Source organism: Tamandua tetradactyla, chromosome 15 (assembly GCF_023851605.1).
Source record: "Tamandua tetradactyla isolate mTamTet1 chromosome 15, mTamTet1.pri, whole genome shotgun sequence".
NCBI classification, from domain to species: domain Eukaryota; kingdom Metazoa; phylum Chordata; class Mammalia; order Pilosa; family Myrmecophagidae; genus Tamandua; species Tamandua tetradactyla.
Genome location: NC_135341.1, coordinates 50,624,541 through 50,912,898, shown reverse-complemented (window position 1 = coordinate 50,912,898; position 288,358 = coordinate 50,624,541). Strand labels below are relative to the sequence as shown.

The window sequence follows — 288,358 nt, the reverse complement described above, 5'->3', positions numbered from 1 at the left end:
TGAGTGACAGTTGCAGCCAGAGAATAATCAAACAGCATGTCCAAGAAACAGCCTCAAGTGTTAATCTCATTGTAACCCCATGGCTTAAGGGAATCATAAAATCTCTCCCGAGTTGCTTTGATTCAATTTTTTGTCATCATTGTTATTTTTAGAATACTCTTGCCCTGTTCCCAAAGACTCTGAGGTTATAACTACTGAAGGAAAATCCCAATATCAGTATAAGAGGTATGTTCTTATGTTCCACAATCTCTCACCAACAGCATGCTCATCTTCCCAGAATCCTGGTAGTCCTGAATCCTATGCTATCCATGTGTAGCAGTAACCCACAATATCCCAACAGCCACCCTAGATGTCATCTTCAAACAGCTGCTGCACATGCCCACAGCTTCCTTCCTCTGACTCTCTGCCCATAGGTATCTCCCTGCTATGAAAGGCTACTTGACTCAAACAGGTCAGAAGCAGTGGAGAGTTAACACACAAGGAGCATTTCTGAACCAACAAAGGACAAGGAGTTGGTGGATTAAAACTCCAGATTCTCCATCAAAGGGACAATTCTGAGTTGTGTTCTATGTGGTCTCTCAGGGGTTCCTAGTTGGAGTGAGTCTCAGTTGCCCACAGCAGTTCTCACAAATACATCCTTTCTTGGCTTTCCTCCATACCCAGTCTCACTTTCCCACACCTTCACCAGGCCTCCTGGATTGCCACCCAAATAAACTATGCAACTCTGTCTACATCTCAGAGTCTGAAAAATTACTGAGAAATTGGCAGGTTGTTTCCTTGCAAAGCAGACTCTGAGAGAGAGATTTGTGTGCAGAAAGTTTACTGGAGACTTTTCAGTACCAATACCCATATAGGGAGAAATAATGCAGGACTGGGCAGAAGAAGGAGTTAACTGTGCTATGGCTGAAACAAAGGCATTATCTGATCCCACAGAGAGATATGAAGCTGAGATGACCCTGCAGAGCTGTCCTGAGTTGAGCAAGGGGGCTGGTCCTTTATACTCCACATGAACCATGTCATCAGATGTAAACTGCATGACTTTGAATGAGGCAACTCAATCAGCCAAGGGCAAATCCAGGAGAGTGGGTGCATCCACCCTGGAGCAGGAACCTGTAAGGCAACCACAGAATCCATTACATCGATGTTATGAATTTGCAGGGGGAAAAAGGATCCGAAAATCCTCTGCCTCCAGGAGAATACCGTAATTACCCGATGATAACTTCAGAAAAGCTGGAGCTAAGCCCTACAGAAAGAGTACACATCACTTGTCCGTGCCTCTGGAGCTTCTGTACTGAAGGTGCCAACCGTGGCTCTTAAGCCAGCTCCAAATCCACCAAAAACTCCCAACCAGCCTGCAGGAGGGTGAATTGAGCCTGATGCTCCAGGCCCCGCAGTACTGGCCTTTAGTTTCAAACACATCTTTCAGCTCTCAGAAAGCAGAAGGACTGGGAGGACGGTTAAAGAATCTCTGTTGCAGTAAAGAGTCTTTTGTAATCATTCATTTGCAAGCATCTGCAATCCAGCCTTTCATGATCAGAAGCAATAGAGGCTGGTAACTGAAGGGATGGGGCTCCTCACCCTGGGGCCAGGAATTCAGACCCAGCCAACACCATATCTGGCATTTTTGGTAAACCAAGTGACTATGGTCAAATCAGGTCACTTCTCAGAACCTCAGTCTCCTTATCTATAAAGTGACAGAATTATTCCTCCCAGTGCTTTCACTATGAGATGGAAATAAGATATGTATATGAATTATCTTCAAAATTTGTAAAGTTCTATACAATTGTCAAGTTTAGAAAGCAATCTCTATACTTACTCATTTATGTCCAGATTTTAACATCTTAGTAATTAAAAAAGAAAACCATGTGGAAAACCATGCAGGAAAAGAGGAAACTTTCATCCCTTTTTGTGAAATTAATTCAAATTTAAGTTGGAAATACCTAGTCAAATCAAAGATTTCTGTGTCTGAGAAACGTCCCTATAGGTTCCTAAAAAGGTATTATAAAGACAGTATATGTGGAATTTCTATAATAATAAAGAATTACTGACAAGCAACCTATATGCCCAGGAGAGGAAGAAAGGAAGTTAAGTGGATAGATTAAGCAGCATTGAGGAATTATTCAGAATGGACTAGATTTGTGGGTGGGGGGCAGAGGCATCAAGGATGATGCCTGTGTTTTCAAAGTGCTCAATAGTACCGTTCCAAGAGAGGGAGCAACAGAGGACCACCAGGTTTGGGGGTGATGACTGGGTGAGCTTCTGAGGCTCCTCCAGAGTGGATATGGAAAGTAAATAAATATGGATATGCCACTGGGTCTAGAGCTTAAAGAAGAAGCCTGAGCTGGAGACATAAATGTGGAGGAATCATCAACAATAGACAGTGGGTGTCAATACACCTGCAAGGGAGAGAATATAGAGTAAAAGAAGAGGGCCTGGTACTTGTTTTTGAGGAACTGCAACTATGTTTAACAGCTTTAATGAGGTTTAATTGACACACAATAAACTGCACTTATTGAAAGTGCAGAATGTGACATACTCACACCCATGAATCCACTTTCACATTCAAGATGACAACTTATCTACCACCTCCCAAAGATACCTTAGTGTCCGTTCCTTGATAATCCCTCCCACCTCTGTCTCCTGGCAACCCCTGGTCTGCTTTCTGTCACCACAGATAAGTTTATATTTTCTAGAAGTTTTCATAAATGTAATCATACAATATATACTCTGCTGTCTGGCTTCTTTCATTCAACCTAATTATTCCAAGTTTCATCCATGTTGCTGCATATATCTGTAATTCATTCCTTTTTATTTCTGAGTAGTATTTCATTGTATGACTATACCACAGTTTGTTTATCCAGTCATCAATTTATGGGTATTTGGGTGTTTCCAGTTTGGGACTACTAAAATAAAGCTGCCATCAATATTTTTGTACAAGTGTATATAGGTACATCTGCTTTAATTTCTCTTGGATAAATACCTAGGACTCAAATAGCTGGAATCATATGGTAGATATATGTTAAGCTTTCACAGAACCTGCTGAACTGTCTTACATTTTATATTTCCACCAGCAATACTCAATGGTTCCAATTGCTCCAAATCCTTGCCAACACTTGGTATGGCCAGTCTTTTAATTTTAGCCATTCTAATAAGTATACAGTGGTATTTCAATGAGATTTTAATTTCCATTTCCCTAATAACCAATGAATGGAAGAAGACTGAACTTATAGAGGAAACCTAAGGGACTAGAAAGGGATATAAAAAGACAACCAGGAAAGGGTGGAGTCACAAAAGTCAACAAGAAATTAGTCATGGAGAGAGTGTTCAATGGTGTTGTGATGCTAAAATGTGGATTTAAAATGTCCTGTTGTATTTAGCGACATAGAGGTCACTGTTGACTCTATTTAGAGACGTTCCAATAACAGTTGGTTCCAGCTTCCAGCCCCTTTCCACATTTTCAGAATGCATTTCATTCCACTGCTGCTGGGCAGCACCCTCTCCTCAGGAGTCTTGAGTCTCAACTCCACAGGACTCCTCCTCTGAGTCCCTGAGTTTAAGTACTAGCTGGTACCTTTCTGAAGTGGATTTAAATTTCTAGGGAATATCGCAGGTTTGGTTCCCTGGGAAGCCAGCTCTGAAATGGAGATTAGCGTGCAGGAAGTTTATCAGAAAATAGTTGCAGAATCACCTCCTTTGGAGGGGAAGGGAAAGCAGCAGGAATGGGCAAAGAAGGATTGGGCTGTAATGCAGTCTCAATCAAGAACCCAGCCAACCTCACAAGGAGGTTTAAAGCTGGGATGGCCCTTCAAAGTTGTCTCCAATGGGGACAAAGGGGCCAGGCCTTTATGTCCTACATGGACCTGTCACTGGATGCAGCCTGTCCCTGAAGTGGTTTTTGATCTTGGGTGAGGTGACTTTCCTACCTTAAGCAATTCCCAAAGAAAACTGATGACAGGGGGCCAGCAACCAGCACATTCCCCACAGTTCCCTTTGGTCTTGAAGGTGGATCTGGGCAGCACACCACAGCCTCTTCCTAGCTTCTGGGTTCTAATAACTCCAACCTCTTCCCTTGGTTTCTCCACCGAGGAATGGAAGCCACTTTCTGCAGTTACTATCTCTAAATTACTTCAGATCCCCCTTGGTGCTTTTACTACGAGTATTTAAACAATTCCTCATACTAAACTCTCTATTCTGGTCCTACTTTCCTAATGGACCTTAACCGATATACTCCTCAACCCAGATGACTCTGAAACTGTAAAGAAGGTAAAATCAGAGTGAGAAGTATACATTTTGAACTGATTCGGTGACCTATCGACCAGGTAACATGTAGCCTAAAAAGGTCAATTTGTGAAATGTCAGGATTATGTTTTGCTTTCAGCTCCTGCATACTCCCAGAGTCATCTGAAAAGACCAATGTTTCAGTACAGCAATCAAGAATGAAATGTCAGTGAACATTTGTTCTATGCCCTCCACGTGTATGCCCTGCAGCTAGGAATGTGCCTGAACTCTCAAGCTCCTTCAAAACCAGTGTAATCCATTTACTGCATTTCTAACATATTAATGCATTAAATGGTTCCTTCATCATCTGAAAATGTTAACCCAGTCGCAGCCTGAGTGCCTAACATCATGTAGGAAGTAACTCAGGCTTAGGGATAGTCGGGCTGTGAAGCAGCTAAATGGGTACTGAAGGGGTAAGAATGATTTAGTAATTTCTTCTTTCCATTTTCTGACTGTACAAAATTTAATTTTCACTAAGACTGAAACACTAGAGACCAAATCTGTGATTTCTTAATTTCCAGTTTAGTACATCCTAAATAAGCAGATCCTGTCAATTAATCAAGCATGCATCACAACATTCATATTTAGTCACAATGATTTCAGGAGACGTGTTTGAACTTTAATTCCCCAGTTTTCATTACCAGCATGGTAAGACGTAATCAGGAGACAGACCCACTTCAGTCACTCAGAGCATGTTTTATTAACACAAAAGACCACGATTCGTCTTCTTCATCTTGCGAGGGGAGTTCAGACCTTAGGAAGCACCACTCATGTAGAGTATCATGAACTTGATTACAGGAAGAAACAAACCACACCATCATTACCAAAAAAATCCCTCAATGATAACAATTCTTCCCCAAAAAAATGTATTGAAGACTTCAAATATACAAATCTGAAAATATGTTACACATCTTCACATGAGATTCGGCTTCCTTTTTAAAATACACTGAGTGTCTCTCCTAGTCTCAATTCTCCAATAATCTCAAGAAGCCCCTGTCTTTGTTTTTCTCTTAGCTTTCCATCCTTTTCTCATTCTTGAGCAGATTCAGCAGCTGAACTGATGCCTGAGGTGGGAACTAAGATGACACCTCTGGTCCCCTCTGTTGGCCCCGGAAGTGACCCTCGTTGCAGGGGGAGCCCTCCTTCTGCAGGATCACCGAGCTGGTCTTCCCAGCAGTTTCAATCCAGGGGTGCTGAAGGACCTGATGGGCCGTGTAGCGTTTTTTGGGATCTACCACCAGCAACCGGCTCACCAGATCTTTAGCAGCTATTGGAGTGAGAGAAGGGGAAAATGAGATGACTGCAGATGGCTCTGAATTATATGAAATAAATATAATTTATTTATTTCCCATTATAGGAAATAAAACATCCGAGTTAGGAGCATGGGCTAGTTAAAGGCCCTTTTGTATTTTAAAGCAATACTATCCAACTTTCTGCGATGATGGAAATGTTTTATATCTGTGCTATCCACATGTGGCTATTAAATATTTGATAAATGGCTAGTAGGACCAAGGACCTGAATTTTTTATTTTATTTACTTTAATTAGCTTGCTTTTAAAGCTAAATAACCACTTGTGGTTGGCAGCTACCATACTGGACAGCACAACTCTAGAGGATGTTTCTTCATTTCTCTAGTCTCGGGCCAAGACCATTCCTAGCATCCACATCTCCAGGGGCAAGAGAACAAAAAGCAGCCACATACCATATATCTACATATTTTAAAGTTTAAAATTGAACTAACAACTTGTTAGATAAAATATGTTCAGTCTTCTGAGTTGATAAATATGTCTTCGTCTTGACAAAACTGAAAATACAATGTAAAAGAATCAAAGTAGAAAATAGCAAAAAATCAAAATTAATTTCATTTTCTGTGCAAACCCATGACTGGTACTAGCGCAATCTGATGACAACTGCTGAGGCAGATGGGAGGCAGAGAGAAGAGAAGATTTCTCCCCAGGTTGAAAAATCTCCCCTAGACTCTCCCAGGCTGGTTCACTGAGCCTCCTCTTCCAAAATTCAAAAAACCCACAGGAAAAATACCCACTTTTTCTTTAACCCTATTGGGGATTGCGTCATGCATCTCCCACTTGGGACCAGTTGCTCACCCACCACCCCTACCCCTAAACACACTGTCCACCACCTCTTGAGCACAAAGGCCACAAGTTCTCTCTTATACCCGCAGTTCAAGATAGGCAAATTCTTCTCATAAAGTGCCCACCAGATCCCCCACCCCTACTGTCATCATTTCTTCAAGGTCCCCAAAGGACTCAGAGGCTAGAAGGACATGTTTAAATTTGAGAATTCTCAGACCCACATGTATGGGTTTGGACAACTGGATAGACCAGCCAGCATGTCCAAGCTCTCTCTTTGTCAACCACCCACCCACCAGCCACTGCAACAGTCGCTCCTTGCCACCATTTAGGACAGTAAGACATGGCTGAGAAGAGAGGTCACATAGACCTTGGAGATGTGCTTGGGCTGTTTGGGCAGGAAATTCTGGAGTCCTGGAGAGGCAGTTGAGAATGGGGGGTGGGCAGGCTTTGGAAGGCACTTCCCCTTGACCCCACTTCTGAAGGAAGGCTTATAGATAGAGCAGGGACCTCCAAAATCCACCCATGCCCAGTCTAAGGAACAGTGTTGCAAAGAACTTTCTAAAATGATTTTTAGTCCAATTCCCAAGTTGCCACTGCCTTGATCAGCTCAAGACCCTCACTTTACCTGCAGCTAGCCACCTGGCTCCCTACCTTATTTAAAGAGGAAAAATGAAACTTTTCCCTTCTCTCATCTCCCAACCCCAAATGAGGAGACAGAAGCTAGAGATGGGGGGCATTTCAAAAACTGCACTCCCTCCCTGCTTGCTGTGGAAGCCCTAAATCTCACCATCAGAGATATTGTCCCAGTAGGGGGCAAGGAACTCGAAGTGGCCCAGCTGGATGATGTTAAAGAGCTCGTCCTGGTCCCTCTCCGGGCTGCGGAAGGGAGGGAAGCCACACAATAGGATGTAGAGGATCACGCCTGCGGCCCACATGTCCACCTCCAGCCCATAACCTATGCAATGGAGACAGAAGCAACAAATGAGACAAGGACCAAGCTGAGTATACTGTACTGAGATCAACAGTGGAGAATCTCAGCTCTGGGTCACAGAGAACCTCAGCTCTCCATAAACAAGGGCCACTTCCAAACACATAAGTGGGCTTTACTGCCCAATCACACCTTCCCTTGGCTGCCAACCTTTACAAGCATGGGGTCTATACCAATGTTACTCGAGGGTTGGTCCACAGACCACTGCCACTTTGTGGTTCATTATTGCTGGTCTGTGATAAAATAAGCTCAGAAATTGAGAGCAAGTATTCAGAAAGTCTTAAGACAATTTGACATGTCACAGCATCCAATCGCATGATCAATGGACCCATCTTGTTGAACAGGGTATGGATCAGCTCAGGCATTGTCAAATCTGTGTGGTGAGCTGCATGTGGCAGGAACTTTGTCCTAGTCATATGCAGCGGGACCACATACTGACCATGGTATACCAGAATTTTAAAACCTGGCCCTTCGTAGAGATAGTTTAAGAAGCCCTGGTCTCTATCAGCAGTCTTCACTTCTCCTCCATCCATTGCTATCTCTCTCATTTTGAAAACATAATTTACTGGCGTTTTTAAGATTTTAGAAAGTCTGATGTTTACTAGCTCTATACACAAATATACATTTATACTTTCTTTAGCAAAATTAGGATCATATAGTATATGTACTATATGTCATTCACTTAATATTATATCATAGCATTTCACGTGTAAAAAATATTCTTCAAAAGCAGTATTTCTAAAGGCTGTTAGTATTCCCTTTACATAATGAATCAATCCCCTATTTAAAAAACCCTATCCCCATCTTCCAAAGGAGTGTTGTCCAATGCCCTATTTAAAATTAGTGCTACAACCAAGATTTTGGTTTCTCTAAGAGTTCCTATTGATTATTTGCTTTCTTTCTTCTCTTATCCAGTTCATCAACGTCTCCATTGAAATATCTTATGGTCCCTCTATATTCTTTTGAGGGTCTCATCATCACCACATTAAAATAAGTACTATGTTTTCTCTATCAAATCCAAACTCGTCTCCCAGCCTTCCCATTTGTGGTAATCTAGCCTCAACCTATCCAACCAACCGTACTTTCCTCTGCTGCATGGAGCCTAGTATTCTCAAGGTCTCTACTGCCCAACCTTCTTGCACATGCTAAGCTCCCCCTCATTTCCGCTTCCCTATTGCTTCTACTCCCAGGAAATTATCCCTCCCCTCTTGCTACCACCATCCCAACAACCCACCCAGAACCTTCCCATATTCCTAGGCTAGGAAAACTGATTTCCCTTGAAGTACCATGGTAGCAGACATTCATTCATATATATTTGGAACAATATAATAATAGTGATTTCCTTTTAATATACTTTACAGAGTATGTCACTAATTCATTGGGTCCACACACAACACATAAACAAGTAAGAAATAGTTTTATGTGGGAAATAAGATCCCATTTTTCCTTTAAATGCAAGGTTGGTGAAAACTGAAACGTTTTAAACAAATTATCATAATGACTACTTCAATTCTCTCCCACTGGAGGTGGCTTCAATTAGTGATACTAATGGCCTTGTTTGCTTGAGTTCTTCCCTCACCTCTCCCCCAATTCTCCATTATCTTGCATCTCATTCTCCTGCTAACACACAGAAACACACATTCAAACACACACATACACACACACACTCCTTCATAATAAGTGCAGCGCCAATGACGAAAAAGTTCTAATGTTTTGGTAAAGGAAGCATACTTGAGTATTTTCACTAAAGTTCAAGCCAAACCCTTCGTATTAACTCTGAGATTTTTGACTGCTCCATATTGAAAAATACAAAATATAAAATATTAAGCTTGAAACACCTGTTGCGAAATGAGCTAGAGTCCCACAGAACAACATGTAGCACTTACCTTTCTCAGAAAGAATTTCGGGAGCTACATAAGTCGGAGTCCCACACACGGTAAAAATGGGTCGCATCACGTGCTTTGCAAGGCCAAAATCAGCCAGCTTCAAGGTGATAGATTTGTCCTCATTTCGGTGGACCTATAAAGAAACAAAATCCCCAAATCCCCCAAACTGTGATGAGAACAGAGAAGGAAAGCTAGTGGCACAATAAACATGCAAGGTCAGGATAAGCAAATAAGCCACAGAATATTACAGTTTAGCCCTATGCTGACAAATCTAACTGGTTCTCTGTGACAGGGACTCATAGTTTCACCTAAAGAACCAATGGGTTAGATTTACTGTGTCATGTCATACAGTAGCTATTTAGATCATTTAAATTTAAATGTATTTAGATTAGTTTAAATTTCAAATTCATTTCCTCCGATGCTCTAGGTACATTTCAAGTGCTCAATAGCTACATGGGATTAGTGGCTTCTATACTGGACAACACTGATAGATAACATCTCCATCACTGAAGAAAAGTTTTATCGGACAGCACTGAGTTAGATAAGGGTCAATAACCTCTGAGCTAGGCTAAATAGCTACATGGGATTAGTGGCTTCCATACTGGACAACACTGATAGATAATATCTCCATCACTGAAGAAAAGTTTTATTGGACAGCACTGAGTTAGATAAGGGTCAATAACCTCTGAGCTAGGCTAACTTCAGTGCAATCTAGAAAATACCTGTGTGTAATGCACAGGCTAGGAAAAGGAAAAAAAGAAGGGAAAAGGAACTGAGAATTACAATGAAGAGAAAGAAATACACAACTACTCAGTGGAGGGATGTTAAATACTGTACTTTAATTGGAGCATGAAGGTGGGGGATTAAGAATCAAACAGGTCAGGAATTATTGAATAATTCCAACTGCAAGAGTTGCATAGTCTTGGACAAATTTATTTAATCCTCTGAGACTTCATTTCTTCATTTGTAAAAAAAAGGGGGGGTGGGGTTGATGACTACCAGCAGACAGGCTTATGTTATAACAGAGATAACATTTTAAAATAGTAACACTTTCAGTGTGCAACAAAAGAGTACAAGATAAGCAAGCAAACAGGAAATGATGGTTCATCCAAAAGAAGTGGATAAAATACAGAAAACACCCATGAAGAAGACAAGAATGTGGACATAAACAAAACTTTTAAAAAATTATCTTAAAAATGTTTAAGGAAGGGGTAAGGGCTATGGGATGTATGAGTTTTTTCTTTTTTCATTTCATTTCTTTTTTTGGAGTGATGCAAATGTTCTAAAAACTGCTCATTATGAGGAATACACAACTAAGTGATGATATTATGAGCCACTGATTGTACACTACGTATGGACTATATGTGTGTGAAGATCTGTCAATAAAAATATTTTTTTTAAATGCTTAAGGAGATAAAGGAAAGTTCAGAGAAGGAACTGCAGGATATCAGTAAAATAATAAATGAACAAGGGAGACTAAGAGATAGAAATTTTTAAAAAGGAACAAAACAGAACAACTGGAGATGAGGACCATAAAAACTGAATTGAAAAATGCCCAAAAAGGTTTCAAGAGCAGATTGGACCTGGCAGAAGAAAGAATCAGTGAATCTGAATAAAAGATACCTGAAATGAGTCAGGCGAAGAGCCAGAAATAAAAAAGAAATATTAAAAGTGAAAATAGCCTAAGACAGCTATGGGACACCATCCAGTGCAACTATATATATATATATATATATATATATATTATGGGAGTCCAGAAGGAGAAGAAAGAGAGAAAGGGAAAGAAGGAAAGGTCAAAAAATTAATGAGGAAGAACCTCCCCAACTTAGCAAAATACATGAATATGCTCATCCAAGAAGTTCAAAGAACACCAAACAAGATAAACATGAAGAAAAACACACTCCATTATACTTCAATTACACTAGCAAATGCAAAAGACATGGACAGAGTTCTGAAAGCTGCAAGAGAAAAGCAGTGTGTTAATATATGGGAATCCCAATAAGACTGAAGTCCAATTTCTCACAGAAACAATGGAGGCAAGAATTCAGTGGGTTGAAAATCTTAAAGTGCTGAAGGAAAACAACTATCAGCTAAGAATTTTTTAACCAGTGAGACTCTCTTCATAAATAAGGGAGAAATTAAGACATTGAAAGATAAACAAAAGCTGAGGGAGTACATCACCACCAGACCTGCCCTACAAGCAATGCTAAAGGGAGTTCTTCAAACCAAAATAAAAGGAGACTAAAAGGTGGTTCAGGGCAGCATAAAGAAATAAAGTTCTGTGTAAAAGGTAACCATTTAAATGCCAATATTATTATATTATAACACACTATCAGAATGAAAGAACAAAATAACATGATAATCTCAACTGATGCAGAAAAGGCATTTGACAAAATGCAGCACCCTTTTTTGATAAAAACACTTAGAACAGTACAAATAAAAGGAAACTTCCTTAACGTGATAAAGGGCATATATTTAAAGTCCATAGCTAACATCTTGCTTAATGGTGAAAGACTGAAAGCTGTCCCTATAGGATCAGGAACAAGACAAAGAGGCCCACTGTCACCACTGTTATTCAACATTGTACTTGCCAGAGCAATTAAGCAAGAAAAAGAAATAAAAAGCATCTAAATTGCAAAGGAAGAAGTAAAACTTTCCCTATTTGCAGATGATACTATCTTATGTATATAAAATCATAAAAAAAAAAAAAGCCAACAAAGCTCCTAGAGCTAATAAATGAATTCAGCAAAGTGGTGGGGTACAAGATCAAAAGTCAGCAGTGTTTCTATTCACAAGGAATGAACAATCATAACAAGAAGTCAAGGAAAAATCCCATTTAAATAGCAATTAAAGAATAAAATATCGGGCAGTGCAATGATGATTCAGTGGCAGAATTCTCAACTACCATGCCAGAGACCCGAGTTTGATTCCTGGTGCCTGCCCATGCAAAAAATAATAATAAATAAATAAATAAAAAGAATCAAATATATAGGAATAAAACTAATGAAGGATATAAAGGACTTGTACACAGAAAACCACAAAACATTGGTAAAAGAAATTAAAGAATAAATAAATAAATGGAAGGATAGTCCCTGCTCATGGATTGGAAGACTAAATAGCATTATGTCAATACTACCTGTTTTAGTTTCCTAAGGCTGCCAGAACACAATACACCAGAGATGGATGGCTTTTATAAAGGGGATTTATTTAGTTATAAATTTACAGTTCCTTAGAGGAAAGGCAGCTGGCTTTCCTACCGGTTTTTCTGTCACATGGAAAGCACATGACAACATCTGCTGGCCTTCCCTCCCAGCTTCTGGGTCCAAACAGCTTTCCCCAGGGTGATTCCTTTCTGTCTCTCCAAACTGGGTCTGTGTCGTCTTTGAGCTTTCTCTCTCTCTCTCTTTCTCCTCTCCTGACTCCTCCTTTTAAGCTTCCAGCTAATTAAATTAAACATCACTCACTGCGGAAGGCACTCCCTTTAGTTGACTGCAGATGTAATCAGTCATAGATGAATTTCATAAGCTGATAATTCAAGTCCACAGCAACAGAACAACTGGGCACCATTATCTGGCCAGGTTGACACCTAAACCTAACTACTACATTACCAAAGCAACTTATTGATCCAGTGTGATCCTAATCAAAATTCCAATAACTTTCTTTGCAGAAAGTTGTTTCCATTTACATGAGAGTGTATGGGGTCCTGAGTGACTCAAGTCATTCTGAAAAAGAAGAATGAAATTGGAGGACCTACACTTCCCAGTCCTAAAACCTATTGCAAAGCCACAGTAATCAAACTGCATGGAACTAGGACAAGGGCAGACACATAGATCAATGTAATAGAATTGAGAGTCCAGAAATCAAACCTCACATTTATAGGCATCTGACTTCTGACAAGGTGGCAAAGACTACTCAATTGGGAGTCTCCTCAACAGTGTGAGAAAACTGGATCCCATTCACAAAAAAAAAACAACAAAAAAACAGGAGGATACCTTCCACCACATAAAAATCTGTTGCAAATGGATCAAAAACTTAAATTTAAGAGTCAGAACTATCAAACTCCTAGAAGAAGACTCAGGAAAGCATCTATAGGACCTAGAGTTAGGCAATGGTTTCTTAAACTTTACCAACAGCACAAGCAACAAAAGAAAAAATAGATAAATGGAACTTCATCAAAATAAAACACGGGGCGGACCACGGTGGCTCAGCAGGCAGAGTTTTCTCCTGCCATGCTGGAGACCCGGGTTCGATTCCCAGCACCTGCCCATGGAAAAAACTAAAATAAAATAAAATAAAATACATTTGTTCCTCTTATAATTTTATCATGAAATTAAAAAAAAAACCTATACCATTAGAAAAAATATTTGGAAACCACATATGCAACAAAGGATTAATATTCAGTATATATTAGAAATCTCAATTTTAAAACGGACAAAAGACTTGAACAGACATCTCTCCAAAGAAGATATACAAATGGCCAGAAAGCACATGAAAAGATGTTCAACATCACTAGCCATCAGGGAAATGCAAATCAAAACCACAATGAGATACATTTCAAACCCACTAGAATGGCTACTATTAAAATGGAAAATAAGAAGTTCTTGGAGAGGATGCAGAGAAACAGAAATATTCATTGCTGGTAGCAATGTAAAATGGGGCAGCCACTGTGAAAGACAGTTTGGTAGTTCCTCAGAAAGCTAAGTATAAAAATACCATATGGCCCAGCAATCCCACTTTTAGATATATACCCCCAAAAGAACTGAAAGCAAGGACTTGAACAGATATTTTCACAACGATGTTCATAGCATTATTCACAATTGCCAAAAGATGGAAGCAACTTGTGCCTATCAACCAAGGAATGGATAAATAAAATGTGGTGTATATATAAAATGGAATATTATTCAGCAATAAAGAGGAATGGAATCCTGATACATGGAACAACACGGCTGAGCCTTGCAGACATTATGTTACGTGAAATAAGCCAGAAACAAAAGACAAATATTGGATGATAACACTGCTTCAAAACAATTAGAATAAGCAAGCTCACAGAGTCAGAATCTAGAATATAGGTGTGCTGGTTTGAATCTGTTATGTATCCCAGAAAAGCCAAGTTCTTTAATCCTCACTCAATATTGCTAACTGGGAGCTTTCTGATTTGTTTCTATGCAGATATGTCTCCACCCATTCAAGGTGGGGTTGCTTACTGGAGCCCTTTAAGAAGGAATCATTTTGGGAAAAGCTTTAGAGTCACCAGAACCGACAGAGCTAACAGAACAGACAGAGCCCCAGGGAAGCCAATGAAGAAGCCTGAAGAGAGAGCCAGCAGATGTCACCATGTATCTTTCCAGTTGAGAGAGAAACCCCGAATCTCATCGGCCTTCTTGAACCAAGGTATCTTTCCATGGATGCCTTAATTTGGACACTCTTATAGACTTGCCTTAATTTGGACATTTTCATGGCCTTCAAACTGTAAACTTGCAACTTAATAAATTCGCCTTTTTAAAAGCTGTTCCATTTCAGGTATACCGCATTCTGGCAATATGTAAACTAGAACAGATCTTGGTACCGAAGAAGTGGGGTGCTGCTGCAGTTTGCAAATACCAAACATGTTGAAATGGCTTTTTAAATGGATAAGGGGAACATTCTAGTGGAGTTGTGAGAAGCTTGACAGAAAAGGCCTAGAATGCTTTGAAGAGACTGTTGGTAGAAATGTGGACTCTAAAGATACCTCTGATGAGGCTTTGGACAAAAATGAGCATGTCGCCAGGTCAGAAACTGGGATTATTTTATGGAATCTATGCTTTCTAGTGACAAAACTAGTAGAGATACACAGAGAGGGGGAAAGCATTCTAAAATACTGAAATTGATATGTGAAATATTTCAACTATCCAGTGCAGCAGTTGAGGGACCAGCCAGTCTGGCCGAGCCACATCTCGGAGTCCAAAGTGAAAGGGGAAATGGTATATGCCTTTGTTATTTACTTTATTGTTTAATTTTTCCTGCAAAAATTACGTTGTTGAAAAAGTGTTGAAGAGTTTACAAGTACGGGTAATGCAACTCCCAATATTAATATTACATGTTATTTACCCCAAATTCCATCATTCATAATAATTTTACTTTCATGGCTTTAATAAAAGCAAACTTTTGAGTAAATTAAAAAAAAAAATGAGCATGTCAAAGGAAGACATTCTTTGCTGATGGAAGGCAGAATTTGAGAGTGATAAACTTTAATGGAAGTTTCATTACACCAAGAATTAAGGCATCAAAGACACCAAAGAGTTTTGATGGCATCTTATTTCCTGTGATGTAGGATGCTAAGCACATGGGGGCAATATCTGCCCTGTGTCCAACTCTCCTGCTGAAGCAGCCCTGGAGCTTGAGCCAGCCCTGCTTTCCAGCAATAAAGGGCAGCTGCACCTGGCATCTGGGTCTTTGCAGGCCTGGAAGGTGCCTGGCTACATACCAGGAAGGTGTTCTGAATCCTTCCAAAGGCCTTGCCTTCCAACCACCCCTCTTACCTCATTTGGAACCCCGGGCAAGTTTTTCTTTGTGCTCTAACAGAACCCAAGAAAGCAGGCCAGTGCCATCTGTAAACAGAGAGCTTGGGAGAAAAGATTCTCAGATGTGACATTTTTTCCTCCCTCAGTGTTTTGGGCAGCTAGTCCAAAAAGATGTAGTCACATCCTGCCTGGCACCTTTCCTCCTAACATAAAGGACAAAGCAAAGGGTTTCCAAGGGGTCCCAGGCCCAGAAGGCCATTCCTCTATAAGAGGGCAGAAAGAATAGTTTCAGCCAAGATCCTAACTTTGGCCCAGAGGTTAATCAGCCAGGCCAAGTGGCACTATTAGTGGCAGATCAGGGAACAGAGCCCAAGCCTCTCAGCTTCAGGTCACAGTCTTTTCACCCCACCCACTGACTATCCTGCTGCAGCAAATATGGGAGGAGCATACTGTAGGACAGAAATGATCTCCCCATTAATAAACCAATTCCCAAGCCACAGTCTAGTGAATGTGCCCACAGGCCTGAAGTGACTAATGTAGAAACATAAAGAAACTGGACTGGGTCTGGTCCCTCTCCTCCAGCATCACTCCCACACCACTTGGTCACCCTGGGCCTTTTTGTCTTTGGAATGGAGGAGGGTGTGGGAGAGACGGATGACCAGGTTAGGAGTCAAGGTGGAGTGGTGGGGTGGAGGGGTGGATGGGAGGGAGGGGATAACGCGACATGGCACAGAAGCTACAGCCCTTCCTCGCTATCCCTCCTTGCCATGTGTCTCTTGAGGCCCAAAGAGCCAAGCAGTGCTCTGGGGATCTTGGCCTACCCAGTAGAAACACCTCTGAGAACACTGCCAACCTTCCACTTGGAGGGACCCCTCTGGGACCCTGCACTGCCAGAAGGATTGGGGGCAAAAGCACCTTTTCTAATAACAACATGATGAAACTCAGGGCTGGCAATGCCGTGGTTCTGCCCCCTGCCAGTGGAGGCCCCTGAATCATTTGCTCCTCATCCTTGGAAGCCTGGGGAGATTCTGAATGAGACCAACTCACCTTCTGCAACTGAAATAACTCTTTGCTGGAAGATTCAGAATCAGGTACTAGATTTAAGCACAGATTCTGGAGCCAGACTACCAAGGTTCAAATTCCAGCTTACCACTGACTATGTAACTGGTCAAGTAACTTGCCCTCTCTGTGCCTCTATTTCCTCATCTGTATAATGGGGATGTGAGTGACCCACCTTGTAGGGTGATTATGAGGATTAAGTGAATTAATGTTGGTAAGGTGTCAGAACAGTGCCTGACACCCAAGAAGCACTACTTAAGTATTGGATTTTTAACCTCCATAACAGTTCACCTCTGAAGAACAGGACCAACTTCAGACAAAAAGAGAAGTACAGGAAGTTGGCTTTTGATAGTCTTCTCCCTCTCAGGATCTCCTTGTCCAAGTCAAAGGCTCCAGGTCCTGCACCCAGATATCAGAGGCCCCCACTCAGGCATGGGCCCTGGTTCATCCGTTTCCCCAAACTCTTCACTACCCAGGGTCTCATCATACAAGCTGATTGTTCAGGCCACAGGTAAACAGAGTGGTTAACTACACCACCACGGGAAAAATACTAGAATAAGCCTGAGCGATCTCATCCAGGTAATACTGGTGATGCCACCAGAGTTATAAGAGAAATGATCAACCTGCCTGCAGGCACACGCTCTCATCCTCACACCTCTACAGGAAGGGAGGGCAAAGGGTCCCAGTGCTCCTACCAGCACTTAGGGGAGGAGCTACGGGGGGGGGGGCGGAATAGGCGGCACTCTGGTTCCCTGGGCCCATCAGAATCCTGGGCCCTCCCAGAAATGCAGGGCTGGGCGCCCATTCCTATGGTGCCCCCAGCAACGACTGAGTTCTCTGCATTCACTTTGGTTCTTGTCAGTGTGTTCACATCTTAATTTCTGAGTCTGAGTCACTGCCAGGCAATCTCATTGATGTCGACATAATTAACCTAACCGAATGGAAAGTCATAGATTTAGAACCACAACGCAATCCTGCTTTCATCTGCATATCAAGACAGACAACAACCCGAAAGAGGACAACATGGGCAGTCATCAGAATAATTTAAGCTAGAAAATCTAATTCGAAAAGAAAGGGGGAAAAAATAGTGGGGTGCCTAGAGATTCCAGATGGATCATCTACATTAATCCCATTTGCTGGGTAATTGTTGCAAAAATATGTCCATCACCAATATTTGTAAATGTTCCCCACCAAATGATTGGCATTAAAAGCACTTGGCTGATTTAATACGCCAAAATAAAATATGTGTTTCTGTTTGAAACAGAAGCTTTCTCTCCCGCATGGAAACCGCCAATTCCAAAAACCTGCAACCACTGAGGTCGTAGTAGATTAAATCTTTTGGAAACTCAGTCTGTTACTTTGAAATTTTACTGTGTTAAATTTCCAGATACTGATGGATACATTTTAGAATGCCAAACCTGTTTTTAAATTATTTTATGGACCTTCCTAGAACATATTATGCCACCTCTTGTTTCCTCTCATTTTATCTATTCTCTTTGAGTCTCAGGATCATCTAAGAAGTGACAACGACAGCACAGGAGCCACAGCAGAACCTGGAGCACAGGAGGTTGAACTTTGAGATTTGCAGAGTCACTTTTCCCTCCAAAGAGTGGCACTTAGTCTGCTGGGGTTTTATAATCCTTCTGTCTCCGGCATTTATCGTCAGGAGTTATTTAACAATCTTCAGTGCTATCAGTGGGACTCAGGCTGCTCTGTTATTTCAACTTAATTACATTTAATGTCATCCACTAATTGCATGAGGTTTTGTTTTGTTTTTTCCAACAGGCACCTCACACTCTCGGTTTCAAAACAGTTTCAATCTAAATCCTTGAAATCTAAATGAGCGACATCCTCCTGGAATAATTCCTGCTTTAGAGCCTATGGGCTTCCGAGACCATCAAATTTAAAACCTCCACCCTAAAAGGAATCTTAACTAAAACATCCTCCTACAAGATTGTCACTGACCTGACTGAAAGCTCAAAATGGATATTTCACACCTGTGCGGCAGTGCATTCCATTTATGGCCAGGTGAACGTGTTGAATCAGAATTCTGCCCCCCACCCCAGGTTTTCTAAATCTGCCCTCTGGGGTGACACTCCAGTCCAGAGGTGGGAAACAAGGACACAATCCCCTAACCATCGAAGGTCCTCCAGCCAACCTTCACATGCCATGGCTTCCTGCCCGTCTCCTCTTGTCCTCATTCCTCTAACGCAGTCCTGGACCACCAGCACCAGCAGCACCTGGGAGCCGGTTAGAGCTCACCGGTCCCACCAGATCCACCGAACCAGATCTGCATTTGCACAAGATCCGGGCTCGCCTATGTGCACAGTGAGGTTCTGGAGGATGCTCAATTCCCTGATGTCTCTTTGGAAGGAGAATGCCCAGGCTGAGCACCACACTCCTCGGGACTCGTACCTCCACTGACCCGGCCTGGGTGTCCATCCAGGCGGCCAATGGCCCAGTGAAGTGTCCCACTTCCATGTCCCTCCTTCAGAAACCCTCCCAGCCCAGGTTTGGTTGGGGGCCCACCCAGCACACTGCACTGCCCCATAGCACACACCCCACATCTCCATTTCGCTATAATGCGGTCTATCTGAACCCACTTTTCCGCATCTTTTTCCTCTGGCGCTCTCTCTTCAGCTGACCAAATGAAAAAGCGTTAGAGATTAATTAACAAGGCAGCACAGTGACTGCTGGTCCATCTGCATCCATCCCCTGCCTTTCCAGCCATGCTGCTTTGAATCCATATTATTTAATAATACGGTGATCCATATTATTTAATAAGCATCCAGATAATATCTGGATGTTCTCAAAGCTTCAAGAGAAATCTTTATTTCTCGGAACAGTTTACAGCCTCCTGTCGTTCAATAGTATATCAATTTTACGTGGTCTTGCTATTTTAATTACTGAACACCAGATGGCAGCAGAGTATGGCCCAAACAGCAGGTTGATACCCTAAGAAAAACTAACTAGTGGGCAAGGTTTATTTATTTTTCCCAACTTCTTAACGGATTTTTTAATGGTTCGTCTGAACTCTTTCCTCCAAGGATCCACTCTCAACTGGCTATGAGGACTGAAAGTATAAAAATCAATGCATACTGAAGTGCTAAAACCGAAAATAATTTAGATTTCAAAGATACTGCAAACCAAAAAAATAACTGAAAAAAAAAAAATGGAAACAAAGCCTTTCCAGAGCATGTCACATGATATGCCCTTGGTGACCAGTCATGCCAGCTTTTTACTACTTAGTTAACATCTCATATTCATTCAATACATACTAATTTGAAGCCTACGGTGAGTCAAGTACACAGTGTTAGGTAGTAGGGATATGGTAGTGAATGAAACAGAGCATTCTCGCTCTTATGGAAACTCTTTTCTATCAATAAACAAAAGACAAATATTTAATGTCAGGTAATTATAAGTGCTATGAAAAAATAAAATGGAATACAGGCTGTTTGGTCGAATACAGTATCACTAACCACATGTAGCTTTTTTTTTTTCAATTTTAAACTTCATATTTTGAAATACTTTCAAACTTAAATTCTAATTACAAAAATAACACTGGGCAGGCAACAGGTGGCAGAATTCTCGCCTGCCATGATGGAGACCAGGGTTTGATTCCCAGACCCTACCCATGCCAAAAATAAATAAATTAATTAATTAACAAATAATAATACCAACCCCATACAGCAAACTCCAACATAACCCTAACTCCCACCCCAGAGACCCAGATCCACCAATTTTAACATTTTGCCACATTTGCCTATCATTCTCTCCATCCATCTATCTACCATTCTTTTATCCATTCATCTGTTTATCAATCCATTTTCTGAACATTTGAGTATATACATCATGTTCCTTGAACACTTAACACTACCATATACATTTTCTAAGAACAACGATATTATGTATCCTCCTTGAATGAAGTTATCAGGTTCAAGAAATTTAACATCGATATAAACCTTACAGTCCATATTTCAATTTTTTCATATGTCCCAATAATGTCCTCATGAGCCGTCTCTCCTCCCAACTCTTTAATTCTCATTGCATCATTAGTCACTCTTTTTCCTGTTTTACTGTGGGAGCATATATACAACATAAACTTTCCCATCTCAATCATTCTCAAGCACACCATTCAGTGGGATTAATCACATTCACTTGTTGTGCTACCCTCACCACCTTCCATTACTAAAACTTTCCCACCTCCCCAAACAGAAACCCCTACACCAATTTTGCATTAACTCCCTATTCCATACCCCTGCCCCTAGCAACCTGTACTCTTAATTTCTGTCTCTGTGAGGCTCCATATTCTCCAATATTTTCTTGCTAGTTACCATGGGGCTTAAATTTCACATTCTAAAATCTATAACAACCTCATTTGCTTGGATACAAACTTAACTTCAATAGCATGCACAAACTATGTTCTTATACCCCTCGATCCCCCACCTTTATTTCTTGTTCCAAATTACATGTTTACACATTGAGTCCAAACCACTGAATTATCATTACATTTTATGCATTTGCCTTTTAGACCCTGCAGGAATGAAACAGTGGATTTACAAACCAAAAACACAATAATACTGACATTTATATTTACCCCCACCATAATCCTTACCAGAGATGTTTATTTCTTTACATGGCTTTGATCTATTGCCTAATGTAGCATCCTTCCAACTTGCAAGGGGCTCTTTAGCATCTCTCACAGGGCTGCTCTCAGCTTTTGTTTATCTGGGAATGTCTTCATTTCTCCCTCATTTTTTAAAGACAGTTTTACTTGATATGGAATTCTCGGCTGGCGGTTTTTTGCTTTCTGCACTTTAAATATGTCATCACACTCTTCCTACCTCCATGGTTTCTGATGAGAAATTAGCACTTTATCTTAATGAAGATTCCTTGTACATGAGATGTTGCTTTTCCCTGGCAGATTTCAGAATTCTCTATTTATGGCAGGTGACAGTTTGATTAAAACATGCTGCAGTGTGTTTGGCCACTAACTGACAGGCAGGGCCAGGCGTACACGCTTCCAATACATGCACAAGAGTTACTCTGCTCCCTCCAGAACTAGGACCAGGGAGCTACACTAGGGAAGGGGTCAGCACCACATTGACTCAGTGCAGGACAAGGAAAGAGCCGGCCAGGCACGAGATCTACAGCTTTTAAATAGCCATTTTCTTGATTTGGTGCTCACACTATTATTGAAGCCCTTTAACTGTTTTCTGGAGCTTTGAAAAGCTGTGCCAGTTCTTGCTGGTTGTTCAAAGCTTCTACGGAGAGACACAGCACTGAACCATCTCACTCCACCATCTTGACTGGAGCAGGGCTTGCCTATTTATTTTAAATAAAATTTAAAATTCAGTTCCTCAACCATACAAGACGCATTTCAAGTGTTACATACCTGGTGGTTACTGTAATGGATAGCGTCACAGGACATTTCCATCACTGCACAACGTTCTATTAGAAAGACTAGGGAAAGGTGGTGGCGGGGTTGATATTTTAAATAGAGTGGTCAAGAAAGTACTCACTGAGAAGTAATAGCTGAAAAAAGTCAAGGGTAAGTCATTTTAAACTCTGAGGAGCAAGCTTTTTAGGCAGAGGAAACAGCAAGTGCAAAATAGGACATTTCCATCACTGTATAATGTTCTATTAGAAAGACTAGGGAAAGGTGGTGGCAGGGGTTGGTATTTTAAATAGAGTGGTCAAGAAAGTACTCACTGAGAAGTAATAGCTGAAAAAAGTCAAGGGTAAGTCATTTTAAACTCTGAGGAGTAAGCTTTTTAGGCAGAGGAAACAGCAAGTGCAAAGGCCCAGGGGCATGCTAGGCACAATGTAGGAAAAGTAAGTAGGGGCAAGAGCCAAGTGAGTGAGGGGGTGAGTGTTTGGAGCGGGGCTTTGAGAGGAAGTCAGAGGCCACATCAAGCAAGACCTTCTAGACTATGGAAATAAACTTGACTTTTACTGTAAGACTGACTGGAAGCAAATGACCTCTCTGAGCAGAGGAGAAACAGGATCTTATTTACACTTGGCACCATGCTAGGTACTGGGATAAAGGGGCTCCTGTGGGGACCATGGTTAGTAGGGGAAGCAGAAGACCAGTGAGGAAACTACTGCAACAGTCTCAGCGAGATACAACAGTGGCTTGGTCTCAGGTGGTAGCAGTGGAGATGGGGAGACATGGTCATCTTAAAGATGAAGGCAAGACTTGCAAATAGCTTGAATGTGGTAGATGAGGCAGAGGACTCAAGGGTGACTCAGGTTTCTGAGCTGAGCAGCTGGGTCAGTGTGGCACAATGTTGTCTGATGGAGAAGGGCAGTTTCAGGGCACTGATAGGAATGACAGCCTAATTGGAGTTCGGGATAGATTGGAAGGTGGAAAACTGCAGAGAGCAAGTGTAGACACCTCTTTAAAGGGTGTGTGTGAGTGCTTGTGTTGCATGTGTGTAAAGGAGATGGTGTGCATAAATGGGGCAGCAGCTAAAGGAGGATGTAGAGACAATGAAGGCTTTGTTAAGCTGGAAGATATTACAGTATGTTCGTGTGACAATCGAGGTTAGGGAGCTCTGGGAAACAAACAGGTTTCAGGTAAAATCAGTTTTTAGGCCTTGTAAATTAAAGATGCTCACTAGACAAGGTGGTGGTGGTAAAATGGGCTGTTAAAAACGAGTCCATTAAACTTAACCCCGGAAACATCTGTAGTTCAGCATCTGTTCATTCGTCAGCTAGGCTGGCACCCTCTGAGCTGGGAAGAGTGACTGCAACACTGGCTCTGAGGTCAGGCACATCCAGAGAGCAGAGCAAGGGAACAACTAAGTCCCTTAATTGGTCTAGCCTCTGTCTTCCCATGTGCAAATGGAAATAATAATGAAAGCTTCCTTATAGGTTGATGTGAGAATTTGATGAAAATGTCAAGTACATAAGACTGGCAATCATCATATCAAAATTAAACAACAATAAAGTTAAAGGCTGCACTAACCAGGCGTGGGCAATGGGCTGTGGGCACACCAAGGAAAGTCAATGTCACAGTGCATCCGTGCTTCAAAGTCTAGGGGATAAACCCAGGGACAATTTTGGCCCCTTAAAGCACATCTGACAATGTCTAGAGACATTTTTGTGGCAACAACTGGAAGGGGGAAATGCTACTGGCTTCTAGAGGGGTAAGATGCCAGGCATATAATATCTCCTAAACATCGTACAATGCACAGGACAGCCCCCCACAACAAAGAGTCATCCCACCCAAAATGTCAGTGGAGCCAAGGTTGAGAACCCTGGTTTAGATAGACTAGTGAAGATAAGGTCACAATCATCAAGCTCAGATGGAAATAATTACCAACCAGTCAAAGAGAGACTTGAAGTAACTCCAGAAGATATGTAAAAGCAAATGTATTTGCTCGGTCTCAAGAGTAAATGATTTCCATATTTTTCTACTTCTTTGTGTGGATACACAAAGTGAGGGACCCCGGGATCAGCTTCTCAGGCTCCCTGAGGCTGGGGATCCCACCCCACGGCCACATCCACGTCTCTCAAGAATCCGTGTTGGACATTCTCAAGAAATACACGGTCTAATCTAAAATCAAGTAACAGAGCTGTACACATGCATTTAGTAAAAGAATTCAGGACCAGGATTGAAATGACACAGGTTTTTGTTTTATCTCTGCTTGTACCAAACAGCCTCAAACCTGACTTTCCTGAACCTATTTCATCACCTACATCATGAAGAGGAGGATCTCTGATTTTCTGTTATGCTACAATCTACCAAGAATTGAAACAACAGGACAATAAAGGATCCAATTTTTCCTCAGTGTCTGTGTTCAGGGACAGTAAATACAAGGCAAAGTTCAGCCAAGCTCCAACCTAGCAGAGTGGCCGAGAGCATAGACATGGCCTGGGTTCAAATCCCACTTCTTATTTGCTGTGTGACTCTGGGCAAGTTACTCAACCTCCCTGTTCCTTGGCTCCTTCCCTTATAGAGAGGTAAGAGTAGCTACAGCATAGAGGGCATACAGTAGGCAGCACATGTAAAAAGGCCTAGAACAGTGACTGGCTTGCAATGTCATGCTTGCTACGAATGCAAGCATAATTCATTTCCCTTAAGTTACTTAACTAAAAAGAAACGAAGACATTGCAGTCTTTTTAATTAGATCCTTTATCACCTTAAGTCACCTACATTTGTTAAAATTAAATTTTTAACTAAGGAAAATACAAGAAACTTCACCATTGTGTCACCGCGTCTAAGAACCCTGGGAGCTAAATAGCTTTTACCTGCCACCCTGATCACAGAACGTGGGTGGGACTTGATTCCCATGTAAAAGACAAGAAAATGTGAATTTGAAAAACATACAAAGGAGGGCAGGAAAGTGACTTGCATCACAAAGTAATTCTTTGCTGAGCTCTTTAAATAAGCTCCCCTGTGACAGGACTTTGTAAGGCAGATAGAATCCTGTATGAAGGGAACAGCGTCTTAGAGCAACTAGAAGCAAACACCTAAAATTGTGGAACTGGAACCCATACCAAACTCTGAAATCTGTTGTACAACCAATTGTTGCAATGTGCTTTGAATTTATTGCTTTTTTATATATAAGTTATTTTCCACAAAAAAGAAAAAATTTATTTCTTCTAGCCAGTGTTTTGGAGCAGCTAGAAGGAAAAATCTGAAACAGTAGCATGGTAACCCATAAGAAACTCTGAAATCTGTTCTGTAACTACTTGTTGAAGTGTACTTTGAAAATCATTATTTTTTCTTTCTTTTGTTTGCATATATGTTATATTTAACAATAAAAAATATTTTAAAAACCTTCCCTAACTGGCTGCACACAAAAACGAAAAAGGTAGCAGGGCCCAACCAAATCAGTCATCATCTCCCCATCAGCCTTACCCTGCTCCATGGGACACAGAAGTCTGGATCATCTCAGAGCTGAGATGCACACAGAGTGGCACACAGTGCTGGGAAATGGGGGTACCCAACTCTGTGTGCATCTCAGCTCTGAGGCTACCATCTCCCAGCACAAGTGGGGCTCAGATCACTTTGAGCTGGAAGTCTCTGCAGGTTGCCTTTCTATGAGTCCCTTCCTTGATGACAGAACCCACATTCAGCCCAGCCATCAGGCAGCCAGGTACTCTGGAGAGGTAGACCCAGTCAACACAGACAATTATGTTCGGACTAAGTCGATCACGGCCACTCATTCACCTTTTCTGTGGGTTCAGGGAGGTCACGTGACCCATTCAGGCTAAAGAGATAGAACAGAAGTATGCTGAGGAACTTCTGGGGCAAGGTTTTCCTCCATTTTACAAAAGGAGGACAAACAAAAAGTCTGCCCCTTATTTCCCTGTCTTTTATACGGATGTGAGGATGTGCTGTTTGGAGTGTGGTAGCCATTTGGGGCATGCAGAAAACAGCAAAAGCTTCCTGACATCCAGGCCTGCTGTATGAACCAGCCCTGTCGCCAGACTTCTTATGTGAGATTGCTAGATGATTCTGTCGTTTGAGCCCTTGCTCCTCAAAGCGTGCTCTGCAGACCACCGGCATTGCCTGGGAGCTTCCTAGAAATGCAGCATCTCAGGCCCTGCCCCAGACCTACTAAATCAGCATCCACATTTTAACAAGATCCCGGACGATTCACGCACACGTGAAAGTCTGAGAAGTGCTGATGTATGCCGCCGTGAGTCAGGGAGTCCTATTGCAGCCGGAAGGCCACTCGGCTGTAACAGGGAGAGCCAGGGAGGGTGCTCATTTCCTTTCCTTACCTTCTCCCCAACCCTTATAATTTATTCTGCTTTCTTGGATGCAAACAGAGGACTTCATCTTCACAGGATACACATCTTTATGTTCCTGCTTTCAACCCCCTCCTGGGAAAGATAATGAACCTACATAGAGCACAAAACCCGTAATTATATGCCCATCCACACAATTAGTCAAAATTCCTAAGGTCAAGGTCCTACCCAGTAATAGCCAAGTTATTACAAATAGAATTATTAATTATTCATAGAGCCCCAGTGGTGCTCTGATATGTAAAAAGATTAAAATATGAGAAGTAATTCTTAGAGATGGAATTTACCATCTCAAGTAGGCTTCTTGGGCCAAATGCCCAGGGGTGCAGCCTAGTCGAGATTCTTAGAAAATAACCTTTTAACACTGATTCTATATATTTTATTCAGCTGACTAAAAAGGATTTTAAGAGTTTTGTCTAAATATTGAAAAGCGGAGTACCCTTTCCATAAATGGTACATTAGCAACTAAAGAAAGGAGAGGATTAACAGTCTATCCAGGCCCTCATGGAATGTCCTTCATCAGAAGGCTCAGTCGGAACATTATAATCTACTTGACACGGTTTAATGCACAAGGAGGCGAAAGAAGTAAGGATCATGGTTGAATTTTCTTTTCTCTCTCCCTCCCAGTCTGCCTGCCTTCCTGCCCTCCTGCCTGCCTTCCTCTCTGTGCCCTTAACTAACCCCTAACAAATGGGACATCTGGAAGAAGCTGAAACAGAACCTGAGGGTTTCATGTTATTGCAACTACCCTAGAAACTTGTTGGAGAGATTTCCTGAGTTGCTGCCTCGAATTAAGGGCACTCTGAAGATAAAGAGTTTTAAGAAACTTAATCTCAGGCCCTCAAGTGGCTCACAAGAATACACACTCTTGTAGAGTGGTGCTGACACACGTGAACCCGGGTAGCAAGAGGACAATAGGAGATGATTGTTATTTGCCTTAACTAAATGCCCTGAACTTCAAGACTCTCTGGGGAAATGAAGTCACGATTTTGGAAGGTATTCACTTTAGTTTGATAAGCATGAACACTGTTTTAAGGCTGTCTTTATCGACAATTTACCCTCTGCAGTAAATTCTCAAATATCTACCCTATTGGATGGCTATTTCAAAAGGTGTTAACAGAAAGAGGAAAAATACACAATTACCAAAATGACCCAGTATCTAGAATGTTAAAGACAAAAATTTCTTGAAACCTCTGGCTATATGGCCAAACTCTGGACAATATCTGGCTAAACTGACTATGTGGATACTTTTTCATTTCCTGAAACTGCTGAAATGGGTACTGAGAACCACCCTCATTGGTATATTCGTATAAACCTCAAGTCATAACAGAAATGTTTCCTGGAAGAATGCTCTTGAGATGAGTTCTCTCTCTTATATACCAGTGTTCTTAACTGACTTAAATGAAAATTGGCTAATTTCCTAAAGAAGGCTCATATCACTGTACTTTTTATTTAGTGCATTCATGTAATACTGATATCCATCCATCTTCATTGCAGACAAAATATGCTGCATAATTTTTATCAATTTTTAAGTAGTGCAACTGATACACAAATCATCCATGTGTACTTGCACCATTACCCTCTAAGAGCTTTGCTAAGGGGAAACGAGATTGAAACTGGAGCTAGGACAGGAGAAGTGCTGCTGAACAGGGAGAATTTTGCATTACAGAATCACTGACAATTCTTATATATCAAAGTAAAGGTAGAAAAATAACTTAGGGAATGGAGATGAAAAAATTATCGGACAGGTTTATTTTAGAGGCAGAATGGGGCGGGAGTGTATGTTTGGCCATTTTTTTATTAGTCTAGATTTTCCTCGCCCCACTTTGGGAGCATTATTCACTGCTCTGTCCTAGTCACATTCAGCTGTTAATTATCTAGACAAGTCTGATCCCCTCCTAGAACCACGAGAGGCCCAAAAGAGGGGACACTCCATGTCCTGGATGAAGTTCTAACTAGTCGCACCACTATTTCTCCTGCATTCCCAGGGTTCCCAAGTGCCCTGGAGCTGTGGCACCTGTGTTGGGAGAGTAGGGAGATTGGGGGAAATGCCTGCCCTAATTGTCAACCAAGTCGGCCTACCCAACTCCTTCCTTTCAGCCCTGTTTCCAGCCTGGGGATCCAGCCCTCCTCTTCCACTTATTCTGAGAGAGGTTTTCTCAAATGACCCTACTTGCACTGACACATCTTCCCTCTCTCCTCCCACCCACTCGCCCAGCTCTCTTTGCTGGATGCAATATCCCTCGCTGGCCTTAAATAACCTGGCCTGTCCACTTCCCATCCTGTTTGAGCTGTTCTCTGATTAGCCTGACTTTACCAGCTCCTGTTTGCTTCCTCTCCTCTTTTCCCCAGGGCCTTGCAAACAGCCTGCAGCATGTTCCAACCCCACCAAGGGAGGAAATTCTGGCAGAAAAGCAATTAACCCCGATATTTCTGCAAGATGGAAATTCTCATAATTAAAACTTCTTTTCTAAGATCTCAGGGGTCTAAATCCTAGGGGAAGAGGGGAACAAGCATCTTATCAGTAAATGTGGTCAGCAGAGACAGATCAACTCAATAATATAGGCCTAAAATTTTATTCTCAGGCCCAGTTATCAGATATAAACATTTCTGTTGATTAAAACAACTTGATAAGCTTCCTATATTCATTAACAGTTCTTAGCATATTTGGAAAGTCTCTAAACGCAGCAACAGTTAAAAATCAGCCATGTAATCAAGAGTTAGTGCTAACATAATCACTTTCCCAAGCTCAGCCAAGATCGATCTCAGCACAGCTAGCAGCTATCCATTAAAGGAAGAAACAATTAGTTTGACAACACAAAGCTCAACACAAGTGCAAAACACTAAATTAGAGGCACCTGATGAGCATTAATTGATGGACCATAGTCACCATGGTGATATTTACTAACGTTTAAATCTTAGGAGCCAACCAAGTTTGCAATATAATTATCACTATCAACAAGTTTAGAGATAACCTATTTCTAAACCAAGACAATGAGGTAACTGTCAAATCCAATACTTTCCTGATCTCTGTCTGAAAATCCAAAGTGCAATGGCGTTAGACAGCAGTTAGACTTCTGATATAACAATATGTTGAAATTTAATCACCCAGTAAAAGGATAAATATGTTTTATAAATGTGACAGACCTGTTCATTTACATAAATATGAGCTGACAAATTATCCATATGAGAGAAAACATTTTAATCTATTCCACAAAAAGATGATCAAATACGTAGCATTGTGTGGTTTCTGAAGGAGCCCTATAGCCATACAAAAAAAAGGTTTTTATTGAACAAAAGAAAGGGCTGTCCTCAAAATCAGGAAACAGAAAAAGATCTAAATATCAATTACAGATAATGCAATTACCCACAATTCCTGTATTTAGACTCAGAAACTATAGCCACTCTGCAGTTTTGCCTTTGACACATACACACGTGCACACACACACGTGCATACACACACACACACACTTCATTGCCCCTAAGCACTGAAAGCACATATGTACTGACAATTGAATCCATGAAGACTCGGCAAATGAATTCTCAGAGGCAGTTAGCTTGTCCACACTAAACATTTTCCTTGCAGTTTTTCCACTTCCTCAAGCAAACTTCTTCACGCAATCCAAACTAGTCCCAACTTTCTCCATTTAAAAATTTGCTGAAAAGTAAGTCCCTTAACACAAGTGAGAGCCTTTGCTGCCCAAGAGATAGGCTGACTTGACAGGACCTTACTGAGAAAAAGCAACCTCAGCTAACTATCCCCAGAAGAAAATGACTTCACAGGGCAAATGATCTTGTTCCACATACTTGGGAACTTGTGTGATCATTTTAAGGCTTTAGTAGACACATGCATGAAATGTTCAGCTCATGGGCGCACCCAAGCCCCGAATCAGAATCTCTCCTGCTTAGACAATTCAGGGAAAACATCAAGGAGGCATGAAAGAACACAGCTCTGTTGCAATTCCAAAATGTCCATAATAAATAGCATTCAGCATATCAAATGGAAAACATTTGGGCTCAGAGCCAAAAGCCAGGGTGGGAATGGGAGCACAATACAGTGACGTAGTTAACAGCACTGAATTACATATGTGAATAGGATTAAAAGGGGAAACTTTAGGCCACACATGTTACTAGAACAAAAATTTTTAAAAGGGAAAAACATAGGACTGCAAAACATAGTGAACCCTATGGTAAATGATGGACTATAGTTAACACTACAATTATAATATTCTTTCACCAATTATAACAAAGGTACCTCACTAATGCAAAGTAATCTAATAAATACAGAGTTCCCATAAACCCCCCATAGGGAATTCTGTATTTTCTGCATGGTTTTCCTGTGAACCTATAATTTTTCTAATAAAAAAATTATTTTAAAATAAAATTTTTAAAAGTGAGTGAACAAAGGACAAGAGCACCCAGCTTACGCAGAAATGAAATTTTTCAAAGAGAGAATTACTTTATTATAATTCTGACCACTCAGGCAACCTGCCAAATTACTTCAGCAAAAACAAGGTTGCTTGACTTAGTGGTCAACATAGAAGTCATTTCACCAGATAATTAGCTTGACTCACCCAGTGTTTACTCTGCTTGTGGGAGCAGTTTACAGACAGATGAATGCCAAATTGGGATGTCTCCAGGATGGGTGCACAGCCATGGAAATGAAAAGAAACAGGCTAAATCCCTGACCCCTCCCCCTAAAAAAAAAAAAAAGGTACAGCTCATCTAGATCACTGTCTCTATTCACTGTTGCTTTACCTGCAGCATACCAGCTTTGAAGATAATTCTTGCTCACTCATGATATCTACTGGGCTAATTTGAAACTATTATGTACCCCAAAAAAGCCATGTTCTTATCCTGAGCCAATCTTGTGGGGCCAGACCTATTGTTTAGAGTGGAAAGCTTTGACTAGATTGTTTCCATGGAGACTGACCTATTCAAGTATGGGTGTTGCCTTTGATTAGATCACGTCCATGGAGATGTGATGCACCCAATTGTGACTGTGGTCTTTGGATTAGACAGAGATATGACTCTGCCCATTCAAGGTGGGTCTTGATGCGTTTACTGGAGTCCTTTAAAAGGGGAAACATTTTAGACTTGCTTCAGAGCTGACACAGATGCAGACAATTGGAGCTGCTTGGAGTGCTGACAGAGAAAGCAGATGCCTAGACATGGATGTTTGGAGATGCAGAGCCCAAAAGACGTCGCCATGTGCCCTCCCATGAGATGCTAAGCAAGCCAGAACCTGGAGAGCTAAGAGACGGCCCACAGATGCTTAGAAAAGAAAACACTGGATTCAGAAGCTGGAAGCAACAGAACCAGGAACAAGGACCAGCGTCAGACACCAACCATGTGCCTTCCCACATGACAGAAATCTGCCTTTCCTGAGATAGGCAGTGTGCTATGGCCTTTTCATTCATTCATAAAACTACTATTTATCGAAGGTCCACCATGCAACAGACTGCTCTAGGTTTCAGGGTGCAGTCTGAACAGAACAGCCCCTGCTACACAAAACTTTTTTCTCAATGAGAGAAGAAAGAGAACAGATTAATAAATATCGAAGGTGTCAGGTGGGGACTGGGGCTATGAAGAACAAAAATGGGATTAAGGTGTCAGAGGGTGACAGTATGAGGCATGCTTTCCAGCCAACAATCACCAGAAACATGCTTGGAATCTAAGAAGTTGGATTTATTGACTCATTGCGATAAAGGAGAACACACACCATTGGTCTGTGGGGCATCTAAGCAAGAGGGAGTTTAAAGGACTTATTATGGGATTTGAGCTGTGTTAGGGACTTTATGGGAGGGTTCAAGAAAGCAGTGTTTGCCTCTGGACTGGATGCTCTCAGGAAGTTGAGGTAATTCCATGACTGGGTATCTTAGTAATTCATATCTTGAAAGTAGGTGGAATGAAGTGTGACCATCACTTACAGTAGCCAGAAGGGGGACATGTGAACATATTTGTGGTCTGAACAATATTCTTGTTTTTGTCTGCATTCAGACATTATTATGGAGGGGACAGAGAGGTATTGCTTTTGTCTCGATCCATCACAGGCACAGAACAACTTTGCTTGACGTTGATAATCCATGAAATTATTTATGGTCAACATGGGGACACCAGAGCCAAGGATGTGAGTGCCAGGCCAGCTCTAGCTCTCAGGGGCTACTTTCCTCTTTTCACACTCAATCCTCACTCAACCTTATGAAAAAGACACTATTATAAATGAAGAAAATAAGGCCCAGAAAGGCAAAGGATTATCCTAGAGCTACCAAAGAGGAGACCAGGATTCAAACCTGACTCAAGAGCCAGTGTCTTACCCCCCCGAAGGGTTATCTTCGAAAGTTCCAGAGGGATCTTTCAGTGGGGACTGGAGGAGAGAGAATAAAACCTGCAGGGGAAGCTGCCAACAGTAAGTCTCATCAGCACCTAGGCCAGAGGACACGTGAACACCTAAGAAATTAAGTGCACAGGTTTACTGCCCAGACAAAAGTACTCTTCTCCCAGAATGGAGGAAACATTTTCCATTTTATTTCCAGTAGAAGGTTTATTGTTCAATAATTTTAATTCAAATCCAATTTATCTCAGCACGTTTGAGCTACAACCAAACTATTAAATACTGCGATGAATAGGTAAAAATAATATAAAGGGAATATTCTAGTGGGTAAGATCAGCAGAATACGAGACAACGTGTATTTATTCTATCCCACATTTTAAACCCGCCCTCTCTGGCTCAGCAACATCAAGGCTTACCAGAAGGTTTTCCGGCTTGAGGTCGCGGTGGACGATGCTCTTGTCGTGCAGGTGGACGAGCGCCTTACACAAGTCCATGATCATGCGGGCGGCATCACGCTCCGGGAACTTCACACTTTCGATGATTGCATCAAAAAGATCGCCTCCCTGCACGTACTCCAGGATCAAGTAGATTTCCGTTTCTGTTTCGTACACTTCATGCAATTTCACTATGTTGGGATGAGAGAGGCCCTGGATGATCAGAATCTCACTGTCAACCATGTCCTCCTTACCCTTGAGTTTGGCCTTGTCGATAATCTTCATCGCGTAGGCCTGCCTCGTCTCCCGGTGCCTGCACTCCTTCACCACGGCAAAATTCCCATCGCCGATGACCCTGCCCGCCTCGTAATGCTTCTTGACGTCAGCTGCAATGATGCCCACAGGTCGTGGCTTCCGGCCCCGGGGCCGATCTGCCTTGTTTTCTTCTGGCCTCTTCTTGGGCTCCTTTTCCACCACAGTAGGTTCGTCATCTCTGAGCACCGTCTTTCTCCCTCCTGGCACACAGGACTTCTTCTCCTTCTCTGCCTCCTTCTCATTACCCCGTGTCCTGGGGAGCTTCTCGGAGTCGGCCTGGTGCTCTCTCAGAAGCCAGCCCCCATGCTTGTTCCTGCCAGGGTTCCGGCTGTCCTTCTTCACCACCCTCAGCCCCTCCTCCAAGACTGGTTGAACTTCCGTGAGTTCCTTCTGAGCCTTGGCTGCTCCCTGTGGATGACTTTCCTGACCTTCGGGGTCTCTGTCCTCTTTCTTCTCCGTGTTCCTGCTGGGTCTCCTCAGCTCTTGGGTGGGATTCCTGAGACTGGCCCTGTGGCTGTCACCCTTCCACACTTCCTCCTCTCCTGTGGCATTCAACTCAGGAGACCGCCTGCAGCTTCTCGTCCTCACCAGCTTCTCCACATCATACCTGTGACACTTCCCCATATCCAGCTCACTGGTCCCCATGGAGAGCCTCTCCCTCTGAAGGCTCTGCTGGAGCTCTCTCTCTCTCTTGCACTTCTCACATCTGATAATCTCACCCGAGGTTTTTTCAATCTCCACCCCAAGGTGCTTCTCTCCGCTTACTTGCCTCTCTTCCAGAGCGGCTTCCCTGGGCGGCTTGCCCCCAGGTTCAGGCTCCCATTTACCCCTCAACCACTTCTTCTGGGTCTTGGCCCTGTCCTCCAGCGTCGGCTCCAGGGGGGTCTTCCCCTGATGCCTGGTGGCAGCTGTGGATCCTGCAACCCCAGTGCAGCTTTTGGCCATCTCAGCCTCCCCACAGGGGTGACCCCCTTTCAGAACCTTGCTATAAAGCCTGCTCTTAAGCCTTGGGGAAGGTAGCCAGCTGTGCTGGGCCAATGTCAGGCCCCGGGCTTTGGTGGGGTACAGTTCTTCTATAGCCGCCTGAATATTCTTCAATGTCAGTGGTTCTTTTCCCATGGCTATGAAAGCATCCCCTTCCCTGAAGAAATCAGAGATGCTCTTGATTTCCCTGCCCTTGAGGTTAAATAGTTTTCTGACATGATCATTCTTCCATCGGGGAAAACCCAAGGCTTCTGAGATGTCAGCTATGAGCTGCTCAAACGTCTGCACTGACCGCCTGTTGAGGAGCAGAGTGATCTTCCGGAGTGGGTGGCCACCCAGCTTCACCACGGTCACCACTCTGGGCCTCAGCGGGCTGCTCTCACCCTGGACAGAGGGAAGGCCATTCTGAGGGTTGAACACGGGCACGATGGAGCTGTGCGACCCCAGGTAGGGATTCTCCAGATTCCTTGGGCCAATAGGCAGCCATGTGCCCTGAAGCTTCCGCTTGGTGATTCTTGAGCTTAGAGATTTTAGAGAATGGTTGCACAAGCCTCGAGGTCCTGCAACAGGAGAGGGACAACAGAGTGTTAGTCAAGGTGGGTTCAAAGCTTCACCCTTCACCTAAGCTTTTATAAAAATTGCTGATTCTACTGTCACAGTTTGTAAAGCAAGATCTTCTGAGTGTCTTCTTGAAACAATGGTGCCATTACACTTAAGATCAAATCCCCAGACTCCTCTGTGAGAGACCAGGAGTGCCAAATGGAGTCAATGTTGGTGACTCCTCAAGGCCTTCCAGAGACTACCGAGTGGGGCTGTGCCTCGGGGCCCTTTAGACCAGGCTGGACCCTGTGCACACAATCCACCTGCCCTGGAGTACAGAGACCTTCAAGGATCTATGACTAAAATAAGTGGCCCAAGGTTTGCTGCCCAGGAAAAACCAACAAGAGGTCAAGCCATTCTGGAACTTGAAGGAACCCAAATCGTACCCAACTCTTTGCCAAGAAGAGTTCTCGGCTTGACTTCCAACTCACTCAAGATGAGGTTATGATCCCAGGGTTTGAGACAGATCTGGATTTGAATCCTGGCATACCCACTTCTTATTTATATGATCCTGGGAAAATTACATTTCAGTTTTTTCATCTATAAAAAAGGGGTGATAACTACCCAGAGTTTGGGAGGAGTAAATGATTATAACTCACTAAACAGAATGCTCAATACATACTAAGAGCACAATAACTGCCACTTACTAATGTTATCCTTATTAACTTAATACATATTTTATATTATAATTTTATTTGAACAGCAATGTAATCTATCAACAAAATAGAATTCTACTGTACACAGCTTCACCTATTGCCATAAGAACTCAGGAATCAACATGATAGGGTGGGTATTATTTAAAGCTCTGATTGCTATTCTCTAGCATCACTGGTTGGGATAAGAAAGTTGAAAAAGAGTTTTCAGTCTAGATAAAGAAACTTTCTCCTCCAGATGATTTTTTTCCCTCCTTGTTACAAAAAGGAAATAAATCACAATTAATCTTCAGAGTTTTAGAAATGAGAATGTGCAAGAATAAAACAAGACTTTGTATTTCCCAGTTAACACTCTCCAGCCACAATAAAATAGTTGAAGCAAAGGTGGTTCAGTTTTTTCTATTTCTGTCTGGGTCAGGACAGAAAACAGGAAAATGATAGAATATGTAATTTCGTTTAACCATGAGGTTAAACCTGTGGGCTATGAATTATTAAAGTTACCCCATGGATTCATATGTCATACCCTACATGTAAGAATCTGCCATTTATGTTTCTTTTAAAAAAAAAAGTTAGGACTAATTATTTTCAAATGTACTTGAATCAACAACAGCAGAAACTCCAGTTGTGTCAGCACAGGCAGTTTGGCCCAGCATATTTACACTAGATGGTTTTTGCTTTTTAATTATAAAGTGCAATCTGTTCTGAGATGATTGCCATCTAGACACAGGTGTCAGATTAGATGACAAAGTAGTGGCTGGTACTGAACTTCCCAGATGCTATAAATTTATGAGCATTTACAGTTAAACTATTTGCAGACATCTCTTACCCCCTTTTTTCTCTTTAATCTCTCTGCCTCCATTTCTATCTGAGATAAACTGATGCTGAGAAAGAGAGAGAGAGAAAAATATCTACAGCAGTAAGACCAGCTTGTGTTACCTGTTCTGGAAAAAACTGAGGATGGGTATCAGGAAGGTGACTGTCAAATGCATATGTACCAAGGAACTAAGGTTCTCATTAATTCTCCTAATGGTGCTTCACGCAGACTAGAGCCCTCGATTCACATGTCAGCTAATTAAATGGAGTCCTGATTATTTCCTCAGAAGACTCACTATAGGCACAGAAATAGAGACTGTACCATACCTCCATGGCTGGGGATTTTCCAAGAAAATGTGGGTAAAAGATAGTATTATGGGTTGAATTTATCCTTCAAAAAGATATGTTAAAGTCCTAACCCACAGTTCCCCAGAATGTGACCTTATTTATGAAGAGAATTAAGATAAGGTCATAGGAAAATAGGGTAGGCCCTTACTCCAGTGTGGGTGGTGTTCTTATAAGAAGGAAAGAGGACAGACATACAGACACGGTGGAAGGTGGCCACATGACAACAGAGGCAGAGATTCAAGTGCTGCTGCTGCATGCCATGGCGTGCCCAGGGCTGCCACCAAACCCTAGAAGTTAGAAGAGGATTCTCCACTACAAGTTACAGAGGGAGCTCACAGACTTCTAGCCTCCAGATCTGTAAGACAATAAAGTTTTGCTGTTTTAAGCCATCAGTTTGTGTTATTTTGTTAAGCTAGCCCCAGGAAATTAAAACAGATAGGGAGGCTCAGGAGATCAACCCTTGGCTGAGGCCATAGCAGGGCAAACCCACCAGGAAAACTCTGAAGTATCAAGAGGCAAATGGAATGGAAGGAGGCCAGGAAGATGAGGGACCAAAAGCACTCAAAGGACAGAAGTTGAGCTGGCTTTCAACATTTGATGAGGTAAGGCCACTTGAGTAGAGAGGCCAAGGAATCATGACAACCCAACCAGGGGCTGGATGGGTTGTCCCCATGGACAATGAGGTCCCCACAGATGACTGTAAGATTCAGGGTGGAGAGGACATTGGTAAGAGTGAAGAAATGTCTAGGCAGTCATTAGATGACAGTGAAATGAAAGGGGTAGGTGTGTCACTGGGTGATAGAAGCCAGCCAAGGAAGGGTCCTATACAAGGGAAGAAACATAATAGCTCTGAAGCAGCTCTGTGTTGCTAAATTCTGATTCCTGCTTTTAAGATCCACGGTTCTTAAAAAAATAGAATATTTCTATTCCAGGGAAGTGAGAGAAGAAAAAATCTCAAGGGAATCGAGAGTACAAAGGAGAATTTGGTAAATACATATGGGATATAGAAGAGCTTAGCATGGAAAGGGGTTCAGGAAAATCCCAGAGAAAGGTCCAGGATTGCATGTTAGCAAGACATAAAGCAACAGGCACGGAACATGACAGATGCTAATAGGCTTATACGTTGAACGGTAACCTAGGACAACAGGGATACAAGTCATGTTGGGACCAGTGGCCTCACAATGGCAAATAGGGAAACTGTGGAGTCTGGGCATAATGACAAACAACTTAGCCCCACGGTATCCAGGGTAGGGGGGCTAGGGTAAAGCAGCATGCTCTCTTAGATGGCTGTGCTTAGCTTTTCTCAGCAAACTCTACTTCATGACCTGCCCTGATTCCTGGTTGTCGGGAAGTAATCTGGAGCACCCATCCCTAACCGAGGAGCCCCCGGTCAAGGGTGAGGTCACGTTCAAAGGTGAAGGCACAGCAGCTCAGCCTCCACGATACCAACATCAGGATATGCTCATTTTACTGCCCAGGAATTCAGGAACTCATTCAAAAGGTTTACAGTCTGGGGTGAACGTGAGAACTCAGTCTCTACCCCTCCCCAATCCAACTGAGAGCCATGGAAATGGTACTTCCAGTTCTGTCTGCATTAAGCTGCTGGGGGGCGTCTGGAAAATGCAACCACAATATGCACATATTTTTGTCTCCAAACCCCTTCTTCCACACACCATCCCTCCTCCTTCAAAAATTCCTAGTCCGGAACAAATTTTTCTCAACTTCTATAAAAGTAAGAGGAAAAAAATTAAAAATAAAGAGACTGAATGTCTGGACCACAGCCAGGGAGAGCAAACATTAGAGAGAGTAAGAGCAAAGCAGAGCCCTGAACCTGGGCACAGTCTCCAAGGCCAGTCTCATCACCAAGGACTCTCAAGATAAACATAAGCACAATGTCCCAGAACCTACTCCAGTCAACTTGACCAGGAAGCTGAAGGCCAGCCTGCATCCACTCATCTCCATGACAACTTTGATCACAAAATCCATTAGATTGAGCATTCTGAAATTGCTGGTAGTTCTACCCATTTTGACCTCCCAAAAAAAAATGGAAATCTCATATGGCTCAATCTAATATAATCTAGGAAAATAATCCCAACCCCACCCTTACATCAACAATAAATAGTTTATGAAAGCAAAGGTAGTAAAAATTAAACATCCCAATTCCTGGTCCTCAGCCACCAACCAGGAGCTTCCCAGGAAGTGAAACAGGAAAGGGAAAAAAAAAGTTGCTCTTCTAAGGCCTGGCTTTTCCATTAACATACTAGAGCACCATAATTGGCCTCAACTTGATGTTACCACTGCTTTTGCTTCACAAACTTCTAATACAAATGTTCGTAGAGTTTCTCCCCCATGCCAGTTTACCCCGACACATACAAAAGAGAGAGCACTGCTTTCAACAAGTCACTCCCACATCACTGGAGGTCCACTGTCACTGGAGGTCCAAACCCAAAGTCCTCAGCTCAATATGTAAGGCCCTCCAAAATCCAGTGACCCCCACCTATCAACCTAACCCCACTCCACCCCCACACCCCCCATTTGTCTAAGCCTCTCCACTTTGTAAGACCTACACCTACCACAAAGCCTTCCCTGGCCTCCCAAGTCCACAGTGGGAGCTCCCTCCTCTGAAGCCCTGCTCATTCATTAAGCAAACATTTCAGCATGAACACTTAAGACCGAAGGTCAGTCCTTGGGTAAGGAATACCTGGACTGGCCTTCTGCTCATCTTGGCTAATTATTACTTCAACTTCATGTGTGTAAATATTCTCCCCTCTTAACTAAACTGGAAACTCTCCAAAGACAGAGACTGTAGATTATGCAAACTCTCCTACTCAACCCTAACACATTCATAGCACCCTCACAATATAGCAAGCTCTCAAGATTTGGGGAAACCAGTTCCCAACCCTAACATCAAACACAAATGTCTAGTCTCAATTTTCCATCTCTCACTGTAAACAGAGTGTTACTACTTTCAGTACTGGTAGACATCACACCGCTGATCTCCTAAATAGATTGAATAAATGAGATGAAAACAAAACATGATCACAGACATCCATTTGCCACAAGGAAAATTTGCCAAGGCAGTGTTTATACGGAGCAACAAATAGAGGGGAGAACAGTACATTTCTTCCGCATTTGAGAAATCTTAATTTAAGGTTGTGAAAAAAAACACCGAATGTAAGGTCGGGAGACCTAAATTTAAATTGGCTCTATCAGGCTCTTATTAGTCGTGATATTCAGAAAGTCACATAATCTCTCTGAGCCTCAGTTTCCCAATCTGCCAGATAGCAGTGATATCTCAATCATACTTAGGGTGCCCAGAGCACTGCTTGGCATCAAGTGAGCATCCAAATTGTGTTTTCTTCCCCTCCAAGAGAAAGCAGGTCATGTAACCTTGGGTTGCCCCCTAAATCCATATACATCTCAAGGCCAAAAAGAATACGATGCTAAATATGACTCAGCAGGATGAATTTGCCATCCAGGTAGGGACTGAAATAGAAAACCTGGGTTAATAAAAGAAACACACAGTAAATCTAAGCACACAGCTCTTCCGGGGAGATAAAAAGACCTCCTGCTCACAGATCCTAAGATTCTGTAACTCTGGTGGAAGCCAATAAACTAAATAACTGTGCAGACATTTTGTGGTTATTACCTCTAGTGGGTTTGCTCCCAGCAATCTTGTTTCCCCTCTGCGGTGGCAATTCAGATAAATTAACATAAGCTGATCCCTCAACAGTCAGCTCTACACCCATTGTGCTGGAAAGACTACCTACCAAAGTGACTGCAAGTCACATTAACCCAGTTTCCCGTCTCATCACTTTTTATTACTTTGTTTAGGTTGCTACTCATCAAGTTTAGGATCAAGAAAGAACAATAATAATAACAAACTGCTAACATTAATCTTTTGCACTGTTTAATCAGAACCAATCAAGTTTACTCTTTCTAGTCATTTTTAAATCAGAATCAATATGTCTATCCAAAAGAAAAAGAAAAACTATGTACATGGTAAGTATTAAATTTGGAATTCTCACCTTGGCTGTTGGAAAGCTGTAATAATAGACTACAAAAGGAAATGGGAGAATTACACTCAAATTGCTATAGAATATAAGTAACACATAAACACTTATTGAGCATTTACAAATTATGTGTACTAAAAGAAATGGAAAATGGTGTTTTAAACTATCTAGTAATATCCAATAAAACAACAACAAAAAACGACTGTAAAATAAAAGCCGACGCAGCTAACCACATGTTAGGAGGGAAGTGCCCCTTAAAATACTTGTCCTGTTCTTAACTTTGTATTTCTCCACAGTTTCACCAGATTGATCAATTGTGGCTTCAGGATGCAGCACTAAGAGACTATTCACAGCTATTGTTCTGTGGAAGTTGTAGAAGACTAGCCAAAATAATTTTCCTTTTCTCTGAGAAATTGTTGGTCCTAGACATTTTCCAGGGGCTATTTGAGAACGAACTCACATGTAGATGTGAGGCAGAAGAAACATTTGCGAACTTACATTTGATTATGCAAACATCCCAAAGAGGAGTTTCTAAATGAAAAAAAAAATTGGAATGGAGCCTCTCACTAAGCCTCAAAAATGCAACCACTTTATAACTTGGAAAGCTGATCAATATCTGTATCCATCAAAGCTGGAGACATTAATAAAGGCTAAGTTAAACATGAAAATAATCACATCTGAAACTGTCATGCCATTTGTTGGCCCTCATCACTGATTACACTCCAATCTGAGTGACATCCACTGAGACATGAGAAACAGTAAATGACTTTTTCTTGCTCTTTTCTCAGAAGTGCCCTTGTTTGGGGCTGTCTTTTATCTGCTGTCCTACTCATGCCAATTTCCCTAATGCTTCTGAGCACAAGAACCCGACATGGTCTCTGAATGAGGGATATTTACTCATCCTTATTAAATCCCACCTGACAGACACCTAATACTTTTTTCTAAGCTACCTGCTGATTAAAAGATGGGGTTTGCCATCTCGGGCACTCTGAAGTCACCATGTGTATTATGTATTACCTCACTTATTTACAAGTGTTATTTATTTATTTATTTATTTATGCATGCATGCATGCATGGGCACCAGAAATCGAACCTGGGTCTCTGGCACGGCAAGCAAAAACTCTGCCTGCTGAGCCACCATGGCCCACCCTACAAGTGTATTTTAAGTGAACAGGCTTACATTTCTTTCCTCGCTTCTAAATCTCATCCATAACCCTCCGCCCAACAATTCTTGTCCTCCCTCCCTCAATCTGATCTATCCTGTACATGTTACCCATCTTATCATCACACCAGATTTCCCAATTACTCTTCTGCAAGTTTCATCTAAAGAAGAAAATAAAACAAAACTCTGTTTCACGCTAATCAGAAGTGTTTTCTTCTCTCCCCAGACTTGGCAGGATGCCAGGTTGCACCTCAAGAACAGCTCACAAAGAGGATCCAATGATTGAGGTACGAACTGTTCTGTGCTGTGGCCAACTCATCTCCACTGAGCTCCCTGCGAAAGTGGTTAAACCAGCAGACTCCCCTTCTGATCTATTGTATGCTACAGGGCAGTGCACCTCAAATGGTGTCATGGTTAGGTTCATGTGTCAACCTGGCCAGGTGGTAGACTTGTGTGTCTGGTTGGGCAAGTGCTGGCCTGTCTTATGCTGTGAGGACATTTCATAGAATTAAATCATGATCACGTTGGCTACATCCACAGCTGATTCCAGTTGTAATCAGCCAAGGGGAGTGTCTTTTTTAATGAGTGATGCTTAATCTAATCACTAGAAGCCTTTTAAGGAGGATCCAGAAGAGACAGGCTCTCCTGCTTCAGATGGCAAGCCTCTCCTGTGGATTTCATCCAGACCCTCCATCGGAATGGTCAGCTTCACAGCCTGCCTTAATTGGACTCTATGTTCCCATGGTTACATGAGACACTTTTATAAATTTTATATTTATGAATATTTCCTGTTGATTCTGTTTCTCTAGAGAACCCTAACTCATGCAACTTGGTACCAGGAGTGGTTAAGAAACAGAATCTTAAAAAAATGGGTTTTTATGAATGATTTTCTAAACTGACTGGACTCAAAGGCACTAAGGACTCTGATTCCCATAATCAGAATAACATTGCCAATCCATGGAGTTGGCAAAAGAGATAGACAAAACATCACCATTCAATTTTTCTAATGCTTTGCTTGTATGAAGCCAGGCTCTGGGGGATAATGTTTTTGACACCTTTACGGAGTTTTGTGGAAATAGTAAGTATAGAGATGTTGGCTGGTTGTTGTTACATACACTGTATACATTAATGAGTGAAAGGGATGGGCTTAAGGCTTCAAATGAGAAGCTTAAGCACCGTATGACAGATGTAGACATTTCTGTGAGTGTCCTGAAGGAAAATCTTATTTCCTGTAGCCGTAGACCAGAGATCTCTGAAAATCAGACTCAGAATCTTATTAGAGTAGCAATTTTACAACATAAACTGAAATCTCAATCTTGCACAGTGTCTGTTGCTAAAGTGAGGGTGTTGACTGGAAAGGAGTGGGACCCTGAAAAATGGGATGGTGACATATGGATTGATAATGATGTCAGTGGCAAGGATGAAACCCTAGGTCATGCTGAGTACTCTCTAGATAACCCTGTAATAGTCTGCCCTGAGGACATAGCCACTCCACCTCCAGCCTGCCTTGAGGAGTTGGCCACCCAACCTGTACCTGAAGGGATTAGCCCTAGAGTGATTAACCCTGTTTCACCAGATGAAACTGCAAATGAATGCCCTGAAGCAAATGGCTTGGAAGATACTTCTAATTCTTTTCATGACCCACCCCCATCACCCCCCATTTCTTCCAGACCTGTAATAAGAATAAAGTCCCAACAGGCCCCTAAAGGTGAGGTACAAAGTATCACACATGAGGAAGTACATTATACTCCAAAAGAACTGTGTGAATTTTCCAATTTATATAGACAGAAACCAGGGGAATATGTATGGCAACAGATTTCAAGGGTGTAGGATAATGGTGGGAGGAATATAAAGCTGGATTAGGCTGAATTTATTGATATGGGCCCACTAAGCAGAGATTCTGCATTTAATGTTATAGCTTGAGGGGTTAGAAAAGGCATTAACAGTTTGTTTGGATGACTGGCTGAAATATGGATCAAAAGGTGGCCAGCATCACCAGAGGCTGAAATGCCAGAACAGCCCTGGTATAATGTAGATGAGGGGATTCAGAGGCTTAAAGTGATTGGAATGTTAGAACACATTTATCATGCAAAGCCTGCTTTTACACCTAGGAATGTCTGGAGGATACAACTTTTATCAGAACAGTGAGAAATAAATTTGTGAGACTAGCACCATCATCTTTGAAGAGCTCTGTAGTTGCACATCTCTGTAGGTCAGATATTACTGTGGGAACTGCTGTTACTCCACTGGAATCCTTAAACACAATGGGGATGACCAGATCCTGGGTTGGCAGAAGCCAGGCGGCAGCACTTAATCACCAAAGACAGGGTGGACATGGCTATTATAATAGACAGCAAACTCAAAGCAGAAGTCAGAATAATCTGACTCGCAGAGATTTCTGGCATTGGCTAGTAAATCATGGGGTACCTAGAGATACAATAGATGGGCAGTCTACTAAATTCTTGTTTGAACTGCATAAAAAAAAGAGTTCTAGGTCAAGTGAATAGAAGTTTAACTTGAATTACAAAAACACAGAGTCACGGCCCCTTAATCAATTTCCAGACTTGAAACAAAAACACAGAGTTACGGCCCCTTAATCAATTTCCAGACTTGAAACAGTTTACAGACCCAGAGCCCCTTGAATGAAGGGGAGGCCAGGTCCCTTTGGGGGAGAACCCTGTTACACTGCTACAAATTCATACTGTTAATCTTCCTCCAAGCCTTTCCCAAGGAGACCGATGGCCTTTTACCAGGGTCACTATGAACTGGGGAAAAGGAAATGATCAGATATTTCAGGGACTATTAGAGACTGGTTCAGAAGTGACATTAATTCCAGGGGACCCAAAATGTCACTCTGGTCCACCAGTCAGAGTGGGGGTTTATGGAGGTCAGGTGATCAATGGAGTTTTAGCTCAGGTCCATCTCACAGTGGGTCCAGGGGCCACTGTTGTTATTTCCCCAGTTCCAGAATGATAATTGGAATAGACATACTGAGCAACTGGCAGAATCCCCACATTGGGGGGGATTCTAACTCATGCAGTGAGGGCTATTACGGTGGGAAATGCCAAGTGGAAGTCACTAGAACTGCCCCTAGCAAAACAATAAATCAGAAGCAATACTGGATTCCTGGAGGAATTGCAGAGATTACTGCCACTCTTAAGGACTTGAAGGATGCAGGGGTGGTGGTTCCCACCACATCCCCATTCAATTCTCCTATTTGGCCTGTGCAGAAAACAGATGGGTCTTAGAGGATGACAGTGGATTATTGTAAGCTCAACCAGGTGGCAACTCCAATTGCAACAGCTGTTCTAGATGTGGTATCATTGATTAAGCAAATCAATACATCCCCTGGTACCTAGTATGCAGCTATTGATCTGGCAAATGCTTTTTTCTCAATAGCTGTTAGTAAGGACCACAGAAACAGTTTGCTTTCAGCTGGCAAGGTCAGCAATATACTTTCACTGTCCTACCTCAGGGATATATCAACTCTCCAGCCCTGTGTCATGATCTTGTCTGCAGGGACCTTGATCATTTCTCCCTCCCACAAGACATCACACTGGTCCATTATATTGATGATATCATGTTGTTTGGACCTAGTGAGCAAGAAGCAGCAACTACCCTAGACTTACTGGTAAGGCATCTGCATGTCAAATGGATGGGAGATAAATACAACAAAAATACAGGGGACTTCCACCTCATTGAAGTTTCTAGGTTTCCAGTGGTATGGGGCATGTCGAAATATCCCTTTTAAGGTGAAGGATAAGTTGCTGCATCTGACCCCTCCTATAACCAAAAAAGAGGCACAATGCCTAGTTGGTCTGTTTGAATTTTGGCAACAACATATTCCGCATTTGGGTGTGCTACTCAGGCCCATTTATCGAGTGACCAGAAAAGCTGCTAATTTTCAGTGGGGACCTGAACAAGAGGAGGCTCTGTGACAGATCCAGGCTGCTGTACAAGCTGCTCTGCCACTTGGACCATACGATTCAGCAGATCCAATGGTACTAGAAGTGTCAGTGGCAAATAGAGATGCTGTTTGGAGCCTCTGGCAGGCCCCTACAGGAGAATCACAATGCAGACCAATAGGATTTTGGAGCAAAGCCTTACCATCTGCTGAACATAACTACTCTTCTTTTGAGAAACAGCTTTTGGCCTGCTACTGAGCCTTAGTGGAGACCGAATGCTTAACCTTGGGCCACCAAGTTACCATGAGACCTGAGTTGCCTATCATGAGCTGGGTGTTGTCTGACCCACTAAGCCATAAAGTTGGGCATGTGCAGCAGTACTCCATCATAAAATGGAAATGGTATATACAAGATAGAGCCAGAGCAGGTCCTGAAGGCACAAGTAAGTTACATGAGGAAGTGGCCCAAATGCCCATGGTCTCCACTCCTGTCACATTACCTTCTCTTTCCCAGACCGGAGCTATGGCCTCTTGGGGATTCCTTACAGTGAACTGACTGAGGAAGAGAAAACTCGGGCCTGGTTTACAGAAAGTTCAGCACAATACACAGGTACCACCCGAAAGTGGATAGCTGCAGCATTACAACCCCTTTCCGGGGTGTCCTTGAAGGACAGTGGTGAGGGAAATTCCTCCCAGTGGGCAGAATTTCGAGCAGTGCACCTGGTTGTTCATTTTGCTTGGAAGGAGAACTGGCTAGAGGTGCATTTATATACTGATTCATGGGCTGTTGCTAATGGTTTGGCTGGATGGCCAGGGACTTGGAAAGACCATAATTGGAAAATTGGTGACAAAGAGGTCTGGGGAAGAGGTATGTGGATAGACCTTTCTGAGTGGGCTAAAAACATGAAGATATTTGTGTCCCATGTGAATGTGCACCTGAGGGTGACATCAGCAAAGGAAGGTTTTAAATAATTAAGCGGATAAGATGATCCATTCTGTGGATACCAGTCAGCCTCTTTCCCCAGTAACTTCTGTCATTGAACAGTAGGTTCATGAAAAAAGTGGCTATGGTGGTAGGGATGGAGGTTACACATGGGCTCAGCAACATGAACTTCCACTCACCAAGGCTGGCCTGGCTACAGCCACTGCTGAGTGCCCAATCTGCCAGCAGCAAAGACCCGCACTCAGCCCCCAACACAGGACCATTCCCCGAGGTGACCACCAAGCTACATGGTGACAGGTTGATTACATTGGACCACTCCCTTCATGGAAGGGGCAGCAATTTGTTCTAACTGGAACAGACACATACTGTGGATATGGGTTTGCTTTCCCTGCACACAATGCTTCTGCCAAAACTATCATCCGTGGGCTTACAGAATGCCTTGTCTATCATAATGGTATTCCACACAGCATTGCTTCTGATCAGGGAACACACTTAACAGCAAATGAAGTGCGGGAATGGGCACATGCTCATGGAATTCTCTGGTCTTACCATGTTCCCCATCATCCAGAAGCAGCTGGATTGATAGAATAATGGAATGCCCTTTTGAAAACTCAATTACGGTGCCAACTAGGTGGCAATACCTTGAAAGGCTGGGGTAATGTTCTCCAGGAAGCTGTGTGTGCTTTGAATCAGCATCCGCTATATGGTGCTGTTTTTCCCATAGCCAGGTTCCATAGGTCCAGGAACCAAGGGGTGGAAATGGGAGTGGCACCACTTACTATTACCCCAAGTGATTTACTAGGAAAATTTTTGCTTTCTGTCCCTGAGACCCTGAGCTCTACTGATCTACAGGTTTTAGTTCCAAAAGGGGGAGTGCTTCCACCAGGAGAAACAACAATGATTCCATTGAACTGGAATCTAAGATTGCCACCTGGTCACTTTAGGCTACTCATGTCTCTGGATCAACAAGTCAAGAAGGGGATTACATTATTGTCTGGGGTGAATGACCCTGACAATCAGGGGGAAATAGGACTGCAACTACACAGTGGAGGTAAAGAAGAGTTTTCTGGAATATAGGAGATCCCGTAGGGCGTCTTTTAGTACTATCATGCCCTGTGATTAAAATCAATGGAAAACTGCAACAACCCAATCCAGGCAGGACTACCAATGGCCTTCAAACTTCAGAAATGAAGGTTTGGGTCACCCCAGCAGGCAAAGAACAACAGCCAGCTGAAGTGCTTGCTGAGGATGAAGGGAACATGGAATGGGTAGTGGAAGAAGGTAGTGATAAATACGAACTATGGCCACATGATCAGCTACAGAAATGAGGACTGTAATGCCATTTTGTTCATGTTATACTATTTAAGTTGTAAGATATCAAGTTTAAGAACGTATATTACCCAAGGACTTGCACCCAGTTCTGGAGAGATTTAATGTGTTTCCAGTTATATGCAGGACAATTGAGCATTGTTAGGTGAGAGAAAAAAAAATGTGTCTTTTATTGTTTTCTATTTAGAAATTAGGTATGGTTTAAGGTGATGAGTATAGCTGCCAAGTTGACAAGGGGTGGACTGACATGGTCAGGTTCATGTGTCAACTTGGCCAAGTGGTGGTACCTGTTTATCTGTTTGGGCAAGTGCTGGCCTGTCTTTTGCTATGATCTCCCAAAACAACAACCACCACCACAAAAACTTCCCCTTATCTCTTGTCCCCACCCCCCAAATTAGCTGCCTGTGGTAGTGCTATAGTAATGTTGATAGCTTCCTGTTAACTAATGGCCATAGCACGCATTTTTAGTTTTCCCCCTATACCCCTTGTCATGGTCAGGTTCATGTGTCAACTTGGCCAAGTGGTGGTACCTGTTTGTCTGGTTGGGCAAGTGCTGGCCTGTCTGTTGTGATGAGGACATTTCATAGAATTAAATCATGATCATGTCGGCTACATCCACAGCTGATTTCATTGTAATCAGCCAAGGGGAGTGTCTTCTTAAATGAGTGATGCTTAATCCAATCACTGGAAGCCTTTTAAGGAGGATTCAGAAGAGATAGGCTCTCTTCCTGCTTCGGCTGGTGAGCCTCTTCTGTGGATTTCGTCCAGTCCCTCCATTGCAATCGTCAGCTTCATAGCCTGCCCTACAGATTTTGGACTCTACATTCCCACGGTTACATGAGATACTTTTATAAATTTTATATTTACAAATATTTCCTGTTGATTCTGTTTCTCTAGAGAACCCTATCTAATACAAATGGTAAGTAAGGTGCACGCAAATCACCTGGGACCTTGTTAAAAAGCAGATTTTGATTCAGTCAGTCTGGGTTGGGACCTGAGATTCTGCATTTCTAACAAGCTCCCAGGAGATATTATGCTGCTGGTCCTTGGACCACACTTGGAGTAGCGAGAGGCTATAGAAAAGCTGCAGGGTACCGAAGTAGTCCAAAGACTGATGCTTTAATGCAGTAATTGTTCTAATACAACAGTCCTTATTTTCATAATGGAATAAGTAATTTATGTGTAATCAAAACATGGTACCACCAGTGCAGTAAACAAAAATCCAGTCTCAATTTCCTTGCCAAAAGGGTTTTCTTCTAAGTACAGCAAGCAGAAATGTGGGAGGGGATGATTTAGAATTTGACTATTTAATGTGGATCAGCAGCCTCAGTGTCACCTGGGAGCTTATTAGAAATGCAGAAATTCAGGCAATACCCCAGATCTACAGATTCTGCATGATAAGAATCTGCAAGATTTTCCAACTTGTCTGATGCATATTAAAGTTTGAGAAGCACTACTACAGAGTATCTCATACTTTGCCAGAATGATTAGTGGATCCAAAATAATGCAGATCATAAAGCACCTTGGACTAAAGCAATCGATTTGATTAGCACTTAAAATGTAGCAGTGTGCCACAACTAAATCCAAACTGGGAGCCACTGTGTGTCTTTAGCCCAGCTGGAGGGTTTATCTCTCCACCATCTATTTGCACCAGTTACCAAAAAGGGTAGGCAAGCAGATGAGCAAAGGAGGAAGAAAGCAGTGTTTTTTCTGCAGGCATCTGTAGATACCTGGGAGAAGATAAGAGGCATAAGAGGCAATGACAAAGGAGTGGACAGCTTTGGGTTTTGCATCTGCTCCCTGCACTTCCAATCGCAGAAGGGCTAGTTTGGGTTCCTTTGGGGCACAGGGTTGAGGATGGGAGTTACAAAAGCCCATGGGGCATCCTGTAATTTTATATTATGTATCTGTTTTCAAATCTTGCCAGCAGACTATAACCTCTGAGGTCAGGGGTTTCTGTCTATCTCCAGACTCTATCAAAGTGCCTGAATGTAGGAGAGGTTTATAAATGTTTGACAAACAAGTTAAAAAACAAAACAAAAAAAAGTCCCATGAGGCTCTGGCACCCCGGTGAGGTGTAAGCAGAGGCCAGGCACCTGCCTTCCCCAGCCCAGGTCCCAGGTCCCCAGGCAACCCCAGCAGAAATGGTGACTGGAGGGTGACATGGTGACTGGAGGAAGAACAGGAGCCGCAGTGTACCTGAGCACAGGTGACAGCCTGCCCTAGGGATGCCGAGGATGCTGGCTGAGGTCCTGCGTGAGCAGGTGGGACCCCCAGGACTTGGCCCCAGCAGCAGGACGTTAATATTAACATGGCCTCATGTGCTCCCAAGGCTGGTGAGACCTGGGACATTCCAGGGACCATAACCATGACCGTTCTCTCTGACCGCTTTTCCCCCAGAGGAGCCCTTTCCCGGCCTTCTGATAGTTTCATCACCTTTGTCCTTTGTGTCCCCGTTTTCTCCTGTAAATTCTAAAGCAGTCTGACCCTTTCCCATCTTCTGACGTGAGTCTCTTTATCTGCAGACCTCTGTGCCAATGCCTGGGAGCCCAAGTCGCCCTTCTCTAGACATCTGACGCTGGTTTCTCTGAACGCAGCTCTCCCTGGGGACAGCTTACCTTTCGGCCTCACCCCAGGGTTTCATGTTTCCTCCCAACACTCCCCAACTCGCCAACGATTTCATCTCTGTCACCACTCATTCAGTAAAATTCCAAGAGGGCATGGCTTCCAGGCCAAGCTGTTGTTTTCTATGACCTGGATTATTAAGCCCAGTTGCCTGTTGCAGCTAGGTGAGTCACAATAACCTTGATTCGGGCAGAGCTGCACTTTTCTTGGTGTTGTCCAGGAAGGCACTTAGGGTGGGCTCATTTGCGAGAGGAATCCCAAAGCAAACCCCACGTCAGACCCACACTCCAGGTGGTTAGGTGCTGCAAAGACTTCCTATTTTCCCTTTCCATCTGGTTATTGTAACCCAAAGACCTTCCCCAGCCCACCAGTCCCTGGCAGACTGTGTCACAAGAACACTTTAAACATGCAGGGTTAGGCTTTGCCACATTCCATTCCTAAAGGTGAGGCTGCAAAAATAATTCTAAAAGCAAATTCCTCCGTTTTTTATTTCTTTTAGAGTGACTGAGCACATCTATTTCATTTCCATGTCCCCAGGCTTTGGTGTGGACTGATGTTTCGTTGAGGTAAAAAATACCTATAATATTTGAACCTTGCCCTGAAAACTTTGCCCTTCATTTGTCAGACGCAAGTCAAGCTGGAGAGGCAGGGAAAACTTCCAACATCCATTAGTGCACAGGACAGAGAAGGCAAACTGCCCAAAGATTCTTTAGAAAGAGGTCTGTAAGTGTTTTTGACTTCTTGATCAGACAATTTCCATGTGCAACATATAATTAAATAACAAACAAGGAATATCATGATAAGAGGAAACGTTTCCAAAAATAGAGCATTCATCCATATTGGGCAGAGATGACATTTAGAAAATGCTGGGGCCGTTTATGTAAAATATTAATAAGGGAATGTTATAAATAACTTCATTTCAATAAATAAGACCACTTAAAAGAAATGGACAGATTCTATGAAAGACACACTACTAAAGCTCCCTCAAGAAGAAATAAACAACCTACTTAGCTCCAGCGTCCTGTTTATCTAGTTAAAATAGTCCATACCAAAGAAGAATTTCCCGTAAATATTCAAGACATGGCTATTCACATGATCAGTTGGATTTCCTGGTAAAAGGTCTCAGAAACTGTTTACACCGAAATATGCATCCTTTGTAAGCCAAAGTAATGCCACACATCTGATCTAAGAAGGGAAGGACTGGTAACGCGTGAATGCAAAAACGGCCAGTGCAAATCTTTGCATGTTACAATTGAAAGGACACCTGCCCATAGGCCAGCTCCGTCAATTAGCAGATACAGCTGTGGAGCAGTAAGTGTAAGCCAGTACCCCAAGTCCACAAGGCCAGTTAGTACAAACTGAAGCAATCCTTCCACAGACCCTGAATATTCCTGAACGGTGACTCAGGCAGGTTTAGAGGTATCATTTGTAACCATGGAATAAAAGCAAAGCTCACGGGATCACCCAGAGGAAATGGACTGGGACTCAGCCTCGACACCTAAGCAAAGCAGCTTCAGACAGTTTAGCTCTGTCCTATTTGTGAAGCCAGCCGGCGTTCCAGCTGGGAAAACTGAAGTCACACCGTGTTCCTATAACTGGCAATAAACAAGTAAATTCTTCCCTGATATCCCTGTAGACAGGATGATCTAAAAAAACAACTCCCGAAAGGGTATTAAGATTCCAAACAAAGAAGAGTGATGTTGGGGCAAAGCAGATGAAGGTACAAATTTTTCTTCCTTTTGGGAATTCAGACTGGGTTTGGTTTTCCTCTAACTTAAAAGCAGGGGGTGCAGTGGTAGAATGCCCACCTGCCATGTGGGAGACCTGGGTTCGATTCCCAGCCCATGCACTGCCACCACCACCACCTCCAAAAAACACTGTGAACAAAATTCCCTATGATATAATATCACATATCTGCCTTTGTGTGTGTGTATGTATAGATATAGAAAATACATATATGTAGGGAGTCACATTTTTTAAAAAAGTAGGGAAGTCATGGTGCCAAGGCACCTTGAAGGCAACAGACGTCCAACAGGCACTGCAAATCTGCAGCAGCCCCTGATGCCCACCCGGAGTGCCAGAAGGAGCAGAGCCACTGCATCCATACTCTGCTGGCAGAGCATCCAGCCATCCTCACTGCTGTGGGAGCCTGCACAGCTACCACCAGCCCAGCCTCTCAGGGTGGCTGTAAAGGTTGCATCAAGATGACAGGCAAAAGGCCACCTGCATATGTTAAGCACTAAGGAGAGGGTGGTTAAATTAGAAGACCACAGAGGCATAGAGGCAAGGCTGCTTCCTCTGCTGAGACGCCAACCTCAGTGGACAGAAACATATATAGTGCCCTCAAACAGTCCACCTGCTGCTTCTAGGCCTATCAAGAGCATCACAAAGGTTTCAACAGAGACTCTGCAGTCTTCAGAGCTTTGATGGGGTCTACCTTGGCAGCTTCTGACTTCTCTAGGGGTTGAGCTGAGGTTAAACTTTCTCAGGAAGCTTTGCAATGCTCACTCTTAGCATTTGCCAAAAACATATCATTTGCAGTGATGAGGTCTACAAAATAAATGGGCCTTGCCTGGTGAGACTCCAAACACACAGACCCAATGCCAGGCATGTGGGAGGCCTGCAATAAACAGGTGTTGCCTAAAAGAGTCCAATAAATTCACAATAGCATTAATGAAAACAGCCTAGGAGTTGAGTTCATAATCATCGGAATGGACTAGTGATCTAAGTAGCTATGTGCTCAGGATTATTCATCTATTTCTGCCCTCTGAATCTATGCTAAAAGCTCCTCAGTCATCAACATGCTATACGGTCAGCTCACTATCATGAAAGCTGCTGATGTCCACCCCCTCACCCCCAGATCCCCTTTACCGGGCAAATGTCCCCATCCACCAGCTCTTGGGAGTATTGGCTGCTAAAAGTCCACCGCTTTCTATTTTTCCCAAGAAGAAGGGTAACCTGAACCACTTCATAAAGTAGATTACATACCCAACTTCGCCCCCACTGGGCAGCCCATAACCAATGACTGACATCTTGATGAGGTGGGGGGGGGGCGCGGGGGAAGGCATACAAAAACCAGCCGTAATCCTAAAATAGGGCCAACTTTGTGGTTTCATAGGATCAGGTGGAGGCTCCTGTCCACCTGAGACCACTCCCTTGCTTAGCTCCTCCCCTACACGCTCTGCTCCCCACATTCCCTTTTCCTAAACACAGTCCTCCCACCTCAGCCCAGCCTATCTGAGGACATCACATGCACAAGAATCCCTATTTCAGGTTCTGCTTCTAGAGAGCCTAGACCATTGCCCAAAATTCTGAAGGGCTTTTAAAAATTAAAACAAGAGTAAGCACTGACTATTTGTTTTATATAGCATTTTTAAAATTCATAAGTAGAAGGCATTCCTTCTTCACGTTTCATTAAAAAACAAGAGGCAAATAATTACACGGAGTTGCCTGGAATATCTTCAACCTGCTTCTCTTACACATGTCCTTCCTTGCTTTGTTTAGGTCTGTAATCTAATGTCGCTTCTCTAAGAGTCCTACCCTAAAGACTCTCTCTCAAATCGCATCCCCCTCACTAATGCTGCAGCTTCTTTCTCCTTGTCTTTATCAACATTGGTAACTGCAGCATTTATTTGATGTATCCATGTCTGTCTCTCCAGCCCTTTAGCTTCGCCCTGTGTCATGTGGCTATATTTTCTATGTCTGCCACAGTGGCATGTAGTGGGTACTCAACAAATACCTGTGATTGAATGAAAGAATAGCTTGTGGCAATCATCAATAATTTCCTGTTATCTAATTTTACAGCTTTTACACTAAAACATGGTATTGTCAAAAGTAGGAAAAGAACTGTAAGAACATTTAAGAAAAAAATTCCTTATAAAGCTTTGAAAGGATATGACTATAACTGGCTGAATTTTTAGCGGATTGGGAGTTAATTGTAGGTTAAAAAAACACAATGCCAACCTCCAGATGGAGACAGCTCGCTAGCCAGAAACTGCTGAGAATTTCTGACAGTTATTCAAGGCAAAGTGGAAAATATAAAACTTTCCTTTCTTCCCCCCTGAGATGGGTAGATATTTAAAACTCCACTCCCTCCACACAATAGAATAAATCCATCATGTATGTTTTTCCTCTGGTTGTTAACATCATCACTTTAAATGATTTAAAAACCCACACACTGTGTTTATGTCCACATAAACATATGGGGGACAGGAGGCAGGGGCAAGATAAAGAGATACCAGTGCTTCTCTTTTCCCATCCTTCTCCATCTACCTCAAAACTAACACTTCATGTTTCCTTTCTAAGGAAATCAGCAGCTTAACAAAGACACCAATTCTGTACTGCTGATAAAGAACCTACAAGTAATTAAACAAAAAACAAAACAAAACCAAATCCAGGCAGCCACTCCTGTCTTTGCTTTGTAATGTAGAGAGAGCAACTGGAAGAAAGCAAACAAACAAATGTTCCTGAAACCCTCTCCTGGGACCCAGGGAGATACTTCAACAGGCTCAGACATTCTCAGATTCATCATGTACTCCCATTTCTCCTTATTGGGAGTATGGATCCCTGTTTTCCTTTCACACTACAGAATGTCTGGAAAACACCATCTTAAAAACAGTAAAATAGCTTCAATTAGGCAGCCCTTGTAGAAAATAGTCAATTCCTTTAAGTTCTAAGTCAATATTAATGTCATTAAATAGAACAGCACTCAAAGGTTCTGATAACCAACACACAGCATACTCATCGCCCTGGATCACATAAATCAGATTCTTGGGGAGCTCTGTGATCACTGGGCACCAGCTGACCCCAAGATCCTAAAAGAGAAAGGCGATTCGACTTAGCGCACTTGATTTCTATCTTTTTCTTTTTTTCTTAATTCATGCAATAATTTGTTTTTTTGTAACTCGAACCCAAGATGAGCTCCCAATGAGGCTTTACATGAATGGTTTTACATGAACCAGTCAGACCTGCCAGAACTACCATCAGCATCAGTGAAGAGTTAGCATCCCCTGACATCCTCTTTTATTATCCAGGCTGGAAATACAAACCTGTAATTAGTAACAAGTAATAATCACGTAAGAGAAGACTTTACTGTTTGGGCTAATGATGTCTCTAGCCAATCAAAGACACTTAACAGGTGAATTTTAAATGTGTGAGAGTTTATGCCTCAAGGAGAATACACAAAATGTACCCAGGTTGTTTGTTTTCATGGAGTCTGAAATTCCACAGTTGGATGGTGGTGGGTTTTTAGGATTCCCGCCTTTCCTATCTCCTTTCTATATTTTTCCTTTCCAGCTCTCCCTACCTTCTTCCCTGAATTTGTTTCAACTATAAGATGTATCCAATTATTTGTCTGAGCCACTTGGAAAGGCCATGAGAGTCCATGGAACCTCATGAAATCGCTGCACTTGTTATTACTTCAAAATATAATCAGAAAGTGACCAACTATCAAGCAAAAATTCAATTTAAATATGTACATATATATGTATTATAGACGTACATAGATATATCAAAGCGTCCTATATAACTGCAATAACCAGTTGGAAATTGCAATGAAAGAATCAATAGCATTTCTAATGTCAACATACAGAAAATTCTTAGAAATAACTCTAACAAGAAATGGGTAAGATCGGCAAGGAAAATTACAAAACTTTGAGAGGAAATAGAAGGGCCATTTAAATGACTAACCATTCTACAATGTGAAATACTAATAATCTGAACACATCATTTCTTCCCAAACGTAAGCTGTAGGTTTGAAGCAATTTAAGCACTAACACAATTTTTGAGGGAGGACAGTAAGGAGATGAGTAATGAGTAATGAAGATAGTAAAATATATTACAGAGCTACAATTACGATGTCTTGGTAGTTGCACAAGAATAGCTGGATTTAAGGAAAAAGAAAAATTCAGCCCCCAAATAGATACTATTTCACATTACAATTGAATGCATAATAAAAGATTATTACAAACCAGTCTGGCAGCTAGGAATAATTCTTCTTAGAAGCAGGAACAATTGGTCAATAATTTGGAAAAAAAAATGAATTTGGATTTTCATCTCATAAATATATATCAAAATAAATCCCAGGTGAATTTTAAAAGTTAAGTATAGAAAACTAAGCCATAGGAAAAATAAAATTTACTTTGATATTAAAAACTGAAAAGGGGGGTGCACAGGTGGTTCAGTGGTAGAATGCTCGCCTTCCATGTGGGAGACCCGGGTTCAATTTCCGTACCATGCATCCAAAAAAAAAATGAAAAGGGGAGAAGTTTAGGGATTAGAAGCATTAAAGGAGATCACAGGTGAAGGATTCCAAGAATTCTTCTGTGTCAGTACTGGATGGAGAAATGGAGGATGGGCTGATATAAGCACTGGCATCCCAAAAGGGTAGTGCTCATGCTGTGTGTCAGGCAGTTAGCTGCCTCATCAGAAAAATTCCAAAAGGGTCAGTGGCTTATAGCATAATACAAATTTCTGGCTCATATAAATTCCCATATGGCCCGAGGGCCCCTGCTCCACCCCAGAGCCTCCCTTGAAGATAGCCAGCAAGGCAGTTGCAAGAGCAGAAGAAAGAGACAGCGGAGGGGGCCCCAGCCCCTAACTGTTTTGCAGGAGGAGTGACATGCAGCATTGGCACTCACAGCCCATTGGGAAATGAAAGGGTCTTAGCTAGACTCTTTCAAAAGCAGAGCCTAGGGCAAGGATTTGAGTTCATTTAGGAAGTGGCCCCAGGAAGCATTGGAGGGAAGAGGAGAGAGGAAGCAGAACAGAGGACATGAGTGAGCAGGTACAGCTGTGGGCAACCTGGGCTCAGTCCTGCTGGGAACCCCAGGGAGGTTGTGCAGAACACAGCCCCAGAGGCGCCAGGAAACTGTGATATGTAGCCATCCATTCCCCCCGTTAGCAGCTTGGGGATGCTCCGAGGGCCATTAACGCCCCAGCACTCCTGGCCTGTCCCCAAGAATGGGCTGACCATGCCCCTGCAAGTCAGGGAAAGTCCTTGAACAGGGCTGCAAACAGGAAGGGTGAAGGCTCAGGGCCTGTGCGCTATCGGGGGAGCTGACAGCATCTGTGCAGGCAGGGGAGCACATGGATTTCTAGGGAGCACCAACTGTTCCTGCCAGCGTTCCTGCCAGAGCACCACTCTGAGGCAGAGATCAGAGTACCAGAGGATTCTGATTGCAGCCAATATGAAACCAAAACAGCATGTGAACTAAATTGCACAATGAGGCTTGTCTAACAGATTCCTGGAAGATGCACCCCTAAAAATGGAGCTGTTGTTATTGGGGTCCTGTTCCTGCAACCAGCACTGAGGCCCAACGATGCTTCTTGTCAGGTGCCCGGGAGTAGCGCATGGATGTGGAGATTGTGTTAGGGAAAAAAATCTCCAGTAATTTGGGGGGGGACTCTGAGAGGAAAAGGCACAGTGGCTGTCCACAAAAGGATGTGGTCCCCTGGGGAGAAGGGCAGGTGCTCGCTTACAGAACCATTTATCAAATTTCAAAGAGACACAGAGGAATGGAGGCTGCATATCCCTCCTGGAGGGCCGCAGATGCTCTCCTATGAAGATGACACCTAATCTGAGATCAAAGATACAAGCAGAAATTTGTCATGAGTGGGAACAAGGGGAGTGAAAGCCATTTCTGGCAGCTTCCATCAATCGGTGCATTCAGGTTAATAATTTATACTAAGAGGAGAGACAAAGTTATACTTTAAAATATTGAATGCAAAAAACTTTAACAAAAGATTTCACTCTAGCAACCAGAGATTCGTTTTCAGTTTGTAGTCTGTCTGGGTGTTTTTTTGTTTGTTTGTCTGGGTGTGTGGGTTCAGGTTCACTGCCTCCGGCTTCCCCCAAAGTGCAGAGTTTCCATATTCCTGTTACGTAATTAGCTAGAGATAATTTAACCTATACCATGTCTGGTCTCTCCTCAGAGAATTTTGAGCATCGCAAACCAAAAAAGAAAAAATAGAGTGGAAAGTTGACCATTTGTACTCTGAAAAACTGAAGGCAGATAACTAATTTCATATTATATGGTTTGACAGCTTCTGCCTCCAAACCATCCAAAATTCTCTTCATTTTCTTCACTTCCTTCAAATATGCAAAAGACAAAAAAAAAAAAAACAGTGCTTGCTTAATGAGGCAAAACGTTGCCAGAATCTGCTCCAATGGTTTAGAAGCAGCAGACAATAGAAAAGCTAACAAAGCCATTCGTGTCATCTTAAGGAGCGCTAATTAAATGTCCTATAGAAGAAGAAACAGACATCACAAGATGCAGCAATTCATCAGAAACTGGTTCAGCAAAGTTCAAGTCAGTTAGAAAAGATGGGATTATGAACATGGCTGAAAAGAGCTCTGGTCTGGAGCTCCTCTATTCTTGCACACATATGGTCAGATAGCAAGATACCTCTGCCCTGCCTCCTTCGTCCGCATCCTGGTCAGTGGAACCATCAACAACCCGACCCCTCTGCCCCCTCCCTCACCTCTCACATCTGGTCAAGCCCCATGGCCCATGGATTCCGCCTCCTAAATGTCTCTCCCATCTTGCATCTCTGCTCCATCCCCTTACCTACTACCTTAATACTCACCCTGCTCCTGTCTTACCTGAACTGTCTGCAAAAGCTCTCCAAGGTTCGCTGTCTCGGGCTTTCCCCACCTGCCCCACACACCCTGGGCAAGGCAATTTCTCTAAACCCTGAAGCTGGCCATCTCTCTCCCCTTCATCAAACACCCCAATCGTTTTCCACCTGTTTCTCCAATTCTGAGACACAGTCAGATCTAGGTGGTCCACAAGTTTTCTAAAATCGTATTTTGTTTAACTTTGTGCTTTCATTTCTGTGATAGTCAATTTAAAAAAAATCAGTAGAAACAGATACTGGATCATCTAAATGACCATTTTATGACCAGGTACAGCCACGCGATTTTACCACATTTATTTACACTTGCATTTAGGATGTAGCTGGCACCAAAAGTAGTATATTTTAAGTGTCACAGGCTAGTGAGAAAATAACAAATCAGACTTAATATAGAGAGAGGAGACCGATGAGAGAATTGAGACATCATAATAACCCATGGGCATGGGACCTGATATGCCAAACTCATAAGAACCTGACCAACAGTCCTTAGGAACAGAAAACAGTGATTTTGTTTTAGCAAAAATAACTTTATCACACTAAATTCATGAAGTTAATCTGAATTTATTGGAGTTCTAGTTGTGTTGATATTTTATGTAGATATTTGTCTTTGCTTTATGGTCCTATGAGAGCTTTGAGTATAAAGATTTTAAATATATTTTATGCTACTGCATACTTGAATTCCATTATATAAAATAATTTAAGTCAACACTAAGAATCTACAAGAATTTTTTTCCTTTAAAAAATAAATTCACATATTACTCCCATTTGAGAAGCTCTGTTCTTCAGAATAAGGCTTAAGCTCCATGACAGAGCATGGAGAGACTGATGGTCACCACACTTTCCATATACTGTCCCCCCTTTCATGTTCCAGTTCCGTCAAAAATTAGTTCTGGCCAATGGTATCTGGGCATAAACAACAATGCATCAGTTGCAGATTGAAGCATAAAAGAGTCAGAGAGCAACTCTCCAACTACCTTTTTCTGAGCTGGTAACTACAACAGGCCAGAAGATGGGAGAGGTTCTGTCCATTTGGCTCTCCACTGAACTGTGATGGTAAGTGAGAAAAAACCTTTGTTGGATTAAGCTACTAGGGCGCTGGAGTTAATTTGTTATTGCACCAAGGCTTAGGCTATCCCGACTAATACAGCATCATGAACTGAGCGTTTTCTTCCTCATCAACCTCTTCCCATTATATTCTATGCTCCTAATGACTTACTTCAATGACCTGAAGACACCAAGGTACTTTATGCACCTTTGCAGATGCTATACCTTCAACCTAGAATGCCACTCTCCCTACTCCTCTGCCCTCCTCCTCTACTTCCAGACCCAGGGTGTGATTCATCTTTCAAACTCCAGCTTTGAATTCCTGGCAATTCACTCCATTTCCTGGCTCTCTTATCCTTATACTCATCTCTGCTACCCCTGAACACTATAGAATGCTTATCTCACCAAGCAATAATCATGGATTTAACCCACCGCAACCCCAACCACATTGTGACATGGTCAGTGCTCATTCAGCTTTACATCCTCAGGGTCAGTATGCTGGAGGGGCAGGCAGATTTGGCCAGGAAGAGCTTCCTCTGTGAGGGAGGGTATGGTCCTAGGGTATTTAAGGGATGTTGGATTAGATCCATTACCCCTATGGGGAACAGCAAATCGCAGCACTCTCTGCCCCAACTCCAGGAAAGATTAACCCAGGACACTTGAACTTTCCTCAACATCTCCTCAAACACAGTGTTCTTTGGCCCCTACAGAGAAATATTCAGACTTTACCTGGAGAGGAGTGGCCTAGGACACTGTACTCAAAATGTGTCGTCTGCCCCCAGCAAGCTACATCTACAGGGTTTAAGAGCTAAGGGGGGAAAAAAAAGAATCTCAGGCTCTATCCCAGACCTCCTGAAACATAATCTGCATTTTAACAAGATCCCCAGATGAGTCATATGCCCAGTAATGTTTGAGAAGCACTGGCTCAAGTTACCCAAATAGACTCTATTCAGCCAAAAAGTTAACTTGAACAGCAATACTTTCTATGTGTAAATGATCTCGAAGTTCTTTACATTACCGAATCCTCAGAACAATTTGACCATACCCATTGACCAATGAGGAAAATGAGGCTCAGAGTAGTTGGCTCCCTTGCCCAAGATCACACAGTTCTGAAGAATCAGAGCCGTGGTGTGAAGACAGTTCTGATGGGCTCAAGATCCCTAGCCCCTTAACACACACTCCACGCCCTTCAGTTCGCAAAGTTCTATGAACACTTAGCCTTCCAGCTCTGGGAAGCCGCCTGCTTCTTCAGTTATTGAATGGGACCTAAGTTCTCCTCCAAACACTTACTACGCACATCAAGACACATTTATATCCATGACTGTCCCTAAGAGACTGCCAGTTCTCCTTGAGAAAGAATGTTATGAGCTTTCTCAATAATTGTTTGAAGAATCAATGAAAATATTTCCCCTTTGATCATCTAACAACCTTTTGAGGTTGGCTAGCCAGTTATTATTATTACTAAGTAAATAAGGGTCAAGACACGGAGGCTCTCAGAGAAATGTGATAACCTGCCCCAGGTCAGAATTCTGAAGATGACTCCCATTACAGTGCAGAGTTCTTCCTCCCCATTATTCTAGTCTCTCTCTTTAGACCTAAATTACAGGGCAGTTAACAAAACATCTTTTCCAAAGTACTCCTCTACAAATGGGACTCCACTCCATCATCAGATAGGCCTAAATTAGACATTAACAGGAGATCTACAAAGGAAAAGATGAAGTAACTCAGGATATCAGGTTCAGAGAGCCACTTGAATCCAAGGAATGGAAACCCCATCAAGTAAGACCCTCTGACTCAAGCAGCGCATCCAAGCCCCCACACAATGATCCTACATCAGGACTGCGCCAAGTAGTCAGGCTCATGGAGACCTGTCCACTCTCTCTGACCATGCACCATTCACTCCTGAGGTTATGTGGTATTGTGGTTCCACTGGCCAAGACACAGACCCTTTCCTTTGCTTCCCCACTTTAATAAAGAAGCCAAGACATGCAACCAGCTTGTGCAAAACATCAGCCTGAAGTACTCAAATATTTAGCAAAACATCTCCTTGAACTGGGAGAAAGGGGATAAGAGAAGCCAAGAAATGAGATCTTGGGACAATTAAGCAACTCTCCATTTTGTTTTTGTTTTTCTTTAGCACCACACCCAAGCACCATGCACTGCCAAAGGTGTCCAGATGAGGGTATTAATGGGCAATGACCACTGCTTGCCCATCCCTGTGCCCGGACACAGGGCTACATCTACCTTTCGCAATTGACACAAAAGTACCCTACAGGCTACCAAGGCTGCACTTAACTGATGGTATAGTCTTACTCTGATACCATGAGAGGAAAAAAAAGTTGAGAGAGAAAAGGGTCCATGCTTCTAGGGGTTGGGTCCCCTAGATAAGAATTCCCATGAAATTGTTTTATTAGGAGGTATTCCTTGGAAAAACTGGTAGGGAGGTAACAAAGTAAGATAAAGAGAAACAAGCCAAGCAACAGCACACAGAGGTCACTTCAGCGCAACTCCACAGTGGATCTCTAGAGACAAAATATGTCACAGTACCTCAATCAAGGACAAGGGTAGCCAGGCTATTTAGAGCCCACCCACCCCCATCAGCCATTGGTTAGGGACTGCCCCCAGGGGAGATGTAAATTCCAAGATATTCCTTGCTCCCAGTGATATAAAGCACCCCAAGATTTATCCCCCCCACAAAGAGATTCAGAGATTGGCCACTAAGCAGAAGCACACTGAGTACCAATGTGCTGCAGGATGATAAAGAGATCTGAGGGGATACAGAGTACCTGCTACCATTCAGTGCCCAGTATTTTTCTCCCTAAAAGAGAGGGTTTCTCCCCCATGTTGGAGTTGTTTTGCCCAAAGCCTCATCATAATAATACTAAGACTCCACATCAGTTATCCTGAGGCCTCGCGGAGCGCTCATGCAGGGGTTCCTTCCCTTCTCATGCTTCTTTCAACCCACAATAAAAGAACATGGCAGAAGCTCTGCTTCATAGATTTCAGACCTAAAGGAAATGAGTTACAGGCATCTTTCCGAAATCGTTCTCTGCCTCTCTGTTCTGTCTTGCTCCAGTGAAGCATTTTGTAACACTACCCAAAGCAATCCCAGTATAAACTGAAATGCTTTTCTGAAGATGAGCTGTCAGGAAAACCCAACACTCCTTTTCTTCTACTTCCTCAGGCCCCTGTCCCCTAAGCACAAGCACAATGCCTGGTCATTGTCCGAGATGCCTCATTCATTGTGATCATTATAGCAACACTCGCCCAACAGATCACCTCCATAAGCGCCAACATGTGCTTCACAGCTCCCAACACAAAATCAGCAAAGGGCAGGGTCATCTAAAGTCAAGAAGCTATATGAGATAACAATGATAAAGTAATGACAGTGCTTCAGTTTGGTAGCCGTTATCTTACACACATCAAATAAAAGAGAGGAAATGGAATCAACCGAGTGGGGGCTAGGAGAGCGGGATGACTAACTGTCAGGGATGAATAACAACCCAAGTTCCCTCTACAACTTCTCCTCACCCCCGACTCCCAGCAGATTCGTAATCTGAAAAGGTGTCCCCCAACGCTTCTGCCCAGCACTGGTACAGTCTTCTCCCCACCTCACCACACCTCGCCCCCACAGCCAGACGTGGAAGGCAGTGTAAATGTGGTCCTATATTTGAAATTAATTGACGGGATATTTCACGAGCTCAATTTTCCCCCCCGTTTTTAGTTCCCAAGTGTTCTGCCTCTAGCCCTTTTCATAATCATCTTCAGTTCTTCTATTATTCCTTTGTCTCGTTCTCAGGAGAATTTCCTTTCCTTTAGCTGGGTCAGGAGACTCTGGAGACCTGGATACAAATCTTAGCTCCACCACTAACAAGTTATTTCACTTTGGGCAAGTCAGAAGCCCTGGGAGCCTTGGTTTTCTCATCTAAGAAATGGGGATAACTCTACCTCCCTCACATTTGCGGAGAGGATGAAATGAGGTCAGCTCTAGGTGAAGTGCTTGGCACGGTGAGATGCTCAATGAATGTTAGCTCCTGGCACCTTCCCTCTTTCTGCAGCCCCGTGCACCTTTCAAGATGCCCAGTGCTTTCCCCAGCATGGCCCTCCCGCTGGCGAAGCTCTCCACAGCGTTATCTCCTAGCAAGCGAGTATCAGCTGGTGCAGACGCATACGAGAGCGCGCGCACACACACACACACTCACACACACACAGCGCGCTCCGGGTACCCCAACAGGAGCTGGCACCGCTGCCCTACCCCGCACGGAACAGGATCCCGAGTCCGGGCGACAGAAGTTGTCCCACTCCCTTCCGGGCTGCGCCCTCGACCGGGTGAACACCGAAGCGCACGGCACTTACCTGGGGCAGGCTGCGCTGGGCAGTCGGGAGCAGGCCGGGCTGGGGGCGGCGGCGGGCGAGGGGTGGGCGCGGCGGCTGGCATCGCGCCGAGGAGGGCTCGCGGTAAGCCGGGCGAGACGGTGAGAGCGCGGGGACCCGGCTCGACGGCCTGGCGGACGCAGGGAGGCGGGGCGCCACCAGCAGCTATGAGCTCGCGCGGATGCTCCCTCCTCTCTCCCTCCTTCTGCCCGCCCGCCAGCCCGCCCCGAGTCGCGCCGCGCCCGGCAACAGCCACGGGGAACGTCTCCGGGGGCGCGGGGCTTAGCAACCGCGCTCCCGCCGCTGCCGTCCTCCCCGCGCTGGCCGCGCCGTGTGCGCCGCGCCGGGCTCGGGAGGCCTGACGGGACCCGGCTTTGAACTTATACCCACGCCCCTTGCTTCGCCAATGAGCAGCCGAAGGGCACCCGTGGATCCACAGCCGCCCCGCCTATACCTGCCCCGCGGGGTCCAGCCTTTCTGCACGGCTCTTTCTCTGCTCAGTCTCCGTGCCCGCCCTGCCGAGGTTTGGAGCCAGGCGGGGTCAGGCTTTGAACGTGTGCCTCGCCCACGTTCTCTGCCTGTGGCAGCCCAAAGGCTTCCCTGGGATTCCCAGCCGTACCCGCACTGCAATATCCAGGCTTCCCCCGCCTTTCCCTCTCTCCTGTCCCATTCCCTGTCTCACACACAGAGCCGAGGTCCCACAGACCCCCTATTATAGCATTCCTGTTTCCCCCACCCCACCATACTCCCGACTGAGAAACCTGCCCACACTCTGGTCCACAGCTATGACCCCAAATGGCAGGCTGCAAAACGTTCCTCCGCCCTCCCAGCTTCCCGGTACCATATGAATGCTGCCCAAAGGTCCTTTCATTATTACACCCTTTCCCAGCACCACGCACCTAATTCTCATATTTGCACGTTCCCCAAGTTCACGGATGCTTTTGGGAACCCCAGGGATCTCGTATCCTCAAGGACTGGCTTCCAGACCTTCCAGACCAACTCTCTTCGGAGAGTTGATGAATGTACATACCCACTTCATATGACTACTGGGGTGATTACAGGGTGCTCTTGTTTTCCCGTTTTGGTTCATTGGGTCACTCAATAGCCTTTTCTGGTGCTGGTGTTCAACGAGAGACAGGCCAGCTTCCAAAAGTCAGAAGCAGCCTTTATCTTTCTCACACATGACAAGAAATCTAGAAGACTGTTCCATGTTAGTTCAGCTGTTCACGGATGACTGTAAGGACCCAGTCTCTCTCCAGGCTTCCACATGGCCACCCACCTTCAACATATTGCCTTTTCTCCTTGGCTTTGTTATCTCTTCTCCTCGGATTTGTTGCCTCAGGGTCATAACACTGCTGCAATGAAGCCACTATGAGAAAAAGGTTCTAACTGGTTTGTTGCCCAGACAACCCAAAATGATCATCAAAGATCATCTTCAGCAATACAGTTCACCAACAGTGAATGAAATGACAAATGCCCTGCCTTCAAAGTCTGTCAACCTTCTCGCTGGGAAAAACAGAAAATAACCAAGTGTGGTTGATAAATAGTATGGAGAAAAATGAAGCTAAGAAAGAGGGATGGGGAGAGTTGCTATTTTAATTTGGGTGGTCAGGGAAGACCTCTCTCACAAGGTGATGTGAGCAAAACCTGAAGAAAGAGTCCATTTGGAAAGTTCTCTTGGAAGCAAGTGTTGCTGAACTACTTAAATACGTTCTTTCTAGATGCCTTTAATAGGCATTCTTCCTGGAGCCATCATTTATATGTGGGGGTAAATAAAAGTTAAATAAACTGAGTTTGTGAATAAAGTTTAATTTTTGTGAAGTAGAATTTGGAAACTTGTGTTTTCTTCCTTGCAAAAAAAGCAGTCCAGCAATGCTTAATTACTGACTGGGTAATCATCATTTATATGTTACACATTTAGCAATCATAATGAACACCTTAATTCAAGTTACCAGATTACCTCACAATAGTGGAGGATAAGCATGATCCATTTTGTTGAACACTGTAGAAGAAATTACTAGTTACCTACCTAATATCCATTCTTTCCTTTTCACCCTATAACAGAACTTCAACTTTTAGCAGAACTTCAACAGAACTTGCAACTTTTATTCCACAACCTAGAATAAAGAATATGTTTCCCAGCCTCCCTTGCAGCCAGGAATGGCCATATGAAAAGTTTCTGGCCAATGAAGTGCAATTGAAAGTGTTACGTGGAACTTCCAGGAGCGCTCTTTAATGATGTTAATGTAGTTGGTAGGTGTGCTCTTTTGTGATTCTCAAGCCCCTTCCTTCAACCTGGGATTCAGACTGTGGTAGGTTCAATTATTGCTCTTAATTCTTCATTCCATTCCAAGGCCTTGATAGAATTAGATGACCCACCCTTTATGATGTATGGAGTGTACTTCCCTATGCCTTGATTTTAGCCTTGACCATGTTACTTGCTTTGGCCAGTGGACAGAGTATGAACAGAAGATTGGAACATGCTTACAGGCTCCTCCCAGTTGCCAAGAAGATAAGGTACCCAGGTAGCTGCTGGTACGAGGAAAACATGGAGACATGCAGCAGATCTAAAGTCCAACCTGCAGCTAAGTCAAACCAACTTGCAGCCTGAGTCCAAGCTAACCCAGCAGACCTGCAGACGTGCAAGCCAGGCAAATGCCTGTTTTTGTAAGATACTAAATTTGGGGCTGGTTTTTTACTCAGCATTATTGGAGCAAAAGCTAAGTAACATAATGGCTGACGATGATGGCATTCCAGCAGTCCGCTTGGATCTGAAGAAATCTTGAAGATGAAAGACAACCCCTAAGGATTGCAGAGCAGAAAACTAGATAGAGCCAGTCTCCTATGACATCATGGTGCTACCACATCATTCCAAAGCAATCGACTTTGTGCTTTTTTTTTCTCACATGGGCAGGCACTGGGAATCGAACCCTCTGCCACTGAGCCACGTCGCACCACCCAAAATGTCAAATAGATTGAACTTGAGCTATTTTTTTTCTTTTGGCATGGGCAGGCACCAGGAATCGAACCTGGGTCTTCAGCACAGCAGGCAAGAATTCTACTTCTGAGCCATTGTCACACCGCCCTTGTGCTTTCCTTTTAAGAAGGAATAAATCCTTGTATGCTTAAGCCACTATAGTAAGAGCTCTTATTAGCTTCCAAATGGTGATTTGCATCATTTTGCCCATGAAGAACACTTGATATGAAGGATAAGTGCAGTTCATATTAAGACAAACATTGAACAGAACAAATTTTACAATCATTTAAATGCAAAATAAAAGATGGAAACGAAGCATAATGCTTATAATGAGCCACTATACTAGCAACCCATTTAGCATAGTTGAAGAGAAAAGAAAAATAGAATTGGTCATCTAGCAAACATTTCAGAGCTATTTTGGTTGCAAAGGAACAAAATTCACTTAAGCTGGCTCAGGTAAAATGGTGGGGGATACAGTGTATTTTAAGGATATCTGAAGAAATATCACAGATATCCAAAAGCAAGATGGCCACCACCTCATGACTTTCCACTCAAATGTGCCCACAATTGCTACATCTCATAGTCCAGTTTCTCCAGAGAGAGAATACGATTTGCCCAGATTTTCTATTCTAGCCAGGACATTTAAATTTCTGACCAGCCACTGGATTGGCAATTTTGGAGGAGGTGGGTGCCCTTTCCTAGTCCAAACAGCCATGGCTCCATGGGAAAGAAACTAAAGGTAGAAGGGGGAGACAGCCTCTTCTTCGGATATGTGCAGGAGATTTTAAGCCAGAAGGGGAAGTTGCATATGACAGGAAAATTGACTGATGTATCCAGGACCTCAGGTAAGCTTTGTTGAGGAAGAAGTTAAGAATATTTCCAGGAGCCTCGGTGGCCTTTGGTGGGACACAGTTGTTTATAGGTGTGGCATGGAGGACAGATAAAGGGATGATGGAAACTCCAAGAGAAATTTCTCTATTATACAAAATTACCCAGGATTACTCCAGATTGAGATCTGAAGAAAAGAGAAACATTCAGACTCTTATATAGATCACTATTCAAACAAATTAGCAACATGCTTTCCTCATTGACAGTTTATATTTCTTCTCTTCATGTTGATTAGAACATTTTTAGGTGCCTACCTGTGCCCAGCTGTCACCATCTCTCTCCTTCCCTCCTCAGGTAAGCTCCTGGAGAGCTTACTCCACATTCCCCATCTATACTTCTTCACCTCTGGTGAACTCCTCAGACTTACTGAAATTTAAATTGTTTCTCTATCTTTCTACATAGCTGCTTTAACTGCATTGCAATTGACCTCTTATCTGTCATACTCAGTAAATACAATTTGGTCCTTGTTTCTCTTCATCTCACTGCTGCATTTAAACAATGCCTTCTTGGATCTCTTCTCTCCTGGCTACTGTAGCGCCAGTTGCTTTGAAGTTTATCCTTTCTTAGAGTAAATATTTTTACTGCTTTGTGGATTTTTCTTCCTCCACTCAGCACTTAAATATTGTTATTTTTCGGGATTTTATCCTTGTCCTTCATAGATTCTCCCTGGCTGATCTTATCTAATCCCTTGCTTTTTACTTCAGACCATCTCATCTCCTCTCCCTCAAATTGAGTCCAGTTGCCTACTAGACAATACTCATAGTCATCTGACATCCTCTAACATCATATCCAAAACAAAACTCATCATCTTCCCCCCAACATCTGAACCTCCTACTGGATTCTCAGTCTTATTTAATGCAGTTGCCCACATCAAAAACATAGGTAATTAACATCAACCCCATATTCAGTCACCAAGTCCTCTGTTCTCTCCTCTCCTTCCCCCATGCCTCTCTGTCATTGCCTTGTTCAAGCCCTTACACAACCCATCAAGACGATCCCAACCATCTCTTCCTTTACATTGCTGTACCCTTTCCATCCTTAACTTCCAGATCATCTGCTTTACTGTATAAAGTCAAGGAAATCTTTCTAAATATTAACCTGTATGATTACAGAATTTCACTAGATCCTCCAATGGCTTCATATCTCCCAGGGTTAAAATCTTAACTTCTTAGTATGAACTTCAAGAGTCTTGAACCTTTTCCCCTGTCTGCCTCTCAACCCTCATCTCCTACCATTCGCCCATGGTGACTGTGGACTCCAGGCAGTGCAAATTCCTTGCTTTGTCCCAGCCACCATCTCTTTCCATGCACTGCTCCATCTGTCCCCATGCACCCTTACTCACACATCACCTCCTCACAATAAGTAAACCACTGAGCCATGATTCAAGCCACATTTTTGCTGGTAACTATTCTGCCTTCCATACAAGCAAGAGGACAGGAAAGTATTGTCCAGAGTGCATGAAATGACTGTGTTGTGGCCAACCCCTTCTCTCCCTAATACTGACAAATTTTCCAGACAGTGGTAGCTTTCATCTAGCCAGTGATTCTCAACAATCTTGAAGTCAGCCAAAATGTCTTTATCTGGTTTAGAAGGTTTATCATGGATGACCCAAGTCCACTCTAGTGAAAGGTTTCAAAGGGGAAGAAGAGGGCAAAACCATTACCTAAGATAAGATACAGGATTTCCTGTGGGTGCCATTAATACGCATAATCCGTCCTCTCACTTTAGTTCTGATAGCTGCAAGGTGGCTCTGTGGAGATATGATTTAAAGGATGTATCTAAAATATATTACTTTTCCTGGATACAAGCTCCTGCTTTTAAACAAATGAGTTTATTTCCAATGTCTGCTAAAGTTGCCATCTGGGCCCTCCTGATGCCCATGAATATGGCACTCGGTGCTATAAAAGCAAGATGCAGATAATTGTTTCTTCATCATAGCAATAAAAACAAACTCATTTGCAAAACCACTAATCAGTTTTCTAATGTGGAATGGTAATAGAAAGAAAGCCCACATCGTTCTCTGCATTGTAATAGGTCCAGGGCAAGATTTCAAGTATCATAAGATACAGTGATACTTCTTAAACTTGAACAGTATATCTCAAAACACTGCCTGTAATTAGAAAAAATAGCTTGAAAACTGAATTGGGCTTAAGTCTGAATAAGTCAGACTATAGTACGATATGTGTAATCTCTATTGAATTACCAAATCTACTCTCAAAAAAAGGAAGAGATAATAAGTGAATAACATCCACTCCTAAGATTCCAGAATAAGACATGGGTGCACACCAAGTTAGAAACATGCATATGCACATGCACATTTGCAAAATGTCTATATGTGGCGCATGCCTATGCATGAGACACACTGAAACTAAGAATACTGTAAAGAAATTCCTAAATTAGGGGCTTAAACTATTTTATGTAAAATTTTTTAATGTGTTCATCAGTGATTCCGTTGGCCTTAGACAAATTCTGTTTATCTTAATGTCAAATAAAAGCTCTAAGGTCACTTAAGACATGAGTGCTGCACTCAAAGATAAACTGAAAGAAAGTAGACAGAACTTCCTTGATTCTCATATGTTACTGAAGGGCCTGCGGCTCCAGGACAGGGATTTGCAAACTATATGCATCTATCCCACTGCTGTTTTTTGCAAATGAAATTTTATTGGAACACAGCCACACCCATTTATTTGCGAATTATCTGTGGCTGCTTATGTACTACAAAGGTAGAATTGAGTAGTTGTGACAGAGACCACAGACCCACAAAGCCAAAAATATTTTTTATCTGGCCCTTTAGAGAAAAAGTTTGCTGACCCCTGCTGCAGTGTCAACACATTTCTGTGTTCTGTCTTTGGATAAAATGAAGAAGAGTCAGCCACCAATATTTAATTATTTATATGTCTATATAATGATGTGAACTTCTCTGGAATAAAATAGGAGTTCCTCATTCTCTGGTTCAAGATAGTCACTCAGATTTAATCTAAACCTCTCAATCTTCAACCCTTTTCGTAGATTCATCCCTCTCTGAACATTTTCAGAATATCTAAGTAGAGAAGTCGAATAGGAGAGAAGAGATGAACATTTCTAAATGACCTCCCAGGAGCTTTCACAAAGGATAGCTTTTTAAACCTCAAAACTCTTTTAGGTTAGGGAGCCATCTCCTGTTTTTAATCACTTGTGAAAGTTGAGAATTGGAGACCTTAAAAACTTGCCCAGAGTCACACGGTGAGTAAGTCTGTTTGATTCCATGCTACTTCCACTATACCTTACTGCCTGATTGACTTAGTCATTTTTTCTTTCATTAAATGATTATTGAGGAGCACTTCATGGGTATCTATTATGTGCCAGTCACTGGGAATACAGTGATCATCAAAAACATCAAAACATTAAAAACCATGCAAAGCGAGGGTATGACAATATAAGGGTAAGGTATATCTCAAATAAGGTTGATGGGGTCCCCACCCCCAATACCCTTCATCCATAATCTGATTTTAAAAATTAAAAGTAATCATATCCTTCTGAAAAGTCATCCCATTATTTTATTTTTCTAAAAGATGTCGTGTTTACTGACTAGACTATACCCCTTAAGTGTATGTGTCGTATAAGAATTTTAACAGGGTGTCAGAGAAGCTGCCTGGCTCATAAAATTTGGGGCAATTTCTCAAATAAATTCAGTTTGCCTTTTATCTGGATGATCTTTGAGTATCTATACCTATTTAACTACAATACTAGACACAATTCTGGATTCATGTTGGTTTGAACACTCCAACCTTTGATTAGTCATATATAATCACTGTGTCATAGTCACTGACTTGAGTGTCTTCTTTAATATGATCTTGGGCAGTCTTTTTTGTCTAACATTTTAAAATTAGGACGTTCACTCAAAAACATTGAGAATGCACCTTACATTTCCATTAGCAGGTCTGACAGTTTAGGGATAATTATATTATTTTTCCACTGAATTTTCATAGCTGTATGTACCTCCCAGAAGCCTGAAAATGGTAAAGAAAATTGCATCATAAACATTGAAACTCTAAATAATGCTGTAAGTATAAATGCTGAATGAAGATTCTAGTATAAATATCATATACAAATCTATCTATGCCAGGGCAAATGAATGATGCTGGGACTAGTGTGTGTTTTCACACAGTCATAAAGATTAAAAAAAAAAACAAATAGATGATGTGATGAAAATGTTTTGGAACTTGTTAGAGGTGGTAGTTGCACAACATTATGAATACACTAAATGCCACTGACTTTAAATATTAAAATAATTTAAATGGTTTAAAAAAACAAATAGGAAGTTCAACAGTGAGGATATAAAATCTGGCCATCAGTGGATCAGCAATCTACTGAATCCTAATCTTCAAAGGCTATCTATGTTGGAACTCTGTGGCAGGAAGCGATCCATGCTTTCATATCATTTTCAAACTAAGCACTGTGGCAGAGCCACAGTTCTAGATAAACCAATTGCTCTGTTTCCTCCAGAATAAGTCATGTCTTCCAGCATAACTGATTCATTATTAATTAATTAATGACAGAAAGAAAGACTAAAACTAAAAGGATGTCATTTTTGCTTGCTAAATGCTGCCAGAATGCAATATACCATAAATAGAATGACTTTTATAAATTGTTATTTATTTACAAGTTTACAGTTCTAAGGCCATAAAAATGTCCAAACTAAGGCATCCACAGAAGCATACTTTAACTCAAGAAAGGCCAACATCTGTCACATGGGAAAGCATGTGGCTGGCATCTACATCCTCTCCTAGCTTCTGGTTTCAAATGACTCTCTCAGTCCCTGTGGATCCTTATGACTTCTGGCTTGCTTAGCACCTCATGTGAAGGCACATGGCAGCATCTACTGGGCTCTGCACCTCCAAATGTCTGTGTCTAGGCATCTTCACTCTCTGTGGCACTCCAAGCATCTCCAAATGTCTGCATCTATGTTGCTTCTGAAGCAACTGTGTTTTCTCCAAAATGTCTCTCCTTTTAAAGGACTCCAGTAAACTAATCAAGACCCACCTTGAATTGGTAGAGTCTCATCTCTAATCAAAAAGTCACACCCACAGTTGGGAGGGTCAATCTCCAGGGAAACAAGCTAACCAAAGGTTTCCAGTCTACAATATTGAATATTGAAGATTAAAGGACATGGCTTTTCTTGGATACACAGCATTTCAAACCAGCATATTCCACTCTCTGGACCCCCAAAAATGATATTTTTTCCATATACAAAATACATTCACTCCATCACTGTATTACAGGAGCCTGAAACCATTCATAACAATATAAATATAATATCAAGTCAAAAACAGTACAAAATCTCATCAAAGTCAATTACAGGCATGGCCTGTCCTAAGGCAAAATTCTTTTCTAGCTGTGATCCTGTGAAACTCAGAATAAGTTATCTGCTTCCAAAATGCAAAGAAGAAACAGTCATAGGATATATGTCCTCATTGCCATAGAATAAAATCCAGAGGAAAACAGTGTCAGAGATCCTAAACAGTACCTAAATCCTGCAAGGCAAACTCCATTTAGATTTCAAAGTCTGAGAGTCATTTATAGAATAATGTTTCATCGTCTGGGTTTCGAAGAGCAGTAGTCCATCCTCTCTAAGGGCTTACAGAGTGACCCTGTTCTCTTCAAACACTGGGATGAGGGTTGCAGCATTGGTAGACATTGAGGAGACCATCTTTTGCTTAGCTCCACTCTCTCCAAGCATCAGGACAGCACCCAGGCTCTCTGCCGTCTCCGGGACACATGCTCAACCCCCTCAGAACAATGAGGCGTCAGCAAGGCTCTCCCCAGTCACCAAGGAATGCACTCTATCCTCTCCAAGGCTGGGACACCAAAACTCTTCCAGAACATCAAAGAAGAAGGCCTGCCCTCTGCCTTCAAGGTAAATTCACCCTTCTCCAAGAGCATGGGTAGGTTCATTCTCCTGTCCTGAGTTTTCTTGTCTTCAGACCTTAGCTTCCATGGTTCTGCCTTTGAAGCTATTTTTCCTTCAATTTGTCTCTTTTCAGTCCCTTTTACTCCAGACTGGCAGTGGTTCTGTTTATACAGATTCCACAACACTCTTGTTGGTTTTCTATACAGTATACTGGGACCATATCCACCAGACGATAGGACTTTCCATAAATCCTTTATAGATAACTCCATCTCCAATCCTGGCTTGCCCTGTAATGACTGACTGGTTCCATGTTTGGTTAGATCCTCACATGAGGAACTATTCTCTGGGGTCTCCCAGGATTTTCCAGACCATCAATTTATGATTTCTTTTACACAAGAGTTCAAAGTTCTTAACTTATCTCTTTCCTGTCACATTTCACTATAAGTTGCAAGGAGAAAACAGGCTACACTTTCCACATTTAATTGGGAAATATCTCCAGCTCATGGCTTTTTTTTCTTTATCTGAAATATATTTATTATGCACCTACTATATATAAGGTACTGTGAGGGATACAAACATAAAGCAGCATAACTTATGATCTTTTTAACATTATTTTATTGTGAAGTATAACATACATACAAAACATAATAAACTTCCAAGTACATATTAATAAGTAGTTATAGAATAGATTTTAAAGTTTGGTATGGGTTACACTTCCAAGATTATTTGTTTTTTCTTTTAACTGCTCCAAGACACTGGAGACCAACAGAAATATCAATATAATGATTCATTTGTTAAATCCTATCTTCTCTGTTATACTCTTCCTTCTGTTTAAATAACATGTATATATAAAAGCAATAAACTTCAAAGTACATCACAATAATTAGTTGTAGAACAGATTTCAGAGTTTGGTATGGGTTACAGCTCCACAATTTTAGTTTTTTATTTCTATCTGCTCTATGGTACTGGAGGCTAAAAGGAATATCAGCATAATGATTCAACACTCGTACTCATTTGTTAAACTCAACCTTCTCAGTATAACTGTCCCATCACCTTTGATCTTTCTCCCACTCTTAAAGAGTATTTGGGCTCTGCCCATTCTAACTTTTTCATGTTGGAATGGGATATTGATAATATGGGATGGGGGATGGAAATAGTTGATATACTGGAAGAGCTGGCCCCTCTGAATTTCAAGACTTATCTGGTCCAGGGAACCATCTGGAGGTTGTAGGTTTTGGAGAACATATGGAACCTTTTCAGAATCTTATATAATGCCCTAGGTATTCTTTAGGATTAGCAGGAATGGGTTTGGTTGGGATATGGCAAGTTATGATATGTAGCAATGTCTAACTGAAGCATGCATAAAATTGACCTCCAGTGTTGCCTTGCAACTCTTTTTTGAACTCTCTCAGCCACTGATAGCTTATTTGTTACACTTCTTTTCCCACTTTTGCCCCGGATGGCATTGTTGATCCCATGGTGCCAGGGCCAGGCTCATTTCCCATCCTGCCAGGGAGACTTTCATCCCTGGATGCCATGTCCCATGTAGAGGGGAGGACAATGGTTTAACTTACAGAGTTGGGTTTTGGAGAGAGAAAGGCCACATCCGAGCAACAAAAGAGGTCCTCTGGAAGTGACTCTTAGGCATGCCTATAGGTAGGCCAAACTTCTCTGCTACATACATAAGCTTCACAGGGGCAAGCCTCAAGATCAAGGGCTTGACCTAATGATTTGTATGTCCCTAATATTGGAAACAGTATCGGGATTTTTCCCAGTGGTAAAGTTTAATAGTTCCATGATTTTGTCCCATCCCTCAAGGCCAGCTCATGGCTTTTAAAATCCCTTTATCAAATGACAGTATATGAAGTCACATAAAATCACTTAAGATGCCTTCCATCCAAAGCCAGTAGTCAATTTTGCCAATTCTCTGCCATTTTAAAACAAGGATTACCCTCCTTCCAGTGTGCAATAATACATGCATCATTTCTGTCTAATTCCTTATCAGAAGTATCTTTAGAGTTGACATTGCTACCAACAGTCTCTTCAAAGCATTTTAAATCTTCTCTATCAAGTTCCTCACAACTCTTCCAAAATCTTCCCCTTATCCATTTAAAAAGCTGTTCCAGCATGTTTGGTATTTGCAAACTGCAGCACCCAACTTCTGGTACCAAAATCTGTTTTGGTTTACTAAATGCTGCTAGAATGCAATATACCATAAATGGAATGACTTTTTCTACCAGTTTGAAAATATTGTGTACCCAGAAAAGCCATGTTTTAATCCTGATTCAGTCTTGTGGAGGTAGCTGCTTCATTTCCTGATTCAATGCTGTAGGTTATAAACTTTTGATTAAATTATCTCCACAGAGAGGAGACATGCCCAATTGTGGGTGTAACTTTTGATTAGATGGAGATGTGATTCCTCCCATTCCAGGAGGGTCTTTATTAGTTAACTGGAATCCTTTAAAAGAGGAAACATTTTTGGAGATGCAACAAGGCCAACAGAGAGAGAGCTGACAGAAACTTCAGAGTAGAGATGACGCAGATACTGAAACATGAAGAATACAGGCACGGATGTTTGGAGATGCTTGGAGCCCAGCAGATGTTGCCATAAGATGTTGAGCAAGCCAGAGCTTGGAGAGAGTCAAGGGAAGTCAATAGATGAAAGCCAGCCCAGAGAAGCAAAGATAGGAACCTCCACACTGACAAAGACTGAAAGCAACAGAGCTCATAAGCAAGGGACGAGCAGAGGCCAGCCATGTGATCTCCCAGTTGACAAAGGTATTCTAGACCAGTCGGCCTTTCTTGAGTGAAGGTAACCTCTTGGTGCCTTAATTTGGACACTTTCACTTCCTTAGAACTGTAAACTTATACTTTATTAAATTCCCCTTGTTAAAAGCTGCTCTGGTTCTGGTAAACCATATTCTGGCAGCTTGTAAACTAACATTTTTATAAAGGGAACTTATTAAGTTACAAGTTTACAGTTCTAAGGCCACAAAAAAAAAATATTCAAAGTAGGATATCCAGAGAAAGATACCTTGAGTCAAGAAAGGCCGAATCCAGGCGGGCCACGGTGGCTCAGCAGGCAAGGACGCTTGCCTACCATGCCAGAGGACCCAGGTTCGATTCCCGGTGCCTGCCCACGTTGGGAAAAAAAAAAAAAAAGAAAGGCCGAATCCTGGTTTCAAACCACTCTCTCAGCCCCCGCGGATCTTCTTTCTGACTTCTAGCTTATGATGTCTGCACAAGTGTCTGTGTCTCCAGTAAACTAATCAAGACTCACCTTGAATGGATGGAATCATATCTCCATCTAATCAAAAGGTCACACCCACAATTGGGTGTGCCACATCTCCATGGAAGTAATCTACTCAAAAGCTTTCCACCCTACAATACTGATTCAGGATTAAACGGCATGGCTTTTGTGGGGTACACAACGCTTTCAAACCAACACACATGCAGCACACACTTCTAACAAGAGTTAGAATCCTTTAAAATCAGTCCCAAAAGTCCATGATAAAACCATGCAAAGGCTGTTTGTAAAAGCTCCTTATCAAATAACAGCATGTGTGGAAAACTCACTGAAATACAATAGGAAAGACTGACCCATATCATGTGTGTTGTTAAGAGTTTCTTCAGCTTACATTTAGACAAAGCACTGAAAAATGTAATCCAACTCCTGACACATGCATGGCACATATATGAAGTAGAAGTGCCCAATGACTTTCATGCTCCAGGAGAAGCGATTGTTTTATGAGCTGTATCTTAAACTGGAAAAATGAGTGTCAGTCATCAGCTACATATGAAGCAAAGAAAAAAGTAGAATATTGCTGCTTTTATAGGCTAGTCCACATATTGCTTTATTGACAGAACAGTCAGTGGTCATCATGCTCTGAAGACCATGTCAAAGGAGCTATTGAAAATCACTACCATGATCAAATCACAGCTACCAAATGCCTGCCTTTTCAGCATGCTGGGAGAAGAAATGGGCAACAAGAACAACTGTGCCTTTCCCACACTCAGGTATGCTTCTGGCCAATGGGAGGGGTGTTTATGTAACTCCTGAAGCTTAAGATGAGATTATAAAAGTGTCCTTTGATGACACTTGGAAAATGAATAAAAAAGACCCCTTCTGTGATTCCAAGTGGCAAATATCAGTGATATAGTCAGTATCATGGAAAGGCTGAGCTTATAACTTCAAAGTTGAAATATCACAATTCTCAAATCAAAGATAAGACCTCCGAATTTCATAAGGAAGCTGAACTGTGGTACAAATGACTCTAACACTTAATAGTTTTTCCCAACACTTGAACTCCTTCACTCATCAAAAACTAGAATGACAATGTCATACTATTGGACATGTGTAAAAGCCACATTCAAATGCTGCATCAGACCAAGAAGAAATTTTTTCCTGGATCAAATGCAAACAAGTATAGAATAGAAACGCAGATAGTGTCCTAAGTTTAAATGTTCACCTTTCTGGGCTGTGTGTACAATCTGACTGTTGACCTAGCAGATTTATGTGTAGTCTTCAACAGGAGATGGCAACATAATTTCTGGGTGATAGTTCAATTCCAATATCCAAACTGACAGACCTATCAAACATCAATTGGCATCTGCAGTGCCCAAAATTGTGATATAGTTGTAATGAGGAATAAGAAAAGAAAATCACTAGAAAGAGAGCCTGCCCTATTGCTCAAGCTGGCAATAACAGATACCCTGTTGAAAAAAAATACTTTCTACTCCGTCTCACTCATCTGAAATTTTTATTATTAATCTCAATGTTTTAATGCCATACTTTTTAATATTTAAAATTGTAATGGTCATTTGAATGCAAAGTTGGTAAGTGCATGATCCAAACTCCCATGAGTGGTCTAAATTAAAAATAGAATAAATTCCTCAATAAGCATGTAGAAGAAAGCAGCACAGCTATTTTGCAATATGAGGGCACAGTAGTCATAGCTGTGCCATGCTACTCATTGTCTTTTGTATGTGGTCCTTTTCTTTGTCTTTCACATTTGCATAGAACATTCATTGTTTGAAATTTCAAGAATTTTGCAAGGGTTCCATGAATCTTTAGACCAACCCACTTACACTGAGAGTGGGTAGGGAATGTGAGACGCAGAGAAATAAACAGGCTTTTCCATGTCAGAGGACATAGTAAGATTGGGGGAAAAAATATCTTAACTGCATTCTGGTTCACTGTTTTTTAACATTTTTTATTGTGAAATATATACACAAAAAAGCAATAAATTTCCAAGTACATTTTAACAAGTTATAGAACATAGTGATATGGGTCGTAGTTCCACAATTTCAAGTTTTCTTTCTATCTGCTTCAAGACACTGGAGACCGAAAGAAGTCTTACTCATTTGTTAAATCCTACCTTCTCTGTTATAACTCCTCCTTGTCTTTTGATCCTTTCTCAATCTTTAGTGATATTAGGGCTATGCCTAACCTAACTTTTTCATGTTGAAAAGGGGTGTCAACAATATGAGTAGGGGGATGGATCTAGTTTATATTCTTGGAAAGGCTGTACCCTCTGGAGTTTCAGGACTTACTTGACCTAGGAAAGATCTGGAGTTTATAGGTTTCTGGAAAGTAAATTTAGTTCATGAAACTTTTGGAGAATCCGTATAGAGCCCTAGGGGTTCTTAAGGGTTAACAGGAGTGATGTTAGTTGCAGGTTGGCAAACTTTAACAATAAGCAATCTCAGCTGGAGCTTGCATAAGAGTAAGCCTCTCAACTGTACTTGAACCCTCTTAGTCACTTTTATCTTATTTTGCTAAAATTCTTCTCCTTGTTTAGTAAGGAAGGCATTGTTGATCCCATGATGCCAGGTCCAGGCTCATCCCTGGGAGTTATGTCCCACATTGCCAGGGAGATTTTCACCCCTGAGTAATGATTTTCCTTGCAGAGTTGGGATTAGAGAGAGAGAATCCATATCTGAGCAACAAAATAGGTTGTCTGGAAATAACTTTTAGATGTAATTATAGGTAGGCTTAGCTTCTCTGCTACAGAAATAAGTTTTATAGCAGCAAGCCTCAAGATCAAGGGCTTGGTCTATTAATTTGGGAGTCCCTAATGTTTGAGACAGTATCAAGGGTTTCCCAGGTGGGGAAGTTTAGCAGCTCAGTATTTTTTCTCCAATTCCTCAAGTAATTTTGCCAATACTTTTTAATTATCTTCCCAACATACTCTGGGATGTATCTGGGTATTACACTAAGGTATATAGATTATAAGCCCTCGTTCCCATTCCAGACTCTATATGGTTTGTTTAAATGAACTATCCAGGCAGGTTGAGTTAGATTGTGTGTTACAGGGTTATGAATTTTGGATAAAATAAACTTCTCTTCCTTTGATCTCATTTAGTAGCTGGAGCTCTAAAATACAGACGATATCATCTTTTGCTCTGTATTCTGATTTACTTTAGTCCGAACCAGATCAGCTTCATTCCTATCTCTAATTGAAGCCCGATCTCTTTTTTGGTTTCTTTAACAGTTGTTGTATGCAACAATGCTGACTTTCAGAGTTACAGAACTCCAGCTCTGAGTCTTAGGTGTGACACAGGTAGCCAAAATTTCTGGTTTACTTCTAATAATGTTTCTTGCAGCATGTTCCCAACAAGAAAATCAGACAAACTCTCCTCAAATTATCCCTAATTTTAGAAAAGGTAGCAACTAGTTTTTTTTTTTTTTAAGTCTATTTTCAGGAAGGCATTTTAAAAGCACCATTATCTAACAAGCAAAACTGATAATTATGTAATTTCACAGAATTTATCAGTGTGACATCTTTTGTTTAAAAGAATGGGTGGGATTTGTTTCATTTCTTTATATCTACAGCATTTTGTGCCCAAAATCTCTAGAGATCTCTACTGCAGAACAACAAGGTAGGTTATCATTCATCAAACGTCTTGCAGGAGACACTACTTTACTGAGTCTTTAGGAAAATATAAGTTGAAAAGTGCAAATGGAAATTGCTGTTAATGAAAACATTCAAGTTCTGATTTAAAGATCATATTTTTCTGAGAAAACAAATGACATATAATTAGTGACAGAAGACTCACAAGTTATGTTCCATTCTAAGTATTTTTGATTTCCATTGTGATTCCTTTTTGATCCAGTAGTTGTTTAAAAGTATAAGGTGTTTTTTTTTAATTTCCAAGTATATAGGCTTTTCTAGCTATATTTTTGTTATCAGTTTCTAACTTAACTCTATACAGACATAATACCCATCCTTTGAAATTTTATAACCTAGCATATGGCCGATTTTACTGAAAAGAATGAGCGTTCACTAACTATTGAATGCAATTGTTTACATGTGTCCTTTATGTTTCCAGATTTTATATATCCTTATTAATTTTTTACTGTTCAATTGATTAATTATTGAGAGATGGTTTATAAAAAAATGTCTCACCATGATAGCAGTTTGCCTATTTCTCTTTACTGATATGTGAATTTTTACTTTATTTATTCTGAGACCCTGTGATTAGCTGCAAACAAGTTTAAAATGATTATATCTTCCTGCTGAATTAAGCATTTTATCATTATGTAGTAACCCTCATTATCTGTCATAGTGCTTTTAATTTAAAATCTATTTCACCTGGCATTAATATAAGTGCTGCAGCTTTCTTTCTGTAATTTAAATCTTGCTATGTCATTAGGTGAATTTCTTATAAATATCAAATAGCTGGATTTTCAGATTTGGTCCAGTATGAAAATCTTTTTTCTTTTAGCTGGAAAATTTAGTGTGTCTACATTTGAGGTACTTTTATACTTAAATTTATTTCTATTTTTTTTACTATGTGTTTTACAGCTGTTCTACTTTCAGTTTATTTTTTACCTCCCTCCTTGCCCATTTTTGGATTGAAGTCTTTTTTTCTTTACCTTATTTCATTTTCCCTGTACTTGTTTGTAGGTTATGATCTCCATGTTTATACTCAAAGTTCATGCTTCAGTAATTTCAAATTACCCATGTAACTTAAACATTTTTTAACAAAGTCTAAATTTAATCAATACTTTATCCTCCTCCTAAGCAATATAAGGAATTTACTTGAAGTTTTCCTTCAACTCTGATCATCTATTGACTTACCCTGTTGTCTAGTCTTTTAGTTTTAGCTTACTATTCCCACTCTTCAATAATTATTATTATTGTTTTATACATTCAATATTTATTTAGATTTACCCACAAATATACTGATATCTTTGTTTGTCTTTTCATTTTAGATTACAGCCCTTCCTTCTGAAAGACACTTTTTATTTTTTCCTTTAGCAAATATCTCCCTTTTTTTTTCTCCAAGAAAATGCCATGTTTTATCCTCATTCTTGAATAATAGTTTCACTGGGTATAATTTTAGCTTGACAGTTATTTTCTCTCAGTGTATTGAATTCCAGTGTTTTCCGGCTTTCATTTTGCTATTGAAAAAGCATTAGTCACTCTAAAACCAATTTTTAAAAAAATATTATCTGCTTTCTTTATCTGAATGCTGATAAAATCTTATTTTTCTTCAATGTTCAACAGGTTCACTATAATACTTCCGGCTGCAAATTTCTTTTTAATTGTCATACTTGAGATTCACTGGGCTTCCCAGATAACAGAATCAATATTTTATCAAAAGTTCTAGAAATTTTCAGCCATCTCTTTAATAATGCCTCCTCTACATCTTCTCCACTATCCCCTCCAAAATTCTATTTAGGCATACATTAGATGTAGATTAGACTTATTCTACATTATGTCTTTTAACCTCTCTTTCATTTATCCCATCTCTATGCCTCTGGATTATATTCTAGATAATTTTTAGTGCTATCTTCCAGTTCACTAAGTTTTCTCTTCAGTAATAGCTATGCACTAATTAATCTGCATTCTGAATTTTTATTTTTATATTTTAACTTTTTATGTATAGTGTAACATGTATACAAAGCAAAGAAATAAAAAATCAATAGTTTTCAAAGCACTCTTCAACAAGTAGTTACAGGACAGGTCCCAGAGTTTGTCATGGGCTACCATATGATCCTCTCATATTTTTCCCTCTAGCTGCTGCAGAATATAGGAGGCTAGAAAGCTTAAATATTTTTTTGTCATCACAATTGATTTTTTCCTTCTTTTTTTTTTGTGAAAAATAACATATATACAAAATGCAATAAATTTCAAAGGACAGTGCCACAATTAGTTGTAGAACAGATTTCAGAGTTTGGCATGGGTTACAATTTCATGATTTTAGGTTTTTACTTCTAGCTGCTCTAAGGTACTAAAGACTAAAAGAGGTATAAATTTAATGATTCAGCATTCATATTCAGTTGTTAAGTCATATCTTCTCTATATAACTCCACCATTACCTTTGATCTTTCCATCCTTCTCTTTAGGGGTGTTTGGGCTATGGCCATTCTAACTTTTTCATGTTGGAAGGATCTGTCACTAATATGGGGTACGGAGATGGCATTATCGGATGCTCTGGAGAGGCTAGACCCTCTAGGTTTAGTACTTATCTGGTCCAGGGACCCATCTGGAGGTTGTAGTTTTCTGGTAAGTTTCTCTAGTGCGTGGAACCCTTGTGGAATCTTATATATTGCCCTAGATGTTCTTAGGATTGGCTCTGAGTTTTTATCTTGCTTTATTTTTCATATCTACAAAGTCTCTTTGGATCTTCTTCAAATCTGGGTATTTTTTGTTCGTATTTTCAATCCTCCTTTTTATTCCTTTGAACATTGTACTGATTTGAAGATGTTATGTACTCCAGAAAAGTCATGTTCTTTTTCCTTATCCAGTCTTGTGGGGGGTAGGCCTATCGTTTAGGGTGGACACTTTAATTAGATTATGTCTATGGAGATGTGACACATCCAGTTGATTAGATGGAGGTGTGATTCCATCCATTTAAGCTGGGTGTTGATTAGTTCACTGAAATCCTTTAAAAGGGGAAACATTTTGAGGAAAGCTTAGACACAGACATTTGGAGATGGTTGGTGTGCCAAAGGAGATGCTTGGAGAGCAGACAGTTAGACACAGCTGCCTGAAGATACAGAACACTGAGCAGATGTCACCATGTGCCTTCCCTGAGGCGTTAAGCAAGCCAGAAGCCGGAAGAATTCACAGGGACTGAGAGAGCTGTTTGAAACCAGAAGCTGAGAGAGAATGCAGATGCCAGCCACATGCCTTCCCATGTGACAGACACTGGCCTTTCTTCTGAGTCAAGGTATCTTTCTCTGGTTGCTTTAATCTGGATATTTTTGTGGCCTTAGAACTGCAAACTTGTAACTTAATACATCCCCTGTATGAAAGCCATTCCATTCCTGGTATATTGCATTCTGGTAGCATTAACAAACTAGAGCAAACATTATAAAAAGTAGCTTTATATTGTTTCCAATAAAACTAATGCTTGATTTTTTTACTGTTCCGCTTGTGCTTCCTGTTGTTTCAGTTGCTTCTCACTCATAATTGTCTTGTTTATTTCTGTGTTCTGTAATTTTTCCCTGTAAAGTGTTCATTTCTTTTGGAACTTAATCTGTGAAAAACTTTAAGGCCTGGGATGAATTGGAGTTCTTCTAGAGAAAATTTTCATTTTCACTTAATTTTGAGACCTCACATATTTCACTTCACTGATTCATTTTTTAAAGTTTTTAATATATTTACCAGCAGTTTTATTATTTCATGTGCATATAAATCCACCATACCATCAGTAATGAAAGTCTCTTGCTGTGCTCATTTTTTAAATAAAATTTATCTTACTTATCTTGGGTATGATAGAACCACTGCCTAAAATTTTCTTTTCATTTTTTGCCTATTTAATATCTATTCAGCTGTTAAGATTCAGTACAGTGTTACACCTCCAGGAAGTCTTAATTGGCACCCCTACTCTTATCCACAGACGGAGTCTGGTGCTCCTCTCCTATGTTTCCATGGCACCATATTCACCTTATATTTCACTTTGTTTCTTTTTTTTTTTTCTTTTCTTTTATTAGAGAAGTTGAACATTTACAGAAAAATCATGCAGAAAACACAGAATTCCCTTTTACCTCAACCTTCTCACAAAAACAGTTTTCCCTTGGCAATACTAAGGTCACTTTGTTACAATTGATGAAAAAACATTTTGTAATTGTACTATTAACTATAGTCCATGGTTTACATTAGAATCCACTGTTTATGTTGTACAGTCATATGTTTTTTAAATTTTTAATCTAATAAAGTTTCCCCTTTTAAACCACATTCAAATATGTAAGTCAGTGCTGTGAAACCACATTGTTCCTTAATGGTCTCCATAAAGGCCTTTCTCTCACCAGCCTGTGAGACTTTTGAAGGCAGGTACTGTGTCCTAAGCCATCTCCCATTCTTAACCAAGTGTGATAAACAGAGAAGGTATTAAGTACACATTCACTGAATGGGTGGGTGGATAGAGAGCTAGAGGGAGCTTATTTCCATTTTATTCTCATTTGAAGTCAGCATTTTAAGTCACAATTGCTACCACATATACTACTGCTACAGGATTCATATGCTTGATGTTGAAATCATAGGTCAACCTGTATATCTAAATTCTTTTGGTGATTCATGAATGACTTTTGCTTATCTGTTGCAAAGTTTCTTGTATAGCAATGGAATGCAGCATAACAATATCTAGGTAAATTCTTATATGAGAGACATATAGGGATTTATATCTATGTATCTCTCATATAGATATAAATATCTTGCTCTATCTCAAGTCATAACATTATCATCATGTGAACACCCCTGCAGGCTTTCCAGCCCCTAAAGGAAGGTAATCCCATTCTCTCACGGTGTTAGAAAGGTGCACCCATGGGTTCAGAGGCTGTCAAGTTGTCTCAAAACAGGGTTTGAGATGGGAATTCATGCATGGAAGCATTGATTGCATCACAGAGTTGGCCCCTCCTTGATGTGAAGAGGTGTCCTTTTGTACCCCCATATCATTCAGACATTGATTGTGGGCTGCCATTATGAGGGTGGGGGTGACAAAAGCTTTGGGACCAGTCAGCACTTGTTAGTAATGGGCAACTCTCTGGGGAAGGGGTTAGCTATTAGCTGCTAATAGCCAAAACTCACAGTAGGTAAGTAGATCCCATTACCAGGCAGGTAAATGGGATCTATATGGGGGAATAATCCACTACAGATGCTACAGCTTTTTAGAGGGTGTTCAGATTCTAAGTCCCCAATCCTACTCATGAAAGATTATAGGGTATGTAGAAGTACTGCCAGCATGAACGGCATGAAGAGTTGTCATCCAATTCTACATCTGCTTTTATAGAGAAATGCAAGCTGTGCCAATTACCCCTATATCTGACAGGCAGACATTCCCAGATGGGAAACAGTAGATATGAACACACTTAGCCAAGGTGTATAACAGTGTGCATGGGAAAGATTTATCAAGTTGGTAGTCCCAGGAAGCCTTCCTCCTCAAACCCCATAATGTGGCCACACACTGATATTTGCTGTTAATCCTGATGGCATGACTGGATAACTGCAATATCCAGTCCTGGCCAATGTCCATTCTTCCTTTCATTCTCACTAACTAAATCCCTAACTGATAGGCAACGTGACCAGTTTAAAATTACTCAGCCTAACAGACCCCCTTACATGTAGGAAGATCATGTGACACAGATCTGTCCAACGAGATTTAAACAGAAGTTACTGAGTGTGGTTTCCAGGAAAGTTTGTTATATGGGGCTAGTAGTAGCCATAAGTATGTACCGAACACTGTGCAGCAGGGGCCAAAATAGTAGAGTTAGGGGAAAGATGAGACTTTGCCATTCTCTTGTGCCAAGGAAATTTATATGCAAAACTGGGTCCCTTTCTCAAACTTTTAAAAATGGAAATTCTGAATCAGTAGGAGTGGCCTGAGATTCCGCAATTCTCACTCCTAAGAGATGCCCAGGCTGATGGTGGGTAGGCTTTACATTAAGGAGCAAGCCCTCCCACCATCCTGCCTTGTTTACCCTGAGAAAGGGCAAGACAGCTGCTATGTGAGCGGTGGCTTGAGAGGCTCTGTCCCAAACTAAGCTGACAGTATCACAACCCCCCTGTGACTGTCAGAAGGTGAGAAATTTGGGGAGGTTGGCAAGGAGGTGGTAGGATGGCAGTATTTGATATACAAGAGAAGTTTCCAAACCTATATTTCAGCAGAACAATTTTTTCCAACTGAAATTTTATATAGAACCTTAAATTTTATAGAAAACCAACAGGAACAGAATCTTCTTGGTAAGGATACATTTTATGTATTAAAATTTATAGTGTACTCATTGTAAAGTTAATTGATGAGCACAGTGAAACTTTTTTTTTTTTGGCTTATACAATGGAAATTTATTTGCTTACAGTTTGGCCAAGAAAATATTCAAATCAAAGCACCATCAAAAGGTGACGGTTTCTTCCTGAAAACTGGCTGCTGGCGATCCTTGGCTCCTCGGCCACATGACAAGGCATATGGCAGCATCTCCTGGTCTCTCTCTTCTCTTCTGGGTTTCATTGATTTCAACTTTTTACTTCTGTGGCTTCCTCCTTGTATTCCTTCTGCTTATAAAGGACTCCAGTCATAGAATTAAGTCCCATCCCGAACAAGGACAGTGAAACTTTTGATAGCACAAAAACTTGAAAAGATATCTTATAAAAGATACAGTATTATATAAGTGCCAGTATCTGGAAGGACAGCAAGGTAACCTAGAAGCCTAGCAGATGTTAAAGAGAAAAGATGAAAATGTTCAACTGCAGTAGCTATCAAAGCAATATAATACCCAAGAATGAAACAATATAACAGCAGTGAAATGAGCCCCTCCTTTTGTCCATAGAACTCAATGCTGGCAAAAAATGTAGTGAAATGGGCACTCACAAGCAGTGCTTCTATAGTGGTACAATTTCTGAAAAGTAATTAGCTTTAAGAATCTGTTAAAATGTTAGACTCCTTTTCTCAGAAATTTCCTTAAGGCACTGCCCTAGGGAATAATCTTAGGCACAGAGAGATGAAAGAAACTTGTCTACCAAGTACCTGCTTTGTTAGACATGGTTTTTGCTAACAAAACCTATGTTAGAGATTTTTACTAAAATTATCTTAGCCAACCTTGAAAAACCATGATTTAGATATGAGATAAGCACAATTAATTCCATTTTACAGAGGATTTAAGTAACTTATCTAAAATCACACAGCTTCATTCCAACACAGCTTCATCTAATTCTAAAGACCATATTCTGTATCTTTGAAATTTCTTGATTTTCAAGAACTTATAATCAGAAGAATCTGTATTCCCCATTCTTCTTTGTATCCCATCTTCATCTTTCCTTCTCTGTTACCTAAACTCACAATTGTTATGAGAATTTGAGTGGGAATTTGAGGTGTGGTTCACTTTCTGAGCTTTAAGAGATGCATCTTCAGCCCTCAATTGGCGGTTAGATTCCAAGCAAATGTCATCAGATTAAATTTGACTCTCCGCATCTGGGAAATTTTTAGAGGAAAACATCTGGGTAAAACAGGAAACCCTGAAAGCAACTCAAGATGGCAAGAGGGGGAGCACATTGTAAACCTTCCAATTCTCAATGAAAAGTCATCAGTATGTCATGGGAATCGCCCGCAAGAAACCAGCACAATGGAAAAAAACATTTTCCAGTGAAAAGAAAATTATGCTGCTCTGTTAATAGACACCAATGACTCCTACTGTAGCACACAGGCCCCTGACAGCAAGCAGAATCCTTGTTTACTCAAGTTACTCCCCCTTTGGAAAGTTTCCCAGCCCCAAGGACAGTTGAAAGTGCACATAAGCAAAGATAAGAGGCCTCCGTAGGAGCCCCCTCCCCCATAACCGCTCATCCACTTCTGTAAACTCGTCTTTGCAATCCTTCTGGGTCTAATCCCCGGCACGCAGCCAATCATCTCCTTCAGACATCGCCAGTTGCCGTATTTGGAACACCCTACCTCTAACGAGCCATCTTGTCTATAAAAATCTTGTGTCAGCCCGTGATCAGGGCTCAGGCTTTCAGAGGCTATTCAGCTGAGCCCTATGGGCATAGACTAATAAAACCTACTTCCTGAAACTTCGGAGCCTTGATCCCAGTTCGTTCTGTTTCTGCATAACATTCCTGGAGGCTTGCAGCCTCATTCCTGGTTGCGTGCTCCAGTCCTGTCTCCGCATAACGTTCTTGGAGTCTCTTGCAGAGCCTCGTTGCTGGTTTTGCGCTACACTGTGAGCCCTAAATCTCATAATTTCCAACATGACATTCCAGCAAATAGCTAATAAGACTCCCATGGTCTCTGATTTTGCTCAGCCCACGTGAGCCTGATAAGACAGGCTGGGAGAACGAGGTACACCCTCCAAGAAAGTGACTCAAGGAAAAATTCATAGACAGGGCTGTCGTGCCATACTCTCTATTCCAACATGAATTCTGTGATCAAGAGCACCATGGATGATTGTGGAGTTCTGCCATGCTTATTTTGGCACAGAGGCCCAGGATCACTTGCTTCCCTTGTTGAAAGACAGGGATAGGCTTGTTGTCCTGTAAAAAATTAGACTTCAGGGCGGGCCGCGGTGGCTCAGCGGGCAAAGTGCTTGCCGGCTATGCCGGAGGACCTCGGTTCGATTCCCGGCCCCAGCCCATGTAACAAAAACGGAGAAACAGAATACAATAAAACAAGAAAATGTTTAAAAAGATGTTTCCCTTTCTTCCTTCCTTCCTTCCTTCTATCCTTCCTTCCTTCTCTCTGTCTTTCCTTTAAAAAAAAAAAAAAAAAAAATTAGACTTCATTCCTTGGAAGGAAACAGTAAGTTTTGGTTAATCTAAAATAATATGAAAGAGGGTGGGCCATGGTGGCTCAGCAGGCAGAGTTCTCACCTGTCATACCAGAGACCTGGGTTCAATTCCCAGTGCCTGCTCATGCAAAAAAATAAAATAAAATAATATGAAAGAAAGGGATAGCAACATATGGCCATGGCCTGTTAGGGATTTTGCTGGGAATCAGTTTGCTGCTCTCCTCCCCTGGTTCACCACACTTCACCCCACTGTTCCTTAGGCCCCAGGAACTTATTCAGAGAAAGCCCTTTCAGCTCCAGCTTTGGGTTAGGGCTTTCTGAACTGCTAGCAGCATGGGCACAGTTAAGAACCTGAATGATCCTTTGGGTTCCCATTAGGAATTACATCCCTCCCAGAAGCTCCATGAAGACAAGCTCCAGAAAGATTGGGTGATCAAAAATATCTTGAAGCCCTTTACCCCACCAGCCAAACCAACAGTCTCTAAAGAGCCATGTCTTTCTGAAAATTCTCTCACCACCAACATAATATTTACCTAGTTGCTGCATTGTTTCATTTTTGAGTCATCTGAAACCTAAGAATTCAGAATCCCTAGAGAATAAGAAAGAAAAGTTAAATTAAAAATGAATAATAAAAAGGTCCTATATTCTGGAGCAGCTAGAAGGAAAAATCTAAGAGGACCAAACTCTGTGATCTGTCCTGTAACTACTTGTTGAAGAGTGCTTTGAAAACTATTGCTTTTTTCCTTCTTTGCATTGTATATGTGTTATACTATACAGTAAAAAAGTTTAAAAAAAGAATAATAAAAAAGTCGCATGCAATTAGCGTATTAGTATATTTATTTTTTAATTAAAATTTTCTTCTTCAGTCTTTTGAAAGTAAAAAAAAAAAACCTTTAAGAAAATACATACAAAAACATATACAATCATAGCAAATCTAAAATAATAAAGAGATGTAGGTTAACTGGAGATTTTATAGCCACAAGTTTTTTACCTCCTTCTCCCTCAGCCCCTGCATCTAATCTAGTACCAAGTCCTATCAATTTTATCACCAAAATGGCTCTTCATTCTATTTACATCTTTCCATCTCAGCTACCACAGCCCTTGGTCCAAGCAATCATTGCATCCTGCCTAGACTACTGCCATAATCTCCTAACTCATATCCCTGCTTTGATTCTTCTCCTCTATCCATCTATTGCATATCAGAAGCCAAGGAGGTGTTCTTAGAATGCAAGTATGACATACTCTTGCATAAGTTTTCAATGGCCATTAAAATTTTAAAATGTGTTCCCCTTTTTACTCACTGAGAAAATGCAAATTAAATCCACAGTGAGTTTCCTGTACAAACACTCAGAATTGGTAAAATAAAAAGACACAAAACAGCAGGTGTATGTGAAAATATGGAGAAAGTGGAACTCTCATACATTGCAGGTGAGAATGCAAAATGGTGTCACCAGTTTGAAAAACAGGTTGGCCGTGTTCTAGCTTGCTAGCTGCCAGAATGCAACACACCAGCAATGGATTGGCTTTTAATAAAATGGGATTTATTTTGTTAAAAATTTATAGTTCTTCAGAGGAAAGACAGTGTGCTTGTTTGAAAGGAAGTATGCCCCCTAGAAAAACCATGTTTTAATCAAAATCCCATTTCATAAAGGTAGAATAATCCGTATTCAATACTGTATGTTTGAAACTGTAATCAGATCATCTCCTTCGATGATGTGATTTAGTCAAGAGTGGTTGTTAAACTGGATTAGGTGACGACATGTCTCCACCCATTTGGGTGAGTCTTGATTAGTTTACTGGAGTCCTATAAAAGAGGAAACATTTTGGAGAATGGGAGATTCAGAGAGAGCAGAGCAGAATGACATAGCCATGAGAAGCAGAGTCCACCAACCAGTGCTTTGGAGCTGAAGAAGGAAAACTCCTCCCAGGGAGCTTCATGAAACAGGAAGCCAGGAGAAGAAGCTAGCAGATGATGCCATGTTTGCCACGTGCCCTTCCAGATGAGAGAGAGAGATACCCTGACTGTGTTCACCATGTGCCTTTCCACTTGAAAGAGAAACCCTGAACTTCATCGGCCTTCTTGAACCAAGGTATCTTTTCCTGGATGCTTTAGATTGGACATTTCTATAGACTTGTTTAATTGGGACATTTTCTTGGCCTTAGAACTATTAACTAGCAACTTATTAAATTCCCCTTTTTTAAAGCCATTCTGTTTCTGGTATATTGCATTCTGGCAGCTAGCAAACTAGAACAGGCAGCTAACTTTCAACTGAGGTTGTTTCTTACACTGGAAGGCATAGGGCAATCTCTGCTGGCCTTCTCTCCAGACGTCTGGGTTCCAACAACTTTCCCCAGGGTGATTCCTTTCTCCATCTCCAAAGGCCTGGTCTGAGCTGCGAGTACTGAGATGAGGTATGCTGAGCTGCTTGGGCTGTGCTACGTTGAGCTCTCTCATTTAAGCTTCCAGCCAATTAAATCAAACCTCATTCATTGCAGCAGGCATGCCTCCTAGCCAACTGCAGATGTAATCAGCAACAGATGAAGTTCACATGCCATTGGCTCATGTCCACAGCAATAGAATGAGGCACCTTCACCTGGCCAAATTGACACCTGAACCTAACTACCATAGGCAGTTTCTTATGAAATTAAACATACACTTTCTGTATGACCCAGCAATCCCACTCCTAGGTATTTACCCAAGAGAAATAAAATCACAAAGACCTATACCTGAATGTTTATAAGAGTTTTATTCATAATCATACCAAAATGGAAACACCCCAAATGTCCATTAACTAGTGAATGGATAAATTAACTAGGTACACCTACATAATGGCATATGACTACAATGGGTGAACTGCTGATATATGAGATAACATGGGTGATTCTCAATATCCTATGCTAAATAAAAGAAGCCAGAGGCACAAAAAATTACAACCATGTAATTCCATGTATATGCCATTCTATAAGAGGCAAAACAATAGGGGCAGGAATCTGATAAGGGATGGGGAGGGAGGATTGACCATAAAGGAGCATGAGGGAAATTTTGAGGTAATGGAATGCCATTGTGGTGGTGGTTATACAATTGAATACATTTGTCAAAACTCATGGGACCATACCCCTAAAAAGAATATGTAAATTATACTTCAATAAAGATAACTTCTGAAAATGGAAGAAGGAAGAAATGTGAGGCAGGAACAAGAAAAGAAGGGCCAAGCCTTTCTTCAAGAGAGCAGGTTTCTTGCAGGGAGTTGTGTTGTTTTTTTAATATAAAATTTTTATTAGATAATTGCAGTTTTAGAGAAAAATCATGCTGAAAATACAGAGCTCCCATATACCTGAAGGGCGAGTTTTGTCTATCACTAGGGAACTGGTGAGACTGGGCTTCAGAATTTCCTTTACCTATAAGGAACCAATAAAAGGTAGAGCAAATCCTGCTGAATAACTTTCAACTAGTAGAAGGAAATTAAAAATACAAGCTGTGCTCGTTTAGTGTACACTGGTACACTGGTAATGTACCTTATACAATGCCTCATACTCAGTTGGCATTTAATAAATGCTTGGTTTCCTCATGCACCTCTTTTGTCTGCTAAATTAAAAGAGACAGCACTATGGAAATCAGAAAGCAAAATTTTAAAAGGCAGAGTACTTGAAAGAAATACAATATTTTGATACTCTTCAGGCAAGGCCATCTTTAGCGTTGATTTTCTCACACAAATATAAAGTATGATTCATTTAGAGTTGATTAGAAGACTGGTGGACAATAATGGAAACAGCTTGAGCACAAAAATCTTGCCAGGCTCTGATCTAGGATTTTTTTTCAATGAAGGGCAAGGTTTCATGCACAAAAACAGAACAGAATCAATTATTTTCAAAATAATAATAATAGAGTTCAGCATGGCTTTCAGATACAAAACCAATATGTAAAAATCAACAGCAATGCAACCACATTGGAAAATCATTTGACAGTATCTGTTAAAAACGAACACACACAAACACTATGATGCACTCTCTCCCCACCCTCCACTAAGGCTCTCAGTTCCCTGCCCCCGCTGCTGCCTTAATAAAGTAAATCCACCCTTCCCACAGAAGGAGGTTCCTATATCCTGCAAGCTTCCACAGTGCCTCAGGCTGGGTGCTCCAGGCCATGAGGGAGGGTGAATATGGGGCTCCTCTACCTGGGAATTTTGGCTTCCATAAGTGTCTTTTGATTTCATGCCTTCCTTGAAAGGGCATGACCAGTTTTTTACCAAAGGCCATGGATTCTTCTGCCGGATGAGCTCAATAACCAATTCGTGAGACACCCGGGTTTCAAAGAGAGAAAGAGTTTATTACTACACGAGTAGCAGGAGAGCAGACAGCCTAAGGGGATTTGAGATTTTTAAGGATTCTAACAAGGGGACCTGAGGTCATTTCAGAGAGTAAATTCAAAGCAGACAAGAGTGTTAATAATAAGTTCAAAGTAGGAAAGAAAACATTGTTAACATAAGTTAACATAAGTTGAAAAGAGCTATTTTCTCTTTCAATGGCAGAGCCCAGCAGATATAATTCACAAGTATAAGGGACTGAGGCTAGCTAACAGTCATTTTCCTTAACATTGAGGCCTATAAGAGACTAACCAGATAACGGGGTTACAGCTCTCCTAGCCACTCAGGCACCAGGTAGAAGATAGAGGTTTTTATAATCTCTCCAAATGTCCAAAACAGTATAATTATAGTTCGGGTTTTCCGGGGCTTTCCTTTGACTACTCCAAAATCCCAAAAGCAAAAGGGACAGTTATATAATGATTCAATAATTAAAATCATCCTTTAAATCCTGATTTCTCGGTTTCAAGTTCATATCCTCATGTGCACAGCTGCCCCCACCTCTTTCTCCCAGTAGATCCTGAAATCCCGTATTTTGGGGCATCGTGTTGGGCACTGTTATGTGCTGCCCAGAAACTCAAGGGAGGATCTGCTGTCTCATGCCGCTGAGGAGCCGGTGGGTGGGCAATCCTAAGCTTTTGGCTCCTTCAGGTATAGTCTCAGTTGCAGAGTATCACCTTTCCAAGACAGTTCACATTCAATGACTGATCAAGGCAAGGTATAAGATCCTGGCCATTTTGGCCCAACTTGGGACAATTTCGAAGAGCCATTCTCATTCCAGAGCATCCTGTGGGATTAGCCAAAACTGCTAACTGGGCCTGCTTTGCAACTTTTCCAACGGCTCACTTTCGCTTCCTATCCCTCACTTCCATGAGTTTTGATCTCAAAGGCACTCCCTCATAAAAACCCTGCATGCTGAACTCTGTCTCACAGAACCCAACCTGCAACAGGCATTGACTCTGAAACCCACTAACATAAACTCTAATACATATACAATTAGATATCCAAGACCAGGTCATCCAAAATGTAGTTTTGCATTTGCCTCAGGCTTTCTCAATGACGGGCCTATTGGCATTTGGGGCTGGATGATTCTTTATTGTGGAAGAGTGTTCTGTGCATTGTAAGATGTTTAGCAGCATCCCTGGGCTTTATCCACTAGAGTGCCATCAATACTCTCCCAGCTGTGAAAACAAAAGATGTCTCTAAATGTTGTCAAGTATCTTCTGTAGAGCAAAATCACCCCTAATTGAAAACCACTGACTTAGAAGAATCATCTTGGTAGTCAGATCCAGCAACGGTAGAAAAACATTTGGACCTTGAGCATAAATATTTTTTTCACTTAATATGGAATGCCCCTGCTTGAGACTGTTGCCAAAGAAATTCATCTCCAATTGCCTTCTCAGACATGCCTGTCAAAAGCACATTTGAGACAACAGATGCTTGAGAAGGCAGACTTAAGTAATTTCCTAGCTCTCTGTTCCTCTAAATATTTTTCATCTCCTTCTCTGCAACAATTCAGATCCAAGAAAACAGCATGCCTGGATCATATGCCCTAGGTTTAAAAAAGAAATAGCCTTGCTGGATTTAAGTTGGCTTAATAACTTGGTCTTATCAACGGTAAATATGAAGCATCCTTTTGTATGTGCTTGTATCTTTTATGAACTGTCTAAGGCAGAGCCCATTATGTTCAGCATTCCCACAGGAGAACTCACAGATTTTTTTCTGGTCCCTATTCTTGTTTCCCCACATATTTCTTTTAATGGCTCCAAAAGATCTATATCAAATACCTCCAGTCCCTTTAACCCAAACCATGAGGCATAAAGAGCTAAAATGTTCACAGACACAGCAGAGGTGCTTTGTCTGGTAAACCAGTTAAGATTCTTTAGAGGCAAGCAATAGAGACTACCTCTTATGAAGGAAAGAAAAAGGGATTTGTTGTGTTACTGCTGAGAAGCTGAGAGAAATAAAAAGGGAGGGTAGTACAATCTAGACTTAAGAAAGACAGAAAGCAGTGCAGCACCAGAGATCTTAGCAGCAATAATTCATAGATTATCTAGAGCATTAATATCAGATAATTCAGTTCTAAGTGTTCAAACATTGCAATTTTGCCGCCGAAGAGTCAAATACCCAGAAAGAGAATCTGGTTGGCCAAGTATGGATCATTTGCCCTCCTCTATGGTCAATGAGGCAAGGCCCTGTGTTCGGCAGTTTACAAGAACAAATCAGAATGGGGAAAGGAGTGATTTCCAAAAGGAAGTGATATTGGTGGATCAATATCAATATCTTGCCTGCCATGCCCGAGACCCGGGTTCAATTCCTGGTATCTGCCCATGCAAAAAATATATATATACTATATTAATACTGTATTAGATTTCTGAAAGGATACACTTGTTCCCTTCCCTCTCTCCACTAGCAATTAAATGACTCTGATAAGAACATTTTTATCTTAATGGCCATAATATATAACTTCTAAACCAAGAATAAGCAAACAAGTGGCCTACTATTTGTTTTTGTAAATAAAAGTTTTATTGGAATATAACTTCTCCAATATGCCCATTCATTTACACATTGTCTATGGCTGCTTTTGAGTTCCAACAGAGATTGTCTGGCCTACAAAGCTGAAAATGCATATTATATGGCTGATTGGGAGCTAAATGGCAGCCTTCCAAAAGATATCTCCACATCTTAATTCCTGGAACCTGTGACTATTACTTTATATGGCAAAAGATAGAATCAAATTAAGGATCCTGAAAGGAGGAGCTTATCCTAGATTATACCAGTGGGCCGTAAATGCAATCGCGTATCCTTATAAGAGAGGGGCAGAGGGAATTTTGAGACACACGCATGAGCAAAAGGTGATATGAAAGGAGCAAAGAGAGATGTGGCCATAAGCCAAGGAATTCCAGTGACCATTAGAGCTGGAAGAGGTAAGCAATGATTCTCCCCTAAGAGCTTCCAGAAGGAATGTAATTCTCCCAACACCTTAATTTTTGTTCCAGTAAACTGATTTTGACTTCTGGCCTGTGAGAAAATAAATTTCTGTTGTTTTAAGCCACCAAATTTTTGGTTATTTATTATGCCATCCCTGGGAAAATAATACAGGGTCATTTGCAGAGAAAACAATTTGCTGACTTCCGTTCTAAACCACTGGACTTCAAATTTTTCTGCTCACTACCCCTAAAGAATTTTGAAAGACCATATACATCTGCACACATTTTTCATTTACCATCTCAAGCTTTTCAGCATGAATTTATTTCACTTTTAAAGAATATAATTTCTAGTGCATTGTGAATATTGACTTTTAAAATAAAACTGATGTATTGTACTTTTAAACATACTGAATATAAAACAAAATAATTTGAGGCCCACGATCAGCATTTATTTAAAAATATATCAACAACCTCTTTAACAATTTTAGTTATATAATTCCTTTTTCTCCCTAAATTTATAATCCCATTGCATGTCAAGGTAAGAATTCTATTTTACCTTTATATTAGAAAACCTTTCATTGGTCATCTATTATAGTCCTCTATATTAATATATACATGTACATAATTTGTAATTAATGACTGTTTTAATTTAATTATGTATTATAATATTATATTTTCAATTTAATTATATTAGTTTCTTATATATTACTAGGACACAATTTTTAAAAATTGCAACAATGCATTATTAATTTTGATAAGCAATTATTAAACCAAAAAGTTAAAATTTTATTGGGAATGCATCTCTTAACAAGATTCAGGGTGAGGGGGTGAATTATCCCTTTGTTTGATGTCACAGATATTTTTACACATGAGGGCAATGCAAGAAAGTAAGACACAGAATGAACTAAGAGGTAAGCCTTGTTTTATAGAAAGTGGGAAAAAGACGATTATCAAAGAAGCAATGAAGAGTATTTTTAATTTTTATCACGTGTACTTCCTTTTCCCCGTTCATTTCCTTTGCAATCCCTTTCCTATCTTCCCTGAATAATGAAATCCGAAAGCCATCTGGAGGGGTCAAGCAAAGAAAGGTGTCTTCATGGGGAGGCAGTCGGGGCTGCAAGAAGTAACCCAGTGCCGCGAGTCAGAGCAGGGAGAGGAGGTCTTCCACACTGAGAGAAGTTGAGTGTGGGATTTCAGAGCCCCAGCTGGAAAAGGAGGGCATCTGAAGAAGTCAGCGGCAGTAGTAGGGGATTGATTGATCAAATAAACAAAAGTATCGAGGGTAATAAACAAAGGTTTTGCACTGTTGGAAAAGGGGGGAGGGGAACTAAAATGAACTCTGTGATGTTAAATTATAATTGGAGATATCAGTGTTAAGTTATGGCTTTTAATTAGCGGAAATAGATGTCGAGATACAGATGTCACATATGTGCATGTAAACACACACATATTCCCTAGCTCTGTTCACTGAACGGGCCTAGGAAAACATTACCTGGTAGCAATGAGCACCCACAGTACCAAGATTTTGGTATTTACATGTCATTCGCCATGAAAACAAACAAGACCCTTTGGAAGAAATGGTTGATTCCATCACTAAGGTAGGGAAAGTTCAAGATAAACCGGGAGCACCATGCTCTCTGGAAGGAACTACTCAGGTGATCAGAACTTGTCAAAGGGGATAGAAATCAGTTTGAAGGGACTTCTGTTGCCCAAATCTGGGAAAATTTTAGCACAAAAATAAATAATGATAGTAATGGATCATAACACATTGTGCGGGTTTGAAAGAAAAGGCATGTTTTAATCCTAATCAACTTTGTGGGAGCAACCGTTTCTTCTAATCCCTATTCAGTACTATAGGTTAGAAACTTGATTAGGTCTCTCCACAGAGAGACTCACCCAGTTGTGGGTATTAACTTTTGAATAGAGGGAGATATAGCTCCACCCATTCCAGGTAGGTCTTGATTACTTTAATGGAATCCTTTAAAAGAGGAAGCATTTTGGAGAAAACTTGAGAATGACGGAAGCAGCAGAGACACGAGAACTACAGAGCCCACCAGCCAGTGATCTTTGGAGATGGAGGAGAATGCCCCTGGGGAGCTCAATGAAACAAGGGGCCTAGAGAGGAAACCAGCAGACGTCGCCGGAGTTTGAGTTCACTGTGTGCCTTTCCAGTTGAGAGAGAAACCCTGAACTTCATCGGCCTTTCTTGAGAGAAGGTAACCTCTTGTTGGTGCCTTAATTTGGACATTTTTATAGATTTGCTTAATTATACTTTCCTACAGCCTTAGAACTGTAAACTAGAAACTTATTAAATTCCCCTTTTAAAGCCATTCCATTTCTGGTATAATTGCATTCTGGCAGCTAGCAAACTAGAACACACATGGAAAAAAAAAAAAGCAGGAATCCACGAGTCCATATAAATGAATGAGTGAATGAATGGAAGCTTTGATGAAAAACAGGATAGCTACATAATCTCATTGTAGATCCCTATGAAATACTAACCAATTTCAAAGAGGAAAAGAGTAACTTTACAGTGGAGAAACTGGTAGACAACACTTTAATAAGGTGGTAAAATTAACGTAATGGGAAAAATGGAAATCATTCATCACTTGGCAGGATGCATGAAGACATGCATGATATTCCTGCCAAAGATGTGTAACCTGACTCTAATCATGAGGGAACTTCAGATAAACTCAAATTGAGGGACAATCTACAAAGCAACTAACCCATGATCTTCACAAATGTCAAGTTCATGAGGTCAAAATCTTTTCCAGGTTAAAGGAAACTAAAAAAATATGATCTGGACACAGGGAAAGAGGAGCCTGTTTTTCACTTGGTTTGAATGATGTGAACCTGAACCTGTCTATGCTCATACTCGCAGTCTCCCTACATGGCACCCAGACCACATAGAGAGACCCTCATCGTCTGTAATAGGATGGAGAGAAAAACATAGCTGAGAAATGAATGGAGAGGGAGAGAGACTCTGCATCTCTGCATCCAATCATGCCTGAGATAAATTGCTTTACAGGAACTCCCAGTTCTGGAATCAATAAATATCCTTTTTGCTTACAAAAACATATATGATAGCAAAAAAGACATGATTCTCAATGGAAACTTTTTGATAAAAAGAATATTATTGGCAATTGAATGAGAACTGAAGATTAGATAGCAGTAATGTATTGGTACTATTTTCCTTGGCTATCTTAAAGTCATAGCAAATGTGCTCATTAATGGGAAATACAGGCTACAGTTATCAGGGGCTGGGTAATCAGACAATAAGTTGGCAACTTATTCTCAAATGCTATGTAAGAAATTATTTGCACTGTTCTCGCAACTTTTCTGTCAGTTTGAGATTGTTCAAGATAAAAAGTATTAGAAATAAAACCAGCATATAAAAGGCTAGAAAAAAAAAAAACATTTCAGCATGCTGATTTACAAAGGGTATAAAGAGGGACCAAGACCTGCTCTCTGAGATGAGCTTTGTGTTGAATGGTTCAGTGACAATGGGTGTCTGGATTGTTACTTTAAATAAGTCATATGACAAATATTTACTATTTGGCCTGAGTATGTTCTATGTCAGTGCCATACTCTGGGAATACAAAAATGAGCGAAAGGCCTACAGGGGTCAACAGGCTAGCTGGGGACAATAGAAAAGAAAGAAGGCAATAACAGCATTGTATAGGTGCATATCACAAATGCTCAAGCCCAGACTTTGGGGATGGCATAATCTTCCCCCCAAAAAGGAGATACAAACTGAGACTGAGCAAAAAGCCAGATAAAGGAGGGTGGTCTGAAGTGTTCTTAGAGAATGGTCATAAAATATGTTTTGTATGTTATTTGACTCAAGGAATAGATAATGGAAAAATCTAAACACCTCTGGAGCCACCACTGTGATTTGACAAGTACTTGACGAAGGGTAAAAATGCTCCCTTCAGAGTCTCTCCAGTCATCAAGCAGCATACAATAAAGCAGACAGGCTCTTCTCTCCCCACCCCATGGAGGGGTCAAGTGTGTGAGGCCAAAAACCATCTTCCAAAAGTGCAAAAGCAGTACATCCCAGAAGTCCAGGGATTTATCTACCATGTCTTATAAACAGTTGCCACGACACCAAAATGAGGTCGTTGTCAAATGTGTGCCTGGAAGCAGGCTTTTACAGACGCTTGCTCTCTGCTCATGCACCCCTAAATGTTGCTCCAAGGAGGCCTTGCTGAACTGGACATTTGCAAGGGTTTGTTCTGAGGTGGTTATGGAGATATAGTATGTAGAAGGGGAAAGACGAGAAAAAGGAAGAACCAGGGAATTGGGGAAAAGTAATAGTAGTGTAAAGTGATAAGCATTTGTAGTAAAGTGACAAGTGAAAGCTTAATGAATCTAGAGAGCAATTGTGCATGAATCTGCAGGAACTCAAGAACTTGAGGCACTCCTCCTATTCTTGAAATGATCACACAGTTTCTGCCTGGAGCAGTGGGGTCTTGGTATAGCCCAGGTCCCAGGACTTGGGCCTCTCAGAATTGGCAGTCCTAACTCTTGGTCCAGGGAAGAAGATAAGACTGAAACTTTTCTTTAAGTGTTTAGTATCACCTGAAGATTCTTTTCAAGAGGCTCATCTCTCCTTCACAGAAGCAACAGAGAGGAAATTGGACTTATGATAGCCTCTCTCTAAATCCCAAGGGAAGTTTTAAAAATAGCACTTGTGTTAAGAGGGGAAATTCCTTTCAACTCATAGCAACCTAAGCATATGGAATATAAGCTAAACAGGGTACTTTAGGAATATGAGCCAAAAAAAAAAAACAGCTATTACATAAGTTTCTTGAAGATGAGATTAAGTGCATTTTCCGGCTCAAGAAAGAAAAGCACATCCTTCCAAATGATGTGAAGTTTATTGAACCATTGTTTGGGTTTGCATAAATTTGTCTCAATGAAGAGAGTTTATATAAATGGCCCTGAAAACAATTTAATTTAATATTTTTACACCATTATACTTAAATGAGATGAGGTTCAGCTATTAAAATGTATTTCATGTTAAAGTAATTAGTTTTACTGTATCATGTGATACAAGCATAAGAGTTTATTGAAAAAGGATCACAATTTTAGAATTTCATTCTTTTCATTTGGTTGCTTCTACCAAATGATGCACAAGTGTAAGAGTGCAAACCCTTAGAGATTAAATGGTTGCAGTGTTTAAAGATGTCTTATTTTTCTTTAAACATGTTACAATAACCCAAATTTTAAAATTTGGCATACAAAATAAACATTTGACATGAATCACCCTCTGTTCTATTGTTTTTCTGCTGATGCTTCTTTTACTTGAGCTAATTTCTTTATTTTTTTTTTGTTATTGTTTTTGTTTGTTTTTGCATAGGCAGGCACTGGGAATTCTTTATTATTTTTATTATTTTTTTAATTAGAGAAGTTGTGGGCTTACAGAAAAATCATGCATGAAATGAAGGTTTCCCATATACCACCCTATTATTAGCACCTTGTATTGGTGTACTACATTTGTTACAATTGATGAAAGTACATTTTTATAATTGTACCATTAGCTATAGTCTGTGGTTTAATTTACAATTCATGGTGTGTGTTGTGCAGAGTTGACAGTTCTAACTCTCAGTCCATGGAAGAAAAAGACGGAAACATTTTTTTGCAGCAATATCTTCCGAATTCTCCTGTTAGGAGTGGTGTTGGGATGGACCACTCCCACTAATAGGAAAGATCAGGCAGTATCTATCATAGTCCTTCTGATAAACAAAACCTGAAAAAAAACCTTGAAGTCCCATAGGACAGAGGAAAGTGATCCTCCCTTCTTACCCAAGTGTGAGGAGGGCATGGGTTGCCTGTCTACAAAGCTCTGTTGAAGAAAATTCTTTCAGGCACTTTGTGAGACCACTGCAATGCTAGGTAGTACTTAGTTGAGAGAATGAGAGATCTTACACTAAAATTTAGGGCCAATCCCAGGTTAACTGTAATAGAGAGCTGCTACTCTAAACACCCTCAGGCCTGTCTGGGCAATTCCAGCCCAGTGATTGTGAAAGGTCAGCATGCCGGTTATAGGCACTAAATTCTCTATGGGAACTTCTTCAGGACAAAAGCAGAAATACGTGTATTTCTCGGCTTTATTCCAGTGGAAGGTGATGAGGCACGAGAGGCCAGTAGAACTGGGAATACTAGTAAAGTAAGCATTGCAAGCAGCCAAATAGAACTATGTGTTAGAATGTCAGCTGCCCCAGTCTTGCCCTTCTGCCTATTGTCACCATGTCCTGGATAATCGAGACTCTCTGTCTAACCTTGCATCCCCTCTCCTGCCTCCACCATTTTAAAAAATAGGATCTGACATTTTAAAGCCTTGACAACATATCTTCTCATTTTAAAGCCTTGACAACCTATCTTCTCATTTTAAAGCCTTGACAAACTATCACAGTTAAGAAAGGAAGAAGGGTCACTTGGGCCTGAGGTCAACTCCACTCCCATACTTCAGTGTAGGACACAGAGGCCTTATTTGTTTATTCATTTGTTCATTCATTCTTTCAAGAACTATTCACTGGGACCCTATAGTCAGGCACTGCTCTAGGTGCTAAGGGTGCAGAGGTGAATAAAATAGACATGATTCTAATTCTTGCAGTTCATAGTCCAGTGAGAGAAGACCTATGATAAAGAAGAAAACAAGTAAGATGATTTCTAATTGTGGTAAATGCTATAAGGGGAGCAAAGTAGAAGGCTGTGACAGAGTGAATGGGGGCTCGGATGTGTGGGTCTTTCCATAGCTTTGGCACAGCCATGGTGATGGCAACTGATGACTGCAGTTCTCGTCCCCAAGAGAAGAAGAGAAACACCTTGGGGGAGTGAAGGTGGAGTGGGGGTGGCTCCCTCTTGTCATTTCAGCAGATTGTTGTCTTCCGAGCCCCCGTTGCCAGGCAACCCCAGCTATGCCACAGGCAAGCCTCGGAGACAGCTTTAGAGCCCAGGTGAGCAAAGCCAATTTCTGTGAAGCAGATCAGATCTCACTCAAAGCCTGTTAGTACCTGAAGAGTTTCACCTACTAGGTCCTTAAAGGAGGGAGAGGAAAAGGAGCACTTGTGAGGGGGCAGAGTCAGTAGTCCTAACTTGGTCCATGAAAGAAGACAAGACTGAAACATCTTTTTGACAGCTATAATGTCAAAACATGATTTTTACAGCAACAATGCTTAGCACTGGATTGTGCAAATCTTGGCTCGAAAGATGGATGAATGTCTACCTTGCTCACACTCTCCCTTTAGGCCAATTGTTCCTGACATCTTCCCTGAGCTCCCTGGTCCCCATGCCACATCTGGCAAACTGTTGCTCAGTCACAGTAGCACCTTGTCGTAGGGTCTCTCCCTGGGTAGCCATACCGTTCTGAGGCATGGAGACCTGTACTGAGCAGGAGGGATTCCCCTCCTGCCCTCTTTTCAATTATGACACACCCACAACCACAAGCATCTTAGGTATGTTACCTTAGCCTCAGGAAAGGACGGTGTGAGTGGTACTGCTCTGAGACTCTCTTCCTGCTAATGATCAAACAACATTTTGTGCACTGCCAACCTGGTCAGTCTTTTGATATGTTCACTGATTGTCTGAATTTTCTCAGAGTTCAAGGGAAACATTCCTTTCTCTTTTTATACCAGAGTTTTAATTCCGGTGCTCGGAGGCCTAACCATCAGTCTCAGATCCTTGTGCAGAGAGGACAGTCCTCATAGTTGTCCAGAATCTCTAAAGTGTGAAAGCGGCAGGAGGCTAATAAGTTAGTGGATAATTACTTGGCAAGACCCTAGAGAAGATAGAAATCCAAGGAAGGGAATCTAGATTTGGGGGCCTCTTTTTTTTTTGGTCACACATGCCAATTCCAAAGGAGCCTGCTGCATTCTGGCCCCTTCATGGAGCTAGGGACACAAAATGGAGTCCAGAGCTCATCAAGCGTGAGGTCACTGGTAAATGTCCAGGCTTTGGTTTGGGACACCAAAAGGCCACATCCCAGGAGTGTGATTGAATAAGAAGTTAAAACAGCTCTTGCACAGTTGTCATCTGGGTAGCCAAAAAATTCAATCCCTGAAACCGGATTACAGTTGATCCTGGATTGTTAAAACCCTAAATACCTGAGTTAAACCCAATTAAAGTCCACACTCTGGAGGAAAATAGCATCATTTTTGTCTTCAAATTATTTCTACAAACAACCTTTCAAATGCTTTTTCTGGTACACAGTCAAATATAATCAATCAAAGTAAAAGATAGGAAAACAACCTAAGAACAAACAGAAAGCTCCCATAGGAGCTTCATATTCTGGGATTATCAGAAACAGACATTAAAATAACTTTGCTTACTATGTGTAAGTAGACAGAAGAAAAGAGTTGAAATTTTGTCATTCTAAAAATGCATACCAGATTTGGAAAAAAAAAAATTCTACAACTAAAAGCACAACAACTAAAATTTAAAGTCAGCATTATCTGCACAGATGCTCAAGTAAAAAATCTAGGCATTGTTCTTGACTTCTTTTCTCAGAAAACCCTCCCCTACAACTAGTGCATCAGCAAATCCTGTAAATTCTAATCAAAACATATTTGAAATCTTTTCACTTCAACTCCATTTTCACTGTCAACACTATTTTCTCTTACCTGGACTCCTACAATAGCTCCTGAACATTTTTTTCCCCTTCTACATTTGCCATGCATTTCCCACATGATTTCCATGTTAATATTTTTAAAACATCAGCCAGATTATATTTAGTGTTGTCACATTGTTCCTAAAATCCAAACTTCTCACCCTGGCCCATTAGCGCACGATGCAGCCTTTCCTTTACCCTCTAACTTCATCTCATGCCATTCTTCCCAGCAATCACTATCCTCTAGCCACACTGGCCTCCTTTTTGCTTCTGTAACACACCAAGCCCTTCCCATTACCCTTTTGCACTTTGTATTAGTAAGGGTTGCCCAGAGAAACAGAACCAACATTTTATCGATCTAGATCAAGATCTTAGTTATATATAGGAATTCTGTAGGGCAGGCCACAAGTTGGGAGCTCCAATGAAGGATTTGATGAATTCTCCAAGAGAAGTTAGCTGGCTGAAATAGAAATAGAAATTCTTCTTTATGACTCCTGAAATCACCAGTTTTGCCTTTAAACCTTCAACTAATTGGATAAGCCTTCTCTCATTGCCTAAGGCAGTCTCCTTTGCTGTTAATAGATGTAATCAACCATAGTTGCAAACAATGGATTAAAGATAGAGATTCAGGGCAGGCTACGGTGGCTCAGCAAGCAAGAATGCTTGCCTGCCATGCCAGAGGACCTGGGTTGGATTCCGGGTGCCTGCCCAGGTAAAAAATAAAATAAAATAAAAGATATAAATTCACAAAATATGTGTGATGGTTAGGCTCATATATCAACTTGGCCAGGTGATGGTACCCAGTTGTCTGGTCAAGCAAACATTGGCCTAACCATTATTTCAAGGACATTTTGTGGCTGGTTAATAAACCAGAAGGTTGGTTTATTAAATCATCAGTCAGTTAACTACTTGTGTGGCTGATTACATCTAAGATCAACTAAGGGAGTATCCTCCGCAATAAGAGAATCGAATCAACTGGATTTAATCCAATAAATTGATTAAGGGAGATTTTTAAGGGAGAAGAGAGAAATTTCATTTCTTCTTCAGACAGGCAGCCTCTCCTAGAGAGTTCATCGATGACCTTCATGTGAGTTGCCAGCCTTCAGCCTGGCATTTGAACTCGTGCATCCCCACAATTGCATGAGGCACTTTTAAAATTTTTCACATTTACAGGTATATTCTGATGGTTCTGTTTCTCTAGAGAACTCTGACTAATACATTACTTCACAGTAGCAATCAAGCCAGTGCTTGCTTGACCAAACAACTGGACACTGTTACCTAACCAAATGCACACATCTTTACCATCACACAGTAGTTGTTACCTCTGCCTGAAATACTCTTTCCCTACTTCATGTCATGGTTTGGTCATTCTCATCTTTCACATCTCAAAAATTATCTCTTCAAAGAAATTTCCATGACCCACCATCTAGGATTTGATTCCCCTAGGTACTCAGTCTTTTTAACAGATTTATTGAGGGATTACTAACTCAGTAACTTTACTGGATTTTATATTTACCTATGAAGTTACCTTCGTGTTCTTAATTCTCTGTATGGCTTTGAGTTACTGTCTAGTTGTGCTGGCACTTCAGTCTGAGGGACCCTCTTCAGCATTTCTTAAATAGCAAGTCTAATATCAATGAATTCCCTCAGCCTTTTATATTTGAGAATATCTTAATTTCTCCTTCATTTTTTTCTATAATATATGATATATATACAAATGTACAAAGCAAAGAAAGAAAAAAGCAATAGTTTTCAAAGCACTCTTCAGCAAGTAGTTACAGGACAGATCCCAGAGTTTTGTCATGGGCTACCATACAATCCTCTCAGATTTTTTCCTTCCAGCTGCTCCAAAATATAGTCTACTTCATTTTTGAAAGATAGTTTTGCTAAATATAGAAATCTTGGCTGCCAGGGTTTTCTTTTTCTTTCAATACTTTTTTATTCCTTTCAACACATCTTAATCAGCTGACAATCTTATTAAGACTCCCTTGTACATGATGAGTGGCTTCCCTCTTCTACTTTCAACATTCTCTGTCTTTGTCTTTAGACAGTTTGAGTACATGTTCCATTAGTTTGGTGGTCTGCAAACAATTAGACAGATTTCTTTAAATGCCTAGAACCAAAAGTTCTTCCAGACTTTGCCAAGGGGCTCTCTACGTGTGTTGGGGCACATTTTCAACACTGATTCAGGCAGTTCACATCCATGAGTTAGCCTTCACTGAGTCAAGGCTAAGCAGGAGATGAGGGTGTAGGGTCTTCTTCAGGCCTTTCATGAGCATGTGCTCATGCATGTGAACTTTTATCTTTCCAGAAGCATGTCAGAGCTTTTCAGTGCCCTTATGGATCTCTTACTCCCCAGCTTTCCTCCAAAGCTTTTTGGTTAGTCCTCTGTTTGTCCCAACTGTTATCTGTCACTTCAGGCAGCAACAACTAAGTTATTAGCCTGTAAATATTTTTGACAATTTTTGGGCATTTGGGAAATGGGACTATGATACGTTAAAACACCATAAAGTTTGTCCGCCATCTATCTTAAATGAATATTTTCTGAGTTACTGTAAAGTTGTGGTTAATTTCCAAATTTCCAAATTTCCAAAACAGTTCATTCTGACAGTGTCAGTTTTTGCCTGTTTTTTCATTGCTTTTCTGGAGGGGAAGAATTTGGAGGTCCTTACTTTGCCATCTTTGCTGTTGTCCCCACTTTTATTCTGTTAAATACATTTATGATACAAATAGAATTCCAGGTTGACAGTTGTTTCTTTCAACTGTGTTGAAAGAAACAAAACAGTTGTTCCACTGTCCTCTAGTTTGCATCGTTTCCAAAAAGAAATGTGCTGTAATTCTTATCTTTTCCTTAGATGGTGTCATTCTTATCTGTTCTCATTCACAATGTGTAGACTTTTTCTCTAGCCACCTTTATGATTTTCTCTTTATCACTGGTTTAAAACAATGTCATTATAATGTGCTTTGCTGTAATTTTTTCATGGTTTCTGTGCATAGGTTTTGTTGAGCACTTTGTTTCTGTGGTTCTGTATTTTTCATCAAATATGGAAAGTTTTCAGATATTTGTTCTTCAAATATTTTTCCAGTCCCCTCCTCCCTTCATGGACTCAAAATATAGGTACCTCTGACTGCTTGAAGATGTCCCACAGCTTCCTGGTGCTTGTTTTTAGTGCTCTTTTCCCTTGTGTTTCACTTTGTATAGTTTCCATAGTCATGTCTTCAAATTCCATAATCTTTGTTTTCTTCTGCAGTGTCGGTTCTGATGTTTTTCCTATCTAGTTTATTTTTCCTCTTATACATTATAGTTTCTATCTTAGAGGTTTGATTTGAGTCTTTTAAAAATATCTTTCATATCTTGAGTCTTTTAAAAATATCTTTTAAAATATCTCTCATATCTTTCTACTAACCTGTTCAATCTCCTCTAGCTTCTTGAACATTTGAAATATAGTCAAAAGAACTCTTTTGATGTTCTTGTCTACAGTTCTTTCATCTGTATCATTTCTGGGTCAGTTTTGATTGATTTTTTTCTCCTCATGATTGGTTGTAAATCTTTCCTCTTTGCCTTCCTGGTGATTATTTTATTGGATGCTGGATATCATAATTTAACTTTTTGGCTGCTGGATATTTGGATATTTTTGTATTCTTAAAAATATTCTTGAGCATTGTTCTGGGACATATTAAATTACTTGGAAACAACTTGATTCTTTCATGTCTTGCTTTTAAGTATTAATAGGTGGGGCTGAAGATTCACTGAGTCCAGGGTTTTCTCACTTCTGAAGCAAGACCTTTCTTAGTACTTTAAAGGGTGTCCTGTGACTTATGAGGTACTCCACTCTAATTTTGGGGAACAGTAGCTATTTCAAGACCTAGATGAGCTCCATTCACTATTTTCTCTCATCTTTTTGTATGGTGTTTTCTCAAGCCTCTGGTCATTTTATCTCATACAGTACTCATCTGAATACTTGAGTGGAATCCTCTGAAGATTTTTGGCATTCTCTCTGTGTGCAACTTACTCCTCTCTGGCACTCTGCCCTGGGAAATCTTGCCACCTTGACTTCCCCAGAATTCCATGTCTGTCTCAAAATCATAGGGCTCACTTACTTTGTTTTGCATCTCTCAGGGGTCACAATCCTTCATTGCCTGGTGTCCAGTGTCTTGAGTGCCATTGTTTCAGTTATGTCTATTTTGTTGTTGTTATTTAGGCAGGAAGGTAAATCCTCTTACTTCATCTTGACCAAAAGCAGAAGTCCCAATCTAAATACTCTTTATTACACCACTTTGTTCATTTTTCTTTCATAGTACATGCCATATTCAAATTCTTTTTATCATTATCTCTTCACTTAGCTATCACTTATCTTATTCATTGGAATATAAACTGCATGAGACAGAGAACTTTTTCTTCTGTATCCACTATATCCATCTTTACCTGGCATATGCCTGACACACAGTGAATTCTCAATAAATATGGATTGACAATAAATAAATGAATGCATAGCATCCATTCTCTATCTTCCAACTAAGCCAACAGAGGTCAAACCACCTCCCAAATGGCTTTGAGGAAAGGGAATACATCCCTTCACTAATAGATTTTACTATTATCCCCTTTCCACGTAAGCCAGCCAATTCCCTCCCTCTCCACCTTCTTGCTTTCTCTCTCTTTCTCCAATGACTCTAGAACAAAAAGCCAGATTCAACTCTCATATGCTTTTTGTTTGGATTGTACAGTGAATGCATTTCAACTAGTGCCAAGATTTTATAACTGGGAGATATCACTTATAAATCTGTATTTCTGGTTTTCTTCATCAACCAAATCTGGCAACACTGGTCACTATTTGACAGCAGTGTGCTGAAACTTGGTCATGGCTATCCTTCTTAGAAGACCACGTGCTCTCCAGTATATCACAGCTCCCTTACAAACAGACTCATTGACTTTACCTGTGCAACTGCGATAGGCATTTGGATTTAGAGCCTCTGGTTTCACATTTGAAAATAAACTTTTCTCACTGCAGAGGAAATCCTAGGTTTCCAAGACAACAATGTCTTCCTTACTTGCCTTCTTGATGAGCCCAAAAGAAAAAAAAAATACATCAAATTTTCCCCATCAGGTTCCCTGTCACATAATATTGTACCCCTCACAGAGGGTCTATGGAAATAAAAAACAATATAAGGCTGAAAGTTTGAATCCAATAAAATAATTAATCTCTGCATAAATGATGCATATCTCAAGAGGACATTTAAATAAACTAGACAGAGCTTTATTTCTCTCTACATAGAAGTTTAGAAGTGGATGATCCAGAGCTGATAACACACTCCTTAGTGGTGTATCAGTCTCCACGTGTCTAGAGTTCTGCTGTGCATGGCCCACACTTCCCATAACATTTTGTGGTCGAAAATGGCTGCTCTATCTCCAGTTATCGTGTCCACCTCCTAGTCACCAGGAAGGAGGAGAAAAATGTCATGTTCTTTCTCTTTAAGAACACTCCCCAGAAGTTGAAACACTAATTCTGTTTCCACCCAGTTTTGACCAGAACTTCACTACTTGGCTACAACTAGCTAAAAAGCATGCATGAAATGAAGTCTTTATTCCTGATGTCCACATATTTAGCTAAACACTGTGAACTCTATTTATATAAAAGAAGGGAAGAATGAATTCTGAAGAACTACCTGCAGTCTCTGACGTCCCAGAATTCAAACTGCAGAAGCAGAAAACTTCAGAAGAATGCAGCTTGCTTCATGGATGATTTCTACTTGCTTTAAAGCCCCTTCTCCCCACCTCCCTTCCAGGACCCTTGCTTACAAAATCTGGGAATCAGCTAATATTGTCTGAGAATTCAGCATAGACAGAACTCCAGATTTTGACACAATTTCAGGGAAATGTGAAACATGGAAAAATGAGGTTGGATTTTCCCACTGGTCTGGTGAGATTATACCAGTAATTAAGTTACAGTATAGAAAATAAAGAAAGTTCTATTTTGCTTACTCCTGGGAATAGATTGAGTAGGAACATCTGCTATTGTTTTACCAGACAGAGCTTGAAAAAAGCAAAGCTCCAAAGCAGGCAGCACACTTTACAGATGGAATGAACACTCTCTCTCTGGGACAGTGGGATCAGATCCTTGGTCAGCTATAAGAGTTTTTCTGGATCCCACTTGGCACCATAGATTTGCAGGGGAAATAGTTTGAACACAAAAACAGGAAACACCAAGATACTTGCACGTCTTGCAGGAAGTAGTCTGTGGGTGAGGTTGGATATGGGAGAGAAGGGAGAGACCGGATTATGAGCATCTCTGCAGCTGCCCATCTCTCTCAGCCTAACAAACTCAGCACACAAACACAAACACACACAACTGCCATATTATAAGCAGGTTCACTGTGAACTTAAAAGCTGGAGATACAACACTGACTCCTCTTTCAGTTTGCTTTGACTGAAATAGTTGTCAGAAAGAGCAAAAAAAATGATGAACAAGGGACAAAAAAACAACTGGAGGTTAAAGAACATACCTCTGAATATGTTGCCATGGAACAGATAAAAATCATGATCAAATAAGTGACCATGACCTAAGTAATTGATGAAACAATCATCTCTTCAAAACAAGAGTTCAAAGCAATAATACAAACATGCAAGGAAGAACAATATTAGAAGATAACATAAGGCAATGAAAAAAGAGTTGTAACTCAGGAGAGAAAAAATAAGTCAATCACAGAAACATGTCAACTTGGGAGGAACAAAAAGATAGCAAAGAATATGGAAGCAGAACTAAGAGATGAGGAAAAATAAAGAAAATGCTGGAAGAAAAAATAAAAATTTAAACTAAAATATAGGAAGAAATATTTTCAAGACACATAAAAGTAAGAAGATAATTTCCTTTCATATAAAATATGCCAACAAATAAATAAGAAAGGAAACAGCAACCTGATTGAAAAACTAGTCAAAGAATATGAATAGAAGTTTACTGAAAAGTAAACACAAATGGTTTTTAAATGTATGAAAAAGTTTTCAAAAGTAGCTGATAATAGGAGAAATGAATATTGCAACTCTTATTGCTGGATATAATGATTCCATTGAAAAAGATTAACAAGGATATAAGAAAACATGCTTTCTCATGTGTTGCAAAAGGAAGTATAAATTAGCCATTGAAGGATGGCAATTGGCAAAACCTATCCAAATTTCAAATGTACATACACTTTGATCCACTAATTCCATCTCTAAAGATTTATAATTGCAATATTCTTATATTTATGCAGGGATTAGCATAAAATGATATTAACTACAGCTTTGTTTACAGTATGAAACTATTTGGAACAATCTAAATGTCCAACACTGTGAGACTTGTCAAATAATAGCATATACATATGTTGTGGTTTTAAAAAAAATGAGAGACCAAACATTATGCATTGAAACATACAATATATATTACATTATTAAATGAAAACATTAAGCAAAATAGTGTTGAAAAGGAAAACTAGAAGGTCAGCGGTCAGGGGAGACAAGAAGCTTAATACTCATAGTATCCCTTTTGTGTTGTTTGAATGCTTTACGTTGTGTGCATATTTGGTGTGCTTAACCCAGTCAAAAATAATGAATTTAGGAGAAGGGGCCAAGATGGCGGCTTAGTAAGGTACGCGTGTCTTAGTTCCTCCTCCAGAGCAACTACTAGGTGACCAGAAACAGTGCAGAACAGCTCCCGGGGCCACGGCAGGGACCGGACACACAGCGTAACCCAGTCTGGGCTGGCTGGACTGGTTGCGAGACTCCGCTGTGGTGAGCTCCACGAGCAGTGCGCGCTTCCCCAGGCCCCGGCAGCTGGCAGCCGGTGCCCCTCCCTCCCTCCTTCCCGGACTGGCTGAGAGTCTCGGAGAGGCAAGTTCCCCAAGCCGTGGCGGCTGGTGGCCGGCAACCCTCTCTCGTGGGCGGCTTCCCGGATCGGCAGCAAGTTCCCCAAGCCCCGGCAGCCGGCGACCGGCACCCCTCCCCCACAGGCAGCTTCCCGGTCTGGTGGCGAATATCGGATCAGCGAGCTCCCCAAGCTGCAGTGGCCGGTGGCTGGTGCCCCTCCCCCACAGGCGGCTGCCCGGAGGGAGAGGAGGGAGTCTCTGACAGTGGCAGGGACTGGGTCCAACCAAACACCAATAGTGGCATTAATAAAGGAGCCACAACATCTTTTGCTGGTGGGACCTGCAGACAGACAAGCGCCACATACTGGGCAGTATAAAAAAAACAGAGCCCAGAGACTTTACAGGAAAGTCTTTCAACCTGCTGGGTCTCACACTCAGGGAAATATGATTAAATGTCCAGACGCCAGCAAAAAATAACAAATCACACCAGGAAAATTGAAGATATGGCCCAGTCAAAGGAACAAACCAATAGTTCAAATGAGATACAGGAGCTGAGACAACTAATTCTGAATATACGAACAGAAATGGAAAACCTCTTCAAAAACCAAATTAATAAAATGAGGGAGGACATGAAGAAGGCAAGGAATGAACAAAAAGAAGAAATGGAAAGTCTGAAAAACAAATCACAGAACTTATGAGAATACAGTAGAAGAGATGAAAAAAACAATGGAAACCTACAATGGTAGATTTCAAGAGACAGAGGTTAGAATTAGTGAACTGGAGGATGGAACATCTGAAATCCAAAAAGAAACAGAAACTATAAGGAAAAGAATGGAAAAAGTTGAGCAGGGGCCCAGGGAATTGAATGATAATATGAAGCGCACAAATATACATGTTGTGGGTGTCCCAGAAGGAGAAGAGAAGGGAAAAGGAGGAGAAAAATTAATGGAAGAAATTATCACTGAAAATTTCCCAACTCTTATGAAAGACCTAAAATTACGGATCCAAGAAGTGCAGCGCACCCCAAAGAGATTAGACCCAAATAGGCGTTCTCCAAGACACTTACTAGTTAGAATGTCAGAGGTCAAAGAGAAAGAGAGGATCTTGAAAGCAGCAAAAGAAAAACAATCCATCACATACAAGGGAAACCCAATAAGACTATGTGTAGATTTCTCAGCAGAAACCATGGAGGCAAGAAGACAGTGGGATGATATATTTAAATTACTAAAAGAGAAAAACTGCCAACCAAGAATTCTATAAACAGCAAAATTGTCCTTCGAAAATGAGGGAGAAATTAAAACATTTTCAGGAAAAAGTCACTGAGAGAATTTGTGACCAAGAGACCAGCTCTGCAAGAAATACTAAAGGGAGCACTAGAGTCAGATATGAAAAGACAGAAGAGAGAGGTGTGGAGAAGAGTGTAGAAAGAAGGAAAATTAGATATGATATATATAATACAAAAGGCAAAATGGTAGAGGAAAGTATTACCCAAACAGTAATAACACTAAATGTTAATGGACTGAATTCCCCAATCAAAATACATAGACTGACAGAATGGATTAAAAAACAGCATCCTTCTATATGCTGTCTACAGGAAACACATCTTAGACCCAAAGATAAATATAGGTTGAAAGTGAAAGGTTGGAAAAAGATATTTCATGCAAATAAGAACCAGAAAAGAGCAGGAGTAGCTATACTAATATCCAACAAATTAGACTTCAAATGTAAAACAGTTAAAAGAGACAAAGGAGGATACTATCTATGAATAAAAGGAATAATTAAACAAGAAGACATAACAATCATAAATATTTACGCACCAAATCAGAATTGCCCCAAAATACGTGAGGAATACACTACAAATACTGAAAAGGGAAATAGACACATCTATCATAATAGTTGGAGACTTCAATTCCCCACTCTCATCAATGGACAGAACATCTAGACAGAGGAACAATAAAGAAACAGAGAATTTGAATATTACAATAAATGAGCTAGACTTAACAGACATTTATAGGACATTACACCCCACAACAGCAGGATACACCTTTTTCTCAAGTGCTCATGGATCATTCTCAAAGATAGACCATATGCTGGGTCACAAAGCAAGACTCAACTAATTTAAAAAGATTGAAATCATACACAACACTTTCTCAGATCATAAAGGAATGAAGTTGGAAATCAATAACAGGCAGAGTGCCAGAAAATTCAGGAATACATGGAGGCTCAAAAACACACTCTTAAACAAACAGTGGGTCAAGGAAGAAATTACAAGAGAAATTAGTAAATATCTCGAGGCAAATGAAAATGAAAACACAACATATCAAAACCTATGGGATGCAGCAAAAGCAGTGCTAAGAGGGAAATTTATTGCCCTAAATGCCTATATCAGAAAAGAAGAAAGGGCAAAAATTCGGGAATTAACTATCCACTTGGAAGAACTGGAGAAAGATCAACAAACTAACCCCAAAGCAAGCAAAAGGAAAGAAATAACAAAGATTAGAGCAGAAAAAAATGAAATAGAGAACATGAAAACAATAGAGAAAATCAATAAGACCAGAAGTTGGTTCTATGAGAAAATCAATAAGATTGATGGGCCCTTAGCAAGATTGACAAAAAGAAGAAGAGAGAGGACACAAACAAATAAGATCGGAAATGGAAGAGGAGACATAACCACTGACCTCACAGAAATAAAGGAGGTAATAACAGGACACTATGAACAACTTTATGCTAATAAATACAACAATGTAGATGAAATGGACAAGTTCCTAAAAAGGCATGAACAACCAACTTTGACTCAAGAAGAAATAGATGACCTCAACAAACCAATCACAAGTAAAGAAATTTAATCAGTCATTCAAAAGCTTCCCAAAAAGAAAAGTCCAGGACCAGATGGCTTCACATGTGAATTCTACCAAACATTCCAGAAAGAATTAGTACCAACCCTGCTCAAACTCTTCAAAAAAAATTGAAGTGGAGGGAAAGCTACCTAATTCATTCTATGAAGCCAACATCACCCTCATACCAAAACCAGGCAAAGATATTACAAAAAAAGAAAACTACAGACTAATCTCTCTAATGAATATGGGTGCAAAAATCCTCAATAAAATTCTAGCAAATCGAATCCAGCAATACATTAAAAGAATTATACATCATGACCAAGTAGGATTCATCCCAGGTATGCAAGGATGGTTCAACATAAGAAAATCAATTAATGTAATACACCATATCAACAAATCAAAGCAGAAAAATCACATGATCATCTCAATTGATGCAGTGAAGGCATTTGACAAGATTCAACATCCTTTCCTGTTGAAAACACTTCAAAGGATAGGAATACAAGGGAACCTCCTTAAAATGATAGAGGGAATATATGAAAAACCCACAGTTAATATCATCCTCAATGGGGAAAAATTGAAAACTTTCCCCCTAAGATCAGGAACAAGACAAGGATGTCCATTATCACCACTGTTATTCAACATCGTGTTGGAGGTTCCAGCCAGAGCAATTAGACAAGAAAAAGAAATACAAGGCATCAAAATTGGAAAGGAAGAAGTAAAACTATCACTGTTTGCAGATGATATGATACTATACATTGAAAACCCTGAAAAATCCACAGCAAAACTACTAGAGCTGATAAATGAGTACAGCAAAGTAGCAGGTTACAAGATCAACATTCAAAAATCGGTAGTGTTTCTATACACTAGCAACGAACAAGCTGAGGGGGAAATCAAGAAACGAATTCCATTTACAATTGCAACTAAAAGAATAAAATACTTAGGAATAAATTTAACTAAAGAGACAAAAGACCTATACAAAGAAAACTACAAAAAACTGTTAAAAGAAATCACAGAAGACCTAAATAGATGGAAGGGCATACCGTGTTCATGGATTGGAAGACTAAATATAGTTAAGATGTCAATTCTACCTAAATTGATTTACAGATTCAATGCAATACCAATCAAAATCCCAACACTTATTTTTCAGAATTAGAAAAACCAATAAGCAAATTTATCTGGAAGGGCAGGGTGCCCCGAATTGCTAAAAGTATCTTGAGGAAAAAAAACGAAGCTGGAGGTCTCATACTGCCTGACTTTAAGGCATATTATGAAGCTACAGTGGTCAAAACAGCATGGTACTGGCGTAAAGATAGATATATCGACCAATGGAATCGAATAGAGTCCTCAGATATAGACCCTCTCATCTATGGACATTTGATCTTTGATAAGGCAGTCAAGCCAACTCACCTGGGACAGAACAGTCTCTTCAATAAATGGTGCCTAGAGAACTGGATATCCATATGCAAAAGAATGAAAGAGGACCCGTATCTCACACCCTATACAAAAGTTAACTCAAAATGGATCAAAGATCTAAACATTAGGTCTAAGACCATAAAACAGTTAGAGGAAAATGTAGGGAGATATCTTATGAATCTTACAATTGGAGGCAGTTTTATGGACCTTAAACCTAAAGCAAGAGCACTGAAGAAGGAAATAAATAAATGGGAGCGCCTCAAAATTAAACACTTTTGTGCATCAAAGAACTTCATCAAGAAAGTAGAAAGACAGCCTACACAATGGGAGACAATATTTGGAAACGACATATCAGATAAAGGTCTAGTATCCAGAATTTATAAAGAGATTGTTCAACTCAACAACAAAAAGACAGCCAACCCAATTACAAAATGGGAAAAAGACTTGAACAGACACCTCTCAGAAGAGGAAATACAAATGGCCGAAAGGCACATGAAGAGATGCTCAACGTCCCTGGCCATTAGAGAAATGCAAATCAAAACCACAATGAGATATCATCTCACACCCACCAGAATGGCCATTATCAATAAAACAGAAAATGACAAGTGCTGGAGAGGATGTGAAGAAAGAGGCACACTTATCCACTGTTGGTGGGAATGTCAAATGGTGCAACCACTGTGGAAGGCAGTTTGGCGGTTCCTCAAAAAGCTGAATATAGAATTGCCATACGACCCAGCAATACCACTGCTAGGTATCTACTCAGAGGACTTAAGGATAAAGACACAAACGGACATTTGCACACCAATGTTTATAGCAGCATTATTTACAATTGCAAAGAGATGGAAACAGCCAAAATGTCCATCAACAGGCGAGAGGCTAAACTCTCTAATGATATATGAGCCTAATAATTAGGCTTAATATGTGAGCCTAATAATAAATGATTGTTAAACTGATTGGTTAACTAAGCTCATAATAAATATCCTCAAACTAATTAGCAAGTGTTCTAGCTTGCAAGCTGCCAGAATGTGATATACCAGAAACAGAATGGCTTTTAAAAAGGGGAATTTATTAAGTTGCTAATTTACAGTTCTAAGCTCATGAAAATATCCCAATTAAAGCAAGGCTATAAAAATGTCCAATCTAAGGCAGCCAGGGAAAGATATCTTGGTTCAAGAAGGCCAATGGCATTCAGGGTTTCTCTCTCAGCTGGAAAGGCACTTGGTGAGATCTGTAGCATTCTCTTCAATGGCTTCTCAGGGACTCTGTCTGTTCTGTTGGTTCTATCAGTTCTGGTGGCTCTAAAGCTTTTTCCAAAATGGTTCCCTCTTAAAGGGTTCTAGTAAGCACCCCCACCTTGAATGGCTGGAGATACATCTCCAATGAAACCATCTAATCAAAAGTTGCCATCCAGGCGGGCTGGTGGCTGGGCGGGCGACGGCGGCGGCGGCCTCTGGGCAGTAGAGGGGGCTCCGGGGCTGAGTCCGTGTCGACGCCGGCCGCGGAGACGGCACCATGGGCACTGGGTAGAGGGGCAAGTTGGCCACCGCCGCCGCCGGGGGTGGTGGGAGAGCCTCTCCGGGGCAGGGGGCGGGTGGGGGAGGGAGGGGCGGGCACCCGCGCGGCCACTGCACTTTTGTAATTTTTTCGGGTGCCGCAGCGGCGACCACTCCGCGCTTATGTCTCTGATCCCCGGAGCGACGACGGCCGCTGCTTAACCTGGAAAGAGGAATGCCAGCTCCTGAGCAGGCCCCACTGGTGGAGGAGGGGCAACCACAGACCCATCAGGAAGCTGCTTCCACTGGCCCAGGCATGGAACCCGAGACCACAGCTACCACTATTCTAGCTTCCGTGAAGGAGCAGGAGCTTCAGTTTCAGAGACTCACCCGAGAACTGGAAGTGGAAAGGCAGATTGTTGCCAGTCAGCTAGAAAGATGTAGGCTTGGAGCAGAATCACCAAGCATCGCCAGCACCAGCTCAACTGAGAAGTCATTTCCTTGGAGATCAACAGATGTGCCAAACACTGGTGTAAGCAAACCTCGAGTTTCTGACGCTGTCTATCCCAACACCTATCTCATCAGGACAGAACCAGAACAAGGGATCCCCTACTCACCAGAACAGACCTCTCTCCATGAAAGTGAGGGATCATTGGGTAACTCAAGAAGTTCGACACAAATGAATTCTTACTCTGACAGTGGATACCAGGAAGCAGGGAGTTTCCACAACAGCCAGAACGTGAGCAAGACAGATAACAGACAGCAGCATTCATTCATAGGATCAACTAACAACCATTTAGTGAGGAATTCTAGAGCTGAAGGTCAAACTCTGGTTCAGCCATCAGTAGCCAATCCGGCCATGAGAAGAGTTAGTTCAGTTCCATCTAGAGCACAGTCTCCTTCTTATGTTATCAGCACAGGCGTTTCTCCTTCAAGGGGGTCACTGAGAACTTCTCTGGGAACTGGATTTGGCTCTCCATCAGTAACTGACTCCCGACCACTGAACCCCAGCGCATACTCTTCCACCACATTGCCCGCCCAGCGGGCCGCCTCTCCATACTCCACACAAAGACCCGCCTCCCCAACAGCTGTACGACGGATTGGGTCCATCTCCTCCCGGCAGCCCTCCAATCCCAATGGACCAACCTCTCAGTACCAAACCACCACCAGAGTAGGATCCCCATTAACCCTGACGGATGTACAGACCCGAGTAGCTTCACCATCCCAAGGCCAGTTGGGATCATCATCCCCCAAACGCTCAGGGATGACTGCTGTACCACAGCATCTGGGACCTTCATTGCAAAGGACTGTTCACGATATGGAGCAGTTTGGACAGCCCCAGTATGACATTTACGAGAGGATGGTTCCACCTCGATCAGACAGCCTGACAGGCTTACGGAGTTCATATGCTAGTCAGCACAGCCAGCTTGGGCAAGACCTTCGTTCAGCTGTGTCTCCCGACTTGCACATCACACCTATCTATGAGGGGAGAACCTATTAAAGCCCAGTGTACCGCAGCCCCAACCATGGAACCGTGGAGCTCCAAGGATCACAGACAGCCTTGTATCGCACGGGCTCAGGTGTTGGAAATCTGCAAAGGACCTCCAGCCAACGAAGTACCCTTACATACCAAAGAAATAATTACGCCCTGAACACAACAGCTACCTACGCAGAGCCCTATAGGCCGATACAATACCGGGTACAAGAGTGCAATTATAGCCAGCTTCACGCAGCGCCAGCAGATGATGGCACCACAAGATCACCTTCAATAGACAGCATTCAGAAAGACCCCAGGGAGTTTGCCTGGCGTGATCCAGAGCTGCCTGAAGTCATCCACATGCTGCAGCACCAGTTCCCCTCGGTTCAGGCGAACGCGGCGGCCTACCTGCAGCATCTGTGCTTTGGTGACAACAAAGTGAAGATGGAGGTGTGTAGGTTAGGGGGAATCAAGCATCTGGTTGACCTTTTGGACCACAGAGTTTTGGAAGTTCAGAAGAATGCTTGTGGTGCTCTCCGAAACCTGGTTTTTGGCAAGTCTACTGATGAAAATAAAATAGCAATGAAGAATGTTGGTGGGATACCTGCCTTGTTGCGGCTGTTGAGAAAATCTATTGATGCAGAAGTAAGGGAGCTTGTTACAGGAGTTCTTTGGAATTTATCCTCATGTGATGCCGTAAAGATGACAATCATTCGAGATGCTCTCTCAACCTTAACAAACACTGTGATAGTTCCACATTCTGGATGGAATAACTCTTCTTTTGATGATGATCATAAAATTAAATTTCAGACTTCACTAGTTCTGCGTAACACAACAGGTTGCTTGAGGAACCTCAGCTCGGCAGGGGAAGAGGCACGGAAGCAAATGCGTTCCTGTGACGGGCTGGTGGACTCGCTGCTGTACGTGATCCACATATGCGTGAACACATCCGATTACGACAGCAAGACGGTGGAGAACTGTGTGTGCACCCTGAGGAACCTGTCCTACCGGCTGGAGCTGGAGGTCCCCCAGGCCCGGCTGCTGGGAATGAATGAACTGGATGACTTACTGGGAAAAGAGTCTCCCAGCAAAGACTCCGAGCCAAGCTGCTGGGGAAAGAAGAAGAAAAAGAAAAAGAGGACGCCACAAGAGGATCAATGGGATGGAGTTGGGCCTATCCCAGGGCTGTCAAAATCCCCCAAAGGGGTTGAGATGCTGTGGCATCCATCAGTGGTGAAACCATATCTGACTCTTCTAGCAGAAAGTTCCAACCCAGCCACCTTGGAAGGCTCTGCTGGATCTCTTCAGAACCTCTCTGCTGGCAACTGGAAGTTTGCAGCATACATCCGGGCGGCCGTCCGAAAAGAAAAAGGGCTCCCCATCCTTGTAGAGCTTCTGAGAATGGATAACGATCGAGTTGTGTCTTCGGTAGCAACCGCCTTGAGGAACATGGCCCTAGATGTGCGCAATAAGGAGCTTATAGGTAAATACGCCATGCGAGACCTGGTCAACCGGCTGCCCAGCGGCAACAGCCCCAGCATACTGTCCGATGAGACCATGGCAGCCATCTGCTGCGCTCTGCACGAGGTCACCAGCAAAAACATGGAGAACGCCAAGGCCCTGGCCGACTCAGGAGGGATAGAAAAGCTGGTGAATATAACCAAACACAGAGGAGACAGATCATCTCTGAAAGTGGTGAAGGCAGCAGCCCAGGTCTTGAATACATTATGGCAATATCGGGACCTCCGGAGCATTTATAAAAAGGATGGGTGGAATCAGAACCATTTTATTACACCCGTGTCGACATTAGAGCGAGACCGATTCAAATCACATCCTTCCTTGTCTACCACCAACCAACAGATGTCACCCATCATTCAGTCAGGCTCCAGCAAACCTTCACCAATTTACATCAGTTCCTATTCCTCACCAGCAAGAGAACAAAATAGACGGCTACAGCATCAACAGCTGTATTATAGTCAAGATGATTCCAACAGAAAGAACTTTGACGCATACAGATTATATTTGCAGTCTCCTCATAGCTATGAAGATCCTTATTTTGATGACCGAGTTCACTTTCCAGCTTCTACCGATTACTCAACACAGTATGGACTGAAATCAACCACAAATTACGTAGACTTTTATTCCACTAAACGACCCTCTTACCGGGCAGAACAGTACCCAGGGTCCCGGGACTCCTGGGTGTAGCCTCAGACGCCCGGTGGAGGAACTCCTTCTTTCTAACCTTGTTTGGATTGAGGTGAAAAGTCCGTCTTGCTGATTTGATGGTGAAATGTGAAAGTGAAATGGAAGGAATGAGTGAAGAGCTTTTTTTTTTTTTCTTTTTTGAGGAATTATCAGGGAAGTAGGGAAACCTTTGGAAGAGAGGACTTTCTAAGCTCTATTTAGGTGTTAGGTCTAATTACCTGTAGATTCTGTAGTCTGATGAAGGTGTGGGCGATGTGATGAGAGGTTTGAGAAATGGGTGAAAATGAGATGGGGAATGTGTAGGTCAAATCAAATTAAAAATGATTTTTTTAATGTGAATAAAGTTATGTTCTGATAGTTTGTACAGAAAAAAAATAAAATGGATGCCCTTCAAAAAAAAAAAACAAAAAAAAAAGTTGCCATCCACAGGTGGGTGGGTCACAGCTCCATGGAAACCATAAAAAAGATCCTACCCAGTAATACTGTGTGGAGATTAAAGGACATGGCTTTTCTAAGATACATAATAGCTTCAAACCAGGACAGCAAGCAAATAAATGTAAAATATGAAGTATGTGACTTTTGTCTATTCTATTGCAAAGGTTTCTAAAATATAGGATAAATAAATAGGATTATATCTTGGCGTGTCATTTTGGGGGAGAAAAGTAGCAATTTGGTGACAGATATCAAAACTTTAAAATTTGAGTTCTACTTCTAGGAATTTTTCCTAACTGATTAAGAAAGGTATAGGTAAAGATTTAACTATAAGGATGTTCATATAACATTGTTTGGCTATGTTATGTATTATTTATACATTATGTATATATGTAGTATACTTTCCATTTGGAAATAAAATGTGCCTATGAGCCAGAAAAAAAATGTGGTTGGTTACACAACTGCTACTCAATATGGGGTTGTTATCAAGTTTATAGTGCCTGTGGTGTTATGAGCTTTATCCTAACAAGGAATGTGCTATGCAGAGATCCTGGCAAGAAATAGCCTAGATGCCAGCAAAATCAGAAAAGAGATGTATCAATTATAACTAATTATTGGGGTTAAAAGTCCATTGGGTGGGTTTGTTTCCCAGTGCCTGCCCATGCAAAAAAAAAAAAAAAAGTGCATTGGAGGCGTTCCAGTTACAATAGCCACATTCAAAAAAAGAAAGAAAACTACTCCAAAACACAGTGGCTTAAAACAATAACATTTATTTTGCTCACAGATGTGAAATTTGGGTATGGCTCCAAAACATAGCTCATTTCTATCCCACATGGCATCAGCTGGGAAGATCGAGGGCTACTGGCTAGATTCATCTGAAAGCTTGCTCACTCATGTATCCATTGGTTGATGCTGGCTGTTGGCTGAGACCTTAGCTGGTTTGCTGGCTGGAACACCTATACATGGCCTCTCCGTATGGCTGCTTGGGCTTCCTAGCAGAATGGTAGTTGGTTCCCCAAGAGAGAGATTGAGGCAGAAGCCGTGTTACTTTTTATGACTGAGCCTTGGAAATAATTCAGTTTTCTTTCTGCCGTATTCTATTCCTGAAGAGAGTAACAAAGTTCTGCCCAGATTCAAGAAGAGGGGAAATAGACTCCTTCTCTTGATGAGAAGGTCCAAGTGTGGGTTGGGCATATGGGACCAGAAATATTTCTGTGTCAATTTTTGGAAAACACAAATTGCCACATGAGGTGGGAAGAAGAAGGAAGTAAGCAATCAATGCCCTGCCTCAGGTGGATATCCAGCTGGCAGGTGAGAGAGTTATGGTAGGCAACAGAGTTTCCTTGGCCTACCTAGTAGGTGTCTTTCTTTAGAGGCGACTATTTTGCGTGCTGCTTAGAACTGATGACTCTGGGGTGTGGTGGGCTAAGAGAAGGTTTAACTGGAGTCTCGGAGAGTCAGTGGTACCTGTTTTGTATCAGGCCCAAGACGGAGTGCATTGGATTCAGTCTTGCCTCAAAAGAGGAACAAGTCTGAAAGTTATCATGGATATGGTAGGGGCAGCAAATAATATCTCTCATGTGTGTACAGTGCTAGCAGGTGCAGAGAAGTGTGCTGAGAGGCGAGATCTAATCGAGAAAAGCCTAGACGCTATGTGGCCATGGGCATGTCGCTAACCTCTTTGCACCTTACTTTCCACACCTGCAATACGACACTGCCTGACAACTTTTCAAGGTTGTCGGGAAGATTAAGTACCAGGATATTTGTGAGATACTTAGTTATTAAATGCTGAGTGAGTGGGTACTCCACCCAGAAGCCATGATTTCTATGCTTGGATTTCTCATGAACATCCTTAAAAGGAAACAGAAGTGCCAATTCTTTGACCAGGACTAGGTTGATTCCTGCGTGTCAAAGTCATCTGATGATATTAATTTTGGAGATATTTATGGGGAAGGCAACAGAGTTTGATAGAGTTGATAATCCCCTTGATTAGAGCCTGACAGAACTCAGAGCCTCCCACTCGTAGTTGGAGGACCTGCAGACTGGGTTTCCCAGAGAAAGCAACTCCCTGTTGCTGCAAGAAATTGACACACAGCCCCAGTTCTGGGCTGAAAGAGGGCCAAGAGTCTCTCCTTTCACTCTCTGCATGGGTGTCCCCACATTTTCTCTACTCTGCCTTGCTGCCTTTTAGAAGTTCAGCTAAGTGTGGCCTGGCCCATCAGGGAGCATGCTCATCCAGCACATCCAGGGCAAGAGTGAGAACAAAGACAGCGATCAAACACTGACAATGTCGGATGCATCCTCTCAAGTGTACACTCCTGGCCCTGATTCTGCATTAAGCTGTAAGCCAAAAATGTGTTTCATCTAGACTGGAAAATGTGTGTGGAATAGCAATTGTCTGCCTAAGAGGCCCCAGCCCCAACTCCACCAGACCACCACCAAATATTTAGACTATACTCTAGGCTTGGGGACAGTAGGTGCTCAGTCCAGGCCTTTCTTTCCTTTCTTACCTTCTCTCTGCCCCTTAGGGTTAGCTGATTCAAGATCCCCAAAGATTGATTTTTTTATGGCCCTCTGACTCCCTTACTCCTTCCAAAATGTATGTCCAAATCAATTCAACAAACATTTATTGAGTACCTCTTATGGGTCAGGCTCCATGCTTAATGCCAGGAGCTTAATACCAGTGGTCTAGAATAGTGCATTCCAATAGAACTTTCTGTGATGATGGAGATATTCTATACCTGCTCTGTCCTGTACAGTAGCCACTAGCCCCATAGGCTATGGCTATTTTTAAGGCTATAGAGCACTTAAAATGTAGCCAGCATGACTGAAAAACTGAATTTTTAATTTTATTTAATTAATTTTAATTTAAATAGCCACATATGGGTAGTCATTATTATATTGAACAGCACAGTCTAGAAGGAGGCAGGGATGTACCCAAAAGCCATATTCTATCTTTTGCTCTAAAATGTGCAATAGAGACACATACGGCGGAGCAGAGCGTTAGTCCCCCTCAAAAAAGAGGTTGATTTCGACATGGAAATTAGAGAAGGCTTCCTGGAGGTGACGACCTGGTGAGAGTCTTAAAGAAGGGAAAGAATTTCCATATGCAAAATATATCCATTCCATCCTAATATCTCAAAAGCCTTAAGTTATTTCAGTAACAATACCAAGTACAAAGTATCATCAAAATCAGTTGTAGATGTGGTCTGTCTTTGGATACAATTCTCTTACATCTGTGGACCTGTGAAACCTAAAGAACAAATTATCTGCTTCCCATATACAAAGAAGGGACAGTCATAGGATAAATGTTCACATTTCCATAAGGAGAAATCAGAAAGAAAACAGGAGTCATGGGTTCCAAACATTTCTAATACCCTGAAGGGCATACTCCTTTTGATTTCAAGGTCTGAAATTCATCTATAGAATGATGTTTTGTCCTCCAGGCCTGATGAAGCAGCAGCCGCACTCTTTTCAAGTGCTTGTTCAGTAGCCATGCTGCTCCAGAATACTGGGGTTCTGCTCTGCCCAAATATTCAGGTGAAGCTCCCACCCTCATCAAATATTGGTGTGGTGGCGAGGCACTCTGCAATCCCACAGACATTGTTCTTCCTGAACAGTGGGATGGAAGGCTCACCCTCTCCAAGTGCCGTGATATACTCAGCCCTTTCACCCACGTGGGTGGGCCCACTCTCTACACCCAAGATGTCTTCAGTCCAGACCTCAGCTTCCATGGTTCTGCCTCTGAAGTCTTTTCCCTTCAATGTGTACGTTTTCTGTCTCTTTTAGTCCAGGTTAGCAGTGATTCCATTCACACAGATCTCACCAAAAAAACTTGTCAGTTGTGTATGTCCAATCCTAACTTGCACTGAGTAGGCTGACCAGTTCCATGTTCAGTTAAACCCTCATATGAAGCACCATTCTCTGGGAGCCACTTTATGGGAGCTCAGAATTTTCCAAACCAACAATTTCTGGTTTCTTTGTGCCCAGAGTTCAGTTCTCAGCTTATCCCTTTCCTCTCATATTTTACCATAAGCTGCAAGGGCAAACTAGGCTGCACCTTCCATATTTAGTTTTGAAGTATTCTCAGCTAAATATCCAAGCTCATCACTTTCAAATTCTGCCTTCCATCTAACATAATTTCCCCAAGTACTCTGCCATTTTAAAACAATGGTCATCTTTCTTCCAGTATGCAATGATATATTCATCATTTCTGTCTAAGTCATCATCAGAAGTACCTGTAGTGTCCATATTTTTACAACAGTCTTTTCAAAGCAGTCTAGGCCTTTTCTAACAAGCACCTCACAATTCTTCCAGCCGCTACCCATTACTCAATTACAAAGCCTTTTCCACATTTTTGGTATTTTCAATATCAGCACCCCACTCCTAGTACCAAATTCTGTTTAGGGTCCTAAGTGGCTTAAAGAAGGTACCATGAAATGGGTTGGCTTTTAACAATGGGAAATTATTAGCTTACATGTTTACAGTTTTGAGAACATGAAAATATCTAAATCAAGGCAATGCTTTTTCCCCAAAGACTGTACCAGCAATCCTCAGCTCCTCTTTCACATGGCAAGACACATAGGGGCATCTGTTGGTCTTTCCCTACTCTTCCAGGCTTCATTGCTTCCATCTTCTGGCTTATGTGGCTTTTTCTCTTCTCTCTCTGTCTAGGTTTCATTATCTTATAAAAGACTCCAGTAAGAGGATTAAGACCCATCTTGAATGAGGTGTGCAACACCTTAATTGAAGTAGCCTCAAGAGATCCAACTTATAATGGGTCCTCACCCACAGGATTGGATTAGATTTAAGAACTTACTTTTCTGGGGTGCATACAGCTTCAAACCACCACAGTATATGGACATAAGAAGGCTAATGTAAGAAAGTGTGGTGGGGGGAAGCAAGCTGAAACATCTGTCCCTTGAGGGCAAGGAAGGTTTAGTGGGATAGAGGCTCTGGAGAGCTTGAATGGCAGGGGAAACACCAGAGCACCCTGAAACCTGAAGTAAATGCCTCTGAGCAATGGATGAGATAGTTAATGCACACTTTAAGAAGGAGACAGTTTTTTCCAAGTCACAATTGAGGGGAAAAGCTTGCGGCCATGCGAGATGGGTGCCATGCCCCAAATGAGAAGGAATGAGGACCTGAGTCAGGGAAGAATGTAATGAAGGTGAGTGTGAGACTGTTCTTTGAGGCCACTCCTAACATCTCCTACTCTTAGCACCCAGCTAAGTTTCAGTTGATAAATGGGGTCAAAGCATATATTAGGTGCCCAATAAATGTTTGCATGAAGAATGGATGCAATTGAGCATTCCCTCAGGCTCAATGATTGATTAGAAATTAGCCATGAGGATAAAAGGTTTGAGATTTCTTCCCTTAGTCTCCAGATAGTCCTTGTGTGCCAAATAAGATTGAACACATAATCATGGGGGATGTAGCAGCAGCAGAGCCCAAGTTCCTCCTCTTGGGGAGACCACAGTCTTGTTGAGGAGTATACCCAGCTTCTTCTGAAGCTTGGTAACAGACAGGTAGGGTGGTTCTGAAGGGAAAATAGCAAGAAAAGCTGGCCTGAGAGCCAGAGCATTTTGTTTTGAATATGTTGTTTTAATTTGCCAATAGAATGAGGATGGAGAAGCCCAGCAGGACTTTGGAAGGTGTGCTGGGACAAAAAAGCTTGATTGTGAAGTCATGAGCATAGCAGAGAAACTGAGGCCACAGGAGTGGTGGACATGTCCAGATTAAGGATCAGAAAAAATGAAAGAGAAGCAGAAGACAAACCCTTAGAGAATAGCCTTAATGCTCCTACACCACCAGCAAATGGCTAAGCCCACTGGCACATGCAGCCAGATCTATTCAACCACATCAATCCTTCAACCCCCTTTGCTCAACAAAACTTTACAACACTGCTCTATGCAATTTAACACCTGGCAGTAATGAAATCAACCAAACCTGTTCTTCCCTAAGTGTTTCCCAGAAAAGCTGATGCCTTTAGCTGCTGATCTCTGATGGGGTAACAGCCTTAGTAAAGAATGCCTCTGGATCGCCTCACTTTGTGCCAAATAGGCAAGTCCCTCCCCAGTGAGCAGAACTTCCCCTGCCCCTTTCTACATGGACCCACCCCCTCCTGCCTACTCCCATCAGGACAAAGATGGAAAAGGGATTTTTAGACCCTTTCAGAACCCAGGCTCCCACTTTATTTTTTAAAATATCTCCTGTAATAAGGGTAGACAAAACAGTGTCTGTTCCTTGGCAAAGATTCCTTCTCAGATGTATTACCACACTGCATTTCATTTGGACTAAACTGTACTGGCTTAATTCCACTTGGGCTGCTGTGTTCTCCCCCTTTGCCCCCTGCCTTCACCTCCAATAAGCTATGATTACTAAGATGGCTTATCATCACCATGAAACACACAACATCACTTCTTATAACTCTTTGTGAACATCTGAGTGGGATCTTTTCTGACCACCTCTGGGTAACAAACATTTGCCTTCCATGTTGATTTCTAAAAATATCTCTATTGTCTTTTGTGAGCACAAATGTAATCCAAACTATCTCTAAAGATGCAACTCTCACAGAATATTCAAAGCCACCACCAACAGCAATGTGGAACTGAATTTTTACTTATTTTCACAAAAGTGGATTGGATCATGTAGCCTCCTCTGCAACTTGGGTTCTAACTGAGCAATTTATTTTTGCCATATTTCTGTAACAGCACCTTTAGATTCTTTTAAAAACTGAATGTGTTCATGGTATCCAGGCATTTCCCTGCTGAATATTTGGGTTGTCTCCAATTTAACATTCTCCTAGATACTACTGAAGTGAACATTCTCATATACATTTCTTTGGGAACTTACAGGAAAGTTTCTCTAATATAAATCCCTAAAAGTAGAAATTGTGGATCCAAGAGTGAGACCATTTTTTATTTTAATAACTATTAACAAAACACCCTCTAAAAAGGTTGTATCTATTTTTGTTCCTATTTTGGTGGGTAAGGGGGCCCTTCTCCGCACAGCCTCTCCAACATAGGTATTGCCAGTATTTTCTCTCTTATGACTTGGTAAGGCAAATGCAGACATCAAGAGGGTAGAAAGCAATACACTCTGTTTCTACTCAACCTCATCCAGATACTCAAGTGGCCACAAAGTAAATTTGGGTTGTATTTTTCTGCATGGTAGGTGTAGTTCTCTGTGGATGCCTCCGGAAATTCCAGAGTTATTCTAGTTCTCTTCCCCCATCCCACTCCCAAACGTTAAAACGATGACTCCAAAAATCACAGACTGGCCTACATATTTCCCTGAAACAGCTGTCCTGCAGAATCCCTAGGGCTTGGGTTAAAAATAGTCTCAGTCTCCAAAAGAAGTTTGGGTCCTTGGGAATAAGAGCCTCTCAGAAATGTTCACATCTCCATAAAGGGCACAAGCAGGCTGACCTAGCTTTTTCCCTGGACCTCTTCATTGCTTGTGACTACCCCTCCCTGTCCTGGAAGAGGATCCCTGCCAGGAACCTTTTCATAGACCCTTCATTCTTCATTCTCATGCCCATCATGTCCCTATCTACAGCAGCCACAGCCAAGCTACAAGGTTGGTGCCGTTATTTCCATTTTATAAATGCCCGAGTAGGTTCAGAGACTTTGAATAACTTGTCTGAATTCACATGGCCAGCATAAGAAGCTGAATCTTAACCTTAGGTCTCACTTCAAGACTTTTACCACAGTGCCCTGTTTCCATGACCCTAAAGTCCTAAGAGATATTGGGTGCACAGCAACACTGAGCAGGGTGAGATACGGGTGTCTTAAGTGGACAACATGGAATTCTGAATATAAGCTAGAATTGTGTAGCACCAAGAAACAGGTTTCTGAACAACAATCCACCTAGCGAACACCAACACCCAGTACCTTGCTGATGGCTTTTCCCTCCTCCTTACTAAGTGGGGAAACACATTTTCCTGGCTGGTGGGTGGGAGTGAGGATCAGCTGTCGAATGGTATTGGCAGACCCAGTTTCTCTCCTGCAATGAGGAACCAGAATGTATCAGGTTAAACAGGGAGGCTTCCATTGAACTTGTAACCTCTCTAACTTTGATGGGGGCCAATGCATGGGGAGATTTGCACCTCCTGCCGCCCACCTTGCTTTTTGTTCTGTTGCCAGACTCTCCGAAGCAGATTTAGGATGACCAGATCAAGTAAAAGCTTCAATTGCCTAGGAAATATATCTGTGGCAGAAAGGAGAGCAGTTGCCTGCTGCATTCATTTACCCAGACTCTGAATCATGAATTCAAGAGATGGGGTTTTCTGGCAATTACATGGTATATGATATTGATACAGGAACACATTCAAGGCATCCCAGACCAGATCAGCCTACTGGAGGCTAGGAAGAATTTATTCTGTGTGTCAGACTATGTGTGTGTGTGTGTGAAAGAAATAGAAGGAGACAGGGAGAGGTTAGGTGTTGAGAATATAAAGATGCTATCACAATAGCTGGAGAATCTATGAATGCCCGAGTCCTGTCTTACAAGGATCCTGAAGGAGACAGATGCATGAGGAGAAATGGTCAAGAAAAATGATGCAATATTGTGTGGTTAGCTAAGTATTGTGCCTCAGAACTGCAAAAAAGTGTACGTACCTACAGCCCTCTCCTGATCACACTCCAGTACCCAGGAGCCCTCTGCCCGAATGACCCTGAGCCTCTTCCCTATAGAAATGCAGCATCTATGAAGTGGACAAGGATGGCTGTTTGGGGGGGAGGGGGACAGTTATAGTGCAGATATAGAATGAACTTGAATATGTGGGCTAGAATATCCATCTGCATGGGGTGGGGAGGAAGCAAAGGGTAAGTAGGAGGTAGAGGTCCCTATTTGTTCTTACAACAGACCCCCAAATGTTAGAGGCAGGTCTGCCCTTATGTGACAACGAGCAGTGTTGTCTGCCAGTGCCCCAGGAGATCTAGAACCCAGGAGCTGAGTGGGTTCTAGACTCAGCTAGCATTGGTCTGAGGGACACACTTCTCATCCAATTTGTCCTAGCTGGTCTGGTTGCTGGTAGAGCCCTCCACTACCAGCTAGTTGCCAGGTTCCAGAAGTGAGGTGGCTGAGATGACACATACCTGGATCCAGTGAAGGATGCTAGGATCCACTCAGATTCCAGGCCAAGCAGGTCACCACACAAAGACCTTTCTTTTCAGCTGCAGTCTGTGTAACAGCAAGAGTATGGACAGGGAACACTCCTCTGCTCCCTACCTGCACACTGACCTCAGGCAAAACCCTCAGCTTATACCTCTGTAAACTGGTAATTGTTACTCAATACTTTTGAGGGTTGTTTTAAGATTTAAAGATCATGGGTGTAAAATGCCTAATAGTAACTGGCAAAGAGTGGACCCTTGTTGCAATTATCTATTGCCATATAACAAACCATTCCAAAACATAGTGACTTAAAACAATAATGACTTATTAATTCTCATGATCCTGTGAGTTAGAAATTTGGGCAGTTTTCAGCTGGTGGTTCATCTGCTTCATGTGGCATCAGCTGGAGTCACTCAGCCACATTCATTCAGCTGGCACTTGGACTGAACCATCCAAGAAGCTCCCACACATGAATGGCCACTTGGTCCTCCTCCCCATGGCCCCTCCATATGGCTGGTTTGAGTTTCTTCATAGCATGGTAGTTGCAGAATAGTCAAATTCTTACATGGTAGGTTGATAACTCCAAAGGAAAGCAGAAGCTTCCAAGCTTCTTAAAAGCTAGCCCCAAAATTAATACAATGTCACTTCTGCCCCATTCTATTGGTCAAAGTGAGTCATAAGGGGAGGGGAAATAGACTCACATCTTGGTGGGTGGAGTGACACACACAGAAATGAGAAGGATTAATAGTGGTGCTCTTGGACATTGACCTTTTCTCTGGGCCCTTGGAGTAATCCCCCTGTCCAGGCCTGTAAAGCCTGGTCTGTGAGCACCTAGAGGGTAGAGTATAGTCTCATCCATCTCCGGGCCTCATCATTCTCATGTCCCCACAAGTAATATACCCCCAGCCACACTGAACTCAGGCCCTTGGAGGGAACCCAGAAGAGCTCACTCCACTGCACTGGAGGAATTTTTAAATGATACTCTCTGGCCATTGGAGGCTTGATGACAGTCAGGGCCTATTAGCCTTAATAGTCCCTCTTTCTGCTGTATCCAAGAGCAGGTATAATGTGAGCACCATGAGGGGTGCCCTTGGGGTGATCAGAGTTGGCCAGCTACTCAACAAACCTGGGCTCATTTTGAACTGCAAGTCACCATTCTGGGGAAACTGAGGCAGGCTGAGGCAGGAACTAGAGAAAGCTGAACTGTGTTATCCTTAGCTCTAGGCTTGGAAGTATGAGGGTTCAGGATGGGATTTCTGTGTTTGAACAATAGCACTCAGGTTACTGAGGGGTGTGGGCATGGAGGAGAGAATAAAGCTGACTTCAGTTTTCGGAGCAGTGCTGTATTGTTATTCATTGGGAATGACTTTGGGCAGCAGTTTTGTCCAGTCATCAATGGCCAGGTTGCTCCAGATGGACAAATAGTAGAACATGCATAAGTCTCCTTGCTAGGCATTCCATTTTCCTGTAGGGAAACACAATTCCCAAAAGACAAATAAGAGGTTGAAAGGAGTGAGCTGTCTAAATGCTCAGGGGTCAAGTACACTCTATTTACTGATTTTGAGCAGGAGGGATAGAGCCTCAAGAAAGAATTGTGACAGTTGCTGTTGACCTTGGTGCCTGAGTCCTTAGTGGAATGAGACCTAGCTGGCATCAGAAAATTCATTTGTTTCCAGGTCTCAGCCCTGCCCAAACTGGCTCTGTGGCCCAGAGTAGGACACACCATTTTGACCTCAGTTTCCCCACCAGAAATTTGGTGAGGTACTGTGGTGGTGTGAAACTGTGTGCACCCCAGAAAAATATGTTCTAAACTGAACCCATTCCTGTGGGTGTGGACCCATTATAAGTAGGATTATTTGATGAAACTACTTCAATTAAGGTTTGATCCACCTCACTCAAGATGGGTCTTATATCCTCCTACTGGAGTCCTTTATAAATGGAATGAATACAGAGGGAGAAAGAGAACACCATGGAGTTAAGAAAACTTGGCAGAGAAAGAAGAGACCAGCAGATATTGCCATGTGCTTTGCCACGTGACAGAGGAGCTAAGGGTCACCAGCATCTGGTCTTCAGGAAGAAAGCATCGCTTTGACAATGGCTTGATTTGGACATTCTCACAGCCTCAAACTGTAAGCTAATAAATTCCCACAGTTAAAAGCCGACCCATTTCATGGTATTTGCTTTGAGCAGCCTAGGAAAGTAAAATAAATACTGAAGCACTAGCACAGAGCTTAGGATGCTGTTAAGCAACCCTGTCAATTTTCTTCCTTCCTTCAGTCACAGAAAGCCTGGACTCTTGTCCCTAGAAAGAACTGTAGGATCACAGAGCCTCTTGGCTAAGAATGGTCTGGCCAAAGTATGTGTGTGCTAATGGGACAAAGGGAAGGAACAGCCACCAGAGGTATGCAGCGGGGGACCATACAGTATTCTGAATGGGTAACACTAATTGCAAGGAAGTGGGATCAGTGTCTGAGGCAATTAGGAAAATAGCTTACTCTTCACGATGGGTTTTTAGGAGATGAAGTTACCCTAAAAATTCAGCCCCTGGATTGGGAAAAGAGACAGTAGGTGTACATGTGATCATTCAGCAGTTGGATATACAACAGTGCCCATTGGTAAGCTAGCAGAGGATGACCATGGCAGCACCTCAGTTTGGGGGAACCCTGTGCAGAAAAGAATTAATATATCAGGCATCATCGCCTTTGAAAGTCCTGCTAATAGGGTTGGCCCTTGACTGAGAACTTCGATTTCAGGAGTGTTCCTACCATTTCCAGAACTAATGAATGGTTTAACATGCCTAAACTGCTTGTATAAAACAATACAGTTTTTATGCTGAAACCCCACTTTCCTTCTGAGTCTGGAATTTTGATATGTGCAAAGCAGAAGATGCCTACATGACCAGCTCCCAATAAAACCCTTGGGCACTGAGTCTCTAATGAGCTTCCTTGGTTAGCAACATTTTATACATGTTGTCACAACTTGGGTGTGGGAGAATGAAGAGGGTCCTGTGTGACTCCACTGGGAGAGAATGCTTGGAAGCCTGTGCCTGGTTTCCCCCAGACTTTACCCCATGCTTATTGTGCTTAGTATGCTTTCATTGTAATAAATTAAACCCACATGTAGGACTATTATATGCCGAGTCCTGTGAGTCCTCTTAGCAAAATACCGAACACCTGACACACACCAAACTCCTGTACTTCCAGGCTAGGCCTGGGACACCAAAGCCCCTGTGGCTGGATTAGGCTCCAGGACTCAGATGTCAATGGGAATTACTAATATCTGCAAAGTCCATTTCCCTCCCTCCACCCATCCCCTAACACCGACACTCTGAGGACCCTTGTGAGGAGAGGAAATGGATCCTAAAGCAAGACTTTCCTTAGGGGTGGATTTCTCAAGATAGTTCTACCAAGAAGTGCTTAATTTTGAAGCACAGAAAGTACTTAACTTTGCTTTCTAAAACTCAGCGGACCTGTTCCCCTGACACAAGCAAATACTGAGATCACAGCACCAAAATCTGACGGCATTCAAATATATGCCAAAAGCCTAAAGAATTCACTGCATCAGGTGGAAGAGCTCTTAGACCATTCAATTTCCCTGACATTTTCCCACTAGGGAAACTGAGACCCAGGGGGGTTATAAAAATGCCATTACCACAGCATATGATGCACATTTCTCTCACAGCTGTTTTTCCAATCTTCCATCTCTCTCCCACTGTAGATCATGAGTCCCCTGAAGTGGTACCATATTTAGGCTCTCAGTAAGTACTGAATGAATCGGACTTGCCCCAGATTATATGGCTTATTAGGGACAGGAGGAGGATTCGATTCCAGGTTCCCTGCCTCCCAAGGTAATGTTCCTCATTAGATGAAAGTCCTAGGAGACAGCACTGAAAAACGCTGCAAGTCAAACATTGTAAACTTGAGAGCATCCAAATTGGAAAGAATTTGCTTAGAGCAGGTCTTCAAGAGACATTTGACCAGCTGTGATTCCCTGGGCCGGCCTTTATTTCTCTGTTCCTGTACTTCTGAATTTCAGAAAGCACAACAAGCTTTCTGCCCTAGTCAGATTCAACATCAGGACCAGAAAAGAACCAGCTCTGATATTTACCTCTTTACTCTCTGGGAAGAAACTGGAAATAAGCAACTGGACAACAACATTTACGATAAATGATTTAATTTTATAAAAATGTGATAATACAGCAAGATTTTACTTTTTTTTCCCATAAAGTGAAGTTTATAAAAACAATCTGGAATAAAAATTAGAAACACAACCTAATAAAAATTAAAAACATAAACATTTAAAGGAAAGAGTCACTTTGAAATACATTGAAGAGAAAAACAATGAGTAGTAAAAGCAGCAACATAGGGAGAAAGTTGATTCTGTTGTGATAATAGAACAATCAAGGACCAATGTAAGCCTGACCTTTCCTACTGGATGAGCTGAAGGCTGGAATTAAGGATGGACTGTAACCATGAGAGAGGCATGGAGGCTTCCCAAAGGAGACTGTACTGATGGATGCTGTCTCAGCAGGGTGAGGGAGAAGCTATGGCCTTCCTGCAAACAGGCCCCATACCTCCCTCCTCTTCTTTGTCCAGGGCCTACCAGCCACGTAGCTCTGATTCACAGCCAAATCCCTATGGATTGGCACCATAAGGCTGGCTTTGGCCTCTCTCCACTTGTTTCTGACCTGCATGCATCTCTGCGGGTTACTGTCACCATGGTGAGCTCAATGGGTGGAAATTCATCAGAATGTCAACCAAGAAAACTAGACATACATGGTTGGATATAGAACACTTTTTGGAATGCATGTGTACCATAGCCAAGGCAGAGTTAGGAATGACCACCTTGGAGAGGCAGGCCAGGAGCCCCCAGGCAATATTGTCCAGACTTTTCTTCTTTACAGAGAACACTGAGCCCGGCCACCCAAAGGAGCCTGGGTAAATTCTTGACTACATTCTGAGGTAGTCTAAATGGGACTTGCACAGGTAGCTAAGAATGATCACAAAAGAAAAATCAGAGCAGAGGAAAGAAAAAGTTTCCATAGAGAGAAAAGGCTAACATATATAATAGAAGGAACTATGGTACAAGTGGGCTTGGGGATGACCAGAGTGGGGCCTGGGGTCAGGTGTGGCTGGTGGTAGGACCCACATGGATCCTGGCACACACTGTAAATGTATTCCTCGATATTATGGCAATATGAGAGGATGTGAGAGAATCTATGAAAGAATTCCTGGTCCAGTGTGGAAGCAACTCTGAGGTGAGGGGTTTCTCTCTAAATGCCATGCTTCTGCCACTGACTGATGTCATTATGGTGATGAGCCAGAGAACCTGGGGTCTTTGAGATGAGGAGTCTGAATGTTCCCTTCAATTGTGACTGTTCTAACTGAAAACATTTGGAGGGCATCAAATACTGCTAGACTTTAACTTGGAAAACACTTGAAGAGGTCTCAGCAGATGAAGGAGCAATTAGACCCTAAACCACCACTGAAAGAGAAATAGCAAGGACAAAAACCAAAGGTTTTGTTGCACCCTCCCACTTTTTTTTTCTCTTCTGCTCCAGCACTTAGAATTCTATGTCAAGATGGAATATTCTGAAGGTTTAGGAGGCAGTAGCTATTTGGACATTAGTACTTTCTCTGTTTCCCACATTTCCGCGAACGCCTTCTAGGTCGCAGCTCACCAAAATCTTCTACTTCATTTTCATAATCATCTTCCTGAACAAAACCTGTTTTTTTTTAAAAAAAAAAAAAGAAAGAAAGAAAGAAAGAAAACAAAAACAAATTACAAAGTGGTGGCTTTTTCACTTCACTGCAAAATATAACATTCTATTTCAGGTTTTGAGCCAGCATGTAAGGAGTTTAGAAGTTGTCTTTCCTATTCTAACACCAAAAAACAAACTGAAAAACAACTTTTCTTAGAGCCATTAGAGAATTGAGGTCACAGGCCAATCAGTGCCCCATAAGAAAACCAGAATTTAACCAGAAAAGAAGCTTAGAACAGAAACACCTTGCTGGAGAGGTAGGAATGCATGAACTCTGATTGAAAAGTTTCTGGAGGCTCAATATGGGATAACTAGAGAGTTAAAGACTCCCAGTTTCTGGAAGATTCCCATTCTTTTCTGAGTTTTACTTCCAAGATCTCTGTCAGATTCTCATGGACGAAACCCCTTAGCATCCAGCAGGGGGAGGGAAAAGTAACCATTCTGAAATTACACAGAGCAGACTGTTCTTCCCCACAAAAGACTAAAATAGAAGAGCCTAAAACAAAACAAAAACAAAAACAAAATGAGGAGAAGAGAAATTCTGAACTCTAGCCACCCCCAGCCTTCCTGTCTACCCTAAGGGAAGGACAAGAAAGATGAGAAGTAGTTGTAAAGACCACATCTCAGGGGAAAAAGGTCACTAAAAGACTTGCAAATCATAGGATTAAAGAATGCTTCCTGTCCCCCACCCTGCAATTTACCATCACATCAAGAGAACTCCTGTAGAGTAAAAGGGAATTCAAGGGAACGAACTGCAAGGCTCAGATTCAACTGCGTGACACAAAAACAAGGACCCCAGAGGAAATTTTGCCTCCAACCACCTACAGCTACAGCAAACAGTAAGCACAGCCTACTTTCTAGCCACATAAGCGTAAAACCTCACACTAAAGGTCTACTTGCCTCAGTTACTTTTATCCATTATATCATGTTCAGTTTCCAACAAAAAAACTACAAGCATATCAAAAAGGCCGGAAAAAAAAAAAAAAAAAAACACAGTCTGGGGAGTGAGAAGAACCAGAACCAGACTCAGACATGGCAGAAATGTTGGAATTATCAGGCCAGGAATTTAAAATAACTATGATTAATATGGTGAAGCATCAATGGAAAAAGTAGACAGCATGCAGGAATGAATGGTATAAGCAGAGAGAAGGGAATTCTAAGAAAGAATAAAAAGGAAATCCTTGAAATCAAAAACACTTCACAGAAATGAGAAATGCCTCTGAGAGTGCATCAGTAGACTGGACACAGCTGAGGAAAAAAATCACTGAACTTGAGGATATGTCATAGAAACTCCCAATATGAAATGCAAAAATAAAAAAGAATGAAAAAAGGCAGATAAAAATGTCCAAGAAACATGGAAAAATTACAAAAGGTATATGATGCACATAATGGGTATACCAGAAGAAAAGAAAGGATAAAGAAATACTTGAAGAATTTTCCAGAATTAATGACAGACATCAAACTACAGATCAAGGATGCTCAGAGAACACTAAGAAGAATAAATAGCAAAATATCTACCTATGCCTAACCATGTCATATTCAAACAGTAGAAAATCAAATTAAAAAGAAAATCTTGGAAGAAGCCAGAGAAAATAAACAGCTTACCTATTGAGGTACAAGGATAAGAATTATATCAGACTTCTCTTCAGAAAGTATGCAAGCAAGAAGAGAGTGGAGTGAAATATTTAATGTGTGTTAAAGGAAAAAAAAATCTACTAACTTAGAATTCTGTGCCCAATGAAATTATACTATACAAATGTAGGAAGAATAAAGCCTTCCTCAGACAAACAAAAATTGATAGAATTTGTCTGCAGTAGACCTGCCTGGCAATAAATGTCAGTGAAGTTCTCCAGAGAGAAGTTAAATACTATAGGTCAGGAACCTGGATCGATATAAAAACGGAAGACTATTTGAGAAGAAATAAAGGAGGGTAAAATAAAATCTTTTATTTTTCTCATTTTTAACTGAGGAAATACTTTATTTTTCTCATTTTAACTAAAAGATAATGATTTCCTCAAAATAGCAACAGCAATAATATATTGGATGATTATAGCTCATGATAACTGAAGTAAATGACTGCATTGTTACAAGGGACAGGAGAGAGGAATTGGGTTCCCTCTATTATAAAGTAATGTACTACTCATGAAAACAGACTTAGATTAGTAAATGTATATGGTACACTCTAGGGCAACCACTAATAGAACTTTAAAAAGAAGTATAGTTGATATGCGAAGAAAGAAGAGAAAATTGAATCATAATTGCTCAATTGAAACCAGAGAAAGCAGAAAAAGATTGGAAATCAAAAAAAGAAAAAGAAAGAAAGAAAGAAACAAGCAAATCAACAAAGACCAAGGGCATAGAATGGAAAACAGTTACGAATATGGTACATATTAATCAAAATATGTCAATAATAACTTTAATTGCAAATAGTCTAAATATGCTATTTAAAGGACAAAGACTATTAGAATGATTGGAACAATAAAATCCAACTATATGTTTGTCTACAAGAAACTCACTTCAAGTATGAAGACACAGATAGATAAAAGTAAAGGGATGGAAAAAGATACAATATGTGTGATTGTTAATTTCATGTGTCAACTTGATTAGGTTATGGTGTCCAATTTTTGGTCAAGCATTTGCCTGCTTGTTACTGTGTGGGTATTTCATTGATGTGGTTTGCATCAACAATCGGTTGATTGTATCTACAGTCAACAAAGGCAATTGCCCTTAGCAAGGTGGGTAAACATCTCACTCAGTCACTTGGAGGTCTTAAAAGCTAGAGCTGAAGATTACAGAAGTCAGAAGAAGAGTTTCTCCCTCAGCTTCAACATTGGCTCTTGCCAGGATTTTCAGCAGCCAGCTTCTCTTGGGGAATGTGGACTAAGAAATTCAACAAAAGAGTTTCCAGCTTGCAGCCTGCCCTATGGAGTATGTCAGCACTGCAGTCCTTAATAAGCAATTCCTTTGAATATATCTCTTTTTATAAGAATGTATAAACAGAACCAACTTATTCCATTGGTTCTGTTTCTCTGGAGAACCCTGACTAAAAACCCATGTTAATATTAACCAAAAGAAAGCTATAATAACTATATTAATTTCAAACAAAGCAGATTTCTGATCAAGGAAAATTATCAGAGATAAAGGGGGGTGTTATGTAATGACAAAAGGGTCAATTCTCGAGGACACCTAAAAATCCTTAATGTGTATGCACCTAACAACAGAGCATCAAACATTTTACCAAATATTCCAAAAAGAATTAATATCAATCCTGCTCAAACACTTCCAGAAAACTAGGAGGAGAGAAACTCCCTAACTCATTCTATGAGACCAACATCACCCTCTTCCCAAAACCAGACAAAGACACTACAAGAAAATAAAAATACAAAATTGATAGCCTTTAACAATATAAATGGCAAAAATTCTTAGCAAAATACTAGTAAGCAAAATCCAACAGCACATTAAAAGAATTAAATACCAAAGCAAGTGGGATTTATCCAGGTAAGCAATGGTGGTTCAACATAAGAAAATCAATTACCCTAACACACCTCACTAACACAATGACAGGGAAAAAACCACATAATCATCTCATTGATGCAGAAAAAGCACTTATTAAAATCACCCATTCTGGATGAAAACACTTTGAGAACTAGGAACAAAAGAAAACTTCCTCAATATAATAATGGGCATATATGAAAAACCCATGGCTAGCATTGTACTAAATGTGAAAGACTGAAAGCTTTCCCTCTAAGGTCTGGAACAAAACAAACATGCCCACTGTCATCACTGTTATTTAACACTGTACTGGAAGTCCTAGCCAGAGCAATTAGGTAAGAAATAAAAGGCACCCAAATTTGAAAGGAAGAAGTAAAACTTTCCCTATTTGTAGATGATGACCCTATATACAGAAGATCCTGAAAAAATCCATAACCTCTCTAACAAAATTTTTTTTAAAAGAAGAAATGTGGCCCAGCTGGGAAGGGTAGCAATTGGACATTCTGGATTATACAGAATTTGGCAGGATAATCCTGACAATGTTATATTATTTGGCAAGGAACAAGTTCAGCACAAGAATAAGTTTTTATGCTCCCATAAATAGGGATTATCACTGGCTTAAAAATGTTAGTATATAGATTTATGAATATGATAAATAAGCAAAAGGAATGAGTGGTCCTGCTGGAAAACTCATTAAAGGGTAAAAAACTTCCTCATTTATTTTTGAAATTCAAGAAGCAGGGACTCAATAGAATTAAACACAAAATGTCCTGAATTAGTTTCCTGTGCCTGCTATACAAATTACCATGAACTAGGTGGCTTAAAACAGCAAAAATTTATTCTCTCCCAGTTCTGGAGTCCAGAAGTCCAATATCAAGGAATTGGCAGGGGTGCACTCCCTCTGGGGCTTTAGAGAGCATCTGTTCTTTACCTCTTCCAGCTCCATTAGCTCCAGGAGTTCCTTAGTTTATGGCTCTCTAACTCTAATCTCTGCCTCAGTTTTCTCTGTCTATATGCCCTCTTCTATTTGTTTCTTATAAGGACACTTGCTATTGGACTTAAGCCCCACCTGGATAATCCAGGATGATTTTATTTGAGATCCTTAACTTAATTACAACTACAGAGACCTTTTTTCCAAATCAGGTCACAATCATGGGTTCCAGAGATTTAATGTGGACAAATCTTTTGGGTGGATTAATTCACTACAGGCCCTAACTCCACCTTGAAGCTCTAAATTGGCTGGAATGTTTCTTGAACTTTTTGACTATCCTGTGGCATCCCACCCATCTACAGTTCAGGGCTGATTCTGGCTTATCAAGCTTTCAGCTTAAAAAGTCTTCTAGTTAGAATTCTATTGACCACATATCTCAATGTTAAAAGTTCATCCTGATTGCCTCAAACATTTTATTGAAAAATGTGGCTTTACAGAACACTTAAACGAAGTTGAGAAAGATGCCACCATATGGTCCAGGAAGGAATCCACAGATGGAGGGAGAAGGAATTTGGAGAGAATTTATTATCCTAACCCCTAACTAGGTCCCTAAGAGCTTCAGAAATACTTCTACTGAAGTGTTAATAACACCCTGGAGATGCCTGAAAAGCACTGTCAGAGGCTGTCTTAGGTAGGTTGGGGATGAAGGTGGGAGATGATCCATGGAAATGAGCTCTGATTTCAGAGAGTATAAGGGAACCAGAGTGGAGAGGCTAAGGACATCACTTTAACCCAGAGACAAGGTATGTATAACAGACAGCAGGCTGATGGGATAATTGGCATGAAAACAAGACCTGACTTGAGGCCCCGTAGTGGTGTCTCAGCCCCTTGCAAGTTCCAAAAGCTGAATGAGTCAGTTCAGAGACTCAAAGATCCTTGAAAGAAAGACCAACAAAGCAGCCTGCAATACTGACATTTTGGACATAGATCTATCTTGCCTTCCTCAAAAGGGTTTGTAGCATTTACTGAGTAAATGTGAATAGAAGCAGACCATTGATCAGTTGGGGGAGGCTATGGAAACTAATCATAGATCAAGCCTGCCTCACAGTAGTCCCAGAGGGTATGTTAACTGAGCTTGTGTTTAATCCCCATTCCAAATGCACAGTTGGAAAAAACATATTCAGCAACTGGTAGCTTCATAACCGTGGCTCCCTGACCCAGGGAGCAGGGCCAAGTGGAAGGCTGCAGTACCGCCCCTCCCTTCCAAAGGCAATCCTACAGCCCTGGGGGTGGATCAGAGAGATCAGTGGCACCACTGAACACCTGCAAAACATGGAGAAGGGAATTCTTACTACATCCCTATTTAACTTACTTGCTCAACCTGAGCTGAGTATCAGATCTTGCAGAATAAGTGTGGATTATCAGGAGTGACTCTAACTGTGGGCGCTGTAACAGATATAGTCTCTTTATTGAAGCAAATTAACACAATCCTTAGCACCTGCTATTAATCTGGCAACTACTTTTTTTCTGTTTCAATAAGCAGAAGCAGTTTGCTTTTCATCTGACAGTGCACCTTCACTATCATCAGGGCTGTCTCAGCTCTCCAGCTCACTGCAATAATTCAGTCAGTAGGAGCCTTGAACATGACACATCACATGGAATACCACAATGGTTTACTATAGGACAGGCTGATAGGACCTGGTGAGAAGGAAGTAGCAGGGACCCTAACTGCCTGGAGTTATGGATTGAATCATGCCCCCCAGAAAGATATTGAAATCATAATCCCCAGTATCTCAGAATATAAACTTATTTAGAAATACGATTGTTGCAGATGGAATTAAATCAATTAAAATGAGGTCATACTGGAGTATGGTGGGCCCTTAATCCAATATGACTGGTGTCCATGCAAGAGGAAATTTGGATACCTAGAGAGAGGAGAATGCCATTGTGACAGCTGAGGCAGGGACTACCAGAGCTTGCTGCTGGACTCCACCAGAAGCTTCTCCAGAAGAATGAAACGGTCTCCTCTGCAGATTTAAGAAGCATGATCCTGCCGACACCTTGATTTAGGACTTCTAGCCTCAGAACTGCTGTTTTAAGTCACCCAGTTTGTGGCACTATGTTACAGTAGCCCTAGGAAACTAAGACCTCTGGCTAAGGCACATGTGCCAGAAGATGGGAAATAAACTCCATGGAAATTCAGAGGCCTGTAACCTCAAAGAAACCTCATTGGGTCCAAAAAGCTGAGGCAAATCAGGACATTTTCTTCAAGTGACAGACAAGTTGCTATATGGAAGCTTCTCCCTCTACCACTGAGGACCCAGACTACTCATTTGCTGCAGTTAAATGAATAAAAGAACAAAGATGAGATAGGTCTCACGGTTCTAGAATTATGTTCATTGTTGTCTTCTCTATGTTGTTTGTCCCTGGCTTTCTGTTTTCAAATCCATGAATGCCTTAGGCATTTGTTCCTTCCTACCTTGTTAGAACCTCCACATACCTGCAACCTTTGCTTATTTCTAACAATCAAAATTTGAAGGATCCTCTACGCAGACTGTCTGATTTCTAAGCCTCTAGCCTTCAATATTCTCCCTTTGGCCTCTTGGTTTATTACACTTGCATTGGTCCTGACAAGCAATACTCTGCACTGACCTTTTGTATTCCAAATTCCAACTCCCCCAAGTATCTCAGTGCACCACTATCCCCAGTCACAGATATTTTAACCACTCTTTGCCAATTAATCAACAAAACTAACCTTACCCTATTGGTATCCATGTTTAGGAACAGCACTGGATCCACTATACACAAGCCTGTAACCTTCTGTAAGAAGATGCAGGCAAGTTTCCCCAATGATTTTGTTTGTTTTGTTCACAGTTGTATTACCAGGCCTAGAACAGTACTGATACATATTAGAGACTGATAAGTACTCATTGACTTAAATGAATGATTGACACAGGCAAACATTTATCAAGGTAGCTTTGCAATATGTACTTGGGGGTCCTGTAATCAGCATGCATAATAATTGAAAGTCATCCCATAATAGGGCATGATTAGCAAAAAAGGATTTTAGCAACTAACACGGGCATAGAATAGCTGCTGTCACTGCATAGAAAGGAAATTCAGAACTACATTGCCAATAATTTGACTCACTACGGATGTGATTCCTAGAAAATGAGTGATCATTGTTGACAAACACTTGGCAGCCTGCTTCAGATTCTCCAGGAAGCCAACAGAATCAAGAACTATGAGACCCAAAGCATTCCCTGTCTCTGGAATAAAGAACTCCTTACCTTCCTCCTTTAAGCGGAGCTCTGTTTTCATCAACCACTCCCGTGCATCCCTGACTGAAGGAATCAGAATGTTGAGGAGTCGAGCCATCACCTCCTCTGCTAAAGAAACCAAAGAACATGGGCTCTGAGTAAAGAGGCAGTGCCAAAGACAAGAAACCAAATACTAGAGCCAAATCCCTTAGCCCAAGTGTCTGTTTATGCTTTTCCTGAAGAGGGTAAGGACCCAACGCCTCTTCTGCCTCCACAAATTTCTTAGATGATCACTCAACCAATAAACTACAAACATAATGCTAGCCTGATGCTATTACTGTGTGTTTGAAGAGACAGCCAACATTAAACCTTTCAAGGACCATAGATCTTAAACTAGAGAGGGTTTCTGGATTATAGAATATGCTTTAAAACATGCAATTTCACTAATTTTATATAAAATATAACTTCTCAATGTTGCTAAGAAGTATAGTTAGCAAGGAAGCTAGGGGAAATCTGTTTCAAAGACTAAGATAAGAATTGTTTATTATTAAAGGCCCACACTAGATATGGTTTAAGGACATCAACCCTCCTGAAAAAAAGAGACCAGTTATGCACCTACAGATCCTAGTCAAGGGTTGAGTTCGAGAAACAATAGGTGCTCAAGAAATGTTAATTGAATAAATCAATCAAGAGAACCTTAAAGACCTTAGACATTCTCCCTATGATCCTCTCCATAAAATTAGTTAGCAAGCTGTTTCTTCATCTGTACCAGGGAAAATCAGCTCAGCCCCAGATATTCACAAATTCTTAATTGAAGGAGGTGTGCTTCAAAAAATTGCTGTACTTTGAGAACACACATTCCTCACTTGTGATTCTGCTAATGCCAAGATTCTACCATCCCCTGATCAGACATCACTACAAAATTCTTGACTCTGACAGGTGTTCTCAAATCCTGGACTTCTGAACAGTTCTGGATGCTATTGGGACCTGTATTTCTGATATCCCCTTACCTCCAGTCCAGACCTTCTGCCTGTAGATGTCCTCGACCATATCCAAAACCCTCTTGATGTTCTCCTGAACCTTCCTCTGAAGCATGTGGCTGTGCTCTTTCGAACCCACATGACTGCGAATCCACATGCTCTGCTCAATGTCCTGCACCACAAGCTTGCCCTCATCAATGGCTGGGTCCACCTTTTCAAGGAAAAACTCAGAGTATTTCTGGTAGGCCACCTGCTGCTTCTGGTGGCTTTCTAGACAGATGTGCTGCTCGTAAGACTCACTGTTCCTCTCCCGGCCCTCCTTTCCTTCCATTTCAGCCTGAGACAGGACCACAGCCTCTGAAGCTGCTCCCTCAAATGCTTTACTGGGGCTGAAATAGTTCTCAGGACCACGGATGAACTTCACTCCACACAGGTCACACTGGGTCCTGTCAACATCAGCTTTTTTGAAATTGCCAGCCCTGGACTCCCTGGGCTCTTCCCTGACGCACTCAGTCTGGTCACTCACTCTTCTCCTCCAGCTGATGCACAGAGATACCACCAGACACACTCTTCTCAACTTCCGCTGGATGGAAGCCTTCCACTGCTTCTGGGAAAGGATGGTGGCAAGAACATGGTCTCGGTCTTCTAACGCCAGCTCATCTGTCTCATCCTGATCAAACTCACACTCTGATTCAGTGAAATTCTCTAAAGAGTCCACACAGACCAAGCGGTTTAGTTTGACTTCTTCATGATAAAGGCCATGAATCATGGTCCCTTTGGTGTGTGTACTGTCCCACCGCCAGTGGCAGTCCACCAGGTACTCTTCATCCCGCTCAAAGAGCAGGTCCTGCAGAGCCTCAGCCACAGACTTCACATTGCCAGCCATTGACACCCGCCTCACCACTTTGAGCAGCCTCTCAGGAACCTGGTTTGGAGAGGCCATGCTCATCAGCTGTAGCCTGTTCTTGATCTCTTGGAAGTGGCGGAATAGTAGAGGCTTGCAGTATGGCTGTAGGACCTGTTCAGCATTCACTAGCATCACCAAACACAACACCACTGTCCGTTCAGCCTCGCCAGAGACCACACAGTCTATATCATCAAAGGCATCGAGCAGGACATTGAAGTCCACATTCTCACAGCCACACAACACCTTGACAAGGTAGGAAAGGTGAAACCGGAAATCCCGAATGGCTCTTGTCACATCCTTGGGTTTGTATTCCTGAATGATGGTGAACACATCCCCAAGCTCTTTGTCCTTTTTGCTGAACAGGAATTCCCAGTAGTGCAAGAGTGCGATGTAGCTCTTGGGGAGGCACAAAATGGTATTCTTCCAAAGGCGGGCCAGAACCACTCCACAGTAGACAAATTGGAACTCTAACAAGGCCACTGTGTTTCCAATGCTGGGAATAAGTGGCTCTTTGCACCTCTTGACAAGGACATTCATGAAACGGAAGAAGAGCCTCTTGTAGTCTTCAGGGTTTCTATACACATAGAACTGATCGATGCAATTCTCCAGCAGCCGGATGAAGCACAGGTGGGTCTTTTCTGAATTGCCATCATCCTTGTTGGGCACCAGCATGCCAAACTTCCCTTCTATGCCTTTCATTCTGCTGCCTCTCCCCCTGCCCCTTTCCTCTTTTTCAGGCCCAAGAGCCTTGAGTTCCCTGTTGTAATTGTCCTCCTCCTGGTGGAGTAGCTTTTCAAACTCCTCTGGGTAGTTGGAGGAGAGTAGGAAAGCCTGCATGGCACTCAGCCACAGGTCTGTAGATTCCCGTCGGCTTCGTGCCCTTGCATTCCGAAACAGAAAGTAGATGTACTCTTTCAAAGCTAACCTGCAGAATCGGAAAGATTTGTAATTTGGTTTGAGGATTTCTTTGCATGCCATGGGGTTCTCTGATAACACTCTCTGGTGGAAATGCTTAGGGAAGAGGGCATTGAGGAAGGATTTGCAAAGGCCATACCTGTCTGTAGACAAAATATAATCAATCTCTTCAAGTTCTTCAGCTAAGATTTTAGGGAATATTTTTTTGGCTTCCAAAAGCAAGCCATTGATTGACACCAGGTGCATTTTTGACTGAACCACACACTTGGCCTCACACCGCCGCAAAGGGCTATGGAAATTCCTACAATTTTCATCCTCACATTTTAAGCCCACAATAAACCTCATGCATACTCCTTGATAAGTCTTTCCAAGCAGGCTCTTTGTAATCTGGCACAGCCTGCTCAAAAGATGCTTGTTCAGTGCTAATTTCACTTGGTCTGTCATTATCAAGAAATGGTCTTTTGTTTTTTTCTCTTTCAAGTTTAAATCTAGGTCAAAGATTATTCTTAATATGGGGCCAGGGTCATTCTGAGCTATCTGACAATATTTGGCATCCACTTGGGAAATTCCAAAAAACTCAAAGCAAGATTTGACCATTTCCTTCTCAGCATTGTTAGCCACCTGTTTGAGGGCCCTAGCTAGATTGAGGAGGACTTCCAAGCCCCCAGGAGCCAGAGCCAGGACTTTCTCAGGCTCTATCTCACACTGGCTGGCTGCTTCATAGAGTGCTTCCACCATACCGGCTGAGTGGTTGAGCCTGTTGAACTTAAGGAAGGCATCACTGAGCTTCTGAAAGTCTCTCAGGATTACCCCCTGTAAGAATTGGGCTTCAGCAATGCCAGACAACTGGCTAGTTTGATAGCAGAGCTCAAGGGCGTCTCTCAGAATGGCTTTGGTATCTTCTACATCAGAACCCCTGGCCACGTTGAGGCGTGCAGCCTCCAGGAGACAGGAGGCCTGGAAGTCCTTGTTGGCAGTGAGCCTGGCAGCCTCCAGGAGGTAGCCATGTTGTTTCATCAGCAGGGCAGCCTCCTCTCTCCTACCTTCCCTGTTCAGTAGGTCTGCGGCTTCTGCTAATCGTTTCCGAGACTTCAGGAACATCAGTTGGTCTTCTAAGTCTAGCTTTGAGAGGACAGTCATCATTTCTTTGACCTTATTTGCACTCAGATACTTTGCTGCAGCTTCCAAATAAAACTGACTAGCAGAATAGGAGAGTTTAGACATGGGGAGAGTCTTGGCCTTTAGCATTTCTTCATATCTGCAAAGACAGAGAACATAAATGTCAACTTATTATCACCTAAACAATAGAAATATTCCTCCAAAATATAGCACAGAGCAACTTATATAAAATTCCACATGCAGATAATACATTTCAAAATAGAACCTAAACTGATTAAGAATTTTTATAGATGTTTCATCTTATACTTATAAATAAACTCTTTATTCTCCAAAGGGGCCAGGCATTAGTGTGTATAATTAATGAAAGATAGTGGAGTTACAACTCAAACAACTGGAGATCAAGTCTGAAAGTCAATCTATAGGGCAAAATGTATGTAGAATCAAAATTTTCCTTGAAAAAAATCCCTTAAACTCCCATAAAATCATAATAATCATTTTGTGTATACAAACCTCTACAGTTTAATATGTGATTAATGAGAAACAAAAAAGATGAGGGTTGTACACACACCAATGACTATATCAGTCTTTCTCTTACTGTCCAACATGTGCTTTTTCTCTTTTGCCTAGTGAGTATGTAGCTGAACGAGCACGAGATTAGTGAAGCTTTGAAAGACAGCCTTTACTCTACTTATAAAAATCAGTATATTCAGATAATACTCAAATCCAGAGAACTGCCCAAAGACCTTATGATGCCTCAGAGTTACCCTAAAAATAGATTTCTTAGTACAACAGGCCGTCTTTGATAGTGCAAAAATAAAAACTAAGGAAGGGAATATATTTCTCATGCAAGCACTGACTAATAGAATTTGCAGGATTCTTAGCAAGTCTAAGGAACTACCCAGGTATTTTCTTTCTGATACTGAAAGCTGGGAAAAGCCTCTTGGAAAAGGAATAGCCCTAGTGAGTCCCCTTCATTTCAAGTGAATACTTTTTTGGCTTCCAAAAGCAAGACATTGATTGCCACCAATGGCTTGACTCAGATGTTTGGGATTGATTATTTTCTTTGATTTGTAAAATGTCCTCAATGTATTTTCAGTTAGGCCAATCAGCAATTGAATTTTATAACTAGTATACACAGTGTTCAAAGGAAACTCAGATAAATCTAATGTGAGGCTCCCATTAGATTTCAACTTAATAAAATCTTTCTAATTCAATTTTGTCATATGAACTCATAAGGTGAGCAGCCTGGTCAATTATCACAATACCACAGCACAGCACCCTGATAATCAGGTACCCATTAAATACCACAGCTGACATAATTGCATATATCATGCACATAATGGTACCAAAGAGCATAATAAAGGAATATGTTAAATTACCAACAGAGCACTGGGCACATATTTTTCCATTTCAAAAAAAAAAATTAATTTCTTTATCTGGGTTCTGACTACACAAGTGGGTTCTGACTACACAAGTATGTTCACCTTGTGAAAATTGTGTGCACTTTTCAGAATAAATGTTATATTTCAACAGAAGTTAACTGAAAAATAAAGATACAAAGTTTGAACACCTGGGTCAATTATGTTCTTTTTGTCAACATATATAATTTGGTAGAGAGCAAAGAAATTATAGAACCAACCCATGGCCCACTCTTCTGTGGACAGGGAGCTGACTCAACCCCCCACTGAACAGAACTGTAGAATCACAGAACAGCAGAATCTCTTTCATTATTGCTCTGTGTACCACCAAGAAGTTTTCTTATGTGACAGGGAACGCAGATTATTTCTAGATTCCTCATCAACAATTAGTCCCACCCATGTCCAATCCACATTTAGAATGTCCATTAAAATAGGCTCATGGAGGCCTTCCCTGACTCCTGCCAAGCACCCACGGGGCCACATATAAATCTTATATATCTACAAATGAGTACATGGGCACACACATGTTATACATATATGTGTAAGTGCTAACCTGGGCCTCTGCCAGTAGATCATGTTGAAGCAAAATCCTGCCTGCTCACTAGAGTTCTTACCTTTATCCAGCTACAGATCAGCAAAACTGTCAACTAAGTAGGTAAAGGTGAAGAGGACAGAACCGTCATTAGGTACAAAATGTCAGGACTGCTGTGTATGGCACATGCACATTCATAACACACCTTTCATCTTCTTCAGTCCCCTCTCCTCACGGCAGTGTCAAAGCTTATAAAGAGAAAACACAGACTCTCAAGAAGCTCTTGACCCAACCATGAGGCCACTACTTAAGTGGAAGGAGAGTGGTGTAGTTTAAGCCTCCACATGAGTCACATGATAAACCACCCAGGCATGCTGCCCCCAGAGAGAAGTGGGAGGAGGGAGAGAACAAGGAAGAGAGGGAGAAGGGAGAGAATAAAACCACCTACTTTTCCACTGCAATAGCAGCTTCTTCAAAAAGCTCTTCTTGGCAGTACATTTTGAGTGCTAGATCAAATTCCTGAATCTGTTCAAAGCATCTGAACGCATCTTTGTAGCACTGGATTCGCTTATAGAAATAGGCAGCATCTCTTATCTAGGATAGAGTAAGATTTTTACTTTTACAGTATACATAACATAACTTTTTATCTTAAAATGGCCAATACCATAACTAATAGATGGTTGCATGTCTGATTTGTTAGACTCTAAAGAAAAATGCTTAAACACAGATGATATTAGGAAAATATTCTCTATATGGAAAAAAATAAAGACCAACTTCATATTATACATAAAGGTAAGCTCCAGATGGATTAACATTCTAAATGTGAAAGTTGATAAGGGAAAATTTAAGAGCATATCTTTGTGACCTTCAACAAAATCCAAGACACATAAACTTCAGGGGAGAAATTGATAGATTTGATTATATCAAAATTGTTCAACAAAGGACACACAAAATAAAGTTAACGGAAGACAAACAAGCACATCTTGACCAGCACTGCCCAATAGCACTTTCTGTGAAGACAACCATGCTCTGTGTCTGCACTGTCCAGTACGGGAACAGCTCCCCACACATGAATATTGAGCCCTTACAATGTAGCTCATACAACCAAGGAAATGAATTGCTAATTTTTTTTTTTTTTTTTTTTTTTTTTTTTTAAAGGAAAGACAGAGAGAAGGAAGGAAGGATAGAAGGAAGGAAGGAAGGAAGAAAGGGAAACATTTTTAAACATTTTCTTGTTTTATTGTATTCTGTTTCTCCGTTTTTGTTACATGGGCTGGGGCCGGGAATCGAACCGAGGTCCTCCGGCATAGCAGGCAAGCACTTTGCCCGCTGAGCCACCGCGGCCCGCCCTGAATTGCTAATTTTATTTAATTTTAATTTATTGAACGGGGCATATCTAGGACATAAAATAGATCCCTGCAACCACAAGAAAAAGACTTTGCTGGAAATTTAACAAAACCTAGGCTAAGGACATAAGTCATTCATGGCAGTTCATGAACGACTACAAAATAAAATGAAGATGCTCGACCTCACTAATAATCACAGGATGCTAATTAAAACCTCAGTGAAATACATCCATCAGATTTGCAAAAATTAGATCAGAACCCATTGAATATGACCAAGGATGCAGGGAAAATAGAATTCTCAGTAAGGCCTTTCTGGAAAGCAAGAGGGCCATACATAGTAAAAACAAATATATACATATCTCGGGGCCTGCAAGCCCTCCTCCTAGCAACACATCTCACAGAAGCCTTACATGGGACTGTAAAGATATGTGTTTTCACAGAGTCCTACATGTGGAAGCCAGGAATAGGCACCTACCCGAATGCTCATCATTGGGAGAATGGGTAAATCAAATGCCATGAATGTCTGCTCTAGAGTACTATCAGTAACCAGAAACATGGTCAAATCCTAACATTACAGCCAGACAGGGAAAAAGTAAAAAAACAAACGACAACAAAAATAAGTTGCCATTTAGATAAGCTTAAAATATATAGGTATGGAAAACATCACTATTTATTCTTCAAAAAATGCATGCATTTGAAGACATATTAAATGCATTAGAATAACTGACAATGAGAAGAGAATGGGAGTGGAGGAAGATGATGAACAAAATAAAATAAGTGGGGCCTTGCACCCACCAGTGGTGGATTTCTCATGAACATATTCGGCTCCTCTTCCTTTCACATGTCCTTTCCGGTCCATTAGCTGACCCTGTCTGCTTGGCTTTCATAATATTTCCCAGCCCCTTCCCAACAACTCTACCATTATCATGCCCCCATCATCTCAGCCTGTCACTGCTAGACTCTCCTAACTGGCCTTTCTGCTTCTACTCTTGCGGCCCTACATACCTCTCCACAGAGCATCCAAATAAGTCATTTCATGTCATTGCTCCAATCAAAACCTTCCAGGGGTTCCCCATCACACTTGGACAAAATTCAGTCTTTCCACAGACTAGGAGGCCCCCATGATCTGTTCCTGTCAACCTCTTTGTTCATTTTACCATCTCTGCCCCTGCAGACCCCACTTCTCACTGTGCTCTGGCCAAACTGGCTTCCTTGCTGTTCTTCAGTCACCAATGAGTTCCTACCTTGGGGCCCTTGCCCTAATTTTTCCTCAGCGGTGCTGCCCTCCAGCAGCTGCAATAATGGTCTCTACTCAAAGTCCCTGTCTCAATCCTGTCTGCAAAAGCAATACCCTGCACCCTCTCTCACCTCTCCATACATTATTCTTCTTGGCCCTTATCACCTCTGACATTCATATAGTATACACTTATCTATCGTCTCTCTCCCATACCAGAAACGAAGCTCTACAAAGGCAGAGGTCTCTGATTTGTTGACTGCTGGTCACCCAGCACCCACAGGGCCTGGCAAATAGTAGGGGTTCTGCATATTTGTTGGATGAGTTAATTAACTCTATTTTCCAAACCTGATGTCCAAAAAGAAAACAAAATCATAAAGATATAAAACAAAATACATGTGCCAAGCCCTCTAGTATGTCTTAGCTGGGTGATTTTTAAGAGTCAAGCTTTAAGAAGTGCTAAAATAGAAAAAAGATCCAGGTGCAAGATTCTTCTATGTCCAGAGACCTCACAGAGCAGTGAGCTCCTAGACCAATCTCAGCCACACTACTAAAACCCCATAAGGAGAACATCTAATCACCCCATCTCATTTCCTCTCTTTGAAAATGCTGATTATTCAGAAGAAAAACCCCCAAGTGGCAAGGCCTCATTAGGTACTAAGTGTGCATGCAATTTGAGGAAGAGAAGTGATGGCTGGCTCTAGCAGCAGCTCCCCACTTCTGACCCACTCTTCTCTGTCAGGAGGCCCCTCAAGCCTTCCACAGCAAGGGCCTCCAGAGGTTTCCAGGGAAACCAATGTCAATGTCTGATTAGTGGGAGGAAGCAAGCAAGGCACAGAAATCCCTGAAAAGAAATCTCCATGTCTATCTGGTGAACAGTTCTCCCTAGGGGTAGCAAGCATTTGGAATTGGGGGCAAGGAAGCAATATGGCCCAAGGATTCTGCCTAAGGCTGCTGCCATGTTGATCAATTTGAATTGCACTGGTCAGTTTGGTGGGATGATCACAAAAGATTTGACACTGGCTGAATGCTGTGCATGCTTCCGGAGAGGAGCCTCAGCAAAGAAAGGCATTGGACTCTTCCTTGGGTGGGGCTTACAGCTGTTAGAATGTTCTGGTGAGAGAAGGTAGAGGAAACTGCTAGTAGTGGCTGAGCCTATAGAAGCTGAAGGGAAGTGGAAGCTGTGCCCCCAGGAACAGGGTGGTCTCCACATTTTGAGGCACTGAAGTCCTAGAGATACTGATTAGGGGTCACATTCCAAACTTTCCCAGTGGGTTCCACTCCCACTCCACCCAAAGCACAGGGGGCTCTGAGGATCCCAGGACTTACAATTCCCATACAGACATGGAATCCTGCTTTCCCTTTGGAGGGTCACAATACCTAAGGGGGATGGCAAGGCAATGCAGAAGTTCTCGGCCAGGCACTCTAATTCTACCAAGAACATAGCTTCTCAAAACACCTGTGGTGAAGAACCACACTGTTTAAAATTTCCAATCCATCATGAATGATACAATAAAAATGAATTGCTAGGAAAATGATCACGACTTGGATGTTACAGCAATGCCAAACTGCCATGAAAACTTCTACTTTCATTTTCTGTGTTAATCTTGATGCTGACAAAAGTTTGTGTCCTGTCGCCAGCTTGCTGACTACTGTGTGAACAGCTGTGCTCTAGACTCAGTAGCTCTGTCCCATGGAACTTTCTTGATAAAGGAAATGTTCGAAACACTGAGCACTTAAAATATGGCAGTGAGATTGAGGAACTGAATTTTAAATTTTATTACATTTTAATTTGTTTAAATTATAAATCAAATAGCCACATGTGGCTAGTGGCTACTGGAATTTGGACAGTTCCAAAGCAGTTACTGGTAGCATAGACAAGATGTCACATAAATACAAAACCATTCAACCAGGCAGATGCCAGGCTGTAAAAGTAGAGAAGGAGAAGGCAGAAATATTCTAAAACCCATTTGCCCTTTAATTTGAACGCTTGGCTTTTCTGCAGTTAACATCAGGCTTCAAACATTAACACGGACATGGACACACACACATATACACACTGCCCCAGAACCTTAAATCTTGAGCAAGTAGAGAGAGGAAGGGCTATCCACAAAGTAGGCAGAACAGCCCCTCCCTCCTTGGAGGACAGGAGCCCATCTTGCCACCAGTAGAGGTTGAGAGACCCAGGCCTCAATCTTCTCAGTTAAAACCCAGTCCCTTTGAGAGCAGTGGCAGGCTAGGGGTTGTACCTTCCCCAGCCTCTCACACAGCTGGGCAGAGAGCTGGAACTCCTTGGCATAGTTCAGACACTTGAGGGACAGTTTTGGCTCACTGCACTCCAAATAGGTCTTAGCCAGTTCTAAATACTCCACCTGCTTTTCCCTGAGAAAACAGAAACAAAATAAACATTCCCTGGAATGTTGACCCAATACCAATAACCAGCTGCTCTCATCAGAGCAATACTGAAATAATTCCGAGATTACTTGGGGCCGACTTTCTTGGATTTCATGTTCAGGGCCGCGTCGTGGGCCAGAGCCAACTTCTCTTTCTCAAATGCGCCTCCTTTTTGGTAACACTTGGCTGCAACCTGGAATAGGCAAATGTTTCAAATTCCAGCAAGGTAATGGAGGTTACATACAGAACAAGAATTAAAGCATTCATTACATGTTTCTACTCAGGAAGCACTGTATCTCACTCCAGTCTTATCTGACAGGGAGAAGCAGGAAGGTAACAAAAGTAGCATCAGAGGCTAAAGCCACATAGGGATGACCAACTAATATTTCATGTTCAAAGGCTCCTTTTGGAGGTACCCAGAAGCCATTAAAAAGGAATATAACATATATGTTTCTGGGACACACAATAACACCCTCATTTAATCTTCCAACAGCCGTGTGTGAGAAGTAGCATTCTTCTCACTTTATATAACAGCACCCTCAGGTGAGAGATATGAAACAATTGGTCCAAAGTCACCCAGGGGCTTTTCTGGACTTCTACACAGGTTTTCTCTAGTTGATAACTATGATGGCGACCTCACAGTGTACACAGAACAGCCATAGTTCATGTACTGGGGCTAAAAATGAAGATCGAGAGGATGTCACAATTCATCCAGAAGAAGAGTGACTAGATTCTTGGGACATGCAGATCCATACCATATCAACCAAAATAAGGTAGACAGACAAGTGTCCCAGGGGAGTCAGCCTGCATTTTGATTCCTGCCAGCAGAACATTCCTTTTCTAAAACAGGAATGCTGGCATTGTGTCTCAAAGCACAGGTTATGGGGGCAGAAAGCTCACATGCTTCCCAGCATGCAGAGACCAGTTCTCAGTATGGGTAAGGGAAGGATTAAGGGAAGCTTGCTGATAAAGGAGACACGATAGCATCTCTCCCTGTCATATTGTCCACTCCAGCTTCCCCAGTCCCACGGGCCTCCCTTCACTGCTGTGATCTGTGTGCCACACTTCTTCCCACTTCAGGGCCTTTGAACACAATGTCCGTGCCAACCGAAATACTTCCCTTTTCTGCCTAGTTAACTTTATTCATCCCATAGAACTCAGCTCACGTTTTCCTTTCTAAAAGAAGCCTTCCTTGGTCTCCTTGTCCAGGACAGACCTATTCTAGTGGCATCTAATTTCTCATTTATAACATCTGTAATGGTTGGAACTGCGTACTTCTGTGCCTGTTTGCTCACCATCGTGTCCTCAATTACTTCAGTCTAATGATAAAGCTTAACCTATGCTTATCAGACTCAGATTTCTGTTAGTTAAAGTCTTTTCCAGATTAAGTGCAAAAAATAAAAGAGGACCAATCTGCTAATGTTTTAAAATGCAGTGGTATAATAGCAAAAGTTTCTCAGCATAGGGTACAGGAAAGAATGAAAATAAACAGAAGGATTCGTCGGTGGGGCAAAGCCCATGACCCCTTCCATTTACCTATCAGCACATATTGATCTCTGGCCAAAAGGAAGGAAAGTCATGACTGTGTTGAGTGGGCAGCTCACCATCACAGGTGAGAGCTCTCACCATCACAGGGTGACTTGATATTTCAGAAGAAGTAGCACAAGCACAATTACCCTTGCCCTGTCCCCATAACAAAAGTGATGGTAGGAAGCCTGCCTGTGAGACCTGTAGAGACCACTGGTTACAAGGATCTCAGCCCCTGGCTCGGGGTCCAACCCCTTACCTTCCAGCACTGATGCTTGGCATAGTATTCCCCTTGAGCAATCCACTCCCCTGGGGTGGAAGTCTTAACGAACATGCTATCATCAAAGTCTAAAATGAAAAAGGAAAGCAACATTCATTTTCTTAAGTCTGTATTATCTTTGCAGTATTTGTTTACCAAGTCAGGCTGATGTGGGTCCTGGAAGGAGGAGATGGGGGGAGAAAGGATGTTGTTCGGTTTTTTCACTTTCATCTACCTTCCTTTTCAATGGCTATGAAACAGAAGAAGACAAATAACATTTTCTAATTTCTCCCTAAAAATCTAAATCTAGTGCTTTCCAAGCTCCCAACCAGAGCTTGAGCAAGGGACAATGTGAGAGGATTTTATAGTACTTTAAAATGTGCAGATGTTTGCCCTCATCACATTAAACAATCTGGCACCTCCCCATTGGTGGATATAGATTATGGCAACCACCTGCTGCTGGTTCTTCCTGCTAAATTCCCTAAGCTGCCGGTCACTCTATCACTCCTCCCCACCATGGCCCCAGAGCACCATTATCAGCAATTAGTCCCCCTCCCTGTAGGTTCCAAGCCACAGCTTCATGAGCCACATGAGAGATAGTGAATCCCAGGTTAACACTGACAGTTAAATCAAAGCTGAAAAGAAGATATACCCAGGCCAATGGATATTCACCAGGGGAGCTGGATTTGTTTAGAAGGTGCAAAGACACCCATTAAGCCTTGCAGCCAAACCCCTTGCTGCTCCCTGTCTGCCACTGCCCTGGAGCATTGGGTGCAGAGATGACATCCCAGAATCTTGCTCTGATTTGGCGATTGCTAATAGTTCCCAGATAACATATTATTTCCACAGTAAAACCTCACATAATCTATGAAAAGGGCCAGAGAATTCTGCAGGAACCACGTTGAAGAGATCCAGATTGCACAGTAACTTCACTCATCCCAAGTTTCCTCGCATAAGAGAAACAGAAACTCACAAAAGACATTACACGTACCTTACACCCCATAACTAAGATTATAATTTCTCTTGCATTCTTAATGCAACCAAGACACTAAATAAATTGCAATTCTTTTTCATTTTGTATTTTTAAGTTAAAGAAACAGCTTATCTTGATGACATTTTATAAGGAATGCCAGAACATATTTTGAGAATAAAAGGGGTGTGGGCAGGGTGGTGCAATGGTGGCTCAGTGGCAGAATTCTCGCCTGTTAGTTAAAGTCTTTTCCAGATTAAGTGCAAAAATAAAAGAGGACCAATCTGCTAATGTTTTAAAATGCGGAGATGTGGGTTTGATTCCCGGTACCTGCCCATGCCAAAAAAAAAAAGGGGGGGGGGAGATGTGAGCTGTAGGAAAGATTGAGAATGACCATGCCAGGCCAACCCACTTGTTTTCCTTTTAGTTAAGGAGATGAAAACCCAGAGAGAGAAAGTGGGACTTGGATAAGGTCATGTGGCTTTCCAGGTGCAGAGATGTAATTAGAACCCAGGTCCTTTAATTCTAAGACTCCACCTTTTCTCATCACACACCACAACAGTTTGGTCTGGGGACTAGAACATCTGATCCTGGTCCTCAAGGAACCAACAGCTGTACGCAGAAATAGCCTTCATAAAACCGGCAAAGAAATGCCCATGAAACCAGCAAACCTTTCTGGGACAGCTTAGCACTGCTCCCTCCCTTGCCCTTAGAGAAATTAACCATGGCCTAGAAGAGCAACTCAACACCAACCCTCAAGAAAAACAACAATTTTCTCCTTATTTAAGAGCTAATTAGTTCTCAGTTATCCTATCAGGAGTCTTGACTTCATTTTTAAATTAACTAATCTTTGTAACTTACAAAAACAATATATGATAATGTTTAAAAAAAACAACCTGCAGAGAACAGTGTAGATTGGAGGTAAAAGTGAAAAGTAAATGCTGTCTATATCTATTCAACAGCCCCACCCCACTGGTCCTAAGCCTAGAGGTGGCCACTCTAAACAGTTTTGTCTCAGAAATTATCAGTGTATGCAGGTGTACAGTATACATATATATATATATTCACTCTGCAAACACTTACTATTTAGACACTCACTACCCATAATCAGGAACTGAATAGACATAAATTTTCTGGTGAATCCTTCATTATCTGAATTCTTTGTTCTTACTTTGTGAAACTCAGGAACCAAATAGATTCAGACAATTCTTTACCACTCACTACCTGAACTTTTACACATTTAATTATAGATAGCCAAATTCCAGAACTGAATCAGGTTTGATAGTGAAAGACACGTGAATGTTTATGTATGTGTGTGTATACGCATGTATAAACATACACATGCACAAAATCATTCCATTCTAATATCATATATATATATGTAGTTTTTATATTTGCATAATCTGTATTATTTAAAAACTGTATCATCCTACTCACACTGCTTTAAAATCTGATTTTTTTCATCTAATATATTACAAACACATCTTTTCATATAAGCAGATGGAAATCCACCTTACACTTTTTAATGGTTGCATAGTATTCCATTAGAAGAAATGTGCTTAACCTGCCCCACTCGGTGGACACTTAGGTTGTTTTTCATTTATTATCATTACAAACAATGCTGTGATGAGCATCCTGGTGCATTTATCTTTAAGATTTTGTGCAAGAACATCTCCAGGATAGATTCTTGGAAATGTTAATTGTTTCAAAAGATACATACATTCTTTATCTTGGTATTGCCAATCTGCTGTTAAAAATTCACGACAATTTATATACACCCAATAGTCCCTATTTCCTCCTTCTCCTCATTTCCGTGACCCTCACTTTTAAAGGATGAATAAAAAATCCTCCCCAAAAGAGTGAACCCTTCCATTATAAGCACACTTTCCTAGGCACCTTGGCAAATAAACAGGAACTCCCCTTTCTTACAAGACTAAGGGAAGGAAAAGAAAGTGCTTTCAAAAACCCTTTATACCTAACCACAAGAATGGTTACGAGAAACAGGCTTCCAGTTTAACAGTGAGAATATTTTCATGGGATTTTACCTTTATTTTCATCTGTCTTCACAACTTGGACAAAATTTCTTCTAATGAAATATTTGAAAGCTGGAGCCCGCTTTTCTCGGTTCTCATCAAAGATCCAGAGGTTGACCCGAGCCCGTGTGATGGCAGTGTACAACTGCTTCAGCTCTCCATTGAGAAGCTAAAGATAGGATTGAGGTCAAAGATGATGAGACTTTTGTTTTATAGATACAGTATGTCAACTTCAATGGGCTTCCTCTGATTTTGAGAAAATATAAAAACTAAATTTTAGAAAAGTATATAGCACACCCACAAAAAGGTTCAGCACAACTGTAAGCAAGACAGCAGTCACTCACTGTGCCTGCAGCACAGATAAGCAACACTCTTAGGTAGGCTATAAGAAACTCTACCCCTTTCCCCTCTCCCACCTAAGAAGGTGTGGTGGATTGAATTGTATATCCCAGTTTGGACATGATTTTGGACCACATTCTGGTAGGTGTGGTGGACCCATTGTAAATAAAATCTTTTCAAGATGTTGCTTCAAGTAAGTCGTGTTCCCACTGAATCAAGTAGGGCTTTAACTGGGTTAACTGGAGTCCTTTAAAAGCAGAGTGAAAGTCATACAGTAAGAGAAGACCCTGGAGAAGCCAGAAGCTGGAACTCAACAGAATCCAGAAGAGAAAGGAGAAGATACCATCACGTGCACTGCTATGTGATGGAAAAGCCAACGAACCCCAAAGATTGCTGGCCAGCCAAAAAAAACTGACTGTAAAAGGAAGCGATTTCTCTAGTCTCTGAAACCATAAGCCAACAAAATTCCTGTTTTTAAGCCAACCCATTGTATGATATTTGTTTTAGCAGCTGAAAAGTTAAAACAGAAGGCAAATGAGCATGTGAATGAGGACAGGAAGACACTTGAATATGCTGTGGTTTAATTTTTAATTTTGAAATAATTAATTGCTTATATATATATATCAATTGATGGACATTTGGAAGTGTTTCCATCTTTTGGCTATTGTGAATACTGCTTCTGTGAACATTCATGTACAAGGCTTTGTTTGAACTCCTGGTTTTAATTCTTTTGGCTATATGAGTAGGAGTAGAATTGCTTGGTTATATGAAAATTCTATATTTAATCTTTGAAGAACTGTTATTTTGTTCTCCATAGTGGCAAAACTATTTACCATTCTCACTAGTAATGTATAAGGGTTCCAATATCTCCACGTCCTCACCAACTCTTATTTTCCAGTTTGGAGATTATAGCCATCCTAATGGGTATGAAGTGGTATCTCACTGTGGTTTTGACTTCCATTTCCCTAATGGCTAATGATACTGAGCCAGTAAGCAATTTGCATCAACAAGTTCAAGACAGGAATGAGGTGATTGATGCTACAAATGAAGCATTACTTATTAAAGAATCAGAATTAACCAGATTACAAGTCAAAATTTCTGGACATGAAAGGACAGAAGACATCAAGTTTCTACCAGCCCCATTTATACCTCCAATAGAAATTATAACTGACATTCAAGATCCAAAGTTTGCTAAATGTTTTCCCACATCTTTTTTCAAGTGTAGAAAACTGCATCGTTCTATTAGTGCCAGTGACCTAAGTTTCAGCACTCATGGTGATGCAGATCTTTCTGAGGAATTATTACAGGATTTAAAGAAAATGCGATTAAAACAGTCTTCAACATTTGAAGAAAACCAGAAGTCTCTAACTTATACTAAGTCAGACCCGCTCACAAAAGACCTAGAAGATGATAGTTCTGAGAGTAATGATTTTAGTACTCTTAGAGGAATGCTAAAATACATAAACAAAGAAGTGAGACTACTAAAAAAGTCTTCTATAGAAACACCTGCTGTTTTAACTCAGGGAGAAAATTTGTAATAAAAGAAGATGTGGATGTGATGAAAAATGGAATTTTCAATACCATGTTATGTTTACTTAATTATATGTAGCTCATACTTCGTAGAGGCTGTTATTTTATTGCTTTTGAATAAAAGCAATAGATGTGTTAGATGGCCATTTATAAATCTTCTTTGGAGAAATGTCTATTCAAATCCTTTGTCCACTTTTAATCGGGTTCTTTGTCTTTTTGTTATTGAGTCGTACGAGTTCTTAATAGATTCTGGATATTTGATCTTTATCAGATATAAACTTTACAATTTTTTTCTCCCATTCTGTAAGTTGTCTTTTTAATTTCTTGATAAAGCCCTTTGAGTTACTAAGTTTTTAATTTTGCTGAAGTCCCACATATTTCATGTATACAAGTCATGCACTTCTTTGGTGAGCTTTATTCCTACATATTTTATTCTTTTTTAGGTCATTATAAATTGAATTCTTTTTTCTTAATTTCCTTTTCAGGTTGCTTATTCCTAGCTTATAAGAAAACAACTGATTTTTGCATGTTGATTTTGTATCATGCAACTATGCTAAATTTATTTATTAGCTCTAATAGGTTTTTTATTTTTATTTTTTTGGTTTAGCTCTAATAGTTTTTTTGTGGAATACTTAGAATTTTCTTCACACTGAGATCATGCCATCTGTAAACACAGACAGCTTATTTCTTCCTTTATTTCTTTTTCATGCCTAATGGCTCTGGCTAGAACTTTCAGCACAATATTAAACACAAGTGGTAAAAGCATTTATTCTTGTCTTATTCCTGGAAAAGATTTCAGTCTTGCATTAAGTATGTAAAGTTTTTCCTAAATAGGCTTTATCATGTTAAGGAAGTTCCCCTCTATTCTTATTTTGTTCAGTGTTTTTGTCATGAAGTGTATTAGTTTGCTAAGCTACTGGAATGCCATATACTAGAAATGGAACAGCTTTTAAAAAGGGAATTTAATAAATTACAAGTTTATAGTTCTAATGAAGTGAAAGTTTCCAAAGTAAGGCACCAAAAAGAGGTTACCCTCACTCAAGAAAGGCAGCTGCTGTCTGGAACATCTCTGTCAGCTGGGAAGGCATCACTGGCTCTTATTCCCGATTTGTTGCTTTCAACTTCTGATGCCAGTAATTTCCTCTCTAGCATCTGTGGGCCTTCCTCAGTTCCTCTGGGACACAAGTCTGGGTTCAGGCTTACTTAGCATCTCATGGGAAGGCACATGGCAATGTCTGCTAGGCTCTGCCCGTGTCTAGGCATCTTCTCTCTCTGTGGGCACTTCAAACATCTATGCATCTGAAGTAACTGTTCTCCAAGCATCTGAATCTGCTCTGCCTGTCATCTCTGAGGTTTCTTCAAAATGTGTCTCCCTTTCAAAGGACTGCAGTAAACTAATCAAGACCCACCTTGAACGGGCAGGGTCACATCTCCATAGAGACAATCTAATCAAGTTTCTGCCCTACAATATTGAATCAGGATTAAAAGAAATGGCCGTTCCCTAGAATCAGGATTAAAACATGGCTTTTCTGTGGTACATAATAGCTTCAAACCAGCCCATGAAGGGTATTGGATTTTGTCAAATGCTTTTTCCACAGCAATTGAGGTGATCATGTATTAGGGTTATTTTCCTTTCATTCTATCAATGTGGTTTATTGTATTGATTGATTTTTCTATGCAGAACCTCTCTTTCATTCCCGGGATAAATCCCATTTGGTCATTGTGTAGAATCCTTTCAATGTGCTGTTAGATCCAGTGTGCTAGTATTTTGTTGAGGAATTTTGCATCTAAATTCATAAGGGATATTGTTCTGTAGTTTACTTTTCTTCTGATATCTTAGTCTGGCATTGCCATAAAGATAATCCTGACCTTACAGAATGAGTTAGGAAGTGTTCTTTCCTCTTCTATTTTTTTGGAGTTTGAGAAGAATTGATGTTAACTCTTCTTTAAAAGTTTGGCAGAATTCAACAGTGAAGTCATCTGGTCCTGGGATTTTCTTTCTTTTTTGATTAATAAATAAATCACTTTATTTATTATAGATCTGTTCAGATTTTCTATTTCTTCTTGAGTCAGTTCTAGTAGTTGCTATATTTCTAGGAATTTGTCCATTACATCTAGGTTATCTAATTTGTTGGTATATGATTGTTCATTCACGGTATTCTCTTATAATTATTTTATTTCTGTAAGGTTGGTAGTAATGTCCCCTCTTTCATTTCTGATTTTAGTAATTTGCTACTTTTCTCATTGTTTATTCTGAGCAGTTATCTAAAGATTTATTGATTTATTGGTCTTTTCAAAGAACTAGCTCTCCAAGGAATTTGTTGATTCTCTCTACTTTTACTCCGTTCTCTATTTTGTTTATTTCTGCTCTTATCATTATTATTTCTTTCCTTCTTCTCACTTTGTATTTATTTGCTCTTCCTGTTCTAGTTCCTTAAGATTTGAATTTGAGATCTTTCTTCTTTTTTTACAGTAAGCATTTATAGCTTTAAAATTCTCTCTGAGCACTACTTTCATTGCATCCTATTAGCTCAAGTATGTTGTGTTTTCATTTTCATTCATCTCAAGATATTTCCTAATTTCCCTAGTGATTTATTCTTTGACCCATTGGTTGTTAAAGAGTGTTTTTTATTTTCATTTCCATATATTTGTGAATTTTCCAGTTTCCTTCTGTTACTAATTTCTAGTTTCATTCCACTGTAGTCAGAGAAGGCACTTTGTATGACTTTAATCTTTTAAAATATATTAAGACTTGTTTTACAATCTAACATATGGTCTACAATTGTGGTGGTTTGGAGTTATGCACCCCAGTAAAACATGTTCTTAAGCTTAAACCATCCCTGTGGGTATGAACTCTTGCAAATAAGTTACTTCTGATAAGGTTTGGCCCAGGATGTGTCTTAATCCTATTACTGAAGGATTACAGGGAAGGTCACAGGGAAAAGCCACAGCGGGAACAGTCAGAAGCTGAAAGTCAACGGAACCTGGAAGAGAACGGAGAAACCAGAAGAGGCCACCAAGTGCAATGATCAAAGATTGACAGGAGCCAGCCCCAGAACATCAACCTTCAGGAAGAAAACAGTGCTTTGATTATGCCTTGGTTTGAACTTCTAGCCTCAAAACCATGAGCCAATAAGTTCCCATTTTTAAAGTCAACCCAATGTACGGTATTTGCTTTAGCAGCAAGAAAACTAAAACAATTCTTGAGAAAGCCCCTTGTACACTTAAAAAGAGTGTGTATTCTGCTATTGTTCAGTGGAGTCTTCCATATATGCCTGTTTGGTCTAGTTGGTTCATAGTGTTGTTCAAGTCTTCTATTTCTTTATTGATCTTCTGCCAAGTCGTTTTACCTATTACTGAAAGAGGGGCATTGTAGTCTCCAGCCACTATTGTAAAACTGTCTATTTCTCGCTTCAATTGTGATGATTATTTACTTCATATATTTTGGGGCTCTGTTGCTAGCTGTGTATAACTGTTACAGCTTCTTATGGATTGACCCTTTTATCAACACACGATGTCCTTGTTTGTCTCTCATAACATTTTTTTAACTAAAGCCCATTTTTTTCTGATATAACCACTCAGCTCTATTTCAGTTACTATTTGCAGAGTATTTTTCCATTCTTTACCATCAACCTATTTACATCTTTTAGTCCAGAGCAAGTCATTTTTAGATGGAACATAATTGGATCATATTTTTATATAATCATCCAATCTCTGCTTTTAATTGGTGAGTTAATGAATTACATTTAAAGTGTTTACTGATAAGAAAGGAATTGCTGTGACATTTTAATATTTAATCTTTAAAAATTTAATTTTTTCTACATGTTATATCTTCTTGTTTCTCAATTCCTCGATCATTGCCTTCTTTTGCACTTAATTGATTTTTTAGTATATCACTTTCATCACATTTGATTTAAAATCTGTGTCTAGTAATTCCAATATCTGGGCTTTCTTAGGGACAATCTATTAATTTCTTTTTTCTTATAAATGGGCCATACTTTCTTTTTTCATTGTATGTCTCATATTTTTGTTGTTGAAAATTGGACTTTTTGAATATTATATATACTGTAGTAACTCTGGAAATCAGATTATTTCACCCTTCTCCAAAGTTTGTTGCTGTTGCCCGTTATGAGTTGTAGCTACTTCTTTAGTGAATTTTCTCAACTAGTTATTGTAAAAAGTGTATTTTTTGTCATGTGTAGTTAATGAAGTCTCTGTTCTGTTAGTGCCATGGTCAACTACTGATTTGGCCCAAATTTCTTTAAATAGTTGGGGCCAAAATTAAAAAAAACAAAAATGAAAAACTGCCCTGGTCTTTGTAGATTGTGTGTGTGTGTACGTGTGTGTGTGTGCGCGCGTGTGTGTGTTGGTGGACTCCTCTAACACTTAGTCAAATGGTTTACAACTCTATATTAGCCTTCATTTCTGCTTATACAGTGCCTTAAGGTCAGCCTGAGGTAAATGCTTTGGGTATTCTCAGCTCTTTTCTGAACATTCATCCAACCCTGGTTACAAGTGTGGCTTTCTAGAGTCCCCAGTATATGAAGGCACTTTTCAAAACACCTTTATTCTCCCATGAGTCTCCTTTACAGTCTCTTCCTTCTCAGGCTTTTCAGTCCGTCTGCTACTTACCCATTCTGTTATCCCTTTCCTCAGACAGGTATAGCTAGTATATTTCCCTTCAAATACTTTCGGCAAATACAAGCTTGGAAAACACTCTAGCCCTGAGAAAGTTTCAAAGTGAGCAAAACAAAAGCAAGCCCCTGGCCCAATTTCTCCCCAGACAAGGTTAAATCACCCAACCACAATTATGTGAGAATGAAAGTTATATTTAATTTTAGGTAATATTTCTGAGGAAATATAGATAATTTTCTTAAATGTGCTAATGTTGTTAAAAAGTTATCGATAAGATTCATATTAAAATACTTACATTTATTGGTATATTAAGGTGAGATATTTGCTTTAAAATATTCCAGAAGAAACAATACATGTAGAAGGAGGGGTTTTAGACTGATAAACCAAGAGTGGCAAAATGTTGATAACTGTTGAATCTGGCTGATGGGTATATGGAGTTTATCTTAAGTTTTTTTTTTTTTCTGCTTGTAAATTTCAGAATAAAGTTTAAAACTTGAAAAAAAAAATTTTAAAAGCTGCATTTCCCCTCTAGCATCAGAAAACCATACCAGAAAAATGGGCCACTGTCCCAGTGGCTGCCACCATGCTGGGTAATGAGAAAGGTTAAACAGGTAAATTAAAACACTACAGTGCTCTTTTACTGAGCATCAGCAGCTTCTTTCTACATTACACATTCCCCTCGATTGCTGTAAATTTTAAAGTTAGAGTCCAGAGATGTAAAAAAGTATACTCTGGCAGTTTTCCCCAGTTTAATCATTGCTTTAGTGGGAAGATGAAGTTTTAGACTTCCCTACTCTGCCATTTTCCTGTAATTATGTTTAAAAATTAAATTGGTCATATCCTTCTATTATAAATATCCTAAGTACTGAATTATTTATACCTACCCCATGACTGGCTGGTATCCAGACACAGGGAGGTCCTACTTGATTAAATAATAAATGTTTCAAAACAACCAGATTTTTAGCAGGCTAAAGGTTTACACAAGTTATTTAACTTATATTTCTACAAAACCTTCTAGTCATTTGCAGGAATAACCCAATGACTGCTATTGTTTGTTTTATTCTTTATATGAGACATAAAACTAGGACAAACAGTAGTTTGCAAATAATATTTTTTTTGTTTGGTTTAGTTCATTTTTCTGTGACATCACCATCAAGCAACATGAGGTTCCTATCAACCCTCCTTCAAAGAATTTTTTAATTAGCTTAGGCCCCACTTCAGTGACATACTATGATGGAAAGAAAAAGAGGAGCCAGGTCCTTTAAGAGTCAAAGCTGGTAAGTTCATGCCACCACAGAAAAGTCTGTGCTAATTATAGTCATTGACTTCACTTCTGAGTTCTCTATCGGCAATGTCTAAAAAAATCTCTGACCCAGGAAGGCCACAGATATATCTGTTTGAAAATGTATGTGATTGAGAATTAAAAACAGTCAAGCTCCATAGGTGAATAGAAGATACAACCCCATCCCCTTTCCACTTACAGACAGTGACCCATCCATCAGGTTAGCGCTCTGCTGAAAAAAGAATCTCAGCAGGGAGTTTGCCAATGCTGAGAAACATTGCTCCTTCTTTTCCCACCCTCTGTGCCCTGATGTCGATGCACAGGAAGACCCACCAAGTACAAGGCTCTATTTTAAATCTCATCTTCTCCTCCAAGCCTGTTTACTGGTTCTCTATCAAATAAACATGTAGGCAAATGGCAGAAAATCACCTTGTACATTTCTGGATTCAGCATGAAAGACCGACCCTGAGAGGAGCTTGGTTTCTCCAGGGGCACTTGAATCAATGGCTGGTTTTCCTTTCTGGAGTCAGATGATAAAGGCGTAAATGAGGAAATGATCTTCCATTCCTTGTAAGCCTGAAAAGCAATGATAAATTGAAGACCAATAGAATATTTTTTTGAACTATACAAACAGCCTTCCTTAGCCTCATGGAAAATTGGGCCTATCTTTTCCTGGCCTTAGGGCCAGACTTTCAGCCTCTGAGTGAGGTGGGAAGAAAGCTCAAGTTGCAAAAGCAGGAATTAAAGAAGCTACTATGAAAACTCCCTAGACACTTGGCCAAAACAGCTGAGAATCAGACACACGTGCCCACTTCCAGGAGAAACACTAAGGGTCCCGAAAGTTATCCCATCTAACTAACTGCTTCTTGAAAAATTTCAACAAGCAGTAGAGAGAGAGACAGAGAGAGAGAAAGAGAGAGAGGAACCCAATGTCCTCACCCCTCTTCACAATATGGTTAAGACATATCACTTAGCGTGGTGGCAGGCTTTTCTAACTAGGTTATTAAATCAAGGATGAAAGAAAATTCAGGAGCCATGGGGTACACTGTACATGGTAGCCTCTGAAGTCAGGCAGAACAAATCCATATCTCAGGTCTTCTACTTATTAGCTAAGTGACCTTGGACAGAGTGTTTTCTCTTTTTAAGGCCTCATTTTCCTGCGCTATAAAATGGGGGAAATGAAATGAGATAATCAGTGTCAAGTGTCTAGTATAGTCCTTGATAAATAGTTGATATATTACCCATGTTTCCCTTTACCCAAACCCAAACCTCAAAACCAAGGTGATCGTGCACACCAGGGATCAGTAAATTATTTCTCTAAAACATCAGACAATATTTTTGGCTTTCTAGTCCATGCTGTCTCTCTTGAAACTACTCAACTCTGCCATTGCAGCACAAAAACAACAATGGACAATATATAAATGAATGGCATGGCTGTTCCAATAAAATTTTACTTACGGACACTAAAATTGAATTTCAAATAACGTTCATGAGCAATAGAATATTAGTCTTCTTTACATTTTTTTCAACCATCTATACATGTAAAAACCATTTCTAGTCGACAGGTCATAGAAAAACAGGGAGCAGGCTGGATTTAGCCAGTGGGCTGTGGTCTTTAGATTCTGATGAAGCTGACATGTCCATATTAAATGCAGTATATAGAGCCCAGAATTCCTACGAAATTTCCTATGAAATGTCTTAGAGTAACTTAATTTTTAAATTTTTCTAATGATAAAATGGTGCTAATTGCCACCCATGTATTTTTTCAAGAATGCTGCAAAAATCAAGTGAATTACATTTTATTACTTGCTTTAAGCTATTCTATAAATTAAACTATGGAAACACTAGGCTAAATGCTTCATTAAATACTGTCTATTAAATATGGTTATGCTACAAATCAATTTATAGAATCTGTCATCATTTTTGAAAATAAATGTGAATCAAACAATAATTTAAGTAGTTGGAAGGTAAAAAAAAAAATCTTCAGGGCATATTTATGAACATCCTTTCACAAAGCTGCTTAAATGACTGAATCGTTTGCCAAAGAAAGTGGGCAAAAGATACAAATGCTTGGCATGTGAGAGGATTCTCCTGGCAGATACCACGAGTTGCATACTGGTTGACCTTGAAAGGACTACTGAAGTACAGTGTATTTTTACACTACTGGATGAGATGCAAAAGCTGTTCATATGGCACATGACTGACCTGTTTTGTTGAATAAACATATCTTATTTTCAAGACAGTGTCTTTTAGGAATAAGTCATATGGTAAGGATACAGGTCTGCAGCACCACTGGCAATAAAAGCAGAAGCATTTAGATTCTTCCAATTTCTTCTATTAAGAACAATAATTATGAAGGAAAAGGTTTAGATTATACTCAGAAACCTGCCTTTGAGGGGCCTGTTATCTAAATCAGATACACAACTCACAAAAATTGTGATTTTCAAAGTCCCTCCCATCCCATTTTTTGGGCATCCTCATGAGTGTAAAGGAAAGGAGTCACCACAAGGGCAGAGTAGTAAATGGCAAGGCATTTTTGCAAGTCCCCACAGGAGGATAGTTTTGGGGTGACTGCAAGAATGACTGCCCCTCCCTAAAGATGAGGCAAAATCCTACAAGAGAAGGGTTTATTGTAACTAACTTCCTTCCCCATCTCAGAAAATGTCCCTGGTGACCATGTGGTTGAGTCAATAAATTCTCTAGAAGGAAAAATCACAAACCAGGGTAAAAATGACCCTCCTGCCCACCCTCACCCCTCACAAGTCCAGGTACAGGTGCTATAAAGAGAGTTCTCCCTGCAACATAAATAAGGGGTGTGAGACTTAGGGAGGAAGAAAGAAGCTCTCCATAGTTCTTTTTGCTGGATTAAATAACAATTACTAGTCGGCAGTCCTCAGCCAGTCACCCCAAAAAGAAACCCCACCTGAGAAGCCAGACTATGGGCTGATTATATTCCCTGGGACCTTTGGAAGCATCACATCAGAAGTCTTTTAGGAATCTTTTTGTGTATATAGGATGAGGCAGATGTTACAAAAAAATTCAGTTTGTGAGTATTTTAATTTCACAATTCACTGAGCCATTGGTGGCAGCATAATATAAAGATATCCCAGACTTTGCCATTTCCAGGATTAAAATGAGACAGAATAACTGGATTTTTCTCTCAAAAGCAAAGCCAACCACAAGTTACAGACCCATAAGTCCATAGTTCCTTGAGCTTCTTACTGGCACAGCCATACAACTGGCACTTAATAAAAGGACAGGAACAACAAAGTCTTACCCTTTTCTCTTTTAGGAGGGCCTCACTCCAATCATGACCAATGGATGTGTTATGAGGGAAAAACAGTTAGTCCTCAGAGATTAAAAATGGTTCCATGGTTAATGAGACTACATCTGATTTCATTAGCAAAAGTCAATAGAAAAGGAATATACATAAGGTATGGAAATGTTATATTCATCAAGGAAGGTTCTAGGAGCCTATTTCCATGCAGGGCTTTAAAAAGAAGGGGAGTACAGTGAAAAGATCGTGAGATTTAGAACCCAAAAGCATCTGAATTCATCTCCAGGCTCTGTCACCTAAATTATGACTATGGGCAATTTACTTAACATCGATGACCCTCTGCAACTTTATTCATAGAAGGAGAGTAATAAAAATACATATCTCAACGGGTTGGTGGAGGATGCAGTGAGATAATGCGTTCAAAAAGTTATTTAAAACTGTAAAGAACCCATAGCAATATTAGTTTAGGGACTCCTTAAGGCAAACATGAAAGAATAACCAGAAAAAAAACCCCACAAAAACATAAGGACTGTATATAAAGGGTTAGTTCTGGGGCAGGTTTTAAGGTGTCAAAGCCAACAGCATGGTTGACTTGAGTATGAGAACCGGATTCTTCAAGCATGCACCATGTGCAGTGGGAAGTGTATAACAGGGATCAGGATACAGCCAGCTAAGTCCCCGAAGGAGACCACACAGCACAGCAGCCAACCTGGGTCCCCATCAAAAGACAGTGATGAAGAGAAACAGTAGCCAGAAAACAAAAGACAACACCCTTGAGTTGGTGGCTCTACCCACAATGTACAAGGCATAGGGAGTAATAACCATCACAGTGACTCGGGAGCCCAGTCAACGTAATTGACTGGCATAGAGGATACTGTGGGTCATTCCGGGGACTCTTTTGCTGCTATTGTCTGCATAGGCTGCAAGCAGTGGTGGTGAAGCCATGCCAAAAGGGACTCCCAGGCAGGGTGGTGGTTCTCATCCCACGCATTACCTGATCGAGCGGGCAGGAACCAAGTTTCACTTGTCTTCCAGGAGTTGTCTTTTTCTATGAACTGACCTTGCACAGTTCTGTCCTCATAGGGTGGACATTGCTAACCTTGCCTTCACTTGTAAGGCTCTCCTTAGAGTTGGCTCCAACATGGGCATCCCTGGGAGCCAAGGATAACAATAGCCAATGAAAACTAGAAACTGGCACCTGGGTATTAGGTATTCAGAAGTAGATGAATACAAGAGAGCAAGGAAGGACAGGAGGGGAGAACCAGCCCACAAAACATTGTGAAATAATGCACAGCCAATGTCAAAACCCACATTTAAGCACACAAAACCCCACACTAGATGAATGATGCTCCAACACACAAAAAGGTACCTGTGACAAATTCTCTTATATGCAGGTCCAATTCTCTCCCCCTGGATAGAAGTATAGCCCATACACACACTTGCACTGGGTGAAAATAATTCAGTATACATACCTCAGAATCAGTGAAAAAGTTGTAAAGGAGGACATCATCAAATTCTAAGCCTTTTGCTTCATAAATTGTTAGCACAAGTGCTAACCCCAGTTCTTCTGGAATCTTCTCCTTTGCCATGTCATTGGCTACAAGGATTACCTGAGAAAAAATAAAAAAGAAAGTAGGGAAGAAAAAACATCAAATTTTACAAAAAGAAATTTGGGAAAGCACAACCTATTTCTATGGGAGACAGAGGTGTCTTTAAAGAGAAGTGGCCAGCATGGAGTTAGTCATCCAAGCAAGTAGAAATATCTATAACAATTAGTTATTAATTCATCTCAGGAATTTACCTATTCTGGGACAGGGACTATTTGAGTTCTGCCTTGTGGGATAATTCAGACTCTCAACCTTTTTTTCAATTGTAAATGCCTTCTATTTCAAAACATAATTGCAAGAAGTTCACCTGGTGGGCTCCAAATTCAATGGGCTGGGTTTTCCTTTTGTTTCCTCTAAGCAAAATTGCCAAGTCGCTCACACTACAAGACTCCAGGACAGTTGGTTTGGGACCATCAAAGAGGCCAGAATCCCTTGGAAGACGATCAAAAGACTCTGGGAAATAGAACTGAAGTAAATCCACCACTCCAGATGCCAGACTGAGGATTCCTGGGATAAAACAGAAAACACATATAAGATATGTACCACATGGCTGGATTTCTTTCTTTTTTTCTGAGAAGCAGTATGAACCCTGACAGTAAATATAATTGCAAGCCTATTTCCAGTTCCCATTACATTTTTTATCACTTTGTCCCTGAGTTATATTACCCTGGATGCAGTGGATGAAGGCAGAGATGTGTTTTGCTGTGCTAAGAGGATTTTGTGGGATCTCGTTCCCAACTTATATTCATGTTACAGAAATTTACCTCATAAAGAAGGGACAAGGCAGAAATGCAAACTAAACAATTAGAGCTGTTAGAATGCTAATATGAAGGGCTAGTATAGCTGATAAGGAAACAAGAACATTGTACCACTCTCATTGGTGCTTGGAGCCCTGGAGGCAGCACTGCTATGCCAATGGCAACACCAGATGTTAGCTAGGGTAGCAACCAAGGCCTCTAACACCCTTTCCTGACAGGTTTACACCCAGATAAATGAGGACTATAATAAGTGTCAATCTAATGGGTAGCAGGAAGACTAAACCAGGAAACTTTTCTCTGCCTACCCTCCCAGAACTTGCTCTGCAAACAGAAGCAGCTTGTAGTAAGCCAAAGCAGTATAAGAAACGATTAAGTCAAAGTAGTCTGGGACAAGTATTACCTGCTTTAAGACATACAATAGAGCTGCCTGGGAGGGGAGAAGTCTATTTCACAGGGAATAGAGGTTACATTCAAATTCCTATAAAAGGGAAATTCCTAAGGCCATGAGCTAGCAAAAAACAGGACAAGATGCACATTCAGAAAAGACAGCAAGGACCCTGCACTTCACTTTCACTTTGGGCTGATCTTCTTGATAGGCTAACCTCTAAAAGAGAACACCAGCCAATACAGAGGCAATTTTCAAAGACTATGAAAGTTGTTCTTTGCATTGGTTTCTGTTAGCTACTTGTACTCAAGGAAATCTCTGTCATCACTAGATGGATAAAAACTTAAGGAACAGACAGCTCAGGTATTAAATCCCAGAGGTTAAAATTAAAATATTAAAATGTACAGTGTGCAAAAAAAGATCACAATGTAAAGAAATAGGAACTGATGGCTTATCCAAAGGAACAAGACAAAAATTCTGAAACCATCAATGAACACAACCAGACATATTAGACATATCAATGATTTTTTTAAATACTCTTCAATATGCTCAAGAAAATAAAGAAAAACATGGATAAATAACTAAAGTATATCAGGAAATTAATGCACGAACAATATGTCAGTAAAGAGACAGAACTTTTTAATAGGATGCAAACATATATCCTGGAGTTGAAGACCACAATAACTAAAATGAAAAATTCCCTAGAAAGAATTGGAGCTAGAAGAAGAAAGAATCATTGATCTAAAATACAAGACAATAGAAATGATCCAGGCAGAGAAACAGAAAGAAAAAAGATTTTAAAAAGTGAAGAGAGCATAAGAGAACTGTTACACCATCTAACATATCAATATATGTTTTACAGAAGTTCCAGAAAGACAAGACAGAGACAAAGAGACAGAAGGAATATTCAAAGAAATAATGGCAGATAAATTCTCAAATTTAGTGAATGAAAGAAACATACACATTTCAAGAATATCAACAAACTGCAAACAGGATAAACTCAAAGAGATCCATGCCCAATGTCATGGTCAGGTTCATGTGTCAACTTGGCCGGTGGTGGTGTCCATTTGTCTGGTTGGGCAAGTGCTGGCCTGTCTGTTGCTATGAGGACATCTCATAGAATTAAATCATGATCACACTGGCTGTATCCACAGCTGATTGCATTTGTAATCCGCTAAGGAGAGTGACTTCTGCAATGAGTGACGCTTAAATCTACTCACTGGAGGGCTTTTCAGGAAGATTCAGAAGAGACAGTTTCTTTCCCTGCTTCAGCCAGTGAGCCTCTCCTGTGGAATTCATCCAGACCCTTCATCAAAACTGTCAGCTTCACAGCCTGCCCTACAGATTTTGGACTCTACATTCCCATAGCTACATGAGACACTCATAATGTAGAGGAGGGGATCCAGAGACTTAGAGAGATTGGAAAATTAGAGTAGATTTATCATGGAAAGCCTACTCTTACATCCCAAGAATGTCCAGGGGATACACTATTACCAGAACTGTGAGAAATAAATTTGTGAGACTAGTGTCATCATCCATGAAGAGCTCTGTAGTTACAGTTCTCTATAAGTCAGATATTACTGTGGGAACTGCTGTCTCTGAGCTGGAATCTTTAAACACAATGGGGATGACCAGATCCCAAGTTGGCAGAAGCCAGGTGGCAGCACTTAATTGCCAAAGACAAGGTGGACATGGCTATCATAATAGACAGCAGACTCAAAGCAGAAGTCAAAATAATCTGACTCGCAGAGACTTGTGGCATTGGCTAGTAAATAATGGGGTCATTAGAAGTGCAATTCTACTAAATTCATGTTTGAGATATATAAACAAAAGGGTTCTAGGTCAAGTGAACAGAAGCCTAACTTGAATTACAAAAACACAGAGTCATGGCCCCTTAATCAATTTCCAGACTTGAGACAGTTTACAGACCAAGGGCCCCTTGAATGAGAGTGAGGCCAGGTCCCTTTGGGGGAGGACTCTGTTACACTGCTACAAATTTATACTATTAATCTTCTCCCAAGCCTTCCCCAAGGAGACCAATGGCCTTTTACCAGGGTAACTGTGCATTGAGGAAAAGGAAATGATCAGATATTTCAGGGGTTATTAGACACTGGTTCAGAAGTGACATTAATTCCAGGGGACCCAAAACGTTACTCTGGTCCACCAGTCAGAGTGGGGGCTTAAGGAGGCCAGGTGATCAATGGAATTTTAGCTCAGGTCCGTCTCACAGTTGGGCCCATTCTGTACTTATTTCCCCAGTTCCAGAATGCATAATTAGAATAGACATATAGAGCAACTGGCAGAATCCCCACATTGGCTCTTTAACTCATGGAGTGAAGGTTATTATGGTGGAAAAGGCTAAGTGGCAGCCACTAGAACTGCCCCTACCTAGCAAAATAGTAAATCAGAAGCAATACCAGATTCCTGGAGGGACTGCAGAGATTACTGTAACTCTTAAGAACTTGAAGGATGCAGGGGTGGTGATTCCCACCACATCCCCATTCAACTATTCTATTTGGCCTGTGCAGAAAACGGGTCTTGGCGAATGACAGTGGATTACTGTAAGTACAACCATGTGGTAACTCTAATTGCAGCTGCTATTCCAGATGTGATATTATTACTTGAGAAAATCAATACATCCCCTGGTACCTGGTATGGAGCTATTGATCTGACAAATGCTTTTTTCACAATAGCTGTTAGTAAGGACCACTAGAAACAGTTTGCTTTCAGCTGGCAAGGTCAGCAATATACTTTCACTGTCCTACCTCAGGGGAACATAAACTCTCCAGCCCTATGTCATAATCTTGTCCGCAGGGAACTTGATCGTTTTTCCCTCCCACAAGATATCACACTGGTCCATTATATTGATGATATCATCTTGGTTGGACCTAGTGAGCAAGAAGTAGCCAACTACTCGAGACTTATTGGTAAGGCTTTGGGTGTCAGAGGATGGAAGAAAAATCCAACAAAAATGCAGAGGCCTTCCAGCTCAGTGAAATTGCTGGTGTCCAGTGGTGTGGGGCATGTCATGATATCCTTCTAAGGTGAAGGATAAATTGCTGCATCTGGCCCCTCCTATGACCAAAAAAAGAGGCATAAGGCATAGTTGGTCTCTTTGGATTTTGGTGACAACATGTTCCTTATTTGGGTACTCTACTCCAGCCCATTTATGAGAAAAGCTGCTAATTTTGAGTGGGGACCTGAACAAGAGGAGGCTCTATAACAGGTCCAGGCTGCTGTACAAGCTGCTTTGCCACTTGGACCGTATGATCCAGCAGATCCTATACGAGATAGAGCCAGAGCAGGTCCTGAAGGCACAAGTAAGTTACATGAGGAAGTAGCCCAAATACCCACATTCTCCACTCCTGCCACATTACCTTCTCTTTCCCAGACCAGAACTATGGCCTCTTAGGGAGTTTCCTACAGTGAATTGACTGAGGAAGAGAAAACTTGGGCCTGGTTTGCAAATGGTTCACCACGATATGCAGGTACAACCCAAAAGTGAACAGCTGCAGCACCACAACCCCTTTCTGGGGTGTCTTTGAAGGACAGTGGTGAGTGGAAATCCTCCCAGTGAGCAGAACTTCGAGCAGTGCACCTGGTTGTTCATTTTGCTTGGAAGGAGAACTGGACAGAGGTGCATTTATATACTGACTCATGGCCTGTTGCTAATGGTTTGGCTGGATGGTCAGGGACTTGGAAAGACCACAATTGGAAAATTGGTGACAAGGAGATCTGGGAAAGAGGTATGTGGATATATCTTTCTGAGTGGGCTAAAAACATGAAGATATTTGTGTCCCATGTGAATGTGCACCTGAGGGTGACTTCAGCAGAGGAAGGTTTTAATAATCAAGTGGATAAGATGAACTGTTCTGTGGCTACCAGTCAGCCTCTTTCCTCAGCAACTCCTGTCATTGCCCAATGGGGTCATGAACAAGTGGCCATGGTGGTAGGGATGGAGGTTATGCATGGGCTCAGCAACATGGACTTCCACTCTTCAAGGCTGACCTGGCTACAGCCACTGCTGAGTGTCCAATCTGCCAGCAGCAGAGATCCACACTCAGCCCCTGATATGGCACTATTCCCTGAGGTGACCAGCCAGCTACATGGTGGCAGGTTGATTACATTGGAGCATTCCCTTCAGGGAACAGACAGTGATTTGTTCTAACTAGAATAGACACATATCCTATGTTGATATGGGTTTGCTTTTCCTGCATGCAATGCTTCTGCCAAAACTACCATCCATGGACTTACAGAATGCCTTATCCATTGTCATGGTATTCCACACAGCATTGCTTCTGATCATGGACCAACTTCACAGCAAATAAAGTGTGGGAATTGATACATGCTCATGGAATTCTCTGGTCCTACCATTTTCCCCAGAAACAGCTGATTGATAGAATGGTGGAATGGCTTTTTGAAAACTCAATTATGGTGCCAACTAGGTGGCAATATCTCAAAGGGCTGGGGTAATGTCCAGAAAGGTGTGTATGCTCTGAATCAGTGTCCACTGTATGGTACTGTTTTTCCCATAGCCAGGATCCATGTGTCCAGGAACCAAGGAGTAGAAATGGGAGTGGTAACACTATCACTCCTAGTGATTGACTAGGAAAATTTTTGCATCCTATCTCTGCAACCTTGAGCTCTGCTGGTCTACAGGTTTTACTTCCAAAAGGGGGAAGTGCTTCCACCAGGAGAAACAATAATGATTCCATTGAACTGGAATCTAAGACTGCCCCCTGGTCACTTTGGGCTACTCATGCCCCTGAATCAACAAGCCAGGAAGGGGATTACTTTACTGGCTGGGGTGATCCACCCTGACTATACAAGGGAAATAGCACTGCAACTACACATGGAGGTAAAGAAGAGCTTTCCTGGAATATAGGAGGTCCCCTAGGGCATCTTTTTTTTTTTTAATTTTTTAATTTTTTTTTTTTTACATGGGCAGGCACCAGGAATCAAACCCGGGTCCTCAGGCTTGGCAGGCAAGCATTCGTACCTGCTGAGCCACCGTGGCCCGCCCCCTAGGGCATCTTTTAGTACTACCATGTCCTGTGATTAAAATCAATGGAAAACTGAAACAACCCAATCCAGGCAGAACTACTCATGGCTCTGAAACTTCAGGAATGAAGGTTTGGGTCACCCCACCAGGCAAAGAACCATGGCCAGCTAAAGTGCTTGCTGAAGGTAAAGGGAACATGGAATGAGTAGTAGAAGGTAGTGATAAATATGAACTAGACCACATGATCAGTTACAGAAACAAGGACTGTAATGCTGTTTTGTTCATGTTATAGTATTTAAGTTGTAAGATATCAAGTTTAAGAATGAATATTACCCAAGGATTTGCACCCTATTCTGGGGAGATTTAATGCATTTCCAGTTGTATACAAGCCAGTTGAGTATTGTTAGGCAAGGAAAAATTGAGTCTTTTATTGCTTTTTATCTAGAGATTCAGTATGGTTTAAGGTGATATGTATAGCTGCCAAGTGGACAAGGGGTGGACTGTCATGGTCAGGTTCATGTGTCAACTTGGCCAGGTCATGGTGATCATTGGTCTGGTTGGGCAAGTGCTGGCCTGTCTGTTGCTATGAGGGCATTTCATAGAATTAAATCATGATCATGTCAGCTTCATCCACAGCTGATCACATTTATAATCAACCAAGGGGAGTGTCTTCTGCAATGACTGATGCTTAATCTAATCACTGGAAGGCTTTTAAGGAGGCTTCAGAGAAGAAAGTTTCTCTTCCTGCTTTGGCCAGCAAGCCCCTCCTGTGGAATTTATCCAGATCCTTCATCAGAGTTGTCACAGCTTCACAGCCTGCCCTATGGATTCTAGACTCTACATTCTCATGGTTACATGAGACACTTTTATAAATTTTATATCTATGGATATTTCTTGCTGATTCTGTTTCTCTGATAGTCAGGGTGAATCACCCCAGCCAGTAAAGTAAAGTACACCCAGAACAGAGTACTGAAACTATTCAAGGACAAGGAGAAAGTCTTGAAACCTGCAAGAAAAAAGCAAAGTTTTATGGTTTTTCCTAATTTAGGGAACCATAATAAGGTTAAGTGCCAATTTCTCATCAGAAACTACAGAGACAAAAAGGCAGTAGGATGAAATATTTATGTGCTTAAAGAAAACAAGTGCCAACTAAAAATTATTATGGTGAGGCTGTCTTTCAAAAATAAGGGAGAGTTTATTCCAAGATAATCGAAAGGTGAAGGAGATCATCACCACTAAACCTGCCCTATAAGTAATTCTAAAGGGTGTTGTTTAGACTGAAAGTAAAGGACACTTGATGGTGGACTGAAGAGGCATAAGAAATAAAGACTTCCAGTAAATGTAACTGTGGTGGTTTGAAAGGATTTATATACCCTAGAAAAGCCATGTTTTAATCCTAATCAATCTTGTGGGAACAACAGTTTCTTCTAATCCCTATTCAGTACTATAGGTTGGAAATTTGATTAGGTTATGTCCAAGAGGGTGTGACTCAATCAATTGTGGGTATTAAACTTGATTAGATAGAGATGCATCTCCGCCAGTTCTTGATTAGTTTACTGCAATCCTGTAAAAGAGGAGACACTTTTTGAGAGAGTTCCCTTTGAGAACAAGGAGAGAGCCACAGAACCTTGGTAGAAAGATGAGAGAACCACCGAGTCCACCAGCCAGTGACCTTTGGAGATGAAGAAGGAAAATGTCCCCAGGGGAGCTTCATGAAACAAGAAGCTGGAGGAGAAAGTTAGCAGATTTTGCCATGTGCTCTTCCAGCTGAGAGAGAAACCCTAAACATCATTGGCCTTCTTAAACCTAGGTATCTTTCCCTGGATGCCTTAGATTGGACATTTCTATAGACTTTCTTTAATTGGTCTTCAAACTGTAAACTTGCAACTAATTTAATTTCCCTTTTTCTTTTTTTTTCTTTTACATGGGCAGGCACCGGGAATCGAACCTGGGTCCTCGGGCATGGCAGGTAAGCATTCTTACCTGCTGAGCCACCGTGGCCCTTAATTTCCCTTTTTAAAAGCCATTCCATTTCTGGTATATTGTATTCTGGCAGCTAGCAAACTAGAACAGTAACCATGGGTAATTATAAATTCCAGTATTACTGTATTATATTTCTTGATATGTAACCCTGCTCTTTACTTCTTACAGTTTTTAGAATGCAAATACATTAAAAAGTAATAATAGATCAATGGTTTTGAACATACAATGTATACATATATTATTTGCAACAACTACAATAAAAAAAGTGGGGAAACAGTGGAATTTGGGGTTAGCGTTTTGTGTATGCTTTTGAAGTTAAGTTGGGCAAAGTAGGTGACTATATACTGATAAGGGGGTCAGGAAGACATAAAAATTATAAATATGTATGCACCTAACAGCAGAAGCCCAAAATATATGAAACAAATATTGACAGATTTGAAAGGAAAAATTCTACATTGATGTAGAAGACTTCAGTACACCACTTTCGATAATGGATAGAACATATAGAGAGAAGATCAATAAGAAAATAGAAAATTTGAACAATACAATAAGTTAACTAGACCCCAAGGAAAGTAGAGCACATATTCTTCTCTAGTGCACATGATATACCACATTAGTCAAAACAAGTCTCAATAAATTAAAAAATATGGAAACCAATTTAGCTTCTTCTACCTCAATAGAAAGATGCTAGAAACCAATAACAGAGGAAGAACTTGAAAATTCACAAATATATGGAAATTAAACACCATTCTCTTAACCAATGGGTCAAAGAAGAAATCACATGGGAATCTAGGAAATATCTCAAGGTGAATAAAAATGAAAACATAACATACCAAAAATTATTGGATTCAGCAAAGACAGTGCTGAATAGAAAATGTGTAACACTGGATATTTACATTAAAAAAGAATAAATAATCTCAAATTGCAAACCTAACCTCACAATTAGAGGAAACAGGAAAAGAAGACCAAACTGAACCCAAAATGAGCAGAAAGAAGGAAATAACAAAAAGTGGAGCAGATATAAATGAAATAGAAAATGAAAAAACAATTGAGAGTATCAAACTAAAAGTTGGTTCTTTAAAAAGATCAATAAAATTCACAAATCTTTATCTAGACTGACAAAGTAAAAATAAGAGAGTACACAAATAAAATCAAAAATGCATGGGGTACATTACTACTGACTCCACAGAAATAAAAAGAATAATAAAAGGATATTGTGGACAAATGTATGCCAATAATTACATGACCTAGAAGAAATGGACAAATTCTTAGAAACACACAAACCACCTTGAAAAAGAAAAACAAAGTTGGAATGTTCACACTTTACAATTTCAATGCTTATAACAAAGCTACAGTAATCAAACTAACATAGTACTGGCATAAAGACAGACATCTGGACCCACGGAATACAATTGAGAGCTGAGAAATAAACCCTCACATCTATAGCCAATGGGTTTTTGACAAGCGTGGCAAGTCCACTAAATGGAGAAAGAACAGTCTCTTCAACAAATAGTGCTGGGATAACTGGATCTATACATGCAAAAGGATGAGGGTGGACCCCTAACTCACACCATATACAAAAATTAATTCAAAATAGATCAAAGATCTAAATATAAGAACCAAAACTATATAACTCCTAGAAGAAAACATTGGTAAGCATCTTCTGGACTCTCAGTTAGGCAATGGTTTCTTAGACTTTACACTGAAAGCACAAGCAACAAAACACAAAATAAAGGGTTTTCTTCAAAGTAAAAACTTTTGAGCACAAAAGGACTTCATCCAGGACACAAAAACGACAACTTATAGAATGGAAGAAAATATTGGAAACCACCTATCCTTAAAAGAGCTTAATATCCAGAATATATAAAGAAATCCTATAACTCAATAACAAAAAGACAAACAACCCAATTTAAAAATGAGCAAAGTAATAGATATTTTTCCAAAGAAGATAAGCAAATTGCCAATAAGCACATGAAAAGATGCTCAACATTATTAGTCATTAGGTAAATGCAAATCAAAACCATCTGAGATACTATTTTAAATCCACTAGAATGGCTACAGTTAAAAAATGAAAAATGTTGAAGAAGATGTGGAGAAATAGGAATGCTCATTCATTTAAGTGGGAATGTAAAATGGTATAGTCACTGTGGAAAAGAGTTTGGCAGTTTCTCAGAAAGTACAGAATTCCCATATAACCTGGTAATTCCACTTCTAGGTACATACCAAAAAAACTGAGAGCAACAACTCAGACAGATATTTGCACACCAATGTTCACAGAAGCATTGCACAATTGCCAATGGCAGAAGTAACCCAAGTGTCCTTCAACAGATGAATGGATAAACAAAATATAGTATATAAATACAATGGAATACTATTCAGCTGTAACAAGCAATGAAGTTCTGATACATCTTACAAGATGGATGTACCTTGGAGACATCAATGTAGAGTGAAATAAGCCAGACACAAAAGGGCAAATATGATATGAGCCCACTGATATGAAATACTTAAGCAAATTCATAGAGTCAGAAGTTAGAACACAGGTTAACAGCAACCAGAGTGTGGGTAAGGAATGGAGAGTTCATACTTAATTGGTACACAGTTTCTGTTTGGGGTGATGAAAAAGTTTTGTTAATGGATTGTGGTGATGACAGCACAACACTGTGAATGTGATAATTGCTACTGAATTGTGTGTTTGGGAATGGCTGAGATAGGAAACTTTATGTTGTCACATTTAACAATTTTCTGTTAACAAAATTCAAGAGAGTAAAACTAAATAGACAATGAAATTAAATTCAATACATGATCCCAGACTGGATCCATTAAAGGAAAATAGAATGACCAAAAGGACATTATTAAGACAATTGAAAAAACTGGAATATTGACTGCATGCTTCATGTCATTCCATAGGCAAATATCCTTGCTCTTAAGAAATACACATGGAAGCATTAAGTGTTAAAGGAGCACAATGAATGCAACATAGTCTCAAATGTTTAGAAATAGATATGTGGGTAGGTAGATAAGTAGGCAGCAGGCAGGCAGATAGAATGATATAACAAATGTGGTTAAATGTCAAAAGTTGGTAAATTTGGGTATTTTAGTAGGGGGTATATTGGATTTCTCTGTATAAGTTTTTTGTTGTTGAAGTTTTTTGCTGTTGTTGTTTTTTAACACGGGCAGGCACCAGGAATCTGTATAAATTTTGTATTATTTATGCAACTTTCCCATAAGGTTCAAATTATTTCAAAATTAAACATTTTAAAGTTTTAAAAAGATGAGAAGTGACAGAAACGATAAGGTCTCTCATTCAAAAGGTTTACTAACAAACTTCCTTACTCCAGTGCAAGAGCCTAATGAAAGCTAGCCCATGTCTTCCAAAGCAGCCCTAGGTTAGTGCCCAAGTACCCTCCACCATAGATGAGCCTGAGGCCTGGACATACCTGAATGGGACCTGTAATTCTGGTACAGATGGTGGATCTTCTTGGGTTTCCGGACAGCACACTGCTTGTCTATGGTGTTTCTGCTAGCATAATGGAACAGAGACCGCAGGTCACTGAAGCGGAAGGCCACACCCTTCATGATGCTCTGGGCTGTGTCCCCAGTGAGGAACATGGCATTGGGATCATTGATGCATTTCATCAGCAGTGCCAGTTCGGCTTGAGTGAAGTCCTGAATCTCATCACCATAGAGTTCATGGATGGACCATGGAAGCTCCCTAAGCTCTGACAGCCTCCGAGACAGGTTATATAGGACATCCTCTTCATCAAAATAACCTTTCTGGGACCTGATCTGTTGATACAGGCAGAAAAGGCTATAGATCTCACTCCGATCTTCCTTAAAATTGGGGGACCGCTTCTTCCCTAATTTCTTATATGCGTCTTCAGTAAGTCTTCCATAGGGGCAGCTGAGGGCCTCAAAAGAACCCTTCAGAAAAGACTTTATTTCTTTCCAAATTAGTGCAGGGTTGTAGGGGGTTTTCCCTTTGGTCATTTTGGGCCATATTTCATTGGTGAACACCTCAAATGTCACATAAACCCGGGGGTCACTGTCACCCGTGCGCACCTCTGTAGCTTTTTCCTCCTCGCCGTAGTCCCCATCCACCTCAGCCTCCTCCTCCTCCTCCTGCCAATTGGGGATAGTCATCTCTTCCTGTGTGGACCATCCTATGATGGTTCTTTTCAAGCTTCCATCTTCATTTCTTAGGAAAAATGGTTTGGGCAAAGAAGCATCAAGCAGGAGGAGCAGCTGCTTGGAAGTGACAAAGAGAGGAAAGTTCTCATCCTTCAGGTCCTGAAGTTTATGCACATTGGGCTCCAATGGTTTGTAGTGACTGGTGGCCTTGGTAGACTTGGAAAGCTCAATGAAATTTCTTTTTACCTCCTGGCACAGGACATGGTTCTTGGTGACAAAGATTTGATGTAAATGCTCTAACTGGTGGGACTGTTCTGGCAAGCATACTTCTTCCACTTGGCCAACACCTACTTGCTCCACATCAGGTAACCCCACACAGGTTTCACTCTCTTGCTCCTCATCTATGCTGTCCACTGTTTCCACTTCAGTTGAACCTTCCTCTTCTTCATCCTCATCCTCTTCTTTCTTCCCACCTGAACCCTCTTTTCTTGGTTCTAATTCCAGCCGTCTCTTTAGCCAGGTCTGTTTGGCCAGCAGTGGGCTTCCTGCCTGCTCAGCTTTTTCCCAGTAAATGTGGAATTTCTTCCATAGCCTGTACAAGCAGCAAGTTGTCTTCCCAGTGCCACTCCGCCCAATGAGAATGATGGGCTCCAGTGGCTTGGGGTTGAGGTTGATCACAGCGTACTCAAGCTCGCCCACCCGGAAGGGGTACTCCACTGTCGCTGTCATGTCATTGAGAATGTTGAAAGCCATGTTGGTGCTGAAGCTGTGGAACTTCATGAGGTTATACTCAGTCTCCACTGCGCTGGCTGGAGGGAAGTACTCAGGATCAATGTGCTCACTGCCCTTCTCTGCCTCTGTGTCTTCTACATAGCAGCGAGGAATCCGCTTTTGGATTTTCATGTTGGCCGACACCTGGCCTTTGTTGATACCCTTCAGCTTCTTCCGCAAGATGCAAGACAAGCCCCGGTTGTAGGCACTGCAGATGGCCCTGATGGAGTCTGACAATTTGCAGTGATCTAAGACAATGTCCCAGATCCGGATGATTTCTGTGTACACCTGCCCTGACTTCTCTGTGGAGTGCATGTTGCGCTCCATGGAGATGATCTTCTCTGGGTTCTCACTGCATCGAGGGGAAAAGTCGATGGCAAGCTCCCACAGCATCCGTGCTCCTTTGTCCAGCTTAGCTTCAAATAGCTGGATGCTTCCTTTCAGGTGTTTCAGCCGCTTCTGCAGGCCTTGGGTCCACTCACCATTCCCCAGCTGTTGAATGGCAAGGATGATTTTCTTCTTTATGACCTTGGATGTTGCCTTACTTGATAGCTTCTTCAACATTTCTGAAGTACACTCAATCTCCCATGTCATGTTATCAAAGTCCTGGAGGCAGGCCTCAATATCCTGTATGTTCCAATCCTCCTGATTGTAACTGCCCTCCCTCCCTCTGTCAACAACAGGAACAACCTGTGTGGCCCCAAGACCTTCCTGAGTAGGTATTTTTTCCATCTCAGCAAAGACAGTATTGTTCCCACTATCATCAGAGTTCCCTGTCCCTGGATTCTGCCGGAACTCATCTTTCTTTACTTCTTTGCCAACAACTTCCAGAGGCTTAGAGCACCGAGAACAGTCCTCTGGGTGGGATATATCCAACTCCACCTGCTGAATCAAAATTGTGATGTCCTGCACAAGGCGGTCTCTCAGAGAACATGGTCTGATGGCCCCAGGCTCCTCTCTCATCACCTGGACATTAGGGACAGTCTCCCAGCTGTCAGGGACTATGGAAACTTCTGACGGGGTTATGGCAGTGACACTGCATGATAGTAACTTGGATGAACCCTGGGACTTGAGCTGAGATATGTGTCCAGGGGCAGCAGACCTTACAAGCTTCCCCAGGTGAATAGCAGAGTCCTGGCGGTTCCTCCGCCTAGTCTCCATTAGAGCTTTGTTCCAGTACGAGAGCAGAGCATCATTCTTTTTAATCCGGTGCCGTGCATCTTTGCCCTCTTTGTTCTTTAGGTTGAAGTTGATGTCAAACTTCACCAGCAGGTCTATCAGCTTCTTCATGCGCTTTAGCATGCCCTTCTGAAAAAGGATGTGCATCAGCGTGTTCCCATTGCCATCCTGGCTGTTAGGGTTGAGGTAGTAAAATTCGGTTGGATTGGACCAGAATAGATCCAACAGGTGGCTGAGGAAGTTAAAACCAATGTCAGCTGAAAGACACAAACAAGACCTTGTGAGTGCTGAGCCATACTTCCGAGAGGACATAAGACCCCTGGGTTTGAAAGAGATGCCAGCAAGGGCACCTCAGAACACTGAACTTCATCAAGTATTTGATACCCATTAACTAAACCAGTAGTTCTCAGCCAGGGTAAACTTTGCACCCCAAGGGACATGTGGCAATATCTGGAGACACTGTCAATTGCCACAACTTGGAGGAATGATATCGTAATCTAGTAAGTAGAGACTTGGGATGCTACCAAACATCCTACAATACATAGGATAGCCTACCACAACAAAGAAGTACCCAACCAAAGCATCAAGAGTGCCAAGGCTGAGAGGCCCTTATAACATTCCAGCAAGAGCCTTTATGTCAGGACCCTCGAAAGGGTATAAATAAATGAAAAAATATTTGTCAGATTTGAAAAAGCCAACTTTGGAACTCATGAGTCATCAATCAATCTACCCTGACTATTCATCATAAAGTAACTTCCTCCCTTCAATCTATGGGTGAGAGGCCAGGAGATATAGGCATCCTTGACCAAAAAATAGGCCTTTTTCAGATCATTGGTTTTCTCAAAAGGAATGACCAAACAACACGGCATCTGTTCTAATATCCAGCTTCTTCCTTAAAGAAAAGACTACTTTAAAAAGAAGGGCTTACCGTTTTTATCTAAAAAAATGTGGAGTGCTGCATGTAAAGGTGTATCACCTTCCGTGAGAGAAATACCATGGGGGTTGGCACCTCTGGTCAAGAGAAGAAAGGCCAACTCAAAGTCCTCATGTTTCAGGCACAGAACAAGAGGGCTCTCCTGGCTCTCCGGAAGACCTTCAGGCAAAGCTGGGAGAGGGAAAAAAGAAGGGCACTTGTGAGCTACATTCCTGTGATGACAGCCTGGCTCACTTGAGGAGGGAGGGACTGCTTCTGCCATAGTTCCAAAAGAATTGCTAACACTGAGCCCACTTTCAATCTGCTCTGATCACCATCCTTTCTGGAGAGCAAAGGCTTCCCTGAGCCCTGAGGATGAAAACCTAGATCCCATCCATCAATCTTTCCACCCCCACCTCTCCAGCTCCCCTTCTTGTACCACCACATGACCAAAGTTCCCACCATTAGCATTCCCCTAGAATGAGGACAGGGCACAGGAACAACAGTAATCCCAATGCTTGCCTGGCATAAAACATGGTGATCAGGATATAAGTGCTGCTTCCTACACCCTTTGCTGCTGCTATGTTTCACCCTAGAATGTTTGTCTACCCTCAACTGCCATCTTCCCTGACACCTCCCCATCCCACTTCAGCTTATGCTCCACCTCTGCACTGCAGCCTCCCTGACCTCCACCACAATGCAGACTCACTTACTTATAGGTCTGTGTTCTAGTTTGCTAGCTGCTGGAATGCAACACACCAGAGACAGATTGGCTTTCAATAAAAGGGAATTTATTTAGTTAATGTATAGTTCTTCAGAGAAAAGGCAGCTAACTTTCAACTGAGGTTCTTTCTTACATGGAAAGGCACAGGGCGATCTCTGCTGTCCTTCTCTCTAGGCCTCTGGGTTCCAACATCTTTCCCTGGGGTGATGCCTTTCTGCATCTCCAAAGGCCTGGGCTGAGCTGTGAGTGCTGAGATGAGGTATGCTGAGCTACTTGGGCTGTACTACATTGAGCTCTCTCATTTAAGCACCAGCCAATTGAATCAAACATCATTCATTGCGGTAGGCATGCCTCCTAGCCGACTGCAGATGTAATCAGCAAAGATGAGGGTCACATGCCATTGGCTCATGTCCACAGCAATAGAACTAGGCACCTTCACCTGGCCAAGTTGACATCTGAATCTAATTACCAGTCTATGATCCTACCATGCATGATGCCTTCAGTAGCTGTGCCTTGGTTCTTAGCACCTGATCCCTGCTCTATAAATGCTTTCTAAACAAGGAATAAAAGAGGAATGCCCTGTAAGCTGCAGTAGTTTCTAGGCAAAGGAAGCAACAAACAGAGACTTGAAGAAATAAATTGTAGAAGGCATTCTATCTACTTCCTGGAAGCCATGCATGGAGCCAACACCTGAAGGCTTTGCACCATGGCACTATGAGAGATGAGATCAATGTGTTATTCCTTATAGAGGATAGTTCTTAAACAGCAAAGCAAGCAAAAAAACACACAGACAAGGCACTCTTCCAAGAGCTTGCATTCAAAACAACCCCAAGACATAGGAACTATCATTGTACCCATATCATAAATGAGGAGAAAAAGTTATAAATAACATGCCCAAGGCCACAGTTAGTAATGGCACTAGTGGGGATGGGGGGTGACTGGGAGGGTGGGTAGTATTTCCAAATCAGTTTTAAAATAAAATCTGATACAGCAAGACATCTGTACACTCCAGACACACACCCAGCCATGTGTGAGCATTCTGATTAAAACAGCAGATGTTTCCACCCACCAATTGTTTGGCTGTTTCTTAAAAAAAAAAAAGCATCTCAGATCCCACACAGTGGATTGGAAAAGAATACCCCAAGTATTACCAAGACCCACATGGTGTATCAAATGCAGGGAAAAGTCTAGCCAGAGGTGAGGAAGAAATCACTACTTTGGGTCAAACCAGGGCAAAGGACCCTCCAGATTTACCTGATGATTCTCACAGAAAAGGAAAAGAGAAGACATTAGTGATAAGTGGAATTCAGAAAAAGGCACAGTTCCTCTAGGGCAACACCCATTCACAGGCTGTTAACCCCCAACACTGTTAGAAAACAGAAAGATGCAGGGAAAGAATGAGGCAGAATTTAATGGAGTCTTGACAAGCTAGTGAAAGACCCAATGACAGGCAATGGCCTGGAGCCTCTCCATCTGGACAACTTTCTAATGACTATCACTTAGGCATGCTCACCTCCACTATCTATCAGACAGCCCAGGAGCTGTGTCTTCCTCTGGTCCCAGCTGGTGAGGTGTGGGATGATGGTACAGATGTCAAGGTCTGAGAAATTGCAGTCTTTGATGAGGCCATCTCCCAATGGTGGCTCCCCGCTTACTTTGCGGGTCAGCAGCAGGAGGACTTCAGGCCATTTCTGTTTTTCTAGTAAGAACTTGATGAAGGTACTGGCACAGTCACGATTAATGTCACAGACCAGGTCAGGAGGGATTTCTTTCAAAAATAAGAAAAACCAGATTCCATAAAAAGGTTCATTATTTCTACTCCACCCCCTTCCCAACTAAATCCAACACATACATGCACAATTAACACAATTTAAAAGCCAGGATTTTTAAGCACTGGGAAAACTATAAACAAGTAATTACTTTGGGCAAGTTACTTAACTACTTGTGAACATCAAAATAACTACTGACCTGGCCGGCTTACTAGGAAGGTTAGGTTAGAAATACCAAATGGAGAGAACAGAGCCTGGCCCAGGAAGCAAGTAAAATGATGACTGTATTTTAAGATAGAACACTTGAGTTCAGGGTATTCTACTAAGATCCAAAGGGAAAAAGCCTGGCTTAAATTTTGTGTAATACCAAGAGTGTGTGTCCTGTTTAAGGACCATTGAAATACTGAGAGATACCAAGACGAACTAAAAAGTCAAGAGTTGTAGGGTAACATTGAGAAGGTACTTTATCCCCCAATTCTTAATTTTATATCATAAGTGTTTCCATACAATCTTTGATATATAGAGATAGGATAATAGTTATATTAAAGGTAAAAAAAACTCTTTAAACAGATCCTCAGTAAGCAAAGTGCCAGATTTAGCAAATAAAATTATAGGATGGCAGTTAAATTTTAATTTCACACAAATAATAAGTAATTTTTTTGTATAAGTATGTCCTACATAGTATTTGGGACATACTTACATTGAAAAAATTATTCATTGTTTATCTGAAATTCAAATTCAATGGGATATCCTGTATTTTGTCTGGCAACCCTAGTAATAAGAAAGCAGAAGGAAGGGAAGGAATCAAGGGTCACCCAAACAAAAAGCAATATAATCTGATTTGCTAGCTTTTGTTTCCATATATTTCTGTTTACTAAAATTAATATAATATTCCTTTTTAAATAAGAAAAGAATGTTTAAATACTGGCTGTCCTATCATCTTATTTTAATAGGAATCAACAAAATAAAAGTATAAAACATAAGCTCTTATAATTGATATTTGCACTTTTGGTCCCTCAGAATCTCTCCACTCATCTGGTAACAGCACTCTCACACCCCCTATCCCTTTCCAATCTGTGTGGTGGGGTTGGAGCGGCATATATGATTTGGGCAAAGCCAGTCAGTACTCTCCCTTCTTCTGACCACAGTTATTACTTCGGGGGTATACATCATGTCCCAAAGTGAAGCCTAGGACTTTGGTTCACCACTGACAGAGATGGCTCCACAGGTACAGAAATGTTGGACAAAGCCAGAGGTTGGAGACCTGGATCAGCTGGGAGCCAGGTTGCCTCAGCAGGGTATCTGAGACGGAAGTCAACCAGAGGACAGTTAAGTTGGGAGATGGGAGACACTGGGTCCTATTGACACTAGTTAAATCTCTCATTCTAGCTGTGCCTAAAATCACATCTAGCCTGTAAATTTCCATTATGAGAGTCATAAAAAAAAGTTTTTCTGCAAGTTTAAGCCAATTTGAGCCTGTTTTTCTGTCACTTCCACTAGAAATAGTTCTAACTATCCTATTCTGTGGCCAATTAATGAGACAGAGGGGAGAAATGAGGAAAGTAAAGAGAGAGAAAAAAGTCAAAAGATTTGGGTGGATTAGAGATGCTAGAAGAGATATAAAGGGCAAAGAACAAAAAAGGTACAAATATCAACACATATAAATACTCAAAGAGAAGCAAAGAAAATGTGAGAGCACAACCATAAGACACAAAAGAACTTGAGCATTCCTATCTTGTAACTCATATGAGATTTTACTAAACACCAAAAGTCATGTTTTAGTTTCACAACCCCAAGTATACATGAGGACACTTTCCACGAGTCATGGGTCAGATGACATGAAGTCCAAAGCCAAAGGCTCCCTGAATGTAGTTAGTATAGAATGTCCTGCATCTAATAGATCCCATGTGAGGGGGCCCCATCCTTGAGTCTTAAGTGTGCTCTTTATCTCTGAGCCACTCATAGCCAAGAAAAAAAGAACATACTGGCAACCTAGCCTTAGTCAATCCACCTCAACAGCTAATGCATATTAGCATTTTAAGTGCAGGACACTGGAGTAAGTGCCCTACATCAATTATCTCATGAAGTCAGTTCCCCAACTAAGGCAAGAATGAGTAAATTGAAGCTTAAAGAGGTTAATAAGCAATTGACTCAAGGTCACAGATTTGGTCAGTGGTAGAGCTAAGATCAAAATGCAGAACTCAAAGCCTTAACCATAATTGGCTGTATAGTCTGAAAAGCATTTTTGGTTCCTCTGGCCATGCTTTCTTGCCCGATGAATGGTCCAAATTAAATGCTTTACATACTATCAAATTTAACAATACTAAATGCCACCTGCTTAGGATTTCTAGAGTCAACCCTAATTATCCTATGTTTGTACATCTTTTGTGGAAGTTCCCTGATTAAATTATCTAATAACTTTATATGCCAATGTTAGCAAATATCTGTAGAGAAGAGAGCCATCTATTGTACTTAAAATGGTTGCATATGCAAAGAATAATTATAGGAGTATACATGAAAAAATAGTAATAGAGGTTGTCTCTAGGGTTGGGTTTAAAGACTGAAGTTCAAGGGTGGATGATAGATTTTTCACCGAAGAATGTGTCATATTGTTTGAATGTTTTTCATGTAGATGAATTACTTTTATATTTATTTAATTTTAAAAGACATATTAGAAAAGAGTTCAAATGAGCATAAATCATATGTAACACATTCAAATGTTGTGAGAAAATTTACCTTGAAGAGAAGAAAGGAGGCGTAAGAACCTCTGAACTATTTCTTGTTTCAGAAAGTTTTTATGCAGGGACCGGTTTCCTGCGTTCATGTACTTCACCAGCTGCTCAGAGACCTTCCGGAAAATGTCACTCTCACTGGTGGGTCCATCACCATTGCTCAGTCCTGCAAAACAATATCAGGTGGTGCTTCTGAATATAGAGATTGCATCTGCAAAGCTGATTGCAATCTTCCACCCCTCTAAGTATCCATATGTTTCGCAATGTGACTTTGTAGCTCCTCCTATTTAGAGACAAAGACTACTTCGCCTTCTTTGATTCTGGCCTGGCTTCATGCCTTCCTGGGACCATCAGAATATAGTGGATGTGATGTGATCCAGGCCACTTTTCCTGGTCTCCACCAAGTCCAGACTAGCCTGCCGGAGAGTAAGAGACAACACAAAACAGCAGAATCAGCCCAGTTGTCTGAGCTGAGGCCTGGAGATGGGAAAGAGCCCCACCAAGATCAGCAAAGACCACAGATACTTAAAGGAGACCAGAACAATGGCCCAACTTAAATTGCTGACCTACAGAATTGTTAGCAAAGTAAATGCTTATTATTTTAAGCCACTAAACTTTGGGGTGGTTTGTTATGCAGCACTGGATAACTGATAAAACAGGTCAGGGACATGACAGCAAGATAGCTTAGTGCAACAGCATCATCCAAGTATGTGCCAGTCCCCCAAATTTTTATGTCTTACTGGCAAGTGGAAAAAGAATAAGCCATCTCTATGACCAAAGAAGGGAAGATCATATCCTCTCGGTTCAATTTATTTAAGAAAGTAATAGTAATTAGAGAATACTCATTGGTAGAGCACTGGAAAAGGGCAACTTTTTATTTGTTATTAGATTATATACTCAAAAAAAGTACTCTTGGTTAAAATGGACTCTTACAGAATAGATAAGTAAACAAAACTGGACATTCATTTTCATACCAAATGGAAAGGGCCTAATACATAGCAGAAGTAGCCATGTTTTTGAAGAACTGAATGAAAGTTCAATATTATGCTCTACCAAAGTAGGAACATTTTAAAAGAGATGGATGATTTTAAAGAAAAAAAAAATCATCCCATTTTCAATCAATTTCCCTGGAAGCAGACCCTGAGTCAAGGATTTCTGTGCAAGTAGTTAATTAAAGCAATAGAGACTGGGTAAGTGTGTGGAGGAAGCAGGCCAGGGGAGGGGAGAAAACCAAGCAAGGGTATGCTGTCAGGCAAAGTTCCACTGTGGGTGGCCGTAGCCTGATCCCATGGAGCAGCTACAGAGAGTTAATCACCCCTCCAAGTTGTCCCCAGCCATAGCAAAGGAACTGGGCTTTACATTCTCACAACTATCAGTCATTGGCTAAAGGTTGCCTTGGAAGGATATAAATTCCCAGGTATCAAGTTTGAAGGAGCATCAGGAAAGTAGGCTCCATAACCCAATGACACTCCTTGAAAACAAGCCTTAAGTTTTTGCTTTTCAAAGTAAAAGCACACCAGTGTCAGGGAGCACACAGGAATTATGAAAGAGATTCAAGGGGATCCATGCAGGGCAACAGCACAATCTGCTAAACCTTCTGATACACTCCTGGAGCACCAGAAACACATACAGACATACACACACATAAAACCCAAGTTCAGAGACAAATGTTCATTGCCCTCTAATCAAGACCCAAGTTCAGAGACAAATGTTCATTGCCCTCTAATCAAGACCCAAGTTCAGAGACAAATGTTCATTGCCCTCTAATCAAGAGACCTGCAGGTAACAGGCAGAAGCAGAATCTATATAGCACCGTCCTCCAGGAACAGAAAATGGTAGCCATATGGCAAAGGAAGACCCACACCACCTGAGTTGAGATTAAAAAAAAAAAAAAAAAAAGTCAGTTATAACAAGGTCTGTCTAGTACTCCTGGACTCGGCCCTCCTACTTTCATCCTAAAATACCTGTGAAAATACAGAAAATAGTGAAAACTCACAGTATGGGAAAACATGATTCTTAGTAAAGGAGGAATTTCCTTTACTACCAAGCCAGCGGAGACTTAAACTGCTTGGCTCCCTGCCCCATGTCATTAAAAGATTTAGCGGAACGTCATTCTTCCTCCCGGTTAATTAGTTTAGTACAAAAGTCACTTGAAACTAAACAGAAACATACCAAGCTTAACAACAGAGAAAATTAGGTGCAGCTGTATAATAAATGCAATGTTAACATGGTTCAGCTGCAGTTAAGAAGGCAGTTATAAAAGATCAGAGAACGTTCAAAACATTAGGAACGTAATCAGAGAATAGCAACAATGTAAAATGCACAAAAAACGGAATGTGCTAAAACACTGACAATGGAATCCCTGGAAGGAAGACTATGGACACTTGCGTATTACCTTGAAACTTTTTGTTTTTGCTAAATTTTCTGCAAGCTTAATAAGAGACAATAAACATCAGGATACAAAGTGCTTAAACATTAAAAGCATGGTTAGATTTTTTTTTTAAAAGAAGACCATGTAAGCATTAAAAAAAAATTGGATAAAAATATGCCAAAGTATAATTACAATAACGTTTTTGTTTTTATACATGACGATAATTTTTTAATTTTTCTACAATGAATGTATCATAGCAGATATAAACAAACAGATTGTAAATTAACTTAAGAATAAACGTGATCTTCTGAAGTTGCAATAGTGCTTGGAAGTATTCAAAATAGAAATAAGTCATTTCAAAAAGAGAGATTTCTTTTTTGCCCTAAATCTTTCATTCAAGCTAAAAAAAAGGCAAAACTGGTAAATTTTATTACATGCAATCCTACTCATTTAAATGTATATACCCATTCTATTTCTATAAAAGAAAATAAAAAATGTATAACAATAAAGGCACAGAATAAAGCTAAATGACCAAAACACATATATATTAATTTTATTTTCCAGGAGGTAGGCTTATGAAGAATTCACATTGTTTGTTTCTCCTTCCTACATTTTCTAAATATTCTAAAAGAAAAATACATTGCCTTTATAATAAGGAAAGTGTGTTATACACATCCTTTAAGTCAATGTCCATTTCTGCATTTACTATCTCAGTGCTAAGGGATGCGGAGATCACAGATCACAGCCTCTGAGTCACAGGCTCAGTTATGGGGGAGACAAAGAGAAGCTTCCGCTGTACTCTGAGTGGTGTGCTTGCAGTGCCTGCTAGATGCTGCACGAGCACAGAGCAGAAAGCAGCTGGCTCCCCACTGATGGAGCAGAAAGACAGGCTTCAATGCCTGGATCTGAACTCATCTAAAATGCCATGGACTAGTGAATCAGACAGAAATAATCACAAACAACTGTGAGAAGAACAAAGGCTCAAATCTTGTTGCTTTTGGTCCTTAGGAAAACAGGCAGCAACATCTGCTAGAGAAGGTGGACATGCTGCCATCTGGTGGTGGTTATCTAGGATTTGAGCCTTGCTCATCAGTGGTCCCTGCCATCCCCGGGCAGCTCGTGAGACATGAAGAATCTCAGGTTCCTCCCCGGACCTGCTGAATCACAATCTACATTTTAACGGGTTCCCAAATGATTCATGTGCACCTTAAAATTGAGGAAGCACTGGTGTAGAGAAAGGCAAAAGCTTCAGCAAGATCTTTTATTTTTCAGACTGAAATGTTTATCACTAAGATGCCAAAAGCAAACTTATCCAAAAAATAGCCACCAAGATCACTGTCATTGAAATAGGGAACAGTGACCCCCAAGAAGAGCCAAGAGAGCAAGCATCTTTAATCCTTGTCTGTAAAGTTGGAATGTTCATTCATCTGGGTACAAGAAACTAGTGTCCTAATGGAGCCTTACTCAGAACCATAGATGTAAAAAAACAAAAGTCATCAGTCAGACCCTCTGGTCATGAACAAGGGTACAAACAGGCTGCCATTACGGCAGCTCTTGCACAGGATAATTTCTGAGCGATAAGTAGATATGGATGGGGAAGCACTAAGATCCACGGAAACAAAATAGATCCACTTTTACTCCCATGGCCCAAGGCCCTCTGCTGTGACTCCCTCCCCCTCTCTTCTCAACTACTGTTCTGGACAGGACGGCCTTTCTGCGGCTGAAGTCTGTAAGTGTTGTGTCCAATATAGTAGCCTCTAACTTAATTAAATAAAATTAAAAATCCAGTTCTTTAAGCACAAGCCACATTTCAAGTGCTCCATAGTTATTTGTGGCTACCTGGCTATCATACTGGTTAGAGAAGACATAGAATATTTCCATCATCGCAGAAAATTATATTGGACAGTGCTGGTCTAAAAAGATCCCCTAGCCTTACCTTATATTTTGAAGTTTGTGCCAACTGGAAAAACTTTAGTCTCAAAATGTATGCGTAAACCTCTTTTTAGTAGCATGAATATATTTAAGGGACAGTGATGAGCAGTACATATTCAGAGATTGAACTCAGCAAGGGTTCTGGTGCTAGGAAATACAGAAAAACTCTGATTTTCTGGCCCTTCCTAATAACTGTCATCCTCCTCTTTTGTGATATTTATCAGTTCTTTTCACTCTTTTTGACTCAGTATTTCTCTGTAGTCTTTCTATTTATTACTCCAGGATGACAAGGAAGCCTTCATGGTCAATGGACTGGAAAACTTTAAAGTTAATGAAACAGCCAATAAATATTGCCAATGAGAGTATCAGGGGCTTTAGGCTTGATTGTATCCACATCATTACTAGCCACCCAGTGAGGCAAATGGCTAGACCCTGAATGAAGTACATTCCCTGTTATGAGTACTTTTCTACTAAGTAAAGACAGTTGAATTCTAATAAGTAAAAAAGGGACAAGTTACAATTCTATTGAATCTCTTTTCTTGGTTCCACACCTAGGCTATAGATTAAGTTGGTGAAGAAGAGTGAGAGAGGAAGGGAGAACAACAACCCATATGAGAAGATGAGGTGTTTTTAGAAATAGCAGATATTCAAAGGTTCTATTATACAAGGAAATCTTAAAAATCAAAACATAAAAAACTAAAGGAAAATGAATGACATGCTAAAGACAATAACACTAAATATAGCATACAAATAAATATAACAGTATTCCAGGAATTAAGATTAGAATTAATAAAAGATAAATTTCCAAAACAAATCAGCCATTTTCTACCAGGTCCTTTTTTTGTTGCTGTTATTTTAAACCTGGAATTTCATTGGCAGAGACACATGCTTGGTTTGTTTTCATTTTTCAAATAATGGCATGAAATTACAGACTTGAATTCTCAGAAAGCAGTTCATAACGATTTAAAAATTACACTACCTTAGAGAAGAAATCAGAATTCCTTAAAATGAGTTCAGTTAAAGACCGAACATGCTATGTCACAGCTTCAAAAGAACATCCATGCAAAACAGAGGACCCAACAAATACATTCCTCTCCCCTTATTCTTAAGGTCTCATGGAAATGTCAAAAGATATTTTGAATAAGTAAATAAATGAAATGAAACTATAAATGGTAGGGAGAAGGGAGTGACAAATAAAAATAAGCTTCAATCTCTGTCACACAAAACTTTCCCTTTTCTGGTAATTGTGACAATCCCCAGCCTCCCTCACATCCCGAACTCAGCATACACTCCCCATAGGCTGCCTTCAACTTGTTGCCCATGAACACAGCTCCCATTCTAGGGAGGGAAGCCTTCTGGAGAAACACATCTAAATAACTGTAGGAAAATGTACACTATCTACTCACTTGGGTCAATTTAGTCTTAAATTCCTAAGTATGAAACCATCCAAAGGTCAACAGATAATCGGGGGAAAGGAACAGCACAAAATAAAAACAAGAAAGTGAATCGATTAACACTGCCCCCCCCCCAAAAAGAAAGAATTCAAGGAAAAGAGAAGGAAATTCCTAAAAACAAATTTTAAAAAAAACTAATATTGTTAGGTTCTTAATAATAATTCAAGACAATATGGCAAACGCAAAAAAAGAACAAGATGTTATAGACAAAACACTGAAAATTCTTAGAAATTAAAACTATGATTTCTCAAATAAAAAATTCAATGGACAAGCTGAATTATAAGTGGAAAAGCTGAAGACCAAGCTAATGGTCGTCAAAAGAAAAGAGGAGATAGAAAATATTAGGAAAAATTAGAGAAACATGAAATACAAGTTCAGTAGCCTCATCCATTTAATAGCAGTGGCAGAGATTGAAACAAAGGGAAGCAAAATAATAGGCGGTAATCTCCCTGAGCACAGACAGACAGATTGAAAAGGGCCAACTTGGGTCAACAAGACAAATGAATAAGGACCCACAACTAGATACATCTCAGTAAAATTTCAAAACTCCGGAGAAAGAGAAAGCCCTAAAATGAAAAAAAAAGGGGGGGAGTCTAACATCAGACTTCTAATCATTGACAAAGGGGGAGTGTAGACAATGAAACAATATCTTCAAATTTTTGTGGGACAAGGTTTTATAGAATAATTATAAATCTAAGATGCCATGGATTGTTGGACTTACCAGAAAAGGCTGCCAATTAAACTATGGCATGCCACTGATTGTAAACTATTTCCCAATTTCAAAGACAATGTGACAAAGACAATTTCAAGGAAAATGTGAAAAAGGTACAACTTAGAATAGACAAAATACAATGCCTATATTCAGTCAAATTATCAATCAAGATGTCATTTTAAGTATTCAAGAACTCTTTAAGTCTTCTATCTATGCCTACTCTATTAAAAAATTATTTGTGTAATTAAAAAATTATTTGGGTAAGTACTTCGGGGGAGCAATAAAGAAACCGAAGAGGACAGCATGAGTGACAAGAATTAAATGTGAGTCTGAGAAGAACTAAAATAATCAGTAAAGGAGACTGCCCATGCAAAAAAAGTATATATATATATATGTATATATATATATATATATATATATATATATACACAAATATATGAAAAGAATCAATAAAGGAAAATAAAAAAAAAAAACTAGGACACTTGAAGAATATCACATTTAAAGAACAAAGTTTGCAGGATATTTGGTAATGGTTCCTTTTCTCTTGGCCCAGCCATGCAACTTGTAGAAAGAGTAACACTTATGTAATCATAATACCATGCAAATGCTATTTACTGGTTTTCAATTTTTTAGAATAGATCTATAGTTGGAAACATGGAAAATTCAGAGTTGATGAATAGAATGTAAATAATGTAACTAGACAAAATTCAACAAGTGGGGCCAAGTACTTTATCTTATACAGCAATCAGTTATTAAATATTAGCCAAAATTGATAAATCAGGAAACATAGATATAAGTATATTTTAAACTGTTGATAGTGGTTGTTCCTGGGGAGTAGCCTTGATTTTTGTTATTTCCTGTTTTGTCTAAATGCTTTCTTTTTTGCTGTGTGCATGCATGAGGGAAAAAAATCACTCGTGCTGCCTTTACTAGGTTGTCCCAAAATCACCCATACTGTCCAACAGTAGGCCTGATGAAGTTCTTAGAATGGCATCGATACTCTCTAAATGAGAGTTGTTCCATTCTATCTTTGCAAAAGAAAACAAGTTTTCCAAAGACTGGGGGGATTCACTTCCATCTATGTGCACCAAGAAAAGGAAAATGTTTGTAGCCTATATTACAGAATCAATTTTATCCCCTCCAAACATTAATTCACTGGAAGCTGTACCTGATAGGTCCTTGGAACATGTAACCAGCTTTTCCAAGTGATTGTTGATTTTCTCGATGGCTTTGAAGTTCTTATTTCTCTTTAGGACATCCACAGCAGACCGGGACTGCCGATCCAGCAGGGTGGGGTCTGCTCCAAAGTGGAGGAGCATCTGTACATCCTCTGTTTGTCCTAGGTCAGGCCAAAACGAGAAGAGGGGATTGTCATGGCTCCTGCCACAGGGAGGTCCCCATGAATGCTTTTCCTCCTAGTTCCCTGCCCAACTAGCCCAGGCAATGGGACCAGAATAGCTGTTTATGAAACCCAAACTTCCAGGCCTGAGTAGCCCACCCAACTTCCCAAAACAAGGAGTCCTGTATGGAGCAAGAAGGACAATAGCTTTTAAGAGGTTTAGAAGAGTGCTCCTATCTACCTTTCTTCCCTCTCCCTGGCGACAAGCAAAGAGAGGGGGAATCTGGTTACTAGGCAACAGTTACAGCTGTATGGATAACAGCAAGCTGTGACTTCAGATTTCATTATTCCCTAGAGAAGAAGCTTAATATTCTTCCAGAAAAAAAAAAAAAAAGCCAGTCTGGGACAGAAGAAGAAAGTGGCAATTGCCTTGGCATTGGAGTCTTTTTGTTGTTACTGCTACTACCTTCCCTCTGTCAATCCTCTGGCTGCCAGTTCCTTTTGCTGCTCTGATGTATCTATTTGTCAAGCATCAAGGTGGATCTGTGTTCACAAACGTTAACAGTTTTCAGAATGGAACACTAATATCCCTGGGGTACACAAAGTATATGGACACAGAATCTTAAATGAATCAATGCCTGACCCCTAAAATTCACCACCCAAAAGCCACTCTACTCCAGGTATCATAATGCTCAGGGTGTTCTCCTTCCCACCTGCCTTTCTCTTATTTTACAAAAATAAAACAAAATAATAAAGTCATCCTCCTTACCCATCAGGTATCCTTCTGTGGTAGGCAAATTTCTAAGGTGACCTCCAAGATTCCTAGCCCAAATGACAGAGTACTTTGCAAAGCAGTCTGGACCCTGTCACAGAGCCTCCTCTTGTTCTGGTCCCTACTCAAAACTAGCTTCTTTTCTGGTCACTCAGTAAATGGGCCAGAGTAGTATACCCAAATGAAGAATATGTTGTCTCCAAAATCCAAAGAGGCCAACTAGGCTTTGTGCCTCTTTTTTTTTGGTCATAGGAGGGCCAGATGCAACAGTTTCTCCTTCACCTGAGAAGGGATATTTCAATATGCCTCACACCACTGGACACCTAGAAATTTCACTGCGGTTGAAGGCCCCTGTATTTTGTTATATTATTTACATTCAACACTGCGGTTGAAGGCCCTCTGGCACACAAATACCTTACCAACAAGTCACAGTAGTTGCTACTTCTTGCTCACTTGGTCCAATCAACATGATATCAATATAACGGACCAGTGTGGTGTGGAAAGGACAAGTTTCCTACAGACAAGGTTATGATATAGGGCTAGAGAGTTGATATACCCCTGAGACAAGACAGTGAAGATATACTGCTGGCCTTGCCACCTGAAAGTAAACTGTTTCTGGTGGTCTCTACTAACAGCTACTGAGAAAAAAGCATTTGCCAGATTAATAGCTGCATACCAAGTACCAGAGGATATGTTGATTTGCTCAAGCAATGATGCCACATCTGATACAGCAGCTACAACTGGAGTTTCACCACCTGGTTAGGTTTATGATAATCTAGTCATCCTCCAAGACCCATCTGTTTTCTGCACAGACCAAATAAGAGAGTTGAATTGGGATGTGGCGGTAATCAGTATCCCTGCATCTTTCAAGCCTTAAGAGTGGCACTAATCTTTGCAATCCCTCCAAGGATCTGGTATTGCTCCTGATTGATGATTTTACTAGATAGGGGCAGTTCTAGTGGCTTCCATTTGGCCTTTCCACCCTCACTCAACGAGTCAGTGAATCAATGTGGGGATTTTGCTATTGCTGAGTATGTCAAATCAAATTACATATTCTAGAACAGGAAATAACCACATAATGGTTCCAGGGACCCACTGTGAGACAGACCTGATCTAGAACTCCATTGATCACCTGACCTCCATAAGTCCCTACTCTGACTGAGTGATGTTTTAGGTTTTCTAGAATTAGTTTCACTTCTGAGCTAATAATTCCCAAAACATCTGATCACTTCCTTTCCATAAAAGACTGTATATCTCCTTAGGGAAGGCTAGGAGGAAGGTTAACAGTGTAGATTTTGGCAGTGCAGTAGGGCCTTTCCCAAAGGATACCTGGTCTTCCCTTCATTCAAGGGACTCTGGGCCTGTAAATTGTCTCAAGTCTGGGAAATGATTAAGGGGCCTTGACTCTGTTTTTGTAATTCAAGTTAGACTTTTGTTCACTTGACCTAGAACCCTTCTGCTTTTACAGATCAGACAAGGATTTATTAGACTGCATATCCATTTTACTTCTAGGTGCCCCATGATCTACTAGCCAACACCATAAGAGTCTGCAAGTCAGATTATTCTTTACTGCTGCTTTGAGTCTGCTGTCCATTATGGAAGATATGCCCACCTTTTCTTTAGAGATTAACTGATGCTACGTGGCTTCTGCCAACTCAGGATCCAATCATTCCTATTGCTTTTAAGGATTCCAGCTCAGTGACAGCAGTTCCCACAGTAATATCTGACCTACAGAGAAGAGTGACTACAGAGCTCTGCAGAGACAATGGAACAAGTCTCACAAATTTATTCCACAAAGTGCTGGTAAAAGACATCCTCTGGACATTGCTGGGGTGTGTGAACAGGTCTTCCATGATAAATCCACTCCAGCATTCCAATCTCTCTAAGCCTTTGGATCCCCTCACCTACATTTTACGAGGGCAGTTCTGGATTTGGATTTCAGGTAATGTCGGTCACCTTTTGATCCACGTTTCAGCCAACCACCCAAACAAACTATTATCACACTTTCTAAACCCTTGAGATACAACATTGAATGCAGACACTCTGCTTAGTGGGCCCTTATCAACAAATTCAGCCTGATCCAACTTTATATTTCTTTCACCATTATCCCACACCCTTAATATCCATGCTCACAGATATTCCCCTGATTTCTGTCTATATAAATTAGAAAACACACAATTCTTTTGAAATATAGCATACCTCCTTATGGGTCACACTTTGTACCTCACCTTTCAGGGCCTGTTGGGGTTTAATCTAGTTATAGATCTTGAAGAAAAGAGGGATGGGGTGGGGGTCATGAAAAGAATTAGAAGTATCTTTCAAGCTGATTGCCTCAGCGCATTCTGTTACAGTTTCACGTGTTAAAACAGGATTAATCTCTCCAGACAGAGGAGTGAGGGGTATTTCCCCTGGGGAGGTGGTTATAGGTTTAGCAGGCACTGAAGGGTTAATCTTTTCAGGTGGATATTGGATGGCAGACTCCTCAGGGCAGATTGGAGGTCAGGAAGCTATTGCCTCAAGGCAGGCTAGAGATTGGGTGCCTGTTTCCTCAGGGCAGACAATTACAGGTTTATCTAACAAAGACTTGGTAGAATCCAGAGTTTCCGTGTCCCCACTGCCATCTTTATCAACCCATATATCCCTATTCCACTTTTTAGGATCCCATTCTTTTCCAGTCAATGTCCTTACTTTAACAGCAGACACCTGCCAGGTAGAGAATTTAGTTTACCTTGTTAATCTGCCACTTGCACAATAAGACTCTCATTTTCAGGGATCTCAAGTGTGCGACCACAGGAAATAAGATTTTCTTACAGGGCACACAGAATTTTCACAACATTCATATGGTGTTTAAGATGCAGATTTGAAGCCTTCATCTTATCCCCTTCTTCATAACTATATCCAACATGTCTAAGAACAATCAGCCCCAATATCATTGCACCTCTTATCTCCACAAAACTCTGTTAAGATGTCAAAAATACTGTCACCCAGAGTAAGAAAAGAATCAAATGGTGATATTTTGCCTATATGCATTGCCAATTCATGCCATTGACTGTCAAGCCATCTTGATTATTACAAATAGAGTCATTAGTGCCTTTGAAACTAATCAGAGTAGAAAACCAAATGCAAAAACCCATTTTTAAAATTCTGTTTCTCAAGAATCACTCCCAGTTCCAAAGCTGTATTAGTCACGATTCTCTAGAGAAACTTAACCAACAGGAGATATCTGTAAATATGAGATTTTATAAAAGTATCTCATGCAACTGTGGGGATGGACAAGCCCAAATTTTGTAAGGCAGGCTGCAAACTGGCAGCTCCAATGAAGGTTTCGATGAATTCACCATAAGAGTTTGGCTGGTTGAAGTAAAGAAGAAAGTTCCCTCTTCTGATTGCTGAAGTCATAATCTCTCCCTTAGAAGTCTTCAACTGCTTGGAGTAAATCCAACTGATTGGATTTTCTCATTGAAGAAGACACTCCCCTTAGTTGATCATAGATGCAATCAGCCATAGATGCACTCAACTAACTGATGATTCAAGTCCATGAAATGGCCTCACAGTACCAGAACAGTGTTTACTTGACCAGACAGCTGGGCACCATCACCTGGCCAAGTTGATATATGGACCTAACCCACACATCATATTACATATACATTCTTATAGGTTCACAAACACATATGGAAAACAATGTTTTCAGGCATTGTTTTCCATAGCAAAATAAACTTGAAAAACATTTAAACATATACACTAGAGTACAGTCATGCTAGAGAACACTGGGACATATTTTAAAAGCAAAATGTAGGAAGGTACTGTTAGGGAAAGATGGCCAAGATGCATTTTTCAGTGGAAAAGGCAAGTTGCTGAACAGAATTTAGAGAATGCCCACATTTATGTTAAAAAAAGAAAAAATGAAATTGGGCTTTATAACTATAAAAACTGGTAAGACTCAAAAAAACATTTTGGTAGTTGACTTTCTCAGATAGGATTTTCTTTTCTTCGTATATCCTTTTGAACTGTTTGATTTGTTTCCAAGTGCATGCATTTTTAATTCATTGCCTTTGAAATTTTTTTATATATAATCAACACATCATAAAATTTATACTTTTAAAGTATATAACTCAGAGAGTTTTAGCATATTTACAGAGTTATGCAACCATCACCACTATCTAATTCCAGAACATTTTCATCACCCCAGAAAGATCCCCATACCTTTTAGCAGTCACTTACCATTTCCCCATCTCTCCAGCCCCTGGCAACCACTGATCTACTTTCTGTCTTTATGGATTTTCTTATTCTGGATATTTCATGTAAATGGAATCATGCAATATGTGACCTTTTATGTATGGCTTCTTTCAGATATTGTAGCAGGTATAAGTAATTCATTCCTTTTTATGGCCAAATAATATTCCATTGCATGGATATACCACATTTTGTTTATCTACTTATCAATTGATAGTTATTTGGTTTTTCACTTTTTGCCTAATATGAATAATGCTGCCATGAACATTTGTGTACAAGTTTTTGTATGGTTATATATTTTAATTACTTTTGGAAATATACCTAGGAGTACAATTTCTGGATTATATAGTATCTTAGTTTTCAAGAGGTACTATAATAAATATCAGAGACTGGTTGGCCTAAACAACACAAATTTGTCTTATACTTTTGGAGGCTAGACATCCAAAATTAAGGTGTCAGCAGGCCATTCTTTCTTCAAAATCTGTAGCATTCTGGTACTAACTTGCTGGCAATTCATAATTCAATTTCTGCCTCCATCACATGGCCATCTGTCACTTCCTTACTTCTCCTGGTGACTGGGTCCAAATTCTCTCTGCTTCCAAGGACCCAGCCATATTCAATTAAGGCCTTCCCTGATGCAGTTTAGGCTCACTTAGCTGATAACATCTTCAAGGATCCTATTTAAAAATGGATTCACATCCACAGGATGGGAGGGTAGGACTTGAACATGTAATTGTGGGAGACATGATTCAATCCACAGCATATGGTAACGCTATCTTCATCTTCTCGAGGAACTGCCAAACTTTTTTCCAGACTGGATGAGCACCGATGTATGAGGGTTCCAATTACTCCACATTCAGTTAACACTCATTATTGTCTGTCTTTTTTATTAGACCCACCCTAGAGGGTGTGAAGTTTACTTTCAATTTTTAAAGTAACTTTTAGAAAGATTATTCAGAGAGGCCTCTAACACATGAATAAACAGACCAGAGGAATAGAACAGAAAGTTCAAATTGGTGGCACCTCAAATCCCTGGGGGTAAAGAAAGAACTTTTTAATGGTATTGAGAGAACTGGGTAGGATTTGGAAAAAGATAAAACTAGTTTTTTATCTCATATCCTACATTAAACTCCAGTGGATTATGGATTAAAATGTACAAAAATGAAACCATTCAGGCACTAAGAGAAAATATGGGTGAATTCCTCTTTGAAGTATTTCTATCTCTGACCCTAAATCCAGGGGCAACAAAAGTTTGATAAATATGACTATCTAAAAAGAAAAAAAATACATGGCAAAAAAAGATCAAAGTCAAACAACAACTTATAAACTAAAAGAAAATAGTCATAAAAGATACCATAAACAAAGAGGTAACAAATAAAGAATTCTTAAAAAATTGAGGGACAAGCACCTGGTAGAAAAGGGAGAAAAAGACATGGTCACATATTTCACAAAATTATATAAAAACGGTCCTCAAACATATTTTTTAAAAATTAAATCACTCATAAGTAGAAAAATGAAATTAAAGCAACACTGAGATACCAATTCTCATTGAGCAGGCTTGCAAAAGTTTTAAAATCTGACAACACACTATGTTGGTGAGGCTGTGGGGAAAGAAACACTGTCATACATTGCTGGTGGTAATGCCTTGTGGATGGCAATATTTAACAAAACTTCATAAGCATTTATGCATAGGAACTGATATGGAGTAATTTCTAGTAAATACTATTAATGAAAAAAGCAAAATGCCAAAGACTTTCTATAGACTACGACTCTTCACGTCAAAAATAAAACAGAGGGCGGGCCATAGTGGCTCACTGGCAGAGTTCTCACCTGCCATGCCAGAGACCCAGGTTCATTTCCTGGTGCCTGCCCATGTAAAAAAATAAAAATAAAAATAAAACAGTGATAAAAGAGAATCTTATGCATATATCTGCTCATTTATGCCAAAGAAATTCAGGGACAATAGTCAAACCTAAAGAAAATGATTGCCTATTAGTGGCGAATGGGAAAGGGGAGGAAAAGAGGGGAGAAATGGGAATGGAGGTAATAGAGATGAGGAGGAAAGGACACTCCTCTGAGTGCCTTTTTGTAAAGTTCAGATTCTTAGAATCATAGTATTTCATACGCCCTTCATATACTCAAAATATAAGCAAAGAAAATCAATCAGAATTGGCAGGGGGTGGGGGGGCATCCCAAAATGGAATGCAAGCATCACGAAAAGAACCTATTACAACTGAATAACATAACCATAGTAAAGGGAGTGGGGAAAAACTAACTTAATAACTTGGCTGGATGCCATAAGGCTGAAGAAAAAAAGAACTGAACATAAATGGTATAATCTAGTCACTAAATACCTTTCTCGCAGTGACATAGGTTAGCAAGTCTAAAACTCCTAGAGTTTAATAAATAAGTAAATATATTGTAGATAAGAGAATTACAATTAAGGAAAGGTCAAAATGACCATGGTATTGGACTGGAATCAGGAGTATCAATTTAGACATATAGATGTCTACATATGCATAGGTTAGGGTACATACATATATTTCCTACATCTGTCCTTGAGAAGGCCTAGAAGCAATAGCACTCGAGGAGAAATGCACATACCTCATACTCAATCTTGGTTTCTAAACACCATTCTCCAAAAAAAGGAATCAGAGCTCCCTCTGATGGCTCATTCTAGGTCAGGTATAGGTAAAATATATGATGTGTCTGGAGCATCTTGTGGTGTCAGAAAGTAAGGAAGTGCTCAGAAAAGAATGGACTCAGGCAGGCCACAGTAGCTCAGTGGCAGAGTTCTCACCTGCTGTCCTGGTCAGGTTCATGGATCAACTTGGCCAGTTGTCTGGTTAGGCAAGTGCTGGCCTGTCTTTTGCTATGAGGACATTTCATAGAATTAAATCATGATCATGTCAGCTACATCCACAGATGATTCCATTTGTAATCAGCCAAGGGGAGTGTCTTCTTTATTGCATGATGCTTAATCTAATCACTGGAAGCCTTTTAAGGAGGATTCAGAAGAGACAGGCTCTCTTCCTGCTCAGCCAGTGAGCCTCTCCTGTCCTGTGGAGTTCATCCAGACCCTCCATCAGAATCGTCAGCTTCACAGACTGCCTTACAGATTTTGGACTCCATGTTCCTACAGTTCCTACATGAGACACTTTTATAAATTTTATATTTATGAATATTTCCTGTTGATTCTGTTTGTCTAGAGAACCCTAATTAATACACCTGCCATACTGGAGACCCGGGTTCAATTCCCAGTGCCTGCCCATGCAAAAAAAAAAAAAAAGGACCCTTATGAAACATAAGTCTTCTGTAATGGCACAGCTAAGCCTATATAATTATGCCTAAGAGTCACCCCCAGAGAACCTCTTTTCTTGCTCAGATATGGCCTCTCTCTCTAAGCCAACTCTGCAAATAAACTCACTGCCCTCCCCACCTACATGGCACATGACTCCAAGGAGTGTAAATATCCCTGGCAATATGGGAATGATTACCGGGAATGAGTCTGGCTCTGGCATCAGGGGATTGAGAAAGCCTTCTTGACCAAAAGGGGGAAAAGAAAGGAATCAAAACAAAGTTTCAGTGGCTGAGAGATCTCAAATAGAGTTAAGAGGTCATTCAGGAAGTTATTCTTATGCATTATAAAGATACTCTTTTTTAGTTTCTAGTGGTATTCGAATAGCTAGAAGGAAATACCTGAAACTGTTGAACTGTAATCCAGTAGCCTTGATTCTTGATGATGATTCTGTGACTATAAAGTTTTTATGGTGTAACTGTGTGATTGTGAAAACCTTGTAATGGACACTCCCTTTCCTAGTGTATGGGCAGATGAGTAAAAAACTAAAGACAAAATAAATAATAGGGGGGATAAAGGGTATGGGATGTTTTAGGTGCTCTTCTTTATTTTTTATTTGTGGAGTAATGAAAATTTCTAAAATTAATTATAGTGATGAATACACAACTATGTGATGATACTATGAGCCATTGATTGTATACTTTGGATGATTAAATGGTATGTGAATATATCTCAAAAAATTGCATAAAAAAGACACACATACACAAAGGTAATGAAGTTAAAAAAAAATGCAAAGCTGAAATTGAACTACTTGGGCCTATGATCCACAAAAAATAACTTATTTTGAAGATCCCTAATATGGGAATGACTCCGACTTTGAGGCTATGTACCAGCAGTGTGTTAGCTGCTGCAAAGCATTTTTGGAGAAGTCACAATAAAGTTGCATCCATTCATTGCTGAATGCTAATAATGATTAACATTTTTACAGTGATGTTCTAGGTTTTTCTATCAGTGTGTTAAAGTACAGTGTTTCAAAGCTCAAGGCTACTATTTTTTCAATTGACTTTGTTTCTTATCTTAAAAAATAATTATAGATGGAAATCAATGTTGTGTTTGGCAGAAGAATTCATAAAAATCTTTGATTCTGACAGTTTATGGGGTATATTAAATGTTCTTAAATATAGTGGACCTCTTATCTTTCCCCAGTTACGCGAATAGTGCAACAAAGAAAATGGTAGAACCACAAAATGTTTTGTGTGTGCTTTTATAACATAATCATTTCTTACCAATGTTTACCCTTAAAGTACTAATCCAGTGGTAATTAGCACTAGATTAATTAATTAATTAATCTGTATTAGAGGGTTCTCTAGAGAAACAGAATCAACGGGAAATATCCATAAATATAAAATTTATATAAGTGTCTCATGTAAACATGGGAATGTAGAGTCCAAAATCTGTAGGGCAGGCTGTGAAGCTGACGATTCCAATGGAGGGACTGGACGAAATCCACAGGAGAGGCTCACCAGTCGAAGCAGGAAGAGAGCCTGTCTCTTCTGAATCCTCTTTAAAAGGCTTCCAGTGATTGGATTAAGCATCACTCATTTAAGAAGACACTCCCCTGGGCTGATTACAGTGGAATCAGCTGTGGATGTAGCCGACATGATCATGATTTAATTCTATGAAATGTCCTCATAGCAAAAGACAGGCCAGCCCTTGACCAACCAGGCAAACAGGTACCACCACTTGGCCAAGTTGACACATGAACCTGACCATGACAGTCTACCCCTTGTCAACTTGGCAGCTATACTCATCACCTTAAACCATACCTAATTTCTAAATAGAAAACAATAAAAGACACATTTTTCCCCCTCACCTAACAATATTCAACTGCCCTGCATATAACCGGAAACACAATAAATCTCCCCAATATAGGGTGCAAGTCCTTGGGTAATATTCATCCTTAAACTTGAAATTTTACAACTTAAATACTATAACATGAACAAAACAGCATTATAGTCCTCATTTCTGTAGCTGATCATGTGGTCATAGTTCATATTCATCACTACCTTCTTCCACTACCCATTCCATGTTCCCTTTACCCTCAGCAAGCACTTCAGCTGACCATGGTTCTTTGCCTGGTGGGATGACCAAAACATTCCTGGAGTTTCAGAGCCATTGGCAGTCCTATTTCCCTGATAGTAAGGGTCAATCACCCCAGCCAGTAATGTAATCCCCTTCTTGGCTTGTTAATCCTGGAGCATAAGTAGCCCAATGTGACCAGGTGGCAGTCTTAGATTTCAGTTCAATGGAATCATTGTCGTTTCTCCTGGTGGAAGCACTTGCCCTTTTGGAACTAAAACCTGTAGACCAGCAGGATTCAAGGTTGCAGGGACAGGAAGCAAAAATTTTCCTAGTGGATCACTAAGGGTAATAGTGAGTGTTGCCACTCCCATTTCTACCTTTTGGTTCCTGGACCCATGGATCCTGGCTATGGGAGAAACAGCACCATACAGTTGACACTGATTCAGAGCATACATAGCTTCCTGGAGAATGTTACCTCAGCCCTTCAAGGTATTGCCATGTAGTTGGCACCATAATTGAGTTTTCAAAGGCCATTCCACTGTTCTATCAACCCAGCTGCTTCTGGATGATAGAGAACATGTAAGACCAGAGAATTCCATGAGCATGTGCCCATTCCCATACGTCATTTGCTGTGAAGTTGTTCCTTGACCAGCAGCAATGCTGTCTGGAATACCATGACGATGGATGATGTATTCTGTAAGCCCATGTATGGTAGTTTTGGCAGAAGCACTGCATGTAGGGAAAGCAAACCCATATCCAGGGTATGTGCCTATTCTAGTTAGAACAAATCACTGCCCCTTCCATGAAGGCAGGGAATGGTGCCATACGGGGGGCTGAGTGTGGGTCATTGCTGCTGGCAGATTGGACACTCAGCAGTAGCTGTATCCAAGTTGGCCTTGGTGAGTGGAAGGCCATATTGCTGAGCCCATCCCTACCACCATGACCACTTTGTTCATGAGCCCACCAGGCAATGACAGGAGTTGCTGGGAAAGAGGCTAACTGGTATCCACAGAACAGGTCATCTTATCCACTTGATTATTAAAACCTTCCTCTGCTGAAGTCACCCTCTGGTGTACATTCACATGGGACACAAATATCTTCATGTTTTTGCCCACTCAGAAAGGTCTATCCACATACCTCTTCCCCAGACCTCCTTGTCACCAATTTTCCAATTATGGTCTTTCCAAGTCCCTGACCATCCAGCCAAACCATTACTAACAGCCCATGAGGTGTATACAAATGCACCTCTGACCAGTTCTCCTTCCAAGCAAAATGAACAACCAGGTGCACTGCTCGAAGTTCTACCCACTGGGAGGATTTCCCCTCATCACTGTCCTTCAAGGACACCCCAGAAAGGAGTTGTGGTGCTGCAGCTGTCCACTTTTGGGTGGTACCTGCATATCGTACTGAACCATCTGTAAACCAGGCCCGATTTTTCTCTTCCTCGGTCAGTTCACTGTAAGAAACTCCCCAAGAGGCCATAGCTCTAGCCTAGGAAACAGAAGGTAATGTGACAGGAGTGGAGACCATAGGCATTTGGGCCACTTCTTCATGTAACTTACTTCTGCCTTCAGGAACTGTTCTGGCCCTATCTGATATATGCCATTCCATTTTATGATGGAGTACTGCTGCACATGCCCAACTTTATGGCTTGGTGGGTCAGTCAACACCCAACTCATGATAGGCAACTCAGGTCCTAAGGAAACTTAGTGGCCCATGGTTAAGCGTTCAGTCTCTACTAAGGCCCAGTAGCAGGCCAAAAGCTGTTTCTCAAAAGGAGAGTAGTTATCTGCAGCAGATGGTAAAGCTTTGCTCCCAAATCCCAAGGGTCTGTATTGTGATTCTCCTATAGGGGTCTGCTAAAGGCTCTAAACAGCATCTCTATCTGCCACTGACACTTCCAGCACCATTGGATCTGCTGGATCATATGTTCTAAGTGGCAGAGCAGCTTGTATAGCAGCCTACACCTGTCGCAGAGCCTCCTTCTTGTTCAGGTCCTCATTGAAAATTAGCAGCTTTTCTGGTCATTCGATAAATGGGCCAGAGTAGCGTACTCAAACGATGAATATGTTGTCGCCAAAATCCAAAGAGACCAACTAGGCATTGTGCCTCTTTTTTGATCATAGAAGAGGCCAGATGCAGCAACTTATCCTTTACCTTAGAAGGGATATCTCGACATACCCCACACCACGGACACCAGAAATTTCACTGAGGTGGGAGACCCCTATATTTTTGTTGGATTTATTTCCCATCCTCTGACACACAACTGCCTTACCAATAAGTCTAGAGTGGTTGCTACTTCTTGTTCACTAGGTCCAATCAACATGATATCATCAATATAATGGACCAGTGTGATGTCTTGTGGGAGGGAGAAATGATCAAGGTCCCTGCAGACAAGATTATGACACAGGGCTGGAGAGTTTATATTCCCCTGAGGTAGGACAGTGAAAGTACATTGCTGACCTTGCCAGCTGAAAGCAAACTGTTTCTGGTGGTCCTTACTAGAAGCTATCGCGAAAAAAGCATTTGCCAGATCAATAGCTACATACCAGGTTCCAGGAGATGTATTGATTTGCTCAAGCAATGATACCACATTTGGAACAGTAGCTGCAATTGGAGTTACCACCTGGTTGAACTTACGATAATCCACTGTCATCCTCCAAGACCCATCTGTTTTCTGCACAGGCCAAATAGGAAAGTTGAATGGGGATGTGGTGTAAATCACCACCCCTGCATCCTTCAAGTTCTTAAGAGTGGCAGTAATCCTTGCAATCCCTCCAGGAATCTGGTATTGCTTCTGATTTACTATTTTGCTAGGTAGGGGAAGTTCTAGTGGCTTCCATTTGGCCTTTCCCATCATAAATAGCCCTCATTCCACAAGTTAGATAGCCAGTGTGGGGATTCTGCCAGTTTCTCAGTATGTCTATCCAATTATGCATTCTGGAACTGGGGAAATAACAACAGATTGGGTCCAGGGGCCCACTGGACCCACTGTGAGACAGATGTGAACTAAAACTCCATTGATCATCTGACCTCCATAAGCCCCCACTCTGACTGTTGGACCAGAGTAACATTTTGGGTCCCCTGGAATTAGTGTCACTTCTGAATCGGTGTCTAATAATCGCCGAAATATCTGATCATTTCCTTTTCCCCAATGAACAGTTACCCTGTTAAAAGCCCATCAGTCTCCTTAGGGAAGGCTTGGAGGAAGATTAACAGTATAAATTTACGGCAGTATAACAGAGTTCTCCCCCAAAGGGATCTGGCCTCCCCTTCATTCAAGGGGTTCTGGTCTGTAAACTGTCTCAAGTCTGGAAATTGATTAAGGGGCTGTGACTCTGTGTTTTCATAATTCAAGTTAGACTTCTGTTCACTTGACCTAGAACTCTTTTTTTTATACAGCTTAAACAAGAATTTAATAGACTACCCATCTATTGTACTTCTAGGTACCCCATGATTTACTAGCCAACACCACAAATCTCTGTGTGTCAGATTATTTTGACTTCTGCTTTGAGTTTGCTGTCTATTATAATAGCCACATCCACCCTGTCTTTGGCAATTAAGTGCTATCACCTGGCTTCTGCCAACTCGGGTTCCAGTCATCTCCTTATGTTTAAGGATTCCAGCGGAGTGACAGCAGTTCCCACAGTAATATCTGACCTACAGAGAAGTGCAACTACAGAACTCTTCAGGGATGATGGTACTATTCTCACAAATTTATTTCTCACTGTTCTAGTAAAAGGTGCATCCTCCAGACATTCCTGGGGTGTAAGAACAGGCTTTGCATGATAAATCCACTCTAACATTCCAATCTCTCTAAGCCTCTGGATCCACTCATCTACATTATACCAGGGCAGTGCTGGCATTTCAACCTCAGGTGATGTCAGCCACCTTTTAATCCATATTTTAGCCAACCATCCAAACGAACTGTTAATGCCTTTTCTAATCCCTCAAGCTGTAACACTGAATGCAGAATCTCTGTTTAGTGGACCTATATCAATAAATTCAGCCTGATCCAGCTTTATATTCCTCCAACTATTATCCCACACCCTTCACATACATTGCCACACATATTCATTCCCCTGATTTCTGTCTATGTAAATTGGAAAACTCACACAGTTCTTTTGGAGTATAATGTACCTCCTTATGTGTGATCATTTGTACCTCAACTTTAGGGCCTGTTGGGACTTTAGTCATAGGTCTGAAAGAAATGAGGAGTGGTGGGGGTGGGACATGAAAATAATTAGAAGTATCTTCCAAGCCATTTGCTTCAGGGCATTCATTTGCAGTTTCATCTGGTGAAACAGGATTAATCACTCTAGGACTAATCCCTTCAGGTGGAAGTTGGGTGGCCAACTCCTCAAGGCAGGCTGGAGGTGGGGAGGCTATGTCCTCAGGGCAGACTATTACAGGATTATCTAGAGTAGACTTAGCATTGCCTTCGGTTTCAACCTTGCCATGGATATCATTATCAATCCATACGTCACCATCCCATTTTTTCAGGGTCCCACTCCTTTCCAATCAATGCCCTCACTTTAATGGCAGACACCATGCAAGATTGAGATTTCAGTTTATGTTGTAAAGTTGCTACTCTAACAATAAGATTCTGAGTCTGATTTTTGGAGATCTCAAGTCTATGGCTACACGAAATAAGATTTTCCTTCAGGACTCATAGAAGCGTTTATATCTGTCAGATGGCATGTAAGTCTCTCATTTGAAGCCTTAAGGCCACCCCTTTCAGTCATTAATGTATACAGTGTATCTAACAACAGCCAGCCAACATCTCTATACCTCCCATTTCCATAAAATTCTGTAAAGGTGTCAAAAACATTACCCCCCAGAGCCTGGCTTTGTACAAGCAAAGCATTAGAAGAATTGAATGGTGATATTTTGACTATCTCTTTTGCCAACTCACCCCATGGATTGGCAGTATCATTCTGATTATAGGAATCACAGTTTATTTTAATAAATAATGAATTAAAGCATCACTTTAAGGCCCAATTCAATATCTGAGCCCACTGAGACTTTTAAACACTCTGCCTCTTTAGTAAGTTGATATGTATAACTTGATGGACAGATGTCCTCTATTTCTTTAACTACATCTCATCTTTTTATCCTAGGTCCTTTTGTTGAATTATATATCCCTAGGCATAAGAGTTCACAATTTTGATTGGAAGGATTCTAATTCACACACACACAGTGCACACTTGCATATTAAAGGATAGGAATGAAAGGTGGTGCAATGGTGGCTCAGTGGCAGAATTCTCGCCTGCCATGCCGGAGATCCAGGTTTGATTCCCAAAAAAAAAAAGAAAAAAAAGGATAGGAAAGAAAAATTACTTATGAATTAATCTTTAGCACCTTCGATTATTCTTAATTTTTATCTAGTTTATTTTATAAAGCCAGCTTTTTGCTCCCATTTGGACCACTTTGCCTCTGAAACTTTAATTATATCTAGAAAGGGCACTGTACACTGTTTTATTTCATGCTCACTTTGACAAATGTTCCTGTTTTTATATGCACATATAACCCAAATGTCAAATAAATGTTGGTTTAGATGGGAAAAAACAGTTTAAAAAGCTGGAGAAAGAGATTTCTATATATTGAAGTCCTTAAATAATATGTTTAGTGTTCTTTCATCAGTGTTTCATTTATAGAAGAATATATAAGTAATTTTTGCATATCTTGAGATAATTGTTATTTCAAATTCATTTGGATATGTATCAGAAAAGATTGTTTTCAAAATAAACAGAGAGTATAGAAACAGAGAAATTAAAAAACAACAATACATGGAGCCCAGCATTTCTTCCTTCTCTGACCCTGCCTCCATTCTCCATACAGGCTACTCCCAGTCATATTTAATTCAAGGAAAAGTAGAGCCCTCTGGGGCCTGTCACACGGTGGAATGTTTCAGTTGTGTGGGTTTTATAACGCCTGGAATTTTATCCAGCCCTCTCAGGCCTTGTGGGGGGCAGGGCGCTAGCCTTGGTACTTACTCTTGAGGTGGTATCCTGAGGGGCGGGAGGCAACGACATGAAGTACTGTACAGCCATCCTCGTCCTTCTGGTTGATGCGACCTTTCCACTCAGGCTTGTATTCCATTAGCCACCTAAAAAGATGGTTTTCCCCTGAAGGGAATTAAAATGAAGTACTGATTTTATTTTCTACCTACAGAAAATCAGTAAATCAAATCAACAGGCACCTCACTGAGGGAAGCAAATGCAGACTCTAGCATACTTTTCCACTTGTGAAAAACAAACATGGGGAGACTCAGGTGCAGGTTGAAAAAGTGAAAGGTGTAGAGGAACAAACAGGGGTGGACTTTTCAGCATTCCTCTGGGAACTTTCCAAACTAACATTTCTCACCCTCCAGCAGCTGCCTTCTTGTGATAAACTCCCTTATTCAACCTTCACAGTTACATTATTGGAATAAACTCCCTTGCTCGATATCTGCCCTCTGGCAGTTTCAACCTTACAGAACTAAGGCAGTGTTTTCACCAATGCATAGCCACCAAACTCCCAAGGACCCCCCTGTGAAAAACCCACCAAACCCTACCCCCAACTCCCTTTAAAACTCCTACCCAAGTCAAGGCGGGTGGAAGTTGATTTCTTGAGTCAACTCAATGCTGTCCCTCTGCTAATAAATCTTCCCTCCCCCACTGCCAGTGTCGTGTCTCTATCTCTGATTCATGTCTCCAATCTCCGCCCAGCCCGGGACTTTCAAAAGGATGAGTTATAGAAAGTTATTTGGACAGGTTCCCTAGAAAGAGAGCCTGAGACCCAGATTATTGTGCATGTGATTTACTAAAGCACAGCTCTCAGGAGAGAGTGAGAGACAGGACAGAGCAGAGAAGGAAGTCAGAAGCAAGGATGTGATCTCAGAGGGAGTCTGCTTCAGCCTGATCCCACAGGGCGCTCTGGAGCAGGAACTGTACCACAGAATGGGTCCCTTGTTGAGGTATGAAGGTGGCCTTTTGTACCTGTGTTTTAAATCAGTCAGGAGCTACAGAACGCTCCAGAGAGGGAAGTGAGGTTGGGGAGTAACCTCCCTGAACAGTGGTGCCTGTTGGCAAAGAGCAATTTTCTGGAGAAGGCAGGCAGTTTTGAATTGTTAGCAGCTAACACTCACTACAATAAGGGCACTGGAAGGAAAGGGGATCTGTGCAGTATTGCATTACAATCAACAGGACACATATTTAAGTTCTTTTCTAGGCTCCTGAGTTCAAGGAAAGTCTCACACTTCTGCAAACTCCATGGACTCCATTCGTCACCATTTCAGAGTTTTCCTCTGAGAATCTGATCAGGGATAAACTTGAAGGCTTGATCTTTCCGATATCCTCCTGCACTGCAGGAGCTAAAAGAATAGGCAGAGTGGGAAATCATGACATTCATTATCAGAGGCACACTTCTCTGCGTTTCAGGTTCCTAATTTGGAATGGGGAGAATTAGATTAAAATTGTTTTTAATCAGACTTTATTTTTTAATGTTTTATCTGCCAATTCCTTTGTAAGAATAAAATTTCTTATGAACTCCCCATTATATGAAATAGGTAATAGCAGAGCAAACCTGGCTAAAGCAAAGATGAGGGACCAGGGAGGGCCCCCAGACACTGGCCACCTTCCCCCTATACTGTAACTTCCTGGAAAGCTGACACAGCCTAGAACATGTAGACCTGACAAGATCTCTCAGCCAACTCCAGCTCTAAAACAGTATGCCAGCAGTAATGCCACATGAGCTTGGAAGAGGAAAAACAGGCTTCTGCATAAAGTGTGTGTATGGGTGTGTGGGTTAATGATGAAACAAAAATATTTTAAAGTTTAAATCTTATAGCCAAGTGGTGAAGCCTTAAAGAAAAAGTTTTATGAAAACAGCAGTTTGTTAAAAGAACAACCACCCAGAAACATCAGCACCAGCTGTGTTTCCCTTGGGATCCCCCAGCTATAATCCTAGAACACAGCAATTGGCCCACTGTGCTGGAGAGAAAATGAACCAGGAAAAGGACCAAAGCTGCATTATGCGAATAGGAGGGAATTCCACAGCTCTACTGAGAGCTCTGCCCAGCAGCAGCTGCTTGTCACAAGTTGCCTCCTTGGGTCCCAGGGTTCCATTCTGCTGACAGGATCTGTCTAGGAACATTGGGTCCTTTTCATTTGGACCTTCTTTAGCTACTAGATCCCAGGAAAAACAAAATGAGGCTATTTTCCTGTCTTTATTATTTAAGTAGCTAAATTTTGGTTTCACTTCAGCTCAGCAGAGTTCCCCGATGCTGGCAGGATGGCCCAGAGAACTTGTAACTGGAGAACACTCACGTGCTTGGATACAGAGTCGCATGAGGGCATGAAGAGGGTATGGTCCAATACTCTCAATATTTGCACCAATGGAGATGAGCCACTGAACTAACTTGGGCACCTGTTCCATTTTCTCATAAAGTCCAATGACATATTTCTGGGGCGGGAGAGAAACAAGAAAAATCGTGGAAGTCACCACAGCGATATGAAACTTCAAACTCTTCAAACTCCTCATCCATAAAGTTTGGAACCATTAAAATATGGATAGTTGTGGCGAAGGTATAAATAACAAATTTATGGTGAGGCAGCTAAAGGGGAAGGTCCCAAATACAAGGCAGAAGACACCTGATTAAAACCATATAAAACAAGAGGTCACCTTACCTCAAAGAGACTTTTCAGTGATAACTCCGGGACATGGATATTTCTTGGTAGTCGGTCTTTTCTCACTGACAGAAGTAAAAACGACTGAAGGGAAGAGAGAAAAAGAAAAAGTTGGAACAATATTGTTCTCCACATAGGTCATTTAAAAAAAAGACACCTCTAGCCTTGTCTCTCTTTTTTAAGCTACCTGACAAATTGTACAGCCTGAACCATGATAAAGTCTCTCTTTCTAACCAACCTTCTATCCTTGCTGAGGGTTAAGCTCTCTCCATATTTTTTCAAAGACTAAGGTCAGGAGCCATTGATGTCAAGCAGCATTGTGGAGAGTAGTAGCAATGCAATGAAAAGTTCTTAAACCTTAGCAAGCAGAAGGCTCAAAGTCTTTAAAATATCCCATCCCAAATTTAGTATATCAGTGTTCCAGAAGCCCCAGCTATTTGGGGCTCTTTAGACCCTAGCCAGTGGTATGCTGGAGATGGCTCCTATCAACTAGTGAGAAGCAATTGTGTGCATCTCTTCCCAACTCCAGCTCATGTTAGTAACCTGATATTGGTCCTGGTGAGAGTATTTACACCACGGAAATTGACAAATGCTACAAATCAGGGATTTTTTTTCTTTTTCAGAGAACCAGTTGTCTAAACTCATTGAAGAATCTGAAATTCAGAGAGATTAAGCAACCTTCTCCAAGTCACACAGACACAAAGGGGCCACACATCCTGAAAGGCCCCTACTGAGATCATCTGGGTATACCAACAGGTCTAAGAATTCTAGCCTCTGGACTGGCCCTGACTGGAGACCCAATCATGGTCATCCATGAGAGGCAGGGGCAGTCTCAGCTCAAACCTCCCTTGGGCATGCTCTCACCACTGGGGACTTGGGACCACAGGAACCTGTCCTATGGCTACATCTTACTTCTAGTCTCTTTCAGGTTGGCATTTACTCTTAACTGCTTATCCCAATCTGGGCCCCAGATATCATATTCAGGTTTCTGGCAGTTTGATTGCTGATCTAACATATATATGATGCCTCTGTCTCAAATTTTGGGAATGACATGGGTCCCACTGCTGGCAGGATGTAGGACCCACCAACTTGGGCTCGATTTCTGGGCATTTCCTTGACTGCCTGGGGTTATAAGCTATTAGGAGCTGCGTGGCTTCTATTGCATCATTTCCCACCTAGGCCACAGGGCTCTATTCCCCTCCACCCCACACTGGTCATAGGAGATATAAGGAGTTCTTTTCTGAGTATGGTAAATTGAACTACGTTCCTGTTAATGAGGACTGAAGCTTCCTACTCACAGATCTGCCCTAGCACTTGGAATCACTGAGTTTTAGACCTTGTTTTTTAAAATAAAGCCAGAAAAATTGTTATAGATCTCTTAGTCCAGCCATCTTACCCAAAGAGAGAACAAATAGTAAATTATATTTCCCCAGTGTCAACAGACAGGAATCATTTAATCAAGAATATACTTCCCCCTCAATACAGCCATCTCCTTTTACTTACATGCCACAATCCTTTCTTTGCCAATTTTTCTATTACAGACTGCCACACTTCTGTTGAGAATCCAGTAGCAAAAATATGATCAAAGCAGGGCAAGAAACTTTGCAAAACAACAGGATCACCTGAAAGAAATTTCCATAGTTTAGAAATTTAAACTTGGGGAAAGTCTATAAACATTTGGGAAAAGGTCTTCCAATTAATATCACACATAGACAAATAGTAAATTAAAAATACCAGAAAGGCTGACATTTCCTAAATATAATGTCCTATATAATTGACTGGAAATCATTTTAAGTTCATTCACACAATCAGTCTCCTAAGAGTTAGGCAGTAGAATGTTAGATAATATTCACTTAGCTTTTCTATTTGCTGAGCACAATGATACATGCTATGTATTTGATCAAACAAATCAATAAGGAAGCACCTATTAGCCCCATTTACAGAGGAGGAAATAGAAACTTGAAGTTCTGAAACTCACTTCCTTTAAGGAAGATGTGACAAATATTACTGTCACCTGACAGATGAGAAACTATGACAAATGAGAAACTATGACAAATGAGGAAGGCTTCATGGCACGTCATACAACTAATTCTTGACAAAAACGAAACTTGATCTACCAACTCTTTCAATCAATACACACTCTTCTAATCCACTGGCCCAATGACCTATTCCATCTCATGATCGCCAACCACATTTCTCAAACTCATGGAAGAGAACATCCAAGGGGACAGGTCAGGTATCAAAAGCAATGTGGCACCTCTTCCAAGTTTATCAATTTCCAAATAATTAAGTAAATATCAAAACAAATATGTTGTAGAAAAGCATTCAAAATTTCCATGAATATATTTTTCAAGATTTAGAAATTGGGCTGTGAGTATGCATTTACCCTACAAATAGGGGTACTTTGTTAGACAAGTATCAGATGCACTGCTCTAAGAAGTCCTATTAATGGCCTCCTCTTGGGAAGCTGGCAGAATAGAAACCATCCTGGTTATCTTAGAGGGGCAATCACAAAGAAACAGTTGTTTGGAATTCCCAGAACTATGGCCTGGCTCCTGATGGAACAGTGACTCTTAGAAGATACAGAGAGGACAGCGAGGAAATGTAGGGAGTGAGCCAAGCCTTCAGGTTAAGAGAAAAAGGAATCTGGCTTCAGGAAGCATCAGCAAAAGGCTGACTGGAGAGCTGTGGCTCCTCAGCATCTCTCTTAAGAGACCGTCTACTTCTCTGTCTAGGGGACATGGCTGTGCCTCCTTCTTCCCATTGCCTGCTAATGGTCCTACCTACTCTCTGTGTGAAACTTGTCAAAATCTATAGGATTACACCCACAGACCACAGGAGTTGCTTTCCTACAATAGATATGGGAACAGTTGAATCTATTGTCAGTAGTGAGTTGTCCACTTCTGAAAGCCAAAGACCAATTTTTCAGCAATTCTAACATGTGCCACTTCTCACATTCTAACATCTCTGAAATCAGGACACATCTGACTATCAATGTCTCTCACTGACAGAACATTAATTAACATACATTTTAAATCAGTGCACTCTTAAATTTGAAAAAAAGACAGTATTTAAAAATAAGGGCCTGGTTATCGGCAGACTTTACACTGCATTAAGATAACCAAAGAGAAAGGTGTTTTGTAATTGACAAGGAGTATATTACATGGTGCTTTACAGTTTTCCAGTTTTGCTAAACCAGACCACCGACAAAGCCCTCTCATGGATCAGATCATTAGAATAATAATCTAATGTGATGCAAAAGGCCCCTCAATAAATAACATTTATAGACTGAGTGAGTGGTCCTCTGCTGAAATGGCTTCACCAGGCAGCAAGCATCAAAGCCCAAGCACAGACCAATCATTATCAACTCTCACAGCACCTGCTGTCTCCCCGTCCAGGTTATTTTTACTACGAACAAGAATAGTTTCTCAACAGATTGGAAAAATGCATGCAAAAATCACATAAAACAAGTAGTATAAATGGGGAAATCTCTAAGAATAGCAATAGAGAAAACTTGAAGGGTCAGAAACAATATTAGGAAAGCTTTAAGTCATTTATACAAAAGGACTTCGTTGTTTTTACAAAGGCAAGAGGCACCAAAGCTTCCAAACTTATTTCTTATGTGCAAATCAGTCTTATTTACACTTCATAAATCAGCCACGAAGAAACATACTGGAATTATCTCCCCAGCAACCTGAGTCCCGCCATTGGCCATTCAAATAAAATAACAAGGATTTTGAAAACTTTCCCCCAGTTCCAACTTACTGCCCATAGTGGTGAAGACTCCTACAAGAAAATCAGCAACCTGTGAGTGGTCTTGGTTATACTGCAGAAGTCGTAGCCCCTCAAAAAACATGCGAGCGGCTTCATAAGGCTGGAGCAAACTCAGCAAGGAATAACCAGCTCGGTAGTATCCCTGAAACAAGAAAAAAAGCAAAGCTATAACCCATCCCATCTTTTCTAGCCTGCTGCTGGAAGGAAAGGCAAGATCGACATGACAGAAAAATCTGACTCTAGAAGTCTCACATCTATGTAAACAGATTTCTAACAAGCATTGGATACTGGGTTTAATGTGTTATATTTTGTGCCAGATGTTTCCTGCTACTTTTTAGCTGCTGAGAAAATAATTACTTTCAAATTATGACTTACACAGCATGTAAGATATTGATATAAAGATTAGGAAGTAAGCTGTGTGCCAGTTTGAAGCTATTATGTACTCCAGAAAAGCCATGTCTTTTAATGCTCATCCAATATTGCTGGGTGGGAGCTTTTTCATTGTTTCCATGAAGATGTGACCCACCCAGTTGTGGGTGGTAACTTTTGATTAGATGGTTTCCATGGAGATGTGTCTCCACCCATTCAAGGTGGAGTTGCTTACTGGAGGCCTTTAAGAGGAAACCATTTTGGAAAGAGCTACCAGAATCAACAGAGCCAACAGAATGGACAGAGCCCCCAGGAAGCCTGGAGAAAAAGCTAGCCAATGTCGCCATGTGCCTTTCCAGCTGAAAGAAAAATCCCAACCATCAGAGGCCTTCTTGAACCAAAATATCTTTCCCTGGATGCCTTAACTTGGACATTTTTATAGTCTTGCCTTAATTTAGACATTTTCACAGACTCAGAACTGTAACCTTGCAATTTAATTAATTCCCCTTTTTAAAAGCCTTCCAGTTCTGATATATCGCATTCTGGTAGCTTGCAACTAGAACAGCCTGGTTCCGATTATATGTGTGGTTTATTTATTTATGCCTCAAGTCAAAGCCTGATCAAGAACAGAGGAATGAAACGTCCTATTCTGGAAAAGAATGAGATTGTTATGTAAACAAAGAAGTTGTCCTTTCAATCAGAGTAAATACAATTTCCCCTGTGTAGGAAAAAAATGTAATGACAGCACTGAGATTTACTGAGCTCCACACTATAAGCAATACACACCAGAGGCAAAAGAATTTTTATTTCTGTAAAGAGAAGATCATGTAAAATTACAACGATTAATAGAGGAAATTGATATAGTTTTCTCTATATCCCAACTGTAGGACCCTCAAGTAGTAATAAAATATCTCCTTACCCACTTTGATCTTCTGAATCAGCATCAGGGGTCTACCAAAACAATTTTCTGAATAAAATAACAGAAAGTGTACACCAACCTCATAAAAAGGGAAGTACTTAAAAATTCCACTTAACATTACATCTCTGATAATTTATAGATTCACTTTAATTTTCATTTGAAAGGCCTAAGACCTCAGATAACAATCAGAAAAGGGAGGGGGGGAATATTCTTTGTTTCTAACCAGATAAGTTGAAACAGAATCTCCATTTCTTTGCCTTTTTCAGATTTGGGTTTCATCTTTTATTTTGGTAGGAGGACGGAGAAGGAACAGGACACCCAGGAACCCTGTGTGAGAATGGGGGAATGGTTTAGTTGCTATGTGGACAGGGTCTGCTGCAGGTTTGGCCACTCAAGAAAGACCCCAGGGGTTTGTTCATATGAAACTTAACCCCACAAACGATAGGTCAAGCCTACTTAAAATTAGGTCTAAGAGCCACCCCCAAGAGAAGCTCTTTTGTTGCTCAGATGTGGCCTCTCTCTCTAGCCAACACAACAAGTAAACTCATCATCTTCCCCCTGTCTACATGGGACATGACTCCCACGGGTGTGGACCTCCCTGGCAATGTGGGACAGAAATCCTAGAATGAGCTGAGACTCAGCATCAAGGGATTGAGAAAACGCCTAGAATGAGCTGAGACTCAGCATCAGCGGATTGAGAAAACCTTCTTGACCAAAATGGGGAAGAGTGAAATGAGACAAAATAAGTGTCAATGGCTGAGAGATTCCAAACAGAGTCAAGAGGTTATCCTGGAGGTTATTCTTACACATTAAATAGATATCACCTTGTTAGTAAAGATGCAGTGGAGAGGCTGGAGGGAACTGCCTGAAAATGTGGAGCTGTGTTCCAGTAACCATGTTTCTTAAAGATGATTGTATAATGATACAGCTTTCACAATGTGATTGTGTGATTGTGAAAACCTTGTGTCTGATGTTCCTTTTATCTATCTTATCAACAGACTAGTAAAACATATGGAATTAAGATGAATAATAGGGGGAACAAATGTTAAAATAAATTTAGAGTGAAATGCTGGTGATCGGTGAGGGGGAGGGGTGGGCAGTATGGTATATATGAATTTTTTTCTGTTTTCTTTTTATTCTTTTTTCTGAATAGATGCAAATGTTCCAAGAAATGATCATGATGATGAATATGCAACTATGTGATGATATTGTGAATTACTGATTATATATTAGAGAGCAGAATGATCAAAAAATTACGAATGTTTGTGTTTGTTTGGTGTTTTTGGTATTTTAAAAAAAAATTTAAAAATTAATTAAAAAAAAAAAAAAAAGAAAGACCCCAGGAATATCATTGTGGGATCCCCTCAGCTTCTTGGGCACAGCCCCAGCATCTACCCCAGGGAAGTAGGTGGGCATAACTCATCTACTTCCCGCCCTAGACCTCAGGAGGATGGGAAAATCCTGAATGCCTCCTATGGAGAATTTTTCAGGAATGCATCTTCATTTTCAAACTTAATAACTTCCAGAATATCTATCCTCCGAAGAAGTTTAATGAGTTAATGCCTACTTATAACACAAAATATCTGAATCCTTCAGGGTTGGAGTGATATATAGGTCATTCATCCTACCCCTTTTCTATTGTGTTCTGTTTCTAGCAGTCATATACAAAATATAGACCACTGAGGACATTTGGGCCTATTTCTGAGTTCCATGCACTTGATGATAGTGATGGTGGTGGTGGTGGTGGTGATGATAAAAACTCTGTTGAGTACCAACAATTTAACCTGATGTCCCCCTTAATCTTCTAAGCAACTCTAAGACTAGGTATTATCTCATTTCACAGTTGGGAAAATTAAGGCTTAAAGAGACAAAAGTAACTTGTCCAAGCTGTTGGAACCAGTATGCAGCATAGCATTAGACAGCAAAACCTGTGCTTTTTCCACTACCCTATGAAGCCTTGCTATAAATTATCTACATGACTAATTTGTCATTTAATCATATGTTGTCTCAGATGGCTCCAGAATTACTATTTAATTTACCTCCTCTGAATTTACATGCATATTTTTCCTCTACACTGCTTGACTGTGAATTACTCAAGGGCTAACCTGATGTCTTCCACTCCTTTTGTCTTCCTTCATGGCACCAAGAATGGTGACAATGAATTGCAGAGTGGGCACTCAGGCAATTAAGCTTAAAAATTATCAAATGATCACTTATTGACCTTTATTGACAACTTTAAAGGGTCTTCTTGACCTGTCTTCCCTAGCGGCTGATTTCTACGGTAAGGAAAGCCTTCTAAAGAACCCGTGTCATGATATCTGCCCAGCTTGCATTTGACACAAAGCTGTGCTAAAATGACATATATGAACAACAAGAAAATAAACAGACTATGAGTTTTGGTGTATTCATATCACAGCTCTATTGTGAGCTCTACTGCACTCCATCTATGAATAGGCCAGGCTCTATTCTCACCTACCCATGCATTTCATCACTCTGCCAGCACTGTTTTTACTCTTTCCAAATAATGCACACATGGCCTATGGGCACCTGTCTAAAGTGCAAGGAGAGCTGAATGAGGAGCTCTCCTGGCATTTTTGCTATAAAAGAAGGAAGAAAAGGAGGCAGACTAAGAGGGAAGAAGTGTTAACTGTTACCCCCAGCTACCACAGCACTGTACCTTCACATAGGTTGGATCCCACTGGAGACATTCCTTGGCAGCGACAAACGCCTCATTCCATTTCCCTAGGCTGTAAAATGCATTGGATTTGTTGCACAGCAGCACAGCCAGATCCCTCGGGGGAACCCTGTGAGAAAGAATAAACCCATGCGCTGTGAAGCTATCATTCTACAAATCTAGAAAACAATTGTTGAAGGCCACCATTGGGAAGAGGGTTTCAGCACTAAATGATCCAAGTAGCCCCCTAGAAAGCCTGGGGCATTTGCAATTTACAAATCTGTCCTTCTCACTCCCAACTCCTCAGCTCCCTCCCACCTTTTATAGGAAATGATGCTATTAAAATGGCAATTATTCCTAACAATAGGGAGGATGGGAGTTCCCACCAAGCCTTAGCACAACACAGACCTGGTATGAACCATTCCACGTACAAAATTGCACTGAATGGATGCAGAGTTTATCACAGGGTGGGCCTATGGTCCTTTCAGAACATGTGACCACACAATTCTCATGGACCCACAATGAAAGGAACAGGGAAAGCCCTGCTCAATTATATAGGCAGAACCACCCTAACATTTGCAGGACCCAGCACCAGATTATAAATAGAGGCCCACATACTATTTGACTAATCTGTACTATTTAATGCAGTAACCATTAAGCTACTTGTAACCACTTAAATTTAAATAAAATTTAAAATTTAAATTCCCCAGTTTTATTAGTCACATTTCAAGTGCTCAGTAGCCTTGTTTCATATTATAGAACATTTCCCTTATTGCAAAAAGTCCTATTGGACAATGCTAGTCTAAGTGCTTGAAAACCATAAATCAAGCTTAAAACTACTTAATAAACATGTTCTTATCTTCCTATTTTTATAATAACTGAAAAGCTAGTTTCAAAGATTGAAAGCTTTAGGACCTGAGTTAGGGTGGGGTGAAGGAAGCCTGATCTCTGCCCACCCCAGCATCCCTTTCCAGCTCAATCTCCATCCTGCACAGCAGGAGGCACAATTCCAAACTCTGTCTACACCTCCAACTTTGGCCATCCCTGGGAATAGACTGTAGGTAAGAGGACTCTGCTGGCCCTGGAATCAGGATATTCCGGGATCCTGGTTGCACAGCATGAATCCTAAGGAGAGGCAAGGTCTCTAGCAGGGAGGGGTTAAGGCCCCTGGCCCACTCACTCCTGCTTATTGGGAGGAGGTCAAGGTGGAACCCTCTAGACCAGGAGGCCCAGAGCAGGAGTCTGTCTTGCCTGGGTCTAGGAGTAGTACTGCTGCAACCAGAAAAAGAAGGAAGATGTAAAGTATACCACAATATACCCAGCAGAAGCCCAGGTGTCATTGGAATTCAAGATGGGGATAAAAAGGAAGGCTTAAAATTTATTTTTTATTTAATGCTTTAATTGTGAAAATAATATAAATAACTGTAGAAAAGTAAGATAATGCAGATAAGCACAAAAATAAAATAAAGTAGAAATGACCTCTATTTCTGTTCCCATTCTCAGTGGTTTGTGTGTCCTGCTTCTCTCATCACCAATCAATTCCACTAGGTGAAGGAGCAAGGCCCCAGGAGCACACAAGAGGCAGTGAGGCAGGCATGAGAGACTGACAAGGGAGCCATAAGCGAAGCACAACAGATGTTGTGATGCCCCTTCCAGATCCCCTGGCTGATCCACACATCCCCCAGAGACCATCTGGTGTTTTCTCCAGAGAATTGCTCTCAACCTAGTGGGAACTGCCTTCTCCCCAGAAGTTATGTCCCACTCCCTAGGATAAGCCCCAGGGCCAGAGAGCCCACATCCAATAAATGACTGACATGGGCATCAAAATGTTGGTCCCCTTGCTTCAAAGTGAGACCAGCTCTGAAGAACTATTCTTGCTCCAGAGCTCCTTTCTGAGGGAACAGGCTGGGAAAGCAGACTCCAGCTGAGACCTCATCTTTGCTGAAGACACCTTCCGCTGCCCCATCCTGCTTCCCTCTCTCCCCTTCTCCTGAGAGCACTCTCACAGTACACCACTTACACCTGAGTCCCTGTGTCAGGTGGTAGTGGCAGGAATGCAGGTAGCAAGTGATGGGCAGGGGAAGTAAGGTCAGGAAAGTCTTGGGAAGGGCAATATATAAGTGTCCAAGAAGAAACCCCATTAATGGGGACCAATCTCCATAACAGGACATCAAGAGGCAGGAAGTAGCCACCAAGAACTTGGGACAAGCAGGACAGGGGCTCAATTATTAGAACAAAGTATATGCTCTTGCCATATGGCAAGGGCCCTGTCACTGGAGTTGGTTATAAAGTCCAGGAGGGACAAGGAAACAAAGATAGCTTTACCCAAAATAAAACTAAAAGATTCAACATGGCCTAAAGTAGGGGAAGAGGCTGGGAGGATCCCAGTGGCAACCTGCGAAAACCCAGCCTACCTGGAATGGGTTAGGGGGAGGACTAAAGAGACTTGTTCCTATTGAGGAAAATGTTCACATCATGCAACCCAGCTCTTTTCCTCCACCCCTAGTTCCGTCTTTCCTTTCCCTACTCCCTTCCACAAATCCCAAAATAATTAAACAGACAGAGTTAAAATATGAACATAGCAAACACTTACACAGTGCTTACCATGTGCCAGGAACTGTGATAAACATTTTAACTTGGCTCAGGTACAGAAATATTCTCACAAAAAAACCTCTAACTTCAGTAGCATTATTATCCATCATATAGTTGAAAAAAAAAGAGGCATAAAAGATTCACTAACTTGCCCAAAGTCACATGATGTGGGATCACTTTATGGTCATCTCTTTAAGAAAGATAAATGTTTTGCCCTCAATGAGGTGCTCTGGGTGGACCCAAAGTGTTGTGATCATAGGAGTTCTTATAAAAGGGATGATGCAAAAGGTGACATTACCACAGTAAAGAAGGCGATGTGAGGATGAAAACAGAGATTAGAGTGATGTGCTTTGAAGAAGGAGTCACAAGCCAAGGAATTCAGGCAGCCACCAGAAGCTGAAAAAGGCAAGGAAATAGATTCTTCCCAGAGCCTCCAGAAGGAACCAGCCCTACCATCTCTTTGATCTGTGCCCAGTGAAACTGATTTCACTGTTTTCTTAAATCACTAAATTTGTGGCAATTTGTTACAGCAGCAAAAAAAGACATATACAGCAATAATACTAACACATTATGTGCCTTTTTCACCCTCAAGCTCTCACATATGTACAGAGGAGCATTCCAGAGATGAGAAGATGCATGCTATCAGAACAGATTGGATGCAGAAGCTGATATGCAAAACCAGCTGTTTTCTATTGAGATAGACATTAATAAGATTTGAAAAAAAAAAATTAAACAATGCCACTCTACTCACTAAGTTTTTGTTTGGGAAAACATGGGGTTTGTTTTGTTATGTTTAAATGAATTAATAAATACATATTTTTACATTTTCTCAGTTTTAGGTTCTAACATAGACTATACTGATAGCTACAACGCATATAAACAAAAGTTTTGGGGGGGTCCTCAATAATATTTAATAGCATAAAGGAGTTTAACAAATGATTGTTAAAGGCGGCTCTAGCAGAAACTAAAGCAGTGGGGAAGAGAAGGGGAACTCCCTACCCAGGTGGGATGCACCCGTTGGCAAGGAATCTATGGCATGGATAAGCAATGACAACAGGAGGTTTGGGGATTTCAGATGTTCCCAGGAGCTCTGATTTCTTAACCAGAGAGAAAGGGAAGTCTTGTTATGTTTATCAACATTCCCTTGTGTTTCACTTTCTATTTCTCTTTCTTCTTTCAGTTTCTGAGCTCACGATGCAGAGAAGGCAAACAGGAAATAAGAAGGAGAAAAGAAAACAGAAACAGAAGCAGCATGATAAAAAATGAGAAGGAAACATAAGCACAGAGTCCCCACTTACTAAAAAAATGGTTGAAGGGCAGGGGGCATCCAAACACTTACCCCCACTGGTATAACTGCAGGAGAATCTGGATGGCTTCATCGTACTTTCTGATGGCCAAAGAGAAGTTTCCATTCTTAAAACCCTGGTTGCCAGATTCTTTCAACAGCTCAGCGTAAACTGTCGGGTCCATCCTGTGAGGAGATGGAGGAGATGGAGGAGAGGCCAGCTGTCAGGTCTCGCAGGCACCACAGGGACAGAAGTCCACCTTCTTCTGTCTCCCGTGTATCTGCATCTGAGTCTAAGAAGGCAGTTTGCCCCTTCTAGCTCCACCCACACTCAAAGAAAAAACCCTGACACCAGAAGAAAAACCCTGACACCACCCTTACTCACCAGGCCATTAGACAGAGGAGCTGGTAAGACTATTTCTTTCTTAGTTCTTTTATGACCTCCAGGACAACCAGACCAATTCTATTTATTTGCTAAGCACTATTTGCTAAGCACTGAGAAGGACCATTTCCACGCACAAAACAACATAAATCTGGCAAGTGGTGAGCAATTGAGAAGTGACTGCTGTTCCTGGATCTGACACTATTATTACTTTCTCATTTACCTGTTACCATAGCTCATAAGGTGCCATTGTCCCCACGACTTAGATAACTGAGGCTCATAGAGGTTCAAGTCACTTGTCTAAGGATATGCCAAGGAATTTCCTGTTTCTGACCCTAGATCTGATCAATTCCAAGCTTCTCCTCCTGCCCACTATACCATATCGCTGACTGGTACAAACAAAACTCAGTTTTTAGTCCTTCTACGCTCTTGGACAGTGAAGCAGGGAAGAGGGGTGAAGTTCTGAAGGCAATATACAAGTGGCTAGTACACAAGAGGCTAGGGTCACAGCCACTGCCTCTCCCACACTCTGCACTTCTTAAAACACTTTAAAATAAGTCTCTCCAAGTATTTGTCACATGATTTTGCCACGGCCTGCTTATTTGTCCCCATCCCCAATGGGCACTCATTTCTTTCAGGCCACGATCCCGGCTTTATGCATATCTGTAGCCCTATGTATAGCCTAGCACATAATAGATGCTTAAACAAATATAGTGTAATAATTTGAATGTCAAACCCAGAGAGGGTGCAAATTACTAATTTTCTCTGGCATTTCACAGATAGTTGGAGAGAAGCGCCTAGTGGAACAAAGTCAATAGGAGAGGAAAGAGCCTTACAGAGTCTCCAGAGGCAGCTGCCAAGAAAAGAAAGAAAAGACAAGGGTCAGAAAAGATGTCCCTAAGGATAGCTTCTTCCCAGAATGGCAGTTAGAAAACCAAGGTGGTAGGGAGGGTCTTAAATATGAGGACAACTCAGGTGTTCACATATGCCATGGGCCTGTGGGGTCAAAAATCTCTTGGGTGTCTTGTTGACCAACACAATTCTTGGCGAGATACTAATTCCTATTATTTTTATCATTTCAAATCTTATTATTTTATCATTTCCCTGGGGAAAGGGAAATAAAGGAGACAAACTCAAGCAGCTATAAGTGGTAGCTTATGTTAAACCATCCCAATGTGTTGGGAAAAGGGGTTTTAGAATTACTTAGGCAGAGCTGTATCAGAGTGAATTACACAATTCTGAAATGACAGTCAATATACAAAATTCCACCTATATTTTTCATCAAATAAATTTCTGTCTGACTCACATCTATAGAGATGACTGAGAACATGAAAAAATTGAAAGAATTGAATATAGAGAATAAAAACAGATATCTTATTCAGATACTGTTCACCATTTGCCCAATAAATATTTCTTAAGCTGCCATAATCAGACAACTAGAAAGAACATTCGCTGTAACAGTTTAGAAAGGGTTAACGCCCCCCCTTTTTTATAAATACAGTTCCCTGAAAAAAGCGACAAACACCCTGACCAAAATGAGTTAAAGTCCTAAGCAGACAATTCTCAAGAGAATACAAGAAACTGCTAAATATATAGAGGAGGGATAAACAGGATCATTCTTACTAGTTATCAAAGAAATGAAAATTAAAATAAAATATAATTGGAAAATAATTAAGATAATCTACCAAATGTTGGGGGCTGTCATACACTGCTTACAGGGGAAACACTCTACATCATGGATACATTTAGCCTCATGGATGTTCACCATAGCAAAAAAACTGGAAATAACCCTAAATGTTCCACAATGTGTAAGGGATTTATACCAGTTATAGAATATGCATATGGTCGAACAATATGCAGTTGTTTTAAAAATCATGTTGTAAAAAAAATCATAGAGTAAGTATGGTAAATGAAAAATACAGGCTACATAAAAAGTTTGATAATACCAAATTAAGTCTTAAGTACATAGAATCATTAAAAACATGCCAAAATGTTAACAGTCACAGCACTGAGATTAGGCAGGGTTTTAATTTTCCATCTTGTACTTTTCTGTATTTTCAATTGCTTTATAAGGTACTTCCTTAATAATCAGACCATAAATGTTATTAAAGTGATACTGTTTAAGGGTTTAATAGCAGAATACAAAAAAACAAAACATTTCTACCATATTTACAAATACAGAAAAAACTGTTCCCTTTAGAATTTTCTTTTAGACTCTTCTAGAAACCAACAGTGAGCTGTTAATGTTATACAGACTAATATCAAATGTATTTGCCCACCTATGTCTCTGCTTTTTGAAGATACAATCACATCAAAGGAGAAAGGGGGGGAGCCTCAACTACCCAGAAGGCGTTTTGCCTCTTAATAAGTTTCATTGAGAGTTAAATGTCCATTATAAAGAAAAATACTTAATACTTCTGCCTTAAAACACATACTGTCCAGTTGTTGGATCTTTTTTTAAACAACTGTACAGCCTGTTTATAAGATGAAATTGTCAAATACAAGTGATTATAATTACCATAATGATATTTTCTTGATAACTAAATATAAATATCCTGATATTGATATCCTGAGCACCTACTATGTGCCTTACATCATTGTGTCATTTCATTCCTTCAAGAAGCCCTGTGAGGAGGATGCAGAGAAATGGGAACACTCCTTCATTCCAGGTGGGAATGTAAAATGGTGCAGCCACTGTGGAAGACAGTTTGGTCGTTCCTCAGAAAGCTACATATAGCACCTGGCAATCCCATTACTAGGTATGTATTCAAAAGAATTGAAAGCAGTTGCTCAACAGATCTTTGCACACAGATGTTCATAGAAGCATTACTGACAATTGCCAAAAGATGGAGGCAACCCATGTGTCCATCAGTAAATGAATGAATAAATAAAATGTGGTTATATACATACAGTGGAATGTTTTTCAGCCATAGAGAGGAATAAAGTCCTGATGTATGCAACAACATCGATGAACCTTGAAGACATTATTCTGAGTGAAATAAGCCAGGTATAAAAGGACAAATATTGTTTGGTCTCACGGATTTGAAACAATTGGAATAAGCAAACTTCTAGGGTCGGGATCTGGAATATAGTTTACCAGGGAATGGAATAAGGATAGAGAATGGGAAGTGAAGGCTTAGAATGTGTAGGTTCCTATTTGGAATGAAGGAAATGTTTTGGTAATGGACAGTGGTGATGGTAGCACAACATTGTGAATGTAACTAACAGCACTGAAATGTACATCTAAATATGATTAAAAAGAGAAATATTAGGTTTGTACGTATGGTAACAGAATAAGAAATTTAAAAAAAAAATTCATGGAACTACACTATACAGTGAGCCCTAAGTTAAACTATAAACTTTAATTACCAGTACAATTATAAAAATTTGCTATCATCAATTGTAATACCGGTTATATACCAATGCAAGGTGCTGGTGGTGGGGTGGCATGTGGGAGTCCTGTGTCTTATGCATGATTGTTCTGTAAATAAACAACTTCTCTAATAAAGGAGAAAAAAACACACACAAAAAAAGAAGAAGCCCTGTGAGGCAGGCATGATTGTGACCCCATTTTACACATAGGGAAACTGAGGCAAAGAATTGCTGTTTGCCATGGCCACAGGGAAGGTGGTAGGGGCTAGAACTCAAATCCAGATGACCTGACTTTAAGAGCTAAACTATTCTCCAAAGATCAAGACAGAGGCCAAAAGGTCAGCCCCCATTAACATCACTAAAGTATTGGCTGTAATACTGGCTAGAAGGGAACACTCACTCTCCTGTGCTTTCAATATTGTTAGTGCCACAAAAGCTGAAAAATAAAGACAGTTTCATAATTGCATTTGGCTTTTGGTCAGTTTTACCATGTGTCCCTATGAGAACTTAAGGTCCAGTTGCTGCGAGGTGTCATAGGCTGACTGACTGTACCCAGAGGAAGCAGAAAAGAAAAAATGCAACTGCATAGAGTAGATTTTGAAATGAGCAAGTTTGCAAAGCAGCTTACAGAGCAGTAGTTTATATTACTTGTATAAAATACACATGAAAATCTATACAGGAAGAAAGAGCAAAAACTGCAAAAGATCCATTGGCTGGGGGCGGAGGCAGGTTTTGGGGTAGCTGAAATGGGCAGAGGGAGGCTTTACCTTCATACTGTATTTACCTGGGTACCACTTGAATTCTTGACAACAAATTTGTTTACTTTGTTAGTTTTTTTGGTTTTAGCTTTTGTTTTTAATCCTTTCAAAAGACTACCACAGCAGATGGTGGCCCAAGATCACTAGTGGAAGGCTGGAGGCAGGAACAAGCCCAAGACAGTTCCAAGCTGTGGCCAGAGAGAGCCACTCATAAAACTACCTTCTTTCTCTTCCCCACAGGAAGGCAGCCACAGTCTGGGGTAAGAATCCAGAGTTAGCAGCCTCTCTGGGGAATCTGATTTTTTTTTGCTTTTCTTTATTTTTTCTTGGCGGGGAGATGTGCAGATACAGGGAGGAAATGGATAGAGATTTTCTTAAGAAAGTCACTTAAAATCCTTTAAAAGTTCTTTGGAAAAAATATGAAGGGCTGAGCCCAAGTCCTCTCCACTGAGGGTGTTTAGCCGGAAAAAGAAAAGCCTGATCCCTCGTCATCCCCAATCTCTCACCTGCCTGCCCCAAGCCACCAAAGCCCAGTCAAGTGGCCTCACCATAAACCTAGGCCTGTCCTGGTCTGGCAGATTCCTTTTGTCCATCACCTTTAAGTTATTTCTCCTTAATTTTCAGCCTAACTTACACCCAATTACATGAATACCAAAGTCAAGATGGCAATTCTAACACCAGTTGACTAGTCCAGCTCTGAAGTGCCCCTGTAAAATTTACATCCTAAAGGTCATACTCTCAATGAAAAATAAACATCACAAATAATGACCTCCCTAATATGTGGGAGTTCTTGACTATTTTTAAATCCCTAGTTGTTAATTGACTGTTTTTAAATTTGGGCAAAATTTTCACACAATCACCCAATACATATATTCCTCCCAATGGGATAAAACTTTCAGAATACTCCAATCTTAATATTTACACAGCATCTACTTTGTGCCAGGCACTATGCTAGGTATTGGGGGGCTATGGTGAGATAATACTGAATTTTCTCTTTAAACAGACACACATACACACACAGCCTAGCCACCTGAGAATAACCATGCTGCTACATCTAATGGTATAAAGCATATACTTTTTAGAGTACACAAAGTTGGGAAAAAGACAAAGCTGAGAAGGGATCATTTATGTTCCAAGTCTGTACCAAATGTAAATATATTCTATAGGAAAATACATCCTGTGAGCCAAATATGACATCATGAATTCATTATGCTATTTTAGCAGCAGCAGAGGAGGGGCAGAAGGAGTCATAGAGAATCACTCTCCATGTCTAGAAGGAGGCACCACCACACTAGTTTGGGGAAAAACACTTCTCTGGTTTAACCAAACAAAAGTCAGGACATTGCCTTTTTTTTTTTTTTTTTTTTTTTGCATGGGCAGGCACCGGGAATCGGACCTGGGTCTCCAGCATGGCAGGCAAGAACTCTGCCTGCTGAGCCACCGTGGCCCACCCTAGAAGGACATTGCCTTTTAATTTTTCTTTTGTTTGTTTGCTGTTTAATGGGAGAAGGGTGGGAAAAGGATGAGTAGGAGAACAGAGAGCGGCACTTGATTTAAATTTTCCTCCAAGTACCATTTCTTTCATTGCCAGGATATTGAGTCAGTTTGGGGGTACCTCTGTATATATTAATCTGTATGTGACTTTCCCTGGAACATGCAAAGGGGAGAAAACTGGTTCTTGGGGGGATGGGGAGGGTGAAAATTCTTACTCTTTCACATATAAAGCACAGATATACATACAGTACGAAAACAGATATATAATACATCTGCAGTATTAAAATTCCATGAGGAGTAGTTATATCAGGAAAAAATGTCTGTAAAGGGGGGGGGGGAGGACATGATAACGAAAAAAAGAAAAAAGCATTAAGAAACACTGCCATAAAAGAAATGGCTGAGATTTCAGAGTCGAGAGGTTATCCTAGGATATCCCAGGTTATTCTCATGGATTGTGTAAATATCTCTTTTTAGGTTATGGTGGTTTGAGTGGTTAGAGGGACGTGCCTGAAACTGTTGAACTGTGTTCCAGTGGATTGATTCTTGAAGACTATTGTGTAACTATATGGCTTTTACAATGTGACTGTGTGATTGTGAAAACCTTGTGTCTGATGCTCCTTTTGTCCAGGGTATGGACAGATGAGTGAAAAATAGTTAATAAATACTGGTAGGGATAAGTGGTTAAAAAAAAAGTTAGGTAGATTGAAATACTGGTGGTCAATGAGAGGGAGAGGTAGGGGAATGGGATGTGTGAGTCTTTTCTTTTTACTTTTTGTTTCTTTCTCTGGAGGGATGCTAATGTTCTAGAAATGCTTGTGGTGATGAATACACAGCTGATATTTTGTGATGAATATCATAGATGATATTTTGAGCCACTGATTATGTACTGTGGATGGACTGTATGCGTGTGAAGATTTCTCAATAAAAATATTTTTAAAAGAAACACTACCATAGAGGGAAGTAAGGGGTAAAAGGAGAAGTGTTAAAAACAAACAAAAGCCAGGAAGAAAGAAAAATACTAATACGTCAAAGTAAAAGAGTATGCGTCACATGTGTGTTTCAACATCATGCTTGATGGAGGAATTATTTATTTTCCTTCTGTGCACTATGCTATGCTGACACACACAAAATGGGGTGTCAAAGCCTCCCCTGTTTCGTGGTAGTATTGATTTACATACACATCCAGGAAACTAAAGACAACTGAGCTATTAATAACTTACAAAGCCACGCTAAAGTACAGAACTCACTGACGAGATGACAGTTACAATTCATCCACTAGAAGGTATCAGATGCATGTGGTTTGCAGTACTCCAATATAATTTCAGTGACCATTAAAAAAACACATTATGCAATAAATATATTTGGGCTTACAGTCAAATCTTCAAGCAACATACATCAACAATTACCATGCGATATTATAGAAGTATATTATATTGTAGGGATCTGTTCTCTCCCACTACTTTAAACAAGCCCAATCTCTTTCCATATATTTTTTTGAGGCAAAACATACAATAATGTGCACAACATGCACTAAACTTAAGTATTCAGCTCAAGGAATTTTTACATACTTGTAACCCCCACCCAAATCAATATGTAGAACATTTCTAGGCCCCCAAAGTTTCCCTCTTGCACTTTCCCCATCTATACCCATCTCTACCCATGAAGCCACTATTCTGATCTCTGAAACATGGATTAATTTTGCCTAGTGGGTCTGGCTTCTTACCCTAAACATTGTATATGTGACATTCATCCATGTTGTAGCACGTGTCAGTAGGGTTCTTTTATTTCATTCCTTTTATTGCTATGTTGTGTTTCATATATGAATATAACACAATTTAACCTGTTGACAGACATTTGGATTGTTTCCAGTTTTAGGTTAATATGAATAAAGTTGTTATGCACATTCTTGTACATGTCTTGCAGTGCACGTATGTCCTCATTGCATTTGGATATATAACCAGGAGAGGAATCACTGGTCACAGGGTAGGTACACTATTTACTTTTAGTAGATACTGCTGTCTTCCAACTGTTGACTAAATTATGGTCACAACAGCAGCATTGGGAGTACAAATTACCAACACATGCCAAATTGGGCATTCTTATAGAGCTTTTAAATTTTAATCTATCTAGTATCACATTGTGGTTTTAAATAGCATAACATTTTCTGATGATTAATGATGTTGTGTGCCTTTTCATAAGTTTATTGGTCATTTGAATGTCCTCTTTCGTGAATTTCCAAACATACCCACTCTTAAAATAGAAGGTTGCTTGTTGGTTTTGTGTTTAATAAGTAACCACTAAAGGGTAACATGCCAGACTCACTTTAGTTTATTTTCCTAGCAATAATATTGCTACTGGACAGCAAAGAGAAGAGTGGACTCTGACCTGGATACCAAACCTCCACCATAAACTATAATAAGGTCAAGATATACATTTCCTAAAGAGGCTTTACTAACAAGTAGCCAAGGAAATTCCATTGGCTTGTGATGGTAGCATGGTGCCAGAAGATGTTTTTGTAAAAATTAAAAACTAATTAAACTTTTATGCAGACACTTAAAAGTTGGCCCTAACAATAAGTGAAATTATAACTCAGAAAGCTCTGACATTTGGCTACAATGCCCAATTCTTGGGCCAACATATAAAAGAAGAGGGAAGAGCCTAGAGAATCACAAGAAAACATGTGGGAGCCATTGGTTTGAGAGAATCCTCAGGCCTGCCCTATCTCTAGACTTTCAGTTATGTGAGTGCATCAGTTAGGATGCTCCTGGCTGCAAGTAATAGCATTTATAACTAACAGCGCTTAAGCCAGTAGGGGTGATTTATCACATAATCAGAAATTGGGAGCAAGAGCATAGCTCTTTCATCTTTCTGGGACACCATCCTAAGTGCGAGGTGTTAGCCCTCATGTTTGTCCTCTCAGGTTGAAAATGGTTGCTAAAACTGCAGGCATTACATTCAAGGCAGAAAGAAAGGGTAGCTCTCTGCTACCACTCATGTATTTTATAAAAGGAAGACTTCCCCAAAGCCCCCAAGCAGACTTCATGTATTTCACTGGCCAGAAATGAGGGTCTGGGTAAACAAGTATCTGGCTCTATAATGGCAGAAGGCCAGGAAGAGGATGTTAGCAGGGGTTGCTGGGTTTGCCAAAAAGCAGGGTATGCCAAAATAAGTCAAAAAACATCCCTATTGCTTAAATTAAGTTTTCTGTTACTTAGAGTCATTCTGTTTCTATTGTTCTATTTGGAACACTCAGCACTGTACAGTATGGTAGCCACTAGGCACATGTGGCAATTTGCATTCACATTTAAATTAACTAAAACTAAGTAAAATTAAAAATTTAATTCCTCAGTGGTTCTAGCGACATCTCATGTACTCAGTGGCCACATGTGGTTAGAGGCTACTGCACTGGACAGTGCTGATACTGAACATTTCCATCACTGCACAAAGTTTTATTGGCTAGTGTAGTTCTGGATAAAATAAAAACCTGGCTACAACACCTACTCAGCAAGAAATTTAGCCTGTAACCCCTTGTATATGAATGTAGATATTCAAGAGCTGTTTCCCCAATTTTTGAAGGGCAGTTTACACCCCAGTAAGTGGTTATTTCAGTACTCCTTGCACTATCCTATTCCTATCAGGCTGACTTTCTATCCTGCACAGCATCTAACACATGGAGATTAATAATACCTGTGATCAGGAGCTAAGTTCCTTTGTAATTACTTCTGCACCATATTATGGCCTAGAATGTGGGGTCACAGATCATGCTGAGTAAGCTGGGCCCATTTCTTACCCAAACTTCCCCTATTTAAGGCCCGCAGTATTACAACTGGGAACTAGTTCATAACTCTAAAACTTCCCCCAAAATACAGAACAGTTCGTTTCCATCCCACTTATTCCCTCAAAAAGCAAGCAAACCTTCACAAATTCAATGTACAACCCACTAAAACTGCTACTGGCCTTGCAAAGCAAGCATGAAGAAAATTTTCTGATGTGTTTTCATGAAGCCAATTTTTTTGTTTGAAGGGGAATGGAGTAAAGCCTTTTCCCCTGTTGGCTTGCTGTTCAGAGTTTTCAATCAGAGAATTTTAAAGTCCCATGTTTCCCTTAATGTCAATATTAAGACTTGATTCAACTTCAGACTCTTATCTATTAACCTTTAAACATATACATCAAAGCATGTCTTTTATTAAATTCTAGATTACAAATGGAACATTTCACTATGTAGAAGAAAGCAGAGGTAGGACTCCTGAGAAGGTTAACTATACTGACATTGTTTTACAATTCAATGTTTACAGATTTAAATTAACGCACAACTAAAATAGTTTGTATCTGTCCAACTTCAGTGAACAGACACAGATATTCAAAGAAAGATTTTAATTAAGGAAAAAAAATATATATATATATACATAAAATTCTCAAAAGCGCCTTTTTAAAATACTCCCTATAAAATATCCTAACACCCTTAAATTTGCAAGACTTATATGGAGGGGAAAAAACAAAACCTTTGAAAAGAAAATTCAAGAAAAAAAAGTCTTGAATTTTAAAATACCCAACATCTTCTATTTAGGGAAATTTACTATTCTAAAACGTCAAATTTTCTCCAACTTAATGAAATAATATCATTTCAACAAAATTTCAACTAAAGAAAAACAACAAGGTATTTAAGGAAGTTATCGAAAGAATTATTTAATTATTTAGAAATTCATCTAATTAATGAATAAGATTAATTTAGAAGTTCATCTAAAAGAATAAACAAGCCAGAATAGCAACAACATTTTAATTAAAAGAAAAGTAACAAGGGAGAACCTTCTCTAACGTTTTGAAATATGTTTATAAAACATTTAATTTTTGAAGGCTGGTACTAACATAAGCATAAGCAGATCAACAGAACAAAACAAAAAATCCAGAAACAAATACACACTAGAAAAGAATTCCATGTGTGATAAGGGCAACTTTTTTTAATAGGTACAAAAAAGTTGGTAACTGGCTAAACGTCTGGAAAAGGAGTTGAATTTCTACTTTAAATCATGTAGTAGGCCGAATGATGGCCCCCCAAAGATGTCCATGTCATATGCCCCAGAACCTGTGAACACATTACGTTACATGGCAGAAGGGGACTTTGCAGATGTCATTAAGGTTACAGGCCTTAAAAAAGGGATATTATTTTAGATTATCAATCTAATCACATGAGCCCTTAAAAACTCAGAAATTTTTCTGGCTGGAGTCATGAGATGCAGTGGAAGAAAAAAGGCAAGAGAGATGTAGTAGAAGATTTGAACCATGAAAAGGGCTTGACCTGCCATTACAGGCTTTGAAGAGGAGGGGGCAACATGACAAAGAATGTAAGTGGCCTTAAGACAAAGATGCTCCCGACTGATAGTCAGCAAGTAAACGGGGCCTCGGTCCTGTGTCATAATGAATTGGATTCTCCCAACAACATGGATGAGCCGAGAAGCAGATTCTTCCCAGAGCCTCCCAATAAGAGCCCAATTGGCAACACCTTAATTTCAGCCTTGAGAAATTCGAAGCAGAGGAACTAGCTGAGCCAGCCCTGACCTACAAATGGGAGATAATAAATTTGTGCAGTTTTAAGCCACGAAATCTAGGGTAATTTGTTATGAGAGCAATAGAAAAGTAATATATATATTATAACAAAATTAGTTCTAAATGGATGATAATATGTTAGTGCAAAAAAGAAACCTTGGCAATAAAAAGGATCAAATTTCTAATATACACAACAACATGAAGAATTTCAAAAATACTATGTTAAGCAAAAGAAACCAGACTTAGAAGAGTATAAACAGTGCAACACCATTTATATGAAGTGCTAGAATAGGCAAATCTAAGAAAGCATAACCGTAGTTACCTAGGGAGAGAGGAGTATTGCTTGAAAATGGGTATGGATAAACTTTCTGGGGGGGGGGGGACGGAAATGGCTATATTTTGATTGGGGTGATGGTTACACATGTGTATACATTTGTTAAAATTTATTGAACAGTACACTTAAAATCTGTGCTTTTTACTGTGTACAAATACCTCATTTTTAAAAGGCTTTAAAAAAGGAAGCCATAAAAGCACTAAGAGGAAAAACAGGTACAAGTTTAGATCATCTTCAACAGCTGTAGGAGGAAATTTGACAATTTGTACAAAGTGACGCATATATATGATCTTTGACCCAGTGACTCCACTTCTGTGAGTGGATCTTACCATTGACACACCACACACAAGAAACATCAAGATTATTTACTGTCAAATTGCTTGTAATTATAAAAGGCTGGGACCAACTTAAATTTCCATCAAAAAGGAACTGGTTTAATCAATTATAATGTGTCCCCCTGGGTGGAATACTACACAAGTGTAAAAAAGGTATAAAAAAATGAAGGAGCTCTCTATGTAGTATATATTGTTAAATGAAAAAAAAGCATGTGCAGAACAGTGTGTATATTATGCTCCCTTCTGTGGAAAAAGAGAAGGCTCAGTTGGATAGGAATATATATTTGCATTTACTTTATATGCATAAAGAAGTTCTAGGAGGATCCTCCAGAAATAAAATTATTTACCCTTATAGGAGAAGGGAGGGAGAATTTTCATTGTAACCTTCTATATTTTTTATTATTGAATTATGTAAATTTTTTTAAAGTATTGAAACAAAGAAAAAGCTTTTTATGTAATTTTCATATTTGAGAGGATTATTCTAACGATGCCAAAAGCAGAAACCATAAAGAGAGTTATAGACATGGGGAATCCATAAAAATTTAAAACTCCTGTATATCAAAAGTTCCCATAGCTTAATGACACTCAAAGTAGGCAAGATTATGGGGAAACAGTCACTCACACATACCAAGGATGGGAGCATAAAGTGGTACAGCATTTATCTATAGAAAGTTTAGGTGCACACATTTTTTGAGACAGCAGTTTTACTGCTGGGGAATTTATTCTACAAACATACTTTGTTCAAGTGCATGAACATGTTCACTGCTTCATTCTTTGTAAAAGCAAACACTAGGTAAAAAATCCAAAAGTCCAACTACAAGAAAAGTTATATAAAATGTGGTAGGGCTTAGTACAGAACACTATAGAATCGTAAAAACTATTAGGTAAATTTATATAACCCAAGAGAAAAATATATCAAAATATCCATCTAATATGCCCTATAATAATATTAGGGCCCTATGTATTTTTAAGGATATATACACACAAGCACACACACACAGATAAACATACTACATAAGCTTAAAGCTGTGTGTATGTGTATATACATTTGAGCTATTGACAGAATTTCGGGAAAGAAACTGATGAAAGTGGTAATCCTTAGGGAGTAGATCTGGCAATGGAAAGAAATTTCATATTTCATTTTATAAAACTGATAAGTAAGAAACAGAACCAGGTATAATTTTTACAATTAAAAATCCTCAATTATTAAAATGACAAAACAAATATCAAACTAGGAAAACATTTTCAAAACATGATAAATGGTTGGTAATCTAACATGTAAAGAGCTCTCATTAAAAAAAGAAAAAACGTTGAGATTTTAAAATGTAAGTTAAAACATCAACAAAAAGACAGAAGATGGGGTTTTTCTCTAAAATGGGGGCTTAGTGAGGGGTGGAATCTAGTTCATCCTCCAGAGCAGCTGGTAAATAGTCAGGAACAGTACAAAAGAACTGCTGGGGCCACATCAGTAACCAGACACACAGTGTACACTAGTCTGGACAAGCTGGACCAGCTGCAATTCAGCACAGAATTGTAAGTCCCCCAAGCCATGGAGGCTGGTGCCCCTCCCACATGGGCATGGCAGCCTGGTTCTCTGAGGGAAAAGGAAACAGGCTTTACTAGCAGCAGGACCTTTGCTCAAACAAGCTCCACTTGCAGAATTAACAAATCCTGACTACTGAAAATAGGCCCTGAGCTCAGATAAACCTCGAATAAGACCTAAAAGTACTAGGAGTTTCTGCCCCAGCACAGAAGGGGCAGGGTTGATGAAAAAAAAAAAAAAGGAGTTGTGTTTTTTGGATTAGACAACACACAATATTTGAAAATGGCTGGACCCTTAAAAAAGGGGGGGGGGGGGTGCACATAGAACCTGAAGATACATAGAGCAATTTACCAACTTAAACTCTTGATTCATAAACTTGAGGAATAGGGGTCCTGCTCTGAAAAGGATTTTTTTAATTTTTACTTTGTTTCTACTATTTAACTGCTCTTTAGAATTGCAAGTCTTCTCAGGCTCAAACTGCCCCAGGCACAGGTGGAATTAAGCTTTTTTGAGAGACAAAGAGGCTGTTCAAGTGAAAGGAAGTAATTCCCTGGAGGCTGTACCTTCCTCAGGAGAGATGTGGGGCCCAGCTCAGGTGGAATCCCTCCCTCAAGGAATTCAGACCCCAAGGACCGGAAACTGATACAATTAAAGCCAGCCTACAACCTCTCCTCTGTCTCAACCATGCCCCCAGCAGGGAGAGTGTGCTGAAGTTAAATGCACCACACCACTACATACTGGTAGGAAATCACAGGCAGACAAGCACCACATACCGGGCAAGATAGGAAAAGCACAGCATATAGAAGCTTCATAGGAAAGTCTGTCAACCTGCTGAGACTCACCCTCAGAGAAAACTGATGCAGGTGACTCTTTCCTTCTGAAAGGAGGCCAGTCTGGGAAAATCTGACTCGGGTCTATAGTATCTAAGTCGATCCTCCTAGGGAAAAAAAAACATTCCATATAGGCAGGGCAAGAAACAAATGAAAAACTGAAAACAAAACCTATGTTAGAGGTCTAGCATAAGCTGAACTGACTATCAAAGAATAGACAGAGAACAAAGCCATCCAGCAAAAAAATCCTAGTTAAAAGAGTGAAAACAATCTCCAGAATAAACTAATTTAATTAAGGAAATTAAATGCCTAGATGCCTGCAAAAAATAACGAGTCATATTAGGAAAATTGAAGATATGGCCCAGTCAAAAGAACAAACCAACAGTTCAAATGAGATATAGGAGTTGAAAGAACTAATTCAGGATGTTCAAACAGACATGGAAAATCTCATCAAAAATCAAATCAAAGAGTTGAGGGAGGATATAAAGAAGGCAATGGTTGAACAAAAAGAAGAATTTGAAAGTCTGAAAAAACAAATCATGGGACTTATGAGAATGAAAGGCACAGTAGAAGAGATGGGGAAAAAAACAATGAAAACCTACAATGTTACATTTCAAGAGGCAGAAGAAAGGATCAGAACTAGAGGACAGGACATCTGAAATCTGACAAGCAAAAGAAAATATAGGGAAAAGAATGGAAAAATATGAGCAGGGACTCAGGGAATTGAATGACAACATGAAGCACATGAATATACGTGTTGTGGGTATCCCAGAAGGGGAAGAATAGGGGAAAAGGAGGAGAAAGACTAATGGAGGAAATAATCACTGAAAATTTCCCAACTCTTATGAAGGATTTAAAATTACAGAGCCAAGAAGTGCAGCATACTCTAAACAGAATAGATCCAAACAGACATACTCCAAGACACTTACTAATCAGAATGTCAGATGTCAAAGAGAAAAAGAGAATTTTGAAAGTAGCAACAGAAAAGCAATCCATCACATACAAGGGAAGCCCAATAAGTCTATATGTAGATTTCTTAGCAGAAACCATGGAGGCAAGAAGACAGTGGTATAATATATTTAACATTCTAAAAGAGAAAAAAATGCCAACCAAGAATTCTATGTCCAGCAAAATTTTATATCCAGCAAAACTGCCTTTCAAAAACGAGGGGGAATTTGTGACCTGAGAGAATTTGTGACCAAGAGACCAGCTCTACAAGAAATACTAACGGGAGTACCAGAAGCAGATAGAAAAAGACAGGAAAGAGAGGTGTGGAGAAGAGTGTAGAAATGAAGACTATCAGTAAAGGTAAAAAGGTAAAAAGAGAAAAAAAAATAGATATGACATATAAATCCAAAAGGCAAAACAGTAGAAGAGTGTACTACCCTTACAGTAATAACGCTAAATGTTAATGTATTAAACTCCCAATCAAAAGACATAGACTGGCAGAATGGATTAAAAAACAGGACCCATCTATATGCTGTCTACAGGAGATGCATTTTAGACGCAAGGACAAATATAGGTTGAAAGTGAAAGGTTGGGAAAAGATATTTCATGCAAGCAACAATCAGCAAAGAGCAGGAGTAGCTATACTAATATCCAACAAATTAGACTTCAAATGTAAAACAATTAAAAGAGACAAAGAAGGACACTATGTATTAACAAAAAGAACAATTCAACAAAAACACATAACAATCATAAATATTTATGCACTGAGCCAGAGTGCTCCAAAAGACATGAGGCAAACACTGAAAAGAGAAACAGACACCTCCACCATAATAGTTGGAGACCTGAATTCTCCACTCTCATCAATGGATAGAAAATCTACACAGAAGATCAATTAAAAAAAAAAACAGAGAATTTGAATAATACAATAAACAAACTAGACTTAACAGACATTTATAGATCATTACACCCCACAACAGCAGGATACACCTTTTACTCAAGGGTTCATGGATCATTCTCAAAGACAGACCATATACTGGGTCACAAAACAAGTCTCAGTAAATATAAAAAGATTGAAATCATACAAAACATTTTCTCAGGTCATAAAGGAATAAAGTTGGAAATCAATAACAGGCAGAAGGCCAGAAAATTCACAAATATATGGAAGCTCAACAACACACTCTTAAATAACCGGTGGGTCAAGGAAGAAATTACAACAGAAATCAGTAAACATCTCAAGGCAAATGAAAATGAAAACACAACGCATCAAAATTTATGGGAGCAGCAAAGACAGTGCTAAGAGGGAAATTTATTGCCTTAATTGTCTATATCAAAAAAGAAGAGTAAAAATCAAGAAATTAACTGTTCACTTGGAAGAACTAGAGAAACAACAGCAAACTAACCCCAAAGCAAGCAACAGGAAAGAAATGATGATTAGAGCAGAAATGAATGAAATTGAGAACCTGAAAACAATTGAGAAAATCAACGAAACTAGAAGTTGGTTCTTTGAGAAGATCAACAAAACTGACAGACCCTTAGCAAGGTTGACAAAAAGAAAAAGAGAGTAGATACAAATAAATAAAATTAGAAATGGAAGAGGAGACATAACCATTGACCCCATAGAAATAAAGGAGGTAATGAGAGGATCCCATGAACAGCTTTATGCTAATACTCTAGACAATGTAGATTAAATGGACAACTTCCTAGGAAGGCATGAGCAACCAAAATTGACTCAAGAAGAAATAGATGACACTCCAACAAATGAATCACAAGTAAAGAAATTGAATCAGTCATCAAAAGCTCCCAAAAAAGAAAAGTCCAGGACTTTTCTTGGCTTCACATGTGAATTCTACCAAGCATTCAGGAAAGAATTAGTACCAATCCTGCTCAAACTCTTCAAAAAATTGAAGAGAAAGGAAGACTACCTAACTCATTCTATGAAGCCAATATCACCCTCATACTAAAGCCAGGCAAAGATACTATAAGAAAATAAAATTTTCTAAATTTACTGAAAGAAAATAAAATAAGATTTCAGACCAATCTCTCTAATGAACATAGATGTAAAAACCCTCAACAAAATTCTTGCAAATCAAATCCAGCAGCACATTAAAAGAACTATATACCATGACCAAGTGGGATTTATTCCAGGTATGCAAGGATGGTTCAAATAAGAAAATCAATTAATATAATACACTATATCAACAAATCAAAGCAGAAAAACTACATAATCATCTTTACTGATGCAGAAAAGGCATTTGATAAAATTCAACATCCTTTCTTGATGAAAACACTTCAAAGGATAGGAATAGAAGGGAAATTCCTCAACATGATAAAGGGAATATATGAAAAACCCACAGCTAACATTATCCTCAATGGGGAAAGACTAAAAGCTTTCCACCTAAGATAAGGAAGAAGACAAAGATGTCCACTGTCACCACTGTTATTCAACATTGTGTTGGAAGTTCTAGCCAGATAATAAGACAAGAAAAAGAAATAAAAGACACAAAATTGGAAAGGAAGAAGAAAACTCTAACTGTTTGCAGATAATATGATACTATATGTCAAAAACCCCAAAAAATCCACAGCAAAACTATTAAGCTAATAAATGAGTACAGCAAAGTGGCAGGTTACAAGATCAACACACAAAAATCTGTAGTGTTTCTATACACAAGTAATGAACAATCTGAGGAGGAATCAAGAAAAAAATTCCATTTACAATTACAACCAAAAGAATAAAATATTTAGGAATAAATTTAACTAAGGATACAAAAGGCTATACAAATAAAACTACAAGAAATTGCAAAAAGAAATCACAGAAGACCTAAATAAATGGAAGGGCATACCGTGTTCATGGATTGGAAGACTAAATATAGTTAAGATGTCAACTCCACCTAAATTGATTTATAGATTCAATGCAATACCAATTAAAATCCCAAAAACTTTTCAGTATAAGAAAAACCAATAACCAAATTTATTCGAAGGGCTGGGTGCCCTGAATAGCTAAAAATATCCTGAGAAAGAAAAATGAAGTTGGAGGTCTCACACTACCTGACTTTAAGGCGTATTATGAAGCTACAGTGGTCAAAACAGCATGGTACTGGCATAAAGGCAGATATACTGACCAATGGGATCAAATAGAACATTCAGATATAGACCTTCTCATCTACGGGCAATTTTGATAAGGCAGTCAAGCCAACTCACCTGGGATAGAACACTCTCTTCAATAAACAGTGCTTGGAGAATTGGATATCCATACGGAAAGGATGAAAGAGGATCCATATCTCACACCTTGTACAAAAATGAACTCAAAATGGATCAAAGACATAAACATTAGAGCTAAGACCATAAAACTTTCTGAAAAAAAATGTAGGGAAATATGTTATAAAACTTGTAATAGTTTTCCTAGATCTTACACCCAAAGCACAAGCATTGAAGAAAGAAATAGATAAGTGGGAACTCCTCAAAATTAAACACTTTTGTGCATCAAAGAAATTTGTCAAGAAAGTAAAATGGCAGCCTACACAATTGGAGACAATATTTGGAAATGACATATCAGATAAGGGTCTAGTATCCAGAACATACAAAGAGATTGTTGAATTCAACAACAAAAAGACAAACAACGCAATTTAAAAATGGGCAAAAGACATGAATATACACTTCTCAGAAGAGGAAATATAAATGGCTAAAAGGCACATGAAAAAAGGCTCAACTTCCCTGACTATTAGGGAAATGGAAATCAAAACCACAATGAGATATCATCTCACATCCACCAGAATGGCCAATATCAAAAAAGTAGAAAATGATAAGTGCTGGAGAGGATGTTAAGTAAAAGACACACTTATCCACTATTGGTGGAGATGTAAAATGGTACAACTGCTGTGGAAGGCAGTTTGGTGATTCCTCAGGAAGCTAAGTATAGAATTGCCATATAATCCAGCAATACCATTGCTAGGTATCTGTGGTAGTTAGATTCAGTTGTCAACTTGGCCAGATAAAGGTGCCTAGATCTACCGCTGTGGACATTAGTCAATGGCGTGTGAACCTCATCTGTTACTGATTACATCTGCAGTTGGCTAGGAGGCATGCCTGCTGCAATGAATGATGTTTGATTTAATTGGCTGGTGCTTAAATGAGAGAGCGCAACATAGCACAGCCCAAGCAGCTCAGCATACCTCATCTCAGCACTCACAGCTCTGCCCAGGCCTTTGAAGATGCAGAAAGTAATCACCCCGGGGAAAGTTGTTGGAACCCAATGCCTGGAGACAAGGCTAGCAGAGATCACCCTGTGCCTTCCCGCATTGAAAGTTAGCTGCCTTTCCCCTGAAAAACGAATGAAATAAATCCCCTTTTATTAAAAGCCAATCCTCTCTGGTGTGTGTTGCATTCTGGCAGCTAGCAAACTGGAACAGTATCTATTCATAGGACATGAGGACAAGGACACAAACAGACATTTGCACAACTATGTTTATTTACATATTGCAGCATTATTTACAATTGCCAAGAGATGGAAACAGCCCAAATATCCATCAACAGATAAGTGGCTAAACAAGCTGTGGTAATACAAACGATGGAATATTACACAGCTGTAAGACAGAATAAAGTCATGAAGCAAGTAACAACGTGGATGCCCCTTGAGGATGTTATGCTTAGGAAATAAGCCAGAAACAAAAGGATTAATACTGTATGGTTTCACTGATATGAAGTAACATTAATGAGTGAACTTGGAGAATTTATTCTTATGCATTATACGGATATCCCCTTTTTAGTTTGTGGTATATTAGAGTGGCTAGAGGGAAGTACCTAAAACTGTAGAGCTGTGTTCCAGTAGCCATGTTTCTTGAAGATGATTGTATAATAATATAAGCTTTTACAATGTGACTGTGTGATTGTGAAAAAAACATAAGTTGTTTAAAAAAAATGTACTCTGAAATTTTTAAAAAATCAACAGATAATTTACAAAACAAATACAAACAGCCAATAAACTTTTTTTAAGTGCAATCTCTCTAGAAACTGAAGAAGTACAGAGCAAAACAAAGATATATCTTATGGTTTGTAGCCTGTGTATTATCTCCTGAAATGGTCCAGTTCACTCCCTTTCTACCAAAAGACTCTGATCCAAGGCCACCTTCATCACATACCTGGAAGACTACAGTGGCTTCATAACTAATCTGTCTTCATCATGTTTCAATCACAGTAATCTTTCTGAAACAGGGATCTGATCATTTCAGTCCATACTTTAAGTATTTCACCTTCCCCCAATCATCAGAATCAAGCCCAAAGCTTATAAAATGGCATGGATGGCCCTTCAAGAAGTTGCCCTTGCTCCTTCCTCCAGCCAAATCTCTCAGCCACTTCCTCTACTCTCAGTTCCAGTCAAAATGACCTATTTTCAGGTCTCTGGAGGCACTTAGTAGTGTCTTCCTTCTGGGCTCTGAGCACTGGACCACCTGAAAGCACTGCCCCCCCCCTCTTCCATTCCCACCTTTACCTGCCTAACTTTGACTGATTCATCTGTGTTTAACTTAATCACCACCTTATCCATGGTGCTTGACCTGAAGATGCACAGTTGTTAATGACAAGAATTTATTCTCCATCCTTCCCTTTATCTGGCTTTCAAGGCCTATATCTCAAAAGATCCCTCCTTTAAGTTCTTCTTTCTCAGTTCCCCCACAGCATTCATGGGGCTCTGCAGGGCACATGTAAGGGGTTCTAATTTGAACTCCCCTACTCTGAGTGTACACTCCCAGGAGGCATGAACCACATATGCTCCCCCTTGTTCATCCCTAGAAAGGAAGCAGATACTTCATGCACACCTCCACCTTCTCCTTTGTCCCTTCCCTAGGCACCTGAGATATACAGAACCATTCCAGCCTATAGACAGTATCTGTCTATAGAAAGTTTAGGTGCACAAACTTTTTGACATAGTGTTTCCACTGCTGAGAATTTATTCTACAAATAGTAGCTTCAGGATTTTTTTCTTTCATTCATTAGAAAGGAAGGAAGGGAGCATGAGTGCTAGCCTATTTCACCTCTCTTTATGACTTCATATTAGACAAGAATCTCTTTCAGAGATTACATGTGTGGGCTCCTTCCACACCCACACCCCACCTTAGATATCTTTGCTCACAATATTTCTTCCTGAAGGGCCTGACAACACACATACTTCATCACTGCTCAAGACCACAAGTTCCCTGACTACTGGACCCTAGCAACAAATAATCCTTTGGTTCCTCCCATAGTGCTTTGTGGCCATCAACTGCTGACAAAGAGTCCTATTGGCCTAAAAATTATGGACCCATTTCATATCTGAGTCCAGTGACCGTAAAAAGTAGGCATCACTGTCTCTGTTTTACAGATAAACATGGAAAACCAGGATTCACCTCTCTGAATATATTCACGGAATCATATAAATAGAAATCATTTAATTAAGTGAGATGGTCAGATCAAAATTTCCAAAGCAAGAAACTCAAGATTTAAAGAGATTCAAAGACCTGACTAAGGTCACGCAATTATAAGCTCAAGTGGTGAAACCAGGGCTTACCTCCTCACCTTCACCCCAGCACCCTGGTCCAGACCCTCCGTTGATGGGCAGGAAAGCCAGGACTAGAACTCATGTCTTGACCCTGGACCACAATCACTCAGGTTAATGTCACTGGCTGTAGCAATCCCTACATCCTAGATGAATGCAATCCCTGGAACATTTACAGAACCTTTGCTTTGTTTACTCAGCAAAGAGAAAACACCTGGTAAAAAACATAGCCCTGGTATTTGCATAGAGGTTCCTGAAATTACTAGTTAAGCAGCTATAGTTGAGAAAAAGTGTGAGCCCTAAGGCTTTGAGAATAAGGGATCAGAACCGGCTCACCAGCCCTAAAATACCCTTATCAGTGGAGGACAATCACCATTGAAGGCATGCTCATGACTGGCTGCTCAGCTCACCACAAAGACCCTTCTCAGGGGAGACCCAGTATGCAGGAACACAGGCCCCCCAGGCTTTGTGTGCTCTGTAGACCAGATCTGCAGGCCAGAGTCCTTCTCTGTGAGTTTTTGAACTGGAACTTTGGGAAGAATTCCTCTGCCCTGAAGGCCTAGTTTTTCCCCCGTCCCTTCCCTAATTAGCTGCAACCCAGCACCCTTCCAGAACATTCTTCTTTCTGCCTAAGAGTTTGAGTTGCGTTATCTTTCATTCATTAGAAAGGAAGCAAGCAAGGAAGCAAGCAAGAATGCTCGCCTGTTTCACTCCTCTTCTTCTTCGTGACTTCACATTAGACAAAGGGCCCTATCAGGGGTGACATATGTGTGTCACACCCCCAACCTACCCTGGACATCTCCAATCACAGTATTCCTTTCTGTAGTACCTGGCAAAGGATCAGAATCCGTTACATTCACCTAGGTGATCTAGCATTCATTCTAGGTGGCCACAGGCTCACATTCCAAATGAATCCTAATGTGTCATTCCCAGTTTGCATGAAAACAAAGACTTGGGCCAAAAATCAACTTCTGCACCAAAAGCACACACATCCAAAGTGTCACAACTAGGAAATGATAAGACAAGTCAAATATAGCTGCCTCGACCTCAACTTTAGCTCCATTAGAGGCACACAAGCCCCAGAAAGGCTGTCCCAAACTGGGTTTACATATACCTTTCTCATCAACCTGGATTAATACAACATAGGTCTTCTCATTTCTCTCCTTGCCCAGCCTCACCCAGTTCCAGTTTGGCCTCCTCACCTAATAACAAGATGGTCCCAAATCCATCCCATCATGCGCTGTGCCCAGATTTAAAAACCTCCAGGATCACTCAGTCACTGCCATCCTGTCTGCCTCTCAAGCATGATTTTCAAGCAAATCAGTTCTTCCCCAAAGGACCTTCAGATTCTCTGCGCCCTTCTCCCTCTCTATAATTTAACTTTCTGCAAACTTCACTGCCTCCCTGGCATACTCTCCCCGGTAGAGTAAGGGGCCACAGGCCCTGCTGCAACTCTGAACACCTTGTCAAGGTCCTGTGTATAGTTTTTATACCACTTAAAACCCTGAATTATGATTTACTCATTCTTTTGACGTATATTTCCCACAAAGCCTCTATGTTCCAGGTCTGCGTTAGGTCTCAACAGCCCATGCTACACAATTATATGTTTTTCTGCTTTCCTCAGTAGACTGAGCTCTTACGGCAGGAACTGTCTTATCATTTCTGTAACCTGAGGACCCAGTATTGTTGCATGAATAAATGATTTTCTGGCTGTTTCTTTACTTATCAGAGACATATAATTAAGTTGAAGGAAACAAAAGGTTTGGGGGGCTTAACTCAAACTTGATTATTTCATTGGTGGTATCAAATTTCCAAGCCTCTCCTAGAAAACAAGAAATGTTACACTGTCACATATTCCCTTGGAGATAACGACATGGGAATTTAACAAAAGCCAACCATGCAAAATATAAACCAGAAACAACAAGATAATTCATCCAAATAAAATTACCAAGGCTGTTGGCTACTTGAGGGGAAGAAAGGAGAAAGATACTTATAAATTTATAAGCATCTGTTCAGAATTCAGTGATCAGCAAACAAGGCCACATATCCCTGCATGCAATTATAGTCCTAGAGATTCAGAAATACTAAAAGCAGAGAATACCATAAATCAGTGCTTCCAGACTTTTGGACATGGCAAACAGTTAACATTTCCACACACAGAGAAAAGATATTGAAGGAACCCTAAATAGAGATGTCATCTTTAATTTTGCCAAGTAAGAGCGGTTTTTTAAAAGCATACCATCTATTATCGTCATAATTTCACAAAATAAGGAATATGAACTCAGACTAAAGAAAGCCATTCTCAAGAAAGGACAAGCTGAGAATGTTACACCATATCTTAACCTTGGACCAAGGAAAATGTGGGCACAGAAAGGCTTGAATAACGTGCATTTTTACAGTCCTTGAAAGATAAGGCATTCCAAGTTCCTAAAAACAAGTCAGGCCCCGGAATATACCCAAGAAATATTGCCAAAGGGCAAAGATGGATCAATTTCAACTTTTGGTTCTGATATTTCAGTCTTGGTCATTTAATTTCCAAAGCATAAGGCCTGAGGAGACTTCCTTTCCAGTTTGCAACCCAAAAATTGCACACAATTTTTCTTCGGTGTGCCACAGACTAGCATTTTTCCATATTGCTATTTGAATGACATTGGTCAGAGGCAGCTGCATGATAATAGGTAAGATGTATTGAGCACTTATCATGAGCCAGGCCTTATACTAAACCCTTTACAGGCGTTTTCTCATTGAATGTCCCTAACAATGAAATGAAAGAGGTATTATTATTTATCCTTATTTTAAGATCAGTGTGTTAGTTAGATTCAGTTGTGAACTTGGCCAGGTGAGCATACCTAGTCTTGTGGCTGCAGTCATAAGCCAATGGATGTGAACCTCATCTGTTGCTAATTACATCTGCAGTCAGCTAGGAGGCATGTCTGCTGCAATGAGTGATGTTTGACTTAACTGGCTGGTGCTTAAATGAGAGAGCACAACATAGCACAGCCCAAGCAGCTCAGCATACCTCATCTCAGCACTCACAGCTCAGCCCTTTGGAGATCCAGAAAGAAGTAACCCTGGGGAAAGTTGTTGGAACCCAGGGGCCTGGAGAGAAGGCCAGCAGAGACCATCCAGTGCCTTCCCACGTAAGAAAGAACCTCAGTGGAAAGTTAGCTGCCTTTCCTCTGAAGAACTAACAAAATAAATCCCCTTTTATTAAAAGCCAATCCGTCTCTAGTGTGTTGCATTCCGGCAGCTAGCAAACTAGAACAATCAGGAAAGAAGATTAATCAAATGAAGGGACTTCTCCAGGCAGGGCATAAATTCATGTCTGGCACCAAAATTTGTGTTCACAACCCCTAGAAGAGACAAGATGGACAAAGGGTACAGGTGGCTAGGGAAAACAGAAAGACTAGCCTATAAAATAAAAATCAAATCCTTACAAAAGCAAACCTGAAAAATAACCAAGAAGTTGGCAGTCTAACTCTGCCTCAAGACAAATGAGGAAGTTAAGCATCAGTCAGCAGCAGGTTACTCATAAATCTTGACTCGGGTATTGCATTAAATTCAGGCTGTCCAACAACCCTGATGTTCCCCTCATTTGGGCTTCCCGTTCTCCCTCAGAGGGTCTGAGAGCTAGAGATGGTTGCAAAGTTATGAGCAGTTCTAAGTAAGGCACAAAACACTCTGAGCAAGGTGATTTCTCATTCAAAGGAAGATCTGTGTTTCGATGATAGCAGCCCAGTTATTACCTCCTCCAGATTCTTCCCCAACCCCCTCTGTAATATTTTAAATGCTAACTTATGGCCTTCATTGCATCTCCCACCTCCAAGACCCATACAGTTTGCTTCCCCCTTAATCTGAGGGGCAAGTTAAATCCATCAGAGAGGCTAAAACACCAAATACCACTGCATGGAGAGGGCCTACAGCCACCTGGGAACTGCTCATAAACAAAATAGTCTTCTCCTGACAGGGACCTCTGAAGGGCACACACTCTGAAGGAAGGTCCCATAGCAGTGCTGGGAGAACCTGAGTTCTGGCTCCAGTTCTGATATCAGCTGACAGTTTCCTGAAGCATAAGACTTTGATAAAAGTATGTATTATGGCCAGACTGAAAGAGATATTCATCCACACTCCCAGTTCCAGAGTTAACCTTCTAAGTAAAGCACAGAGCTGTTAACACACACACACACACACACACACACATACAGCCTTCAACTTCCTTTTCCAGCATTCTCCAATATTATATGCCCACTACTGTTGTAACCATATAATCCCAGATTCACCTAGCTCTCCCTTTCACTCCCACTCATATACCTTTACATAGCAATGTAAATGTAACAGGCTAGGGCTAACATTAAAGGAAGATACAGGGATATGAGTGTGTTCTCCTCATTGAAGAAAGAATCCAGAAACCTGAGATTAAGTCCCACTTTCACCTTTTCCATGCCTGGTGTCAGGTGCCAATTCACTCAACCCTAGGCCTCAGTTTCCTTACTGGAAATCAGGGACAATATTACCTATAGAATTGGATTCCCAATTTCCTCAGTCAGCCAACAAATATTTATTAATAATATTTATTTATTATTATAAACATCTAGTACATCAGGCACTGTGCTAGATGCTTAAGATATGTGAATGAGCAAGACTGACAAAAAACACTGCTGTTGCTGCCTCATAAAGCTTATATTCTGGTGCAGATAGATCTGTAAAATGGGGATTGCTCACAGTATTTCTGTGGGAATTAAATAAGATAATATATGGAACACACTTAATATAGAGCCTGACACAGGATCAACTTTCATCATCATTGTATTGATGTTTGGAGTATAAGTCCTTTTGTTCAGCATCATTCCTATTAAGCTGCTCCTTTTACATGGAATGTCTTTCTCCCCCTCCTGAAACTCCCTAATCAACAAACTAGACGTTCTCCTCATCTGTCTGGATGCAGTTCAGACTGACCTCTGTTCTACTGCCATTAGCAGCACCTATGTCTTAGACGTTTACATCCTTCATACCCAACACAGGGCTCTCAGATTTATCTGAAAAGCTGAACCAACCTGAAAAATGAACAAAAGTAAAAAGAAATGAGAACATGTAGGACAATGAGTAAGGAAGAAAAGGCAAATTATAAAGCATAAGGGCCAGATTATAGGGGGCTTTACTACCTGACTTTAAACTTGACCCTGTGAGTCCTGGAAGTCACCAGTCCTGAACTTCCAGGTAGAGTGGACTTCAATGGACAGAGCAGGAACTCACCCAAAGGTGGCCAACAAAAAGGGCCCTGGAGGCCATAGCTGGACATGAAGGATGACTTCATTCCAATCTAAGGCAGCAATCCAAGAATTCTTGTCTTGGAGAATCACGATTACTCAGTATGGCACTATAATTCTATATATACCTTCTGTGTTGTGTATTACTGGCCTGGTTCCCTCCAAAATATCATCACCATGTTCCAGGACTAGCAATACTGGTCCCTTTCCAAGTGCTGCTCCCTCTGACAGGAGAACATAATACTTAAAAAGAAAAACACCCCGCCTAAATGTCACTAACATGGATACAGCTAAACCTGGACTTGGCTTGAATCAGACAGACACACATGGTGTCACTCCAGCCTACCAGGCTCACGGTAGTTCAGATAAGTGAACCATGGTGAGGGCAGAGCATGCATTGATATTGAGGTTAGACACCAAGGCAAAGGATGGAGTCAATTCAAGACCAAAGAATCACTGGTAGAAGTTATTCACCCTTTCAGATTTTCAATAAAACAAGGCAATTCTTACTTGTGAAATTTAAGTCTAAGAAAATTATATGGACAGGTAGAATGGACAACCTCACTGACCAAAGGAAGACTATTTCCCTTGGTTTGGGTGCTGTGACATTTTCAGGCTCCAAATATGCCTGTTTATCTGGTTCAATACTTTTTTTTTAAAGTTTAAACTCAACTGCCTTTCCACCATTGCCACTGACCATCATTCTCTGCTGTAGTTTATAGTATCAACTTGCTAAGGAGACTGTTTATTTCTTCAAAATTCCTCTTTCTTGTAAAGATTTCTGATACTAGGATGTTTTTGGCCTCAAGAATCTCAGGCTGCACTCCAAGGAAACTTATTACAAAAGCTGTAAACTCATGCCAGCTGTGCCACTAACCGAAAAACTGAGGGCAAGGCATTGGTTGTCATCTTCATTTCCCCTTCTGGAAAGTCAGGGGAGAGACCACTCCTCAAAGTCAATAAAAATAATGCTACATTCTTGACAATGGTTTATGACCCAGCTTCCATGTATGCTCTTAATACTCCTCAGACTCACTTTTCCAACCCCAAACACAGGACTTGCAGAGTCTACTTTGACTGCTAAAAGAATTTCTCCCCAAGAAGTAAAAATAAACAATAAGTGGGTACAGACTAAGAAACAAGCCTGTGGTAATGGTCACAAGTAAACAGAAGCAACGAACACAGAGAAGTTCAAGAATTCCCCAAGGATGAAGTTTCTACTTGGTCCCTGAAAGCCATGGGTTGGAAAGTCAAGAGAGTGGGTTTCTAATCCCAGAGGTACTATTAACTGGTAATGACTGGCAGGCAATGGCCTCCCTGGGCCTCAGTTTCTTCATCTGTAAAGTGATCTTGGTCTAGCTCTTGACACTGCAATGGTGAACTTCTGAGTGAAACCCAAAGAATGTCCTTTCAAATTTATGATACCAAAGTTGGTTGTATCCTTACAGTACCCTCCTACTGCTTTCCTCCAAAAAAAGCATGATGGCAAGGAGCCATATGCCCTTACCTCCCCACACAAGGCCACGCTGGGCTCCACTGCAGGATACTAGCTGGATATGAACCTAGAGCTGGAACCACAGTAACCAGAACCATCCAGCTACCTTTTCAGACATTACTGGTCTGAACCCCAGTAATGCCCTATGATAATCTCATTACTCAAGTATGAAAATCCTTACACAAGTATGAATATCAATCACATTTCCTGTACTCACTCCCTCCTTCCAGAGTCAGGTCCCCAAGGAAATGTTGTCATCCCCTCAGCCTGTCTGAGCATGCCCCAAGAGAACCTGCAGTTGCCACCTAAAGCAATGTCTTTCATGGTTAATTGGTCAAAAAAATCAAGTTAACGTCAGGTAAGGTGTGGCCCATGCCATTCAGGATGGGTCTTAATGTTATTACTGGAGTCCCTCATAAGAGAATGAAATTCAAATAAAGAGACAGAAAGCCACAGCAGCAAGAAGCTGAAAACAATGAAACCCTGAAGAGAAGGAAAAGACCAGCAGAGGCTACCATGTGCCTTGCTGTGTGTCATAGCAGCCAAGGCTCACCAACAGTCAGTCTTCACAAAGAACGCATCATCTTGATGATGTCTTGATTTGGACATTTTCCTGAACTCTAATAGTAAGAAAATAAATTCCCATTGTTTAAGCCCATTCTATTCCATAGTATTTGCTGGAGCAGCCTAAGAAACTACAACAGAGGGCATGCCATATTCTTAGTGAGACATGATTTTAAAGTAAGTTCTTGCTATATTAATTTTTTTTTTTTTTTCGCATGGGCAGGCACCGGGAAGCGAACCCGGGTCCTCTGGCATGGCAGGCGAGCATTCTTGCCTGCTGAGCCACCGTGGCCTGCTATATTAATTTTTGAATTTAACAAGTCCCAAATAAAATACAGATTGGATTTTAAAAAATAATCAAGTTAATGGATCATGATCAGCTTAAAAAAATACGGAATAGATTAAAATAAAGTAGATGACCAGCATAAAACAATAGTATAGATGATTAGAACAGAACAGAATAGAAAATATTATTGTGCCTCTCCCTGTAGACAGAATAGATATACTACAAAGTATTAAGTCTAGCAAAAGGAATTCTTGATGGAGAGCCCCCTTCAGCCCTCTTCCTCAGTGTCCTTGGCAGGTCCAAGGATCCAGATATGAACCAATAGCCATACTGGCTGGTATTGTATTCTCCAGACGAATGAAGACATCCCAGACAACTAGAAATATGGTCATAATCTGCTTCTGCTGATAATGCCCTCCCTTGCCAGCACCTCAACACTGTATCTTAGCCTAAGTCAATAAGTCACTTTGTTAGTGCAGTCTTTTGGGTGCAATTCTTCTCTTTTAAAGGGTGACTCCCCAAGGTCAGGGGGAGGGGGGAGAACCTGTCAGTGGCTCCCTTCTGTTTCTTCCGTGTTCTCTCTCCTCTAATAAATCTGTTTTTATGCTTTAACTCGCTGTCTCCTGTGGAATCCTCAACGACCGCATGCCTGACATGCAGCTCTTGTTTTACTTTTGTACTAAAGTATGTATGTGAGTGGGTGGGTGGATCTTGGTCAAAAACAGACTGAGAAACCCACCTGCAAGAGGCAAGCGGATTCCGTCTCAGAGTGAATGCAGAGCGAATCCGCTGCTCGGCAAACTGCTGCTCCTTCACTCCCTACAGATGATGCAAGGCCTAGCAAAGGGTACTTCCTACAAAACAGGCCCGATTAGAAAGCGCTGAAACAAACTTCAGACCTTCCTTATAGAGTTATGCTTTTTCAATAAAGCACAAAATAGGATGCCCACTAAAAGAACAAGTCATCCTGATTACAGCTTGCCTCAAAAAAGTGCCTGGAGGGCAGGTCACAGTGGCTCAGCAGGCAAGAATGCTTGCCTGGCATGCCAGAGGACCCGGGTTCGATTCCTGGTGCCTGCCCATGTTAAAAAAAAAAAAAAAAGTGCCTAGAACCAAGAAGGGTCAACGTGAAGCTGAGAAGCCTGGGTGAATCTGGAAAATGGGAGTGAATGACCCCTTGCTCCGTTCCTTCTTCCAGCTTAAGGGCAAGGCCAATAGCAAATGAGCCAGGGCAGGTCAGGGACCCGTTGTTCACTCTTAATTTTTTTTTCTTTAAATTGCACACTGAAGCTAAAAATTTCCCTAGGAGGCACTAAAGGTTACAGCCACCCAGAAACGCTCCCAGCGGCGAGCAGAGCTTGCCCGCGTTGCAGGCGCTATCTTTGCAGGACATACGCGACTCCCCATGGGCGGGGGATGTGCGGGTTGCGCTTCCCCAGCAACAGGCTCCAACCTTGTTGAAAACGTTCCAGGGCTGAAGCCTGGGTTTCTTAGGGCAGATGTGGGCCTCTAGAGGACTCAGCTTCCCAGTCTTGGGACCCTGCTGCTACCCCGCTGCCAAACTGGCTTATCCAAGAGCCAGAGAAAAGGCCGGCCCCGGGCTGGAGTCGCGAACCTCCTCCTGACCGGAAGCCGCCAGGAATCTCCAAGTTCCCCGCCAATCCCGCCCTTCCAGCAGAGAACAATTCCCCTGTACCGCTGCACCCCGCGTCCTGGCGCCTACCGGCCCCGAGTGCTGCCCTGGAGGCGCGTCTGCTAGTCTCTTCCTCAGGAACGTGCCAGCAGCCCCAGGGCTCCCCCAGGAATGTGGGTGGCGGGCAGCGAGCAGTGGGTTGGATGCCCGAGTAGGGGGCCGAGGCGGCAGGCCACGCGCCGCCGCAATCCTGTCGCAGTGCTTGCCCTTATCCCCCTGGCGGGGAAAGCCGGAACCATCCCCTGCGCCGGCGCTGCAGGGCCGGTCTACGTGTGCTCCTGGATGGTCGCACACCGCGTGTGGTTGGCTCGGAGGTCCCCTCGCTGCCGCCTCGGAGTCGCCAGCCTCTGCACCCGCCTCTTCCCTCCGGGAAGGAGCGCGGAGCGCGGAAGACCAGTGCCGCCTTTCCCCCAGCTACGCACCTAGATACCCGCGGGTCCCACATGGCCTAGGCCGCAGGGACCGCTGCCGCCTTGGGAGCCGCTTCCCCGGGGGTGGGCGCGGAAGCCCGGAAGCGCCCGGCGGGCCACGGCAGCAGGAACCCTGAGCCAGGGGTGGCGCGGTACAGCCGCTGCGCACTGGGCAGCCTGCTATCTGTTGCTCGGCTCGCCGGCCTTGACGAGCAGGGTGGGGGCGCAGGGACCCCGGGGCCCCGGCTTTGTGCAGCCGTAGACCTATTCCAAGTTTCCACGTAGTTACGAGAGCCCGAAACTGTCACGGCACGTCACCGCTGGGTGGGAGGGGTGTTTGTCACTGTGTTAAAAAGGCGTTTCTATGTCTCACGTCATGCATGTGAGTGCTCCAATGGGGTGGCTCTTGGCCGCCTTTTAAAACCAAGTGCTTCCAACCTGTTACCACGGGGGACTGAGCACACACACACACACTCACGCTCTCCGACACGTTTCGGTTGTCAGAGAATGTTGTCTTCTTTAGGTGGTGTCTGCTGCAGTTGGGAAAATTGAAAAAATAATCAGCGAATGGCATGAATTCGGCTTCTCTCCTCCCCCCTCAGAAACTGTTTCAAGCCGGTGGGGTCACCGAATACCATGCCCATTAGTGTCCACGTTCTCATTACCTCAGCTCAGTCATTCCACAAGTATCTAGTACTTTGTGATCAGTGCTCCATTCTAGGGACACTGGGATTTCTAAAGTGAAGAGAACAGTGACAGTGAGAACCTGAACTTCTTGATTTTTACAGCCGTTTTCATGACGCTTACAGTCCACTAAGTCTCTCACCACAGGGGGTTACTAAGCAAGGAACAAAATAAGGATTTTGCCGTGTTCCTCCCCCTCCTAAAAGGGCAATGGTGACTAAGAGAGTCGGTGGGATGGTTAGGACGATCTCAGGCCTTCCTATCCCCTTTTATTATCGGCACAGTTGCCACACATCCTGTCGCCCATCACCCCGGTTTGGTCCTCACTGCTTCTCTGGTACGGGAATTATTTCCCTCAGGCGCCGGTGATGCGCACCAAGTACACAGAGAAGCCCCCCTTCAGCTCCTGGGACAAAGCTTTGGCCTACACTGCCTCCTGGTGGTTCTGGCGACCTTTTGGGGTACCACCACTCCAGGCCTGTCCCGGGGCTGGGGAGAGGGCAGCTCAGAGCACGAGCGAGAGGAACAGTGCTGTTTTCAAGAAGGTAGAGAGAATTTGTGACACTTTGGACACATCTAATTCGTGTAGCCCATGTACTTCTCTTGAGTTAAGACTACTAGTCTATTAGTCTAGCTAGTGATCTCCTCGCTTCTGGAGTTGCACTTCCTTGGATTTGTTGCGTGAATTAATAGTTCCGAAAACGATTGCATCACTCCTAGCTGAAAAGCCTTTAGTGGTTGCGCATTACTTATCAGCAATCGAATTTGGTACTAGGTATTTGAAACTCATCACAATCGGTTTTTATCCTACCCTTCCAGTCTTAGGCTCCTTACCCAAACACTCCACTCTAGTGGTTCCCAAACCTGACTGCACACTGGAATCACGTGGAGATCTTTACAAAAATACTGATGTCTGGCTTCTACTCTCAGGCAGCCTGATTTTACTGGTATATACTATGACGTGACCATCTGGATTTTTTTTTTTTTTAACTTCCCAGGTGATTTATAATGTGCAGCAAAGTTTGGAAAACAGTGCTGGCCCTCTAAATTTTGGGGACTGTATGCCATTTCCAAGACATTCTTGGTCAAGGCTTTGTATATCCTTTCTTCAGTGTTTTTCTGGTTATCTCCCAATTCTGTATTTAGGAAAGGTCCATGTCATCTTTTCTAGCATGCATTTTCATTTTGGCCAACTGAAAGGCGCCTTTGCTTCCAGAAGGCCTAGACATATTCTCATATCAAGGAGAACAAGCCAGAGCATTGGTGAGGAAGCAGAAGGTTAAAAAGGTGCCTACAAACTTTGACCAGTTTTCATGAAGTATCCCAGAATCTTGTTGTCATACTTCTTCCTCTGACATTTTTCACCATAGTTCACAAAGCAGTTACATCAACATGTTATCTTTCTTTTTAAAAATTTCTTCTTTCTCTTCTATTTTTATTTTTTTGTATCAAAGCTATACATTCATATATTTCAAAGAACAGTACCCCCTCTCCCTCCTCCTCTCCAGAAGCAACCAGTTTTACCTCTTTTAGCTAATTATTGTGATGGCTATTGTCCACATCTCTGAACAATATATTTGTATTGCTACTTCTTGTTGGTTTGGTTTGGTTGTTGTTGGGCTTTTTTTTTTTTTTTTTATGCATATTCTACTGAATTCCCATTATGGAAAATGATAATGTAACCCTTTTTCTTCTTCCTTTTGGCTCCTTCCATGCATTCCCTTATTCTCAACATGATTATACCAAAATTTTGTTAAATCAGTATTCAGGTTTTACATGATGATGACTATGTAAATTCTATTCACAATTGTGCCATGTAATAAACTACTATCACTTTTCCTTTCTTAAACAACGTGTTTCCCTCCTATTTATCACTTGCCATACCCCTCAAAATCTTCACCAGCTGCCTAAATCTCCTCTCAATTCATTTTGTTACATCAAATATTATATTAATTTAATCTTTCTGAGGATGTCTCTCCTATAACCTTCTGACCTGCTCCAATCTGGACTGGTTGCCTCCTATACCTGCAAACAGCTACTATTCACAAACCACCCTTCACCATCATCTTGGGGGCACCACTTGTTTCTATTTTTTGTTGGATTACTCTTTTTTGGATCCTGCCTCTCATTGTTTTACTCATTCATTATGTTGGAGCATATCCTCCAGCTGATTTCTAGAAAAGGATGATTGGAAGGTAAATTTTTTGAGATTGTGCTTGTCTGAAAAAATCACCCTTGATTTGGTTTGACTGGGTATAGAATTCTAGGTCAGAAATCATTTTTCTTCAAAATGCCAAATATATTAATTATTCCAGTGACATTTAACTTCTGGTGCTGCTGTTGAGAATTTCAAAAATATTCAATTATTGATCTTTTTGTGGTATCTCTTCATTTTTTTTTTAATTTCTGGAAGCCTGAAGAATCTTCTTTTTCTTTCTAGTGGTTTGAAATTACACAATTATGGCTTTGATGTCGGCCCATTTATCCATTCCACTGGGTCCTGGGTGGGTTCTTTCAGTCTTAAAATCAAGCCCTTCAGTTCTGGAAAGTTATCTTGATTTATTTTGTTGATATTTTTTCTCCTCCATTTTCCCTATTCTTTTTGCTTGTTAGTTTGTTTTGGAAATCCTATTATTCACCTATTAGGCTTTTAGGATTGGTCTCTGTGATACAATACCATAATTTTCATATCACTCATCCCCTTTTTCACTTTTTTTTTGTTATTTTTGCTCTGCCTTCTGGGAGTTTTCCTAAACCTTATCTTCCAATTCTTCTTAATGAATGCTGCATTTCTGATATAGTACTCTGATTTTCTGAGAGGTCTTTCTATTCTATGAGCATAGCTTTCTTGAAGGACCCCCATTCCTTTTTTTCATGATAACCTACCTTTTCTTATCTCTGCAAATATTTTTTTAACATCTGTATTGGGATATAATTCACATTACAGAAAATTCACCCCTTTTTTCGCAAACACTTCCCCTTCCCCTGCCTCCATCCCCTGGTACCTCTAATCTACTTCCTACCTTTACAATATGGTTGTAAAGTTGCTATTCCTAGTCATCCCTTATAAGTGATATCATATAATATTTGTCTTTATGTGTCTTACTTATTTCACTGAGAATGTTTTCAAGGTTCCTCCATATTGCAGCATGTCTCATAACTTCATTCTCTCCTGTGTATTCTAAGAGTATTCCATTATGTATATATATCATATTTTATTTATCCGTTCATTTGTTGTTGGGCACCTGGGTTATTTCTACCTTTTGACTACTGTGAATAATGCTGCCGTAAATGTTGGCGTATGAGTACCTGTTTACAACTTTTTTTTTTTTTTTTTTTTTTTTTACTTTTTGGGGGCATATACCTAGAAATGGAATTAGTGAGTCATATGATAATTCTATATATAACTTTCTGATGAACCACCATATTGCTTTTCCACGGTGGTTGCAGCATTTTACATTCTCATCAAACAATAGTTCCAGCTCAAAGTTTAATTAGTTTTCTGTACAGCCAGTTGGTCAAAGGACTGAGACTAAGAAATAAAGAAGAGCTCAAAATGGGTTTGGCTGCACTTGAACCCTGATCTCAGTCCACCCTGGGTACTGGTGCTGAAGAATGATGTCCTTAGAGACCCTCCAGGGCCTTACATAAGTCTAAAGGCAGATGGGCCTACACAGAAAGAAGGAAAAAACACCTGAAGCAAATTCTGTTTTTCATTTCAGTTTCAATAAAGCTGATTCTTACCCTGTGTAACATGTTGAGAAAACCAATTAAGTGTGTCATTTATAACACTGTCTATCCTGATAACATAGGAGGGGCAGTAGGCTATTTACAGTCCAACCTTAAAACACATAGATTACACTCTCACACAGATTCCTACGCCCATACAGAGAATTATATACTCTGAAATATATACACAAAGAGATATAAACCAATAAGCATGCTCATTCAAATCCATGCATCTACAAAACAAAGCACAGGATGCTCTACCTTGGTTTCCCCAACTTGACTGAACACAGCTATTCATATCTGAAACTGCCAATGCTCTACCTAATACCCTGCCTCAGCAGGTGCCATCTCTCTCAGCCTCCAAGCCAGCTCTTACAGAGGCAAGTATATAATCAGTACCCTTCATAGTCACACTCCCAGTAACACTCACCTGGATGAGCTACTCCTGTCTCCCATACTCTTAGTACTCCACTGCACTGGTTCTCAATGACGGGTGTTTTGCCACACCCACCCAAGATATTTGGCAATGTCTAGAAGTATTTTTGACCATCAAGATTGGGATACTAGGGAGTGGTGCTATTGGCCTCTAGTAGGAAGAGACCAAGGATAACCACTAAACTCCTACAATACACAGAACAATCCCCATAAAAAAGAACTATCTAACCCAAAATGCCAATAGTACTTTAGGGGAAACCTTGTCTTAGGAGCAATAGGCAGTTATTCTGAACTTGATGACCTGGTAATAAACCACCTGGGGCTGCTTCTTCCAGGATAATAGGCCTTGTTTTTTACCACAAAAAAACAATCCTGGATACAACTATGTGGTAGGTTGAATTACATACCCCAGGAGACAAATAACATGTTATTAATTTAATCTATTTCTGTGAGTGTGAACCCATTGTTAATAGGACCTTTTATAGATATATTTTAAGTTAAGGTATGTCCCAACTGAAAGAGTTTGGGTCCTAATCCTATTATTGGAAACTGTGAGAAGACAAAGCTATATGGAGGAGCAGAAACCAGAAGTCAGTGGAACCTAGAAGAAAAAAGGAAAGGACAATACCATGTTACAGAAAAGCCAAAGATCCAAGGATAGCCAGCAGATATAGTCTTTGAAGACAAAGTATCCTTGCTGATGCCTCAATTTTGGACTTCTAGCCTCAAAACCATAGCCAATGAATTCCCATTGTTTAAGCCAACTCTTTGCATAGCCTTTGTCTTAGCAGCCAGGAAACTAACACAAACTTCCTGGAGCAGGGTAGACAGGTGCCTATCTCATAGATAGCCTTTGTGCATACTGGTCAGTCTCCCCTGAGACAAGCTAGTAAGAAAGCTCTATTCCACCTGGAACCTCAACGATATGCTAGACTAGACCATCTCTTGGTGATATGAACTGAAAGTTAAGGTGGAGATTAAGGGCAACTGGCAGTGAGAGCAGAAAATGAAAAACAATGAGAGAGGTAAGCCACAGGGGCCGTAAGGGCCAGTTCAGCCAGATCAATCAGGTAGAGAAAGAGATACACAATGAAGGCTATATGGTGGGAAAGTAAAAGAGAGATAGAAGCAGATGCAGAGATCCTGGGGAATCTTGATGCTAGAGGATCAGCAAAAAGTTGTTAGCAAGAATCAATGAGAAATTAACTATCCTGAGGAAACATCCACCTTGTTCTCAAACTGCAAGAGGCCTGACTGAATGGTGGTGTCTGTGAACTTGTGAGTCTTACTTTACTTACCACTACCTTTGACCTGACCATAGCCCCATTACTTAAGATAATGAAATGCATCTCTCGTCCTGAAAATATGCCAGCTTTGGAGTACTCTCCTGCAACTGTGCCTGTTCCAAGGGATGTCCCCATCCAGAGCCCACACCTTTCCTCTAAACCATGATCTAGGTATCTGGAAACCTCTAATTACCTGCCCAAGTGACCCTGCACCAGCTTTCATGATCTGGCTAGGCCCACCCAGACCTGGATATTCAATCTGTCCTTCTGAGGATGGACTCAGCTTCCAGTGTGTACACCCTGAGTCTAAAGGGTGACCAAGGGACAGCTTTTAGCCAGGGATGTGAGGAGTTGTTAACAGAACTTAGACTTGTGGGCTGGGGTGTCCACATGCATGTAAACCTATGATGTGGGACAAGACTTGGAAGTGGGAAGAGAAAGGAAAAAGGCTGTGAGCTGCAGCTCTCCATTTGTACCATTGCTCTGGCCCCAAAAATGCTACGGATGGACCTATCACACTCACTCTCACTGACTACTATTAATGTCCAGTGGATGAGTCCTGGCATATTGGTTCCTTACTTTTTCCTGCATAAGCCCTGGCCATAGGAATGCACTGCTGCCTCATTTCTCCTCCCTTGCCCTGATCCATTACTCTGAGGAGGGCAGTACCTCAGGTTTGCCCTCTCTGCACTGACTTACCAGATGGGTCAGCTCTCGCTAACATCCTTCTTCCCTTCCTCACTGCCCCCAGGCTTCCTATGCATCCCAGCAAACCCCTGTAGCTGGAGCCCCCAAATGTGTCAAAGCAGAGGTCATAAATTCAGCTACCTAGAGACACTAGACAAGTACTGCAACTGAGTCTATCTGTCCAAGTGGAAGAACCAGGGAGAGCTAAGGTCAGTAGCAAACTGGGCCAGCCAGGCCCCATCTAAAGTGGCCCTGGCTGATTGTTGTCATAGAGAGATAGGCTTGATGTGAAAGATTTTTTGATTTTTTGATAGAGGTTAGAACTCTTGATTTGATTGTGTGAAAATTCCTGCAGAGGGTTCAAGGGTAGTTCACTGGTCGAATTCTCGCCTGCCATGTGGGAGACCTGGGTTCAATTTCCAGCCTATGTATTTCCCAAAAACAAACAAGCAAAAAAAAAAAATCAATAAATGGTGCTACAATAACAGGATACTCACATGGAAAAAGAATGAAATGTGACCCCACCATACAAAAAAAAATATTCCTGCTCAATTAATTTAGGATTTAAATACAGTGCCTACCAAATAAAATTCAGCCTCACAGGCCAGATAGGTAAGAAAGTTTATTAGCACTAATAAAAAGTAAACACCTATACCAAGACTAGCTGGCAGCTGAGTTAAGTCCCAGAGCTACTCCACACATGATTTTTTTCTGACCTCAAGGAACTCTAGACAACTCAACTACCTAATATATGGCCTTTTCACCCCTTCCCATTTGGCAAATTCCAAAAGCCCCTACACAATTTACCTCTAATTTCACCTGCCTTGTATAAGCCTGAACTGATCCATCCCCCACCCCTTCCCAGACCAGTCTTCCCATTTTCACCACTTCCTGTTCACTGCTCCTTATTCATGCCTCTGTTACAGTACTTATCATATTATTTTAAAACTGTTTACTTGGCACTGACTACTAGACAGTGAGCACTTCGAAAGATAGGATTTTTTCTTGTCCATTCTGTATTCCCAGATCCCTGGCACTTAGCTGACATAATGCTTGCGAAATGAACAAATAAACAATACATATCGATAATAAGATGAATGTCCTGAAGCTACTGGATATAGTTTCAAGTTTATACTAGTGACAATAAGTTTATGATCATAAAAACTTAACAGGGGGGAAAAATACACAATTAATACTACAAATGTAAGTAAGTTCTTGCATTGACTACTTCAAAGGTATAGTTCTTGTACAAAGGCTGTTTAAGTTCAGGGTACAGGGGGAAAGCTGCTGTTACATGCTATGGACTATATTTAACATGAAAACTCCAGCAGCACCACAGCAATATCAAGGGTAAATAATGTAGGGAGGGACGAGAGTTAAGGGGAAGTTTAGATCTCCTATTTGGTGAGGGTGTGTTTATTGGTCATCTTTCTCTTGAGAACAACGAAATTATCTAAAATTGAGAGTGTTAATGGATAGTGGACTTTGGGCATTATGCATGATGCCTAATGTATGCAGGTGGTTGAAGGATGCACAAACTGAGAAGTAAATTGGCAAATGATGGTGTATGCATATGATCGAATATTGTGCTGCTACAAAAAGGAACAAAGTTGTGAGGCATGCAACATTGTGAATGAACCTGTGGGACATTGAGTGAGTCAAAATAAGCCAGGAAAAAAAAGCAATTATTGTATGGTCTCTTTTAGAAAATGCTTATAAGAAAACAGGGGCATATATTGTAAGCTCTATAGAAGCCACATTTAGTCCAGAGCGGTAATTATTATTTCTGGATTTTGAGAGGTTGTTTTATATACGTATAACCTGGTATTTAGAGAGAAGAATGAAGCAAATCAGGTCAGGATTAAGGTAATTCAGAACACAGGTTTAAGGAAGACATTGTTTACATTTTAGACCCTCACCTACTCTTTGAGACCAAAGGAAAAAAGGTTTATTTTGTCCGGAGCTTAAATTTCCTGTAGGATATAGTCTAACTCAACCTGTATGGCTAGCTCATTTAACCAATCAAAACACAGAGAACCCAGAATAAGAATGAGGACCTTTAATCTTGTATAGCTTAATATAATACCTGGGTACATCCTAGAATATATTAAGCAGACAATCAAAAAGTATTGCCAAAGTCTCTGGAGGGATGGGAGAAAAAATATGGAACTATCAAACTTTACCATCAGGGAATCCCCTGATACTGTGTCAAACATAGGGACACCCAAATCAATAGGCCAAGCCCTTGATCTTGAGGCTTAGCTTACCTATAGTTATGCCTAAGAGTTACATCTGGAGCACCTCTTTTGTTGCTCAGATGTGTCACTATCTCTAAGCCCAGCTCTGCAAGTGAAATCATTGCCCTCCCTCTATGTGGGATACAACATTGAGGGGTGAAAATCTCCCTGGCAGTATGGGAGGTGTCTCCCAGGGATGAGTTCAGCCCTGCACCATAGGATCAACAATGCCATCCTGACCAAAAGGGGAAAAAGAAGTGTGCAAAAGAAAGTATCAGTGTTTGAGAGAGTTCAAATAGAGTCAAGAGGCTACTCTGGAATTCACTCTTACGCAAGTTTCAGTTAGACATTGCTACCGATCATAACTTGCCAAACCCCAACCAAAACCATTCCAGCCAATCCTAAAGAATACCTAGGACAGTATATAAGATTCTACAAAGGTTCCATGCACTAAGTTAACTTTCCAGAAACCTACAACCTCCAGATGGGTCCCTGGACCAAATAAGTCCTGAAACCTAGGGGGCCCAGCCTCTCCAGAACATCAGCTATTTCCATCTACCTACCCCGTATTATTGACAGTCCCTTCCAACATGAAAAAATTAGAATGGGCAAAGCCCGATTACCCCTAAAGAGTGGGAAAGAAAGATCAAAGGTGATGGTTGAGTTATACAGAGAAGGTAGGGTTTAACAAATGAGTATGATTGTTGAATCACTAATTGATATTTCTTTTAGTCTCTAGTGTGTTAGAGCTGCTAGAAGTAAAATCCTAAAATTATGGAATTGTAACCCATACAAACTCTGAAATCTGTTCTATGACTAATTGTTGCACTGTGCTTGGAAAATTATTGCTTTTTTGTATATATGTTATGTTTCACCAGGAAAAGTCAATTGTGATGATTTAAAAAATATTTATTCCTTCTAGCCTCCAATATTCTGGAGCAGCTATAAGGAAAAATCTGAGATGATGCTACGGTAGCCCATGACAAACTCTGGGATCTAACCTACAACTACTGATTGAAGAGTGCTTTGAAAGCTATTGCTTTTTTCTTTCTTTGCTTTGTGTATTTGATATACAAAAAAAAAGAATGGAACGAAATAATATTCAGCAGTTGCCCCAGGAATTTGCATTTGAGTTTGGGTAACTGATGTTTATGGAGGAGGGGGATAACAAGGAAAAACAATCTGGAAATGAAACTAAAAACTCAAAGGACAGAAAGTCTATAGCACGCTCTCATGGGGAAAGTGGTAGGGGTCGTGAGTAAGACGACAAATAAAATCAACTGATTGGAATGGAGGGTTCTTAAAGGGGAACTGTGGGGAGAGGGTTATGTGGGGAGAACTAGAAGTGGTGGGATGATAAGAATAAGAAAGTAAGTTCAGTAAATGAGTTGGAAAGTTGACACCCAACTTTGTGCAGTTCCCCACTTCTATAAGTTTTGTTTCCTATGGCGATATTATCATTGTTGCTATTTTCCCATCTTCATTTCTGGAAAAGGGACACATATATGAACAAAAGAAATAGAATTCAGAGTCCAAATAAACCCACACATGTATGGACAATTGATTTTTGACAAAGGAATCAAATACATTCAATGGGGAAAGAACAGTCTTCAACAAATCGTGCTGGGAAACTGAATATTTACATGCAACTCCTTTAATTTAGATATGCTGCCGCCGTGAGGTAGAAGTATGCAGTCACACATCAGGCCATCAGGCTCATGGTTTACCTCAAATGCTGATGAACACTGTACTCAAGCCTAGCATATTTATAGGTCCAAACTGATGTTTAAACATCATACACTGATTTCTCTTTGGATTCACTAAGGCCAAGCAAAAGAAAAACCATTCGTCTCCATTCCACAATGAATCAGATTCCTACATCATGCTATTACAATTTATTCCTTGTCCCTGTGTTTTCCTCCTGACTAGTCTGTAAACACTTTCAAGGCAGAGGTTTATACATGGTTGCTTCCACCACAGGGCCTTACACACTGCAGGTACTTAAAAAATTTTCTGCTTTATGGATTTATGTAAAAATTATATACTATAACAAGTTTGTTTAAAACTCTAAAATGTCTCTCCTTTAAAGGACTTAAGCAAGTGGATTAAGACCCACCTTGAATGCACAGGGTCACATCTCCATGAAAATAACCTAATCAAAAGGCCCGATGCAACACTAGGTCTGCCCCCACAAGATAGGATTAAAAGAACATAGGCTTTTCTGGGGTACAAAATAAATTCAAACAAGCAGAGCCTTGTATAGGGAAAACTACAAATCACTGCTGAAAGAAATTAAGGAAAACCTAAATAAATTGATTATTGAAAGACTTAATATTATTAAGATGTCAATAATGCCCTAAATGACTAACAGATTCAATGCAATCCCAACCAAAATTCCAACAGTTTTCTTTGCAAAACTGGAAGAGCTAGTCATCAAATTCATATGGAAGAGCAAGTGGCCTGAACAGCCAAAACTATCTTGAAAGAAAATACTAAAGTTGTAAGACCCACATTTCCCAATTTCAAAACTTATTACAAAGCTATTGCAATAAAAACAGGGAAATACTGGAATAAGAACACATATATGTACACAAGGAATGAGTGCAAATAAACACACGCGTGTATTGCCAATTAATTTTTGACAAAGGAATCAAGTACATTCAATGGGGAAAGAACAGACTCTTCAACAAATTGTGCTGGGAAAACAATATTTACATGCAAAGAAATCAAAGTGGATCCCCATCTTACACCATATGAAAAATTTAACTCAAAATGGATCAACACCCTATATATAAGATAAAACTATAAGAATCTCAGAAGAAAACATGGGAAATATCTCCAGGATCTTGAATTAGGTAATAAATGGATTCTTGGACTTTACACTGAAAGCATAAGCAACAAAAGAAAAAATAGTAAATGGAACTTCATCAAAATTAAAAACTTTTGTCCATCTAAGGACATTATCAATGAAATGAAAATACCATCAACAGGATGGAAGAAAATATTTGGAAATCATATATAAGGGTTTAATATCCAAAATATATAAAGAACTACAACTGAACAACAAAAGACAAACAACCCAATTAAAAATGGGCAAAGAACTTGAACACATATTTCTCCAAAGATGATATACAAATGGCCGATAAGCACATGAAAAGATGCTCAACATTATCAGCCATTGGAGAAATTTAAATTAAAACCACAATGAGATTACACTTCACATCCACTAGAATGGCTATTATTTTTAGAAGATAAAAGGAAAATGACAAGTGCTATTGAGGACATGGAGAAACAGCAACCCTCATACATTGTTGGTGGGAATGTAAAATCATCCAATTGTTATTGAAAACAGTTTGGCACTTCCTCAAAAAGTTAAACATAGAATTACCATATGACCTGGAAATCCCACTTCTAGGTATACACCAAAAAGAATTGAAAGCAGAGACTCAGACAGCTACTTGTAAAGTAATGTTCAAAGCAGCACTATTCACAATAGCCAAAAAGTGGAAGTAACCTAAGTGTGCATCAACACAAAGCAATATACATATAATAGAATTTTATTCAGCCTTCAAAAGGAATGAAGTTCTGATACATGTCAATATATGGATAAACTTTGAAACATCTCAAGTGAAATAATCAGACACAAAGTGACACATATTTTATGTTTCCATATGAAATAGCTAAAATATGCAAACTCATAGAAACAAAAGTAGAGTACAAGCTACCTGGGGCAGGAAATAGGGAGTTTATGTATAACAGGTGTAAGGTTTTTGTAAGAGAAAGTCCTTTTAATGGATGGTGATGAGGGTAGCACAACTCTGTGAATGTGATTAATCTCACTGTGTGGTATGTTTGAAAGTGGTTTGATTGGGAAAGCTTATGATGTATTTATGTTTCCACAATTTAAAAAAGAATAGAGTGACTAACGAAAAAATAACTATTAAATGCAATACATGATCCTGGACTGGATCTAATAATAGAGGAGAAAAGACTCAAAAAGACATTATTGGGACATATGAAAAATTGTAAGACTGTAAGTGTTACATCAATGTTAAAGTTCTTAAACATGATAACTATACTAAAGGTGATAACCAAGAGAATATTCTTGTCCTTAGGAAAAAGGAGGATGATGTATACCATCTATTCTCAAGTGTTCAGAAAATAAATACATGACAGATAGATGAAAGAATGAGTGAGATTTATGGTAAACATGGGAAAAGATTATAATTAGTGGATCTGGGTATCTGTGGGAAAGGGGGTATGCTGGAGTTCTTTGTATAGGGCTTGTATTATTTTTGCAAACTTCCTGTAAGTTTGAAGTTATTTCAAAATGAAAAGTTTAAGAAAAGAATAATTAGAATTTTCAATGATATTGGAAAGATATTATTTCCATTAAAAAAGGATACAAGGACTGGGAAGATGGCCAAATTGACTAGCTGGAGCTTAGCCCTACTCCACGGAAAAGTTAGGGAAGGGTCAGGAGGGTAACTGAGGTGGTGATTCAGGAGTGCAGCTGACCTTGGAGAGCCTTCTGCACCACATGTGGCAGCCCTGGTTGCAGAGGCCGAGGAACTGAGAGGCAGAAGCTGGAGCCTGACACGGAGGTGCGGAGTCTGCCAGAGTACACAGACAGGAGCCCAGGACTAGTAAGTAAGCCAGGCTGCATTCCTTGGGTGCACTACCCTAACCAGAGCAACTAGTAGCCAGCGACTCACCCCACACTCCCTGTTCCCTGCAGGCTGTTGCCAGTGCATAAAGGCTGCAGACACTAACCTCCATACCTAGGCTACCCCTGCCCCTGGCCCATAGTGTCACACAGCCTTGCTCCGCCCAAGCTCTGCCCATCTGTTTGCACTGATCCCAGGCCCATACATGCGCATAGACCCCCAATCATGTCATTCAACTCTGGGAGCTGCTCCTTACAACCATAGAACCGCAAATGCACATGGCCATCAGCCACATTTCCCAGCTCTGAGAAAGTGCTGACCTGTGCAGCTGGGTTACATATGCCCCCAGTCCATGAAGGCATAATGCCGACCTGCTGCCATAGCTCTACACATGTGCACAAAGGGCCCCATACCTTAAACCAGCGCACACCAGGGTTACACCCCCCAGATTGGTGCACCCACACAGCTACCTCCTCCCTGGCTACTGGGTGCCCATGTTCACAAGCATCAGTGTAACATCCCCAACCTGCACCTATATATACCTGCCCTGTAACAAATCACTGCACTAAGTGCTCACCCCATGCCCTGCTCCCTGCTGTACAACCATCCCACACACACAAGGCCTTAGACTACTGAAAGAAATCAACTCTCAAAGTAAATCAATCAAGATATTTACATGCCATGAAGACAGCAGACAATCACTAAGCATATCACAATGCAGACAGATATAGCCCTGCCTAACAACCAAATTAAAACACCAGAGGAGACACAGACACTGGAACAACTAATCAAAGATATTCATACAACTCTACTTAATAAAATAAGTGGGCTAGAAAATGATATAAAGGAAATCAAGAAGACAGTAGAAGAGCAAAAAGAGGAATTTGAAAGAATAAATAGAAAAATAGCAGATATCACAAAGATTAAAGACTCTGTCGCCCAAATAAAAAACATACTAGAAGCACACAACACCAGATTTGAAGAGACAGAACAAAGAATAAGTGATTAGAGGACAGAATAATTGACTTCGAAGACTCAAACAGCAAATGGCAAAAAAGATGGAAAAAATTGAATGGGAACTCAGGGACATGATAGACAAAACAGAGCATGCAAATATAAGACTCATTGGTGTCCCAGAAGGAGAAGAGAGGAGTAAAGGGCTAGGAAGAGCCCTTGTGGATATAATGAGAGAAAACTTCCCAACCCTCATAAAGGACATAAATATACAAGTCAAAGAAGCCCGAAGAACTCCAAACAGAATAAATCCAAATAGGCCTTCCCCAAGGCACATATTAATCAGTCTGTCAAATGTTGAAGAGAAGCAGAAAGTCCTGAAGTGGCAAGAGAAAAACAATCTACTACATACAAGGGAAATAAAATAAAACTGAGTTCAGACTACTCAACTAGCACCCTGGAGGCAAGAAGGCAGTGGTGTGATATATTCAAGATCCTGAAAGAGAAAGACTTCCAGCCAATAATTCTGAACCCAGCCAAATTGTTCTTCAAAACTGAGGGAGAGATTAAAGTTTTCAGACAAAGAAGTCCTGAAAGAATTTGTCAACAACACACCGTCCATAAAAGAAATACTAAAAGGAGTTCTGCCGACTGAAAAAAAAAGACAGGAGAGGGAGGACTGGAGGAGGGCACAGAATGGAAAAGTACCCCTAAGGGTAATTTAAAGAATACAAAGGGAAAGAGGGAAAAGAATATATAGATCTGACAAATAAAATAAAAAAGATAAGAGGGTGGAATCAAGAAACACCTTTACAGTAATGGAATAAACTTACCAATTAAAAGATACAGATTGGCAGAATGGATTAAGAAACATAATTCAGCTATATGCTGTTTAAAAAAGACTCATCCTAGACACAAGGATACAAATAGATTGAAAGTGAAAAGACGGAAAAATATTTTCCACGCAAGCTGTAATCAAAAGAAAGCAGGAGTAGCTATACTAATATCAGACAAAATAGACTTTAAATGTAAAGACATTATAAAGAGACAAAGAAAGACACTATAAAAGGGACAATGCACCAAGAAGATATAGCAATCATAAATGTATATGCTTCCAATCAAGGAGCTCCAAAGTACATGAGACAGACATCGGCAAAACTGAAGAAAGCAATAGCTGTTTCAACAATACTAGTAGGAGACTTCAATACACCACTTTTCCCTATAGATAGAACAAGACAGAAGATCAACAAGGAAATAGAGAAGTTAAATAACTTGATAAGTTAATAAAACCTAACAGACATGTATAGGTCATTGCACCCCAAAGCAAAGGTTATACATTCTTCTGTAGTGCTCATGGAACAGTCTCCAGGATAGATCATATGCTGGGGCACAAAACAGGTCTTTATAAATTTTAAAATATTGAAATTATTCAAAACACTTTCTCTGATCACAATGGGATGAAGATGGATCTCAATAACCACCAAAGAATGAGAACATTCACAAATATATAGCAATTAAATAATACACTCTTAAACAACCAGTGGGTCAAAGAAGAAATTGCTAGAAAAATCAGTAGCTATCCAGAGATGAATGAAAATGAAAATACAACTTATCAGAACTTATGGGATGTGGCAAAGGCTGTGCTGAGAGGGAAATTTGTTGCCCTACGTGCCTATACTAAAAAATAAGAAAGAACAAAAATCAAGGACTTAACAGCAAACCTGGAGGAACTTGAGAAAGAACAGCAAACTAACCACAAAGCAAATAGGAGAAGAGAAATAACAAAGATTAAAGTGGAGATAAACCAATGGGAGGACAAAAGAACAATAGAAAGAATCAATAAACCAAAAGTTGGTTCTTTGAGAAAATCAATAAAATTAATGGGCCACTAGCAAGTTTGACAAAGAAAAAAAGAGAGAGGATGCAAATAAAAAAAAATCAGGCATTTCAGCATCTTTTTCTGATAAAAACACTCCAACAGATAGTAATCAAAGGTAACTACCACAATACGATAAAGGGAGTATATGAAAAAAGAATAGCCAGCAACATACTCAATGGAGAGAGACTGAAAGCTTTCCCCCTAAGATCAGGTACAAGACAAGGATGCCCACCATCACCAATATTATTCAACATTGTTCTAGAAGGTCTAGCTACAGCAATCAGGCAGGACAAAGAAATAAAAAGCATCCAGATTGGAAAGGAAGAAGTAAAACTATCATTATTTGTAAATGACATGATACTATACTTGGAAGATCCTGAGAAATCTGCAGCAAAGTTACTTGAGCTAATAAACAAATTCAGCAAGGTGGTGGGATATAAAATTAATGTGCAAAAATCAGGAACATTTCTATACACAAAGCAATGACCTAGCTGAGGAGTCAATTAAGGAAAAATTCCATTCAAAATAGCAAGTAAAAGAATCAAATACTTAGGAATGAACTTAACTAGGGACATAAAGGACTTATACACAGAAAACTACACAACATTGCTAAAAGAAATCAAAAGAGATCTAAATAGGTGGAAAGACATTCCATGCTCATGGACAGGAGGGCTAAATATAGTTAAGATGTAATTCTCCCCAAGTTGATCTACAGATTCAACACACAGTACCAATCAAAATTCCAACAACCTACCTCGACGATTTGGAAAAACTAACCACCAAATTCATTTGGAAGGTAAAGAGACCCTGAATAACTAAAAGCATCCTAAAAAAGAAGAACGAAGTGGGAGGATTAACACTCCCTGACTTTAAAACCTATTATAAAACCAAAGTGAAAAAGCCACATGTCAAAACAGCATGGTACTGGCACGAAGACAGAAGCATTGACCAATGGAGTTGAATTGAGAGTGCAGAAATAGACCACTAAATCTATTGTCAACTGATTTTTGACAAGGCCCCCAAATCCTCTGAACTGGGACAAAATAGTCTTTTCAATAATTGGACATGGAAGAACTGGATATAAATAGCCAAGAGAATGAAAGAGGACCCCTATCTTACATCCTACACAAAAATTAACTTGAAGTGGATCAAACACCTAAATATAAGAACTAGAACCATAAAACTTCTAGAATAAAATGTAAGGAAACATCTTCAAGACCTAATAGTAGGAGATAGCTTCCTAACCTTTACACCCTAAGCACACGCAACAACAACAACAAAAATAGATAAATGGGAACTCCTCAAAATCAAATGCTTCTGCACCTCAAAAGACTTTGTCAAAAAGTTGAAGAGGGGATTGTAGGGCCAAGATGGCAGCTTAGCAAGGTGTGGGATTTAGTTCATCCTCCAGAGCAGCTAGTAAATAGCCAGGAACAGTACAGAACAACCACTGGGGCCACATCAGTGACCAGACACACAGCATACCCCAGTCTGGACCAGCTGGACCAGCTGCGAGCCCACCCAGAACTGAGTTCCCCAAGCCATGGCAGCTGGCACCCCTCCTCCACAGGCTGCTTCCCAAAGGGAAAAGGAAAGAGATTTTACTAGCAGCAGGGGCTGAGTGCAACCAACTCCAATGGTGAAATTAATTAACAAATTTTGAGTACTCAAAATAGGCCCTCAGCTCAGCTGAACCTCGAGTATAAACTGAGTTGTTGGTTTTTGCCCCAGCACAGAGTGGGCAGGGCTGACAGAAAAAGAAAAAAAACAGAGGTTTTTTTGGATCAGATAGCACATAATACTTGAAAGGATCTGGGCCCTGAAGAAAAGAAGGGGGCACATAGAACCTGGAAATACACAAAGCAACATACCAACTTAAGCTCTTGATTGGCAAGCCCAAAGAATGGGGGTCCTGCTCTGAAAAGGATTTTTCTTTTTCTTTTTGTGGCTATGTTTCTATGGCTTGACTGCTCTTTGGATACAGCTGCAGGGTTTCTCAGGCTCCAACTACCCCAGGCATGGGCAGAATTAAGCTTGTTTGAGAGTTTGTCTGGGGCCTGTGCCTTCCCAAGGAGAGGGGTGGGGTCCAGCTCAGGTGGAATCCCTCCCTCAAGGAAATCAGACCCCAGGGTCTGGAAGAGTGAAGCAATTAAAGCCAGCCTACAACCTCTCCTCTGTGTCAACCACACCCACAGCCAGGAGAGTCTGCTGAAGTTTAAGGTACCACATCACCTTATGCTGGTGGGACCCACAGGCAGACAAGCACCACATGCCAGGCAGGATAGGCAACACACAGGGTCCAGAGGCTTTATAGGAAAGCTTTTCAATCTGCTTGGTCTCACCCTCAAGAAAAACCGAAGCAAGTGACTTTCCTCCTGAGAGGAGGCCAGTTTGGTCTGAAAATCTGGCTGGGGTCTATGATACCTAAGCAGATCCTCCTAAGTGGGGGTGGGGGGAAGAGAAACTATACAGACAGGGCAAGAAACAAGAAAAAAGAACTGAAAAATTCTGCTCTGTTAAACAAAACCTAAGCTAGAGGTCTAGAATAAGCTGAACTGAATGTCAAAGAACAGATAGACAACAAAGTCATCCAGAAAGAAAATCCTAGGTAAAAAAGTAAAAACCATCTCCAGAATAAATGAATTAAAGAAATTAAATGCCTAGACACCAGCAAAAATTAACAAATCATGCTAGGAAAACTGAAGATATAGTCCAATCAAAGGAACAAACCAACAATTCAAGTGAGATACAGGAGTTGAAACAATTAATTCAGAATGTTCAAACAGACATGGAAAACCTCATCAAAAATCAAATCAATGAATTGAGGGAAGATATAAAGATGGCAAGGAATGAACAAAAAGAAGAAATTGAAAGTCTGAAAAAAACGAACCTCAGCACTTATGGGAATGAAAGGTACAGTAGAAGAGATTAAAAAAACAATGGAAACCTACAATGTTAGATTTCAAGAGGCAGAAGATAGGATTAGTGAACTAAAAGAAAGGACATCTAAAATCCGACAAGCAAAAAATATATAGGGAAAAGAATGGAAAAATATGAGCAGGAACTCAGGGATTGAATGACAACATGAAGCACACAAATATATGTGTTGTGGGTGTCCCAGAAGGAGAAAAGAAGGGAAAAGGAGGTGAAAAATAATGGAGGAAATTATCACTGAAAATTTCCCAATGCTTATGAAAGACTTAAAATTACAGATCCAACATGTGCAGTGTGCCCCAAACAGAATAGATCCAAATAGACATACTCCAAAACACTTACTAATCAGAATGTCAGATGTCAAAGAAAAGAGAGAGAATCTCAAAAGCCAAGAGAAAAGCAATCCATCATATACAAGGGAAGCCCAATAAGACTATGCATAGATTTCTCAGCAGAAACCATGGAGGCAAGAAGAGAGTAGTATGATATATTTAAGTTACTAAAAGAATTGTCCTCCAAAAATAAGGGGGAAATTTAAACATTTTCAGACAAAAAAATCACTGAGAGAATTTGTGACCAAGAGACTGACTCTGTAAGCAATACTAAAGGAAGCATGAGAGATAGATAGGAAAAGACAGGAGAGAGAGAGGTGTGGAGAAGAGTGTAGAAAAGAAGACTATCAGTAGAGGTAAAAAGAAGAAAAATTAGATATGACATATAAAATCCAAAAGGCAAAATGGTAGAAGAAAGTACTGCCCTTACAGCAATAACACTAAATGTTAATGGATTAAACTTCCCAATCAAAGGACATAGACTGGGAGAATGGATTAAAAAATAGGAACCATCCCCACAAAAAACAAAAAACAGGACCCATCCATATGCTGTCTATAGGAGACACATCTTAGACCCAAGGACAAACATAGGTTGAAAGTGAAAGGTTGGGAAAAGATATTTCATGCAAATATCAATCAGAAAAGAGCAGTAGCTATGCTAATATCCAATAAATTAGACTTCTAATATAAAACAATTAAAAGGGGCAAAGAAGGACACTATGTATTAATAAAAGGAGCAATTCAACAAGAAGACATAACAATCATAAATGTTTATGCACTGAGCCAGAGTGCTCCAAAAGACATGAGACAAACACTGAAAAGAGAAATAGAAACATCTAACATAATAGTTGGAGACTTCAATTCCCCACTCTCACCAATGGACTGAACATCTAGACAGAGGAACAATAAAGAAACAGAGAATTTGAATAACACAATAAATAAACTGGACTTAACAGACATTTATAGAACATTACACCCCACAATAACAGGATACAACTTTTTCTCAAGTGCTCATGGATTATTCTCAAGAATAGACCATATCCTGGGTCATAAAGTAAGTCTCCATATGTTTAAAAAGATTGAAATCATGCAAAACACTTTCTCAGATCATACAGGGATGAAGTTGGAAATCAATAACAGGCAGAGTGCCAGAAAATTAACAAATATATGGACGCTCAACATCACACTCTTAAACAACCAGTGAGTCAAGGAAGATATTACCACAGAAATCAGTAAATATCTCGAGACAAATGAAAATGAAAATACAATATATCAAAATGTATGGGATGCAGCAAAGACAGTGCTAAGAGGGAAATTTATTGCCCTAAATGCTTATATCAAAAAAGAAGAGTAAAAATCAAGAAATTAACTGTCCACTTGGAAGAACTAGAGAAAGAACAGCAAACTAACCCCAAAGCAAGCAAAAGGAAAGAAATAATGACGATTAGATCAGAAATAAATGAAATTGAGAACATGAAAACAATCGAGACAATCAACAAAACCAGAAGTTTGTTCTATGAGAAAATTAATAAGATTGATGGATCCTCAGCAAGGTTGACAAAAAGAAGATAGAGGATGTAAATAAATAAAATCAGAAACTGAAGAGGAGACATAATCACTGACCCCACAGAAATAAAGGAGGTAATGAGAGGATACTATGAACAAGTTTATGCTAATAAACCAGAAAATGTAAATGAAATGAACAACTTCCTAGAAAGGCATGAATAACCAACATTGGCTTGAGAAAAAATAGATGACTTCAACAAGCCAATCACAAGTAAAGAAATTGAATTAGTCATTAGGAAGCTTCCCAAAAAGAAAACGTCAGGACCAAATGGCTTCACATGTGAATTCTTCCAAACATTCAAGAAAGAATTAGTATCAATCCTGCTCAAACTCTTTTAAAAAATTGAAGAGGAGGGAAGCCTACATAATGCATTCATTAAAAAACAAAGCCAACATCACCCTCATACCAAAGCCAGACAAAGATATTACAAGAAAAGAAAATTACAGACCAAACTCTCTAATGAATATAGATGCAAAAATCCTCAACAAAACTCGTGCAAATTGAATCCAACACCACATCAAAAGAATTACACAACATGACCAAGTAGGATTTTTCCCAGGTATGCAAGGATGGTTCACCATAAGAAAATTAATTCATGTAATATACCATATCAACAAATCAAAGCAGAAAAACCACATGATCATCTCGATTGATGCAGTAAAAGCATTTGACAAAATTCTACGTCCTTTCTTTTAGAAAACAATTCAAAGGATAGGAATAGAAGGGAACTTCCTCAACATGACAAAGGGAATATATGAAAAACTCACAGCTAACATCATCCTGAATGGGGAAAGACTGAAAAATTTCCCCCTAAGATCAGGAAAAAGACAAGGATGTCCATTATCACCATTGTTATTCAACATTGTGTTGGAAGTTCTAGCCAGAGCAATTAGACAAGAAAAAGAAATACAAGGCATCAAAATTGGAAAGGAAGAAATAAAACTCTTACTGTTTGCAGATGATATGATACTATATATAAAAAAACCCAAAAAATCCACAGCAAAACTACTGGAGCTAATAAATGAGTATAGCAAAGTGGCAAAGATCAACACTCAAAAATCTGTAGTGTTTCTATACACTAGTAACGAACAACCTGAGGAGGAAACAAAGAAAAAAATTCAATTTACAATTGCAACCAAAAGAACAAAATACTTAGGAATAAATTTAACTAAGGATACAAAAGACCTATACAAAGAAAACTATAAGAAATGGCTAAAAGAAATCACAGAAGACCTAAATAAATGGATGAGCACACCATGTTCATGGATTGGAAGACTAAATATACTTAAAATGTTAATTCTACCTAAACTGATTTATAAATTCAATGCAACACCAATTAAAATCCCAAAA

At 40.7% G+C, this 288,358-nt stretch overlaps 2 protein-coding genes and 1 pseudogene across 8 annotated transcripts; 1 reads left to right on the top strand and 2 right to left on the bottom strand.

Annotated features, from left to right (window-relative positions):
* Positions 1-4,958: 4,958 nt before the first annotated feature.
* On the bottom strand, positions 4,959-35,200 carry DCLK3 (doublecortin like kinase 3). Its single transcript, XM_077130399.1, has 4 exons — positions 33,317-35,200; positions 9,246-9,378; positions 7,159-7,326; positions 4,959-5,545 (listed from the first exon to the last, which is right to left on the bottom strand). The coding sequence occupies exons 1-4, from the start codon at positions 34,766-34,768 to the stop codon at positions 5,355-5,357; spliced, it is 1,944 nt and encodes a 647-aa protein (XP_076986514.1). The 5' UTR covers positions 34,769-35,200; the 3' UTR covers positions 4,959-5,354.
* Positions 35,201-120,135: 84,935 nt separating this feature from the next.
* On the top strand, positions 120,136-124,107 carry LOC143657448 (plakophilin-4 pseudogene; annotated as a pseudogene).
* A 14,704-nt stretch (positions 124,108-138,811) lies between these two features.
* Positions 138,812-265,934, bottom strand: TRANK1 (tetratricopeptide repeat and ankyrin repeat containing 1). 7 transcript variants are annotated; one of them, XM_077129849.1, is made up of 25 exons: positions 265,238-265,421; positions 264,254-264,368; positions 233,891-234,022; positions 229,963-230,089; positions 225,989-226,139; positions 223,727-223,845; positions 222,224-222,307; positions 221,864-221,999; positions 219,551-219,682; positions 202,999-203,169; positions 195,366-195,527; positions 192,374-192,628; positions 190,152-190,328; positions 186,583-189,480; positions 175,325-175,524; positions 174,883-175,020; positions 170,563-170,709; positions 162,360-162,516; positions 159,345-159,433; positions 157,648-157,751; positions 157,414-157,546; positions 153,033-153,178; positions 147,724-150,773; positions 146,744-146,842; positions 138,812-138,994 (listed from the first exon to the last, which is right to left on the bottom strand). In XM_077129849.1, exons 3-25 carry the CDS (start codon positions 234,019-234,021, stop codon positions 138,894-138,896), a joined length of 8,907 nt encoding a protein of 2,968 aa, XP_076985964.1. In that variant the 5' UTR covers position 234,022; positions 264,254-264,368; positions 265,238-265,421; the 3' UTR covers positions 138,812-138,893. The 7 variants fall into 7 exon arrangements, with proteins under 7 accessions (XP_076985964.1, XP_076985966.1, XP_076985961.1 ...); XM_077129851.1 differs by lacking the exons at positions 264,254-264,368; positions 265,238-265,421 and adding exons at positions 248,441-248,535; positions 252,575-254,783; XM_077129846.1 differs by lacking the exons at positions 264,254-264,368; positions 265,238-265,421 and adding an exon at positions 265,630-265,934.
* Positions 265,935-288,358: the final 22,424 nt, after the last annotated feature.

Bases quoted from the DNA above. Each gene is read 5' to 3' on its own strand.
- TRANK1 (XM_077129846.1), bottom strand. From the start codon at position 265,652: ATGTGGGACCCGCGGGTATCTAG. The intron at 234,023-265,629 runs GTGCGTAGCTGG...ATCTCCTCACAG, and splicing joins TGGGACCCGCGGGTATCTAG to GATGGACCCGACAGTTTACG. The intron at 146,843-147,723 runs GTAAGGGGATAT...TGGTTTCTTTAG, and splicing joins GCAGAAGGTCTGGACTGGAG to CAGAGGAGGTGATGGCTCGA.
- DCLK3 (XM_077130399.1), bottom strand. From the start codon at position 34,768: ATGGGAAAAGAACCACTGACATTGAAGAATATTCAGGCGGCTATAGAA. The intron at 9,379-33,316 runs GTAAGCCTTGAT...GTTTCTTTATAG, and splicing joins TCAAGCCGGAAAACCTTCTG to GTCCACCGAAATGAGGACAA. The intron at 5,546-7,158 runs GTGAGATTTAGG...TCACTCCAATAG, and splicing joins CTGGGACAATATCTCTGATG to CTGCTAAAGATCTGGTGAGC.